At 36.5% G+C, this 256073-nt stretch overlaps 5 protein-coding genes across 10 annotated transcripts in view; 4 read left to right on the top strand and 1 right to left on the bottom strand.

Moving 5' to 3' along the window:
- The window catches only part of LOC139964678 (voltage-gated inwardly rectifying potassium channel KCNH3-like), a 117313-nt gene extending 42783 nt beyond the window's left edge, over nucleotides 1–74530 (top strand). For all 3 annotated transcript variants that reach the window (XM_071966500.1, XM_071966501.1, XM_071966499.1), the window contains exons 2-17: nucleotides 45086–45319; nucleotides 48780–48905; nucleotides 52399–52556; nucleotides 53537–53768; nucleotides 55549–55709; nucleotides 59038–59242; nucleotides 59886–60095; nucleotides 61839–62038; nucleotides 62311–62417; nucleotides 64333–64475; nucleotides 65980–66085; nucleotides 68014–68128; nucleotides 68590–68819; nucleotides 69537–69745; nucleotides 70707–70804; nucleotides 72094–74530. In XM_071966500.1, coding sequence (XP_071822601.1) covers nucleotides 45190–45319; nucleotides 48780–48905; nucleotides 52399–52556; nucleotides 53537–53768; nucleotides 55549–55709; nucleotides 59038–59242; nucleotides 59886–60095; nucleotides 61839–62038; nucleotides 62311–62417; nucleotides 64333–64475; nucleotides 65980–66085; nucleotides 68014–68128; nucleotides 68590–68819; nucleotides 69537–69745; nucleotides 70707–70804; nucleotides 72094–72585 — 2922 coding nt within the window. In that variant the 5' untranslated portion in view covers nucleotides 45086–45189 and the 3' untranslated portion in view covers nucleotides 72586–74530. The remainder of the gene's footprint in view (nucleotides 1–45085; nucleotides 45320–48779; nucleotides 48906–52398; nucleotides 52557–53536; nucleotides 53769–55548; nucleotides 55710–59037; nucleotides 59243–59885; nucleotides 60096–61838; nucleotides 62039–62310; nucleotides 62418–64332; nucleotides 64476–65979; nucleotides 66086–68013; nucleotides 68129–68589; nucleotides 68820–69536; nucleotides 69746–70706; nucleotides 70805–72093) is intronic.
- Nucleotides 74531–90330: 15800 nt separating this feature from the next.
- LOC139964654 (transcription factor Sp5-like) lies at nucleotides 90331–92970 on the top strand. The gene is made up of 2 exons (XM_071966444.1): nucleotides 90331–90527; nucleotides 91389–92970. The coding sequence occupies exons 1-2, from the start codon at nucleotides 90492–90494 to the stop codon at nucleotides 92379–92381; spliced, it is 1029 nt and encodes a 342-aa protein (XP_071822545.1). The 5' UTR covers nucleotides 90331–90491; the 3' UTR covers nucleotides 92382–92970.
- A 2461-nt stretch (nucleotides 92971–95431) lies between these two features.
- Nucleotides 95432–219538, top strand: LOC139964653 (uncharacterized). 4 transcript variants are annotated; one of them, XM_071966440.1, is made up of 18 exons: nucleotides 95432–95557; nucleotides 98436–98561; nucleotides 123979–124039; nucleotides 148398–148465; nucleotides 175713–175776; nucleotides 177653–177832; nucleotides 180688–180759; nucleotides 181604–181735; nucleotides 189813–189851; nucleotides 197353–197460; nucleotides 201361–201441; nucleotides 203124–204913; nucleotides 208100–208193; nucleotides 209197–209322; nucleotides 211072–212850; nucleotides 213353–213500; nucleotides 213983–214167; nucleotides 219230–219538. In XM_071966440.1, the coding sequence occupies exons 2-18, from the start codon at nucleotides 98524–98526 to the stop codon at nucleotides 219443–219445; spliced, it is 5181 nt and encodes a 1726-aa protein (XP_071822541.1). In that variant the 5' UTR covers nucleotides 95432–95557; nucleotides 98436–98523; the 3' UTR covers nucleotides 219446–219538. The 4 variants fall into 4 exon arrangements, with proteins under 4 accessions (XP_071822541.1, XP_071822543.1, XP_071822544.1 ...); XM_071966442.1 differs by lacking the exons at nucleotides 95432–95557; nucleotides 98436–98561; nucleotides 123979–124039; nucleotides 148398–148465 and adding an exon at nucleotides 153455–154096; XM_071966443.1 differs by lacking the exons at nucleotides 95432–95557; nucleotides 98436–98561; nucleotides 123979–124039; nucleotides 148398–148465 and adding an exon at nucleotides 163635–164008.
- Nucleotides 214191–218705, bottom strand: LOC139964655 (trace amine-associated receptor 4-like). Its single transcript, XM_071966445.1, has one exon. The coding sequence runs from the start codon at nucleotides 216953–216955 to the stop codon at nucleotides 215852–215854; it is 1104 nt and encodes a 367-aa protein (XP_071822546.1). The 5' UTR covers nucleotides 216956–218705; the 3' UTR covers nucleotides 214191–215851.
- Nucleotides 219539–226516: 6978 nt separating the features above from the next.
- On the top strand, nucleotides 226517–249146 carry LOC139964679 (uncharacterized). Its single transcript, XM_071966503.1, has 5 exons — nucleotides 226517–226658; nucleotides 231480–232064; nucleotides 233575–233750; nucleotides 244671–244752; nucleotides 246452–249146. Exons 2-5 carry the CDS (start codon nucleotides 231518–231520, stop codon nucleotides 246658–246660), a joined length of 1014 nt encoding a protein of 337 aa, XP_071822604.1. The 5' UTR covers nucleotides 226517–226658; nucleotides 231480–231517; the 3' UTR covers nucleotides 246661–249146.
- The last annotated feature ends 6927 nt before the right edge of the window (nucleotides 249147–256073 follow it).

Here is a 256073-nt window from a genome sequence, read left to right as displayed (position 1 = left end):
AATCTCACTGCGACGATATACGTCTAGTGATCAGTGCAAAATCAGCCTTGTTAAAAAATAAAGTGCATTTGCCACGTTTATGATAGTACATATCTTATTCCTTTGACGATTAATATGAAACTTTTTATCAAATATAAGAGAATCGTAATTGTTCAAACAATGTAATAGATATACTGCTGTGATGAATGACAGAGCGAGGTGTTTGTAGATCATTTGCACATAGCTGTGATACATTTTTCATTAGCATCCACAGATAATTAGAGACAGAGAATTACAGATATAATAGTAAATAGTGACTAGCATGACCAGCCTGTCTTATGTATCCTTAAATATATCCTTATATATATATATATATATATATATATATATATATATATATATATATATATATATATATATATATATATATATATATATATATATATATATAAATTTAGTCGTTAAACGTCACGAACGTGAAAGTTGTCTCTAATGTGAAAGCAGGACGAGTAACCTCGATTGAACGATTTTCAAGTCACCCTTCAACATGATTAGCTTACGCAAAGCCCCTTGGCGATCAGATTTACTGGTTCGTCCTGTCCAGCTATAATATCCAGGTCTGTGATTTCCCGCCAAAGCTGTCCACACAATCGGCATTAGTCAAGTCAATGTTAATGTTATACAATAAGGAGTCTGCATCGTACCTGGATGAACTTCTAGGAATTCAAATCTAGAGAAATCTAGATGAAAGATATCTCAAGATATATATATATATATCTCTCTTTGGTTGGATCTGTATAAGCTGGGACGGCTATTATAATCTATGGGAATAGAAGATAAGACCTCTCAAATTCAAATCTAATTCTGGCGCAAATAAAACCACGCAGTGATCGTGTCAGCGTGTGAATTAATTGTGCACTTTACGATTCTATATGGTAATCCAAGATATATAGCTTTGCCGATGGGAAAGCTTAATCCAGGAAACAAGGCCAAACAGAGAAATAAAAGAATGAGAAAAGTGATTTTCAGTTTTATCATTACGATTGTTACCCCTCGGGGAAAATGGTAAGGTCAAGGTGTTGCATCGACTCTTGTTAATGCATATTTTAGAATGGAATAGCCTGAGGATTTTTAAGTAACCTGTGATGAGAGCGAACGCGTCTCCTAATTGATTTCGATTCCCCATGCATTGACAAGGCGGAGCATATAGTAAATATACAATATCTTTCCGCTTCGTTACCGCTATGCCGTCAAGTGTGTAACCCTGCAGCTTTCTCAACTGCAGTGTGTGTGTGTGCGAACTGGATAAACAAAATTAATGAATGAATATAAGTTACATTAATAATTAACATTTTGTGAGGAATCGAGAGATATAATGAAAGTCGGCTGCTTGGTATCATTCGTTTAGTGGTTGACTGCAAGAATAGTCACTGTTGTCTTTATACCAATAACAGCTCTACATTGCAATATATCAATCGACACAGATATGAATATGGTAACATATACATGTACGAAGGAACTAAATTAACTCGATGACGAATAACGTATATCTATCTCATGTTTATACATGCGGTAATTGCATTGTATATACGTGAAGTACTTGTCTTTAAAAGTATATGAAGCAATTACCAGTTGCAAGTTGCAGGTATAGAAATTACATCACATCGATTATGAAAGGCTATGAAACCAAAAAAAATCATTTTTACGCATGAAGCAATTGTGTTGTCTGCGTGACGTCATTGTCTTTACATTTATGAATCTAATACTTGCAATATAATCATGTATCGCACTAATAAAGATGTAGTGTTACAAAGGTATAAATGAATAGCATCACATCGACTACGGATGTTTCATCTAGCTCATGTTTATTCATGAAGCAGTTAGTTCTATATTGAAATATGACGTAATGGGTTTTATATGTTTATCTGTGTGAGGTACAGCTACAGGTGTATTGTGGCACATGCACAAATGACAACCATATTGAGTGATTTTGTCTTGCTCATGTTTATGTATGAAGGTGCCTGCATGCATGCATGTATGTATGTGTGTATATATATATATATATATATATATATATATATATATATATATATATATATATATATATATATATATATATATACGTGGTAATGCGTGTACGTTTATATGTATAAAAACATGTCTTCGACAGTGAATGTCCATTTTTACATCATTTTGGAGAATAAGGACACAATGATTGATACAGAAAGAATTCTTTGATCTATACCGCAGTCATACAATCATAATACACTAATGAAAGATCAATCTCCCTAAACTACACTGAAATGACAACGTCATATTTCTCCCGTTGTATTTTACCTGCATTCATGCAACTATGCACATGTCTTTCGGCGAGCCGTATCGACTTCACGTTAAACAATATGTTTTCTGCATTAAAAGAGAAATTGATCTCTTTCAATAATCGCAGGATGAAAGATTGCACGAATTTCGATGTATGTTACCTGTATGGCATACATTGTAATGGATTATGATAAAATCTCTTATTCGCTCAGCAAATCAGTCTCATTGATAAGTTATATATTTTTTAAAGTTTTTTTTATTTTTTTTTTATTGCGCTTTTGTTGCATAAAGATACTACTTAAATTAAATCACTCCATATAACGATTATGAATTTGCAGTGAAAGTCATTCATCCAACAATCTTATTATTATATATTAGAAAGAAAGACATAAATGCAAAATCAATAACAATTTTGACAATGAATTGCACATGTTAATGTTCGTGAACGGAGTGTTTTTAACATAGATAATTGTTCTGCGTCTGATTATGCGGATTGACCATTTTAACGAAATGATGGAAGTGATTGTCATTGAAGTTTATCCGTGTGAAATCGTTTGCAGAGTTTCAAAAATTGTTTACCGTTTTACATGCAAGGTATACGCAATAGCCAAAACTAGTCCTCCAGGTAACAGGCGAAGAAAATGATTTATCTGTGATTCTTTCGAGAGGTTTTGAGTTTCCGGGATATCCGAAGGTTTATATATATATCCAAGAAGGTAAATATTCACTGATTATTCTGCAGTTAGAACAAAAAAGTATTAAAATTCAAAGCTATAAGCCATATGTAAATGAGAAACAGTAGACTGTTGGACAGATGAAAGAGTCCGGTAACACCCGTAGGAGTTATAGGGAAAAACTATACAAGTATGGCGGGTTTAAGATTACTCGAATACTTTAGACGGATTGAAGATTTGTCTGGGTATAGAACATGATTCGAACGAAAGGTCTCAGGAATTACAAAAAAAGGAGAAGAGTTCATCTTTTCCATCAGCTGAGCTGAATCATAATACTGCCCTTATAGTTGGTGAATATCCGATGTTAACTATTGGGAGTATCAATCACTACTGGGAGTATCGATCACTATTGGGAGTATCGATCACTATTGTGAGTATCAATCACTATTGGCATTGGGAGTGTCAATCACTATTGGGAGTATCAATCACTATTAGGAGTATCGATCACTATTGGGTGTATCAATCACTTTTGGGGAATCACTATTGGGAGTGCCAATCACTATTCGGAGTATCGATCACTATTGTGAGTATCAATCACTATTGGCATTGGGAGTGTCAATCACTATTGGGAGTATCAATCACTACTGGGAGCATCGATCACTATTGGAAGTATCGATCACTATTGGAAGTATCGATCACTATTGGAAGTATCGATCACTATTGGGATTATCGATCACTACTGGGAACAGCGATCACTATTTGGAGCATCTATCACTATTAGGAGCATCGATCACTATTAGGAGTATCTAGTAGGCTACTATTGGGAGTATCGATCGCTACTGGAAGTATCAATCACTACTGGGAGCATCGATCACTATTGGGAGTATCGATCGCTACTGGAAGTATCAATCACTATTGGAAGTATCGATCACTATTGGGAGTATCGATCACTATTGGGAGTATCAATCACTATTGGGAGTATCGATCACTATTGGGAGTATCGATCACTATTGGGAGTATCGATCACTATTGGGAGTATCGATCACTATTGGGAGTATCGATCACTATTGGGTCATTTGTTGGAACTCTGTTTTAGTAAACTAATCTCTTCACCGTTTCATTTTTGACATAATCATATATCAGTAATACAGTAATAGAAAACTGACAAAGTAATCGTAAGCAAACAGTGATAATAAAGTTAAAAGAGAATAGATAATATAGCCCAAGAAATTCTTGGTCATAAAAAGGAAACAGAATTGAGCAAAGGAATATTTTGGGTAAACGGTCTTGCACAGTTGAATTGGCTAACTTTCTTTTTCTTTTTTGTCTGTTTTTTGTTCAATAGCAATAAAAAAATAAAAAAACAACTTTAAGGAAATTATGGGAAACCACAAGGTGCGTGAGTAAAACACAGTAGGCCTACGGATTATTTGATGAAAATAATTAAGCGATTTTACAAGCATCCTTAGATCAGCCAAATAGAATCTGCTTGAATGCACATCACCGCCGACCTTCCCAGACGAGGTGATCTGCATCGGGACATTTTACGCTTGAAATGTTTGTCAGTTATGTGATACATAAGATATCTGCCTGACTGGAGAAACTTTCTTTTTTAAACTGATGATGTATATGAACTGAATAGTACAACACAATAGGTTTATAAATAAAGACTTTTAAATCACACAGAAGTGACTTTCTCTGAATTGGTGAATGCAAAGTGAACTCCAGTTTTCTACACTTTTTCCTTCGTTTACTGAGTGTCTTTGATTTTAACTACTGATTACAGATGTTTCTTAAAACCTTGTTGAGACATTCATATAAAACCTAAAGGGATTAACATGCATTATTCCATATACAGCTAACCTTTTCATTTTTTGTGACGTCTTCATTGCATGTATACTCTCCACTATAGCTTATCGCTTGTCTATCTGTTGAGATTCTCATCCCCCATACGTCGCATTTTGTCAAATCTTTTTCCATGTGAATATTTAAAAGTAGGTGGATGAGAAGTGCTCTGTATAGATACATTAAGGGTTCCAAACTTATGAAACTCCACCAACTCTTTCTGTAAATATATTAATGCTTTTCCACAATAGATTCCCGTAACAAGTCCATGAACTATATTTGATCACGTTTGATGGCAAATATTGAAGAAAAGTTTTAAGACTTTTCCTATTTGCATTTCATGATCAATTTAATTGCTGTTTTGAAATGTGTCTGGGCGACAGCATGTAACGAATAAGTTCAAGTGCACATTAAAATGAATTTGATGAAAGACACTTAGCTGTGATCAATTTTAATCTTATTTTGAGGAATACTCGACTATAATGTTTGGTAAAATTTCATGTCGCAAAAGCTCAATGTATCAAGCGCGCTTTAAAGCGTCAGCATAACTTTGGTTGCTGGTTTGCCGATTGTTTCTTGTATTGATCAAATATGATTGTATTTGATCAATCAAAAACAAATCATCGACTTCTGACTTCTCTCACTGGTATAGATGTTTAGCGAAGGACTAATGAATCCATTATCTCCAGACACTTCAGATAACTTAGACAGAGAGTTAATCAAATGAAGTCAAATTTGGTCGATATGCAAATGGAATATCGTAAGTTTTTAATTTATGCTTAAGGTTAAATTTTTAATAGATTAACACATGCACAAACTCTTTAAGATTCAATACAAATAAACCGTTTAAGGTTTTGATCGACTCAAAGAAAAACCAAAAGCTTCAACTGTTTGTGGTTTTATGACATCACGCATTGACAAAATGGCAACCCCCTGATGTTACATTCCAAACATGGCATCTCTCAAAATGAGCAAGACTTTTGTTAGAATTTATTCGTCACTAGTTGAGTTTTATGTATCCCTTTAAGTAGCCTATGGTATACCTATCTACATAATTATGTCAGGTTATAAATGTGCTTTAGCCTCCGATTCAAAGTGCAGGATTTCTCGAGGCGTATAAACAACACGACTTTACAACATTCTCGCATATTTAGGGATGTAACTTTACCAGACATAAGCGGTTGATTTATCTAAGTGCCATTCCCCCTAACTCTATTTCGCAGAATTGATATATGACCTACTTAAGACCGCAAGAAAGTCAAAGCGCGTCGTAATGAGGGAGAGCTTAAATATATTGGAAGTTTGCTACCTTTTTCTTATTTTCTTGCGTGTTTTTCATTACTTTGGTCTCTCGTCAATATCGCTACAGGTCTCTATTCCTGCGACCTAGTTGTAAAGATATCAAAGCGAATATCCCCTACATAGCCTACCTGGAATGGTTTATCGATTACAGCTATTTATTAAGTAACAAGGGGGAATGATACAACACAGTGTTTCCCTGGCAGAATTTCATAATTTTAGAGGAATCTGGTCTAGTTAGTTTTATCATGAAAAACAGAAATGTTATGAGAGTCTTTAATTACGGTGAACGTGTACAATTTCGGTTTCCTTTGTATATAGTCGCAGTTGTAGAAAAAAAAGTACCAGTGGCACAGACGGCTCGTGACCATAATGAAGGCTTGAAAAATAGCGAGGAGAGGAAATTGATCATTGCAAGAACTTGTGTCACCTGCATATACAGCAAGCTTACGATAGTGATATACTACATCACACACGATCTGCAATTTGGGGTAAAATGGATGAACAGGAGAAGACGATTGGGAAACAATATTGTTATATGCCACCCATTAGCATAACGACACTTGAGTCACTGCGGACTGATGTACATATTAACATATTTAGGGAACTTGAATAGCTGAAATGGATTATTGATCAATATTAATGTAGAAAATCAATCGACATCTTCTAGATAGCGAAAGCGAGGAATTTTGTCAACGTTACATAGGCCATGATATAAGCTACAAACCTTCCCTTTTTCGTTTGCACTGTACAATTACTACCACGAAAAATGTCGGCAATGAAGATCGAAGCGGAGGGGGCAACCGGGGCGATTTTTTCCCAAACAGGTTTGCAATTACAGAGTTTTCAGTCAATCAGATTGCTCGTGACGTCATTATCAGTAATGACCATTGTTTGGAAGTTCGAAGACATAAACTGAGTTACACACTGACACTTGATTGAGACTAGTAACATGAAAATTTTGGCTGAAAATGCCTCCCAGATCGCTGGAAATGGCACTTCCCAGGCCTTGTAAGTTGCATCTTAGCATTTTCTCTTTTGAAAATACTAGCGATATCATAAATACATTAAAAAAAAAATATGTTCAAGGGGGGCGGCTGCCCCCTTCGCCCCCCCCCCCCTTGGCTACGCGCCTGAACGGGGTTTCCCATCAAACGCCCTAGTTTTACTTTTAATGCTTGGATTACATGTTGACCTTACTTGTGATACATACGCTACATTCTATTGGGTTCGTGTTAACGTTATTCACGATTTGTGAGCCGTTCTATTGAAATCAGAATTCGTTTCGTGGAATGGGTACGTAGGCCTACACTAAAATCAACTTCACGACACGAGTTCACGAGTCTTGAATGAATATACGCAAAACATAGTGTACAGTGTGATATTTTTTCGTCACTGCACTGTGTACACAGTTATAAAACATATAGGCCTACAGCGCTTGTGTAATGCACCCTGTACGAAACTTTCACTGTGCGATGTTATTGATTAAGGCCTTCCCATAAAACTTCGATCAAAGTAGATCCTATACAATACTAGTGTGCTAAATATGTCTAAACCAATTCCAAACATATCTACATATATTTACGAAAAGCTTCGGGTGTATCTTCGTTGCAACGAATGGATGCAGAACTTCGAAGTGAAGGTTTCTATGGTGAGGAGGTAACTTTTCCGACCAATCATGAGCGACTATTTACACACAATTGCAAAATTTCACAAACCCGACGATCGCAAGTCTAGAAAGCAGCATTTTCCGTCTAATCCAAAAAATTGTTCATTTTGAAAATCTCGATCTTTTGATTTATGATTCAATTAAGAGAGCGGTATCAATACACAATATAACTGGCTTAAACTGCAATTTTCACTCGATCGTATATACAAGCCGCATGCATGGATTTAAATTACATTGTATTAATAAATCAGTCTTTGAAAGCAGATTTCTTGCTTCTTTTGATATTTGGCTTATATAACTGGCAGTGGTTCCATCTTTGTAGGAATACTAAATGTAATTCTCTCCCAAAATAAGAAAAAAAAAGAGGGCAGACTTGTTTATTTTATATTTTATACTTATTTAGTAGAAGGGAGGCAATGTCACGGTCAGATTTGCCCTATACGTATGTATTTATGTATGTATATATTTATATAGCCTATATATATATATATATATATATATATATATATATACATATATATATATACCGTATATATATATATACCGTATATATAGCCTATATATATATATATATATATATATATATATATTCTGCCTGGTTGTTGCAATTTCCACATGTCACATCATTGACCGACGTGTCTTACAGAAAGCATTTGGTCAATATCTGTCTTACCATGTAGCTATACTTCTTTTGCACTACTTATTTTTTTTTTTTTTTGCCTTGTCTACCGAAAAGAGGTATCACCGCCTAATTGGAAACGACTATTCAGTACTCGATTGTTAAAATGACGTCATACGGTCAATCTAAAGGTGACCAACGTCTCGTCCAGAAAGTAATATATTCGCATACACCTATGTCCTCTTTAATTAAATTGGTCATCGATTTGAAGCTCGCATGTCAAGCTGAATGATAACCTCAGCCTACTTAAAGTGATAGATATATAATGAAAGAGGGAGTCTTCAGGCTATGCACTTAAACTGCGGACATGAACCGGCTCTTATACCTTACGGCATGTACTGTATTATATATGCATACATAATATATAAAATTGTATAGCCTATGTAGAATGTAATAACTAATATGAATAACAAATATGGAGTCTAAATATGCCGTGGGAAATGTTAACAACAAACTCCGTTAAGCCGGTAATATATATGCTATACGATTTGCAAGTAAAATTTGCACATCTGCAAATCTTTGTAAATATCAAACTTGTCATATATCTTTGGTGTTTGATGATGCTAAGCTTTCTATACTTTAACTAGTGCATCTCGTTCCCACTACCGTGAACTCTTCTTTGCCTGTACATTGAATGTTGTAAACCAGTTATATGATGTCATATAGAAACTATATAAGTGACTCGCACCCGTATTCAATTATGCTATAATTGTGTGTGTGTTATACCTTGTCCTCATGGTCATCAATGAATGAATGTATATATCTGCACAACCTGACTCAAGGTTGTCTTGCGAGTCTATTTTAAGTGCTAATTATATAATATACGGCTGGTATAGCCTTGAACCTATATCTCGTGTTACAAATGTCAGTGTGACGCAAAACATCAACATCCAACACATTGTACATAATAGTGCATGATACATATACAGTAGTAGATATTTTGTTACAAGCATATTGTTATGATTATTAAAGTTTATAGAAGACTGAGAATTAACTGTCGTTAGGAATTGTATACAAAATAAGCGACGTCTTCAAATTTGTTGTGAAACTAAAGTCCTTTATGGGAATTGTATAAAGAATATATATTATTTTAAATTACTCCTCGAAGCCCCCCCCCCTTCTCCTCGAACGTCCCCTCCCCTCCTCAAAACGCCCCCAATCCTATCGGGCGCACGCGCAGAAAGTTGCAGGTAATGGATTCAATACATAAACACTTGCACATTTCACAAGCGAAGTACCTTTCAAATGTACGAAAATTGTGTAAAATACATGAAAACGATACTTACTTGTCGCGTGCCACATATCAACGCATGGTCTTTCACATTTTAGCATCTCTTTTTCTTGGTTGAAAACAGAGAAAAGCTGACTGAAATTAAGATGAAACTTCTGCTCAAGTTGAAGTAATGTAACCTCTTTTCTGGCAATTTTTTTGCACAGACAGAGAAGAATAAAAGGGGAAAAGGCGGAAAAGAACTTAGAGGACTAGATCGATACGAATTTAGTTACGGGTGGTTTTAAACCGTTCCTTGACAACAAAAAAAATGGATTTTAGTCAAGGGCTCATAACTATCGACAGAAATACCGAAGTGCAAGGATCTTTGTATAGTCACCGGTATGTGTGATGTGTACAATTTATATCTATGGTAGGCCTATATGTGGTAATGCTTATAGCGTATACTATCCAGGGATATGTCTCTTCGTGTCCAGGGTTAACAAATCACTGAGATCAGTTTTTTTTTACGAATTCGGAATAGATAGTATATAAGGTGAGGGTTGGTGATAAAGTTGAACTAATGGATTGTGTCCCTCAAGAAAATGAATCGAAACATTAAACTATATATTATTATATTACTGTTTGTAATGTACACTTCCGTCTCCCCCTCCCCGTTGTGAGAGGGTTCCCTTTCTTTCCCCTCCGTTTCCCGCTTTCCCACCTCGTCCCACTTACCCTGCCTCGCGCTTTCTTCTCCCCTACCTCGCGCTTTCATCTCCCATTCCTCACCCTTTCATCTCCCCTTTACCTCGCCCTTTCATCTCCCCTACCTCGCCCTTTCATCTCCCCTACCTCACCCTTTCTTCTCCCCTATATCGCCCTTTCTTCTCCCCTACCTCGCCCTTTCATCTCCTCTAGCTCGCCCTTTCATCTCCCCTACCTCGCCCTTTCATCTCCCCTACCTCGCCCTTTCATCTCCCCTATACCTCGCCCTTTCATCTCCCCTTCCTCGCCCTTTCATCTCCCCTATGCCTCGCCCTTTCATCTCCCCTTCCTCGCCCTTTCATCTCCCCTACCTCGCCCTCTCATCTCCCCTACCTCGCCCTTCCTTCTCCCCTACCTCGCCCTTTCATCTCCCCTACCTCGCCCTTTCATCTCCCCTACCTCGCCCTGTCCTCGCCCTTTCATCTTCCCTACCTCGCCCTTTCATCTCCCCTACCTCACCCTTTCTTCTCCCCTATATCGCCCTTTCTTCTCCCCTACCTCGCCCTTTCATCTCCTCTAGCTCGCCCTTTCATCTTCCCTACCTCGCCCTTTCATCTTCCCTACCTCGCCCTTTCATCTCCCCTTCCTCGCCCTTTCATCTCCCCTACCTCGCCCTCTCATCTCCCCTACCTCGCCCTTCCTTCTCCCCTACCTCGCCCTTTCATCTCCCCTATACCTCGCCCTTTCATCTCCCCTTCCTCGCCCTTTCATCTCCCCTATGCCTCGCCCTTTCATCTCCCCTACCTCGCCCTCTCATCTCCCCTACCTCGCCCTTCCTTCTCCCCTACCTCGCCCTTTCATCTCCCCTATACCTCGCCCTTTCATCTCCCCTTCCTCGCCCTTTCATCTCCCCTATGCCTCGCCCTTTCATCTCCCCTTCCTCGCCCTTTCATCTCCCCTACCTCGCCCTTTCGTGTCCCCTTCCTCGCCCTTCATCTCCCTTACCTCGCCCTTTCATCTCCCCTACCTCGCCATTTCATCTCCCCTACCTCGCCCTTTCGTGTCCCCTTCCTCGCCCTTTCATATCCCCTACCTCGCCCTTTCATCTCCCCTACCTCGCCCTTTTATCTCCCCTACCTCGCCCTTTCATCTCCCCTACCTCGCCATTTCATCTCCCCTACCTCGCCCTTTCGTGTCCCCTTCCTCGCCCTTTCATATCCCCTACCTCGCCCTTTCATCTCCCCTACCTCGCCCTTTCATCTCCCCTACCTCGCCCTTTCATCTCCCCTACCTCGCCCTTTCATCTCCCCTACCTCGCCCTTTCATTTCCCCTACCTCGCCCTTTCATCTCCCCTTCGTCGCCCTTTCATCTCCTCTAGCTCGCTAGGAATCGGTTCCCGGTGTGTTGTTACTTGCAGCGGGGTAACGTCCTTTTACAGCTTGGTAATTTACTATAAATACACTTATATGTTGTTGATGGTCTATTTTTATACACATGTAGTACGAGATAATATGAATATATTCACAAAAGACGTTTGTTATCGTAAAATTTCAACTGTCGAATAACAACGAAAAATTACTAAATTTAGAACTTTTTAAAAGCACCAAAGTAGAAACTAGACACAATTATAAGGTCCCTTGGTAAGGTTTTCGAACAATTTCCATAATGTATATACACTGCCCAGAAGGACAATTCCTCTCTCTCTCTTTATAAGAACTGCTAAGATATTACACGGACGATTAAACTATAGGCCAGTATATGTGTGATATCAGTCGCCCGCGTTGATAACGCTTTTCTTATCTGAGTTTATTACGGATGGTTGTATTGATCGTTATTGTTCGTGTCGATTTATTAGGGCTGCTACCGTATATTTGTTATATGTATCTACAGTTTATATGTCGGTGAGATATAACATATCAAATGGAGGTACATAAAGGTTACCGTGAAAATGTATTACCCTTAGTTTATGCATGGTACGGTATAGTGAGCTGATTTATGGTTAACGAGAGAAACGTTAAACAATTATGATTTTTGTTCTTCTTCTTCTTCTTCCTCTTTTTCTTGTTTCTTTCTTTAGTTTGAAGTAATGTTTTATTTAACTGACATTGAAAGAATTCATCGAAATGAAACAAAACGTGTATAATAATTATAATAACAATAACTCGAAAAAAACAAACATTATTTAAGCATGAAAGGAAAAGGAAGGAGAATATGGTAATTTTATACGGAATTCGAGAAAGGCCACTAATTTATGTCAATCAGTTTCAAATACTGATGGCGCTGCTAGACCTTACTATACTACTGCAATAGCTTTAGTTCGGGTAAAAGTATATTAGAAACAAGATAACCGTACAGAGCAAAATAACACTTTGTTAACAAGTACTGTAAGTAATACCCAGCACATATTATTTAAAGGCTGTATTTATTTCTACCAAGCCAAAAACACATTGGGGCTTCCGTTTGGTCTGGGAGAATGGGGGATGCGTGGGAAATTACACTATAACATTATGTTCTCAGCACAAGCAATTATTTTTGCCTTTTTCAGCTTCAGCTAAATGAATGTTAAAATAATATCCACGTCCAACCTTTCAACGTAAACTTCTAACCCTTATTCCACACTTCTCAATACAACCTTTGCATTAACTCCATATGTTACCGTGGTTAGGTTGATCTTAAGTTATCACGTGACACATTAACATAAATCCATTGGTCGTGTTCTATTTGTTGCTGTTGTGTTGTTGGTTTGGTAAACAATGAATTCGTTTATATTATATCGTCATATTACTCGTTATGATGCTATAACCGTGCAGCAATTTGACAATTTCGAGTGTTTTTCAGATAACAAAGTTTATTCTCTCAGTTTCACAACAATGAAAAGATACAAGACAAGAAGTGTGAAAAAAAAAGTCAAACTTAATTTTCTCACCGTATAGTATCCGTAAGTTCGATGTAACCACGTTTCTTGACAAACGATTTCAACCCCCCAAGGGGCTGTCATTAAATTGAAAACATTGAACCATGAACCAATAGTTGCAAAAAAAGATAAACGTGATTATCTTCACAGACAGATTTGCAACCATCGAGATTAGCCAGAGGCTCCTGACTGTCAGGTTTTAGAAGCAATCAGATAATATTCGAGTGTAAGAAATATTTTGTATACACAACATCATGGATTTTTTTTTTTACATCTTCTTCAAATATTAATGTAGAATAAAGAATGTGCTTCTCTCCGATTTTTAGCAATCATATTTATTTTTTCATCTTCTTCTTCAAATAGAACTGTCGAAGATAGAATGTGTTTCTCCGATTTCTACCGGTAGCTAAATATTTAGATACAGAAAAATTTGAGGTAATGTCAGCATAGAGTAGACCGATATATATATTTCGAATATGAATTATCGATGTAGTTTCTAGATATATGATACATAGAAAACATAGACTTAATAATAGCAACAATTTTATTTTATTAGAACGGGGTTCGAACCGAGTGAGATCACGTGACTGGAATCCCGTTTCCGTATAGCCGACAATTTCTTACCACTCTCCAAGTTTGGGTATATTTTCCCTGCATGTCAATTTTCCGTTCATCATTTTACCTATAGGAAATTGGAAATGTAATATAGTGTCATATGAAAGAAATATTCATCATTCCATAGTTTGTGTTACACAATATTTATTAATAACGCACTTGACTTTTTTTTTTTTTTAATAGGAAAATTAATCTAAACCAAGCTCCTACCTGCAAAAGTCATCAAATTGTATTATTTTTTTTATAAACATTTTAAACGGCTATATATTTTCAACAACAAAATCGTAACTGTTGCCAACATCAGTTGTAATGAAGGCAGTTTTGGTCTTTAATGAACTGTTAAGAGACGTACGGTAATTGCACATAAAGAGAAAGAACAAGAAAATACAACGTGATATTCCATGTGCACAGTAATCCTACCCAATTACTAGGCAGCAGCGACACAAACACGCTGTTTTTTTTATCATTGAGAGCCAAAATCGAGATCAACAACATATCACGGTTTAACAATGGAGGCCTTCATAGGTCAGTTTATTTTGATTGTAAACAAACTGAACTTTCCTTTCCGTTAATTTGTCAGTGTTCTATATACAGTGATGCAACATTGTCGTTTAGTTGGTACATCATATATTTGGTTAATTAACAGCATATATACTCTGTGTATGAGATTCATGCGGGTGGTGTGTTTTGTGTACACCTATATCTTTACAAATTATATGTGAGACTGTTTATACTGTGGAAGGAACGTAGCCTATACAAAATTGGCATGATACTACTATATTAGGCTATACCATTAACCATGCTCCTTAATTCAATTATACGCGCATAATGTTTTCATCACTATAGAAACAGCAGTCGCCATTTGGTTTTTCATCGATCAAAAAAAAAAAGGCAAGAAAATGGTGGCACTAATGAATATGATCGTATACATAACATTTTTAAATACTAAATTAATAAAATGCTTACATAGCAGGCGCGGATCTATAGGAGAGGGGTGTTCGAATGCACCATTTCATGTATAATTTTGTTTTAAAGTATTTTTCTGTGGGAGGATCTCCAGACCCCCCCTCCCCTCCCCCTAAAGGGGAGTTGGCATCAAAGACATGAGGATCACTCCCTCCTTTTCAAAATCTTGGATCTACCCCTGCATAGAGGTCTTTCTCCATTATGTATAGTGTGTACTCCTATTTATAATTGTGCATATTATGCTAAACGAGACTATCGTGCATTGATCTGCACAGTGTGATCTTAACACAAGCGACGCAATTAAAGAAACAGCCTTGTCAAACAGCATCAAGCGAGATACCGGTTTTTTAATATATGCAGAGCTTTATTTTGTGGCAATTTGTGTGAAGACTGTCAATCTTTTCACGTTCTACTTGATACTCGTTCAAAACAGAAGAGATATGTTTATGTTGAGAGCTTCGGGAAGCGAGGATGCCCTTCACCCGGTGCGTATATGTAACGAGATATCGCATTTGAATTCATTAGCGTAAAAGTGCAATTTTATTCCCAAATAGGTCACATTTCATCGGATTCGGTAGACATCTTATTTGGATGTATTCTCTTTCTTAATAAGAGCATTGTACATCATCATTTTGTGTGTAGCCTTATCGTCATCTCATAAGAATATGTAATTTACTCTCTTTTTGTTTGCCCTCTTCGCTATACTTACTATGCTGTGTAACTTAAGATAAATGGTATATGGACTGACTATATATCACTGTACAACGTTAAGGGGGGGGGGGGGTGGGATTTGATAAAAGTAGAGAGAATATGCCGTCGTCTCACAACAGATATTTTAGTTTGGTTCTGTAGCAATTATTTTACATTTTCACGACCAGTATTTAAAGGTAATTATTTTTTTATAAAGAGGGAGGCCCGGGTTCGAATCCCGGTGGAGGCTGGAAGTTTTTTCACTGTTCTGGATTTCCAACTCACTACGATTTCAATTATATATATATATATTCATTTGCCTTTGTCGTTTACCTCCATTTCATTAATTAAGTCTTTTCAAAGTATCTCTTTTGAGATCCGGCTTTAGGAATCACAAATGATTTCGAGTTGGTTAGGATCATGTTGGATCTCTAGAGTAAGGCAAATATGTCACCCAAAACAGAACTAGTATATTGTTCGTTACAGGTGACAATCGCCTACAGTGGAATTACGACCTTCCTTACCGATTTCGAACCTCTGGACATACAATCAGCGTCCATAACCTAGTGGTTAGGGCGTCCGCATATAAAGCGGGAGGCCCGGGTTCGAATCCCGGTGGAGGCTGGAAGTTTTTTCATTGTTCTGGATTTTCCAACTCACTGCGATTTCAATTATATATATATTCATTTGCCTCTCAGTATAGTACACGTTAAGCTCAAAGTCCTTCATTAAATTTTTCAAGTGGTTTATCGTCTTGTTCTGACGACTAAGTCAGATATGTGTCTGATGATACTCTATAGGCTGATTGATCAGCACCCTCCAAAATGTTCTTCTTCTTAAAGGAATATAAAACTACAAAGGCACGATTCTTATGTAAAAGAAACCCTCTTGTTTAAAGACCACCCCATTCCCTACTCCCCTCCCCTCTCCCCACTGCCTCCCCTTCCCCCTCCTCTTCTACACAGTTTCCTCTCCCCTTCCCTACTTCCTCCATGCTCCATCCTCTCCAGTTTGCATTCCCACATCCTCTTCCCCGTCGTTTTCAATCCGTTCTCTTTCTCTTCCCTCCACCATGCCATTTGCCATTGCTAATGAAATTGCAAATCTTAATGGACTTGAAAAAATGAAGAAGAAATATTTCAGCTTAACATAAACAGCCTTACAACTATTCCGTGTACACCCCGTACACTCTATTACTTATATTATTTTGGCTTTTATGTACTTGAGCCATAGCTGGGTACTCTTTAAGCTAATCTGACGGTTATAAAGCCTGGCTACGAGGGTCTGAAACTTGCTATTTATGAACAGTATGAACTGTTCATTCTGTTTATTTCAAAGAAAGTCCTGAAGCTACAGAAATAAATAGATAAAACAAATCTGTAATCGGACACAAATGGGATTAATCTGCATTTAGCTACAGGTGTTGTGACAAATTTTCTGATCAAAACAAATAAAAAAGAAGGTTTAGCCTACAACTGTATAGATTTTCTGCAAAACAATTCATGACTTATCGGACATATTTCTATGACGTAATATCACCTTTGAAAAGTTCAAAGACCGGTCAGAAAATTAATCGAGAATAAAAAGTGGTTCTCAATAATTGTGGAATCTCAGAGGACTTGAAACGTGCATTTCGTCAATAACAGATATGTTGAACTTCAACCATACGTTCTAGCTACACCCGTGAAGGGTTTTTTAATTTAAATTTCAAAGTGTATAATAATGATAGCATTCAGCGGGGGATAAGATTACTCAGGCAATAAATGCACCTTATACAGATGTAACCACCATACTATATATATATATATATATATATATATATATATAACATTGGGTATCATAAACAGTTCCATACATGAAAAAGCATAGCACCAATATGGTATTTATCCAAAGCCTATAGGCCTAAATATATATGCTGCTTCTAAGACGCAATCGAAAACATTAATAAAAGAATTGGTTATGATTTTTTTTACCAAAAAATATCGACGTATCTCGTATTAATTTACATAGTAATAAATGTGACGTGGCACTTTTTGTTAACATATGCATAATTAATCGGTATAAATTTTGAGAGTAAATACTACGGCTGTATCCGCTGGTTCATATGCCGGCACGTATACTACATCATGATAGGATACATGTTCATATAGAAACATGGTGAGGGAGAGAAAGGAATGGTGTGGAAGCAAGCACCACATTTTTTATGGGAGGTTAAATTATCATATCGTCCTGGGTGGGGAGTCTTTGAACGAAAAATGGTAAAATGGAGGGTGAATATAAATGTGAAAAAGGGGGGTTTTAGTTTGCAACTGTTCATGTTGAAACAATGTTGAATAATTTCCAATGCTTCGGTTGAATCGAAAATATATGTGTTATAAAATGATATCTAGCACGCTTACAATTGTAAAATTCTGTCCGTTATTGTTGATGGAAGATGAAGGGGGGGGGGGGGGTGCTGAGAGCTCCCTTATAGTTGTTGAGCAAAAGTTAACTAAACCGTGAAGAAAAATAGGACAATGACAGCTTTCATCTCAAAGATTGGCTACAGCGGCAAACTGATTTGTTCCTGTGTTTATTCAGTTTTGTGTATATATTAGCTTATTTACTAGTTGCCTGCAAGCTTGTTTCACAAAGATATTAACTATACAAATATTTTGATGATGAAATGCAAATGAAGTTCGTTTTCTAAGAAACGAATAATAAGGGAAATTATCTTCGAAATTTGCGTCAAATATATACCAGTACAAGAAAGCTGCTAAACTTCATCTAACTTTCCACTCATTAATCTACTGCGAAAACACTTCCTTATACTTGGCAAATTATTTAGAACCACTGAGTGCGGCGGTTTAAGCTTTTATTGAACGCCTCGACTTACATCAGGGATAAAATAAACAGAGGGCCAGCTTTCCCGGGGGGAATGTATGCTATTAGTATAAATCCAATTTTCTTTAGACCTTTGTCTGCAACTGTGTTGCTTTGTAATTTAAATGTAAATTTAAGCGCAATATATACATGATTTGGTTATGAAATAATCTTGAATGGCGAATTGCCCTTTGTGTATCTTATCATGTAGGCATATATAAAATTAAAATAATTAAAATAATTGATTTTTGTAATAAAAAGTAAATAAAACCAAAGTTTTTCATAACTCATTTCCGGCATTTTAAAACGCTTAAATATGAAATGATATTGAATAACTTGAAACAAGGTATTGGAAGTGTTATATATATACATATATATATATATATATATATATATATATATATATATATATATATATATATATATATATATATATATATATATATATATATATATATATATATATATATATAAGTTTACGGTGTTTTAGTGGGATTTTCTATTCTCACTCACTAAGCTAGGCCGATAGTTATTGTAGAAATGAAGTTTTCCCTGATTTTGCTATAAAGCTGTGAATATAAATTGACTTTCTGCATCCTCTCTCGGTCCTATATAATTGTCTTCATTTGTAATCAATTTTCACTTTCTGCATGCAGTTGATACAATCATTGATTATCTCTTGGCAACTGTTGTTCATAGGCTAAGAATTTGACCTGGAGAAATTATTTCAGAGTTTCAATTTTATTATATAATCAAGAGTTAAAAAAAATGATCCTTTTAAGAAATAACATGGTTCTCAACGGAACCAAGCCCACCCCTAAAAGTTTGTTGATACAAATAGGAATTGACGTAAGAGCCTGCGCCAGCTATATTGCTTGAAAGAAAATCAGCTTCAAAGATACCTGTTTGGAGCCCAATTTTATCTCCACTGTGTGGAACCCTTGGGAACTAAATCACTTTCCTATTAGTTCGTTCAATCCTCTGTAAAAAAAGAGAGACCTTTTTCAACCTTTTTTGAGGCAGTCAACCAGTTAAAGCATAATTGATGCAGACGAGTTTTGGGAAACCAATACAGAAGACGAATGCATATGTGCAGGAGAGACGGGAACATTACTTAACTGTTGTTGTTTACGTCCAACGATAAGCAAAACAGGGAATTTGAGTTGTACTTGTACGCATGTTCTCATGTTCTTGTACTGTATAGATATGTTATATTTCATACAACACTGTTTATCTGCACGAAATGACGTTCTTGTATGTTTTTACGCCCTCCCACGCAAGTGTGTAATTTTGTATTATTTTATGTAATAGCATGGCTTGTTGAATCATTTAGAGACAACTCTGTAACTCTATAACATATTACTGTGTCCAACGTAAAGTGGTTTAACTGTGTCCAATGTATATTGGTTTAGGTATACAGTAAGACATATATATTATACTGGATGCATCTAATTTATTGTGACATCCCTCACGCGGATGCTTTTCTCTTCCAACCTTTATTAGGCTTTTAAACATTGTTGGGTAAATATATATATTTATATATATGTATATAACAATATATTGTCAAAAGTTACATCCGAAGTAACGAAAGGGTATCAACGTTTATAACCTCATATATCACGTGGGACAAAGCATTAAGCATTAACTGCTCTCTCTTTATAAGTATTAACCGCTATGGATGGTACCAGGTCGCCTCGTTTTGTTTATTATAGATTCAAGGGGTCTCTATGGGACACAATTCCTTTAACCAATTGGCATTGGGGCGATGTAGGGGTGTCAGTATGGGGATCACTTTTAATGTTGGCAAATACAATACTAGTATGTCGAACGTATATATTGGTTTAGGTATATAGTTGGACTAATAGCCTAGGCCTATGTACTTTCACCACATAACGATATGATTACTGCTGTGTGTGACTTTTTTTTCAACCGAATGCACGTATATTTCTTAGCTTTGTTAAAATATACCGGTATATATATATATATATATATATATATATATATATATACGGTATGTTATTGATATTATTTTGCAATCAGTTTTGGCCTGTTCCTTTACAGTTCACTCCATGGTTTCTTCCATCATTTCTAAATCCACCCACATATTTATATTAACACTGGTTTTGTAACCGATTTATTCTGGTTAAACTATTTCGGTGCATTCCAAACACATGAAAGTGCTTATTCGACCCAGTTTTTCCTGACATTATACTTCCATTTGATCCAACAGCAATCAGAACACGCTCGGGTTTTTTTTTCTGCGGATTCTGGGTTATGATGCTGTCATCATTATTCACTAAAGAACAAAAGTCAAAACTAAGTAACTCCATTTAGATATGGGGCTTTCACAGTTAATGTGGTCTGTAACAAAATCCCAGATATCTAGAGTATTATATGATTTCATATTACTTTGAAAATAATAAAGCTTAAATGAGATGTAAAATTGTATTGCTATGGTTACTTACCGTAAAAAAAAGACTTTATTGCAAATTTTCAATTTGTAATATATCAAAACTAAAGAACGAAACAAACCCACGCAAATATCATCATATTTTTTGTTCTACAAGATGTATAATAGAAAACGGAAAACGTGCTTTCAGTCACAAACTGAAGAGACTTCAGGATATTAGTAAGTAAACTGACCTCGTTAATTGAGGCCGATTATAATAAGGAATGGGGTTAACATTATATATACATCTTGCTGCCTCTTGGTAGTCAATATATAAAGAATTTCGCTTTTGTATACTGTACGAATGTGTTCTATCATATCTATGACGGTAATCCTTGTATGTATGTAGGTATGTTTGCGTGTATGTATATATGTATGTATATAGGCCTATGTATATAGAATGAATATATATATATATATATATATACATATACATATATATATATATTTATATATATATATATATATATATATATATATATATATATATATGTTGATACTTGTTGAGACTAGTGGAACACTAGTAGTTGTAACTATATATATATATATATATACATATATATATACTTTATACTATATATACACACTATCTATATGCTATATACTATATTCTGTCAACAACCTTCTTTAAATGAGTACTTGTTGAAAAGTCATCCAGATGACTCGGAAATGCTGAGCACCCCGTGATACCAAATATTACAACCATACACCTTTATATCAAACTCTCCAATGTTTTTCTCATCCTGTGTACATCACGCAGGACTAACCAAGCAACATAAATTTGATTTGAGTGTCTGGGTTCATTGAAATACAAGGTTTTTTTTTGGGGGGGGGGGGGTCCTAGCAACTTACTTATTTTACCTTTCAACGTGCCATCTGTAACTTCCTCTGCAACAAATAACGACATATTTGAATACTTCTTTAAGATATTTTAAAATGTTTAGTATATTCACCCAACGTATTTTTTGTTTCCCTAAAATCCCTCATCGAATAAAAGTAAATAAATAAACAAGAACAAGAAAAAGTGACAAGTCTGCTATTCTTGCTTACGTCATTTCGATTTGGATGAATCCATTTTGCCACGGGGGACGTCAGTAAACTAATGGTCTCAATCACCTCTGTAAGGCCAAACCAAGGTAAACTATGTAATGGATGTATCCTTTTACTAAACTGAATAGCAATTTGTGTACAAACTATACCTTTATTTGTCATGACTGTGGTTTTGGGTATCCGTGTATCGTATAAGGGAAAACAATGTATGCACGGGTTTAATGAGTCACCGACGCCTCCTCTATTTGAAATGAGTTACCGGTATCAACTTATATCAAAATACACCGTGCATGCCGGTAATACTGTAGTAAATTTAAAGGGTGTGAAGACTCGCGCAAAATGAAACGTCTAATGCCGGTAATCTGACCTAGTTTCGAATGAGGTGTAACAGAAGTGTTATAGACACTACCATCGATCCCAGAAAATACGCACACAGCTTGTTACCTTCGGTAATTAGAATAATAAATATACTCATGTGAACCGCGATATGATACACACGTTGCAAATCGGTATTATTTACTCTACATCAAGACACGGTATCGATGTATCGGGAATAGAGGTATCATCATGACAGGCATCACCCTTGGTATAATGTATCTGAATATACTTTGCAGGATATGACACTGTTTTATCTGCAGTATTGTTTGCCAATGGGAGCTCTATTACCAAATCAATTGCAAGTATGTTATGTGACGTATCGCAGCACCGTTTACTCATCAACAACATGTGTAAACAGAGATCGTGTAGAAATGCACTCGCACGGCACAATGTAGTAAGTGTGTACGTGTACATGTTTGGTTGGTTGGCTTGTTAACTTGGCTGGCAAAGAAGAAAATCTATTTGAACTTGACTACTGCATAGACTACGTTGCCATGTGTTAGATACAAGACTGTCACGAGCGCGGTAAGTAAACATACTACCTAGTAAACAACGTTGAGCTGACTATACAATACATTACGTCAAAGAAATTCACCCATAATATAATTGGGTAACATAGCTCCCAATTGACTGACAGTACTGCAGAAAAAAAAGTCGCGTGCAGGACGATTGCGTAAAGTTTTCTCTAGCGATTGACACATAAAAAGAACGTCACGTACAGCGACATACCGTGTTTGCTGTCTGTGCATGACACCCACTTCCTGCCCACGCCCTGTACCTCTATCACCTTTTGGTTTGAAATGGCAATGAAATGAAAAATCACCGAGACTCAACCCGGGTCCTTCATATCTGTCTGTGTATAATTATGTGTGCACGCATTCAGTGTTGGGGCTTTGTCAATAAAAAAAGTTTGTCTTTGTCCAAACAGTTTTCCAGATTTCAGCCTGTATAACAAAAATTGATCAAATAATGTATTTTAGATCAAATTTGCAAACAAGTTATTTCGTTAAGTGAGGCCTTGAACGTTATATTTCGTTATGATTGTTGCAGGCATGGTGTAGATAGTTGACCATGTCATTACATTTATCTACGAGAGACATTATTTCCTGTATAACTTGAATATGGCGACAAAATTTCATTATGCGTATACTACCGTAAGTTACGGTCCGTAACATACTCCACTTCTATATAAAACTAAAATTCCCTAAATAGCGTACGTGATATACACATTTCATATGTATGTGAAGTATGGTACCAGAACATTAATGTATCTTATTCAAACCATATACGTGTATTCTATCCCCAGGACTGAAGGCAAATCCCGGTCATTACTGTATTAAGGGCACTGCCGCATATAGTTACGTTTGAATTATTTCCAGATAATCACGTACCTATATATCTGAACAAATTGTAGCTATAACCTAAACGGCAATATAATTTGCCTTCGTAAACTATAGCTCCACAACCTTCAATACTCCTTACAATAAAAAGAAGAAAACTAATTGAAAGTGATAGATAAGCAAAACAGAAAATGATGATGAAACATATGTATATATGACGTATGAAAAGATAGAACTACCCTGGGACTTATTACGTCATCATCGATTTAAATTACGCAGTCAATACATTATGTTCATTTAATACCATAACAAAAAACGAATCGACAACTTACTGTTTCACTTTTGATTGGTTATAGTGCTCATAGGACTAGGGTAAGATTCTTTCGTGAATATGGGTATGAATTCCGCCTCATCAAAAAAAATCTCTAAAAGTACAGCCTACCTGTAAAGTTAGTTTACATAAGCCTTTCATTTATTAGTATGACTTGGGGAAAGTCAGCTTATCTATAAACCTGCGAGTGGTTTTCTCTGTTTATAAATCTAATAAACTCATCGCATCGCATCCTCATCTTGTTTGCATTTACCTTACTCTATACCAAAAATAGCATTTATAGAGGCTTGTCAGTTGAGTTGTTTTTTTTTTTTGTCAATTCAGTCGTTTTCTTTTACCGACAGTTTCTTGATTACCTTGGGAGTTTCAATTGTTATCCGTTTGTCATATAATCGGAGTGGTTGCCTTAGTTAGCTAATAATAGGATACAAACAAAATAAGAAGAAGAAGAAGCTAATCTTGTTGAGGCTAAAAGAGATTTTGAAAGTTGGAATTTGACTCCATAAAATGCCCTATGAAATATTCCATGAAATTTCACAGAATGATTTTATCAATAATTCATCAATAATAGATTTAATACTGCTGGGAAGTATTAAAAGTCGTATGTACTGTCAAACCATAGTCCGTTTGAGATGGCAAAGCAACATAGAGTGTGTCAATATGAAATATTGAAAGATATTATTCCATTTATGAAAGAACTGAAACGTCAGCTTATGTTAATACCTCTCGAAAATGAACTACTTCTATGTTTCCATGGTAACAATGATGTTGAAATTATGTAAGATAATAAACATATAAGCACCGGCGATCACTCATCACGGTATAGACCATTGAACTTTTCATCTTACAATCCTGTCACTCTTTGCTTATATAGATTGGCTAAAAACGTTGTTTATTTGCTCTAAGCGTTTGAAATATGAAAATATATATATATATATTCTGCTTTTAAGATATCGTGCGTAAGATCATTAGCATCTTCAAAGGTTTTCTTTAGAGCGAATAAACGGCAAATATTTCATTTGCTTTGTTTTTGTTCCGAAAGGCCCGCAGAATTGTTGTTATTGCAGTATCAAGAAAGTTAGACCCCCGGTAAAGTTATTATGTAAATCCTTTTAAAGCAAAAAGGCAATCATACCAAACAGGTGAACAAGCCCACAGGTAACACACCTGGGAAGGGTTTATTATATATATATATATATATATATATATATATATATATATATATATATATATATATATATATATATAAATATATATAAATATATATATATAAAAAATATATATATTTATATATAAATATATATAGGCCTATATATATATATATATTCCCAGGTGCGTTAAATATAGCGGAGAGGGTTGTTTGGACGTCAAATTTAGCCGATTGACTCGATTAATTAATCTACCTTAGTAATTGATGAATATATTGATAAGTCTTTCCAGAAAACATTAAACTTTCAAATGTTGACGAATAATTATGTATTGGTCGACACTGATCAGCAATCAGTATGAGTAAGCGGGAAACACCCTGTTTGCAAGAAACATGTGTGTGCATTAAACTTGAACGCAACCAGTGGCGGCACTATTACTTTAGAGATGAATGATTAGAATAATTTCAGAGATGGATGAGAAGCAAACCAGTTTGAGAGACAAACATTTTGGAAGCGCAAAAATGCATATGCAACACAGGAAAATTAATGGACTGAGGGGCTTCAGGTTTGTTTTACAGGAACCGGAAGCAATATGATTAGAGGAATGCTACCCCCCCCCCCTGTCCACACCAGTTGCTGTTATGTTAATATGCTGGACGGGTATCAATGTTGGATAAATTTGTGTATTATCTTTAATTTAATTACTACATTATTTCTTCGTTAGAGTAGCTTTTGATCGGTAAGTACACTAAACGCACCGAGTATATAGTTATCATAAAGTTTCATGTCCACAATTCAAGACATCAAACTAGATTTTGTTTTTATTCAAATATATTCTCGAGTAATTCTTACCATTTCGACAATATTTATATATTTTTTCAAATTTGTATCACATGCATAATCTGTTTACTTCTTTCGCCATTGTCTCAAGCTATAGTCATGCTTGATCTATTTCAGCGGCATTGTTAATGAATTTTACTATACCGTATCAAGGGTTTGTCTACATCAGGGTTGTCCAGCCCGCCAGAGATGCTCTACGGTGCGAAATTTTAGTGAGCAGATTTATTGATAACAATTTGAAGCCATATAATCAATTATTCGAACCTTCTGGGTCCAAAAAACTGCACACAGGTCAGTTTGTGTCACACTCTCTCAGCGGAGGGGGGGGGGCGGCTGAACTTTATGCATCTGTTTTATCAGGAAAGGAAAATAAATTAGTGCGCTCTGCGCAGTGCTCACATTTTGTTACCTTGGGCTTCGGGCAAAAAATCGAAAAATCGAGCGTAGGGTTCATGCGGCCCCCTCCTTCATCATAATCATTCCATGTGGCCCTCCTCTGCAAAAGGTTGGACAACCCTGGTCTACATCAAATAAAAACACACTATATACTTCCCTGGTGTTTTACACTCTAACTGGCGGTAATATTATTGACCTCCGTTATTATTTTCGTAGTACTTAAATCAATCTACACGTTGAATGTCATCGATTTTTACTTCCTGTTCCTACTTCCGGTTCCTTCCTGTTTAACTCCCTATCTCCCTCGTCTCTATTCGAACTGTTTTAGGATCGAATGTAACAAACAAAGCTAACAAGGTTGCTGTCTTATTGCCTCATATTTTGCCCAATTCTCCGGGTGCATTTGTATTCTTCAATTTCCCTGCCTCCCACATTATCACCGATCATTTAGATGATCGGTTATATTTCCCTCTATTGTATAAATGCCGCCAAGCTTCCCTTAAATAAATAAATAATAAATATATATATATATATATAGTCTGTTCAAAGTATCTCTTTCGAGATCCGGCTTTAGGAATCACAAATGATTTTCGAGTTGGATAGCATCATGTTTGATCTCTAGAGTAAGGCAAAATATGTCACCAAAAACAGAACTAGTATTGTTCGATATAGGTGACAAACGCCTACAGTGGAATTACGAACTTCCTTACCGGTTTCGAACCTCTGGACATACAATCAGCGTCCATAGCCTAGTGGTTAGGGTGTCCGCGTACAGAGCGGGAGGCCCGTGGTTCGAATCCCGGTGGAGGCTGAAAGTTTTTTCACTGTTCTTGATTTTCCAACTCATTACGATTTTCATTTATATATATATATACATATATATATATATATATATATATATATAGTTTGTCTTTACATCGTTATAGTTTCACCAACGGATCGCTGAACGATATTCACCACATCAAGATTTCAATTTATGATAAAATTCTGCCATTAATATGCAAATAACAAAGTTTTTTTGAAGAAACTTCTCGTCAAAGTGTCTGACGTGTGTCCAGTTATCCTGAATTAAGTCATGTTTTATATTCCACATATTTTGCTAGCCTATCCTTATAATTTTACAGAGGGATATATACACTACAATAGTGTTCATCACCTAACGCACTGCATAAAGTACCCTCTCTAAGGTCATGATCGATAACACATGACAGATTAATGGCATTAGAAAGAACGTCGGCATCAAGCGTTCGTGAAATGAATCTTTACATGGCAAGCAGGCGGGCACGGGGCTTTATGAAACTACATGAACATTCATTCGATTGTCACTAACTGTGTTCTAGAGATAATTTGAGCTGTGTTTTTTATCTAAGCTATTTAAGTAGGTGTCTGTTACAAGCGGATCCAATGCGTTGTTGAGGTTTGATCGATTGTGACAAGCAAGTTATGATCATGTTAGTTAACCATGCAGATGAACATTACACGTTGAACAGAGCATTAGAAGGTATATATAGTCATGACTGCCATATTACCACTAGCATAATTTACAGCTTTCCCTTTGCATGACTATGTATATATGTATATATATATGTCATTCTTAATAGCTCACATTGAACAGTTGTGTAACTTTCAGCTGCTTCTGAAATACGTCAGGAGTTATTCTTAGCCTACATCACATTATTTTGATAGTTATCTGATGATATGCAATATACATCACGGTTAGAATTTCACCCACATCCCCACCCACTAAAATAGACTAAATGTGTAAAAAAAAAATTCCATAAATGTTTTGGGTGCGTTTTACAGTAGTTAGACAGGCATGTATGAATAAGTAAAATGAGAAATATCTTTAATATTTAGCAAAGTTCTGAAAGTTAATGAATATTTTCTACAATTGATAAATATCAGAGACAAAGCCGTGACCCCCCAGACACGTGCCCCCCCCGACAAAGTCGTGACCCCCCAGGTGCCCCCCCCCCCGAGGGAAATTGGCCCAACTTTTGCCCTTTACCCTCGCAAGTTGTAATCTATATAACTTTCCGAAGGGAGAGAAAAAAATGATATCGAGTGCCAAATGTTAAAAAGATCGCATATGCTAATTCTGACAGTGACCTTATAGTCCCTTCTCCAAAATTGTAATTTAAATTTTTAAACGACATCATTAAAACTTTCCATGTTTATAGATGATTGCAATATTTTATACATACACTGCAGTATAGGACTATCGACGCTGAAACTGTTGGAAAAAGTCATTTTTGCAAGAAGTTTACATGTTTGTCAAGAATGGCCCGTTCCTACAGTATAAAGCCCCTACGCTATGTCGAATTACCAATTGTGACGTAGCGTGTGACGTCATTATTTTAACGCAGATATGACACATCATTTGTATGCGACCGTCTCGCTGTGGTATCTTATATTTAAAGCTAAATTTTGCGTTACTGTTTAACAATTTGCACAAACCATGTACAAATCAACCCGAATTTACAAAGCTGTCATTCCAACTGCTCGATTAAAACTTTCTTTATCTTTATGCTGTCTTTATGCTGTCTCTAATTATACTATAATTTTATATACAGTGAGTTTCATACAATATAGGATATGTTTGTCTACCACAAGTTTAATTAATGGACTGGTTTACTTTTTGTGCGGAGGAATTCTTGCATAATTCCGTCATTCCAGATACCAATTCAGTGGACCAAAGTAAGAACATTATATTTTCAGGTAACTTGAATTGTTTATTACGTAACCTGCATCAGAACCATAAAAAAAGTCAGCGCAAGTTACTATTTTTAGGTCTCGTTTCTGTATATTTTTGGCTAAACCTCCCTAAGTAGAATGCGTTTGTTTTCTGTGATATATACATAAACCTGGACACGCCGATTTTTGCGTGATCTAGTTTTCATGATTCAGTTTTCAAGTTATTTCTCTCTGTGTATATATGTAAACAGCGATGGTAACTCGTCCATCGATGTGTAACGTATTGCTTAATCGATGGGAATAATATATATATATTAAACACATACTTGAATGTTTGGACAAGCTTAGTCTACAGCAAATTAGGTCATACGGGCAGATGTAACCCAAATAACAGAAACGACAAAACAATTACATTGACCAGTTTAACCCAAAAAAATAGAGGTTAAAATACAGTAATTTGTCAACTTTATAGTTAAATGGACTGAAAGAAATAAGGGAAATAAAAGGAATCAGTATTACCTGTAACCAAAGTTCGTGGATGCAACCTATATATGTATATTAGTACTTTCAGGGGGTAGGAAGCTTCCAAAAAGTGGGGGGGGGCACAACATCAGCGGGGCACTTCTCATTCCAAACCACCACTCGTTATGCTATAAACCGATACACACTGGCCATATCACTTAAATATATATGATGTGTAAGTATGCTATTCAATACTATTTATTGAGATTGTTTATTGTTAACCGTGCTATACAAAAAGATATGGGATGCCATTTTAAGAATATCACATACAGACTAAAAATAAATAATTAAAATAAAATATTAAAATTAACAAAGGGCTTAAGATATCCAAAGACAGTTCTTCATCAAGGGGGCACATTTTATTTGCCAGTAGGGCACATTTGCTATTTTGGAAAAAAGTGGGGGCATGTGCCCCCAGTGACCCCCCCCCGGCTCCTACCCCCTGAGTACTGTAGACATATATGTATATGAGTACTGTATACATGTATGTATATTAGTACTGTACACATATTTGTTTATGTTCTCATCGTTTGGTAATTACGTGTTATCAGAGAAAGGGTCTCCGTGTACCAATACAGGACATTGGTACAAAGCAACTTTGAGACATTATTTCAAGTATTATATGTGACTGTTGGGAAAATTACCTAATGCTAATACCTCTCTTACCACCCCCCCCCCCCCAATATCATGTTTCAATGTACTCGTATTGACAGTACAAACAATTCCTAACCTTGATGTGATAAAAGCATTATGTTCATACTGCTCATACTGACAGTACTAGTGCTCTGAAGCGCTGCATGAAGTACAGTATAGAGAAAACTTGTCCCAACTGGGTGATGACTGTATATGCACTAACACGTTATGGTACTAACCAGACTTGTAGTGATTCAATATTTATATTCTTCACATATATAGTAACCAGTTCTCGTATACTCGCCCTCGAGGATTTGTACTCGTACTAAGTTAAATTCAGTGAGTATAGCAGTGTACGGACAGGTGCAAAATAAGATAGACGTACTCGGTATAGAGCTTTGTTCTATAAGACTCATCTCATAGTCCAATAGAGTTCTATATTTTACTCGTACCCGTACTACAAGGCTGATATGTAATCTATATGGCATCGACTCACTGGCGAGCCTACAAATGAGCAGTAACAGGGTAAAATCCTCTCGAGCCCCCCCCCCACCCCTCCCACCCTACCACCACCCCCCCTCCCCTCCCCCTACGCACATCCCATATGCCATAGAATTTCACCACTCTACTTTAAGGAAAAGAAAATCAAATGAATTATACGAAATACCACAGAAAAGTGATGAGTCGTGATGGAATGAGGTAGTAAGACCTTTCCATCTTAATTTCTGTAATTTTATTCTTTGAATATTCATGAGAATTTTCCTTGTCGTATACTAATTGCTGACCTTACAAAAGAACATAATCTTGTTTAAGCTCGGTTCATTAAACGCAGAAACCGAATTGACGTCCCTTCCTGCAACGAACTTAACTTAAAGCATAAAACTTGTTTTCGGCTGAATGATTCTAAATGTTTAAATTAGAACTGATTAATGTACAAAACAGACTATTTATAACCAAATATGACGTAAAAGCGGTTTGCTTGATGAAATATTGAGTTCATTCGTGATCACACAGAGACAAAGTGACACGATGTCGCATATTCATTTGGCTTTCGTTAACGTATTCTCTTTCTTTTAACAGTGGTGTTACGAGACAATATATTTTATGTACATATATTACGTGTATATATATATATGATGTAGGCATTTATATATATATATATATATATATATATATATATATATATATGCATATACATATATAATTATATATATATATACATATATATATATATATTTAAATATATATATATATATGTATAAGTTTATGTGTATGTATATATATATATATATAGCCTATGTATATAGCCTATATATATCAAATATTTTAAATATGACCTAATAAAGTAACTGCTATATGTATATTGATAACTATTATTGGTTATTAAGGTTGTTGTCATTGTTGTCGATTTTACTCTCTGATGTTAGTGTGTTTCATTTTACCAAATTGTTATTTGTTATGTTTCTTTCCTTTTGTGCATTATTTATAAACGGGAAATATGTAATTATGTAATCTGTAGTTCTGTAACATTTTTATGTAAAATGCATGTGTTTGTTTCCCCAATGTTTGTATATAAATATTAATTTTTATATTCGTTTCTTTTATCATAATTTTCACCGTAGTTCTGTCACTGCACGTGTTCGGAATAAAAGGATTAAAAATAAAAACCCTCCGCCTACGTGTTTAGCTTATATTGAGTGTCGTCTCGGTGACTTATATAATTACTGAATACTGCTTCCCCCTTATTTGGCAATCTGTGGTAGATTTTCAGTGATATCGTTGTAAATGTTCAATGTTATTTGATATCTAAATATAGCACTGACTCTCTAAATATAGTATATACGTCTAAATAAAGTTAATTGTACTTGGATGATTCTTGACGTATTTATTTGTTATTGTTCAGAACCTTATTTATATGTCATTTATTACAACAACAAAAAAGCAAAGATAAAGGAAGCCAATGTGTTTCTTCTTTTTCCTCTCAACCTCTTGTTTGAGATCTTTGATGATGACCAATATAACATCTGTCATTCCATAAGCAAGATCCTTGACTTTACCTCTAAATTTTCCTTTATCTCTAAAAATAACCAAAGGACTGAATCAACATACGGATGTTGTCTGCTAAAAATAGCATGGAGAACTTAACACTTCAAATAATTTCCATGAACCAAAATAAGAAAGAAAGAAAAAAAAGAGACAGTTTGCTTGCTTATCCATGAAAACGCCTGTTTCATTTTATTAGCATGATCACAGTTGTGACGAAAACCGTCGTACTTTGTAACGAGTTCAAGAACGGTGCTAAAACAACTGACGCATTTCGTAGAAATTGTTTTTTGTTAGAACTGGTTGTCTAAATTTATACCTCGCCCTTTGTCACTAGAATTAAAGTTTGCGCTGCTACGTTTTCTTTGTTTTTGTCTTTGTTTGTTTGCGTTTTAGTCATCATTTTGAGATTATCGTATTTTAGTTACACTTCACCGGTAAATACATCATCTATTTATAAGAATATAGATCATGCCACATTAGGCCCGTTATGTGTTTGTTATCATTGTGACTTTGTATTAGTTCTCTGTTGCAGTCATTCTGTGACCGATAACGTGTGGTAACTTACGGAATTGTAATAGTTTTTTCCATACAATCAACATATTTGAACACATCGTTCTTCAGATGGGCTGTTGTATCCTTCAACACGTTACGATATGTGTGCATATGTAAACAACACATAGTAAAGTTTCCAGAGCCATGTTTTTCGATTTGGTTGCATGACCGCCCTTTTGCGTCAACTTTCTATATTTGGAACGCCCTACACTCTATAGTCGTGACAAACGCTCCTGTGGTGATATTAGTGAGCACTTATAGTATAACTGAAAGACCATGCATGTATGCTATATCAACTGACCGGTCATATAAAGTAACACTATTCATATTGCTGTCCTTCATATTTTCAATAAGCCAAGTTTTAAAGAGTGTTGACCTTTATATGTAGATCATTGTTGTTATAGTTGGCCGCGAATATATCCGTTTAATCAGTTGGCCACCTGTTCATGCCACGCGAGTGTCACTATTCTTTGTCATATAAAGTGTTACAAATAGCTTACAAGCACGTACTCACATTTCTACCGTACCGTGCAATGTAGCGTAGAGCAACTGTTGACGAGCCTCGGTCTTCGAAAACGAATTTGTTTAACCTCAAAAAAAAAAAAAAAATCACACCGCAGGGGTGAATTGGTCTACCGCAGGGTTGTCCAACAACCTACGGCCCGCGGGCCACAGTCCGGCCCGCCGCAGGGTTGCGTCCGGCCCGCCAGAGATGCTCTACGGTGCGAAATTTTAGTGAGCAGATTTATTGATAACAATTTGAAGCTATATAATAAATCATTCGAACCTTCTGGGTCAAAAAAAACTGCATACAGGTCAGTTTGTGTGACACTCTCTCAGCGGAGGGGGGGGGGGGGGCGGCTGAACTTTATTCATCTGTTTTATCAGGAAGGAAAATAAGTCAGTGCGCTCCGCGCGCAGTGCTCACATTTTGTTGCCTTAGGCTTCTGGCAAAAAATCGAAAAATCGAGCGTAGGGTTCATGCGGCCCCCTCCTTCATCATAATCATTCCATGTGGGCCTCCTCTGCAAAAGGTTGGACAACCCTGGTCTACCGGCATACCGGCTCGGAACCGGTGTACTGCAGGATTCCAAGCGTCTTCACAGTTAGTTACCATATGCACCTATTCCCTCTTGGTCGCCGAAGATGCTAAAGTTTCGTCCGAGGCGCCAAATACGCCACCTGTTTCAAGACCCCAAAGCCAATCAGCTGAGCGTCTAGAAATTTAAATCCCAGTCCGCCCCTTTTACAGCCTCAACGATATGAGAGACTTTCTAATTATTCATTTCCTTACATTAGTACAAATGACGTCATCCTAGTGACTTTCGTTGCTGTGAGGGTCTTGAAGTTCTCACATAATATTTCCTGTGCGTATACGCATGCGCATGTAGAAGCATGGGACGGTTTGTATCAGTATAATAGTGCAAAGCTCAACTGACAGTCTCCCAATTTATATTATTTAGTCGAATTATATCATTATTTAAATTTTTGCATAGCAAATTTTAAGGTTTACAGAATTTGTTCATCATGAAACACTACAAATGATAAGGTTTTGCATACACAAAAATGCCAACCAAACGTTTTAATTTTAAGAAATAAGTTTCACAAACACCACACCTTGAACTTTGTATACTAAAGTACAAACGCGTATTAACATCTATATAGTCTTCTACAGCCTCTAATACCCAACATTTGTACGGTCACCTTAAATCCGAGCTACTGCATACATAAATATCTGATATTTAAGACACCTCAGTCTACGAGTGACCCTGTCAAGAAATCTCTAAATCGCCATCATCAATCCTTTAGAGCTTTTAGTCGGTAAAATCAATTCCAGATCAAATCCCCTGTACTATCCACTCGTCTGCTGTCATCGTATGAAGATGGCTCTGTGCGCTGCACTTCCGGTCTATTTCACTCAACGCTTATTGCAGGTTATATCAACGCGTATTATATAGCAACAGTAGCATATATAAATTTGTTTACGGATTGAGAAAACGTGCTTTGTGCCCATCAAGGGCAGTTTGATGAACTAGCCCCCCCCCCCCCCTCCTCCGCGTACCTTGTTTTCTCTTATTCCATTCCCTAACATTTCTCATACCTAATACCATACCTAACGTTTCTTCTACATCGAAAAGTGTTTTTTTTTTCCTTCAGTTTGAAGAGTCATTTCTTATACTTTACGCCACTACGGGTAGGAAGGGGGTCGGGGGGACGTGCATTACATTGCCCCCCCCCCATTCCTATGTTTTGACGCGTAGGACAGTAGTCAACAATGTAACAGGTTATGGATCAAGAAAGTGAAGTCAATATTTCTATGAGAAGTATTTAATACTAAAGATACTGTTAACTGTTAAAGAGCCGAATCTGAATTGAGCTCTAAACTTGATAAATCTTGGCGACACATCAAACCAGAGCGTCATAATTATGTTAATGTAGATAGCAAATATAAGTGGTTCCTTAAGTCACTAGTTGAGGAGGAAAAAGCAATTAGTTCCGACCAACTACTAGCTGTCAAAGGGATTATCAAATTATATTTCCGAAAAATCAGAATTTTTGAAACTATTAGAAGGAGAAATGTGAAGATCTTTAAAGTAGCCTGTGGCGAAACTTTCATCAACGTTTTAAGCACTCAATTAGACTCATCAACAAAAATCTGGAAGTGTCGGATAAGGATATGAGATTCTTAATTAGATGAATTAACAATGGTTCAAAATGGTTTCTTTGTGAGGTTTATTTGGCGATAGCCAACAGATCTCAAGGCGAGAAGAACGGAAAAACCTTCGTTTTACTAGATCAATCAATGTTAACGTATTTAGTAACCGAAGGATCTTATTGTTCAGTCGAGGAGGACTTTGACGTGATTTGATTGGTTACATTTAAGAAAATTAGTGAGAATACTCATAAAGAGGTTAGCGTTTCTCTAATGATACCATACATGAGAAAATAAAGTAGCCAGTGTGTGTGTGTTGATACGTTAGCCGGTAGTGCCTCTGCCAGTGCAATTTACAAGCAATTTACTATTTAAAATAATCTATTGAAAACGAAGCTTGTAATGTTACTTGTCAGTTGGAGTTATGGTAAATTGCTTTATACCAGGGTTGTCCAACCTTTTGCAGAGGAGGGCCACATGGAATGATTTTGATGAAGGAGGGGGCCGCATGAAACCTACGCTCGATTTTTCGATTTTTTGCCCGAAGAACAAGGCAACAAAATGTGAGCACTGCGCGCGGAGCGCACTGATATATTTTCCTTCTTGGTAAAACAGATGCTTAGGCCTAAAGTCCAGCCGCCCCCCCCCCCTCCGCTGAGAGTGTCACAAAAACTGACCTGTATGCAGTTTTTGGACCCAAAAGGTTCGAATGATTGATTATATAGCTTTAAATTGTTATCAATAAATCTGCTCACTAAAATTTCGCACCGTGGAGCATCTCTGGCGGGCCGGACGCAACCCTGCGACGGGCGACTGTGGCCCGCGGGCCGTAGGTTGGACAATCCTGCTTTATACTGATACGGTACATACGGTGTACGCCGGGGTTACGGTATGTTACGGTTTATGTGACCAAATATGGCACGCACACGACGTGCCACAGTATGACACTACGCGGTATGCTCAGGTCCCTTGCCAGGGTTCCAGTGTTTTTGTGGGGTTATTTGGGGGGCTTGGGGGCATAGAAGTTGGGCGATGTCCTTCTTAGGGAGAGTTCTGAGAGAGGGGTCTAAGGGCAAGGGTTTCACTTCCCATTTGAGAGAGTTTTGTTAGAGTAAGGGACTTAGATGTTAAATTGCTATTAACATCATCCATCATTTTAACTATATTTGTTAGTACACGTTTAAATGTTGCCAGTGTATAGCTTTTTCGTGCGTCAGTGTATTATAAAGTGTAAGTCATTTGAAAAAAAAGTCCGGTTTTCTTTCCTGGGCGCGTTCCCACATTCCCTACCCATCCACGTCCCCCCCCCCCCCACTTACGTTCTTTACAACACCCACTTCCCCACCCAAATCCCCATTCTTTTGTACTGTATGATATTAGGTAAGATGTTGTAGTTTACTGTATGTTATAGCCTTTAGTTTCCGTATTGTGAAGGGTAATGTACGGTATACGGTGTACATTGTGTTGCTGACAAGGTGTAATATAAATGTTGTGCGATGCTGTGTGTAGCATATATGAGTAAGATATATGTCATTTACCTTCCTTCATACTGGTCGGCTTCAAGTCGAACTTTTGAAATAGTCAAGCTTAGGCCTACACGCCTATCCTAAATTAGTAACTTTACTTTCATGCTCGTCTGTAGCCTACATATTGCTTTTGGATTTGGATTTATTTAATATAATATAACTACCATGCAGAGTACACCTTACAGATGCATAATATATAAGAAATTGAGCGCGTGTTGATGTGACATCATTACGCATGCGCAATCTACATAATTGGTTTCTCCGATTGTTTACACACAATATTTTTTAAATGTCAAAGTGGTGATTACACGCACCGTCAATTTATTTAGTACTTCATTCATCAAATCCAGAGCTTTAGAAAGACTACCTTTATTGTCTTTAGTCTCGAAGGTTTTTTTTTTTTGGTCTTCTTTCTCGCTGTTTGCCGTAGTCGAATCATTCGAGTGTATACAGAATAAAGTTAGTTGAAACGTGGAGCCGTTCGATGTCTCAAACAAGTTTATATTTCTCACTATAGAGTAAACCGGATAGAAATCCTCAAAACTGCATTGCAAACACGTAGGTTATAAACTTATAAGTAGGACTCACGCATCATACCAGGAGTCCGCCCCACACTTCGCAGCCCCCGCCCTTCTCACTATACCTCCCCGTCCCCCTCCCGACCGCTACCTCTGTAAGAACAATAACACATGTAATGACTGTCTTATCTATAACAGGTCCCTTGTACTTCATTGCCATAATCTTACTTCAACAAATATCTCTAATCACGGAAAAGCCTTTAGGTAATCTCCTTGCTTTGACGTAACATTCAGTTCAAGTAGTTTGTATATTTTTAAAATAAATCCATTCTTATCTCAACAAAAACAAAATACGCACAGGTAGGCCATTAACCTAATTATTATGATTCAAATGCAAATAAATATGTCAAATCAAACCAAAAAAGGAGGGCGACTCTGTGCAGTAATTTATTAGTCTTTTTTTTGTTTTTTGTAGAAAGAAAGGTTTGCTATTGGTCGATGAGAGTTTATATTACTTAACCCACATGAGCAGCGGGATATTGCTGCTTCCTTTTTCGAGTCAGAGCATCTATAAAATGTACAGACTTTTGACCCAGTTTTCGTTGTTTTCATAATTTAAGGCATCTTTCTGTTTTTTTTCTTGCTTAAAGTCTTATCACCAAGGTTGCAAGCCCCATGAGCATGGCGACAAAAAAAGATGCAATTACCATCCGTGAAATGAAAGTTCCGGTCTTGGAGACGATGTAATGATACTAGACAGCCAAATGGCGATGCGAAGGCCAAATTTTGGTCATGTTTATTTTGAAAAATTAAAAGAGAAAACGACGCAAGTTATAGGAAGAATATGTCGATAAAAAAAATAACTATTTCCGTTGTAATTAGTACCTAAGTAAATAACGAAGTATATATATATATATATATATATATATATATATATATATATATATATATATATATATATATATATATATATATATATATATATATATATATATGTATATATATTCTTCGTTATTTACTTAGGTACTAATTACAACGGAAATAGTTATGTAAATATATGTATATATATATTCATATTCAATGTCAGTCCAATTCAATATGTCAGTCAATTCCTATGAAAAAGATAATAAAGATAATGAAGGTGAACCTGACATGTAGTATATTATGTAAAATTTGATATACTAATTATATTAATGATATAACCATTATTAACTATCCTCAAAATATCATCTTTCGGTTATGCTATTTGTGACCGTTATGACGCACACCATGTGCTTTGATGTAAATATAGGTATTCGACCATTCTTGTGCATAATGACAACAGAACACAATGCTTCTTCACCAACCGAGACCTTGAGGCAACAATGTTTGCCTCCGTGTCGCTCAGTTACAGTATATTGTGTTTTCCCTGTATATGCTATATGCAGTATTTTATCGCCATTTACAGACGACACGTGTTATATAACTTGGGAATATCTTGGATGATTCCCGGATTTTTAATAACTATTCTAAGACATCTATGACGTCATCAGTAACAGCACGCTAAAAAATCCAATACTGCCTTCGCATTTCCCTGCGAGATTGTCTTGTCGTTCCTCCTTATTGTTCAGTTGTGTTTTTCATCTTTAGCACTCTTGAAATAGATGATGATGATCATCATTGTTAGCCGTGTAACAGGTTTAGCAATATATTGAATATACCCCACGGTCTGCGGGTTAAAAATAAATTTCAAATGGGGCGACAAAGGCGAGGTAGAGTAAACCTTGTTATTGCATTGCCAATTACCTTAACGACGCTCTAATCATTACACGCGTTGTATGATGAGAGGAACCCTTTTTTTTCTGGTTTTGTTGCGTTGCTACGAAAAGGGTGGCATTGGTTTATTATGAGCTGCCATTCAACTTCACTTTCTAAACATCCACATATGTCAGAAAGACATAAGTTTTGTTTGTGCAGCCAAGTTAGATGACATATAACATAACATATCATTTGAACCAATGTAAATTATGTTAATCATGTAATAATATGTTGTATTTGAAAGCAGTGAAAAGCTTTGGTCCTGCAATATGCTATAGCTTACTCAATATTTTATAGCTGACTTAATATGCTAGCTTACTCAACATCGATGGGTTATAACCCATATTATAAAATATAAATGGATGATGCTGTGATATATGATTCATCCCAATCCATTAAATCTAGGTAAGAGGCGTATGATTGGCTACTAAGAACTCACCACAGGCTGATAGCTAGGACAAATTCTGACTGATGTTGAACCGTCTGCTACAATAAACAGTTTCTAACTCAACTGTACTGATAGTCACTTTCAGTCGCCTGGTGAAAAGTACAACGTAAAAGTGAAATCAAGAACAGAAAACTGATTCGGTTAAATCAAAATGAAACGTATGTTAAGACACAACCACGTGTTCCTGGAATCAGCGGCCTCGAATTTTGAATCTGTCAAGTTACGCCCTACCCCACCCCACTCCTATAAAAACCAAACAATTAGATCTGACACATAAGGTGCCTATTCGCAACATGACGATTGGCCTAAGGTTCCCTCCCCGCCCCACCCCCACCCCACACTCACCCCATCCTAATCCTTATTCTTATATTTGAAAGCAAACATGCGTCCTGTTGCAGTGTATATCAGGCTGTACACAAATGTAATTTATTGCCATGACGTTGGGCTTCTGCAATAACGATTTTCAAGTTACTGATTTAATGTTTGTTTATGTACCATATTGTACTGTATACCATTTTCGCTATATATTTGATATACACACTGTTGGTTTGACCGAGTGTAACGAAATAGAGTTTACTTATGAAAAAACTGTTACGAACCTAAAACGCAATTACATATGCATCTTCACGAATCGACGGTATTCATTCAGTTGTGCGATTTTTAGTAAATTTTGAACTAAGCACTTCAACTCTAAAGATCGGAGGCCAGTTTAAGTGGTTCAAGTAGATGGATTGTCACGTCTCTCCAAACGACCATCGTAACAAGTTTTACCTCTTCGCCATGAAAACTCCTGAAATAACTTAACGAAACCTAGACATGAACTCTAAAGCAGGGATGTTAATTTTGATGCAATATGCGAATCACGTCCTATCAAAATGCTTGAGATTGACAACGAGAAAAGAATAAACAATTTATCTTAAAATAGTGCAATATTTCCTGATAAATTGAATTTATGCAACACCATTGACCTGATGACTCAGTCTCGTTAGCGAGCTTGCCAAATATTGTAATGAATCGTGCATGAATTGGAATATACATATACTAATATATATATACTAATATATATATATATATATATATATATATATAAACATATATATACTAATATATATATATATATATATATATATACTAATATATATATATATATATATATATTATATGTTGCAATAATGTGTGTGTGTGGCTTAGTTTTGGTTTTGTTGATGTGTTGTAATCTTGTAGCCATCATTCAACAACTTCAAGCGAAGATAAACATTTACAAACAAATTAAAAATGACATAAATAATATTTAATATCCCTGTAACTTGTTATGGTTCTCTTTAAATACATATACACGCCTCATTTCAATTATGGATGTTCGCTAACATTTGTTTTTCTTCCTCTCTCATTCTTTCCAAGAAATCAGGAGTATATTAACCATCAATCGTTAAGTAACTTTATGATGCTTTTGGATTACGATTATTCTCGACTTTTCATAAGCAAGACTATTTTGTTTATACACTTTACAAGATAACACCTCCAAGTGTTATACTCTGTACCATCAGTACGATGTATATATATATATATATATATATATATATATAGTAGAGATCCCTTCATGTATACATTAGGTAACAGATCAGTGATCGAGTAACTTGCTAATTAGTGTCACTTCGTCTTGTATCTAAGCTCGCCGGTATATCACTGACGATTGACGAATAACTTATACCATTTTGTTTCTTTGAAGTAAATCTGTGTAAACTCTATTATTACTCATGTCAATATTTTCAGTCTCCTTTTACTTTGTAATCTTGAATTCCGTGTGGTTTAAACCTAAGATAGGACAGTCCTCGACATCGTTTACACACTTAACGACGTCTTGCAGTGCTATGGCAATTAGTGAAACAGCATATTGCATTTAACTACATACTGAACTAACATTGTTTATGAATTTACGTAATCCGTGTCCGTATCAATGAATATAAAATAGAAGTTCCATACCTTTATAGTATCCGATGAAGTTTGGTTTAACACACCAATTTTCAAGAGATTTAATCAAGTTATTTTTGACCATATTTGGAAGATCTATAGAGCCAAACATTTTTTTTCATATGTTGACAACCTCAACAGTTAATAAAAGAAATCAACTTTCGTTCCGATTCGTATATGCAAAGAAGGTGAGGTTTGTATACCAGCTATTAAAGTGTGGTAGGTCCAGCTTCACTACTTCTTGATGTTTTGCAGGTTTTTGCTTGTAAAGAAAATAGGCTTTCTGAGAACTACATAAACATCTATTGTCTGACATAAATACAACAAATATAAAAACTGTTTGTGTAATTAGTCCCATATAGTACATGTCTTGTGCTGCACACGGAAAAGATTATGTTTATTAAAAAGTTATTCCCCTTTTTTGCGTTCTATAGCTTTATGTTGGGCAAACAGCCAACTCTAGTCTTGGGTGGGATTTTATCCTTACAAATTTCTTGTCGCCTTGGCTTGAAGTATATTGCGTGATAAATTCCCCATATCTGCTTATCAGTAGCGAGCGGGGAAGGTAAACGGCAGCCATTTTTTGTTAACGATCATGATTGCTCGAGGTATTAATCAAGATAATGTGATGATTCTACGGGGTATAACACATTGACACTCCTAATTACATGATGTTAAACATTATCAACATGACTGATGGAATTATTCGTTTAACCTATAGCGAATACGCCGCCGTGAACCCTCTCCTTCCCTAGCTGCAACTTAAACCAAATCAAATAAAGATGTTTGGCCGTGTATTGTTTGTAACCCAGATTATGATGAAAATATGCCCCCGGGTCCGGAACAACTGACAGCTGACTAATCACATGACCCATATCTACGGGGTTAATCTTCCTTAAAATCGCCAGTGACCGGGAAGTGTCAGAGTCAACGGTTTATCATTTTAAGAATACAAATTACTATCTGGGATCCGCTTCTCTCTCCCTTTCTGCTCTTTCTCTCTACGGGAAAATGCAAAGAGCTTACATGGATTAAGTATACAGTTAAGTTTTTTTTTTGTTCATTCTGTATATAGGTTGCCGGCATATGTGAAACTGTTTCGGGGATTTATCAGGGGTAAACACGCTACCAATAAAACTAACATAAAAGTATGACCAATTTACTTGACGGAATGAAACATCTTTCCAAATTTAGATTATATTTAAAACAGGGATTATAATATAGAAGCATCGTAACATTAAATCAAATTTAACGCAGTTGTCACGTGGCACTAACTGCTTGAAAGTCTCGTTTCGGTGTTTGATATATACGTTACCGGCTTATCTACACACGTGCTTAACATACCCCGCAGTGCATGACAGATGAGTAGACTTGGCTATAGTTTCAAGTGGAGATAACCACCTTTTCAATCTAATACTAAAACAGGGCTTTTTTTTGGTTTTCAAATCCAAAATGGTAAGAATGGAAATATATATGTTTTAACTTAAAAACAGTCAACGAATGCACAGAAGTTATACCTATATGCCTCAATGAATTATACGACCTTTGGCTATACTTTGATACGATTAGACTTTTACATTTTACTCATCTTTCAGTAAATTAAATCAAAATAACAATAATAACTGCATGATACTTAGATATGATTACAGGTAGTGTTTTACATGAAAGTTCCACATTTGACTGATCTTTCGCCCTATTTAGGGCTCAGTTTTTCTTCTTTTTGTTTGTTTTTCATATTCATAGTAAATGTCTATATAAGGAACGTCTAAGAATGTTATATTCCGTTTTTAAAGCTCCCAACCTCTTTTTTACATTTTTTTGTTGGTTAAAATAATTACACCGTCAAATTTACATGTATCAACTTACTTATTTTCCTAAAATATTCTAGAAACAATTATTATACCTCTCACATTCCGATGAGCATCTCAATAGCTTTTACCATTATATATACTTTCTTCCCCATTTACTTCCGCGTCACAGAACCTTGAAAAGCTTTTCGTATCCTAATCGTCAGAAATTATCGACAAAGTTTTCTTATTTTTTTTTTTGGTTGCGAAAATTGATCGAATTTCAATCAAAACTAGTCTTTTGCCAGTCGACCCGTTTTAGATCACAAATGTTTCTTGATTAGATTGTGATGTTAGTAACATCGTTTTAGTAACCATGGAAACATCACATCATCAACCGCATTTTGCTTATTCCTGTTTTGTCACGACTCCCTCCACACAACAGTATATATATAAAATAACTGTAACGTGAGAAAGCACGAATAACGTGCCCTACCTATACACACATTGCATTTTCCAGAGATCTCCGTTTTGAGCGGAAGTAGCCATATATATATTAATATTCTCTATAATTCCTGGCTGTTATTCCCACTTTGAAGTAACATAACAGGTGTCTTCGTGACTCATAAAACATCTAATAAAACAAACAACATTGGTGTAGCCTACATCATATTACTATACGGAGGTCTTTACTGTGAGAAAAGAAATGACCCACTCTCTCCCACCCGAGCTTCCTCCTTCCCTACCCGACTCCCACCCCACTTTTTCCCTATGGTCAAATTGTCAACGTACATAGCAGCTAAGTCCTCGAATTAAGTTTCTTAACATAATAATGTATTCAGCTATTTTGCGAACGTTCTGTCATCGGAAGACAGAATATGTTGAACTTATTTGATATTGGTATATCACTGCGCATGCGTCTTAGTGCGGTTATTGTTGACGCAGTTCCTATACTACACACACATATATAGCAAGGAACAATTTAGTGTTCAGGTTTTGAGTAGCTATTTTGCAGGCTCTGAAATGTTGTCTGTCAACAAAAAAAATGGTTTCTTCTTAAATAAATAAAACTTATACAACTTTGCGCTCGAATTGAAATGTAACCATTTTGCATGCATTTTGTGATGCAATACTGGATAAATGATTCACTGTGTACTATGTAGTACAGTACATGACTTGCTTAATGTGTTAACATAATTACGTAGTGTATAGTACAGATGGCTTTGTCTATAGTAATTAGTGCATTGTTTGACTGGTATATATAGGCTACTATACACTATACATAAATTATATAGAACAGAACATGACTTATCTCTATAAACTATAGACATATACTATGTATAGTATATAAAATAATTCATGATAATATTAATAATGGTGATTAATTACGCGCGCATATCCACCCGAAAGAGTGCTCAAGGCGCGGGAGAGAAAGAGAGTAAAGGGAGCCAAAAAAAACACGAATGAATAACAGAATTATTGGTTAACATTGATGAATGTTTGACGCATAAGATGGGTTTTATGAAGTTTCTTTCTTCATGTCAAGACGTTTACCTTGTTTCCCCTCTCTTCGCAGATTCCAATTTCGTTCTTGGCAACGCCCAAGTGGTCAATGGCTACCCCATTGTTTACTGTTCGGATGGGTTCTGTGAACTCACCGGGTACAATCGGGCGGAGGTTATGCAGAAGAGTTGTGCATGTAAGTTCCTGTACGGTCCTGACACAGCAGTAGATACCATTATATCCATTGAAAATGCCTTAGAAGAAAAAGAGGAGTTAAAGACCGAGAGCATCTTCCACAAGAAGGACTGTAAGTATTCATTTTATCAGTCGCTGTATACCTTACCCCTCGTGAGGGGCCCGTATAGCCTCTATACCCCTCATGTACCCCTCTAATAAGTTTACTCTATATGGGTCCATTGTTTCGGAATATGATTTTTGACAATTTTTTAGCTATTCAAACAATCATAAATCAGCTGATTTAACTTTTGTGTGGGAGCTCTAGATTTTTGGGGAAGTTATGAATCATCTTGCCCATTTATTATTATTTTATTACTTTTAATGTATAAAAAAAAAAACCGTTAAAGACTGAAAACGTGGCAAATTTCGTCGGCACATTCTCACCACAAACATTTTTTTCCAAAGAAAATGTAAGATTTGCTTCCCTTCTATATTTTGATCATTTCATGAAGGCTGTATAGGATGCAGAAAATTCAACGTATAATTTTTTGAAAATGCTTAATCCAAATCGTTTACAAAACAGTTCTGACCAAGTTGGATAGTAAATGGGTTTTACCAAAAACGAAAAAGTGAAGCAAAAACATTTATCGCACAATTCATTTGATGAAATATTTAGTGATTATTGCCTCGTTCAGTTTATGTTACCATTAAAGATTGTGAACGCAACTATTCTCGCAAAGACGAAGTAATATGCAAATAGGAGAAATAGGTCTACTCTTAGCTGTCAATAGGTCAACATACCCGCTTTGATTGTCTTGTTTTTATTTATCGTTTTGGCCGTTTAGCCCGGCATTTCTTGTCTATCAAAGTTGCATATATTAGGGTTTTTAACAAAACTGGGGGGGGGGGGGGGGAGGCCACTGGCTTCGGTCTGACAGGCATATTGAAATGAACTTAGAAGGTGCAATCAACATAATCAATTCAAACATACACTTATGTTTCCGTCTGAGCCTATGGAAAGCCAATTAAGCGGAAACTCGTTGATATTATCAGCATCGTCGTTGATTGGATGATCTTCATCTCCTACTTCAGCTACGTCGCTACGAAACCACAAGCAACGCAAACACTTACCTTCAACATCTTCAACGTCATTTACGTTGTTTGGCGTGATTATACGTATATGCCATAACCACAAATGCTTGAAGAAACGATCAAGTTGAAAGCATCAACTGTTTTTTGCTTCTTTGGCTTTCCATAGATGCTGTGTTTGACATGAACGTTTAATCCAAACTTCATTTTAGTTATTTGTAAGAGCTTATGTGCAATTTCCGTTGCTTATAAGGGCATTATGAAACGTAAAATAACTTGATATTCGGTTATTTTAAAGGTTAGTTTCTCCTCTTAATCGAGGATGACATAAAACGCACATGTATTACCACCAACAGTAATTCGCATATAATTCCGAGTGTACATGCTCCTTTAATGCATATCATATTTAAATTGACTGAAGTGATATTTTCAAGATGTCAACATTTGTAAAAGAATATATCATTCTATTTTGGAGTCGAGGAGGGCAGAGAGCTTTGATGAAAACCATTGTCGTGTTCACAGCTGTAGGTAATCACTTACGCGTTGCATCAGATACAGAAATCAATTCGCAGTTCATTAGCTGTAATAATAGTTCGGGTCTTCTAGTTGCAAGCTAAGCATTCCTCTCTGATAAATATGGAGCTGATAATGTTTAAAGGCTTCCGTAGGTGATGCCAGACAAACTCAATGTCAGTATGTACGATAAGTACATTTAACTATTGTAACATTATCTTATCAGCGGCCCGCATGGCCGTACAGTACGTTGCCTTTTATTTGCATTCGTTTCAGAAAATTTAGAGAAACATTTCAATTATTTTCCGGCTTCAAAGGCAACCGAATGTTATCCCTTTCCAAGTCCCAAAATATTGCCAAAAAAATGTTTTTTATCTGATGGAAATGACAGGGGATTTCCCTTAAAGTTTTGATACTGAGCAATAAAGAATATAAGTCGTGTTCTGCTGGGAAGCTAGCTATAAAGTAGTATCATGTTGTTGCTGAAGGGTTATTATTTTTAATTTTTTTTTCGTTTTCTTCACTATCATGGGCTTGTTTTATATTTCGTTTTTGCTTGCCCCTGCTAAGAATTATCTTTCACGTTTTGCTCTCTTAATCTGTATAATCCACTATATGGAATAACATTTACACATATCTTACACTTCTACAAATATTGTCAACAAGCATTCAATGCCGAGAGGCAATCATCAACGATCAGGTTTTTTTTTCTTTTTTTGCAGAATTGCTCACACGAGAAAATTAGATATCAGTTGACATTAAATTACTCAATTTTTCATTTATTTCGGCTTCTCGTACCCTCACTGACCTCTTTCTCAAAGGGAATAGTATGACGTCATAGAGCCCTCAAGCTATAAAGAATCCACTTAAATTAGTAATCAGTCGACAAAATGTAATAATCAAAGACAGGGCTAAAAGGTGACACAGCACTTGTGGCAGAGCTGTTTGGTAATTAAACGATCAGAAAGAGAAAACGAGATGGAATGTCAGTCAACGTGACTTTGTACGTTCAACTTATATATGTGGAATATATGTTTATATAGTATGATTTGATATTAGACAACGACTATCGTTGAATAAAATATTCTAGTATTAATAATTCAGCTGAAAGTATCTCTTGTGCTCTAAACTACACTTAAAAGGCCAATGCACGCAACACGTGTAATTGTATGCATACAAAATAATGTAAACCCTCTTACCCACAAACACACACACAAACGCACGCACGCACAATAATTAGTTCTTACTCTGGCAGCATGTACAATATATGTACACATACATACACCAACTTTTCAAATTTACAAATTATTTTCATAAAATTAAAAGTCGTTTCTCTTGATTTGAATGTTTAGTGCGTGTAAAACCATTGTATATGAGGATGACGGTTACACTCTCCGATTAATAGGTTGTCCAGCTCAGTCAGAGATCGTATATTATGTGTGTATAGTATGTGTGTCTAGTATGTGTGTCTAGTATGTGTGTATAGTATATTTGTCTAGTATGTGTGTCTAGTATGTGTGTCTAATATGTGTGTCTAGTATGTGTGTCTAGTATGTGTGTATAGTATGTGTGTCTAGTATGTGTGTCTAGTATGTGTGTATAGTATGTGTGTATAAAGTATGTGTGTCTAGTATGTGTGTCTAGTATGTGTGTCTAGTATGTATCTAGTATGTGTGTCTAGTATGTGTGTCTAGTATGTATGTCTAGTATGTGTGTCTAGTATGTGTGTCTAGTATGTGTGTCTAGTATGTGTGTCTATGTGTGTCTAGTATGTGTGTCTAGTATGTGTGTCTAGTATGTGTGTATAGTAACTGTGTCTAGTATGTGTGTATAAAGTATGTGTGTCTAGTATGCGTGTCTAGTATGTGTGTATAGTATGTGTGTCTATAATGTGTGTATAGTATGTGTGTATAGTATGTGTGTATAGTATGTGTGTATAGTATGTGTGTCTTCATGACGCTATATTTATTCTCTTCTTTTCTCAACAGCAACGCCATTTTGGTGCCTTTTGGATATCGTTCCAATTAAAAATGAAAAGAGCGAAGTGGTTCTGTTCCTGGCCTCACACAAGGACATCTCAAAACAAAAGACGACGTCAGATCGAGACAGCGAAGGTGACATTTTTAACACTCTTCTCTTTTTTTTCACTTAATTTACTTTTTCGTAGGAGAACAATGATGCATTTCGTATAGCCTCCCACCCCACCCCCATCCCCACCCCAAATCCCGAACACACTCTGATCTGTTTTTACCTCCATGGATCGACAGACTATTTTTGGAAATTTGAAAAGATGATCACTTAGGAACTGTTCCCTGTGGTTTGGTCGCTGAAATGTTCATAAATAATATACATTCCAACAAAAACAAACAAAAAGTCCACTCAGTATTTTGACTAAACAATGTTTTCAATACACATTAACAAGCTTTGAAATTCTTCTGGTGGGGCGCAGAAAGCTTACCCGCGGGTCCCAGTGTTTCCACCCATCCACAAGGATGGCACTCAGTTAGTAGACCACATGTCAATTACAATATCCACCCACCACCCCCCCCCCACCCCTTCACAATTCACGCCTTTGAGAACAAATTGACGCCCATGAAATAGCGCCTCTTGAACGCTTCACGTGTCAAACCAATATACTAGCCCCAGAACGTGAAACTGAACGGAGTATTTACCCTGCAATTTCCTTACCTTTCTTCAGATCCGGTATTGAATTGTCTGTGAATTTATACGTTGAATCTAAAAAAAAGTTATCTCTATGCTACGATCCTCATGATTAAAATTTAGCCGTTTTTAGCTCAAATCAAGAAATTCAAGATTCAGGGTTGGATTTTCAATTTCCAGTCATATCAGCGGTTTTGCATTATGCGAATTAGGTTTAATGTAATAACCATATACAACATTGGTATTTTTTGTTTTCTTAAAAAAAATAAGAAAATAAACTCTTCCTTTTTCAATATTCTAGAATCTCAACAATATTGACTATATAGAGCAGTTTATTACAGTAACACATCCGTGCTGGCCCCAAATTTATGCATAATTTTTGCTATTTATACTCAAGTTTTGCATATTTTTAAACTACTTTCCGGGGCATTCTGACTGGAGAAGACATCGTGGTTTGTTCAACGAGACAATAAAGACATATATATCGGTACAAAATGAAATACCGTATACCTCATGAACTTCACATAGCAGATTGCTAAAATATATTCAAATAATATTCAAATTAATGTGTTGAGCGGTGGAAAGTGACTATAAAAGACGAGAAGCCACTCTCATGATGGAAATCTGACCTTCTTTCGTCGCCGGAAGCTTTTTAACCAAATCTAAAGGGGGAAAAACAGAAAGAAACCATTCTTTGCGCTTCTTGTTTAACATTAATATATGCACAATTCATTCTTTAAGGTAGACAGTTAAGCTATTTCGAGTGTTTTAATAGCCGCTATTTATAAATTTGCACAGAAACTAAATTTTCTTCAACAATCGCTCTTCCGACTCAATATTGCTTCCCGACAATCCATTGCAATAGCTATAGCGAGTATCATTGACCCACAGGTTTAGTTTTACTTTTTGAGGGACATTGTAAGGCACCCGTCCCTCATATTCTGTTGTTTCATGTTACGACTTTATGGGAATTCGGAGAGCCATGTGTTAGCAATGTGATACAATGCTTGCGTATATATTGAAAATGTTATGTCCTATACATTTGTTGTTGTTTTCTAATCAGTTACAACAGTGACGTATAGAGGAAACATGTGATTTGAATGTATTTTTCTGGAATTGTCGTCTGCGTAAAGCCATCTGTGTATCATGCGCGCGTGTGTACACGCATATGTGCGTGAGCGTGAGGCAGTTGTATGCGCAACACGGGTGGGGGGGGGTACGCCTCCGCACCTTTAGACCACCGGGCTAAGAGTGTACGCCCTCTTTTCAACCTCACACAAACACAACCAAGAGTAGGCTATATATTAGCATAACATTGCGTTTAGAGCTTAGTTATAGAATGATTAATATTCATAATATGCCTCAGAATGCAACATTTTGACGTCCAAATTTTCGACTTAAGTGACCCAAAGGTCACACCTATCCTCCCTTTGTGAAACATTCATTCCCCCGGACCTTCCATAAAAATTAACCCCTTACTTAAATAAATCGGGGATATTTGGATCCCACCCCCCCCCCCTCTCCCGACCAATTTGTGCCTACTAATCACACATTACTTTGTATATTTTATCTATAGAGATCAAACCAAAGAGGAATGTATAGTTATACATTGCTTCTTTCTTGCCCACATCTATAAGCCTAAACTAAACTTAAACTTAATCATATAGGTCACGTACAGCAGCTATTGTATACTTTCTCACTCTCAAAACTCTCAAAATGCAAATTAACTCCACCATATTTTTACTTATTTCAGCATAATTAATTATGGTGATATAGTCAAGTCAAATGTGTGTTAATTATACATCGGATAGCAAGAACGATACATATCTTATAAATCATGAATATTAATGATGCAATCACGTGACATGTTTGGAATTATGATTCCCGTGCACTCATGTGTTTATAATCATAGTCACATCATGAACACGAGGCGACTTTTATTTATGTATTCATTCTATAGATTCCTCATGATGGTTACATATGTGCCACACATAGTAGTATTTAATGCAATATATCGATCAAGTTTTAAATCCCCCTGAAATGGGGAATTCATAATTTTGCGGTTTGTTAGAGTAGTGTTTATTCCAGAAAATGCAGTCAATATTTGATTGCAGAATGTTTTGGGATCGTTGGTTATCACTTGTCGTACAGCGAAGCCATTTGTAAGGACATTTTCTAACACTGTTTATAAGCATGTATAAGCCTAGATACTTCTCGAGCAATTTACATGAACAAAAAGTGACTTTAAAGAATCCAGTAAATTTTCTGAATTTGTGAGATATTGATTTTTTTGGAACCTTTGAAGAGGAATATGCAATTTTGATTTGAAAGAAATAGATACTTGGTATGCATAGCTAACAACCGCACTGTTTCATCAAGATAATTAACACGAAAATGACGTCATATACATACACATTCTAGTTACATTATTTAGAATTTCGGGGTAAAAGTCGAACAATAGAATGGAGTGAATAATTTACTTATTAGCGCCTGACCTGTTTCAGAGATCTTCACTATACATATATAGTAATACATAGCCTACCATATTCTAGTGCCAAGCCTATACGTGTACCTTTCAACAATGTTGATTATAGGCCACCTAACTTATATGATATGGGTGAAAGCCTTAACACGTTTCTTTTCGGTTTCATTAGTTTTAGGTGCGAACAATATGTTTCTTTACTTTTGAAAGTTAATAAATATACTGAATGTAGCAGTATATACGGTTGGCTTATACTTGTCAATGTTAGATAATATATATGTCTCTCATGTGATGACGGAAAGTTAGCTTACAACATGTGCGCATGACAGATAGTCATATCAGTATAGCAAAATCTCTGACGTCATTTAACAACAACTAATAACAGATGTCAGGCGAGAAAGCGATAAGGAAATGACAAGAATTTAGTGTTATGATAAAAACCCTCTCATGCAATCTCTCAATAGATGCGGAGGATGAGAGTAACTCAGATAGCGATTCATTGGTGGATGGCCCTCCGGCAAACTACAACTACAACAGGAGGAGAAGTAGAGCTGTCCTTTACCATCTCTCTGGGCATCTTAAACAACAGGAGAAAAAGAAACGGAAATTAAAACTCAACAGCGTAAGTATAAGTGACGGTATCCCTCCCCCCCCCGCCCCCACCCCTGCACCCTCTCCCACAAATATTAATGAGGTAACCACTAACGACTGATAGCGCCTTTTGCGAACGACCAAACGTAAATTGAGGTCTCCACGAACAACATATCATAGTGAAACCTCCATAAACCTTATGACTAATGTTACACGGATGTGTCCAGATAGGGAGGTCAGTAATCACAACAAAAGGCAAGGAGGCCTTTGCTATAATGATAAAACCGTATCAGGATAACTATATACTATGTCAAAATGGCGTAGCGAGGCATCTAGTAACGATAAAAGCGCAACGATATCTCACTGTGAACAAGGCGTAATGATGCCTCTGCTAAGCAGACAAATAAATGAGGTATTTATACTAAAAACAATGCGTAATGGTCCTCTATAAATGGCAAAACTTATGGGTGCCTCCTCTATACGAAGAAAATGGAATGCGGTATATATCCTCTAACGGAAAGCGTTATAATGACTCACTATCGTGACAAACGTGTAATGATACATACGGTCAAATGATATGAGTTTTTACTGATAGCAATACGCGCAATGAGGTATCTACTAATGATAAAACGTATGGTTGTCTCCTCTGCGGCAAAATTGAATGAGGCATCCACCAACGACAGGGCATATTAATACCTCACTGGTATAAAAAAAATAAAAAAATAAAAAATTACCAATAAGGATTATCAACTGCGAGTTTAGTTTTGAATACCGTCAGGAAAATGTATTGCAACGTTTGGGTATGACGTAATACTAAGTTGCTGCAGTTGTAAGAACATAAACTTGTGACGTCACAGAAAACAAACTCCACCGTCTTATGTTTACGTATCAACACAGGATCTGGGCATGCGCAGTCATAGTTGCCAAGCATATTTGACCAGACTTAACCGAAACATAACGTCATATGTTCATTATTCGTCACGTTTTTTGTTTTCTTTCTTCCGTTTCCAGAGGTTACTGGCGCCCAAACCTACCAACTTACCCGAGTATAAAGTAGCTGCCATGAAGAAGTCGAGGTTTATTGTATTACATTACAGCACTTTCAAATCTATATGGGACTGGTGGGTACTTTTAGCCACCCTATATATCGCAGTGGTCGTACCCTACTACGCAGCGGTATCTCCTAACCCTACTTTGGTAGTAAACGGTGTAAATATAATGGTGGAAATCACTTTTCTTACAGGTAAATAAAAAATATATTTTATCAGTATATCAAATAAATAAATATTCAAAACGCTTTGAAGCTAATTGGATTTTTTTTTTTTTGTGAATATTTTGTTTTAACAGAATATTGAGTTGGAAAAAAAGTGGAACACTCAAGGCATCTTCAGTTATCAAAGCTATTTTACCTAAGGTGTGAAATGTATTTCATCAGGGACTATAACTCATTTCAAACGTATGTATAACTCGTATGTTTTTGCAATGATAAGTTACGTCATCATGACGTCATTGACTTGAACATTGGTTGTTTAGTACTCTGTTTCCATACCTCCGCGATTAGTTAAATGAACACGTATCCTCGACTCGGTAGTATATGGTACGTGGGAGGATCGGAGATGTACAAATGGACCTATCAAAACTCCCCCACACAAGGCAGGTATTTAAAGGATTGTTGATATTGTCTGTTCCAAAGAAACATGTCATCGGGAGGTTAAGCTATATATAAGTCTCTAAAGGTCTTCAAAGATTAGGGGAAAATGTGGCAACATTTTGAAGGGTTCGTTTGTGAAAGGCACTATAATAAACCGCCATGTTTATAATCACGAGATTCTCTGCCTCGTAGACTACTCCAACAGAAAACATTGGGTACATAATAATTCCATTTCAAAATAAATTGTGAGATAAAAAGTCAAAATGTTGCGATAAAAAGTAAAAATTTTGAGATAATTAGTCAAACTTTTGAGATAAATAGTCAAAATTTTGAGATTTGGGGACTCTTATTTTTTCCTTATATGTCCCTATTTAGCCACCGTACGTCACCGTATGTAGGTAGAACCGTCCACTTGATTTAATTTCAACTAAACTGTGGAAGTGGGTTTTTTTGGGGGTTAACCCCCCCCCCCCCATATCGACCCAACCCCGCCATCCTCCAATAGCCTCTTCCACTTCCACTTCATTTGATCATTCTGTATAATTGTCATGATAAGTCACCGCGTTCAAGTTTAAGTCAATTTCATTCCCAATAGCTTTCATTCCCAATAGCTGATTTTGTAAGGCTTCAAAATACACTTATTTCAACAATTTGGTATATAGCTTTAACTTTACAATACCGTACTTCACATATTCTTCTTCTTTTGTAATCTTTGAGCGTTCTCTGACGTCATACCAAATATTACAAATGTTTACCTTGCTAATTATTAGTAGGACGATAAAATTAGCATTGATAGAGTTTGCTGAAGGGTTCGATAATAATAATAATAATAGTAATAATAATAATACGACTTATAATGAGCACACACCACTCAAAGAATGTTCATGGCGAAATTGACAATTAGAAATGATACAAATAATACAGAATAATACAAAACAATGACAGAAGAAAAACTTAATGGTTCAAGATTAAATCGATCCCTCGAATTTAATTCCCAGGCATTCAAAAGGTTTAAAATGAGAGAATAACTTGGAAAAAAAAAGAAAGAAAAAATGACACAGGAAAGGATGGCTTTATAAGATATGTTGATGTTTGTTGTTGTGACCATTATTTTACTTCTAGCATCTTTTCATTTCAATTCTGGTCAGATTGGTCAAATTTAGTTTCCAAAACGTTAAATGAAAGTTGCTCTCTTCGGCATAAACATTGAAACACGTGACCTGCCTGGCCAGACACGGTATGTATTTGTATTTAATATTTAGAGGTTTTGTGCGATCTATAATAGTAAGTTAAAATACAATTTATGTTGTTTTATTTTCTTCTTCTTTTTTTTTCTTCTTTTTTTTTCTTTCTTTTGTTTTCTCTTCATCAGATATAATCATTAACTTCCGTACAACATTCTGCAGTAAATCTGGTCAAGTTGTATACGAGCCTCGCTCTATTGCCTTACATTATCTCCAGAGCTGGTTCTTGATAGACTTACCTGCAGCCATTCCTTTTGACTTGTTTGAAAGTATATCAATTTTAAATTCCGTAAGTACCAAATATTACTTTGCCTGTTGACCCGAGCCCCGGGGCTACAGCCTTCTCTGTCACCTTCCCACCCCCACCTCCAACCCTACCCCCACCCAAACCAACCCACCCCTCCTATGTGGACTTGGTTTACACTTGAACCAAGTCAAGTTGCATATTAAAAACATGAGAAAGTTATTCATATTCATTTTAAAATTTGCGATTTTATGTTTTGTTGAAATGGTGAGATTGAAATCAACTAAAATATTTTAGTTCAGTGGTGCTACGACGCAACATAATGGTATGTGAAGTTACTATGTTTGCTTATGACTTATATTATTATTTTTTTAAATTTTTTTTATCAGTGTCCATTTGGTAATGTTTCAGAATAATCAGTTTCATCTAGTTAATGGAGACATAGAACCACGACTATTTTCTTTAGGTTATATATAATAGAGGTCATATATATGATGAAAAACTCCCACAAACAGGTAAGAAAACTATTAATTATGCAGTTTGGAAGAACTATGCTTTACATAAAGTTCATGTCTAACGGCTGTCATTGTATAAATCTGTGACGTCATAGTTCCACTACCATCTGAAATCTTTTACCTTCTCTTTGTTTTGTTTTTTGTTGTTTTTTGGGCAATATTCAACATTTTAGTTTCGGCATTTTCAAGCCCATCTTCATTACCAAAAATAGACATTAAAATACACACAAAATAAAAAAAAGGCATTACAAATGGAAACATATGTGGCTCTACGGTGACGTCATAGTTAGACTTGCTCAAAGTCTTCAGCCTTATGTTTGAAGGAAGCCGATTAAACATGTGATATCTCCTGGATAGAATCACATTTTTCTTAGATGCTTTGGGATTTTTTTTTTTCATGACAGTTATAATCTCTATCACAGATGATGAGGATGTTGGCCGGCTTGTGGTTCATATTTTTTATTTATTTTTTTATATTTTTTTTTATTTGCAATTTGAATTGAATAGCACATCAATCAAAATTTTAAATTGCTACAAACAAGACCGTTAAGACGGTTCGAAATTTATAAAGTATTTTCCGTAATATTTTGATATATTGATGGTTGAATTTCTTAACACTGTCATGAAGAAAGTTATCGATCTTCTGGGATTTAGTCGGTTTTCAAATATTACAACAACCAAAATATAACGCCGATTATCAGACATTTCTGATGTGTTAAGTTCATCCACATTTAGTCTAAATTTAGCGGCACTTAAATTCTTAAAGGCTTAAGAGGTCCACGGTGGGAGATAAATTATATCAATTAACCGACAGATTGTGTAAAAAGGTACATTAACTGGCACACGTCATAAAGCTAAACCACAAAGCCCATAAGGTTAACTTGAAAAATAAAGCAGCAAATTAGAGAGAAAACGTGACCGGTTACCGATTCCTATTAACCGACATTTTTGCGATAACTACAAGTATACTTGAGTTACCTGCCGAAAGAAAATGGATTAAAAAACAATGAAATAAAAATGTTAAGGGTTCATGTGTGATTGACAGTCTCATGTGTGTTTATGTGTTTAACTCTATTAAGAATATATAGGTAAAGGTATACGGTGGTTACGTGTGTGCCTATTGTATTCATGTACACTGCATTAAAGGTCAGCGCAGTGCCGATCTTACAGGGCATGCGTGCTGTTCGTGGGTGGAATGTTTAGACGCTTGATTATGGTATGCGGACAAAAATATGACGTGGGGGAAACGAAGGGGTTGGCATATATAGGAGTGGGACCTAGGGTGGGGGATTAAGAGGGTACGGGAATAGTCTGAAGAGTTTCGAAAAGATTCTTACATATTGGATAGTAACTCTACCCTAAAGTTTGCTTTAATCTTCTTGGGGTTTTGGTTTGCAGCCTGTGCACATTGCCTGCTTTGCCGCTGTACCCTTCATCCTGTACATAACCATGTACCCTTTCATTCACAACCTTGTTGTACCCCATTCAGCCTGCGTATAGCCCCACTGTACCCTCTTCACTCTACCCTACCCCTTAAAACTGCCATGCGTAAATTCCCACTCTACCTATTGATCGTGATCCGTACAAAACCACGCGCACATTGACCCGCATGCGTACACTGCACTCGATCACCAGCTCCGATGCGTACAACCCCATTCTATACCATTAGCCCTATATAATGCGTACAACCCCGATCGACCATTCGCCCTGACGCGTACAACCCTGTTTTATCATTGGCCATTAACGCGTACATCCCATTCTACCCATTGGCCCATTTATAATGCGTACAAACCCACTCATGTCATTGACCTACATTCGTACAACCCCAATTTCATGCTAACTTTTTGTTTTTGTCCGTATAACTTACCTATCAATCACCCTTTGTTTGCATACAATATGTTTAAATCGGTGAACCCCCCCCCCCCTCCCTCCCTCCCACACACACATACACACAAATTATATATTGTAGATAAAGCTTGTTCTTAAAATGTTAAATGAATACGATACTTAGAGTAGTTTAGCGTTTGAGAACACTACTAATTATCTACACGGAAACACAATACTACACACCACGCATAAATGACGTAAAGGAGTAAGTTGTTCCGCGATACTAACAGTGATTTCTTATGCTCTTATCATTGTACGGTAAAACATTGGTCATCTGTATGGTAATTATTTCTTGTTTGGGAGGGAGGGAGGGAGGGAGGGAGGGAGGGAGGGAGGGAGGGAGGGAGGGAGGGAGGGAGGGAGGGAGGGAGGGAGGGAGGGAGGGAGGGAGGGAGGGAGGGAGGGAGGGAGGGAGGGAGGGAGGGAGGGAGGGAGGGAGGGAGGGAGGGAGGGAGGGAGGGAGGGAGGGAGGGAGGGAGGGAGGGAGGGAGGGAGGGAGGGAGGGAGGGAGGGAGGGAGGGAGGGAGGGAGGGAGGGAGGGAGGGAGGGAGGGAGGGAGGGAGGGAGGGAGGGAGGGAGGGAGGGAGGGAGGGAGGGAGGGAGGGAGGGAGGGAGGGAGGGAGGGAGGGAGGGAGGGAGGGAGGGAGGGAGGGAGGGAGGGAGGGAGGGAGGGAGGGAGGGAGGGAGGGAGGGAGGGAGGGAGGGAGGGAGGGAGGGAGGGAGGGAGGGAGGGAGGGAGGGAGGGAGGGAGGGAGGGAGGGAGGGAGGGAGGGAGGGAGGGAGGGAGGGAGGGAGGGAGGGAGGGAGGGAGGGAGGGAGGGAGGGAGGGAGGGAGGGAGGGAGGGAGGGAGGGAGGGAGGGGGATCCGTGTGACGCGAGCATATCTATCATGCATACGATGAATGACTTATCTCTCATTCTCTTCATTACATTTCAATTTATTTATTTTCTTCTCTTTTCTCGTTTTACAGGATTCGCCAGCGATTCAGCTTATTAAGTTAATTCGTCTTATGAGATTGCTACGGATTATGAGTAAAATTGAACATTACTCACAGTACAGCGCCATTGTTTTGACATTCTTTATGCTTGCATTCGCCTTATTAGCCCATTGGTTGGGCTGCCTCTGGTATTACATCGGGGAGCAAGAATTAAATATGAACGGAAATGAGAGCTACGGTAAGCCATGAATCAGTCTAAAGATCTAAATAATGTGACCGTATATCTATTAACATGCTCTATGAATGATCTTCTGCGAGGTCGGACTAACCGTTCCGGGCATCGGGCTGTGTTCGAGTGCGCGGAGAAACAGGAGGAGGGGGGGGGGGGGGTCCATTATAGACTCCATGGCCTCATACACGATATAAATTACGCTTCATAATTTTTGTTACTATTATTATTATTATTATAATTATTGCCAGCCTTATCCATGTATATGTTAGGTTGTATTAAGAGGTGGACTAAATCTCACTCGTTTTAGGAGATAGGGGACGACGAGAGGACCTCTAATTTCTTTATTGCTGTCGCTGATAGAGTGGACGCAATGAAGTCCGGTGGTTTACAGACACAATTTTTGTTATTCATATTTTCCGGGTGAATACAAGTTGTCTATCTATTTATATATCTATCTATGTATTATTAATGGTGTGACTTGCAAAGACAGCCTGATCCAGTGCAAAACGTTTCTGGTCCCAAATTTATTTTAAAGTGAATCTAGTTCCCTAATTTGCATGAAACGTTTTTCTACTCATGTAAGGTCATTTCTACTGACTTGTTACATTGTGTATATTGTGTTTCACCGTTGTCCTTTACTCTCTTATAGGATGGTTTACTGAACTCAGCGAGCGAACAGGCCAACCTTTCACCATGTCACCCACTGACCAAGTTTATGTAGGTGGTCCTTCCAACGAGAGCCGCTACATAACATCATTGTACTATACACTCAGCAGCCTAACCAGTATAGGATTCGGTAATGTCTCAGCCAACACTAATGCCGAAAAAATATTCACCATCATCATCATGTTAATCGGAGGTAGGTTGACCCTCATAAATATTCACCTTCATCACTCCTAATTGGAGGTAGGTTGACCCTCATAAATATTCATCTTCTACATGGTAATTGGAAGTATAGGTTGACCCTCATGAATATTGGCTATCATCATGGTAATTGGAGGTAGGTTGGCCCTCATAAATATTCACCATCATAACTGTAATTGGAGGTAGGTTGGCCCTCATAAATATTCATTATCATCACTGTAATTGGAGGTAGGTTGCCCCTCATAAATATTCATCATCATCTTGGTTATTGGAGGTAAGTTGACCCTCATAAATATTCACCTTCTTCATGGTAATTGGAGGTAGGTTGAACCTCATAAATATTCGCCATCAACACTGTAATTAGAGGTAGGTTGACACCTAATGTTAATTTTATGTTGGCACTGTTTGTTGGACGTATTAAAACACTCGTAAATTATTCATCAGCATTACCATGTTTATCGGTTACAGTTTAAACATTATTGCTACTAGCCATCTTATTAATGTTAATTGTAGTATAAGGTTAACATTCATGAAAAATATTCACAATCTTTTTATTGACTTAAAGTAGGTTGCCCGCTCATGAATATTCAAATCCTATGTGTAAATTTTCATGTCTTATACAGCCAGTTTGTTCAATTCCCTAACGGTAATGCCACTCTATATACTGTCCTCTCGTATCATATACTTCAAAGCACTCGTATTGACAGCTCAACGACTCCGATCCCTCATACTGTCAGTACGAGTGCTTTGAAACGAGACATGAAAGTACAACTGATGTGGCATACACTTGTAACTATATCATAGAAAGCTTCCTCGTTTGTTGTTTTCAGTCGAAATGTCAAAGATCGTCGTATTAAACCACTTACTAAAAGCAGTCAAGCGGTACAAATATACACTCTGAATTTTCACTTGTCTTAATAATCAAATATTAGTTTTAACCTTGGATCATGATATTGTCGCGCAGTGATGCTCGTTCTTGGTTTCTTTTGTCAAAGATAAATTAATAGTCGCAGTAGTACTCCGTGCAATTTTATGTATGGAATATGCAAACATCACGCATTTGTATATGTAGTGTATATTAGCTACAGACACTTGAGTCGTTATACGCCATTAATAAATGACAATGTTTAATAATGGATCGTCAATGAATAAATTTCTTCATCGCAAGATTATTAAGTGAGTGCATGCATGGTTCTCTTTTATGTGACGAGATGAGGTTAAAAAAACATTGATGGAGAGATGACATATCCCATGATACACCATTATAATGTGGTACATATAATAATACATATAACATTTAACGCAATCGAACTGAATAAATTAAATGCGTTGAATAATGACAGGCGTTGACATGCCAATTGGAAAATGGTGGATTGAACTTAAACTACCTTTAAACATTTTGACATTTAGACAAATATCGGTGACGTTCAGTTCTCTGTCTTAGTATAGGTACGGTATACGAACATGGAAGGGCTCAAAATGGACTTCGACTCAAACACTCACAGTGGCATTAAAATATAACGAAAGGCAGAATGAAGTTATTCATGAATTCGTATTTTATGTCAAGAGCGTTTGTAACATTCTGATCATCGCAGAAAGGTCTAGAATTGATGCTCCTGACGACCTTTGAAAATGTTGTGGAGGATAAATTTAGTATTTAAAAAAAAAACCGAAATGATTTCTTTTGCTTCCTTTGTTACTTTTTTGTATTTTGTATTTTTATTTTTTCTCTTGTCAGCTTTGGGCCACGCGGCAATATTTGGTAACGTCACGGCAATTATTCAACGTATGTATTCAAGGAGGGCGCTCTACCACATGAGGTTACGTGATCTTAAAGACTTCGTCAGATCGCACGATCTCCCACCCATTCTGAAAACCCGGATGCAAGAATATTTTATGACGTCATATTCGGTTAATATGGGCATCGATACTACTGAAGTAAGAATTAAGAATAATTTTTTAAAACAAAAAAATTCATTCATAAGTTCTTCGTTGATTGTTTTTGGTTTGTTTTACTCAGTCAAATTAATAAATGTGTCAATTTGGCTTAGTAGATGCTACACCATTATGTTGACATGCAATGCAGTCGAAACCTACACGGGTAGATGACCATCTAGTCGATCAAGAGATGAAGGAGCTGGGCGGGGACATCGTTTAAGACCTCACAAGCCCTTTTTGGTTTCAAATCACATTCTTTTCATTTTATACAGATGCTGCATACATTCCCTGAGGAGCTCAGAGCGGATATAACAATGCATCTCAACAAGGAATTTCTTAGTCTACCCATATTCGTTGATGCTAGCCAAGGTTGCCTTCGGTAATTCCGTATTAAAATTAACTTTGTTAAATTAAACGAAAACCATTATTAAATGTACAGGTTTTTCGACACATTATCTGTTACACGTGCACCTATGTTTTGATGGGATTATATGTGTGTGTATATAAACATGATATTAATATATATATATATATATATATATATATATATGTATAGCAAAGCTAGTATGGGCAGGTATTAATATCATGTTTTCTTGATGTATATCTGTATTAAGATATACAGCATTTCATGGGCAAGAATATTAATCGTATTTAAATAGGTGTAGAAAGAGTAAAGGTTTGTATATTTCATATGTATTTATGTTACTATACTTAAATAAACAATATGCGAGTTGTTCATCGCAGTCATCTCCAGCTAAGAAAAACTGTCACTCCGTTTTGTGAGAAATCACATAATTAATGTTTCTTCACATCGTCGAGCCACATAAGCTTCAATATTTTATTTTTCTATTTCTTAGAAACATTTAATCTGTGATATCTCAAAACGTGATATCTGAAACGTGATATCTCAAAACGGAATGACAGTTTTCTTAGCTGTTCGGACGAGTTGTTCATAATAATAATAATAATAATTATAATTAGTCATATATAGCGCAGAATCCAACCTAAAGGGTGCTCAATGCGCTTTTCAGATGTGTGTAGCATTTAGAAAATAAGTAAGTTTTAATAGCACGTTTGAATTGTTCATGTGAATCAGTTTCCCGCAGATGGACTGGCAGCGAATTCCATAAGAATGACACCATGACACTCATCTCAATGAAATAACACTAATTGCGATGGTTGCGTCAGTTGTGTCTACTTTATAGCTATGTTGCCTTTCTACGTAATTCTACCTTTCGTCCTTGTCGCATGTTATAAAAAATCACCGACTTAGCGAACCATTACATTATAGAAACACGTACTCAAAAAGAAGAATGAAACCAATAAAAAAAATACATCATTCTGATAAATGTTGCTTTCATGCACAGATGCACATGGTTAATATAAACATTAACTGCGTTGAAAAAAAGTTCTGTTTAGAAGAGTTTATGTCTTGGAAATTAATTTATTGAGACTGTGCGAATGTGACTTCTGTTACTAAACACTAAGACTCGTGACATAAATTCATATTAGAAGCAATCTCTAATAAATCCTTCCACGAATTTATATCGTATAAAATATTCACAGAAACCTCTTACACTGCTTACACTGTATTATGAGGTAATTGAATTAACAATGATATTGTTTACAAGCCTAGGCGAAAGGCTGGGTTACTGTGTGATTAAACTGCTTTCCTGAAGCAAAAATAGAAAAAGATAATAAACAACGAAATGTTATCATTTAGCCAATCTAAAACTTATGTGATTTCGTTTTCTGTATTCCTGCAGCTGTTGGCACTGGCTTGATATTGAAAATTAAACTAGGCCATATATATCTGTGGTGACCTTTGGTTACGTATAGTCGGTGCCAATGTTTTAATTTGTCTTCCAAACGCCAAGTGGAACTGCGTTGGTCCCCTATATTACCTGCGCAGTCCGTAACAATTTACATGAAGTAAATCTAACATAGTTTTTGTTCCTCTCTTACCTGTCGCCATTCAATAAATGCACTCCAATCTACCTAGCTTGCAAAATACCTTCGGCATGGGTAGGATTTGGAACAGGAAGTGGGCCAGTTGGCTTGTCAGGGTGCTATAGTGCTTAAAATGTCAACCAACTTTGGTAGGCTAGTTGCGGGAGCAAATGCTGAACGGAAACAAGTAAGTACCACCCGTTCGTAAAAAGAAACCCAACTCAGTCAAATCTTCGGGTGACAATTACAAATATACGGCATACAAGCGACTTCGATAATTTATGAGAGTTGTTTAAAATTCTACCGAAGCCACTAATTTCTTTTGTTCTTCGTTTTTACAATAGGTCATTGTCTCTTCGAATTAAGACCAGTTTTTGTGCCCCAGGCGAGTATATTATTCACCAGGGAGACTCCTTAAATGTTGTTTACTTCTTACTCAATGGCTCCATGGAGATACTACGTCAAGGCATGGTGGTCGCCATTTTAGGTTTGTAGTTTTCATATATCCATATAGTTGTCTTTTCTGAAACAAAGTTGTATTGTTGTCAAAGTTGTATTGTTTTATTGTATTGTTGTCAAAGAAGGCTGTTGGGTTTGATAATTAGGTTATACAATTACAAACTCCTGCTAAAATTCGCATAAAAAGGTACGATTTTGTTTTCTACCACATTGTTATCGGTATTACCTTCAAATATGCTAATAATGTCAAATAATGTTTATTCATGCTTCAACTTAAAAAAAAAAAAAAACATGTTATTATCAACTCTCGGCGGATTTTTTTCTTACTTAGTTATTTAACTGTGTGTTATTTAACACACATGAAGATGGTTAAAAGACAGCAAGGAAAGTACTTTTTGAAAACCTTTAATAAATGTTGGGGGCCAATACTAACAGCATTTCAATTCCACGTCATTATGGATTTTATGAGACTAGTAACTTATCCTAATATTATCCTTTTCTTTAATGTCCTTTTGATTCATGGACACTTGCTCAAACGAAATAGAGTTATTTATTTTTTTATTTGGGATATTTATAATCTGGAAATGCTAGTCAGAGTTTAGAATGCAATTCTCTAAGGTGATGCATGGTATAGTCACATTTTGTTTTGCTGTAGATTGAAAAGTTAGAGCTAAATTAGATTGAAAGTTTACTCTTCGTTTTCACTGAGTGATGTTATCATAGAAATGGGCCAATTGTAGGCAATTCATCACGAAAGGTAACGCAATAATGATTGTCTTATAATTTAGACGTTTGTTCTAAAAAGGAAAACTTGCACAGACCGCCAAAAGGCTTCGAAATTCCTGATTATCCTGATAACCTTTTTTTCATAAGGTGGATCTACATATCACATATCAAGTTGATTACAGATTTCTCATTTTTTACTCGGTTTTCAAACTTGGACTTCTACTCACTTCAAATCACCCTTGACCTCTACAAAAAAACCAATAGGTGTTTTGAACATAACAAAGTGGCGTCAAGCACAAAATCATGAACTTCATGAAAGTTTTATGTTCTAAATTATCGTGTTTACAAGGTCATCAGACTTTAACCCTCTGTTGACCTCAAATTACCTTTTCATTTGCACAAAGCACTAAACCTGTTCTTGTATAGGATGCACATACTATAAGTATGAAGTTAACTCAACATATACTTGTTGAGTTATAGTGTTTCTAACCAAGGATTAACAAACACTCATACACGTATATTTACGCACAAACACACGCACAGACATATCATCGGCATCACATAAGTTCCTTATGCCCTCGGCAAGAAATAATGATCATTTATAAACCGATTCAAATGCAATTCAACCTGTCAGGTAAAAGTTCCAATCCTGTAACTTGAAGAGAGCAAGAACCCATCACATTTTGATGAATCATCTAACTTGTTACATGAATGTTTTAGTATTTCTATGAGCCCTCTAAGTTTCATATATTATTATTATTATTGTTATTCATATTATTGTTAATGATATATGTTGCTTTTCACAGGTAAAGGAGATTTATTTGGGGTTGACCTTAATGACGCCGAGGCCATTATACAATCTACAGGAGATATACATGCATTAACGTACTGTGACCTTCAAAGTATTACAAGGTATGTGTAGGTGTAGTGTGTAAGTGCATGTGTGTGTGTATGTGTATACAGACTTATCATTGCTAACACACTGAATTACAAGGTATGTATTTGTGCATGTGTGTGTTTGTGTCTAGAGACCTGTTATTGCTAACACACTGAATTTGCAAGGTATTTTTGTGTGTATGTATGTGTGTATGTGTCTTCTTGTTATTACTAACACACTGAATTACAAGGTATGTACGTGTGTATGTGTCTTCAGACCTGTTATTGCTAACACACTGAATTACAAGGTATGTATTTGTGCATGTGTGTGTTTGTGTCTAGAGAGACCTGTTATTGCTAACACACTGAATTGCAAGGTATTTTTGTGTGTATGTGTGTGAGTATGTGTCTACTTATTATTACTAACACACTGAATTACGTATAGGAAGGCATTGAATAGTGCATATAAGGAACAGAACAGTATCTGTACGTAAAACCCCTTGAGATATGAAGAAAACAACCTTTCCGTTTTCAAGAAATGAACTAACTTTAGCACAAAGCGTTCACTAATTGCAAAAAAAGCGACAGTAATTTGTGAAGTAAACTTCAAAACTACTTATTGAGAACTAAAAATATTCACATCTCCCCTGTTGTATTTTATCATTTGAACATCGTTAATTTAAGAACAGCGGAAGCGTAATTTATATTTTCGTACAGAAACAAAACATAATGGCCTCACTTCTGTTAAGCTTTCTCTCTTTTATATATTAAACTATCAGTTATATATCTAAATATAGCGTTATAATCTTGATCAGGATAGGAAATACTTTAAGGCTTGATGTCGAATCAAGTAACTGTTGTGTAAGATATATGTTATCTGATACAAAACCAGAACGTCAATTAACTGAACTGCCTACACCCACTAACAACCTCGCTAGATCTGATGAACCTTACCTGACCTGTCAATGCTAAAATAGCTCTCAATTATTGATAAACTTTCAATCTATGACTCGTTTTATGTTTTGTTTTTTAATATCCGGCGGTGAAGATGATCTATTTTTGTCGCAGTTGTGTCTTTGCGCAAGATCAATGAATCAACGTTAAATTCTGATATTTAAAAGAATGTTTTCTTTATTAGCATGTGACTTCCTTTGCATTAGCTTCTTCTTCTTTTTTCTCCATTTTTTTTTTATTTTTTTTTTACTTACTTTTTGACTACACGATTTATTTATATCATCATGTAGAAAAATTGGTTATCAGAGTTAAGAGAGCAAATCAGTTGTTTTGTATGATTTTAAATTATTTATGGCTTGCAGGTGATGTGATCGGCATAGCATTTAATAAATGTTATACTCTGTTCCCGGATGAGGATAGAGTCTATATTTAGGTGGTACTAAAGACTGATATTATTGGCACAATGGATAGATCGATGAATTTTGAGGATTAAGATGGATGCTTATGCAAGGAATTAACAAATGTTGATGAAAATTTACACCGGCTGTTTCCTGAAATATATTCATTTTGTCTTCCGATGAAATCAGAAGTTTTGTCTTCTATATATATATATATTTTGTTTGTTACTTTTATATATATATATATATATATATATATATAGCCTATATATAGCCTATATATATATATATATTTGTATATATATTATATATTAAATTAGTTTATTTGTTTGTTTGTTTGTTTGTTTACTTATTTATTTGTTAGATTAAAGTATAAATTTGGAGTGCACATGTTGACTAGAGACAGGTTAGTATCGTCTCCAAACCCAATTAGTTTTTGTGGGTTTCTTAATTTATAGTTCTTAAATTACCTTAATGATCGAAATGGTTGCTACAACCATGTATTATTCATGACATTTATAAATATCACCTATTTTATTTACGTATTACTTTCTATTTTTACATTATATTACTTTCTATTTTTTTATTTTTTGGTTTTCCTTTTCCGTGAAGACAAGAATTGATGGAAGTGCTCTCGTGTTATCCTGAATATCAACAAAAATTCCAAACAGAGATAGCTAGAGATTTGACCTTCAACCTCGGAGAAGGCGGAGAGTTAGATGCAGACGTGAGTATAGCTATATTCACCTTTCTCTAACACCCCCACCCCCACCCCCCCCCACCCCGCCCAACCCCATTCATTGACTAAGCCCTTCCATCTATCTCTTCATTGGAAAGTCAATCTTGTGCTTGCTCCATTTAATCGAATGCATTTCAATTTGTTATAAAAACAACCATGCGCATGTTAATAACAATGCCTGTGCTTTATGTAGACGATAATTGTTGTGTTTGCCTGCATTACAAAAATGTCCAAAAAAAAATGTCAACAAATATAAAAAATGGCAAGATAATCTATAAACTTTTTCTCTATGGGGGAAAAATAGACTCCCTAAATAGTAACATCTCTTGTTGTTTTTTTTTTTTTTTGGGGGGGGGGTTTGGTTTCATAGCTTGTGCAGATCGCTAATGTACACAATGTTTGTTTTTTTTTTCTTTCTTTCTTCATTTTTTCTTTGGGTGGGGCATCAGGAGGAAAGCTACGCATATTGTGACCTCGCCCTTAATAGTCGACCAGTACAACTGACTTCCATCTCTGAGATACAGGGTGAAGAAGATGAAGACACGAGTGAAGATGAACAGCAGAAAGAGAACGGTGCTAAGGAGAATTGTACATTTGGGTTGGATGATGATAAACAACACATTATATTAGAGGCTACAAATTCAGTGGGAAACTCACTACCACCAGACCTAAGTCCAAGGTAAAGAATAGTTCCCTAATGTATATATTTTAGATCCTCCTGCAAGCAGAAACTCGCAAAGAAGCCATCATTGGCTTATCAAAGCCGCAAACTGACCGACTCTTAGATTCATATTTTAACGTCCATGATTATGAATTGTCAATTGTCAACAACTCTGTAACTGGACGACATACATTAATCTTGGAGTGACTCGAACTCGGGGCCTTATGATTGAAAGGCACCGGGCGTTCACCACTGAACTAACACCCCCTAACACTAATGGCAGACCTTAATACAGTGCTGGACGAACGCCCTCTGCAGCTAAAATACACCACTTGCAATTTTAAATTTGTCACTCTAACATTCGATTGATCGACTTTTCTGTCGCTTTCTCTTACTACGAAGACATCATAAGATATTGTTCTCAAAGTCATATAATAACCATAATGTTGTGTTTGGTATTTCTTCCCCCTGATTCTGTTTATAATTCAAACGAAAGCGTTATCCAGTAACATAGCTTTCAGTTTAGTTGGATTAAAGTTTTACTCAAATAGACGAGATAATATTTATTAAGAGACACAGTGGGCGTATAATATGTTTTCTTTATTTTCGTGTCATCTCTTTTGTTTGTTTGTTTGTCTGTTCTGTTTTGGGCTTTCTTTGTTTGTATGTTCTTTTCTCTTTTGTTTTGTTTTTTGTTTACATATATATACAACCATTCTGCTTTCATTCCTACAGGATTGTTGACGGTGTTGAAGACGATACATCGACTTGTCTACGCAGGAATACTTTTGATTTTACAACCCCTAACCCTAAAAATACTCACCAAAGTGTCAGAAACCGAAGTCTATCGCTAAACCCCAGTAAACCACCCTCGAATTATTTTGGTCAGAGCAGTGTCGACGGAAGATTGAAGTCGAGCTATACAGCCCCTCAACTATCGCAAGGTTAGTGTGTGCATGATATTTACTTAACCCTCTCTCTTACCTGCCTTCAGACTTATCATCCATATCTACCCAAGGGTATGTCAAACTTGATAGCATTTTAAGCACTACACCCCCATGGACCCCCTTCCGGGCCACCACCCACTTCATTCTTTTAAGTAGCCTACAACCACAACTGTTACCGACAAAGGTTTTCATTTGCGCATTCGTGCACAGCGCTGGATAATATCGAAATCATGACAAACCGACACGATTCTTGCAGAAGAGAATTCTGTCGCGAATGCAGGTGTTCTACTTGAGAAGGGTACAAGAGGAAGTGGGTCATGACCCGGAAGTGGGGCCAGCACTAAAACGTTAGTGAGTTTGGCTGGTTAGATAAATAGGAAAAAGTGCGTGGTTTGAGGGGGAGACAGGTAAGTACCGTCGTTCGAGAATACGCACATCAGTAGGTCTTGGGATTCTCTCGTGTATAAGGGCCACCAGTATTGTACCCAAATATGCTATATGATAACAAAATGGTCACCAGTAAAATGCTGTCTATTATCGTTGTTAGAGAATGTGTAGTATACTAACCTTCGAGTATCTTTTCTTCATTATGCACTTGAGCTTACTAATAAGTAAAACGTTATATAATTCTCACAAACTTTGATAATTCTTTGCATATTTTCTCTATATACTTTAAGTTTGTTTATTTATTTATTTGTTTTTTTAATTTTCTTTTGTTGGCGTCTGAAGTCGTAATTGCTGATGCGTACCACGACGTCTCTGTTTTTGTAATTATCCGTTCATCAAACCGTCTCCACAGGTCTCTCTGAAAACTATACCTTGTGAGGAGCAAATTAAACAAAATGAGTGCCCAGCCCAAATAATTGCTATTGCTGAAAAGGTTGGTTAGTGATGTGTTTGTATTCATAGCAACACTAATCAACATGACTTTCATTTTCTTCTATTCATTTTCTTGTAGAAACAGGTTCCCGATCAACGATTGATTCTCTCTGTACAGAAGAACTGCGAAATGAGATTGAGCACACGAGAAATAGCGTGGAAAGGTTGGATAGACAGGTACGCAATGACGTATATTGGAAGTTATCGTGGGAAGGGGAAACGTAGGGGGACGGGGGGGGTTGTGGGAATGTTCCCTAGAAGAATTTAATTTTCTAAATGCTATGTCGGCTCAGATGGGATATTTTAAATTACCAAAATTTCTATAAAAAAATCGTCTTTTTTGTATTGGAGGTGTGACTTCTGCTGACATATTTTCCACATAAATTTGTTGGAATTTGAGAACCCAAAAAGTCGAAAACTTGACGGAGTATGAGACATATAAAGCGAAAATAGGGCATGTGAATGCTTGGTACTCTTTTTGCTAATTGAAAGACAATCCAATTTGTATATGATCTAAAACTGCTGTTGAGTGCACCCCTAGATAAGAAAACTAGGGGAGGGGTGGGGGTGGGGAGAACCATTCTCCTGCCACTTTGAATAGTGGGGGAGCTGTCTCCTGTTTCTATGCGTATATATTGTATGGGTACAGTAATTTAGGTATTATCTCAACAACACAATTATTACTATAAACAAAAAGTAAGGCCGAAATTCTCTTTAAACCCCATGGTCACATTCTGTATACAAGGAACCGTAGTTTATGACAGGCTACCCCTACCCACCCCCCCTCCCCTCCCGGCCCCCTTACTGTCAGATACATGTGGGTCGACACAAACCAAGGGCTTGATAGCTCAGTACAGGTCATGTGGTCACTGGTTAAATCTCCCTCTCACGCCAAAGTTGTAGCAATATGCCGGTTGGTTAAATCGAGGGCTGTCCTAGTGATGTACACTAGCTATAATACCCTCAGGAGTGTCCAAAATAATCTCAAATATACCTCGTAAATAGTTATAAATGTCTTTTTTGTCTGACTTTTTCAGATTTTCTTTTCTTTGTTTTGAATGTTTGACTTTCTCTTTTCTTCTGGGATGTTTTCTCTTGGTCACTATATATAGCCTCGATATAACGGCCTTTGTTTTGTGTGTTGTGTCCGTCATCTGTTACCTGTTTAAGGTTATTCAGTTTATTAAGCACCTGAAGTGGCTTGTGTATATATTTGTGAGAGAAGTTCAAAATAAGATTTAATTGTTTGAATAACGTCACAAAATACAGACGTAGAATGATCAGACAAAGATTTAATATAATCTCTGGCTATATTTTGTTCCCTTGTATTCTAAGGGTTAATATAATCTCTGGCTATATTTTGTTCCCTTGTATTCTAAGGGTTAATATAATCTCTGGCTATATTTTGTTCCCTTGTATTCTAAGGGTTAATATAATCTCTGGCTATATTTTGTTCCCTTGTATAGGTCTGTCACCTCAGCAAAGATGTTTCCAATCTCAGTAATGACCTGAAGTCTGTCATACGTTTACTCCAAGTCATCTTACCAGTCAACCAAAGTACCCATGGCCCCACTCCTTCACCAAACGGACCTTCGGGGTCATCTCGCGAAGCATTCCTCAGACCAACATCACCGCGGATGCTCTCGGTGAAGATCGACCACGGGGATCACCATCCTACACGGTTTGAAGATATCGTCCACGTACAGCGACAGGACGGTGTCTTAGAGACCAGCCTGGGCGGAGGACCTTTGCCTTTCTCCATCCCGCCTGTCTCCTTGAATCCTCTTCCAACGGTAGCACTGAAGACTAGCGTTACTAGTAACGGGGACATCAAGAAGCTGTCTGCACCACCGGTCAAAGAGACGAACCTGGTCCTATTCCAGGAATCATCAGACTCAGAAAAGGAAGGAGACCCTCTAAAGGTCGACTACGACTCAGAGGACGGTACGGACCTCTAGCATCGCCGATATATTTTGAAATAATCGAATAACCGCTGAAGCGAGGGTGTCGTGCACTTAACCTGCAACAGGTCGGTGGGTCATCGTGTCTGCCTATCGGTTATATAGTGGAAGCGAGATAAGTGAAGTAGAACAACTGTGGTAATATTTACTCGGTTGTATTCTGCAGTAAAAGTGTCTCTGGAGCCGAGTATAGACATACCACCATAGAGGCTAATATGCGCACATCGTTTGTGCTCAAAGGTATATATTAAACCGTCAAAATCGCGGTGCAGAGCGACATTCGGTATTTAATCATTACTTTAATCCATCTAAGCAATTTGCAAGAGAATCTGAAAGATAAAAAAGAATTGAGTGGGTTGTTTGCTTCATGGTAACCTCATTCTCCCTCTCTCTAAGCGGTAACGGAATGTTGCTTCTCACCAGCATTGCCATACACACGACAAGTTAACAGGTTATTAGAGCCCCTCCCCCTTACCCACCGTCCCCAGTATGCTAGAATATCAACCACTGATCACACGTAGTCAAACCTCACAAAAGATTCAACTGCCAATCTGAAGCAATTTCTTTATCTTCCCAAAATTGTACCTGCGGTGTGTGGCGCCCTTTTGATTCCTTTCCAGGTGATAAGAGTAGTTAAAACACACATATTTTGGTGGAAAAATGAAATTTAATAACCATATCTCGACGACATTTCATCTCAAATTTAAATGACTATAGCTTCGTCGAATGCCACTTTTGTCTCAAGAGAAGCGTGTACTGGGTGCAAGGAGTCTGTTATATATTCCTGTTATATATTCCTGACAGGAATTTGAGAACTTTCATTTAGGCCCAAATTCGACAATTTTGTAAGGCTATACCCTTATGATTTTGGCCGATTTTGGCCAAAATCGCGACTTTTTAAATCTTCCCAAAATTGTACCTGCGGTGTGTGGCGCCCTTTTGATTCCTTTCCAGGTGATAAGAGTAGTATAAACATTCATATTTTGGTTGAAAAATGGGAAATTTAGGAAATGAGTGTCAATATTCTCTGTATTTAGAAATTTCATTTAAAGGCAACTGTATTGTAGAAAATTTATTTTCCTCTGCGGATAAATGAGCTAAATTTTGTAGTGTAAAATACAAAAAATAACTGTAACGATTGCAATTACCATGGTGATGACGTCATTCACTCTGGCGTTGCTATAGTTACATTCACAGAAATATCAACCAATTTGTGAAATTAAAATCTTCGCCAAACAAAATGCAAGTCAAAGAAGGTATGGAACATTTTTAGCAATTTTTAAGCAATTGATTTCAGTTACAGGAATATTCGTAAACATTAATCTTACTTTCAAATAGGTTATGAAAACTTCATATATATCGAAGCGTAGTTAACATGATTATGTGTCTGCATTGAAGGAAAATCTATCGATTGTAGAAGCAAAATATATTTAAGTTTTAGCATACGTGACCTTTATTTCACTACCTAGCATAGTTGAGACACGACTGATGATCCTTTAAGGTGCCTCATAACTTGTTTAGAACCAAGACATAAACCCCACCCGCCTCCCCCTTCAACCCCACCCCGAGCATAAAATATACCTGCGGGTAAAAGTGGGTGTGTGTCTTTTTTCTTTTTCTTTTTCTTTTTATAAACAACAACAAGGATGTCTTTAAATAATGAAAAAAGAGCGATATATTTGGAAATATTGAAGGATCTTGTGGTGGTCCTTAAAGGGGATGTGTTAAGGAGTATGAAATCTTTCCAACAGATGTACATTTCCATTCAACTAACAGCACTTGAAACATTCTGTTAATTCACGCAACAGGGAGTGATGTGGAAGTTACAACTCCCTGTTGTCTGTATGTCACTATATACTCTAGTTAGAAACTCTACTCTCAATTTTGTAGCTGTATCTGTATTATCTTTAGCGTAGAAATGTGCCAAGATTTGTTGTACTCCTTTTTTTGCAGGATAACATAAGCATATTTAGTACATCATAAAAGTTTACATTCGTCTTACCTTGTAATCTCCTCAATAACCAATTAAACGTTTAATTAAGCTACATTTAATCCTGGACAGAAACAGTGACTGCTCATTAAAGATAATAATTATCTTATCCAGTAATTAATAGAACAGTACGTGACCTAAAGGTGTCTCGTTTTTCTCTTGTGCATGTGTGTGATTCAAAATATTTAATTTTGAGAGGCTATGTCGTCGGTGCCATCGATTTTATTTCGTCTTTTTTTTCTTCGGTGGGGAGGGGAGGGGTGAGGGGGGTTGTGGTCAGAAATATAAAGCCATACCCTTCAAGAAAATGCGTCTACCGATGGCACACAAAATACCGCAATGCCTTTTCAACGTGTTCCGTTGTTACTCTTTCTCTTCATTCAAAATATAAAGTACGGTATTACGTTTTGTATTTATAACACAATGAATTATTACATCTAGTCGTAGAACCTGTAAGATATCAGAAGAGCGACCTCTTTTATTCATTATAGGAACAACAGAGGCACATGAAATTTCTATTTGCAGTTTTAATCGTGTTTTGAAAACCCCTATCAGAATTTATCAGGAGGTTTGCAACATCTTGAGCTTTAAGTTTACTCATATGTTATGTGCCCCCCCCCCTCCCTCCCTCCCTCCCTTCCGTAATTGCTATTCTACTGATAGTGTTCATGCCATGCCCCCTTTTCAAAATGATGTGTAACACAGTGTTCGTAATGCACAATTTAAATTGCTACCTTATGAATTCACATAGTAAATAAATATGGTTCTCATTGAGTATCGTATAATGTAAATATGAACGAGGGGCAAGGTGATGGGAGTCGCAGGACGTGGGGGAGGGGATGGATGACGGGAGAGGGGGGGTCGGGTCACAACTTTATAAGGAAACTAAATCGTATTCATCTTAAAGGGTATAGTTTATATGACGTAATCATAATTACGAACTAATCAAATTCAAAATATTGTTTGGTTTATCAGTATGCACAGCAGGGGCGCACACTCGTACAGTTCTTATAGGGCCCCCCCCCCCCCCACCGACAAAATATGACACAATATCCTAGTGTACATCACAATATATATCTTGTATGTGCGGCACAACCTAAAATACCCAAAATCTTCTCAATGTTTCCAAAGTAGCAAAATATATCACCATTTTGCACCCTTTATGTTACCAAAATTTCTCAAGGAGGGAGGGGAGGGTTGCCCCTGATGCATATGACACATTTAAGTCACTATATAGAAAATAACATTATCGTAAATTATGCAGTATGCTTAACGTAAGTATATCACATTCCTTTGTCATTAAATTTCATTTTCTCGTTCAACTTTCATCCATATTTTATTACTGTCAAGACAGTACGGTAATTAAAAGCAAATGGCCTCCTATAGCCATCAGAGTTGGCAGAAATGTTATAAAACTATTACAATCGCCTAACTCCGGTGTGCCGTTGTTTATGATCAATTGGTCAATTTTAAAGATGATTGATTCTGATTAAGTCTTGGATAAGGTTTTTGAAGATACCATCTACTGACCGCCTTGTGATATATACTGTACAACATTGTGTGCATGGGCATCAATCTGGCGGTGTTGTTTAATGAGGTATTTACACTTTTTCCCCTTTTTATAATATCCCACACTTTCATAACATGCCCATACCCATAACCCTCATGTTGACAACACAATGGTAGCCATTGTTGTAACTTCCCATTGTATGAACAACCTTCAACACATTCAGTTGAAATTACATATGTGAGTAACTGAAATTCATTTTCTCAATTATAGCAGAAACACTTTGGTATTTTTCATTGCTTCCCCACTACCCACAACCCCCACCCCACCCACCCCACCTATTTTGGTGGTTAAACACATCTCAGGAGGCTGAAGATTAAACTTAGAACCTGAAATAACACATAATGGTGCCCAGAAGTTTTCATTCACAAACTTACACAGTGTAATTATAATACATTATATCAGAACAAGTTTTACATTTCCAACATTTTTTTTTGGCTCAAATTTTTGCACTTCTTGACTCAAGTATTTCAAACATAGACTATAATGAAGAACAACAACTATGAAGTCATGTTCTAAATATATATACATTTGTCATGTTTTTTGTTTTTTCTCTTATTTTTCATATGTAAATTATATTTAATGCCAATGATAAATGCACGAAAAAAATTGTTGCCTGAATGCCAGTGTGTCGTCACTTATATAAGCATTGTGTGTTCTTAGTATGTGATCTCTATGATATTGTTTGTGTATTTCGGTAACAATGTGACGAATATTATTTCAAGAGAAAGAAAGTTTTATATCTATTCGATTCAAAATGTATATATTATGAAATGGGGTAATTAAATTTTGTACACACACTCAATAATCTTTCTTCGTCTCTCTTGATCTGTACGGTAAAGCGTAAAACACTTATATCAATAGTCACGCATGATGCAGGGGGAGGGGGGGAGAGGGGCAATACATGTTTATCTAGAAGGGGTGTGGTAAGGTTGAAAAGAACACTGTTTGAGGTTTTTAACAAACGCCGGGAACCTTGACACTGTCGACCCCCCTTCTCCCCCCCCCCTTCACACCCACCCCCACACACGGATTCCCCTCCGTCGGCTCCATCGCCCATTCTGATTTGACCTCAGTATGAATCGTATCACCTATATGTTTCACCTATAGGGGAAACGGGATAACTTCAAGTAACGGTGTAACCTTCGGTCGAGAGCAATCTATTAATGTTGTCTCCAACCGTAGGCCTCCTCGAATGAATCGGTGGAAGAAAGATTGAAGAAATGATTGTGCCATCTTCCTAAGAGAAGGGAAAGGAAACTCATTACACATACATTGTTACGCATATCCCACCTAGATTTGACATGGATAAACGGATGACGGTCAAATAGGCGAAAAGGTGCCTCAAGAGCTCTTCAAATTTCAGCGCGCTTTTATCGTCATCCATCATCCATCAACAGTATAAGTGCTACATAAAGTTTGAGAAAAGAATGTTTCTCTGTGCCCTCTCAGCAAGAATCTTGCATGGCATTCTTGAGCAATTCGCATTATTTTCGATTGCATAAAATCGAGGGCGCTCGTCCACTGTCGATTTACAGTTCTATATAGTCCTGAATAATATATGTTGTCCATCCCATTAAAGTACTCCGGTCTTGTGCATACCATTGGTATACTGTTATACGGACCTGAAACTGTTTAGAACCTAGAAGTCAGCATCCCATTTCGGTCTTTTGGCTATAAGATCATGCGAAGCATTCTATTCTGAACGAAATCGTGAAATATCATTAAACGTAACAACGTCATAATCACGTGGTCACATGAGCACGTGGTCACAGTTGCAATCTTAAGGGATTGGGCTCGAGAGTGGACCAGTAAAGTGAGGTTAGTGAACTCTTTTGTTTTCGTGTCTAGACTCATTCTTGGATGGCCTACTTGACAGTCCTCAAAGGGTATCAATTCACTACAGCTTAGACTTAAATAGTATAGGCTAAAGTTACTGGGACATTGCTGAACTTTCTAGGCCCGTAGGCCTATACTAGACAATTGTGTTCGTTTATGTACCCGGTTAGTAGGTGAGATATTTAGATGGAGAGTGTGTGCAGATGGTATAGCTAATACAACATTCTCACCGTCTGTCAACGACTGGTATATATGGTAAGATAAATGATGTTATTGTTGTCCTAAACCTTAAGTATGCTATGTATTATTGTTATGTTGACTGCACACCTGTGTATTAAGTTAATGATATTACGTAATGATGTCTATAGTTTTGTATTGTGTAATTGTGCTATGTCAATTCTACGTTTTGTACTCGAGAGACTCACGCACCAACAATACAGCACGTATGGCGTCATAGATGTGATATTGCTTTCCGTGGGAGGGTCCATCCATGGGAGCAGGTTCTTGCGGCGGTGAAAAGGGACTTACGGCTTCAAATTAAGGACGGACTTTTCTCACCATCTGTCGAGACCTGCTTTCTCGGCGGGCCCTTGGTTTTGGGGGGCAAGGGGACTTGTGAGTCTGCCGGCGGGCCGCCCGTTTGTACTTTTATAGAACTTAAAGTTTTGTTCGAGGCAGAGGTTGGAGAGATGCTTTTTGCTCAGATTTTATTTTCAGTGGTTGTCCGGTTTACGTTGAACTTTAACATTCTTTAAACATTTATAACACTGAGATGTAGAAAACATTGACCGTCAAAACGTTGTTTTTGAAAAATCACTTATTGGTGAGACTAACATCGAAGGCTATCATTGCATTTGCATCTTATAAGGGAATTAATCAGGTTACTGCCTTAAGTTTGGCGTCCCATGCAAACTAGTCATTATTTGTTGATTCATTTAATTACGGCTAACTTGGATCTCATTGCCTGGACCTGAATAGGCTTGTATGCTGCTGCATGCGAGCACGAGTTCGCAACGTGATGCCGTACATTGAAATGACGCATCAGTACGGTATATTAACATTGTATACAATCCAGCCTCCAGACGCTAAACGTTTCTCAATCGCAATGCCGTCAAGTTAGGTTTCAATTTCATTTGACGGCAAACATTATAGGCCTTTAAACATGACTAATTAGTATTCCCTTCGATAAACTCTCAACCACAAGTGTGTCTACAATAGGTCCTATATTCTCTCTATAAAATTTACAGTCTGGCATTATCTCTGGTTCATCCGTTTCTTTAAACAACTTCAGAATACATCAATGTTCTTGTAATTAAAAAAAAACTTATTGCTAGAACTTTTTATTAAGCTGAATTAATTATGACAAGTTCCTACATGGTCTGTTCGATCCGATGTCGGACGGTGATGTCCACTGTTCGTTCACCTTTTCCCCTTCGTTCCCTGTTTAGTGTTGATCTTCTTGACCGCAGCGCCCTTTGTCCCTCCCATCGAGTCCTCATTTTCGTCCACAATCACCAATCTCTCCTTCATTTTCTTCCCTTGGACATTTAATGTACCCCTCCTGCTTGGCGTTGACGACGGAACATTCGGCTTGACTTTTTTCTCAAATTGTATATTTAGCTGAGATAAAAATTCACGGTTAGTCTTCAAACTCGTTGGAACAGGCTCAAATGGTTTAAGTGATCCATCTTCATTCCGCATGATAATAATAGGGATATATGTCGCTTTGTTCGTGAGAAGTAAACTAGCATTCTGTCTTGGGTGGTGGCGAGTTAAATGGCGTAAATTGCCTTCTTCATCGGCAAGATCAAGAATGGCGCCCTCTTCATACAGCCAGTCCTTTAGTTGACACTTTAACTTTACGTAATCTAGTAGATTATGAATCATACAATCCTTGTTGACCACCAGAAGTTGATTATCCGTGTCTGGGCTCTCGATCCAAATATTGACAAACATGACTTCATTAACACAAGGTAAAAATGTCAAAGAAATATACACTGTATTGCAGGATAATGTAGTTGCTATGTGTTATGTTTTTTCTGCACCAATTGAAGGAAACTTTAAAATACAAATTTCTTTGAAGAAACGCTCGCGTGCCTCGCTTATGGTATATATTGGAGCTTTGTGTGCACTGCGTCAAGAAGGATTTTGAAGAGCGCTGTAACATAGCTCTGGTGCGCACGCAAAAACAAACGCTTTGCATATATTTAGTGTTAACCTAATGGAGAGATCTGTTGGTGCGCCTTGGCGCTAGCCTACTTGGCTTCACCAGATCATGATCAGCCAGTTGGGACAATTTAGCATTCTGTCTTGGGTGGTGGCGAGTTAAATGGCGTAAATTGCCTTCTTCATCAGCAAGATCAAGAATGGCGCCCTCTTCATACAGCCACTCCTTTAGTTGACACTTAAGCTTTACGTAATCTAGTAGAAACAGGATATTCATACTGTTGATACTGTCAATTTGAGAGCATTGAAGCAGGACATAGTACAGTATTGAAAAACTTGGCATTTGTTACAGTGCCTTCGGCGCTAGATATTTGATTTTTCACTGAAATTGAATACGTACTGTAAATGTGTGCCGTATTAGGACCCCCCCCCCCCCTTCTGCATAAAGATAAGGTACATTGTTACTACCAATAAATTGGTATATTCCGGATGATTTTCAGCCGTTGTTTCCTGCATCTCTACATTTTGTTACAAAACACTAGCTTCCTGACATTGACGTCATTCCGGATTCCTAGATTCATCCTACTGCTACAGTTCCTTATATCTGCAGTACGAAAGAAAAAACACATAAATTTGGTATAAGTCCTCTTGCCCCTGCATGCGATGCCCGTTTTTTTTTTGGACAACTTTCAACCCGCGTCGATGAAGCAAATTAAGAATACCACAAGGTATCCCCTACCCCCTTCCCACCCTCCTATAGCAATATGCTGTTCACTGGATGCCCCGACTGCAAACACTCGGTACTCGTAACTGGTAATCACCGGTTAGTATGAGCAAAGCTATCCCACCTTCGGAATATCTTTAATATGAGTCACAGCCGTATATAGACAGAGCCGTATATAATTTATACGGCTCTGGTGTTAGTTTTGAAATGACGCTCTCTTTACCAAAGCAGCGTTTACATATATATATATTTTTGTGTTTTGTGAAAATGTTTCTTTATTTCATTATTATTATTATTACTTTTCCTTGTCGGGGGGGGGGGGGTATTAATAATATGGCATGCAAAGGCCTACAGTGAGAGTTCCGTATATGTCATAAAAGTTGGGACAGATTTTTGTCTGGTCCTTTTACTACACATTTACTGGCCTGTTTTTGCGCCTGATTCTCAACTTTGGCAATTTTACGTACCCCAGTTTTTTTCAACATCTCAAAATTCCCACTTTCATAAATCAGAAGTGCCTACGGTATATGGTTATACAAAATAACCCTTTCCCCCGGATTTAAAAATACATTAACATACTGAAATTTGTGGCTCGGAATCCATATTGTGGGAAAGTTTAGAGTTCACTTAATGCAGAGATCTTCCCTCTCCGTTGGAATCAAATGCCCAATACATTGCTCTCGAAGTCTGGTCCCACTCCCCACCCAACTGAGCCAAACCCCCTCCCCATAACGACGATGATGTTCATGGCATTAAAAGGGGTGACCAGGAGGTAAAGCATCAGGACCCGGGGTCAATTACACGGCCGGTGTAAAGTAGGGGCCATGGATGGATCCGGTCTTCCGCGCACCAGAACAAGATCGTGCAAAAAAAGGGACTTGGTGACAATAATTATTGTTCCCGGTGACCGACCTGGCTTATGCGATGGACCGGTGCATCGTTGATTAATTCGTATTGATCATCGCATTTCACCTTCGTCCTGTGTACCCCCCTCCACCACCCCCCCCCCCCCCCCAATCGGGTGCTTGAGAATGATTGACCTCTTTATAGCTTTTGACGTATCATAATAATAAGTAATACTTCCCTGTTCCATTGTTCTTGGTATACACCGACATTTCCAGGGTAGACGTGTAAGTTAAAGTATAAGCTTTCATTACAAGGGATGGTATCGTTTTAGACTTTTTAGTAGTGAATATCGTATCGCTGGTAGTTTCAAATGAAGAAAATAAGGCATACTTTCAAACATTATCTTGAAATGTTACGTAAATGTCTAGTCAATTAAAATACCATTATGTCCTGATTAACAAGAAAGAAGCCTTTTAATGATCATGAACATTATATTTATCATTTATATTACGGTGTAGCTCGTTATAACTTGTTCATTCTTTACCAGGTACATTCCCGTATCAACATTGGGATTCACCTGCCTTCACAATTGAAAAGGTACTATGCTGTACGTATAGTAAGCAATGTGTACACGCTGGGATAGAAATGGCCTATACCTATTCCCTTAGCTGTCAAGCAAACATCAGTCATACTTCAATAGCAAGCTTGCTCATGCAAGGAATCCTATATACGAACCGACAACTAAACTTCAAAGGTCTCTCCGCCATGTCAATCACAACTTGTAACGTTCCCAACTAAAAGTACTCTTCAATCATCCTCCCCTTCGCACCTAGATCCAGTCTTTAACGAGTCCTCTGATTTGTCAATGACCCCGCGAACGGACAAATACTCATCGCTGATTGGCTGACATAAACCTGTAACTGTCGCCAGCTGTCACGCGTGAGTTTATCCAGTTTGATTGACAGGACATGATAATACTTTGGCAGCGCAGAGGCGGAGCGCCTTGTCTGACTTGATTCTTTGCTAATGTCTGATCGTTCCGCTCCGGGTTGCAATACATTGTTGGGCTTGGCTACAGCTAATCAAGGTATCTTTGTCCATGGGGTTGCTATTGAAAGCGACAAAGCTTCTCAAATGGAAAAGAGTGTTACGCTGGTAATGGGATTTTATACCAATTCAATTCAGATCGTCCCCAGGTTCTTTGCGACTTTTCAATAGCAGTAAAGTTAACTAAACTTTTTTTCCCCTTTAGCTGAGTACTTCAAGCAGTATACTGCATTGGGTCGGTTCCGTAATTTCACCAAACGTGTACTATTTATTGATGTAATTATGCTGGCAATCTTAAACTTAATTACAAGGCAGTAGCATCACTTCCCCTCCAAATTGAGATATTTTAATCGAAAGAATTGAACGACTGAAGTGACAGAGTTAATGGAATGATTTTTTCCCCCTACACGTTATTGGACCCCAAGTGAACATATTTACAATAGGCCTATGCTTTAAACATGTGCTTCATGGTAATATTAAAAGGTGACTGGGCGACCGTGTTGACAACTGAACATGGAAACGTTAATTACTTGGTCAATTAACTTTGTTTACCAAACGAAAGACGCCGCTTTAAAGAGTTATACTATCAAGTTAAAGAATTGTACGACTTTGTCATAATTAAACCAATTTATATAGGCCTATACAATGATTTGCAAAAAGAAAAAGAATTGCCATTTTGAAATTGTTTTAAATTCAATCATAATGGCGCATTACCAAAGACTGATCCTTTTCTAGAGACAAAAGCAGGAAATGGCGCAAAAGAAAAATAACCATTCATGTTGAGACTGATGGAAGGGGTGGGGAGGGGAGGGGAGGGGAGGGAGGATCACTTGACCTGGCACCACCCATTTCTATATTTATAACACTTACAAACAACTTATATCAATACAATGAACTTTGGGCCATAAATTGTAATTTGTGCCCAATTCCGTAATTCCTGATGCTGTTTTGATGCACTAGAATGTGCTAATTGTCTCCAAATTTCCAGTCTTTAGGAGATGTCCTTCAGGGAAAGTAGCGGCGGGGGTGATGGTGGGGCAGCGGTCGAGTGTTTAAGAATATACTAAATGTTTTCCTTGTGATGGAGGGGGGGGGGGGAGGGGAGGTGATTTCCCATTGCAATGTAGTTTATTTATATACTTATTTTTTATTTATATAGATATATATATTTTTTATATTATTTTATTTAAATATTTTGAGTTATCCGTAATCTAGCATTAGAGCTAATCTTTAATTACATAAATAACACTTACAAAGCATCATTTCTAAATTATTTTGGAACAAAACTTGAAATCAAATTGCTGTGAGATTTTATTACTGAATGCAAGTTAGGCCTATACTCCAAATCAACCCATTTAGCTGTTTGAACTAAGAGTTTACCGATTTCATTCTGATGACATAAATTGTTTCTTTCAGCTGCAGTTTGCCCTCTCATACGGCGAAGTTAAGTCCGTCGCCTGTGTGTCGGGAGAGGGGGGGGGGGGTTACAAGCCTTATTGCCGCCCTTAATAAAGTCAGGGGCAAAAGTCAAAACATCGACAACTGAATACGGTTTATGTTCCCTCCATGCACTCGGCCACCACCACCATCCCCCCACCCCCTACCATGCCCTATAGTATACCATCGCCTCATATATCATATATATATATATATGGATCAGGTAGGCTGAAGGCGAAAATAACAACAGCTTAGCTATATATATATATATATAGCCTATATATATATATATATATAGCCTATATATATATATATATATATATATATATAGCCTATATATATATATATATATATATATATATATATATAGCCTATATATATATAATTGAAATCGTAATGAGTTGGAAAATCACGAACAGTGAAAAAAATGCCAGCCTCCATATATAGGCTACATTGAATATATTATTTCATTTCTTATTATTATCTTATTATTATTATCTTATTCTATCTTATCTTATTCACGTTGAGTTGAATTTTTTGACAATGACAATGGGTGCTTGCATTATGTTTCACAATACCGCTACGTATATTTGGTAGCTCCAGTGTGTATATTCTAGGGCAACCCTGTTATCCAGGTACTGATTATTAAAGTGTTACCATATAATGAATATTCATTTATTTGTGTCAGGTAATTTACTTCATCAATTTCGTCATCCTGCGATCGTTGAGACACAAACCCTCTCTTGCAAAAAGGCTCCTGTTTGCGCTCATTGGTCAATTCTGTCTGCACCTTGACATACTTGTCAAATTCTATTGCAAACTTACGTCACGTCGATTTTTAACGCGTTCTGGTTGGCCAATTTTCAGTACGTCACAATGATCCTGTCAGCGGAGTTTGCTATTTCAAACACCAATTACCTCGAGTACAATGGCTGCCTGATTACACGTTTTGCTGTGGGACGCAAGCTTTACAATTCGGCAAAATTCAAAAGTACTACTTAGACGCTAAATCCGTTTGGGGTTCGTTTTTACTTTTCATCGCAGCACAAAAGACTAAAAAGACTGGAGTTGGACAAAGTTATAGTCAATGAACAGTTGGAATGAACTTGAATGTATAACATTGTAGTCTGCATATGGGGGACTGTACATTGATATTATAGTATACAGCCCCACTAAAGAATTGTAAAGACCAGCTAAGTGTTTCTAATTGAATCTAAACGTCATTAAAATATAGCTAAGAACGGACTAGGAAGGGGTTAGGTTGGCGAAACTTCTGGTAGAGCTTCGCTGTGCGACATAGTGTGGGTTTGGGAGTGACGGGGGGGGGGTCGATTTTGTACATATAGGGTGTGTAAGGGAGAATATTTAATTTATTCTCATTTTTATTATGTTTAAAACTTATTTTACTAACCAGCAAGATTCGTTAGGCCCCCCCCCCCCCTCCCTCTGAACCATCGCATATTCGATATATAAGGCAAGGGTTACTCCTTCATGTCACAATTAACTCCGGTATTTCAAGCGTTCTCGTATATATTAGACATTGTGAATTTTTTTCTCTCTTTTTTTACTTCGGAGTATTGCAGAATTCTTGGTCGTGTAACGTTGAACAAGCCATGTAATATTTAGACATTGGATACTCCCCTCAATAAAGTCATCGACGTGGATAAAGATTTAGTTCCAATACAAAATATATTTCGTGTCCCACAACTAAATCTCATAAATTTTTGCTAATTTCTTTGCAAACCTTTGTATATAGTTTTCTGCTTAATTTCATAATTATTCCTTAAACGGCTCTGGTAAATTAATTTAATGTTTATTCATATATTTGAATACAATAAATAGTCCATGGCACTGTCGTAAGAAAGTTTGTAAAAATATATTCAATTTTCATTCGTAACTTTTGTTAGGTCTTTACATATGAGACCTAACAACCCCCCCACCCCCCCCAAACTTAAACGCGAGAAATATATAGCTACAGTTGTACCCACAAGTTTTAGAACAGCTGTTTATACCATTAATGATGGTCAGAGAGCTCCTGCAGTTAGCAAAATATTTACAAAAAAACAGACTATTGAATATTATTGCATCGGCAGGGGTAAGCAATCTACACATAATGGAAGCTTTTAAAACTACGTGGGAAACTTAAGTACTTAAATACTGGAAGACTGCTACACTAGACCTATATGTCATACCATTAAACGAGGCGTACAACAGACTATATAAGCATATATTTGATACTGGAGAGATTTTATGTCCCTTTTTTCATTTTGCTGAAATTTCCATTCATCATACCCCTTTGCTTGTATTTCTCTTTTCAATGGTTGTGTCAATATACCATCAGATATCATTGATAGTTATTCAACCATACATTGGCGGGATGCGAAATTATGAGGGTTTTACTGCAAAAATTGGCCTAATTTTGGACACCAAAGTGTGACATTATGAAAATGGCTGTAATTGAGATGCACTTTTCTTAGTTTTTCCCATATTATTATGCCTTGACTTTGCATTTTCTATTCAAGTGAAAGCAGAGCTTCAATTACACTTGCAAATTTCAGTCACCCATGCTCATCAACTGCTGAAAAATAAAGATCTTCATCTTTGTTAACGTACATATTTTTGGTGTCCTCCTGCATCACATACGTTAACTGGTGGCAACTTTTCATGATTATCACCTAATCACACACTGCACAGTAGTGTACTAGGGATTGCAAGTCCCAGAAACTCACTACTCATGCTGAGAATAGGTCTAATGGCATCTCAGAGGACAAATTCATTCAAAAATACATGTGAAAAAAACTTGTTATTGGTTGGTTTACTCTGCACAAATTGTTCGGTGTCCTCAACATAACGTACGTTAAATGGGCATTATTTCACTATCAACTGATAGTGTTGAATATCAAAACATTTTTAACTGATCAACACCCCACATACACTGATAGTAAACAATTCTTTCACTGCTAGCAGTTCAATTCCTCTGTATCAGTCACAATTTGTGTGTGGTGTCCTCATTTCTAGCCTGCATAACATATGTTAACTGTGAAAATCTATTTTAGGCCCATGTCAGGAATTCTCACAGAATATTCAACTCACTTAATTTTCACCATGTTTGAAATAGAATTAAACTATTTCCATCATCCAATGAGTCTAAACCATGGTTTTGGAACATCTGTTAACGTATGTGATGGTGTCTCATTTTTTGGTGTCTTCATAACATACGTTAAACAATATGCACTTTGAATGTAAATTATTGAGAAGACTGAGAACTTCCATGCTAAGAAACACTTCATTCCATGTAGTTCTAAGGTACTCTATCTAACTAGTTGATGAAATTTGTCATTGAGCCAGTGGCTAAGTTCTATAACTCCAAATTCCTGTTGTGTTGTTAACGTATGTTATGGTGTCCTAAATGATCAGCCTCATTAACTTACAATGGAATATGATAAGAACTTCAATTTTTTTTTTGGTTTCATAAGATATCATTTAACATTGCTCATATATATTCCCCTTCACTTTAATTGAGAAGGGGCTATGTTTATAGACAACTGTAGGACACCGAGTAACATACGTTAACATCATCACTTGTCCTTTTTATTTGCCTCAAATCCACCTTTCTTAATACTGTATTATCTTTTAACATTACTAATTGTGTTCGACATTCACCGGAGAACCAGAATCAGCACTCAAATAGATACCTTTGTGTAATTCATTTTTGAACATGCATGTCACACTTTAGTAACCCAGTATCAAATAATGACTTATATACATACTCACTGGTATTAGCATACATAATGATATTTCACATTATTTTCATTTTTATACATAGGCTTATTTATCCAGTAGTTTCTCTTAACTTAATACAAACTTCAAAGAAGGAAAGCGATTCCGACTTTGAATTGCACCGAAAGAGCCCTGAGGTAGGAAAGAAGCCGCTATATGAAGGACAAAGTTGATATAAAAATATAGCCTAAGAAACCATAAACTAAATTCGGCATTTTTTTGTTATCGGCGGAATTAAGTTCTTATCAAAACCATCTCTCTGACGTCACTTCGTAACTTACTTATCTCAAGGAGTTTTATTGAATATCATTCGGCAGTTCATTGAGTGATGCAGATGGAATGCTTTTAGCTCATAGAAATGTTTTCTTAAGTCCCGTCATTTCCTTCAATTTTGCACAAGTTTAAGCGAAGTTTATTTACTTGATATATACACAATCACTAATGATAGAACAGCCATATTATAAATATATCTAGCTTTTCAAATTATCATTGGCGTAGGAGGTGGGGGGGGGCTGTTTAGGGTAAGGGTAACAAGAGCTTTTCGAGAAAAAAAATCGAACTGCTGCTCATGGTCTCCCAACGTCGACAAAGGGGATATCAACTTCTTACAGGGGAAGTGAGAACCTTATCCCCTCCCCTGTTCCACCACAGTAACTCCTATTATAAGTTCTTTTTACCTTTTTTTTCTGGAATTCGGAATTATTATAATAATAATAATTAATAATAATAATAATAATAATAATAATAATAATAATAATAATAATAATAATAATAATAATAATAATAATAATAGGCCTAATAATAATAGGCCTAATAATAATAGGCCTAATAATAATAGGCCTAATAATAATAATAATAAACATTTTAATATTGATTCCTAAAAATTTGGTTAAATCTCAGTTGACAAGTTTTGACTTGATGTAATCTCTTGACAATATTTTTAAAGACTGACTAAAGCATTATATAATGTGCGACTTATAGTACTTCTTTCCTACATAACTTTTCTTCTTCTCCCTTACGAATTTCGTTATAATTTACCAGTCAGCTCTGTGGTAATAATACGTAATAAACATATTTACCTTTCTGAAATTTAGCTAAAATAAATCACAATAATGTAGAAAAAAAGGATAAGTGGTCCGTCTAAATATAACACTTTAATTGAAATCGATGCACAACAACATACACAGTGGAGCGGTACTCATTAATATCTGTTCTGCAGCTTAACTCCCACCCCTCCCCATACCTTCCCACCCCTCCCCATACCTTCCCCTCCCCATGCCTTCCCCCTCCATCAATTCGATTCACATGACGTTAAAATGGAGATGAGGAACAGACACGTGACCCAATCCCACTGAAAAGCATTTTTGATTGAAATAATAACTCTAAAGATATAGTGATGTAAGCAGTTTTTACTATCAGAAAAATTCTAGTATAATTTAATGGCACTCTTATAACTAGTATAGAAATTACTGAACAACAGAGAATAAATTCAGTCTAAGTTGTCGAAAGGTTTGCCCGAATCATTTAGAGAAAAGACCATGCGTCTTGCTTTTAACATCATATAGGTTTCCATCGTAAAATATGAAATAAATGAAGGCTTTCCGCTCTTTTATAAACACTTTTCCATTCCCCGCAAACCCAACCGATATTTGCTATTTTTATTTATGACAAAGCTCAGAAATTTGACGCCGTAGGGCTTGTGCCACCCCGAAACACTTTCGGTGTCCTCATATCTGGATGCACATTTGCACGGTGGTTTAAAATAACCTTTTACCATAAGACCGAGTTAGGCTAAGGTGTCTTCTGTCGGTATAACCAGCTTTCATCAGTACCGTTTTATCAATGGTTTCGTCCCTCAACTAAATTAACCCAATGTGTACACTCCACAAAGATAACAGCTAAAACCATGCATACATTTTTTTTTGGACTGTGACTTAGTATTGCATATCATTAACTTATCATTGACACTGGTCCTATTTTGGCCAATCGAACCAACTTACTGTCGGCATGAGTTTCTTTGATCCAATGAATTCAATTATTTGTTTGTTCAAAATTGCCACTCTTGTATGCCTTCATTACCTAGCCCGCCCAAACCTCCGCCCTCCCCGGCTAGTTTTATAATGAGAGCCTATTTTTCTTGTCAACAGACGCGCAGCGAGTCTTTTGTCAGCAGTTAATGGATCGGCCCGCCTTTCATCGCTAAATCCTTCATGCTGATTGGTTTGCGGCATGACACAAAGCTGCATCATTGGGTAATGATTGGCGGACGGTAACATCAAAGAGATCTAGCTATGCGTCGGTGTAGATTCGTTTCTATTCAAGCAAGTCTCTGTACAAATAAGTCACAGCTCTTTACACTAATCCAGTTTAGAACGATCATTCGTTGCCTTGCCATCGTATCTTATAGATCACTTGATATATCACTCGAATACGCTCTGCACATATTTTCTCATATACCTTTTACCGGAATCGTTTCTACAAACCAAGGAGGTTTTTTCTATGACATCATGCCGGAATATCAACCCAATGATACTTTTCTTCAGGTAAGAATTCTGAAACCATTTTATCTTTGTAAATTATATTTTCTTTCCTAGTTGCAAAACTTTGATGGGAGCTTAAATTTGTTAAGTCAATCGCAAAGTTGTACTATCCTTAGAAATATCCATGAAGTCAAAGCTTTTACCGTTAAACGTGTCAAATGTTCATATTTTAGTGAAACTTGTAGTTCAATTGAAATCTTATCATGAACGGTTTTCTCGCTGACAGTGAGCGCTTCAAATTGTCGCAATTAATGTGATCATGGGTTTTGGGAATACTTTCCATCGATATGGCAATTCTTTAATCTAATTCAACACATTCAATGAGTTTCACCTTATTTATTGGGGGGGGGGGGGAAATGATTGTTTACCCTCAGTAATATAGTTTAGAGACAAAATGACCAAGTTCAAGCTCTTATAGATTCAGTAAAATCACGCGAGTCATTCAAGTTATCAAACAACACTTTAACTTGCATTAAACTAGGTTCATATGAAACTTTTTTTGGTTTTGTGTTTTTAATTTTTGTCAAACCATGAGTGTTTCAGATGCATATGACACGCATTTTAGTTAACTTTTCCACCTGGATGATACATCCAGGAAATTCTATTTTCTTGAGGTAATTAAATATCAGGGTATAAATGTAAGTGTTCAGTATCAAATGTGTAGTACTAGTCCATGGGGTACTCCAAATGTTCACATCAAATTTGGAAATGAAAATACTGTTGCTTTTGCAGCCCAAAAAAGGAAAAAGAATTATTGATAAATTTATCTTATTGATAAATTTATCTTTTTGATAAATAAGAAAGGAATATGATGATTTTTTTAATTAGTTATTTAATATTTTTCATTTTGTTTGTATCTTACAGCTTCCACCCACTGGGGCATCTGACCTGAGCCGACCTAGTCCCCTTGCCATGCTGGCAGCAACCTGTAAAAAGATTGGCCAACCACCACCATCGCAACTACCCAGTCCTGTAGCACCATCCAACCACATCATTGCATCACCTCAGCCAAGGAGTCCAATTGCAGCTGACTGCTACCCATATCCAAAGTCGCCCAGTTCCCTGAAGCCAAGTTACAACTGTGCTTTCACAGCTGTGGAGTCTGCAATGTACCAGGCGGTTTCACCTTTGTCTCCACCATGTCACCACTCTGCGCCACCTCAGTCAGCTTGCTGTCTTCCTAGACCAGTGCCAGTTCAACAAGTATCCCAGTGTTGTCGTCCATGCAGCTGTTGCGCCTCATCGGTGATGGCAGCCCAGCTACCTCCAACACCATGTCATACCAGCGTCTATCCCATGGACCTTCAACAGTACTGTCCTGTACCGACGTATCAATCATATCCAGCTATCGGGTACTCATCATTTGGTCCCGTCCATCGTCCACAAGCTGCATCGTCGTTTGTACCGTACCCAACTCTCGAGCACCACGACTCTCAGAGCGTATCTCTAGCCAAGCTCGCTGCCAGACGTTGCCGGAGGTGCAGGTGTCCGAACTGTTTGAACTCTAACAACTCGTCTTCCGACCCGACCAAGAGACGCCAGCACATCTGTCACATTCCCGGCTGCGGCAAGGTTTACGGTAAGACCTCTCATCTGAAAGCCCATCTCCGTTGGCATGCGGGGGAGCGACCGTTCGTCTGTCATTGGTTATTCTGCGGTAAGAGCTTCACCAGGTCAGACGAGCTCCAACGGCACCTTCGGACTCACACAGGAGAGAAACGGTTCGTCTGCAAGGATTGTGGGAAGAGATTCATGCGCAGTGATCATCTGTCCAAGCATGTCAAGACGCACGCAGCTAAGGAACAGGCCAGCACGATAACGACAGTCGAGGAAGAATACATTGACGTCACAAACTGAATGTTGTTACAAATGAACTTTTGCCATGGATGTATTTGTACGTGGTATTGTAATTTGGGACACAAGGGGCAATAACCTCCTGTTAGTACTAGATATGCAACAGTTACTGTGTGTGTTAAACATGCAACATTCCTGTGGGAGAAATATGCTTGTTGTGTCATTGTCACAAGTTGGAAACCAGCCATATTGTGTGCTTAGATGTTAAAAAAATGAACGTTATTCTTGCCTGGTATGGACAAAGTGTAGTGATAGCAACAGGGGGTTACAACTCTGTATAATGCAGTGTTATCCTTCCCGAAGATTTCTTTGAAAGAAAAATGTATGTTCTTTACTATATTATATATGATCAGGGTAAAAATTAATATTGAAAGTAAAAGTGAACAACTTTTATGTGAATGCACAAATTTGTAGATGCAGCTATTTTAAGTCTTCTTGCCAAATATGGTCATTGGTAATTTTTGATCTTTTCTCGAAAAAAGTTTGCCAAATTTTTTCTTATATGATTGAACAAAATTTGTTGAGTATAAAATCTATATTTCAGTCTGTATATGAGCAATAAATTAAAAAGAAAAGTTGTGGAAAATTGAAACTGACATTTTAGTTTGCTTATTCTTAAGACCTTCAACTAATGTAGGAAGTACATTTAAATGTGATGATACTGTTGTTTAGTACACTTGCATTATTACTGAAATGTCAATGAATTAGAACATTAATGACAAGTTTATAATTTTGCATGTAATCAAACAAACAGATTCTTGCATTAATTTGATGGTAGTAGAAAAACAAACAGTATCACAGCATTTAAATGTACATTATTTGAATAAATATTTTTCTTTAATGTCTAGATATGATGTCAGCTATGATGATTCTCCCATGAATTGCTTTTGCAGCTTACCTGAACCTACCCCTCCTCATCCCACCCCTCCCCCCAACCCCATTAAGTGCCTCAATGTGTCATTAGTATTGGTTCCAAATTTTAGCCTGCTTAAAATGTCTTAAGAGAAAATACTTTACTTGGCGCTCTCGTCCTTCGTATCATTTCCAGCAAATGAAGGTTTCTAAACTAGATAAGTAAATGTTTCAGTGTGGATAACTACTTTTATAGCGGAAGCTCAGATTCGATCGCTGGAGGAACCACCATTATCTGACTTCTAGGATATTTGTTGGTAATACTACTGATCTTCAGTTTAAGGTTCTTAGTTAAAATTCCAGTCAGCCACCATCCCCTCCCCGACCTTGAAACAATACCCAGAGTGTCTCCACCCCACCCTCACGCGTAGTTTAATGAAACAAGAACATTTAACTGGTGATAATTATACTACAATGTCCCTTATCTGGTGTTGTTCAACGGACGCTATAAAGTTGGGCCACACATGATTCTAATGGTATTTCGGTATGTCGCCCTCAATTCAACTGTGAACATCATCGTCAATTGTGAGCCTTCGATTTCTCAAGACCAGTGTTGTCATTTAAACTAAAGGAGATCGTCTGTCCATGACGTATTGACGTTCTTATACAATCTTTATTGGACCCTAAGTGTCAAGGTTTTAGTCAAGCGCTCCACATAAGTGACAGCCATTTGTTGAAATGTTACATACAGAATAAGCAAAAGTAAATCATAGTCTCGCTTCCATAGCAAAACGTTCAAATACGTACTTTTGTACTTTCCATTTTTGAATGTCGCCCTCACAATAACAAGATCGTAGAAAAATAAGATTTTGCAAAACATTTTGTTTTGGTGTTCTATCAGCTGTATCAACAAATAGCCGGCCTAGTTCAAACGATCCATTTAGAGCCGAATTCTAAGTCTAGCTCCCATGTCCCATTGCACTGGTTCCCTCCCCCACCGACAATGCTTCACTGAGGTAAGCTATCAAAATAGAGAAATCTGTTTAGTTGAATATATATAAATATAGGTATATATATATTGCAAATTGCTTGCTAAAAGTTGAGGACACCGGATATGAGTTCTACAGTGAGTCGGTCGGAGCAGTTCTTTGGAGATTACGATAATTTGGAAGAATCGAGGGGTTTCATGATGATTACTGGCTTAATTTTCCTTACACAATACAATTATTGTAAAATGGGAACATTACGGCTACGTGATGGAAATGCGCAAGTGACATGATGGTTCAAGCATGGTTCAAGCCATCAGCTCTCATATTGTGGGTAGGACAATGTGTGTAATCTGCTTATTTTTATGAATGCAATAGCGCCATCGATAACAGAGCTGTGATTTCTGAACTGAACTTAACTTTGATCTGTTTATTTAAATGTTTCAAATAATATAACCACCATGGTTCAACGCAAAAAGAAAGAAAGAAAAACAATGGATCAGAAATGACACACGTCATATCAGTTTGAACTTTAACTTTGATTCAAAGCAGCTGCCAAATTATAATTACATTTGCATAATGCATCACACTTGCAAAGAGTATATATTGTATAAAATATATTGTATTTTGTTGTTGCTATGACGGGTACAGGGTGTGTTTGGGGGTGGGGTGGATTTTGTAGACGTGAAGGGCTCAAAGGACCACGATGGTATGTTTCCATTGTAGATGCTATAAAGCGCAAGAGATACGGCAAGTATACTTTTCTGTTTCCCTCTTTTCTTTCTTTCATCCATTTCAGTTGTTGCCTCACTTGCATTTTGTTGATGCAACATTTTCATACATGACTTATTACAATTAACATTTTTAGGCTAGACCATATATAGAACTATAAAATAGAATTAATTTAAGCCAGGGGAGGGGAGGGATATACCTGCAAACGTCTCTAAAACATATGTTCACTTACAGCCAAGGTTGCACAAATACAGAAATGTTTGTCCAAACTTCATGTACAAAGGAACAGGGCGAGCTTAGGTGTTTCAAATTCGCTTACTATAAGTGTAAACAATATACCTTCGGAGGTAAGTAATCTTTGTTATCAGCCTAAAACTATGAGATCTTGCACATATTAGCCCTCCCGCGAAGTCTTGCGCATGCTCACCCCATCACTTTTCATATCACAGAAATTTAGACATTTCTGTTTCATATTCCCTTTAGGCTAACGGCGTCCGTTGATATGCTGCGCTAGGCTGGTTACGATAGTTGCTGTGGAATGCATTGTATCGTCTGCTTGACTTGGAAGTCTAGTCCATGGCACCCGTCTACCGAAATATTAACATAAAGGTAACAATATTCATGTAAACTGCTCATTCTCTACAAATAAAGCGCCGTTTTCACTTATTGATGTATATGTCTTCTCAACATACGTAATATTAACGGAAATATATCAAAACAGGAAAGTATAAATTTCGCCTTGTTGACGTTCTGTGTCGATTTCGCGAAATTGGATTTCTTGTAGGCCTAACGTTAGTCAAAGACTTGCTTTAGGCTAACTTAGATTCTAGGTCTTCATTTATGAATGCGAACTGCCTCAGGTTTTACAGAATTCCGAAGATCATCGACTTTGTTATTGCTAATGTAAGTTAGGCCCTATATTAGTTGCTCAATTGTTAGTAGTAGTAAACTCTATATCGCTAGTAACAACTAACAATAACATTATTATTATGTTTAATGTTCAGTAAGTTGCTTCAGTAGAAAACCCACTCACCCTTGGTTAACTGTAACATTAGCTTTACCTATTCCATACCAATTATGATATTTTATAGCTTCAGCTTACTGTAGCTGTACATGGATGGAAGATAATTCTGATAACATATTGAGAAAAAAAAAGAAGAAAACAAACAGCTTGCTTGAAGGTAGGGTGGCCATTGGTACTTCATCAGAATGGAGGACACATGGGGACCTCAAGAAGAAACAAGATTAAACAGGCTGCTAGTCATGTCCACCATACTTATAGGTAGTTGTTTAGAGGGCACAAACTTCTATAGCTGCTTACCAATGGTCACATACCTGTTTGGGTATTCACAAGAATTATGGCCCATTTGAGGTCACCAGAGGTCAAAGTCTGACACCTTGTAAACATACTAAGTAAAAAACAGCTGTTGGATAAAATTGTCCTACCTTTGGTTAACAAAGGTTCTATCACTGTACTAGACAGGTCTTTTAGCTATATAATTGATCGAAATAGAGTGTAGTAGGCATCTAAGTCCTGCAAAAGCCACTTTAAGCACTATCAAGGAATTTTACTTTGTTTTTGTTCTCAGGCCAAATATATAAACATAGCTTGGAGAAAATTTCAACTTTTTAAAAACAACAATATTTGTTGACATCTACTCTACATTGGCAGTTGATGCACTTTATTGATTCTGATATTTGGCCAATATTGCTAATGTTTAACTGATACCAATGGTGCATACCAATTTGAAACATGATCTCAAACTTCACAAGTACGTAAAGGTTTTTTATAAGCATCTTGTGATATGTGCTACACTGACTGTACAGACTACACAATGTTAACAACCTTGAACAATACCAGAGCTGAGCAATAGTAATCACAGGGCTTGCACATAAACAGTGAGATGTAGGGCTTGGGGATTGGAGTTAATGAAAGTGAAGGGGCTTATGGTAACTATCAGAAGCAAAGAATGTGTCTTGCTCCTTTTCAAATCTAAGTGAAATATGTTTTCTACATGATATTTCAATGTCATATCAAATATATAGATCTTTTATTCAATAAGACCATTAATGACATCATTAATCATGAATATTGGCACTATACTGGGCACTTTATTTTTGTGCACTACCCAGTTTATGAAATTTGCAACCCTTGAAGTACATTGAGTCTCATGATGCATTGAGTGAACCTGTTTGGACTATGGATTGACTTTTCATATCTGTGTATGATACCTAACCAGCACTACTAATCTGCTTAAAGTTATCCTGTACTATTAGTTTTAAAGTTGAAGCAAATACAACATAGGCCTTTCAGTTTCATTTATCTCTTAGACTATTTGTTTAAGGTTCGGCATTAATTATATAGTTATTGCAATATCTATGGGCTTTATCTGTTGACACCTTCCTGTGTTGAATAGTCCTATTGTCTGAAGCACGAATGTGTATAAAGCATTCAGGTAATACAGTCAAAGGCTATCTCTGTAATTGAAAGATATACATCATGGGTTCCACATATTACAGCATATGTTTGGATAATATCTCAACTCTTATGAATACCTAGCATTCTTCTGTAGATCAAACATCCAAGTGTAATTGAGTGATAAAGTTGTCAACAGTACTTCCGAGATAAGTGCTCAGTTTTATGTATATTTACTAATCCATGTGATAAAAAATAAATAAAAGACTTGAAATGTCTGTTGAATCTGATTACTTGGCAGAGATTGTGCAATTTTCCACTTTGAACTTTGAACTTTATCAAACAAAGTTTGAAATATTGTCAAAAATAGTCCAGGCAAAGTATAACTTACCAGTTGTGTCTGTAAAATGAAATTTGGCAATGCTTTTAAAGTGTTTAATTGTTTGTTTATGTTGATATCCATATTCTCAGTACATTGTTATTGCATTATTAAAACACACCCTGAGAGCTTGTCAACCACCATGCATAGAAGTGCATAGAAGCACTGAATGGGGAGTTTTTAGCAGTATAACCATGGGCTGAGCTACATCTTGTGCAAACTGCATGACTTCTGTGTGCAAATGTACAGTCCCATTATGTTATAATTGGATTAAATTTATTAAAAAACAGTCAATTTTGAAAAACAAAGCAGAGAACATTTTTACTAGATTGAGATGCCAAAAAATTCTTTGCTATTTTGTTCAAATTTGTTCAGTTTAATTCAGATCAGATCCAGTTAAATGGAAACACACAACAGGCAAACTCACAGGGAATTTAATTTCCTCTCTGGCTTTTGTAAGAATAATAAATTTTAAAAAAATTGCCTGGTACCACCATATCTCTATTCAATGTTTTTTTCATATTGTTGATGTGAAAACAGGAATAGGTGTAGAAACAATACCTGCATTATTTTTCCTCTTTGCTTTGAATATCGACACGTCAAACCTAACAGTACACGTCTGAAAGTGATTTGTTTTAGGAATTTGTTCCTACCGGCTATTGTAGTGAGAACATTACTTGTTTTACTTTCAGATTTCATTGGTGGACATGACTCCAGATCAACCGAAGAAGAAGAAGAGAGCTCTGTCCATTTGTTGACTGCAGTAGGAATTCTGGAGCAATGCCTCTTCCCTTTGAGAAGTGGGGCTCTGATCGCAGGTAGGAAAGTCATAGTGTACAGGGAATCAATTGCTATCAAATTGCTATACAAGTCTGAAGATGTATAGCAGTTTTTGTACACAGGAACCATTGTTTTAATTTTTCGTATTCATAGTTTAAGGGGTTTTGTCATTTTGGTACTTAAATTTACTTTAAACTCACTTTTTTCTTTTTTAGGAATTTCATCGTAAATCTATACTATTTTTAAAATTATTCCTCTGTATATATATATTTTTATATTAATATTTAAGCTGCATCAATTTTATTCTTCATATTCATATTTTAAGGGTTTTGTCATTTTGTTGTCATTGTAAAGCGCTCTTGAACATACTTTAAAAGCATGAAAAGAGCACTATATCAATTTGGTAAATAATAATAACAATAATAAGTCTAGTGAAATCTGAGACACGGTTCAGAGCCTTCAATACTGCTACACAAAATTTGAATATTAAATTATTCCCTGAATGTAGTTCACAAAGAAAATGTACATACTGTACTCATTAATCTTAGATAATTATTCCCTGGGAAGATTGGGAAAATCCCATGTAATTTTCAAATATATAATCACCATAACTAATGGCCATTTAAACAATATAAGGACTAGGGAGTTTGTGTTAAAGGTAGTGTATGGTGGCAGGCAGAGAGGATAGATCATGCATGTTGACTCTGAAATTGCTGATGTTGGGTTGAGAATGTTTTTCAAACCTCTAGGGTAATTTATGAACATATTATAGGAGGTTGTAGATAATAGTGACCTATCTCTATCTATTGAAGGTAAGATAAGTACATGGAGGACTGTAATAGGCCATTTTAATGTAATAAATACCTCGGATGCAGGACTAAAATGATTTCCTTTCTAGGTTCCTGGTTGAATCTCAGTTTGATGGGGAAATTGAGTGGAAAACTTTCATTTCTGGATTCTCAACCAGGACAGTTTAGTTATCTAACTAGATTAATGTGCGAAAGCTATGACTGAGTGCTTTGCACTCTAAGAAAACCGTTTGACCCTCATGCAAACCCCCAGTGATAGTTTTTGTTGTTCCACGAGAAATTTAGTTGACATAAGACTACAATGCAGACAACCCGTATAGCGAAACCCTGGGGTTTGGAAGAGGGCTTAGACAATACAGGGCTAGAAGACTGCATGAAACAAACTTGTGTTGAGATTATCCTGCGATGAATTCAGTTCTCATCAAGGAATGAGAAAATATTTACAAAATGTTGTCTAATTCCTTGCCAGAGATAATGCTACATATGCATAAATCTGCATGTTAAAGTGATTGATATTCACTGCGGGTTCTGCATGAGTATAAACTGCGCTATGTTTTTGCATTGAATATTTCAGAAATCATTTTTCAAGCACAAGTAACCTTAAGGGCTTTTCTTGGCTGTAATTTATGCACACTTGAACATCAACTATATTATTATCGCGGGAACTAAAAATAAATAAAAGATGGCTTTGGATATGACTGAGTGAATTCACAGATGGCTTCTGGTACCAAGAGAATACATAGTGCAAGCAGGGTTTGTATACATCCTTGTGCACAGGCAATTGGCGTGCGAATTAGTGTAGCTTTATTGCAGGACTGTCATTATGAGTAAGGATAGGAAATCTGCCGCTTAAATAGGTAGAAAGAAATGGCTAAGGGTTGCCATGAGGGATTAGTCTCTTAGTAAAGAAACAGAAGAGGAAAGTTGTCTCCAAAGTCTTGTTACTGTGGGCAACCAACAGTAGAATGTGATATGTTGTCAGTTTAATCAAAGACCTCCTCTCCTTTCCACTCAAGTATAAATGACTTAAAGGATATATTTGCTACTGTAAGTAAATAGAAATTATAGAAAAAAATGTGACTGTTTTGGCAGTGTTGATCCTTAATGGATAGGATGGGAGTCTCTCATAAGGGCAGTGTGATAGTCCTTGAGCCTGGAGAAATCTGTGAAAATGATAATTGCTTGAAAATTATTAGCTAATTGGTCATATGTTAATAGTTTCCACTTTTAAGTAAAATACATGAGATGCAAAATTGTCATAACCTGAAAGTTGCATCTTGCATCAATTGAGTAACTTACATTCAGAAAATTGTGCCAAAAACATAAGCTGCAAACTCCCCTGCAGCAAGCCTGACTACCAAACAACAGAGATTATGTCAGCAGATGGTTCCCAAACCTATTGTGTGAAAGTACAGAGCATAATTTAAACCATGAAACCATGCAACACATAAATGACTGGTGAAGTCAAAGCAAAGAGAAAAAAATCATATTCTTATGCGTCTTCACTGCTTAAAATTTAATGTTTTCTTGGAAAACAAATGACTTATCCTTGGATCTTGATGGCTTTATGCTAAGTTACAGTATGCAACTTCATTAGTAGGTGATTGTGGTGATAACACATGAGTAGTAGTGTATCTTGGGTTGTCACTGTGTTTGAATAGTGTTTTAGTATCACATAGTAAAAAAAAAAACCCACCCAAGACCAAAGCAAATGTACTGTTAAGAGATGTTTCAGAGTTCTATGCCCTGCCTGATATATTCAAAAACCCTCAAACTGACTAAATATTACAAATTTCATTGATTAAATTTTTACATTCAATTGAAAATTTTAAACTAATTTGTGAAACGAATTCAAATACACTGACATCATTTTCTTTAGTTCTATTTCAGTTCTTTCATTTTTTTTTTGTATGAGTTTTGTTATTGCACAGAATCGTAATATCTTTCAGTTTTAGGTAGGATCTACCAATGTGTAACTAATGATAATATTTTTAGCCTCAATTGTTGATGATAGAACTGGTTTGACGTCACTAAAATCACGGAACCTTGATATTAATAAGAATTTCTCAATCAACCATTCTGTAAAGATCTTATTGTGTTGAGAGAATGAACATGTTGAACTCTACTATCGCTGATTACTGTTTTTAAATACATACATGTATATAAAGTAACATACATATGTGTGAACTGCTTTATTCATACAGTAAGTCAAAAAACCAAAACAAGAAAAGATAGAGAGCAAAGAACAAAGATAAGAAAAGCAACAGGTTAGCAGACCATTAAATTAGTCATATTAGCCCATTAGAAACCACCAACAAATAGTCCCCCTTCCCCTCCCTTTCCCCTTCCCCTTCCCCCTCCCCCCCTCCCCTTATCCTCTCCTGTCTCCTGCCCTTCTCTTTCCCAAAATCATATAAAAAGTCAAACATAGAATTCAATTTTTACTAGTGAGCTAAGGTTTCATATGATTACTCACTGTTTCCCCATATAGGGTGTTTATTTTTATAGGGGCCAGGCAACAAGGCATTGACCCTAATGTTTAGTTTATATCTGGTATTTGTAGAATTGTCATGGTAATCTGTACTTGTGAAATGAGTGATAAGAGTTGTAGATAAATATAATGTACCGGTGCTGGGGCGAGTGGATAAAGATGGTGGCATTTGAAACAATGAGGCTTAGCAATCAGGAGGTTCAGGTTCGATACCCGGCCAGGTCTTAGTATGGTGGGTTTTTTCATCCCAGAGCAATCTATGGTTTTCCCATCTGAAATTACTTTCTAAACTGAAAAGATCCCAAATTTGAGTTAAAATGTTGAATTTGAAGCCACCCGACATGAAAGTTGTAATCCATAAAGGACCATAAGCCCTTGCAGGCTTCTCCCACATTTGTGGTCACTTAAGTGTTGTACCCAACAAAAAATAACTGCCTTATTTCATCAGAGACGGATTGACCTACCATTCGCAGGCTAGGAACTAGTGCGCTGCTGGGCCCTACACGATGAAGCAATGAGGGCAATAAGGTGGTGAAGGGCAAGTTTCCTCTTGATCATGAAAGATGCTAGTGTCATATGATGTGCCAAATTGGGGCCTTGTTCTAAGGCCCCAGCGCAGCTGGTTGGAGCACTGCGCCAGGAGTAATTTATACCCCCAATCTGTCCCTGAGTTATGAAAATTATATGATGGTACAAAATTTGTATTAACCACAATTTTTATTGTGTTAAATGACTTGCTGTACATTCATGTGTGATTATAGGACTACCCTTTAAATTTGGTTATCTGAAAAGACATTACAGATGATGACCGGATAAAATGTAATATTTCTCTGAGGAAGGATAAAAAAGGTTTGACTGTGCCATGTAGAAAGTGTGACCGTAGTTGACACTTGAACATTTACAGTATCTTTTCTAGCACACATACTGTACTATTAATGACCTTAATTTCCTGTCCTCATTGAAGGTTTGCCACCTTGGAGGGCTGACTGCATCTTCTCATGCAGTGATCAATTTATTCGTGTGAACACACTGACAGAGCATGTAATTTCTCCCACTGTGCATCTAATTTTTCAGTCTATTGCGGCATGTACTACGTGAAAAACTCTGAACTTTATATCTGCCTTACAGTCATCTTTTCGAAAAGATATTAACTCACATTATTAGATAGACACCCAGTATTCTATATGTAGCGAATAAACGTATGTTTCCTCTTTTGACTTTAAGCGTTCCTTTAATGACAAATAAAACCTGATATGCAATTTCTGTCCTTTCCACCTCCCCGTAATTTGCATTTTTCTCTCTTGAGAACTTGATGTCATTTGTCACTAACTTTAGTCGCTACAAGCTACACATTTCTTTTCAAACGTCAGTGAAGTATCGATCTCACAGTTCACCTGCGTAGTCATCGTGGACCCGCAAAGTATGCCCCCCTTTGCTGCCCTCTCTCTCTTTGGTCAATCTGATCATCCCTTTCTCTGTACTAGCAATATTCAAGCCTTGACCCCATTTTACCTGGAGAAGAGAAAAGACTACCTGAAGCCTGAGCTGGACAGGTGTGTTGACATGATTAGTAAGAAACTGACAGTTGAAGAGATGGTATGACCATCCACTTTCTCAGGGACTGCATAAAGGTGAACAAATTGGAGGCAAAGAAAAGGGCAAAACAGACTATATTGTAATAATACTGTACTCAAAAACGAAGGAATCTGTGGAATAGAACTCTCCACGTACGTAGGCTGTTGCTGCTGATGGGAAATGTTCTAGTTTAATCCATCTATCAATTTGAAATGGAGCATAAAACAGTCAGGTAATGTAAAGGGGCGTACTATCGTGTAATTCCAGTCGTAAATATTGCAAGAGCGTTTTGTTTTTGCAAGGAATACTTGTATTGTAAATTTAGGGTCATCTTCTTTCGTAAATTTTGTAAGATTGTACAGGAAGACGTAATAAGTATTGACAATGAAATTCTTCTAGGTTAGTCTTCATGCATGATTCAAAGATAAATTTTTTACCTATAGGCTGTATCCTACAAACTTTAAGTCGTATAAAAAATGGGAACAACAAGTTTTAAGTATTTATGTACAAGGCTGGTATCTTCTCATTATGTATGTGAGAGTCTACCAACATAACCTGTTTGAAATTCTGTTAATATAAAACCGTCGACAACAAGCCCGGTAGAGGCAGTCGCGGAGCGTCCATACAGTCAGAGGGGGCGGATGCCCCCCCCTGACGGACTCAAATGGACTGCTGGCGCCCTTTTCAGCTTTTTACCACATTTTACTTATTCGCGATTATTGGCTCTTTTATTGCGCTCTCAAATACCTATTGACATTTGTCACATTTTGTTGGTGTAATTTTCTGACAAAATGGCGATGACACCTATTTATTCTTCGTTTATCTGCAACTTAGCTAGGCAGGAAAGGGTAATTTCCGGCGTTCTAGGGAGTATCTTTACTCAAAAAAATGTCTGTACGCTCCGCGCCAACCGGTGGCGGCGCTCCGCTTAGATAGTGTCGAAAGCGCCCCTACAGACCATTCTCGCCCCCCCTGACCATACCCCTAGCTCCGCCACTGGGTAGGGGTTAGCTGTCTGATAGTTTGTGATGTTCATATCAAAGCCCAACAAACAGCATTGCTCTTTGATCAAGTTCCTTCAAAGTAAATGTATGTTAAAAACATTCTTAAAAAATTAACCACCTGCTCTAAGATGCAAAACGAACGGTCAGTTATCTTCTGTACAAGCGCATTGGGTATAGTTGTAAAGTTAAGGTAGCCAGTCTACTGGTTAGGTATCAATACAATACAATATAACAATAACTGGTCAATCAATCGATAACAAAGCACGACACAACAGAATAGAAGCAACATAGCTGCATGTAGAACTGTGCATGGAATCTGCTTTGCATGTATCATAGTTGTGTTTTATCATCTCTCCCATCTTGAAGTTACTGGAGACTAGTAAGTATCGCCATTCATAAATTCCCAAACCAGTATGTTTTGGGAAACAGCAGTAAGATACAGGTATATGTATTTAAGGTTCTTATTTCTTATACAAATCATCTTCAGAAATGATTACTATATTTATTAAGCAGTTCAGAATTTTCGCATGCATATGCAGCTCGATGCAAGCTGAATCCAACTCAAGTGGGTTTCTCTCGGCATTTATTATTATTTCCAATTAGGTCATAAACAATACATTTATATGCACTGTAAAAATGCAATAAAGCATCACACAGTACCAGCTATGAATCAAGCCCTTGTTGCTGTTTGCTGTACAGCAAATACAGCAGCAGTCTAGTTCTATGCGTACAAGTATCATATATATGTTTGCATACTGTTAGCATTAGGTTACTCATACATACACCCATCATTCTGTACAGTATTCAATGTAGAGGTGGCTTCATATATATAATCTAGGCATGCTCTGAAAACCTCATTTCATCCGAGCTGGAGAAATGAGTCAGCCGTGGCTGCACAGTAGGTCTATAATGTGTTAACTTACAACCATGTGTGCAGCTTACACACTCTCTTCCCAATAGGCCAGGTCTTCTCACACTCTGGTTTATTAATTTACATTTATATAAAATTAGTTACAAGAAATGCCATCTATAGAATACATGCATTTATTGGAGATATTTTATAGGCATGTGTAAAGAGTATAGCTGTGTAGAGTATCTTGAAGAAATTAATAATGCAACATATTTTTCTTAATTTGAGACAATAAATATTTATTACATATATACACATATTGGTATTGTGTTAATAACATTAATAGCACAGTTCAGAGTTAGGTATGCAAGGTGTCTCTTATTACTGAGAAGTGTACTCTCCTGGTTGGATGACGTACATAGTAAACAGAACTGGGAAGGTCGCTTCTTTCATGTTCAAGTTCAACTTAATTATATCCCAAGAGGGCAATTGCATGCTCGCAATAAAAATATAAAGATGTAAGAATGTATTAAAAAATAGTATACAAATAACCAAGGAGGATAAGACAAGTTAAGAGACAAAGAAGTTTAAGTAGAAAAGTATAAATAGTAAAAAACCAGAAATGTACCGAATAAATAGATTGTTTGAGAGTTTTTATACACAGTGGCGTCGCCAGACATTTCAGGGGTCTAAGGGGGAGGGGGTGTACCCCTCCCCTTTGTTTAATTAAGGGTCCTTAGATGCAATCTGGTGAGCACTATATTTTGCAACTTGAAGTAACTTTATGTTCAAGAATTTTCGGGCTTAGTCTGTCCGATATTTTTTTTTTAATTGAGGCAGATAAAGTTTTTGTTTGAGTATTTTTTTTAACACTACAAATCACATCTTGGGGGGGCACAATTTTTTGGGGGAGGGCATGTGCCCCCCAGGCCACCCCCTGGCGATGCCACTGTTAATACAACGAGTGATAAACAATGATCTGTGTTGGTTTGTAGCAGCATAGGGTAATCTCATCTGTCCATTACCAGGGATCGTTGCAGTATTAAGATTTACATATCTATATGAACAATCAAAGATAGCGATGGGTTTTAGGGACAGAGGGAAAGTGGCAGGAGAAGAAGGGAAACATAAGTTTGGTGAATGAATATTGAACAAGAACTTTACAAACAATGATAATTACAACTCCTGTACATATGAACCTAACAGAATGGTTAAATACGGAATGAAGAGGGTAATGATCTAAAGAGGTCAAGGGTCACAGTGCAAAAACTGTTACCAATTGTTGTAAGGTTGGTAGAAAGGAGTGCATTAAATTGTATGGGAGACAGGTATGTATCTTAGTTGTTAAAACCTAATGCAATTAGCTTTTGAGTGACAACCTGATCTCATGAGTGCTTTGTCATTATTTTAGTTTAAATACTATTAAGAATATTACAATTGCTGCGTATCTAGTTTGTGTATAAATCTTGATCCAGTGTGAAGTTCATGACATAGCAAAACATAGCAAGCCTTTGTTTTTATGACCGTTAATTGTCACCGCTGCTTACGTGTTTGATCGTCCCTATACATCTTAATAAATCTAATATTTCTCATTAGTTACTCCACAGAATAACATGGCAGTACTCTGAAAAGTTTTGAGAGTTAAATCCATTTGGACTATTATTATTAAAGGATGAATGTTTGTAGCCAGGATGTTATCTTGATTTGTCATAGCTCAAGAAAAAATAAAAATATAATGTATCTAACTGTGCTGATGTTTAAGATATTCCCTTTTACGTGTGATAATATCTCTGGAATGAGCTTTTAAGTCTTTAAGGAATGGTAATGTTGACCCCTAAGTTCTGGCCTAATTGTTAATCACAATCCATTGTTTTATAAATTTTCATAACTCAACCAAATTCCTTAATTTGGTCAAAATGAGAAATAACTTGCAACCATTTTCTTACACTTTACACCACTATCATGTGTACTTTACTGTCCATGGTTAGAAAAGTACAATTGTGATGTTACATATCATTTTTTTTGATATTACAATTTTGAAATGGTCTAATTCTTCAAAGGTCACCACCAATCACCCTTAAAATGCCAATAGTTCAATGGTTTTGCAATTTCAAGAAACTTACAAGTTTTGTTTCATTTCGTCCGAAAATATACACCAATGACCAGCCAGATGGATGTTGCTTTTTTCATCGTTGTGGGTGAATAATGGAGTCCTTCGAAGAGCATGTACATTCAGTTGTCCATAACCTAATTTGTACTTGAGATTTGTGAGGCAAGGAGGCCGGCGAGGAGGCACGTAGCTGCTGTGTGAACACAATTTGGCTAGGGAATTAGGGGCGAGAGGATTTTAGCCTGAAATTTGGTGGGCATGAATGGACCAAAACAAATTCTTTTTTTTTGGTAGGCTACCTTAATTTGCCATATAGATGTCAGACCCTGTCTCAAATGTGGGGTTTGATTTATGGCCGGATTAAGGATAAAATGTGGTGTTTGATGTGGCTGGATTAAGGGTTTGTGGATCTGCTATACTCTGAAGAATCAGTTAATTGACTCACAAATTTAAAGTTGACAAATGTACTGAACACCTAAGGTATCAAGCTAAACTCTTCATGACACTGTAAGCTATTAAATGTGCACTTGGGACCTGTCTGTCTGGCTCTCCCCAAAATGCATCCACTAATTTCACAAAAGGTTATAGTCATTATGGTATTTAATTAGTTGCTTATATTTAATTATTTAATTCGTTAAGATTCTGATGGATATTTATTTATATCCAGTTGAAGTTTTCTGTCACGGTCAAACTTGGACAGTTGCGCCAAGAGGGTGATGATATGTAACAGTTTTAGTGGCCAGGACTAGAATGCTGACCTAATGTGATGCGTTTTCTTTAAGGTAACTCCTATAAAACATTTCAGTCTTGCATTTGATTGAATTTATGCTTGTATGGTCTTTGATGATATAAAAATAGTTAAACGCGTCACTATGTGAGAGATATAAATTCAAAACTGAGAGTATTCTAAACTATCTGTTTTGAAAAAAACAGATAAAGTAAAAGGATGAGATTCTAACCAGTGGATGACTCGAGGATTTAGGGTTACAAGGGATGTGGTTTACCAATGTGGTCCTTTGTTGGTAGCAAATTGCAATCTTAATTTAAACCATTTGTCTTCTTGCTTTTCAAATGTTTGAAATTAAGCAGACCTTATTTTCACTCCATAGTAGTGTCTTCTTGCAGACAGGATTTTCTTTGACATCTAGTGTTGGACTTTCACAAAGATAAGATTCAGAGGTGGAGTAGTTTATACTTTACTTTGAAGATTGAGGCCCTATTGAAATGAGTCATCCACCTAACATGGGCATAAACAATTCATTCAGCAGAATTTGCAATATTTTCTGAGATTTGTAGATTATTTTATTCTCAAACAGTTGTAGTGCCTGTATTATTATTATTTTTTCTTGGGGGGGGGGGAGAGGAGGGCCGGGAAGGGAGATAGCAGGAGATGGGTATTGGGTGAGGACAGCTGGATCAGGTAGATCTTAAATACATCAAAATATAGATTGTGGTACGACTATACATACACAAGATAAGATCTGTGAGTTGTGAGGTGCCATTTTCTCAAAAAGTCAAAATTGAAACACCTTGAAGTTGGCTGTACAAAGGTATACAAAATGGGATTTACTGTAGTAAGGCAATACCTACTGCCAAATTCAGAGTACATTGTCCTTTAGTTAAAAAAAGAAGAGGTCTAATTAAGAGAACTCACATGTGTGCATAGGCGTAGGAGCCTCATTTGATTTGGGGGGCTGTAACGACTTGCCCGAAAAATGTAACCAACATTTTTGTAAAAAATATGCTCAAGGGGGGGCGGCTGCCCCCTTCGCCCCCCCTTGGCTATGCGCCTGGAGCTAGGGGTATTGGCCAGGGGGGAGAGAATGGTCTGTAGGGGTGCTTTTGACACTATCTAAGCGGAGCGCCACCACAGGTTGGCGGAGCGTACAGAAATTTTTTGAGTAAACATACTCCCCTAGATCGCCGGAAATTACCCTTTCCGGGCCCTGCTAATTTGCAGATAAACGAAGAATAAATAGGTGTCATCGCCATTTGTCAGAAGATTGCACCAACAAAATATGACAAAAGTCAATAGGTATTTGAAAGCGCAATATAAAAGTCAATAATCGCGAATAAGTTAAAAGTGGTAAAAAGCTGAAAAGGGCGCCAGCAGTCCATTTGAGTCCGTCAGGGGGCATCCGCCCCCCTCTGACTGTATGGACGCTCCGCAACTGGTAGGTGGCGCAAAATTCTCAGCATATTGCCCAAATTTTCACCCAAAAAATTGAAAAAACACACTGTAAATTATTATTCTTTCAGTAGGTGCCCAAAAAATTCACAGCATATTGCCTGAATTTTCGCCCCAAAATTTGAAAAACACATTGCAAATTCTTCTTCTTTCAGTAGGTGCTCGAAAAAATTATCAGCATATTGGCCGAATTTACACCAGAAAATTGAAAAACACATTGCAAATTATTATTCTTTCAGTAGATGCCTGAAAAATTCTCAGCATATTGCCGAATTTTCACCAAAAAAAAAATGAAAAACACATTGCAAATTATTCTTCTTCCAGTAGTTGCCCGAAAAATTCTCAGCATATTGCCCGAATTTTCACCAGAAAATTGAAAAACACATTGCAAATTATTATTCTTTCAGTAGATGCCCGAAAAATTCTCAGCATATTGCCGAATTTTCACCCAAAAAAAAATGAAAAACACATTGCAAATTATTTTTCTTCTTGTAGGTGCCCGAAAAATTCTCAGCATATTGCCCGAATTTTCACCAAAAAAATTGGTTGGGGGGGCTGCAGCCCCCCAGCCCCCCCCCCGCCGCCTACGCTTATGCATGTGTGCCCAAATGCATATAGTTTCTACCATAGATTATCCTATATACTGAGACATGTTTTGGTGTCTTTCTTTGACTGAATCCTGCAAGGTGTCTCATTACCATCCTTTATACCACCACCGCCACATACCGCCTAATTAAGTGTGATTCATTTCTGTTTAATTGTTAAACGACAAGTTACCACTAAAATTTAACAAAACAACCAAGTTTCGATCTTAACCAGAATAGCCGCAACTTTGTACTGTGTGCATTTATAATGGGGTGGGGTGGCATTTTTCCATTCATTCATTCATTTATTCTCATACCACAGGTAATTAAGTGTGATATAATATTCATGTCTGTTGAATCTTTGAACAGCTTAAATTTAACAAAACTAAACATTAAAAGTGTCTTAACCAAATGGCCACAGAAGTTTGTACTATGCATTTTACCATGGTATGCGGTGTGGAATTACCGTTCATACTTCCATGGCACCTAATTAAGTGTGATATTATCTTCATTTCTGTTTCATCTTTGAACATCTAGTAACCACTGAAATTGAAATAAAAACAACTAAAATTAAGTGTCTTAATCAGAAGGGCTAGATGGTTGTACTGTGTATCTATCAAAATATTTGCCTATTGTTTGAGTGTTTGAGGTTAACTTTGTGTGGGTTGTTGATAAACTTTATATAGCTATCGTGTGTAATTTGTATGTTTAGATAGAGGTTAATGTGTTTTGCTTGATTCGGTATGCACAAAGGAGTGGTACCAAGGCATGCCGTGATCTAAGACAGATACAGTATGATAGATTGCTATGGATGTGTATAACACTGCAGTATGTTAAAGGTGTTCTCACCTCCACCCTCCCACCCTCTCTCTCTCCCTTTCTGCCTCTTCCCCTCTGCCACCCCCTCCCCCTCCCTAATCAAAAATAATTGTTAGATGATAATCCCATACGTTACTCTAATTATCCTTGCTGTCTAGGAAATATGAATGGTTAACTTTCAAGATATCTGCCAATAAGAAAAAAACAAAAGAATCTTGCAGTTCACCACCGTTTGTAATTTATTTTCATTTCATGATAGTCTTGAGATTAATGAAGTTTTATTTCTAATAAAGAACTAAAACTAAGGAACTTGGATAGGACTAAGCCCTCATTGAAATAGAAAATGCTATGCATCTTTTCAACCAAGTATCAATTTGTCCATTTTCCTTTGTGATACAGTACCAGTTGAGTTGTCATTCAATGGGGCTGTCAGACCTGTTGCAATGAAATATATTGCTGATATTTAATTGGACAATGATAGGTCCTACTGTACCACTTACTATCCTTATATGCCACAGGCAGGCCTGTCATGACATTGCAAAATGAAGGAAAAATATGCAAAGGAACTTATTGCATGGTTTAGCATAGTTGTTTAGTATGCAATGTTATACATCCCTTATTAATATGCACACTATTTGCAGTTTAGTTTTATAATTGATCACACTTAATATCCTTAACTTGGAAAATCTGCCAGACAAGCGTTGAATCTGATCTTCTTAGAAAGGGTGACATACAAAACAGATTAATATTAAGGATATAAGCAATTAAGACTAATCAACTCTGCTCAAATTTTTTTCTCATACTGTCCGTACATGTTTCATGAAAGAGTAAACTATTTACAACATCTTTTTGATCATAACTGTCTCCTCATATAACATCTGATTTCCTCCCTGTCAGTTTTCTCGGGTCTAACTTGTCAGGAATGAAAACAGATATTAGTTTTGAACACCGACACGTCATCCAGAGAATATTACGTCAAATGACCCTTCTTCCAAAGTGCAAACAGATCATATTTTTAGAATATTTGCGTACCTTGGTTACACCATTTTTTTTTTTGTCGGTGGTTGCATTATATCAATTTACTGGATAAATTTAATTGTGAATTCAAATTACTTTTCACCGTGCAAAGGGTTGGTTTTAAGTTAAGTCATTTTGCACAATGTGTAGAGATTGATGAAATAACTTCAAGTCTCTAGTCAGTTAATAGTAATAAGACCTATTTGGTAATGGACTGCTTTAATTATAGCCATTACCAGTTGAGTGTTTAAGTCTGGACTTCAACACATGCGTCATATCAATTTAATGCAGGTATCCCATCTGTGTGGTAGCACATACATGTTCACACCGGTCTCGTTACACATCTTGTTGACTTAGTGGCTTAATTTCCAATCACAGTCATGGGAAACATATTCATACTAACAAGTGCTACTATGTACATACAGTATATCCATTTTTTCTGTTCTGCATTTCTGTGTTGATGCTTTTCATTTTGTGAAGCGCCATAGGCAGTTATTCGTTTCCTGGAGTGGCTCTATATAAATCTACATTATTATTATTATTATTTCTGAAGTTGACTTTGTACGTGTATGTAAGTTTATACATGTACAAACTTAGAGACCTTTCTCATTCAATGGACAGACTATAGTTTGTAGTTTGTACCCTAGCTTCATGTAATACATCTTAGCTTACCAAAATGACCAAGATTAGTTGTCAGAGTCGAGCTGTTAATTATTTTATATAAATGATAAAATTATACTGTTTGTGTGAAATCAGACATCAGTGGAGAAATAAAACTCTCATGGCAACTTGATCTGTATGGCATATGTAGTCAACTTATAGTCATTTTAAGTACAACAGAGCAAATGAAAAGCATTACTTATAGGTCATCTTGTAGGTCTGCTGTATAGACCCCAACTATAGCACATTATCATGGAAAAGTTTCTGAGATTACGTAGTCGACCTGCCTTGGTCGTAAAATGACCTCTTTTTACCAATTAGTCTGCAAAGCCTGCCACATATTTTGTCTTGTATGAGGGTCTTTGTGTGAACGCTGTATGATTAACTAAACTGTAGACATGAACATATTTCCACACAGTGTTTACACAAAGAGCCTAATGGTGTTAAGAAGCTATGCAGGCTAATTGTAGAGCCTGAGGTCGATTGAGGCTTGTGGCAGGGTCGATTACATAAGCACAGAACTTTCCTGGCTATAGCGTGCTATAAATGGAGCCAATAAAGCAGATCTTTAACTACAACAGGGCAAATTCTAATGAATTGCATAGCTTATATACAGTCATCTTAAGTACAACAGGACAAATTAAACACATAACTTATAGTTATGACTTTCTAATTATAGTATAGATACATCTCAAATTAATGCTGGTATTCTCTATCTGGTAGTACTTACATATTTATCATATTGAATATCTTATTAGCTATACATGTGTCTTTCCATACATAACCATGTAATACATCCCTTCTGAATACAAACAACTAGTGCTATATTCATTTCTGAAGTTGGCTTTGTGGCTTTCTACTTGTGCAAACATTCAATGTACAATTCCCATTCAATGTACAATCCTCTACACATGCTAATATGACTGACTATATGCTAGGATCAGTGTGAACTATGAATATTTCCAAAAAATAGGATAAACTTGGAAATCATTTATAGTGTGAATTAACATGTTGAGATAACCTCTGTTAAGAAATGACATACTTCTGGCACCGGTTGCTTCAACTATACAAGAGCATAAACCATAGGTTGTTGTTGTTCGGTTAACAAGTGAATATACAAACTGTAATTCTACCTCATATACCTTCAGCCTTAGTTCTTGCATTAATTAGCAGACAATAATGACATAAACAAGCCTGATTTGCCATACTAATTAGTGTTTACATGTAAGGTATATGGGAAAACCATGTAGTACTTGTATGTGTGTTAAGTGTGGAAAAATATGCTTTTCAAAGGAGATCGTAAAAAGAGCGCCTTAATTTACACAACAAAATTCTTCCAGAACCCACAATTGGCATGTCTTAAAGTTGTAGTTAGTTTTGTTTGTATCATGATTTCCATGAATTCCTAATCATGTTATTTTGTCACATATTCAGCTGTTCTTGTATCACATTGTTCTGTGAATGTGTACTTTGCAAGTAATAATATAGCTCATCTAACCATCTGAGTAGAAAGATAGTATGCAAAAGCTGAAACAGTTGCTACAAAAAAAAAAATACATATCACATTATCACTCCTACCTTTGTGGAAGAAAGACATCAGATTTTGAATATTCATGTGGTACAGTGCTTTAGATGGAAAAGATTCAATGGAATCTTTGGATAGAGTCCAAACAAGAATTTCCAAAGGTGTGAAACTCGAACAGTGTTGTAATTGCAGAGCTTCCTTGAAAGATGATAATTTGGATGGTAGAATGAGAAGTAGGGATGTAGACCAAAATGGGACCGGTCACCTGTAGAGGTCGGTGTTTAAAGGTTACCAGATGCTCTAGAAATAATAATAATAAATAACATTTATATAGTGCTTAATACAGCTTTACAAAGTAGGAAAGAGAAAAAGGAAACCAAGGAAAAAAGAAATTAGGAATCAAACAGAAATGTATTGAGTTGTCTCTTGAAAATACAGAGACAGAGAGAGTCACAAATGTGAAATGGGAGTTCATTCCAAAGAGAAGGCGCAGTGACAGAAAAGGTACGATTGCCATAACGAGTGCAGATACGTGGACCAGGAGTTAATTGCAAATGTGCATGGTAGGAAGAGCAGACACAGTAGAGTGAGAGTGCAGTTGTTTTGGGGAGACAGGTAAGCTTGTCACTCATAAATAGCCAAACCTGGTAAAGTTTGGGATATTTTGACTCCATATATTGACTGTGATATAGTTGCTCGCTTTCTTCTCCATGTGGATATCCTAGTTTCGGTGGTTTTCCTGTTTTGCAAAGTTTGCATCTACCATTGGCAGTAATAGCACTTCTGTCTCCCTTGTGGATTACGTACACAATGATGTCCACATATTTGTACATACAGGCCTACTATAAATTTACTTTGCTCCTCTCTTACCTGTCTACCACTCCACATCTGCACTTTCCCATCGACCTTCCTACACAATGGAAGGTTTAGCACGGCGCCCTCACTCTGTGAGCACCGCCCACTTACTCCTCCCGAATCTACCACTCAGGAATAACACTACGCATTTTTACTAGCAAACCTTGCTCCAAGGTTTTCCATCGTTTTTTGACAACTGTTCATATACACTTACTGTACTGTGGTAGTCAGGCTTATATGTGTTAATCACAGTATTATAACTGATTCAGTGTACAAAGTCAATATTTAATGCTGTGAATTATCAGTAGTTCCAACTGCATTGTCAACAAATCTGCTAAGTTGAATTGTTTACTTAACCTAGCTTAAGTTACTATTACCATAAAATAAGTAAGCTGCTGGTACTATAAAATGTAGTCTGTAGGTGTCCATGGTGTAACATTATATCCTCTACTGGTGATTAAAATCCATAAATGGGATTGGTTCCCATACTTTCTAGTCAACCATTATCCAGTATAGAGCATGATCCAGAAATAGATACCTATATGTGTAACATACAGATATCATTAATGATGTACATTATGTATGTAAATAATTAATTGCTCTTTCGGATTTATTCAATGTAAAACATGAGAAATGTGGTACGTGCTTGGGATATTGGGAATGCTGCTTATAAATGTGAACAGTTTCCAGTTGGTAATGAAGTTTTGAATAGTAAGTAGTGCTAAACATGTCCAAGGCAGAAGTGTAGGCACATCTCTTTGCTACGATTTTCGAGCAGAATAAACTGGACTTTCACATTCAATTTATAATTCTATCACATTGGGTGCTGAATCTATAGGCCTACACCAAAGGGACCATTTCATTTAGTTATGATTTATTATGAAATTATGAACTTTTATGAGCAATTATTGTGTAAACAAATTCAATATTGACATGACATGGTAAGCAGCTACCATTTTCAGATTAGCCTATAGGCATGGATAATTCTGTTATTTACCCTCTGTGATTTATGAGTGAGAATTGTGAGTGCAGCCTAATCACTATGGAACATTACCGTTCACTATGAGTATTCACTATGACAGTGAAAGATATTTGTTGTTTTAAATTTAAATTTTATATTGCTCCTCATCTTCTGTTTAATTCATTTGTGTTTGTGTTTTGTCACCATCCACCCCCCCCCCCATCCCCTAAAGGGAAGAGTGTGGTAGGATAGAGGAGATGGGAATCAGGATATGTGAAATTAGAAACCTTCCTATTGTATCGATCACTGTGGAAATTATCATGCAAGTGTTCACTTTGACCCCCCCCCCCACACCCTAAAGGGTAGAGTGTGGTAGGATAGAGGAGATATGAATCAGGATATTTTGAAGCTAAAACCCTTCCTTTCTGCTGTATCAGTTTGGAAAATCCTCATTCAAGTGTTCACTATGATCCTCCCCCCTCTCCCCCTACCCCCCTCCACCCATCCTAAAGGGTAGAGTGTGGTGGTAGGATAGAGGAGATAATTAATCAGGATATTTCCAGTTACAACCCTTCCCTTCTGCTATATCACTGTGAAACATCATCATCCAAGTGTTCCCTATAATCCCCCTCCCCTTCCCACCCTAAAGTGTAGAGTGTGGTAGGGTAGAGTGTGGTTGTGTAGAGGAGTTGGGTATAAGGGTATTTGCACATTGCAACCCTTCCCTGCTGCTATATCACTATGAGACATCATCATTCAAGTGTTCGCTATGATCCCCCTCCCCTTCCCACCCTAAAGGGTAGAGTGTTGTAGGGTAGAGTGTGGTAGGGTAGAGTGTGGTAGGGTAGAGGAGATTGGTATAAGGGTGTTTGCACATTGCAACCCTTCCCTGCTGCTATATCACTATGAGACATCATCATCCAAGTGTTCGCTATGATCCCCCTCCCCTTCCCACCCTAAAGGGTAGAGTGTGGTAGGGTAGAATGTGGTAGGATAGAGTGTTGTATGGGTAGAGGAGATTGGTATAAGGGTATTTGCACATTGCAACCCTTCCCTGCTGCTATATCACTATGAGACATCATCATTCAAATGTTCGCTATGATCCCCCTCCCCTTCCCACCCTAAAGGGTAGAGTGTTGTAGGGTAGAATGCGGTAGGGTAGAGTGTGGTAGGGTAGAGGAGATGGGAATAAGGGTATTTGCACATTGCAACCCTTCCCTGCTGCTATATCACTATGATACATCATCATACAAGTGTTAGTTGTAAAAGATCCCAAGTCATCCTGTAAGTCTAGCAAGACCGTAGCAGTCGCCCGGTTCATAGTTTATAGCATTCGCTAGACTAAACGTTATTAGCTATTGCTTATGTATTGCACCACTATAACTGCAGGCTTTTCACTCACAGCGATATACTACAGCACCAACACTGTACAAATCCTACCTGTCAGATCTAATGTCAAATTTAAGTGTTTGATAGAATGATGGGATGTTAATGCCAGTACTCAGCTACTACAGTATAACACAGGTTGTTGTCAGTTCAGGGGCCCTCAGCGTACGTACATCAAACCAAGAATGCCAGGACATCACTTTGAATTTTCTTACCAGTCTTATGTATATCCTCCCAGGTTTAATCACAGCCTACTGAATTTAATGGAAAGTGATTCTGGAGACCTTTATTTAGAACTCTTTATTCAAGCTGAATTTAAAATGCTCTCTCTCTCTCTCTCTTTCTCGTACAACATGTCTTGTCCCTCCGCCACTGTAAGCGTGGACATGTAATGTAGTTCAGATCTGCATATATGCAGTAGTTTTTCTCTGACTTTTACATTTATTAAAAGTACTTGAACACGGTGTGACCCATATGCTAAAACGGTTAATGGAGTTTTGCTGCCAAGCAATATTTCTAACATATCAGAGGTATTTGTTTTTTGAGTATTTTCTTGTATTTATTAAATGGTACAAAAAAGCATCACTAAATATTTGAAATTATTTGGCAGAGATGTTAAAATTTAGCTTCTAAAGGATAGGGGGAGGGGATGTGATGAGGTGAGGTAATGGTTATACTATGTATAACTTTCAATAGCTGAATTTCATTTATAGTGTAAAGTTTTGATCAATATACACTGTGAAAATTGCAAATCTGCTTTTCTGTAGTTTTTCACAAACTAACATTTCTTGATTTCAGATGACCTCTCACCATTAAAACTGGATATTATAAAGTTTCCACTTGTTGAACTATTGACCATTAGTGTGGGGAACGTACTTTTTCGAGAAATTGTGAATTTATGATCTTGATATTTCAACTTTTCATATCAAAATTTCAACTTTTTGCTTATTGCTTTTGGTTCTTATCTCAGAATTTCAACTAAGATGTCCCAAAACTTCCAATACATCATGCTTTTTTATGATGCAAGCTATCTGAACAAAACCAGAACCAAAAATGACTGAGCAGGATACCTCTGCTGACCTGAAATGACCTTTAACATGAACCAAAAAGCACTCTATATCCTATACTATTGCAGTCATGACACTTACAAAATTACATTATGTATAGCACTACATACATGTATACTGCAGTAAGTGGTTGACCATGTTCCTATACATTTTTCACAGGTTTGCTGTTCAGGCAGGACTTCTCTGCTGGTGGCAGGGAAATGAATATTTTCTCTGTCAGGAGTAACCAGCAGTTTGTCTTACCCACCCTGCCAAGTTTTAATTGATGAGGTCAAGTTTTATTCAATCTCTCTACCAGTAAAGAAACAAGCAGAGTTTGTGGGGTTTGCATGGGCTACCACTTTGTTTTGGTTTGATTCTCTACAGTGGAAGGTGACATCCTTTAACAGGTGTGAGGGGACAACTTTGAAAAGAAAAATATGGAGGCCTCATGAAGATGGTTGTAAACTTCCTAGTGATGGCGAGCTCAGTGTAGCATCTATTGTACAGTAGCTTGTACAGTGTTGTTGTCAGAAGCCAGAAACATGCAGTAGATATATGCTAGAAAATGTGGTTGAAACTTTTGTTAACTATCAGTGAATATTGAGCTGAAGCAGCATTTTGGAGGGAGGGGAGGGGGTTGGAGGTGGGAGAGGAGTTTGTAGGTTGGGGGAGGGGAGTGGGATGGATTTACCACACTTGGTTTTGTTTGTGTAGGTACTTAAAGCAACTTCAGAAATGTTTGTTTTCAATAGTGATGATTGTATTGAATATCTATATATTCATGTGTACTTTGTTACAACCAGCTATTCATTTGTTCTTCCCATGTCATAGGTCACAAAGGTCCAGATACTTAAAATACCAGAAACTATGTATTGTGTGCGTTTATGTTACATATCTTTTGAATGCTTAAACAGTGCACCAGTACTATACTGTAATATTTATGGCATGTGTTGTCTCTAGAGTCCCTTGATAAAACTTCAAACGAACAAGTTGTGTAGGTGTAGATTCCCATTGAGAATGTGGCAAAAAATCAGGCAAACCAATTACTGGGATAAACTGAGCATCAACTTAAAGAGTAGGCATACAAAGACAGATTCTTTCAACAGATGGAAGCATGCAGGAGGGCCAAAATCGAACACAGACAACAATAAGTAGGAGAATAGCTTGACTTCAGCCAAAACATTGTACAAATGAACACAATATCAATCTCCTGAAACTTACAGTTTCATCAATCTTCAATCATTTCCATGCTAATTAAAGATCACTACTTTTATATGACCAAAATTTAAGTTACAAAATGACGGCATTAGAAATCAACAAATCAGGTAAATTTACTTTGTTCCCCACTTACCTGTCTCCCCACAACCTATGCACCACATTCTACCGTGTCTAGAATGCCCTGGTAAACTTTTAACACTGTACACCCTCACTGGCCCTAATGGCCTTCCTTCATTTTTCTACCCACAAAGTGTCTCACTGTGTTTTTTGGAGTTAGGAAAATTTTCGCGAAATTCGCCCGGAATACCTTGGATTTATACTCTAGAAGTTTCCTATCAGGACTTCTGCACTTCCAAGGATCTTTTCCAGCCTGATAAGTATCCTTTTCTTGTAGGGAAGGGTGTTTTTGGGGGCTGTTTTTAGTGTACACTCTCGCCCATGCGTTTGTTTTTTCTTACGTAACGTTTTTAGGGTAACAGGTAGTAGCTCTGCGAGACTACTTCGTTCGTTGCCTATACCGCCTTGTTTACGCGGATAGGCATGTATTTTCGTATGTACATGTGTTTCAGCTTTTCTAAATGACGGCATTTTTCATGAATGTTAGAAATCAACAAATCAGGTAATCCGGTGGGAGTTTATAACTGCAATATATGGAATTCTTTATAAATGAATAACGTCAGAATTATGGCTTCTAAATTCAAAGTATCAAACACGCAACTGTTTACCTTTTCCGTTCATTGGCACATAGCTCTCTGTGGCCTATTTTGCCCGGGAGTGATTTGATTTTAAACCAATTAACTTATCATGGTGGATCTATGTCTTCTATTATTGCTAATTTTATCTCAAGGGAGCATTATGACGCAAAATGATGTATATTACCCTTGCTGGCTCGTTGACTACATATATATTCCCCCATACAAACCTAAGCATACTGTTACTCTGTGACGGTATTTAATACTTAGTTTGAGCTGTCTCTCATGCAGTCAGCCACCTTAATGATTCTGTATCGCTTTTTACAAGCTCGTAAATCATCTCAGGTTTTGTCTTTTAATTGAAAGGGAACCATGAAACTAGAGAAAATAAATAGAGACATCCATTAAGGATCATATGCCTGAGCGGAACTTTTCTCTGGTCTGCACAAGCTCCATCAAATGTGACGGAGAGAAAAAGAGTAATTTATGACTCCATTAACAACAGGTGACTTGACCAGGTTTTATTCTCCAGTTGGCACTGATGATATGCCACCTTAGATGTTATTACAGGCTTTTAGAAGAATCAGTTGGAAATATTATCTAAAAACTGAAAGATTGTTATCAACAATGCTCCTAAATGGTTATGCAGTCTCAAAGTGGTATATAAAGAAGGAGAAAGAATAGAGGGCGGCATTTACATGTTAATAACAGTTTACGAAACAATAGGTTTGAAAGTGAACATCTGTATTATATGTATTATTACAATTAGCAACCAATATTGACTATATTACACCAGGGAGCTGCTACTCTAACAGCTTACTGATTACACCAAGGTGCTCTAATAGTACTCTGTAAAAAAAGCATATCTAAGAGTTACATGAATATTCAACAGCTTGTCCATTTGAGTGTATGTTGATTGCACTGTTTTTGACTAAAATCTATTAGCTTCGGCATCTTCTATTCATCATTGATCAGCAATCCCTTTGCCTCAATCCCTTCCTGTAAGTTCACCCTTCGGTCAAGCTTACTCTGAAAGGATCGTATTGCTGTCCAAGCAAATCGCGAGGGTTGTGCAAAAATCTATTGCCAGCGTGGTCTCTGTGTTGTATCAATATGTGTACACTTTACAACAGTGTAATAAAACCTTGCAAGTTGTGAGAATGGCGCCATGAGTTTTTAGAACACGCACCAAGCTTATGGAGCTCAGCTGCAGTGCCTTGCTAACTTGATTAGTTTACAGATCATAAATGAGTTTGCTTCAGTAATAGGGTTAAATTGTGAAATGGGTACATGTTTTCTAACTGTGGGGCTACGGTTATATAGATATATGTATGTATGTATATATATATATATATATATATATATATATATATATATATACATACATATATATATATATATATACATATATATATATATATATATATACATACATACATACATATATATATATATATATATATACATATATATATATATATATATATATTTGGCTAAAGAAATGCAACAAAAGGCAAACATTTGACATTCTTGATGAGTACACAGTATGTAAAGCATCTATTAGAAGTCAGTGCAATATCTAAACTCTGCCATGTAGACTGTCCCACTGGTAATTTGTAAACCTTGGTTTGTTTCCCAGTAGTAAATAAAGTAAATGTTAGAGACAAAAAAAAAGGAAAAGAAAAATTTCAGAGAAGCTCTTTCACTTTGTACTGCACAAAAGGTGAAGGCCAGGTTTTTTTCTCCCTTCAGCAAGGGCGGAAAAAACACTGCGCTTTGTCACTTTATTCTGTAATGAAAGCAGTAGGTTTGTCGATTCAAGATTTTCGTTGTCCAAAGAAATTGACTGAAATAATTCCTGTTTTGGAGTTGCTTCCTTGACTGTGCAAGGAACTTCAAAAGAAGTCCTTGGAATTGCCACAGATGTAGTGGCAAACTAGCTTTGCAATTTTTTTATTAACTTGCCACAGAATAACAAACCCATCACTTATAAGTAGCATTTTCATTAACAAGAATTATGTTAAAAAGACGAAGAAAAAATTGAGAGAGATAGAAAAAGAATAAGAGAGAGAGGAAAACGACAAAAAGTAATCATGACTGTTTTTGTGTTTTTCTTTCATCTTTTTGTGTCAATAAATATAAAGTAAGTTCAATGGACTGCTTACTTTAGTCCTTGGACAAGATGATTTCCTCACCCTACAGGGAAATGACCCAGTTTTGATACCAATGTTCTCTACTAAATGTGCTGAATTACTAAATTTCACTTATTCCAATTTTTCATATTAATTACAATGCTAGCTGCTAATTGTACACAGTACATTTACCATAACTCTGGTCTGAGCCTACTGAAATTATGAAATTAATGCCAAAAAGTAAGGTTTCTGAGAGATATATTCTGGCAGTGCGCCCTCTATTGAGAGTGCATCTCTGTATGGCATCTGCTGTGAATGAATACCTTGAGGGTTGTAAGCACATTCTCTGTAAAAGTACAAATTATGAAAGATATCTTCTGTCACTGTTAACCACAGAAGTTTAACATTACAGAATTGACTTTGCTCCTCTCTTACCAGTCTACAGAGACACTTTCTTCATCTATCTTCCTTAACTAATCTCTTAAATACAAATTGCACTCTCCATCGAATGAATTGGTACAAACATAACATAACTGGTAAAACAAAACAAGACATAACACATTAAACCAATAGCTGAATCTGTAAGGAATTGGTGTCGCACATTTTTCATACTTTTTCTGCCCCTTAAATCTGCCCTTATGTCTATGTCTCTTCATTAAGAACAATGATTTGTAACATCAGCTTTAATACCAAATATGATGGGAATCAATTTGAAGTTTTTTTTAAAAATATTTTCTTTATCAAATCAGCATATCGATTAGTCCATTGAACCATCCATGTTATATTATATTATCTATCATACTGCTTGTAGACACTAAGCCTAGCTATTTTGACAAGTGAAAATTTATTTTGTGATGAGAAATAATGGATGTATTCTATTCTTATAATGGATATCAATTTAAAGTACAGCTTTAAGTAATCCCCCAGATGTGATCATTTGTGATGGGTTTATTTTTAATACCTTTTTGAACCTCAAACATCGTTCCATTGACAGTAAAAGATCTCGGTATATTCATGTTGTTGTCAAAAATGATTCAAACATTTCAATAATGACAGATGTTTTTTTTTTTTGTGTCTTCCTGTCAATTATTATTGGGGTATGCATCTCTTATAGGTTTAAACCTGTTAGAGAATATGAAATGAAGCAACGTTGAAATTTAACCAATTCAATTTTGACAGGAGCTGATAATACTTCTTTGATTCCATTCAACCATTCTGAGTGGAAAGGCAAGTGGGGGATGGGGAGGGGGTGAGGGGACAGGGCCTAGGTGGTTAGTTCATTTCTATATACAGCAGGGGCTGGCGTACCATATTTTAAGCTAGTTTTTTCAGGGGAAGGGGATGCGAATGTGTCATGTGAAGAAACCCAAGAAAAGGTGCAACAACTCCACAAATATCTTCTACAACTAATTGCAGAGTCTTTTTGGTCTGAAGGACTATTTACAACTGTTGTTGCAAACTTCGAGAGGCCCATTTTTTGGGTCTTCTACTTGGAAAGTCATTAATGTTGTTATTGTTGTTTTTTTTCAGGAAAAAAGATGACAAGAAAGATGGGAAGAAAGACAAAAAGAAGAAGAGATCAAAGGAGGAGGTAATCAAACTAAAATCAAAAATATTTGCTACATTATTGAAATATATTTGTATGTATATTAGATCCTCCTGCAAGCAGGAACTCGCGAAGAAGACTCATTGGCTTATCAAAGCCGCAAGCCGACCGAAGTCCGACTCTTACATTCATATTTAACGTCCATGATTATGAATTGTTAATTGTCAACAACTCTGTAACTGGACGACATACGTTAATCTGGGAGTGACTCGAACCGAGGACCTTATGGTTGAAAGGCACCGGTGTTAACCACTGAGCTAACACTCCACTAATATTTACCAACATTTATACTGATTCTCAATTAATGTATCCTAAAGGTTTTTACTTGTGGGAGTAAATAGGAAACAAACTTGATTTTCTGGGGGCTCAAGAAGTATCAACAGTATAGAGTCAAGTTTTGTATGAAACATGTCAAGTAAAGTTCCTTTAATTTTGCTTGAGTTTATCAACTTTTATTTTCAGCTATACATATTTGGAATGTTGAACACATTTTCCTTTGATATTGCAAGTGTTATGTAGACATCTGTGCATGGATTCTGATTTAACTAAGCCATCAATCTGCCTTAAAGATCTCAATTTCTCTTTTCCAAAATTCTTCTGCCACTTCTGTGGTATTCTCCTATACATACTTATACTTCAAAAACTGCGATGTAAGTAGTTTAATCATATGTCATTTCACTGAATGGCATATTTTGTCAGTTGCCCCCCCCCCCCCCCCCCCCGGATTTGTTTCTAAGCTGAGGAGGTGGATAAATTTTGTTCTTAGTTTGACATGTTGTGCCGTAAAAATCAATACTGTCAATGCCAGGATAGTAGTTGAATAAAAGCATTTTCTGAGGGAGCTGAAAAAGCAACTGTGGTGATGGTAAAGAGAAACTTATTTCCATCACTGCATAAGTTGACTTTTTATATCCCTTTTGTAATTCTTAAATTTCATTAGATTAATAATCAATGATAATTCATCAATACTATCAGTGATATCCCTTTCACAATTGTGCGATTGATAATAATATCGTTCTGTCAGGGACATTCTTTTCATGAGAGTCTCATTGTACATCTGTAATATCAGATTTTGTCAGTAATATCCTGTTCGTAATTGCCTGACTGGATAATTGATAACATAGATACTGTCAGGTATATCCCTTTCATGGGTTTCAGGTTGATAATCTGTGATATTGGATGCTGTCAGTGATGTAAATTTTGTAAACTTCTGTCTGATATGAACAACATCCATATATTAACCAGTGATATATTCCTTTCATAAGTGTCTAACTGTGTTAGTCTCAGATATTTATAACATTATCAATGATATCCCTTTCATATGTATCTGAATGATAATAAATAAATAGTCTAACATCTGAGGGATATTATCAGTAATTTCCCTTCCATTTTTGACTGATAATATGTATACTAACATCTGCTACTATGCAGTACTATCCCTTCTGATTGATAATCATTCATTTCTGAATTGTGCTATTTATTGGCAAATACCAAATTTTTTATAAATTCTACCTGTCTTTAGCTGAGCAATCTTTCTAAAAAAAAAAAATCCAACAACATCAAAAACTGTCCTAATGAATACCAGCTACTTATAGGTATCAGTCTATTTACTTCGTTCCCCACTTACCTGTCTCCCCACAACCTATGCACCGCATTCTACCGTGTCTAGAATGCCCTGGTAATCTTTTAACACTGTACACCCTCACTGGCCCAAATGGCCTTCCTTCATTTTTCTACCCACAAAGTGTCTCAATGTGTTTTTCGGAGTTAGAAAAATTTTCGCGAAATTCGCCCGGATTACCTTGGATTTATACTCTAGAAGTTTCCTATCAGGACTTCTGCACTTCCAAGGATCTTTTCCAGCCTGATAAGTATCCTTTTCTTGTAGGGAGGTAAGTGGGTCACTCGTAAATATATAAACCAGTAAGTTTTATAATTTGTGAAATTGCTTCAAATATGAACAAATATAATTGAAGAAAACTTAATAAATAAGAGAAACCATAAGGTGCCATTCATGATTTGAACTGACCAAAGCCTGATGCCTTAAGCAGTCATTGATTTTTAAGAATCAGTTTTGTCAAAGAAAGGTTCCAAAAAGTAGACTGAAATTCTAAGGTTCATCATCCGTGGATTTATATCAAGCATGAACCTCTCTCAGCGGTGCTTTCATTTTCTGCTCGGTTAAATTTCATCGAGAAAACACAGTTTTGTAACTAAGAAAGGTTGTTTACAGAGAAAAAGAAAAATTATAATAAAACATAAAAAAATAGAAAAAGAAGACAATTGAAGAGTAGAGGTCAAAATGGGGGTAGGCAGAAAATTATTGCAAGTTTTTGATTTTCATCATTTTGACATTTATAGTTTATATTGACAATGATAGACTGCAGGTGTGTTTTTTTTTTAAACACAGTTTTGTGTAAAGTCCTTTCAAGACTTTTGTTTTTTCAAAGAGTTTCATCCTATGGCAGTTAATATTTTTTCCCTAATTAAAAAAGAGAATCAAACACTAATCATCATACATGTGTGTCTTACTGTATTTGATAGAGGTGCTCGTAATCGACCTAAACAGTTTAAAAAAAATCTTTTATCCAGTTGGGATATATCGTGGAATTTAGGGAAAAAACAACGCTTTATAACTTGACAAGAACATAGAAAATTTGAAGGAATACTGTACTAAGTCAGTGCTTGAACATCTTGTAGACAACTAGTGGTCCAGAAAATGATACAGTAAGACTACAGAAACATTTAAAACCAAGATGATTCATACTGATTAAACAAACTCTATCACAAATGTTCAGAATTGTTGATTCAGCTTGAAGAGAAAGTTAGGGGAGAAGTGTGGGCACGGGGAGGGGGGGGGGCAGAAGTGTACCAGTGGGGTGTGCAATTTGAACTGTTACTGGCAGTTTATGAAACTGCATGATTTGTGCAAAGACAGGTAAGTTTTGGAGTATCAAATGATATGTCACAGGGCTGTGAGTGCATCCATTTAAGATGTCATACTGCCACTCTTGGGTGAACTCTGTATGTTTCTCTTTGGTTTACCTTTTCATGTGTTAATTGTGACCAATTTGAAATTTCATCAGTTCAGCAACAACACCTGTAATCTCATTTCTCATAAAAAATTATAAATAAAGTAATAAAGGAATAAATAAAGAAAAATCATTAAACATATGTGATCATATGGTATCCTTTCAGACTTGCTCAAGTCTACTGTACAATATCAAAATACCAAATGGTATCATGTTGCAATGGTCTGAATAAGCCTGTATACTCTTTAATGATGAAAAAATGGTTCTCTTCTCTTTTAGATACCCCCTCTATGGTTCCTCTATACCAATTCATTGCCCTCCCCACTCCATCCTCCATTTCTAATTGAGTAAAAATGATACTCATAATTAAAGATACACATTAGGCCTCAATATCATTATCAGAAAAAAAAAATAGAAAAAATAAAGGAACTGCCCTAAAGCTGTTTAGAGAAACTCCTGCACAATTTATGAATGTAGATATAAAAGGAGTAGCAGAATCCATGGCCAAAAATCACTTCTGTTTTAATTTATTCACATATGCATAATTTATGACCAATTAAATTTCTAGTGAATCATGGAATCTTGGATAAGGTTTCTCTAGTATACCTAGTTTTTTCAAGCCATGCAACTGTCTCTCCCTCAGGGATTAATTTGGTTGAATTCCCACACTGCTACACAAATAGGCAAAATTGTTTCTAGAAATGCAATAATGCTGTGCAGGTTCTTGTTATACATAAAATCTAAGTATTTCATGAAGAGGAAAATTCATGCAATACACTGGTAGCTACAAAGATAATTCAAAATAGTTTGGCAAGCTTATAAATACATAAAATCTAAGTATTTTGAGTTTCATAAGCCTGAAAACTGCTACATAAAATGTTAACATTAATTTATTCCGCATGCATGCATATCGTACCTCGCACCTGATACCTTGAGATTTTATTGCTTTGGAATGATAATTCTATTTTGCTCCTCCGTATGCTCTTAACTGATGTATTTCCATAAATGCCTGTAATTACTATCAGGCAAAGCTGTTGGCATGGAGGGGGGGTGCGGGAAGGGGGGTGCGGGGGGGGGGGGAGAGGGCACTGTTCCCCTATTGATATTCCTTCCTTCTCTGTCAGTCTTTTAGTTTGGACACATGTGTCTAGTATCCCCTCAAGTTGGAATGATAAAACAGCTTAGAGTACCGTAGAATGATATCTTGTTACATCAAAAGTTTGTATCCTATTGTAATCTAATTACCTGACAATGCCATCAAGATGCTGCAGTCCGAAATTTCTTTTCAAAATCATCAAAATCACATCTGTTTTTGCAATCAGAATTTGTGAAATTGCTCTGGGCATAACATGTCAATAAGACTAACTTTGCCAAACTTTTTGAGTGACAAAATTTGTCAGAGTTAAATGATACAGTAAATTACTATCTCATTAGTGATCTTTGAGTGAAAAAAAGAAAAAAAAATGCTTAGAGGAGAATGTAGATTGATCAGTTGGAATACCTGATTGGCAAAAATACTTTTTGTATCTTCTGTAAACGTTCAGTGAACCAGCAGTGAACAGTTAACAAAGATTGATTCCTGCGGGGCGCTACACGCACGATGGAGGCGAAAAAACTGTTTGCAGTTTTAACGTTCGAGCTACAATCAAAGCAGAAGTGAGCGCTTGTGATGCAAACAGCAAGTCATGCTCGTTTGTTCAGATAATTTAAAGTGTGGTGTCCCTGCCATGTGTTTACAGTTAGATCATTATTAATGATGCCTTTAATCTGGTCATATTTATGTCTTTATAAACAAATATTAACAATGATTGCATTCACAAAGTTCTCTCCGTTCTCTTCATTTATTTCTTCAAGTAGATGTGACAGTCATGTATTTCTTTCCATCGAATACTTTGCAAGTATATAATATATGATCAGACTTGAAACGTTGCTATCATTGGAACAAGTAGTGGTGATATGCTTTAGGGGAAAGTTAATTTGATTAATTACATTCGTTAGGGTATTCTTTTCCCCCTTTCTATTTGATCATGATTTGTGTGTACTGATACTGCAGAACTTTAATATGACCCAAGTTACTCAGACTTGAGGATAGCCAATGATTTGAAGACTTACGATGAATTTTAAGCAATCATTAATAGTTACTTCATTTCTGCATGAAGTAATTTAAGTCACACTTTGAGAAATTTTCCAGCTACATCTGTCCCTTCACTTTAAAACCTGTCTTGTTGTTTAAGGTATTATTGATGGCTACATACACTGGTCTATTCTTTCATAGTTTTTGTCAAATTTACTAATGTATTTGTGAGAATTTTACATAGCTATAAATATGTCATAGTACACCTTTACTCAAATAAACACACTCGGAAATATATTTACAACCTTGCACTCTCTTTCATATATCTACAGACAGAATCGTCCTTACCCTCGGTAAAAAATAAAAAATATAGGTCAAAGATATATTTAGAAACGTTGTGTGGTCCTTTGTCTTGTTTCTATTGTAATTGTTTATTGTTTTATTAATGTCAGTAAGGTTACTGATGCATGAGGGCACATGTGGGGGGGGGTGGGGGGTGGGGGTCATGGAGAGGCTGTCTATTGTGAAGTGTAGGTAATTTTAATACATGACGAGTAATTCGTACGTCTGAATACACAGTACAGTACAACGAACATGTGATGTGCTCTATAAACTACAGTATGTAGTTCTTGTAGTATTTCGCATGGAACTGTGAAGAAGTGCAACTTTAATTAGCAATCTTAACCAAATCGAAAAAAAACTTCAACACTGGCTGTTTGTTTTGATGAAGACTTATCAGAGATGTATTGCAGTGTGTACTGGGTCTGAGTACTGGGTCTGCAGCTGTGCATAAGTCTTGCTTAGGTCAGTTGGAGGACAAGTTGCTTCCAAGGTTTCTTGTAGCCACTCCTCAAAATGTCACTTTTCTTTCCCGCATTCCCAAAGCTAGATTCATGCACTGCTTTATGCTAGTAGAAACCAATTATCAGCTTAAAGTAATATCGTCACCATGTGTATTCCAAAACCTTGCTAGGGAATTTTTATTTTATCCTTTGAATAAACCACTGAAGCATTAAAGCATACATATCTTAGTAGTTACATTTTAAGAAAACTGTACAATTGTTCACCTTTGAACTAAAGTTATAAAAATGAAGAAAACCGTCAGAATTATTTTGAAATATGAGATCGTTTGGTAATAAATTGTGATTTGATATTTCACTATGCTTGCTTGTTTCATAAGACAATTAATTGAAACAGATCCTTATATAGTTTAGCCCCTATTCATTGTCCTTGCACTGATCAAGCACTGTTGATGGTATCATGTTTCCAGGCACTATACTACTAACTGCAGGATCTAGGAATCCACTTAAGCTTATTTTTTTCTCACTCAAATGTAGAAGATTCTGTGCCATGTAATTATGCCATTCTCTAGCTTTGAAGTCAATGAAAAGTTATAAACGATTCCATCCAATTCTGCATTACAAGTGCAAAAAAGCGGAAAAAAGTCTACATCGCTGCCCTTTTCGATAATCAAATCATAGCAGGACCGAACTATCCGATCAATGGTTTTGGCGATCACGAGAGTTCGGAGAAACGAAGAAGAGTACCTCAATTGAAATCAGGGCACTTAATACTTCGCCCCAAGGGTAAATTAAGAGAAGTAAAATTAGATCAAACCTGTCATTTTTGCGTGTCACTTGGTATTCCTTTATTTTTCAATTACAGAGGCCGATATTCGTAACCTAGCTATAGCCATTCTATTTGGTCTACACTTTTAGCCAAGCTATCTACATGCATATTACCGTGGTGAATGTGCATTTTTCAATGTTGTGTGTAGCTGTCTGTTGGTACGTACGAACATCCAGTGAGATAATACTTGTATAAACACAAACCAGATGAGATCTGTTTTGAATTGAATCGTTTGAGTCGAAGCTAGCTATTATTATCTTTCAAGTTGATGTTAGCTTTAGCCTGGAGGGGACATTGTACCCGATTTTGTTTTTTTCGTTATCAATTCTCCTCAACTCAGTGGCTCTGCTGATTGGTTAATGGAGTTCTGCGTAGAGTTGCGTAAAGGGTCACGTTTCTTCAAGGACGGAGGAGAGATTGGATGTGAATATCAAGGAAGATGTCATCAGAGTTTACTCTGCTCTTGTAAATCATGTGATCAAAAGAAAGAAAGGGAATAGAGAGGAGTTTTTAGAGGCAAATCAAAGTCTGTAGAACTTCAGCTGTGTCCATCAAATTGAATTAGTCAATCTTATATTTCATGAAAAATATGGATATGGATCTACGGAAAGAATGAACAGCTTGAATTTTCAAGGAGAGAATTTTGCACGTGTAGGACTTGTTTCTTGTCTTCACAAGTGTTTTTACTTGTCTCGAGATTTTTGTTCTTTTTGAGATGTTTTAGATTGTTTCTTCATCAGTTATCTGGGATAAATGTCTCTAAGGCATCTTTTTATCGTCTATGTAAAGTATTAAAATCTCCTCCCGATTGGTTTGTGCGACGTCGTATCTTGATTTTGGTACATTCGATGAAGATTTTTTATTGCCAACTGCTGATGGACTGAAAAAAAAACTGCACTCGTAAACAGATGCAGGGAAATGTTTGATAAGTTAGTGTGCTTCTAATTTAATTCTGATTAGTTCCCACTCCAGTACTACTACTATCTCCTTAAAACATTTTGCAAGTGTATGCAGACCTGCGGGCAACACATCTTCTACACACCGCTCTCTCTCTCTCTCTCTAATGGTGCAGTTATTTGTACACGTGAACCCCTAGGTGCATGGTAATTGGGATGTGAACTTGTTGATATAGTGAATTTGGATTGCCCTAGTGGTTTAACTCTCTGCAAGGATTACTGTGTGGATGGATGTTTGAGGAAGGAGAATAATAAACCAAAGGATTCTCAAGTGGTTAATTTGCTGCGAGAAATTTGAAATAATACCTAGAGGGACAGATTAATATTTCAGTATATACAGCTTGTTCATGGCGGTATCTCCTGTTAGGAGTGAAATTCCATTCATAGGATAAAGTTCTAGTTTGGAGGAATATATTTATTGTTTTAAAAACCGTCTTCTGAAGATGAACACAGCTAACTCTCGGTGGCATGTACTGTGTACGTGTTAAGCTCGTGTGTCATGAAATGTATTGATTTGCATTCAGTATGACCGAAAAGATATTAGGTCAGTATACTGGTGTGTTGTTCCTTTATAGGAAGACACTGTCGTAATTTTGAGGAAAATGAAAAGAAAAAGTACATTCATGAACTGTCTGGATGAAATTTCCTGTATTGTGGCACATTCAGAAATGTGTGGAGATTTACAATATGTGTAAAAGTAAGTTGGCCTGACGTTTCGATCCTAGCAGGATCTTCTTCAGAGGCTAAATGAAGAGCGGTTTTATTGAAATTTACAATAGGAAGGAGAAAAGAAAAATGAAGAAAACATACATACCATATTGGTTGATTGGGTTTGAATAAAAAAAAAAAGGTTCTTTTGTGTGCTTCTTTTTTTTTTTTGCTTGTGATATTTTGGTTATTTATGGAAAATTTGAACATTGGAACAGTTCTTTGGAATTCTTTTAATATTTTTTGGGTTGAATTACTGTTGTGTTTTCATGCTATTTCAAATCTATCTTTGAATGTCCTTTTCACTAAAGTACATCAAGTTTTAAACTAGCTCTGTGATATTCTGTTTGACTATTCCGAAACCCGTCATTTGATTGATCAATTCAGCAGCGTGATGACAGAATTCTACCTCACATCGAATAAGTCGTCAGAATCGGCTTTATACCTGGAAGGAAAATTTTCTCTTTTTTTGGCTCTTTTGTTTTCGATTATTTATCGATGGCTGTGGAAGCTTAACGATATGAACTTGTAGCAGGTATGTTGAAAAGACGAGAATCACTCTCTTCATTAATCATGGATCAACAATCAAAGGAAGCGGATATAACAAAAAGAGGAGAAAAAAGGCTTCAAGCTTGGAATGTTAATTCTTGTACAATGTGAAGAATGTCTCTGAGAAGCGTTGGTTAACTGTTTATAAGACAAAGTTTTGTCTGGAATTGGTGGATTTTATTTCAAGATGGATGGACTTGCTAAGGGGAGAGTAAGTAAAGTCAATTATTCTCAATTTAAGATTAAACTACGACCTATTTGTCTAACCTTCCATACTTCTGTCGTGTAAAGAAACGTTTCTTCCAATCGCTTATTGCAAGAATGTTTTTAAATAAAAAGTTGTATTTTTCATGTTTACATTAATTGATATTCTGCATATGAAATTTTGCATAAGGAGATCTCGTTTATAGAATTTTCCAGTCTCGAGTATGAATATAGAGTAATGTCAGAAGAAATGATAGAAGCATCGAAATTAGAATATTTACCTATCCCTGTCAACTTTCAATATTTAAGAATCACGTCAGATTTTGTCATATTTAAACTTACTAGCTTTGGAGATAATCAGCTCTTTCTATACTCATTTGTTTTTAGGGTGAGAAGAATATTTTCATAATATTTTTGACTAAACATAAATGCACAAGAAACTTCTTGTGATCTGAAATATGGTAAAATTGTAATGTTAGAAATATCACGAAACCAGCTGAGTAGATTTAATAGTAGCGATGATGGTGATAAAATGTGGTTAGGATTAGCTTAATCATTATTAAACCCTGTAGAGTGTGTAATATGACCTCAAAGATATAAAAAAGAAGGATTCTGTGACAACAAAAGTGCATGTAATCTTTGTGATTCCTTGTCAAAGGCAAAGTGATACTTTGCAAAAGTAAAATGATGGTGTGGGTGATGATGGGAGGGGGAGGGGAGGGAGGGGGGAGGGAGTGGACTGGGATGTGTATAGATGTGTATTTTATGCCTTGCCTTGTAAACACTAGACGCAAAAAAGGTTTAGTGTTTTAACTTTTATATTATTGAGAAGAAGAACCCAAGTTTGTCTTTGGTGGTCAGAGGTCATTTAAGGTCAACAGAGGTCAAAATCTAAAAGTTTCATAAACACTATAACTTTAGAAGCAAAGCTTGACAATAACTATATGTCCCATTGCTAATGTTCACATTGTATTGTTCCCCTTTAAAGGTGGAATCATACTCATATGTCAATTCCCAAACTTTTGCATCTAAAAAAAAAAAAGGGAAATTGATGATTCCTTTAAATCTATTGTGAAATGATGCAATATATTTGACTAATAAATATTTATTACAGTTTATGATATATAAAGAAATGAATGACAGCATATAAACAATATCAAATTGGGAGAAAGTCTATCATAAAATGTGGTTATCATAGACGGGCATATATATATTATAGGTGACTTAAGGCTGTTGATGCTTTATTGATACACAATCCAATTGCCTGGCTCTGCAGATAGACAAGTAGATGCTTTAGCCAGCTTACAAATGGTGCCTGTATCCTTTATCTCTCTGTCATCTCACACCCCTTAACTACTGCAGCTGCTACAGTCAGTGTATAAATATTAAAGTAGGTCGGTTTACAGGACAAACTATGGATAAGTTAACTGGAGAGACAGATAGGGCGGTATAATACACTGAGATTTAGGTGAGACGATAGCTGGCTAGCATAGTGATATTAAATCTTCTCAGCTGGTTCTGTTTTCAGAGGAACTGGCAATCCCAAATTTGCTCAATTTTCTGCCAAGTCACAACCTATCAAAGTGCATTAGCTAGCAATTAACTGTAAGGTACTTGACTCGTTAATGTGATAGATTTTTGAAAACTCGTGGGTATAATGACCTAGAATGAAGTGGAAGACAGTGAAAGTGCTTCATTAAATTAATTTGCCTCTTACTGAGTTCTTGGTAAATTATTAATGTCCACTTGTAGTGAGTATAACCAATGAGGATCTTAACAGAGATGCCAACCAGTACGATTTTATCGTATTTAGTACTATAAAACAAGTGAAATACGATAATACGATATTGCCTCTTGAAAATACAATTTTTCATCTTTCAAAAAAAAAAAAAAATTTAAAGGAAGCGGAATAGCATAGAAACATGTACAAGTAATCCCCCAAACCCCGACAAACACGTTGAACAACAAGCCTACATGGGCGGGAAATATGCGGAATCGGCAGCTTTACAATTTTCTCATTAAATGTTAATGAAAAAGCAAACATTTTACTTGCCCGTTCTTACCAGTTAAACATTTTACTGGCCCGGGGCCAACGGGCCAGTGGTAGTGCCGATTTTTCGTGAAAATCTGATTTTTCTCTCCAAAATCTAATTTTTTAGGATATTCAGTCTGTTTTTTTGTGTCAAGAGGTTGGCATCTCTGTCTTAAGCATTTCTGCAGAGGGCACTTTCGTATTGGTTCCAACAGTGCTGGTCACCAATGCAGGTATGTTAGTTTGAATACGTCACACTATGCATGAATTACTGAATGTGTTGGTACTCTGCCCAGAAATATATTCCATCAGAGAAAATTCTTCGATAGAAATCCTCAGTGATTTCAGAGACTGCAACTTATCAAGTTTTGCGGAACTAGAAAGGACCGTCGCTGCCCCCGTTGTTGTTTTAGGGCGTGACTGAAAACCCTCATTTTACAAATACTTTTGCAATTATAGTCACAGAGCTACAGGTGGTCTTTTTCTACAGCTACTGGTGGTCTTTTTCCTTGAACAGTTTTAACCCAGTTTCTATATTATTAACCGGGATCTAGCTATAGCAAAGGCATCATAAAGCCTAGAGCTGAGCATTCTGGTTGCAGCATTAATATTCATTAGACCGTGCTAGCTTTAATTAAGGCACAAGTGTGACATAACATATATAAATTAAAGAAAATACTTTTAAGTGATTTATATCTCACATTCAATAACGGTACATAGAGAACATCCACGATACCAGCTGTCAAATGTGGCAGGCATCCTTAATCAAGGATAATTAAATTTTAACCCTTTGAAGAAGATCATTTTAGCCTTTGAAGAAGATCCTGCTAGGATCGAAATGTCAGGCCAACTTACTTTTACACATAATTAAATTTTCTTAAAAACTTTTTTTGTGAATTTTTAAAGAGTAAAACCAGTAAAAAAGTTTGGCGATGTGTTGCCTCCTACTGTCACATTAATGAAAACTGTGATGAAGTTTAATCTAGATGCAATCCCTCTCACGTATCTTCTGAATCCCAGAGAAAAATGGCAAACGTAGTCAGGAATTGAGGTGTTGTGATTTGGCCTGTTTTCCAGAGGCGAATTTGTCACCTTCTATCTTCCATTTTACATTCAGGTTGTCACGACCTATCCCCTGAGCCAAAACGAATGGAACGCTGCTTGTATTGGGTTCTTCCTCCTCCCCAGATTTTGATTAATTTAGCTCTTGGCTGAAGAACAGGTTTGGCTTATCAGAATGACAACCCAAATGAAAGTTTACTCATGGTTGTCATGAAGTTAAAACATAGTCGTGGCGGTATCTCCAGTAATAATTAACAGGTGGAAAGAAATAGGGAAGGTTTGAACTTTGCTATTTTGACCAAAACGGGACAAAAGGATGGCAAATTGCTAACCGTGATACGACAAGTGACGTTCCCTGACGTGGAATCTCGTTGATCAAAGTGACTCAAACGACAATGGAAAGATTAAAATTGAGAGGACAGTGAAACCCTAAATCGGTTCTAAATATGATAATAAAGCTGCGGTTAATGTTTATTTTGCTATAATATTTTGGTATGATAGATAGTAAAAGGGTGACTTTAGGCAAAATATTAGCCTTGATATGTTATAATATATAGGACAAAAAAGAAGAAATTAAAATTTGAGTTCTATTAAATACCTGGAAGGCTCCTTTAAGGTTAAATTGATGATGCCATGTGCAAGCTCATCAGTACAGACTTTGTTAATCTTAATCAAATTGCATTGTAAACTCTAATAAACAATTAAAACGATTTAATATCAACTTTATACTTTGAGTTTGATATTTCCTTAGCAAATTTACAACAATCATATAGAAGCCCTGCCGTAAAATTGTAGTTCAGACATATTATATAGTCCAAGAAAAAAGACAAATTTGAGTGTGAATATTTCTGTTTATGCTGGATTACAAGATATTCACCTTTTAAAATATGATAAATCTCTGGAAATATTCCATCAAGACTTAGTTTATAATGATGATTTTGCATTCTCGGTTCAGTAATTAGTACTGAGAGATAGTTCAATAGCAACAGAAGGTCATTATTTATCCCTGTGTTTTTTTGTTTTTTTTGCGAGTTCATAAATAGCATGTGGAAATCCACACACAGACTTGAGTCAAAGTGGTTAATAACTAATTACTAAAGAACTTATATGCTACTTGACTTCACTCTTCTATTACCTGCTTGCTATACATTTACACTCTGACTTACCATCCTTACAACAATTGGTACCATTTTGGAACCACCCCACTTCTCCCCTCCCCAGACCCTTTCAGGTCATTGCACTCTTCCTTTCCTTTCCAATCTACCATTGTGAAGTTTTCGTTGCAATTCAAACTAGCGATTTCTGAAGAGTTAATATATTAACTTCGCTCCTCTCTGATCATGTCTCCAAACTACATTCGCACTTTCCCATCTACCTACGGTAGAAATATTACACATAAAAAACATAGAAAACGAAAATTCCCACAAAAAGTCATGTAGCTTCACTTCTGAATGTTAGATTCGGATGGAGGGGAAAGTGGGACGGTGTCCCGGAAGTAGGAATAGAGGGCGCAGTGCTAAAACAGTTCTCGTCATGTAGCGTTGGTATGAGGGAAAGTGCAAATGTAGTCTGGAGACAATTATGTATCGTTGCTTGTAAAGCTCTGTATCAGTAACTTTTGGAGAACTTGTCACATTACAGGTGTATCTGCTAAAGCTATGCAACTCTGAGATTTGTTATTTTTAGAACGCAGATTAATCCTGAGGTCCCCTGTAAGGTGGTGGATTTGGTAGTGTATGGTGAATTGAAATGTAAACCAAAAGAAACAGATACCTCATGGAGATATATATATAATTAACATCCTGTCAAAATGGGTAAATTTGTTTATGGCATGATAATTCAATTTACACTGAACATTAAATTGCAGTGTATCCATATAGTTTATGTTGTTACCCAAGCACAGTTACTCTGATAGTGTATGACATGAATGTCCTAATAGCAAAAATAACTGGATGTTTTGATTATCATTAATGAATTAGGCTAATGAGAGGCTGACGGTTCTGTTTGGGTGTAAAGAAATACATCAGGATTTTATTTATGCAAGGATCCCATGGTCATGAGAAACCTGAAACAAAGGTCATGGCAATGTCATGTCCAAAGTCATGGGAAAATCATGGAAATTGGAATCACTTTCTTAAATTGTTTCTACCTTAGTCTTTCTTTCCTCGTGGAAATTCGCCCATTAAAAGAAATTGCAGGGAATGCTTTAATTTTGTTATAAAATGCAAAGAAAAAATATTTATTTTCGAAAAAACTAGCATCCAGTTGTTTATGACACAATTAATGTGCTTGAATCTGTGGTGGAAAGAGGGTTAGACTTGTTAAGGTTAACACACTAAAATGTAACCTGCTGCTTTCATGTCTAAACCAGGATATGTTGTACCCTGTACTAAGCCTCTCTCTATTAGTACACACCTTGAAACCACAAATTGAAAGCAAAAAGTTGCAGGAAGAAAATATTTACACAGGGGCTATTTTGGGGCCACAGCACACGGATTTCCATATCTGTAACTAAAGGGATATTCTAGACAAACTGCTCAGGTGTGAATCAATCATCGATTTTGTGCCTCTGTATTTCTGCCTAACTTTATCGTTAAGGAGTAGCTTGAATATCTTGAAGCAATAAAAGATAGATCATTGGTCAAATTAGCTCTGAATGAGGTCATCAGGGGGGTAATTTAAGTGACAGCAAGTCAACAAGGTAGAACCAAGGATTTGTAATGAATATTCATATCCAGTTGGATTGGTTAAAAGAACATTCACGTCTACTAAAAGTGACAAAAGATTTGGCAGTTATTTAAGTTGGTTGTGAAGAAAACTAACAAAGTGGAATGAATTGTATATGGGGTTGGGAAAGAGAGGGAGGATAGGGGGGGGGGGGGCGGGTGGGAGGTGGTGCTGGTGGATGATTGTAATAAGGAGATGGAATGAAGAGAAAATGAGATGAGGGAGGGAGGTAGAGGGAATGCAGAGAGGGCAAGGAGGACAGACTGATTTTGGAAAGTAATTTTCCTTTGCCCAGAAAAGGCCTCTAATTTCTGCATCACTATTACTATACATAAGAGTTACTGTTTTATGGGCTGTTTTCATCACTTCATCTGATAGTCAGAAAAGTGGATCCATAAACATTTGTTAAGTAACACTGTACATGCTACAGTTACCAAATAACAAGATATATTTCTCTCTTTTTTTCCCCTTTTGAAATTGAGGCCAATATACTGAGGACGATCTTGATCAGCATTGTTTGTTACCTGTTCTCCATCCTCCTGGACTTATATCTTCAGCTTCATTACCAAAATGGTCTCAAATGATTCAAAGAAACATAACATATTTGATTAAAGGTTTGATTTGTAGGATATTGGCCTATATATACGATATGATAGGGAGGTCAAAAGCAAGTTTGGCAAGGAGCTGCTTTGCAAAATAGTTTCTCACGATAATAGGAATAGATTAGAGGGATTTTTTATCCGTCCCGAGTGGGTAAAGAATTACCTCCTAGAATTTCGTTGGATACTGTGATGGCGTTCACAGTAGTATTTTGGCAGAATCAATAATTAATTCCCATTACTCCTAAGATATTGTGGTGATAGGAAGGCAACCCTAGAGGCCAATCAATAAATTATTTGAGTGTTTGAGTCGATCATACCAAACAGTGGTTTGATAATAATATAAGACACCGACGAAGGAAGCCGGATTGGGGAGCATTGGCTGAATGTTATCTGAGGATGTGATTGGAGGAGAAATAGCTCTCGTCAATAGACACAGTACTATAGAGACATGAATGATAAAAGGAATAATAATATGAGGTCATGACCGTCATGGCATAATAGGCTACAGCAGAGTACAGTTAGACAGATGGATAGGTTTGATAGGCTGGGGTGGATATCCAAGTGCGTCTGTATTGGAGACAGGTAAGTATGGTAATTCGTAAATAGACAAAAATCAGTGAGTTTTGAGGTTTTTGAAGGGTTATAAGATATTGGTTATATTGGTGTTGTAAAAGGGAGAAGGGGGTGGGGAGGGAGATCAGGAAGAAAGGATACTAGTGTGGAAAGGAAGTGTGTTATCACTTTGTGATTAATATGCAACAGTTCTGTAGTTGGGGTACAAGACTTCTTAAACAATGTTTAACTGTGGTTGTTCATTTGGTAGTTATTAGTGATGCCAGAATTGAAGGCCGAGGCATGGGTACCTTTCCGATTGACATCCAACTTTGGCTAGCTAGGAAGGGGACCAAAGGGAAGGTATGCCAAAATTGGATTTAAAGATGATTTATTATTTTCTAGAAGCAAAGCAGGTTTCTTGCATTTGTGGTACAGTCCTTAACACTTGTCTATAATCTGTTTGTAAAAATTGCAGTATATCTGTCTCGAGTGCCATGACTCTCCTTTGATAGTGTGTAGAACCATACTCTTGGTTACAATGAATGAGTGTTAAACACATCCCAGCCACCTCGTCCCCCCCCTCACTTTCCCTAATTATCCCCATTCCCCTTCCTGTCATCCTCCACTTCCCCTACCCGGTCCTCCTACTTCCTCATCTTTTATAATTTTTAATGTAAATTGACCTTTGACCTTTGAATGTTATGCGATGGAAATATTTGCATTTTGTTCACTTCTTTCAAGTCTGTCATGCATGATCAAATACATACTTGTATAGAACACTGTATATGAGAAGTTTATCAACTTTCTATACTCTTGTAATCCTCCTTGGATCCTCGGTCTGGGTTATCTCTCTACATTTATGGCTTCTTTATTAAAATCCTGGTGTGCCTTGGAGGTTCAAAAAACACCTGGGATGCACTGACGATGAACTTAACCTTTCATGAGGCATGAACGTGAGATGAATTTTAATCTTTGCCAGTTGCAAACACCGGGAAGGGAATTTGTGTATTTTGCGTTCCTTTTTAACTCTCTTGAGAATATTTTTAAGAGAATCTTGTAAGAGGTTTCTCACTGGGCTCGTCTTAAAGCAGGACAAATAACTCTCTGTGTTTCCAAAATTTTTATACCATTGTAAAGTAATTAATGAAAAGTAATAAAGTTATTTCAAATGAAACTAAAGGAATGGTCCCAACTTTCACATCTACCATAGGGTTGTAAGGTACAATTCCTATGTAGGTGAATGTATTCATGTATACAGATGCATTCACTTTTCAAGAAGAAAAATGAATTCAAACTTTGAAGAAAAATGAATTCAAACTTTTTGCAGTTATGCATGAATCACATCACACTTGTTTTCCACAGCAGGTCTAAAAACTCAAATTAACAAATCTTGAAAACGGCACGAAATTGTCGTCACCCGGATGCTTAGGTTGTATATTCCTCTTTTTACTTGGTAACAAATTAACAATATACTTCCCCTCTTAACTATCCTATGGATAAAACTAGGCCTGTTTCTGTTGAATTGCTTGCTATAAAAATATTATAGCCTGTTTGTTGTGGTGCTCGATCACCATTCACCAGTAGAATTATTTTTAAGATTTACTGTGAACTCCTGAATAAACACCCTTCCACATCTATTCAAATTCAAAGGCAAAGACAAAACATATCTGATAATTATTGTCTGAATTATTGTCTGATGCAATTGTCAATTGATTTTATATGCTATTTGTCTTCCATCTTTGATTTCAACCCTGGCCCTAAACAAGATTGAAGAATCAAAACTACAGCATGAAATGTTTCCCAAAAGGTTATGAGGGTGGTATTGAAGAACTAGTAGCATGCATAGACTCCAGATGTGTGCCCTGATTAATTCACTTTGGCTTCGGCTTTGAGTACAACGTTTCCGTATGTTGTCGTGTTGGATTAATCTAACCATAATAGTAGTTACCGACTTTGTGATCTGCATTAAAGCCATTGCCAACTTTGCAATCTACGGTCTCACTCACATTTTTGCTAAGAGTGACCCCCTAGTTTTCCCATTGGGGAAACCAGAAAGGCATGATTCATATCTTTGTAGGGTTAGAAAGAATGATTTGAATTGTCGAAGAATGGTAAGTTTGGACGAAGTGTCTTAACTTCACTTTCGAATATTAGATAGGTATATTGAGACACATCACTCTTTGATGACTGTGTGGTCATATTACTTCATTTCAAACTGCCTGTTGGCTAATCATTGGTCAATCTTTACATTTACATCCAGTATGGACAATGCACACTTCCAAATGTCTGTGATCTTTACGCAGCTTCCCAATTGATAATGATCTATGCTTTGTACAGTTTACAGTTGTTTTTTTAAGACAGTGTTTCCCTTTACCCCTCGGTGGATAACGTTCCATGTTATATGTCAGCTTTGCAGAAATTTTTGTTCCACGATTTGAATGTGTTTGGCAGGGTTCCCAGGGATCACACTTGTAGATCGTAAATGTTCTGCCATGGCATTTGATGTAAATTTCCAAATTATAGTCAACTTTAAAGTTCTCCATGACAACACCAATAAGGATCAAATTACACTCAAAACTTGTCTAATTCAGAAAAGAAACCAAATGGAATGGACGTAAATGGAGATAAATGTGTGCTGATGTGTGAGATTGTTGCTTATTTTTATGCAGATTAAGGAACTGTAACGTGTCCCAGAGGAAACAATACAATAAACAATTGCTACGTTATGAGCTAAGAAACAAGATGAAGACAGGTTTGAGTAGCTTCTTGTTTCATTGTTCCCACAGGAGGTAAACTTATGCTTCATATTGTAGCTTAAATTATGAACTCAGCATGTAACCATAGTGATACATTCAGATCACTGCACTATTTTTTCAACTTAAATCATAAACATTCTGTTGTTGTTTATTATGGTTAATTTTGAATTTTGATTATATTTTGGATTTTTTTCATTCCATTAAACTTTCAAACATTTCATTAATAAACGAGTCTTTCTGTTTTTACGATTGATAATTTTTTGACCCAATTATATGAAACTTAATCAAGAATTAATGGTGCAATTCTAGATGGTAATATTATTTATAACCACTCTACCATTAATGAATGTTTGTTTTTAAAACCTTATGTACTGCTGAGCCAAAACATATAGTACAACTTCTTAGCCAAGTGGAGGGATGGGAGGGGATAGGTGGGGTAGGGCAAGATAGGGTTAGGCAGTAGAATGGCCAAGAGGAGGGATGTGAGGGGATAGGTGGGGTGTAGGACAGGGTAGGGTAAGGTAGTAGAATGGCCAAATGGAGGGACGGGAGATAGTAAGGTAGGGTAGGGTAAGGCAGTAGAATGGCCAAATGGAGGGACGGGAGGGGATAGGTGGGGTAGGGCAGGGTAGGGTTAGGTAGTAGAATGGCCAAATGGAGGGATGGGAGAGGATGGATGGAGAGACTGCAGTATGTGTTACTGGAGGAGTGGTAATGTGAGGATATATAATATGTGGTATGTAATTCATAATTCAAACACTTTCCCCCCCTCATTTCCTCCTCCACGCCCTGTCCCCAAAATACCCCTCCAATGGTCCCCCTACTATTCTGGACCAGATGCTTGATCATATGACATTGCAATTTGTAAGACATATGTTCGTTTTTCATACTATACTGCAACAGTATTTTGAATCAAGTTTAAGTGTCGACTGTTCCTCCTGTTTTGTTGGAGATATCTTGTACTTCATCCAAACCTCAATTTCTTTAAGTTCTTCAAAAGTTTTTTTTCCGCTATAAATAGACCCATGTTTAAAACTGTGCTCTCTATGTGTTGTTGGATATCGCTACTACTTCAACCTAACCTAGATAATTAACTTCTTTAATTTCCCCGGCACACCATAAAACAAGTCTTTAAAACTGTTCTTGTATGCAGATGAAGACTTATATAAAGTAACCATATCGTACATACAGTACACTGTACATTTTGATAGACTCAGGTGAGCAGCTGTTGTAGCATGGTTAATAGTTCCATGGTTGTAGCTTGTTCTTCATACGAACAGGTCAGAGAGAGACGTTGACATTTAGCGAACAGCAGGACTTGTCACCAATTATTGACATGGGTAACTGGACAACATAGTACAACCAATAAATGCTTGTTTATAAAGAGGTAACTATAAATAGGTTAAATCTTTACTCAGTACTGCAAATTCTATGATGAACATGTATTGATCTCACCTTCATTAAATTACCAATATATATATGTCTATTTATATATGTATAGGCTAGAGGGTTGGCAATTTCCAAAATGACAGAAACTACAGTACAGCATGCATATGGATCATACAAGGAATAAGTAGGTCCTGGCTGTTACTCATTTGGTTTAGACATCCGAGAATACCTCTTTAAACTCTTTAAAAGAAAAGTTGTATTAAACAGCTAAGGTTCAGCAGTTAAAGGCATTGAAGACTCGTCCCAAACCATGTGCCGTGCTCTGAAAAAAAAGTTAACTTTCCATTGCTTGCAAATTACGTTTTCTTCTTGTAGCTAATGCAGACAGTAATGAATTGTGATACTTTGTTATCTTTTATCTAGACCTGAGATGTCCACGCTGCTATGTACACTGTGTTGTGGGTATTGACCATAGCTGCATGTATTGACTGTACACTAGTGTCTAATTACCGACGGTAGCAAGCTGTGTGTGTATTTTCTGGGATCGACGGTGGTGTCTAACACTTCTATATACCTCATTCAAAACTAGGTCAGATTACCGGCAAGAAACTTTTCTTTGTGCGCAAGTCTTCACACCCTTTAAATTGGCTGGAGAACTTAGTCCACCACACAGTTCCTGAGATGCAAAGCAAAACTCAATACTAAAACATCAAACTTTCATGTGCCCATTGTGACCTGTTTACAATGCATTAACTACTAATGTGATTAACAGAGGATCAACTAAACACACACACACACCTCTCTATACTGTGTACACACAAACAGATGAGAATAATCTAAGCCATCTCCTGTTTGAATACTGATGTCTTGAAGCCAACAGATTTTTTTTTTCCATCACATTTATTTTTCCAGTCTATAAAATCAGATCTTAATTTCTTGATGCTAGTTGGCTTTACTCTATTTTTATTGTGTTCTGTTTTTTAATTTAAAAAATTCTTTTGATAAGTATTAAAGGTAACCTGTAGTTTTACATCCATTAACCTATGGAAATTCATTCATTCGAGTAAGCAGTGTGTCTTAGAGCAAAAGGCTGGAGATGTCAAATTGTGATAGTTTCTTTGCCTCCGGCCAGAGTCGATTGCTACCTATTGTAATTTGATCAAACAGGTTCGGTCACCTCGGAAGATTGAAAGCTTTTCAACAGGGAACAAAGAACAGTTGCATTTGATTAATCTCGGAGTTGATGCATTTTCATATGTATCTAGAGCCCAGTTACACATGCATACGTTGAATAACCGATCACTGTTATGCCGCTCTGAGCCTTCCATCCCCATCTGCCTTGTTTTGATAGTTTTATTTTTCTCCTTCTTTTGGAAAATTTGATATTTTGCAAATGAATGGATTGCGCGGCCAAAATTTGCATCAATCTGCTACGGGCATGATTGACGTGATTTTGTAGAAAATGTAGGACTTGACGGAACAGAAGAAAGAAAAGAAAATAACATGACCAAGTTGAAAGCTTTTATAAGATGCCAGAGAGAAGACGCTTATCAGATCAGATTATGGATGTATTGAGAGAATAAATATTAAAGTAATATGTTTGTTGTAGTTGGATGAAGGTAAACTTATTTTATTCTTATAAATTAATATTTTTTCACAGCAGATGTACCTATTTATATAGACTATACATGACTATAGACCATTTTGCTTTTAAAAATTAGGTAAAAATGTCTTTCTACCAGAAACTTGTGGGCAGTTAGGGATCTTTTACTGAATACTTGTAGGTGTTTGAGCAATACTTCAAAACATTCTTATGAAACGTTGCATATTAGGTTCCTAGGGGTTTAGGTTAAGTTAAGCTTATTTCTTCTTTTTAGTACACATATCATACAACAATAACAATATTTAATATAGAATAAATTATAAAGAAACAATATATATTGTTTAACAATTTATATATTGTTAAACAATATATATAATTTATAAATATAAAATAAACAATATATAACAACACATAACAAGCACAGTATAGTAAAAGGTAATAAAATATAAAATCCCTTGTGGGTTGACAAATAGAGTTCCTGGAACAACCAAGAGAGACTCCCTTCCCAAAATACAACAGAAATAAAAACACCCCTGCCCACAGCTGTACCCAAAATATAAATAAAAACAAAACATAAAACAAAACAAAAATAAAACACAAGTAAACAGGCAAAGCCAACGGAATCAGTTTTTGTGAAAGACCTCAAAAGTGCACTTTTTCATTTTTGCCAAAAAAAATTAGTGGGAGTTTGTGGTTCTGAATGCACAGAGGTAACTTTGTAGTTTGTACCCTCAAATCAAAGTTTTATGTCCCACATGCCTCATGAAGCCTTTGCCTGTCCCCTCCCCTTCACACCCCCTGACTAAACCCTCCTTCCCCATCCTATACACTGGTTACAATTTATACAACATTTATACAAAAGTTAGAAAGATGATTTTTAGCTCTAGTGTGACAAAAGGTTCAGTTCTATCTAATAATATTTCTCAGTGTATTTATTAGCATGCTATGTGTCAGAGCCTAATAGCTGACAAAGTAAAATCATACATGGATAAATAAATAGTGAAGAAGATATCTGTAAAATGGTGTTAAATAATTAGGAATATACACAGTGAGTACTACCAGTGGCGGAGCGTCCATACAGTCGGGGGGGGGGGGGGGCGGATGCCCCCCTGACGGACTCAAATGGACTGCTAGCGCCCTTTTCAGCTTTTTACCACTTTTTACTTATTCGCGATTATTGACTTTTTTATTGCGTTCTCATCTACCTATTGACATTTGTCACATTTTGTTGGCGATGACACCTATTTATTCTTCATTTATCTGCAAATTAGCAAGGCCCGGAAAGGGTCATTTCCAGCGATCAAGGGAGTATCATTTCTCTAAAAAATGTCTGTACGCTCCACGCCAACCCGTGGTGACACTCCGCTAGATAGTGTCGAAAGCACCCCTACAGAACATTCTTGCCCCGCCTGACCAATACCCCTAGCTCCACCACTGAGTACTACTCATCAGTAATGCTTTGAAGAGAAGCTGTTAACTGGTATCCCTGACATGTAAAGAAGGGGGGAGGAACTGTGGAGTGCCAGAAGGGTAAAATTATATAGTCCCCCAAATACGATCTCAACGATGAAGATAGGACCCTCAGGATTTGATATAGCTGATCATAACATAATTTTCTCATAAGTATTCCTTAGTAAATGCAGACTTGTAGTAAGTCCATACTTGTACTCATATTCTAGCATAGAAACCTAGCTGTACTCAATCCTGTCCCATGGATTTGTACTCATCATGTCCACATGGATCTGTACTCATGGTATTCTCTGAGCGATTTGATTAGTAGCATTGATAACATTCCAGACATGTGTAGAAGTTGTACTCAATACTTGCCTTGTACTCACACTTTGTACTAGCTAGTACTCATGTCTTGCTTAGGGAGTCCTTTTGTCCTTTTCGTACTCAGACTTGTACTGTTGTACTCGTACAAAAAGTAATTGGTCATTCATGTATTGCAATAATTTACCGTGTATCTGTTGAGTCTGTCTTTGAAATCGTCGATAATCACTCCTAATTATTTTTGGTCTAAATATTTACTAAAAATGTTTGCTTACAAAAGATTTTTTTGAAATGAAACAGCCTCCCTGTCATCTTTGTTTGGAAAATAAAGTGACGTTAACATGCCGTTAAACATAAATCTGTAAAGCGCATGAGCCCTGGTTGGTATCATTATTCTGGTGTGTTCAAACATACCCTTGGTGTCGATGGTATGTGAACAGGACAAAATTCAAGGACGTCATCAATATAAATAGCAAACAGACGTAATCGAGCACTTGCGAAATGTTCACAAGCTTTATTAATTTCACAGTCACAAGTAGTTGAAATTCCTTTGAAAGAGATCAGTTTTGTAAAATGATTTAATGATTGTCACCAAATCCAAGGAGAAGAATTTAATCAAGGATTCTGAGGGAGAAAACAGTAGGATTGTAATTAATACTTTTGTCATTCCCTTTTGTTTCTATATTTCGCAGGAGCTCCTCGAACGAGAGGTTGAGGAATTGAAACGTCAGCTGATAGAGGAGAGGCAGAATACCAGGAGGTGAGGATCATATCAGATGACGAAATACCGTCAGTCTGTGATTATCGATTTCAAATTAATATCATAAATAAATTAATAATTTAAAAACGTCCCTTTTGGAAGTCACAATTAAATAGTGGTCTCTTGATTGGTGGCAATGAGATGGCAAAAGTTTTATCTATGTACATACCTACTGTTGATTCGATGTTGTACAAGAAAAGTCATTAGTGTCGAATACAAGCAGGATTGTGCAAATTCAGGATTATGATCCTATCTACTGGATATAAATAGACGCCAGTGTAGGAGGTTGCTCCGTCTGTATTTGAAAGGGGATACCAATGATTAATCAAATGATAGCAACTGAGCATAACATAAATTGCCAATTTAATTCTTGCAAAGGAAAATTTTGAACTTTTTGGTTTTTAAAGCAGTACTGAGATTTTTTTTACTTGTTGCAGTTTACAAAGTATTATAGAAAAAGGAAGTTTTGTTCGTACCAGTATGAGTTGGACCGTGAGCAGTGGATGTGAACAGTGCTTTAAATGTCAAGCCAATGATGGCAAGATTGTTAGCAGATTGGGTGGTAAAATGTAGCTCTCTTGTTCATTGACAGTCAGTTGTGATTGTTACATTACTGTTTATCCTCCCCCTCCTCACCCCCCCCCCCCCTCAACAGTGCATCATAATTTTATAAGCAAATTTCACTAATGTCACCAATTCTAAATAAAAGTAACCAAATCTTCATAAGGAGATGTACCTATAGCCATCTTTTTGGAGAATTAACAGAAAGATTTTTTACTTCTCACTTTACACAGACTGTATTAATTTAAGCATTACACTGGACTGTCTTTAACTCAGCAAATCGAGTGGTTTATATTAGGTAGCGTACATCAAATAAATCCCCCATTGACCTACTCGCTAACTCCTCATAGTAACCTGGTCTCTAATGCCTTTAATATTGAAGTTTTCATTTGGTAAAGGCTACCCCAAATAAAGTTAGTTGTCCAATTTGCTGCACTATGACCACTTTGACCATTAAGCAGCAAGGACCCATAATTTTCATCACTTGTAAACAGGCCTCTTCATATGCTTCTCTGTGAAGACCAAAAACGTTCTTACTTTCCTAATTTCGCAAATTTTCACACTATATGTACATCCATTCTGTCACTGTGACATACCAGATGCAAAGAAGCCAAATCTTATTTGGTAACATATCGAAAAAGATGTTTTCCCGTTGCTTATTGGCACTATTCCTGAAACTATTTGGAGGATTAATGAAGGCTCTCTATGTGGGGTATGCCACCTTTAATCATTGACTACCTCCCTCCCACCTTAAAGTATTGACATATATTCTAGCCTCCGAAGAAGATCCTGCTAGGATCACAACGTCAGGCCATCTTACTTTAACACATTCTCTTACTCAGGCTGTTTAGTGGATAAGCAGTTTGTTAACAGTCTTGTTTTAACAATCTAACCTTGATTCCATCAGTACATTCATGGTCAACAAAAACGGTGCAAAATGAAATTTTGGCAAAAATGTTATCACCAAATAACATCCTTATGATACACTATGTAACAAATACCAGAATTAAATGAATGCTTTCTGTGATTGATTGACAGTTTATAACTTTGTACAATCCTCTGAGTTTATTTACTAATTTATTAAAGAACTATATTGCTCCATCTTGATTTCCCATGATACCATTGTCAGTTAAGTTAGTAATAGCTACCTTTAGATGCAGATATATTTCAATCTTTGTTCTTAAAATAGAACATGGTTGAAGATAATAAGCATCTGGGGAGTAACATTTATCAGCATGTGGCTGATGAACGCATTAAGGACGAAATACGAAACTACTAATGGTATCGTAGCGTACATTTGTATATCAAAGAGTCTTGTGTTTAAGCATGGGTAAGAAAGGCTGCAGCTTATATATACTAGCCATTTTGTTTGATGATATTACGTATGTATGTATGTGTGGGTGTATGTATGTATGTATGTGTGGGTGTATGTATGTATGTATTTTAGATCCTCCTGCAAGCAGGAACTCGTGAAGAAGCCATCATTGGCTTATCAAAGCCGCAAGCTGACCGAAGTCAGTCTCTTAGATTCATATTTAACATCCATGATTATGAATTGTCAATTATCGTCAACTCTGTAACTGGACGACATACATTAATCCTGGAGTGGCTCGAACTCGGGACCTTATGATTGAAAGGCACCGGCGTTCACCACTGAGCTAATTCACTCCTAAGAAGCAAATTATATTAATAAATATTATAAAGAACAAATTAGGAATATAGAAATATTAGAAATGCCCAAGAAGATACAACCTTGGAGTTTTTAGTGAATTTAAAATGGCTAGTGATGATTGTTACAAATAAACAATGAGTAACTCATGAGTAACTTAATATAAAACTTAACAGCCCACAAACAATGCTTCTTACAAAATAAGCAAAACTTCACACAAAAAAACCTACTTGACATGACTAAATTCATTGTTACTATCATTACTATTTTCAAGTTTCAGATAAAATTGCTAAAAACAAATCAGGAGTACTTTTCAGTAGGGTCTAACCAAATTCAATTCAATTGAAGACATTAGTGTTAAACATTACAAACGTCTCAGAGATGTAAACAACTTTGACGGTGAGGATGGAATGCTTGCTAAAATGTGATCATGAATGACCATAATTTGGCTTACTAGCATATTTGGGGCCAATCGTGACAACCTTTAAGCTTCACACATGCAATTTAAACCATAATTAAAACAAGTAACACGTGTATTGTACTATGCTAGCTCTCAAAGAAAGTAGGGCAGTGACCCCTGAAAAGAAAGTTGGGGGCGCTGTACAAGAATGTTACCAACTGGCTAGGAAGTTCCAAGTGTGTATGTATAGGAGATAGGTAATTAGTGTTCATTCTTGTTGATGAAGGGAAAAACTTTTCAAAGTTATGAAGAGTTAAGCACACCTACAAGTTAACTACTTCACAGAAAACAAGCAAAGTTTCTGACAAGAAAACATGAATTCTCAAAGGCATTTACTCTTTTCATTAATAACATGTGATATTTTTACCTATACAATTCATGCAAACAAGTACAGACAGGTAATGATGTTATCACAAAGCACCCTCAAATTTTTAAATTTCTTGGGTCTGGGGTACTCTTTTAGCTAATAAATTGCCTTTGATACATCTGTACTCTGTTTGGCAAAAGCAAGAAAGATTTGAGACTGACTGACCTCTGCTAGTCATACAATCTTATGTTACCATTTCTACAGTTTCAGAACACTGCCCTCACTTTTGATTGAAACTGTGCATCAGTGGCTATGGCAATAGATGCTGTTGATATATTGAGGGATAATAAATCTGTCAAAATTTTTTTTTCAGATCATGTCGAAAAAATGATTGTCCTAAAGATGAAGATTTTAAATGTACAGTGCCTTTTATTTTTAAAGTGATTTAGATCCTAATAAAAGTAGGGAAATATTCCTTAGCAAAACCATGATTTCAAGACCTTTAATGCTGCTACTTATGACATAGTTGATCTCCTCAAATATCATTTAATAATCTTGAAAATTTGCCTTTAAAGTGACGCTCCTTTGAGTTTCCATGAGAATAACACTACGGTATCCATGCCGATTGCCTGGGTAAAACAGTTGTCAGATTGGAATAAAATTATCTATATTGATCTCAAAGTGGGGATCTTTGAACAAAAATTCTTGAAATGAGATCTTAGTTTCATAATTGGGAACCTTATTTTTATTGCAAGTTTTTTGCAGACTAACATTGTGGTATGAAAGGTTGCTTTAATGTGATCCCCATGTAAATTTATATATGAATAATAACAAAAGTTGAATTTTAAAGTTGCGTCATATACTTCAGTAACAAATTGTGTAGGATCAAATGAGGTACCAGATAATAGAAGTTTTCTGGCTACAGACAAGGGGAAGAAGCATGCCCCTTCCCTCCTCCCCCGTCCCAAGCAATTTTAACAGCAGTGATATTTATGCAGGTGTGGTGCCATCAAAGACAGCAGTTTCAGCACCACTGAACATTGGTCTGACTCCTAGCTAGCCCCATCTCCTCCCTCTCCCCAAAATCTAAAACCTGTATCAGGAACCCTTGTATTTGAAACATGTCTCTGAATGGATTAGCTACGTTTATATTCCGTTGCTAATCCATCTGCTTTCTCAATTGTTTCAGTCTTTTGTATTACTAGCTGTAATATCAATCAGTGGGTGACATATTAAAATAAACTCAAGTAAACAAAGCCCTCTTAATTCTCCTCCTTAATTGTCTGTTCTCCATTAACACAAAACATCAATATCATCATCATGCATGGTTTGACTCTGTTACAATGTAGTGAGATAACTTTCAGATTGTAATTAGCTCTTGAAATCACTTTTACGTCATTGTTTAATAGTTCACCCTCTCCTTGCCCCCTCCAAGAAAAACAAGCAAAGAAGCTCAACGTAATGAAAGTATGTATTGCAGTTGCATACAAACTTGTCCTTGTTGTTAAGATTACTTTCTTAATACTGTTCTTTGTTTCACTCCTCTATTACTCGTCTCCTCTTTACAAATTAGGCCTCTACAAAGGTGTGGCCTTTTATGACCCTATGGCCACACCCTCTCCTCTATGAAATCTGACCTCTACATCTGAGTGGGCTTCAAAGACCCCTGGGCCACACCCTCCCCTTTATAATCCCGCCTATACATCTGAGTGGGCTTCAAAGACCCCAGGGCCACCCTCTCTCCTTTATCATCCAACCTCTACATGGGAGTGGGCTTTCATGACCCTATGGCCACACCCTCTCCTTATTATCTGGCCTCTACATGGGAGTGGGCTTGGAAGACCCCAGGGCCACCCCCTCTTCTTTTACAATCTGGCCTCTGCATCTGAGTGGACTTCAAAGAGCCCAGGCCACACCCTCTCTTGCATAAAATCCTGGATCCATGCATCCTTGAAAAATTATGTAAATTTCAAATTTTGTAATCCTTTTTGAGTAAACATATCTACTATATGATCATGTCAATAATATACAACTGACATGTATACCATATATACCTGAGTACATGGTCTTTATAGACCTACACATTATCTCCTAGCATTCACCTTACACAGTATCATAACCCAACAGCCCAGGTAGCTGTAGTTGCTCAGAAGTAAACGATGCTCTTGCAATTATCTACTCTTATTGTGTAGACTGGCAGACCAACACAAATGGTCTGTGATAGTGGCGGCTCACTCAAATAATTATCCGAATGTGACTGAGGTAGTGTGTGTGTGTGTGAGTGTTGCATGAAGCCTTTGAATACAAGTATACAACACACACAGAGCTAGCTCCCTTGCCTCTCAGCATCGCTAAACAAGAAGATGAGAACTCTGATGAGGATGTTGATGAGGATGAAGATTGGAATCTTCTTCTTCTTTGTGCTACATGTGGATGAACAAAAGATGCATGGGCTTCCATGTGAGATTTAGATCTAGAGAAGAAAAAAGAGCCATAATAAAACTGTGTTCTGTTGGGAGGAATTTTGTGAACAAAATTTGTGTAATGTACATTTTGTAGATTATGCTGACGATATTGATGCAGATCAGGTTCGGATGATTGGAATATATTCATAGCGGAAAGAAGTCTTTTGAGGTTTGTTTACATTTATAGTTTTAGACGGTAGTCTACTCTAAGGAGTCACCTATGTTGTTCTTGTGTTCTATGTTGGTTGAATTTATATTTAAACTAGATAAAGCTATTGCTTAGAATGATGCATTTAAGTTTATATTCTTCTGGTACTTGGGATTTATCAAAAGCAAATAAGAAAGTAAAATGAACAACAACAAAAAACAGAAATTGTTGTGATTACATTATTGATTTAAAAATGTGTTTTAAGAACAGATTTCTTATATTTCTTGGACCAGCCGATTCACATGCTAGTATACAATATAATTGTTATCATAATATATCATTGTCCCATGTAATAGTATATGTATATGTTTTATATTATTATGAATGATTTATGTTATACTATTATGATACAATATTATTGTTTGATACTATGTGAATGGGGTGCTTGAACATAAATGTTAAGTCTGTGTACTCATCCAACATCTAGCACTGGCAACTTAATGTTTCTCTACATAGTACGATCAATGCATGGAGCTCAACAGAAACAAGCTTATTGTTGGATTTTAAAATCTGATGAATGACATCATCACATTTTCAGTGTTGCTGCTGATTATTTGTGCTAGTCTTTTCAATATTAGAGAGATAAGCAATTTGATATTTAATTTATCAGTTCTTAATTAATCTAGATTTCAAGAAACAGGCTGTTTATGTTTTGTATTATATAAGTCTCTCGCCTCGCCTCTCCTCTCCTATCCTCTCCTCAAAATCTACTCTCCTCAAAATCTCCTCTCCTCTACTCAAAATCTCCTCAAAATCTCCTCTCCTTTCCTCAAAATCTCCTCAAAATCTCCTCTCCTTTCCTCAAAATCGCCTCTCCTCTCCTCAAAATCTCATCAAAATGCCCTTTTCTAAGAAGATCTGTATAAACAGTCCTAGATTACATTTGAATCTTCCTTGTAATAAGCCTTTGCTTTGAATGATAAGAAAGTTAGTGAATCTTTTAGTATAGAATAGAATCAACACTGATGTGAAGGAATGACTTCCATTCAAATGTGCTATATTGTCAGGATTTAAGCCTCTTAAATCTTTGCAGAAGTGGTTGAAATAATCCAGTTTTATACAATGTAGGCTTAGGAGAAGACACCCTTCATAACAATGAGCAGCCTCCATACAGTAGGCAGTAAAAAGTAAGAAGCTAATCTTCTTTTACTAATCTGATGAATCTGTTATTCATCATTCTACCTCAATAGCATTATGCAATCTATGTTCATTGCAGCCATACTAGTACTACAGTGTTAGCTTATATCTTCCATTGCTTCCACATGTATGTATGTGTGTGTATTATCAATGAAGAAGACCAGCTAGCTAGCTGTCTTGGTCATAGAAATGTTCCATTTAATGGTATGAGCATGGCCCCTTGTGGATCAAAGTTTGAACTCCAGGCAGAGATTAAATATAAATTTTGGCAGGCACTATAGTTGCACTGCATATCCATGCAGTTCAGAAAAGTACTTTGCTAATATTATGCAGTTTTCTTTTATTTGCTTTAAATATTAATATTATTGTCAGTGCTGAAATAACTGATTACTTCTCATTAAAACCATTCGTTGACTATTAAATTGTTCAATTTCTAAAATGGTTAAATTATTTGCAGTTTGTAGCTCCAGAATCACAAATATAAAGAGAAAGTTTCATTGTTTACCTTTAAAAGTTCATTGGAACTGATTGATTTTCATTAATAAAATGACACAATCATATTGCACTCTGCTACAACCAGGTTATCTTGTATTGGCCCTCATAACCGGAATGACCGCTTAAACTATGGCGGTTGACCGCCAAAATTTGATCCCTTCAAGCATGTATTCCACTTCCACTGAAAGTGTAAGTTACTGATACTTATCCGTAATCGCTTTATCGACAAGTTCAATATTTGCCTAGAATCTTATATGCAAATAAAGCAATACCTATGTATCTTTTGTATATGCTTTCTTTAAAACCTAAATGCAAAATTGTTTACATTTTTGAAGTATAGTAAATGTGATTTGAAACTAATTTTACTATTTTTGTGCAATGGATCATATGTGTGGCTGATTATGGCTTCATTTTAAAAACATGATACAGTTTCTAAGAGCAGTTGTTTGTGGTTGCTACCCAGTTTCTGATAATTTTGAGAGTTATTAGAATCACTCTACAAAAGAATACTTCAAAAGATCAAGCTAATAAAAATATTCAGTGATTTCTCACCAAAATGAACAAAAACTAGTATAAATTAATTAAGAATCGCAGTGCTTTGAAATTCGTTGGCGAGACATTCGTTACATATAAAAATTCAAATGCAGAGAACATGAAAAAAAAAAAATTGTGGAAATTTTCAACTTCTTTGTCATTGTTTAAAGCAGAGTGAAATTTGACTATACTTAAATGAAATTTATCAGAATTCATTCAAAAAATATGCAAAAATACAAACTTGAATAAACACCACATCCCACCCCACCACGTAAAGCCATTGATCACTTCTATTTCAAGCCCTAGCTATTATTGATCATGTCCTGTTTTTATCATGTCCTCGTTTTATGTCCCCGTTTCTTCTCCTCTCCTCCAAAAGTACAATCTCTTATGAAACTTTTGTATTTCGAAACATCTGAAGAAAGCGGACACACTCCTAGTTTTCATTGGTAAAGAGCCTTTGTTCTAAATTATTCATATATAAAAACTTTTACTTGCCCTGTAAATTGAGCTTGCCATTTCAATTACGGAACCGATCATATGGGGGATCTATTAATTATGAAGATGAAGTTCCAGATTTTTGACCGGTCTCTCATTCCTGACAAATTGAATTGGAGGTAATGATTATAACTCTTGCACAGGTCAACAAATCCCTTGATTGTTTAGCCTTTATGATCGCTTATAATTTCAATCAAAATATTTTGGATGGCGAAACCCCTTCGAGCTTTTACGTGTCAGTCATGAATAGGTGAGGTAACGGTCAACTCAGCGTGATATCTTATCCAACAGATCCAGGGGTGAACAAACCCTTTAAGGAGGAGGAAACTGCAAATAGAACAGAGGAACTGACCATTCAGGGGTAGTACGAAAGTTGACCTGTAGGTTTTAATCGGCCAAAGATTGATTAAATTTGTAAGGTACAATTAATGTGCAAAGTGAAATCATAAGTGAAGAATAAATGAGACATTTGAGAATGTTTTTTACCTGCAGTTTGTTGTTTTAATACAAAGCTGATTAATTCTCTACTAATTGATTTAAATATGAGAGTAAATGAATTGTAAGCATTCCTGCCAACTCTCACGTTTTGTATCGTCTAGCTCGCTCGCTGTGGCATCTCTATTTTTTAGCATTTAGCATGCAAAAATCTTAAGATGATAAAATAAGATAAAAGCTTATGTACACAGTTGTCATATTTTACACTAATATCTAGAAGACACAATGCCATATTACAACTTTAATTGGAGATCTGAAAAAGCCAAAGAATGCTACCAAGTAAGGGATATAGTACTAAACATAAGTATCATGCTCGATAGGTTATGATGAGTTTATGTGACGTAAGAACGTTTTGTAAGATTTCCAGGTTTCAAACACCGATCTCCAGGTTTTGTTGGAGTAATCTTCAGATTTATATCTTTGGGGGGTGGCGGGGGGGGAGGCTAGCAGGTCTGTGGCAGTCACTTGCCATCTTTATGCCATTTTCAGATATGAAGAAAAATACATGAAACATGCATGAAACTTACAAGCAAATTAGTCTCTGCTAATTATTCGATGGACACATGGCATGGTCCAATTATACACATGCCTGTATTTGTAGCACTTTACCTTACCTGGACCCTCTGACCAGCACATTGGCAGTTAGGTTTTAAGACATGACAGGGTTATACATCACAGGTTAAAGGGTGTGAAAACTCGCGCACAAAGAAATGTCTCATGCCAGGTAATCTGACCTAGTTTCGAATGATAGTTTCGAGGTGTAACAGAATTAGTGTTAGACACCACCATCGATCCCAGAAAATATACACACGGCTTGCTACCGTGGGAAATTAGACACTAGTGTACAGTCAGTATATACAGCTGCGGTCAATACCCACAGCACAGTATACAAACGATACAGCGATGGACATCTCAGGTCCAGCTAAAGATAACAAGGTATCACGTTTCATTACTGACTGCATTTTGTAGCGACAAGAAGAAAACTTCACTTGCAAGCAACGGAAAGTTAACCTTTTCAGAGCGCGGCAGGCGGTTTGAGGGCGAGTTTTCAATGCCTTTAAGAAGTGAGTTTATTCTTGCAATACATTGACTACTTGCAAAACCTGGACAGGTCTGTTGTAGAAGAATGGGCTAGTCTTAAAAACCTGTTTCAGTACCTAGAAATGTTGTGATGTAAAATAAGTCAGTTAATGTCACTTTTATCTAGTGTTAGTTACACATAAAGAAAAGACATGTTGTGTCGCGTTTGAAATTAGTTCAAACTTCAAATGGAACAAGTTTCTTCATAACAAAGCATGATAAGTTGAACATTGCTTTCTAGTAGTTTAATGAAGTGTTGGTGTTTCTAATTAACAAATATATTGGGTTGAATGCTCGGTAACCCCTGCAGTAAGTATTCAGTGTGTTTTCCAAATGGCTACTCTAGGTTAGAAATCATCTACAATCTGGTGTTGGATATTATTTTGATAAGTTTTGGGACTTATATCATGCAAGAAGTGAACAAAATGGATGTATGCCTAGAAAACAGAATTATCCATCGTCATTGAATGGGAACAATGATTCTTGGCATTGCACGTGGGGGGGGGAGGGGGTATCTTTTCATTTTGGATGAAAATTTAGCTTAAAGAAGAAAATAAATAAAATCAGATAAATAAAATATGGAGGACTGAGCTTAAGTGGGCAAAGAGACTTGACTGTAGCAAAAAAAAAAAAGAAAAAAAGAATCATCAATTTAAAAAAAAGTTTTGGTGTGACTTTTATCTTTATGATCATAAGAAATATTTTTGCAAAGAAGATTTAGTGAAGTTTCCAAGTCACACAGGAAAAGATTATAATTGGTGCTTCATGACTGATATGATCAAAACAGACTTCTTTGCAGAAAGTTGGGAAATGATGAATGGTCCTCGGGGAGATGCTTTAAGTAATGTATTCCTGACTTAGATTAGAAATGTAACAAATTTAATGTGTTAACTTAAGTAACATGAATGAAACATGGTGCACGTGCATGTGACAATCACATTGATGTCAATGTTAACTTCCTGCCACTTGGTTCAATGTACAGTAAAGACATTAAATTTCTATTTTCAGTTCATGTCATATTTATGACAAGTTAACTTTGGGCAATGTTTGTGCAATTTCCTTGATTTTCAGATTTGGTATGCTTACACCCTTAGGATAAATTACATGAGCACTCTATTCACAATATCATATTTGATAGACATTTCAGAATTTTGTTTAAAATAAAAAACTTAAAAAAAAAAAATGTTAGAGACTGATTAGAAAGAGCTACCTGTCAAAGCATGCTGTGCCTCTCCATGTATGTTACAGAGCCATGCTAAACTTAAGTCAATGCAAATTTAGCCAAGAGCTTCAGGACATACTTGTGGAAAATGTGATAACCAACACCTTAATCACAAGCCTCTCAAGAAATTCTGGTCTTGTCTTGGTTTTACGATTCTGGATCGATTATTCTCTTCGGTGGGATGGTTTTTATCTTGGTGAATTTGACATTGACAGTATCTGTAGGTCTGTCATTCAATTGGTGGTATTAACAGGTTAGGGATAGGGTCTAGAGAGATGGGAGTGGGGGAGGAGATTAGGGATGGGGGATTATGAGAAAATTACAACTTCATGCTCATCCAGAATTGATGAATATGCCATATTTTTAATATGTAATGATTGCAGTCTTTGAGATAATTTGAATGTTTTAAAAATAATGTATGTATATTTTGATATATTCGACTAAACCAGATAGAAAACAAGAATATATTTTGTGAATAATTAATGTCATGCAGTGCATGATCCTATTATGTTTTCTATCGGTTTCTACAGCGAAACGCTAAATTTATTGTTTAAGAACCCATATGTACCACATTGTCTAAAGACATGTATACTTCATGAACTTATGCGTGATCTCTCTTTCTTTGCTTTTCCAGCAAAACCCTATAGGGAATCCAATCAATTTGAGAGCAGGTGTTGAAGCGATTATGTAGAGTTAAAAAACAATCGTATGGACAAAAAAGGGGGACAAAAACTAGCAAGACATGATAATACCTACATGTTTTGATTAAAAAAGAAGTTTGGGTACTATAAGTATTTGAATGAATCCATTATTATTCACTACCCAGTTTATAAATGTTACACAAATATCTAAAAATAGCCAGCTGCCTGTGAATAACAGGGAGACTATAGTGATTTAAAGCTAGACATGTGGCATGCATGGCGTGATCTTTATGTGTGTGGGTGTATGTATGTGTATACTGTATATACACACTCTGTGTGTGCTGTAGTATGTAATGTTATTTGCAGGTGTGCATACCATATGCCTTTACTATAATTATGTAAACAGGCCTTAGGAGCTGAGACGACAGTAAATGAGATAAAAATAGAGTTTGAAATAGAAGAATTGACATCTTGTGGACTAGTTAGTTTTCAATTTACACCTTTTCAAATGGATCAATTTGTCCACACATAGATATATCTAGAGCTGTAAAATACATTACCACAAGCTCAAATCCATTATATATAGTTTAATAGAGATCTATATTCTCTCTCCTTGACCAATGTGCAATATTCTTTGGACATCATAAATGTTGAAGACTATGTGCCTTAAATTCTTAGAGGAAGACATTATTTTTTTTTGAATACTGGTCTCTCAAATTTATTTTGGTTTTGCTGCTCATTTTCAGAGCAAGAAGACATCTTTGACCATTTGTTCAACGTGGAAATTTGAGTAAAAATGCAGGTTAAGTGCAACGGTCAGTTTCCACTTGAATTAATAAAACATTGATTTTTGAGGTTACTATAGCTGGTGAATTTGCCTCTTAATAAAAGTAATAGGTTAAGTGGAGCCTTCTAGACTGACCCTTCATTACAATTTTATTTGTAAATTTTTTGTGAAGAAAAGAAATCGATGAATTAAAATTGACCATTACTAGTCTTGATGGAAGAAAAGCCAAAAACAAAACCTGGTGCAGATAAGATGCTTTATATACTCTAAAGATACCTTTAAAGCATTTACTTAAATATTGAGTGTTTAAGAATTTGAAAAAAGTTTGGCAAAGAGGTCTGAGAGATACATATTGTAAGCACGGTAATTTGCCCTGTTTATGATTTGTGTTCTAACCATATTGCATACTTGTTGCCTAAGCTTAAACCAGTAACAATTACTGAGTGGTTATAAAATTGGCTAAAATAAAATATTTTCATTTACTTGTAGCTTCTCTGTGTACTAGCCTGAAGGCCAGCACATTTGAATTTAAATGTTGGGCCTATATATCATACAGTAGAAAAAAATTAATTGTCTGGAGAAATACTAAAAATGGGAATTAGCTATGTGACATATTGATCGCAATCTATTTGTTCAAATACGTTTGTATACTATCCGGCCTAATTCTATCCCATAATAATCCGACTCTGTAGAAAATTTCTTTCACAATACCATTTAAACTGTAATCATTAATACATCAGTTTGCAGATGTACAGCATCTGTCTTTTATATCGTTAGTGTGTATTCTCATCACGAGGGTATTGAAATATATTCACATCGGTGTCCGGTTTCCAGCAATAATGAACTCGGGTTACTTTTACAACCTATCTCACCTTCAATTTACCGGTAATAATTTGAAAGTTTCATCTCTTGCAAGCATGCCTTCGTCATCATCTGACAATATGAGAATTTATTACAGCTGTCCATATTGCTTCCTAATCCTATATTATATTTATAGGAATTCTTTGAAACAATGTAAACATGTCTTGATAGATGCAAGGCAAAAACACCTCTCGTATCATGTTACAGGCTAATGGTAGCTTCATCCCTGATGATATGGTGCTTTCAGCAGTGAGGGCAGCTGGTCATCACATGTCAATCATTTACAGTGTATTCTACCAGATTCAGCTACTAGGAGCTATCAGCTAAAGAATACAAAATAACTTTTTCGCTCTGGAAATGAAATTTGAAAACTAGTCATGTGCAACGCTATCGACAGCCCAGAGAACATCTGGCAATTTCAAAAGATTCTGCAGAGAATGTTGGAAAATTGAATTAGTCTTTTCTTCAAGTTTTTATGCATGGGAAGATTATTACATAGTTCATTGTTGACTATATTTGAAATGGAGAAGTAAAATGCATTCAAGTCATTGTAGCCCCAAAATTGTTAAATCTATGAAGAATCTTCTAAAGTAGTTCTCCGAACGACCTCACCATGCAAATTATTCCCTATGTTCATTGCTAAAATTTATATTAAATAAAGCTGTAATGTCTCAGAGAGTGAAATCCTTACTTGAACACTTCTCTCTCTTGATTATATGTTTGACTAATTTGACTTACACAAGCAAGATTTTAAAGAAGTTTAAGAATTTAACGGCATAAATCAAACTGGTGAAAAGATATGGTTAAAGCATGTCATTTTGAAAGAGTAGTAAGGCTTCCTGTAGGTAGCCAAGCATTACTGTAGGTATGAATCATTTAGTGTGTAAGCTTCATAGTATATTCTAAGACAAGGTTTGGTATTGAAAAGGTCTGGGATTTTATTCGTTTAAAAGCATGGGAACCAGGTACTTCCATTTTTCCATTTTTCCAAATGTTGTTTTATACGCCATTTATAATTGTATGTGTATCCTGCATGGCTGCATCAGTACTGAAACAGCAATACATTTCTTTGGCCACGTTTGTATTATAAGCTATACTATAGTGCTTATGATATATATGAGCACTAGTCATGTGGGCAATTATGTGAAGCACTGTAAAACATCACTACAAAATTTTGTCATGAGAAATATCCTTTTGCACGGCAAGTCCTACTCATATATAATTTTCAAAAGTCGAACATTATTGACATTGTCATCGTATTAGAATTCTTGTTCGAAAAACGATAATTGAATCAAATCCATTTAAGGCTTTCCAGTTAATTAAACCTGGCTAGACATTTCTAACCCCTGGTAGACATTTGGCCATTCTCAATGCCGGGTCAAAATTGATCCGAAAGTTTTCTTGATCATTTTTGCAAACGTCAAAATTGAGGACAATTATTTGCAGGATTATCCTCAGCAGCATGAAACATGAAGGTTTTTTCAAAATCTTCAATGAAATTATTTCAAATATTTTAGCAGTTAATATAAGTCAGTATCTGTTACACATGATCTTTGAATTCATATATATATATATGCTCGGGATAATTGTTGAGAAAATAATGATCACCCCTACCCCCTTCCCCAAGCAAAGCAAACATTTCATTGGTTAATTTTGAGTTATAACCTACAGCAGTGCTCATTTAATATAATGTTGACATGCTACTTTACATTTCATTCACCATTCTTGAGGGTAGACTTGAAGCAAGTCTGCAGTACCTACGCATGGCAACAAAACAAACATGCTCATGTAGATATGACTTTGGGTTAAAGTAGTCTCTCAGAGAGCACATTCCTCGTAACTTTCTCATTAATCATATCCATGCATTAAACCATAAATCGTGAGACAGTGAACATGAGCAGCGCAGCACGGTTGGTTATATACAGGAACGGTGTAAGGGGATGAACGATATATGGAGAGTTTGATATTTGCATTTAATATGCCCTGTACATCATATGACAGCATCGGTTGAAGCATATTAAAATGAAGCATTGGGAACAAATAACATAAGAAAGAAGAGTCTATTAGAGACCACAGGGAATAGGGACGCTGACTGCTGGGAGGTCTGGATGAGATGTTTTATGGTAATGTTGTTAATGGTTGTCTCATTCTGTTATAGATATTAACTAACTAGCTAGCGTTATGATAAAAACAGAAACTGTAAACGCTTTCATTTTGAAATAAATGCAGCTTGAAGGGTTTATACCAGTCATAGGTTCATTTATAGTTGTTAAACTATTAAAGAAATTAATATGTCATATAAAGATGTCAGGTATATTTTGTGTCATCTTGATACTTGGAGATAATATGAGTTGTCAACTAGAGGAGTTTGCCAAAATCCGATACCCTGTGTATACTGTAATGCTGGTAATATTCTCAGCTAGGTACTGCAGTGTGTGATGGTACAAATTTACCAGTAATATGAATTTACCAGTAATATATAAGCCAAATTTAAATTTTGTTCATAATATTTTTGGAGGGTCATAGTCAGTTCCAGATTGGATCCTACTTGGATCTGTCACTCAGTTGAGGGAAATTCTTTGTAGAAGGCAAGAAATATAGTAGTTACCATTGGGCTTTCAGCAGAGATATGGGAAATATAATAGCTGGTTGGGTTGCATAGTACTGGAAGTGCAACACTGTTTCCTATGTGTATGGATTTTGTATAGTAGAACACCATTGTCCCTTATGTACTGTATATCCTTACATGACACATTCATAGTAGACACACCTATACATATTTTAATTTGAATATTAGAATTATATTTGTTTTTGTGAGAACACAGATGGTCAAAAAGGGGTCAATGAATGCATGTTTAAGTCCCAACGAAGAAATCTTGCAGTTAAAAACATTTCATTAATGTTAAAGGGTGTAAAGACTCGTGCACAAAGAAACGTCTAATGCCGGTAATCTAACTTAGTTTCAAATGAGGTGTAACAGAAGTGTTAAAGACACCACCATCGATCCCAGAAAATACACACACAGCTTGCTACCGCCGGTAATTAGACACTAGTGTACAGTCAATACATACAGCTGCGGTCAATACCCACAACACAGTGCACATAGCAGCGATGGAAATCTCAGGTCTAGATAAAAGTTAACAAGGTATCACGTTTCATTACTGTCTGCATTTTGAAGCGACAAGAAAAAAACTTCACTTGCAAGCAACGGAAAGTTAACTTTTTCAGAGCGCGGCACGCGGTTTGGAGCAGTCTTCAATGCCTATAAGTTATCATCGGCTTTGAACAGTGCAGCACATCATTATGGTTTCTTGTGACATGAATCCTGGTGTAAGAATTCAATGATTTAAATATTTACAATGTTACCATGTAAGTATACACTAACAACATGCCAAAACTACCAAGTAAACAATTTCTTTTCTTTATGACATCACTACTGTACATTGTCTTTCCTGTCCATATACTATCCACTCTGTGAAATCTCTTAGAATACCTTCAGATTTTGACAAAATCTGTTCAGAATGTGGCTTTCTTTTGCAGCATATTCTTATATGGCAATGTACTTTGAGTTGGTTTCAGATTTCAAGAAACAGGTTCATTAAATTTGTTCGGGCTTAATTCTGAACCGTCAAAATATTTCTCCGGTTGTAAGATAACACCATCTTTTATGAAATGGATCCATGTATTGGGCTCCGTGCTAAGAAATGTTTGTCAAGGCTTTTCAAGTTTGGTATGTGAAATATTGTATGTTAATTCTCCTGTAGTTTGGATTAGTGCTTTAAATGTATTCCTTTGACAGATCAGATTTCTGTGATATCTACATTAGCAATGCTCCGTCCATTACCGTATCTCATTCCAACCATAGTGCCCAGTATATATATTGCCTCGGGCGAATGATAATAAAAACTTTACATTACAGTACTACAGCACTTTGAACTATGGATAATGTTATAGCAGCAGACTCAAGCAGAGAATCGATGGAAATACATAATTAATAATTTGACGTGCATATTTTTTCGTATTAAAGAGTAGAAGATTTATTACCCTATAAACAGCGTTATCATTCATGGTGGTGAATGCAAATTTGCGTTTTGAGCAGATATGAAGAAGATTGACGGAAAAAAAAAAGATAGGAAAAAATTATAAGCTATCAATTACATGGAGTAGGGTTTGCATAATGAATGCTGTAATCCTTTCAGTATGAATTCATAAATCATGCCATGTGACATATTGTTGGTGATTTTCAGGTAAATGCATTAAATTTCACAGCAAAAGTTTTATGTAAATGATGTGGTCTGTATGCGTCAGGAGAGCCGACAAAATTTATAGTTAATTATTGACTTTCTTTTAACAAATTGATATATTAATTCAATATCATGAAATGTATTTCATGAATCACCCCAAAATGATTAGAAACGGTGCCCTTCTTGTAACAACACTTTCAGAATGAAATTTATTTTCTGATTCCTATATTGAAGATTTACAATGGAGCATCTAATGAATCAAATAATAATTGTGCAGACTATTTAAAGGGCATGGATGCAGCATTAGAAGCATGGACCATGTAGTATTTATATGCAGATGGGATCAAATACACTGATTATCTGTCTATGAATTAGCATTCATATTTTGATGAGCATTTTCCCCCTTTGTATCAAAGGGAGAAGATTTATTACTTTGGTAAACAGGGTTATTGTTCATGGTTGTGAAACTTCCAGCTTTGTATTCCATGAATATCACCACTAAGGATCATTTGTAATTTGCCAGGGTATGACCTGGATCAAACACTGATCCCAAAAAGCAGTGACATAAGAAGCAATGCAACAGGGCATCATGTAGGTTGGGTGGGTCCTAGTAATATCTGGCCAGTGAGAGTTAGGTGGGGTTTTGATCCAGTGGGAAACCCACATTTTTCTCATCTGAAATAGTCTTCCAAATTGTAAATTGTAATTACAAAACCTATCAATTGGACAGCCATGCCAATGAGAAGTGTAGGTTACATGGCATTTGGCTTCTACCACATGCATATGCGGTTGCTTAACGTTGTGCATAACTACTTTTCATGGGCCAGTTACATGCATGGGTTCAGAGTTCAGCATTGGAATCAGAACGATTTTGGTATATAAACCCAATAATGGTTCGGATTCAGCTCATGCATAGGATGAACATGAACCTCTGAAGCAAAATTGTAGAATAAATTCTATGAAAATGAACTTGATGTTATTATTCCTTATCATGCAACGATATGCAGCGTATTTATGCACAATGAGTACATATTTATACTCATTATATTGATAGTGCTAAGTAAAAGCTATGAGTATATAAATATACATTATAGTAATAGCAGTAAATGCTATAAATACACATAACTGATAGCAGTGAAAGCACATACTAATAGCAACAAAAGAATTTAGTACACATAACTGATAGCAGTAAATGCTATGAGTATGTAAATTATACACACACTTAGCAATAGCAGAATATGCTACTTATATAAATACACATGATACTAATAGCAGCAAAAGCTATAAATAAACATACTAATAGCAGCAAAAGCTATGAGTATATAAATACACATTATACTAAATAGCAGCAAAAGCTGTAAATACACATAACTGATAGCATTAAAAGCTATGAGCATGTAAATTATACACATACTAATAGCAGAAAAAGCTACTTACATAAATACACATTAAACTAATAGCAGCAAAAGCTATGAGTATGCAAGTACACATAATACTATTTGTTGGTTATATGGGTTGGAATCAACTCGCAGTATGATAGTCTGTAACAAGACACATGATAACAGCTAGACCTTTATTTCACACAACACTTTCAAGTTGGTCAATCATGCAGCATACATGCTCTCATGTATAAAAACACCACCCATATATATGCCTAACTGCTATTGAAAAATATCCAAGTTGAAATTGCACAAGTTATAAGACACAGGTGATAAATCAAAATATGAAATGAGCCCTTTCTTTGCCCCCCCCCCACCATCTTTGATTCTAGAATGCTCAGTTTTTGAGTCCACCACAATGGTTTGGATCATGGGTCTCAGAAAAGGGAAGGGATTATTGTTTATAGTAATGTGTCCCCTTCTAATGGCATTTATTGATGCAAGTTTGATAACATCCAGAACCACAGGAATTCACCATGGGACGCTGCTTCAGTCCTGGCTGATACATCAGTCAGTGCTGACCACAAACCTGCATTGGAGTTAGTGTAAAGATGGCATGTGCGATCAACAAGAGTGGATGGAGTTTTATTCTTTCTGCTCCAGAGAGTGTTACAGAATCGGTTCTGAAATTGGGATTTATTACTTCATTTCATTCTTTTGTTGCTGGATATTTTAAGCACCCACTCTCTTAAAGCATGGATGAGCTGTAAGTTGAAAGGTTTGTTTTTGAAGTATCTATTAATTAGGTGTTAAATAGTTAACACTTAAAATCTTCCGGTTGTTTTTGTCATAGAAAATTAAATCATCCACCGATGACTGCAGCATTATAGTTCTCTGGTTTGATGAAGAATACAATAAGAACAGTAAAGTACTTGGTTAACGGAAATGTTTAAAGGAAGTGGTGCGAGATGCAGAGGGTTGGTGGGAAGAGTGTGTGAATTCCATTATCTAAATATATATCCTTGTTTGAGTTTTATCAATGTATTAAATAGCAGTACAACATGAACTACAAAGTGTACCTGATATAAAGTAAATTTAAAATAAAAAAATAAAAAACTGTGAGCAAAGGGCTTATCCACTAAAGAGCCTGTGTTAGAGAATGAGGCCCTCTTACTTTTACACATAAAGTAAATTTAAAGGAACAGAAGGAAAAAAACGACCGAAAAAAAACAACTTTTATCTTAATTCTTTGTTTTTGCTTTCTGTGGATTTTGTTCACATGAATCAAATTTGAGAGATGTCATGAATTGATGATGCTGTGCATGGGTTATAAAGAGAAACTGAGAGAAAAAAGAAAGAAAAGAAAATGCCCCCCTCCCATCCAAGAAAAAAATATGCTTCTTCTTTAAGGGTAAAGCTGAAAAAAGGACAAAAGTTACTCTGTGTCACAATTCAATGTATTTATACATATCCCTTTTATTAAGTACCTTTATATTGGGGTAAACATTCACAACAAAATTAGTGCTTATTACGCTGTATATTATTTGGGTAAACTTTCACGACAAAATTAGTGCTTATTACGCTGTATATAATTACGATAAATGTAGCCATCGGTGACTCGATTCAATCAGACAGTTTGGCAGTAACGTCATCTTAGAAGCGTTGTCATGGTAACTGTTAGGGCTCTCCTTTTCCCGCCTCCATTAATGTAGTGTGTTCTTTGTAACAGATTGATTGAAACTGTCAGTCTGTTATGCAATTAGACACAGATTGAACAATGTTTCTGCATTTTCAGCCATCAGCTACAACTGACATGTTTTTTTGCTGATTAAGAATTTGGGGCTTGTATAAATGATGTGCTCATCATTTCAGATGTTGGTTTGTTGCTTTATTGTGACTTTAATACATGGCGGCTAGATGTATATGGATATACAGTATGGTTACTATGTAATTATGCATGTGCAGAGCTATACTTTTGTGTTAGTTTGATAGACTGTAAGGTAAGCTAATATCTAATTATATCTTTGTCCCTCATTTTGTAGTCTTTTAAAATTGTAAATAAAAATACAGAATAGGTTATGAATTTTCTGGATTTTATTTTATGGCAATATAATTTTTTACTACATTTACAGTAATAATGAGCTAATTATTTAATTTACACAATATATTACGGGCTCTGATTGATTGACTTGGTGAATGGAACACCCGAGATAAAGTTCAAATTTAAACATACCTTTACTGTAAATTGGCAACATCTAAATAACTCTTGATCTGTAGCCATGATAAAACAGTTGCAGTTTACATGAGGTCTTCAAATAAAGTCATATATATACACTATATATTCTGCTCCTTTTTGGTCAATCAGCCAAGAAATGACTTAAGAATCATGATATTTGTGAAAAAAGGAAGATTAATGAACACCTTCACAACTACAGAAGTAAGACTTTATTTTCTCCTTTGACCAAAGCTTTCAAGTTTTAAGTATTTTATTGTTGTTGGTATGATGTGATTATAAAAGTAGGAAGCCGACCAGTTTCTAATAATTATAAAACTTCAGGAAACTTAAGCAAAAATGTGAAAAGAAAGGATCAGTAATATTATTGCATACTGTACTTACAAGCAAAATGTCATTCAGGTTTTAAAAAAAAGCTGCTATCAACTGTTTGTGTATTTTTCTGAATGTCAATTCTTCGCTCAAAGAATAGCGCGATGTGAGATCTGAGTCATTTTTTGATATTTCATTTTAATATATTACTTTTACTTTTAGCATTTATGTTTTTTAATTGTCCTCCAAGTTCACTATATTTGTGCATCACCACTAGCGTCTGTTAACCTTATCTACACATTTTGTCCTTCTGGTCTTTGAGCTGCATAGTAGTAAATCCCATATCGAGGTATGGCCATGCATTCAAGTATGAAAGAACCAGCCATCTCTAGCGCTTAACTCTGTTTACAAGGTCAAGATGAATCTAAAGGCAACAGACTCAAAAAAAAATTCTGTTCTCTGTCAACATTTTATGATCTTTTGCAAATCCGACAAATATGCCAATAGCTATTGACTGTACTCATGAAAGGAAATCAATTACTGTTGGTGCCTGTTTGGCTATGTTGTTGGTAGTTTACGGCTGTGAATGTCTAACAATTCTCTCTGGATATGTTTGCAATATATATTGAGAAATGGGAGGGAGGAGAGAGAGAGAGACGAGATGTCGTCAGTCTTGGTGGAGGCAGCTTGCACTTCAGAGTGCAGCCAAGATGTGTGTACTGTTTTATTTACTTCAGCCGAGTGTGAAATGAAGCACTTTGCGCGGAGAGGAGTTCAACATATCAATGTTATTATCACAAAGCAAACTAATATTAGAAATCCTTATATAAGGGTGCAAGGCAGATTTAAAGGGTCTCTTGCGAATTAAAATGTTTGGCCTGTTTTAAAGGACGTTTATGTAAATAAGGGATTTTTTTTATTGAATCGTCGAATGAAGATAATTGGTCTTTATGAGAAAAATTGCAAAATCTAATGAAATTTTATTCAGAAATTAATTTTAGCCATGTGTGTTCCATATTGCCATTGTATTTGCAGAATATAATGAAGATTTGCTATTCCAATTTGAATGAATTACACATGCTCCTTTGCTATGGATAAATTAGGGTGCAGTTGTTTGGCAGTATTAAGGGCAGTGGGAAAGGTGGGGGCGGTGTGGGGTGTGTGAGGCCAAATGTAAAGCCCTCTGTTTTGGAAGCAATCGAAGTAAAGACAGAGCTGTTAAAATTGAAGCATCTTTGAAGAAAATTGCTAAATTTTAAGATATTTAAATAAAACATTTTGCAAGATTCATACATACAGCAAACTCTACTGTAGTACCTTTACTTCAGTCAGATTGATTGGAACTGAATCTAACCCTTAATTAGTACTAATTAAGTAATGAACATCAACTCATTGGCAAATTGCAAAAATAAATTTTACCAAAATTATTTATGAGGAAAATTACCAAGTGTGAAAGAGTGTGGTTTGCATGAGATCTACGTAGGTACACAAGTACAATTTAACCCAATCAGATTTATAGAATGTGAATGCAATATTTTTTGATTAATTAATACTGAATTAATTAATAATAAGGTTTTAAACAATGTAGTTCATTGTGTACTTCATTCAAACTACATGTCTAATGTCAATACATTACTAAGCAGGTCTCTTGAAAATCCTACAAAACTTCCATAATGCATGGTCTGGCACATGCAGTCCTTAAGTTTGTTCTACTTTATGGTAAAGATACAATATTTAAACCTTCATTTTATTGTACAAAAATACTTCTTACTTTATTATGACACTCAGAGATATACTATAAAGTTGAACCTATTAGCAGTATCCCAGTGTAAACACAGCCAGAATACAAATTGGCGTCCTGGTGCCATCACCAATGATGAAACTACGTTAATATTTTATGTTCTCATTTAGGTTAATGGAGTGCAATAACTGTTTCAGAGATTAAATGACCGTAGCACCGATATCTGATCGACCCTGCAATGTTGAGTCATTTTTGCCGCTTGTCACATTTTACAGATTCTCTGGTAGGATCATTCCATAAAATTTATGAGTGGCAGCGTACAACCGTGATTTGAGCCTTTTTAGGCAATTGCTTTAAGCTAATAAGATGCATTTAGGTTGCAGGCCTTAAAGAGAGTCTTTGTTTGCCTGCATGACGAGCGGAATATTTCTTTAATAATAGGCGTGAAAAGTCGTTGGCAATATTTTGAAATTCGTCTGGTAATTGATGAGACTTCATATGACAGTTTTATTACTGTTTTCTATGAATTCAGTCATAAAGCTTTAAGCATGAATACTATTTTAAAAAAAAAAGAAGAAAAAAAAACGTACAGCTAGCGTGGAGATGCTAGATCTGTAAGTATATACCAATCGTAAAATTATGAAAAGCCCGTTCTGCCACTACAGAAATGAGTAAATGTGTTTAAAGAAGTATGAGAAGTAACCAAACTGGCACCAAAAAATACATAAAAATAAGAGAAATTAATACAATTTAATAATAGACGTTTCTTTGGGTCAAGTTTGGTTCTTCTTGTCTACCGTAAGTAACAAAAAATCAATACCTAACCGATGTTTTCAACTGTTATTGTTAATAAAGCCTGACTTCCTTTTCACAAAACATCCGTGAGTTGGGTTCCATAGCAGTTGTGTTTCTATATTTGTAATGGTTCATATTAGAGTATTGTGAAAATAGGGTTTTATTAACACAAGGTAATTTGAAACGAAACAGACATCTATTAGGTGGTGGTTGCAATAGAAAATATAAAATAACTCATTCCACTGCCCTGTGGTCTAATATTTCCAAATAAATAGAATAATTGGGATTAAGAATAAAGAAATAAAAATATAAAAAAATGAAAAAATAAAATTAGTGGTTATGTTTTACAAATAATACTGTGGTCTAATTTTTCCAAATAAATAGAATAATAATAATTAGAATAATTATTAAAATTAATAATTAATAAATTAATTATGTATTAAAAATAGTATCAATACTTCATTGAACATTTATGCCCTTTTCTATTGTACCGTTGACACTTCTTAATGTCCAGAAAACGAAAGAAATTTATTGGCTTTGTAAAAATAAAAAATAAATAAAAGAAGTAAAGAATAAAATTAGTGGTTATGTTTTATAATAATAATAATAATAATAATACATATAAATACTTAAAGATACAGTTTAAGTGGCCATATAGCCACTTCAATATCTGTAGTTGTTAACTTAATTTCAGGTACAATTTACTGTGTAGCCAGGGAAGTTCATGTACAGTACATGAATAATCTTGCAAAGTATGAGTCATTGTTACCATTGTCATGTACTCAATTAAAAGAATCACAATCATCGGATAAAAATAGATCTATTGTAGAATGAATACTTTAGCAAACAGTATATATGTACACAGCAAACTTGAAGCGACCATGTCGCATGGTTTAAGGCAATTATTGGCATCATAAAACTTGTTCCATTAATCGCTTTTCATTCTTCTAAATGTTTATTTACAATCGATTTCATCACAAAGTCTATTTGCCCTCCCTGACTCTCCTTTCCTCTCATCTAGGTCAATTTCAATATCATCTTTTTCTCTGACATATTATGACATTTTGTCCAAATTTGAAATTAACGTCCATATGAAAGTACAGTTCTAATATTAAATTTTGACCTAAAGCAGCAGAGTTAATGGGTATACTACTCGTTCTCTATAAAATCTAACTCTTCCAGTCCAATAGACCTATTATAAAGCCATATGACTCTCTTTTGATCTCCCTCGTTTGTTATTATTTTATGCCATTTTATACCAGTGTCAGGGGGTGACTCATCTCGTCAACAATGTTCTATAGTTTGAGTTGTTTGCGGAGGAATACCCAAAGGCTGCTTCTGCCAAATCGTAGTATTATGATAAAGACCTCCCTCATTGGGCAGAGCTCAGTGTACTTTGACATCATTACGTTGGAAAAGACTCCGGGAACATACAGCGCAGCGACTGCAAGTGAGAACGAATAACTGGAAGATTTGCAGCTTTAATCAATTTAGGTTATGAATGTTCATTAACTGACTCGACTTGACTCCGGTAGACATTTCTGAGAGTGTATGATCAAGGCTTCGACTGGTATTCTCTCGTGTTAATTGCAAATTTTATTTATCTTCGTGCAGGTCTATGAGGTCATGGATTACAGTCATGATGTCACAAAAAAGTAAACAGTCTGTTGATATTTTGTGCAACATAAAATAAACAAGAAATTGAAAAAATGCAGGAAAACTGATAAAAATTGTCATTTCAATGTACAACTATGCGATCTAGGTGAAGTACTTTGATCGGGGGAATTTATGATGTGTACAGCTTCTTTGGTGTGATCGTGTGAACTTTTAACTATATATGTAATATAAAAGGGAAGTAGAAAAGCAAACTAAAGACAGCCCAAAGATCTCTATCAATGATATAAATACAAGGAATTTGTTGATGGGGAAGGGGGTGGGTGGGGGAGGGGGTGGAGGAAGGACAGCTTATATGAGTCTTGATACTTATTTAAACATTGTTCCATTAAAGTAGCAAATTTAGGAATGCAGCAAACAATCGCCATTTAAATGCATAGACTTCCAACAATCTCAAATACAATGTACATAATAGTAGTATAGTCTATGCTTTACGTATGGTTTAGTATGTTAGGCTATTTAATAGTTCGTTGTATCCGTTGTCAAGAAGACCCATGTGCAGCAGGGTCTGATTGTCCTACCGGCTTACTGGTTTGAAACCGTTGTGCCGCTTTGTGAAACGAAGGAGCCGGGTGGTTACAAGACACAGGAACTGATATCTTTCTTGATCTATCCGATCGTTTCAGGAAATAACTACTTGATCTCAAAGGGTACTAAGTTTTGTCCGAGTCAATCAAATGGGCTGCCTGATTCAGGGCCCCGGTCCCAGTAGTAATTGTATAACATTCCATATTTTTTGGAGTATAGATTTGTAATTGTAGTGCTGAAATGCGACTATGGTTTTGGGCTCTAACATTCACTGAATCCTTCTACAGCAGTATGCATGTTTGCATATAAGCTACTCTTACCTTACATACAGCAGTGGTTAGCTTTTCCACAGCTTGGGAAAAAATGGAGCAAAAAATCAATGATTTCAAAGTGACAAAATTGATTTTAAATCTGTCTGGCCTATTTAATGGCTGACATGTTCACATTTAGCAAACATTCAAGTATTCGCATAGATTTGTACTTATATAGTACACGAGATGCTGTAGACTGCTGGTATTCCAGCAATCCTTAACTTGATCAAATGGTAGGTAGCTAGATGCTGCAAATAGCGGTTGATTAATGATGGAATAACGAGGACCTTCAGCCTTTATGCAGAGGTAACTGTCATAACAGTCCTGACAGAGTCGTAGATATGCACAGTCCATCCTGTTTGCAGATCTCCAAAGGTTTTGTAAAGCGCTGTAACATATCTCAATCCATGAACCAGTTCATTGTGAAAATATGTGGACATTAATGAATATTTGTTCAATTTGTTCAATTTCTTTAGTTTTGGGATGTTTTGTTTGTGTGTCAAAAACAGGCATATATTTATTGTCCTATGCACTATAATAATTTAAATTTGTCCAACATAAAGATGGTATTTAGAGTTCTAATTTTTCCCTCCATTTCTTTTCTTTTCAGGGAGAAGTTGAATTCAGCAAGATTACAAAAGGAATTAACAGAATCCAATAAAGACACAGCTATGGTAATAACTAAGACTAACAAATTAAATAACTTTTTCACAAACAAAACTACTTCATTGATTGAAGAATCTTCATAACATTCTCTCTTAAATTACATGAGCAGAAAAATGCCTGACTATATCAGAAAAAAATAAGAGCAACATGTTGAAAAGGAAAGTTAACTTAAAATTTTTGGTTTGAACCGGAATGAACAATCATGTTTGTTTATGTACATGTTATATAAGTATGGAAGGTCCAAGCTCAGGTTTGATAATTTGTGTTGAAAAAGCAACAAAATTAACAAAGTTAAGAACATAATTGTTTTTGTTCATGTGTGTATTTGATGAAATACCAAAAATATACCCAAACAAATTTGAGAAATTAAGCTGCCAGTGCAACTTTGAGAAGATATGGTTGATGAAATTTATTTCACTCTTGACTTACCTGTTCCCTCACAAGTCACAACTGCACTCTTACTTTACCATATGTCTAGAGTACTTGGTGAGCTTTTAGCACAGTATGCCCTTCCGGTGACTAGCACATTCCAGTCTACTGCCCTCCCTCTTTCTCATTTCTACCACTCAAAGTATCTTGAGTACATACCTTTCTTTGGTGAAGCATCAGAACCATTTTAAAGGATCTACATCATCTTATTTACCAGAAGCACATCTCAATGCAAAGATTGAAAGACTGTCATATTCTTTGGGAGTTCTTTTGGGAACCTTATTTTTCCTTGAGTTTTCCCGTTTGTCATGACTATGTACTTGTGTTTGGCGAATTTGATGAAGAGAGAAGTTAAGCTGCCCATGCACCTTTAAAAAAATAGTTGTGTGGTTAATGAATATTACGGCAAAGAACAAAAGTATAAAGCATCTGTGAAAGATTAGCACCCTTAGAGCTGGTATTTAATTAAATGAAAAAAAGTCAGTTGGACTTGTTAGCATCAAATATTTTATGAGGTGTTTATCTGACAGTGTAGCTAATTAACTTTGTGAAGTACAACTTGAGTTTAAAAGTCCCTCGTCAATAAAATGGTCAGGCCTCAAAGGAGATGACGGCGAGAGGTTGTTTTGAATTAAATAGAAGTTTTCCAGCATGTTTAAACTTATTCTTCTTCGAATAACCTTTTTATTGAAAGTTCATTTTTTAATTTTATGTATTTTTTTTTTAATAAGTTGGATAGAAATGGTAAGATTATGCAAATTATTTTCATAAAGCAATATTATTAAGGGGGGGAGGAAGGTAGGTAATTAAAAGTTGCACAGAGATGTTTTGATCAATTGGATATGGGTTAAACTCAGTGCTGGTGTATAAATTTTTACATCTCACTGAAAGAGGTAGATATTGCGATCTTAACCCCATCATTCAGGCTAGAAACAGCCTTGGGGCAATATGTTTATAACTGGAGCACACTTTTGTGTTGATTTTAATAAAAAAAATTCAATTCTATATAATATTAAAATCCCATGACAATTGACTGCATAAGCTTGAATAGTCTTGTGTCATTTCATGAGAACTAGTCGACGATTGTGAAAATTTCTGCCTTACTTTTTGGATGTGAATAATGGTAAGATGAGAAAGTGCCTAGAAAACACAATTTTGGACTTGGAATAGAATCATGAATTACTCACTGGAATAAAATTCACTCTTATTTTTTGCCATATTTTGTACGCAGTTGTACTGTATACCATCTCAATGTAAAGTATGCAGTGAGTAGTTAATGGATAACCGTTTATCCTAATATTTTGAGGGAATGGATAGATCACAAAAGTAAAAGAGTCCACGAGAAAAGCCAATTAAAACCTGTATGAGTCACTTTACTTTTCGATAAAAAATCTATTAATAGCAAATCTGAAAATAACATCCCTAGCACTAATTCTTTTCTTCTTCATCCAACAGAAAGAGACGTTGGCGCAAGCTCTCGTCAAACAAGAGCAAGAGCAGAGATTAAGGACGGAGCAAAGATTGAGTAATGTATTGACAGAAAATGAGGCATTCAAGGCGCAGTTGGTTCATCTCAGAAGCAGCAATCTGACGGTGATGGAGAAGGCAGATCAAGAAACACAAGAGAAACTGCAGGTGATGATGATGATGATGATGAGGGTCATGAGGATGAGGGTCATGAGGATGATGGTGGTGATGATGATGGTGATGATGATGATGGTGATGATGGAGATGGTGGTGATGGTGATGGTGATGATGGAGATGGTGATGATGGAGATGGTGATGATGATGATGATGATGATGATGATGATGATGATGATGATGATGATGATGATGATGATGATGATGATGATGATGATGATGATGATGATGATGATGATGATGATGATGATGATGATGATGATGATGATGATGATGATGATGATGATGATGATGATGATGATGATGATGATGATGATGATGATGATGATGATGATGATGATGATGATGATGATGATGATGATGATGATGATGATGATGATGATGATGATGATGATGATGATGATGATGATGATGATGATGATGATGATGATGAGGATGAGGATGAGGATGAGGATGAGGGTCATGATGATGAGGGTCATGATGATGATGGTGGTAATGATGATGGTAATGATGGTGATGATGGAGATGGTGATGATGATGGTGATGGTGGTGATGGTGATAATGGAGATGATGGTGATGGTGATGATGGAGATGGTGATGATGGTGATGATGGTGATGAGGGTGATAATGATGAGGGTGATGGTGATGGTGAGGGTGATGATGGTGGTGGTGATAATGGTGATGGTGGCTATGGTGAAGATGGTGGTGGTGATGATGATGTTATGGTGATTGTGATGATAGTGTTAGTGGTGGAACTGATTAATAGCTAAGAGAGCTATATTTATGTATGTTATTCATTGATTTATACCTATTGGACGTCCACACCCACATTTTATCCAGCAATGCAGTTTTCATGCTATTACATCTGATGAAGCAACTGCTTAAACAGGTACCTCGACAGTTAATACATTTGAGAAAATTGTGAACCATCCAGATTTCAAAAGATGGGTCTGACTATGAGATACAATGGCATGTTTGCCTCCCTTGAAAGCTGAAGATATGCCATCATTTTGCATGTAAGCACCTCTCAATCAGGAGAAATCTGGGGCCGCAATTTCAATCCAGGTCATGAATTGGACTCCCTCCATATCCTGTAAAGTAACAGTTAAGGAAATGTTGCAATCAACAAAGAACTATCATGGTTTGATTGAATCTTCACTCCCTTCTCCCCCTCCCCAACTTACCCTAAAGGATAAACCATTGTAGTCTGTTCAGGTCAATTATTGGATAATATTTAAGAAAATCCAGACCCCTTTGAAATGGTAAGTAGTGAGGCCCATCCAGACCCTCTGATATTCTAAGAAGCAAAGTTCCTTCAGTCCATCTGATAACCTAACTCCTGATGAACATACAGACGAGAATTTACTTTTCGGTCAAAAATGTTTGATTCGGACAGCACCAGTAATGTACTCTGTAAGAGTACTTCAGAGAGTACCCCTCTATCGCACCATGTGCTAGCTATGTCTTGTTATAAATGTATTAAGGTGTACATTACCGTTCAGAAAACCTACAGGTAGAATTTAAGGTTAGGTTATAGATTAGCGGTTTCACCCGATGAAGCTCTGCCCCGTGCACCTCAACACATGCTTCACAGCTAAGTGTTATTTTTACATTTTACCCTCCAGATGTGAATTATATTATAGATAACGCTTTACAAATGATTCTGGTCTTACAAGGACGGACAAGCTCACTTTCAAAGGCAAAATCATGATGGCTCCTCCCATCCATGTCGATCTTACTCACTCCGTCTCTGGAGAATGGCTGCTCCTTCTCCAGACATCCATCTTTGACATGGTCGCCCCTCCGAAAATTGTCCAGGCTAATAATATAATACAAAATGCCTGCGGAAAAATTAATTTCACCTGTGCTCATACTGGTGGGGATAGAATCCTTTCATACGTGAAACTAAGTATCATGTGTCAATCCCGAGATTTAGATAAAATGTGAGAAAACACTGACTGTTTTTTAGCGAGCGAGCACCATAGGAACACATGAATATTTCCATTTCAATTCGCCGAGCTGCACCTCTCATGTAAAGTTAGAGGTTTGATCTTTACTGAGTTAGAAAGTAGGCATTTTTTCCCCAGATTTTTGAGACTGCCTAAGGGGTGAACTATAAAGATTGGTCTTGAACTGTATACTCTCATGACTGATTCTTTGGATGTGAAATGTTTTGAGGTTTGGCTTTAATTGTCCATGGTATAGTTTTTTAAAGGAGCTTAAATGCATCAGCAGATTGGATCATAGCCAGGTCAATGACCCAATTGGTTTCATGCTTAGGGGCCTCATTTCACCCAGGCATTCTAACCAATCAAAATGTCAATTCGGGGGGGCTGCTTACATGAGATTAGGTGCTAGTTGTGCTGAAATTTTCAGGTCTCAAAATGCTGATAGATTAATATTGGTGGATTTGGAAACTTTTGTCTTAACAAATTATTGGGTACATCTCTTAATTAAGTCTTGTGACTTCCATGTGGAAGTCTGTTTTCTAATTGCTTTTTAGATAAAGTTAAATCCAGAGCTAAATCTTGTAACATCACTATTTGTGGATTTACTTTGCTTCCTCCCTCGCTTACCTGCCTCCTCACAACTTCAGCACCCTCCCTGTACCGCCTCTAGAGTGAACTGGTAACCCTGTTAACACTGTACACCCCTGGCCCCAGGTCCCTTTCGGTCCTTCTTATTCCACCTTCGGAAGCATCTATATGAGTGTTTTGGCAGAATGGTTCACTTCATCTGTTTAATAGACAGTTGCAGCATGGAAATCATAAATTATGATCGTAACCGTGTAATCAATGTATTAACTGAACATTTGTGGAAGCAATCGTTTCTCTCTTTCTTTTCTTCAGAATGGACCTGTCATGACTGAAGCTGGACCAAACAACAATGGAGAAGTTGAGTCTAGAGTTGTTGATGAGGAGGTAAATTAATCATTGTTTTTTTTTTTCTTTTCTAAATTTTGTTGGAAATTCATTAATCAGAAGTTGTTCCTTGTCTTCTTTGAGTGTCATGAATATTGAAAGAAGTGACCTCTGAAGTGACCTCAGAATGGATGTGCTAATATGCCAAAAGTCTATCAAAGTTTTGTTATTAAATATTTGCACCGAATGACATACAGGCAACTCCTAAACTGGTAGAAACATTCACTTTGGGCATGGTATTACTCTTTGTCAAACTCTAGCAAAAGAGAAACTTTTGAGAGCAAACTAGCATTTCTATATCTATTTGTGTATCAAAATATTCACCTTTAAAATATGTTAATAGTCATGAATTCTCTACCATTGTGTTATTTATGCCAATAACTCTATCTAATAATATTCATAAAGCTTCATAAAGACACCATAAGGGCACCCAAGGAGAAACTCAACACCATTTGGTCTTATAATTTTCTGATGCATTGAAAATATGCTAATTGAGCTGTCAAAAGTATTTGTTTCTATATTGCTTTATTTCTTTCTATAAATTTCTATGTTTGTCAACCTAAATAGTCCCAGTCACTTTAAATGATGACCCAAATTATTGAAGCATGGTTTCATAAAAAGTAAGAGTTCTTCTTTTTTAGAACCTCTTAAGTTGTGTTTTACTGAAAGTGCAAAGTTGATTCCTACTGTAAATGATTACCTGTGACTTCATAATCAAATTCATCGTCACAGAAATAATGAAGCAACTGTTTATGTTGTTGTTGTTTAAGATTCATGAATTTGTGAATAAAAATATGACTTTGAATTAGCGAATGAATTAAAGTCAACTGGATTTAATTTTCAGAGCATCGTACAAGCACTGCAGAAAGAGAAGACACTGTTGCTGGAACGATTGAGGGTGCTAGAGAGTAGTAATTCTGCAATGGTCTTAGAAGGTGAAAAACAACAAGAGGTTTATGATCGATGTCTAGATGAGGTAAGATATGCATATTCATAAGTTCGGATAGAATATAGGTTAAAATGCATACAATGTCAGAAATGACGAATTGCTAATACTTTTGCAAGTACTGCGAATACTGACACCCTTGGTCCAAGTAATTACAGATAGACATATTTTATACGAACTCTAGGAACTGAATAAAAATGAAAATGATGAGAAATTAATAAACTATAAGTTGGTTTAAATATAGTCTTGGTCTAAAGCATTTTTACAATGTCTGGTGTTTATTGCAATATGGCAAGAATCAGTGACATTAGCTAACACATCCAGACACTAGAGGGGTGGTTTAGCTGTTATGTAGTTAAAGGCATTGAAGACTTGCCCCAAACCGCGTGCCGCCCTAAGAAAAAAGTTAACTTTCCGTTGCTTGCAAGTGAAGTTTTTTTCTTGTCGCTACTAAATGCAGACAGTAATGAAACGTGACACCTTGTTATCTTTAGCTGGACCTGAGATGTCCATCGCTGGTATGTACTGTGTTGTGGGTATTGACCGTAGCTGTATGTATTGACTGTACACTAGTGTCTAATTACCGACGGTAGCAAGCTGTGTGTGTATTTTCTGGGATCGATGGTGGTGTCTTACACTTCTGTTAAACCTCATTCGAAACTAGGTCAGATTACCGGCATTAGACGTTTCTTTGTACGCGAGTCTTCACACCCTTTAAGTCCCAATTACATAACTGTCTGTGAATAGATTAATATCACCCCATACATTAAAATTCATCTAAGTTACACACTCCTTTGGTAAGTAAAGAATGCCAATTTTTTTTTAGCTTTTTCCAGAAATGCTAATAATAATTCGTCAAACATTTGCTTGTGTTTTTGTATTAACTGAATGACATTCACTGTAACTCAATGACTAAGCTTACATTAATCGAGACCTATATCAGTAGTTATTTAGTTGTTAGTATTTCATGGCTTTGCCATCATAAAATAATATGTCACTGCCCTGGAATTTGTAGTGCCAAGCGTAAAAATTGTAGGCATAGTTTGGCTGTGAAGGGTTGTCAAGTGTTTCGTCAGTTCATAGCGAAGCTGCTTCCTGCTATCATTATGGATAGGCCAGATGTCGCCACGGCAGGGTTCGTTGGCAAAATTATTTGCATTTGCGAAAGGCTCATGTTTCTTGAAGGCAGAAAAATGTTTGCATAATTGACAGGATTTCATTCCTTGTTGAATAGAAAAGAAAAAAAAAGAAAGAAAAGATTGTTTTTAAGTTGTGTTTGTCATACATTTCACAACTGCAGGAAATGTTATAAGGATAAAAAGATGGTAATTTATACCGATGGAGGCGTTACTGCATCTTTTGAAAGTGATAATATTACAAGATCTGATAAAAAGAGAGGAAAGGAATTTAATTCAATAGATACTGCATCCTGTTGAATTTACTTGTCAGTGTTTCTGTTAGTTTCTTGATTCCTTGACAAGTTTCAGATTTCTAGATAATATCCATCTAATATCCATCTCCCAGTGTAAGTTTGTTGTCATTAGTATGTAAAGCAGAAGTGGCACAATTACAAGAGGTGGATTGGGGGGGTGGGGGTGGGGGAGTTTTGTGAGAGGGAAGAGGCAAACATGGAGAACAACATTGTTTTGAAGCTCTCTACTGTTTATACTACATACACTGGGGATTGATGGAAGGGAAAGATTAAACTCTTCTACCTGTGACCTTGTTCACACATTTGGAGGATGCAAGGGGGATCCAGACCTTGTGATTGTATGAAAGCTGTGTCCACATTTGAGAATGGCTAGTGGACCAAAGGCGAAGGAAAGAGCATTCTGCAAACATTCTGAAAAGGTCACAGTGATGGTATTAGTCTCTGTTTATACAGAGTTGATGAGGGCTAGTGACCGGAGCTCATTGGTTGTGTTATCACATGAGTGGTCATACTACGATCTTGATTGCCCATGCCGGGGTCAAGATCCTCTCCAAAAGATAGCTCACGATTGATCTTATTCTTCAAATTCTGAGTTCTTAAGCGTTCACATTACAATGTTGATCACCCTTGTGCGGTGTGTCAGTCACGCTCTTGCATTTTTCATATTGTAAACAAGGCTCAGGTAATACAGAAGTTAAAGTCAGCTAAACTCAGAGATACTAGCTCTAGGTGAAACAAACTCTGCCATCCATGGTTCTATCATGTTTGATACAAACAAAGCAAACTCACCGCATCTATTTCTACCTATTAGCGTATCCTATAAATTATATAGTTTTCCTTCAATACTTTTGCTGTAAGCGCGTACAGGTAAACCCCACTTAAACCAGGGAATCTATTTCTACCTGATGGTATATCCTATACATTATATAGTTTACCTTCAATGCTTTGCTGTAAGCTCGTACAGGTCAACCCCACTTAAATCACAGCATCTATTTCTACCTGATTGTATATCCTATGCATTATATAGTTTTCTTTCAATGCTGAATGCTTCATTCCTTATGCATTTGGGATTGTATTGTTATGATATGTGATATTGCATACCTAAGAGCTGACCTCCTTATAATGTCAGTTTCACTTAAACCAATAGCATCTATTTCTATCTGATAGTATATCCTATACATTATATAGTTTTCCTTCAACACTTTTGCTGAATGCTTCCTTCATTATGCGTTTGGGATCGTAATGTTATGATATGTGATATTGCCTACCTAAGAGCTGACCTCCTTATACTGTCCGTTTCACTTAAACCACAGCATCTATTTCTACCTGATGGCATATCCTATAAATGATATAGTTTTCCTTCAATACTTTTGCTGAATGCTTCATTCATTATGCATTTGGGATTGTATTTTTATGATATGTGATGTTGCGTACCTAAGAGCTGACCTCCTTATATTGTCAGTGTCACTTAAAGGCATTGAAGACTCGCCCCAAACCGCGTGGGGCCATCTGAAAAAAGTTAAGTTTCTGTTGCTTGAAAGTGACGTTTTGTTTGTGTCGCTTCAAAATGCATACAGTAATGAAACATGGTACCTTAATTGTAATCTTTAGCTGGACATGAGATGTCCATTGCTGTATCATTTGTATACTGTGCTGTGGGTATTGACAGCAGCTGTATGTACTGACTGTAAACTAGTGTCTAATTACCGACGGTAGCAAGCTGTGTGTGTATTTTTCTGGGATCGATGGTGGTGTTTAACACTCTGTTACACCTCATTCGAAACTAGGTCAAATTACCGGCATTAGACGTTTCTTTTTGCGCGAGTCTTCAAACCCTTTAAACCACAGCATCTATTTCTACCTGATGCCATATCCTATAAATTATATAGTTTTCCTTCAATACTTTTGCTGAATGCTTCCTTCATTATGCGTTTGGGATCGTATTTTTATGATATGTGATGTCACGTACCTAAGAGCTGACCTCCTTAGATATCAACTTTTCATGATGTAGGGTACTATTTCTTCACTAAAAGTACAAACAAATTAATGAAATTGCTTCAAACTTTTGCATTTTTCGGTAGACACATAATTTGAAAGGCCTTATTTTTCCACCGATACTTTTAGTTGCAGTTAATTATGATAATAGCTTCACTTTCATTTAATAAGGTAAAACTTCTGGTTTTAAGGATTTAAATCAGGTGTCTTTCGCAAGGTGCTTCATATATTATGCGTCGTTTAGAATCATTATTACCCTCTAGGCAGTATACCTGAACACCGACCTCCTTATTAAGTCACTTCAGGATGTGATAACTGAAAGTAAGTCACTCTATCACCCTTATAAATCCTTTATAACGAACACTCAGTATTATAAGTAAATCCAGTATTTTAACCATAAAAGTACTTATATTGTATTAAACAAAATTAAAATTGCTGCAAGATCCACATTTTCTGATAAATTTAATCTGAATAATTTGACATGATTATATTCATTAATTCCAGTACTTGCATTTAATTGTGATGTAGTTATGGCACTAATTACCACTTTTAGTTAATTACGTAAAACCTTGAGTGTAATAAACTTGGTTGAGTGCCCTCTCCAGCATGAGTATGCAAAATATCTATTCAAGGCAAACAACCTTCAGGCAGTTCAAAACAATACATTAAAACCTTCCGAGGTACTTTCATGCATCTCATTCTCTCTACTGCTGGATCATTAGTGGTGCATATTAATTACCGAGCAAATTATGTACATTAAACTTTAAAGGAGCAGGATGTGGTTACAAGCTATTTTGTCAGATAAAAATTAATGTGATACTCCTAAGTTGTGAGCTTTGTTTTGCTAATGTTGTGTGATGTGTTGAAGGTTTGGAGGTAGTCTGTTGCTATAAAGACAGAAACGAGCACTTGTAAACTAAGACAAATACCCACATTTTCTCCAATTTATGGTTTAAGTTACATACAGAATCTGGGCTTCAAGTTGTTACTGTCATTAATTGTATTATTGTTTGACAAGGTCATACTTAGTATTAATCATTTTCTTGAATGACTTTGGTGAGGAACCAAATATGAATTACCAAGGTGAACAGCTAAATTAGGTTTATTTTATGCATAGTATTAAAAATGGATAGGATAAGAAAGTAAGAAAGCAGCAGGATGTGGGGGGGGGTGGGGCGGGGGAGTGGGCATGGCGGACAAGAATCCCCCAAAATGACCCTATGAAGAGCTTATAAGGTTTTCTTTATAGAAATAAAGTATATATCTGGGACTTGATTTTAGTATAGCATTGGTACAGTACAAGACAATTGAACAAACATTCCACAAAGACAGTTTGTCGATACTGAACAAAAGTCTGATAAACAGCCTCCTGTGCCCAGGCCTGGCTATGGGCATAGCTATGGGCCTGGCTATGGGCCTGGCTATGGGCCTGGCTATGGGCCTGGCTATGGGCCTGGCCTATGGGCCTGGCTAACCTACTATGGTTTTGTTTCTGCATTGGACGAATCAGTTAAATTCTACAACCGTACGTCAAGTCGACTTTTTATTGATTGATAAAACTTGCAACATGAGTTAACCCCATGAATTTGCTGCTCAACTTATATGTAGAGCTTCAATTGTTGAGTATTGAATAATATATGTCATCAACTTTTGAACCACAAGCTGATGTTACATGATTGTTATTTTGATGTTACATGGAGCAATTAGGATAGGAAATATGTCAAACCCCCCTCTCCCCCCCCCCCACAAAAAGAAAACTGACAGAAATAAGACTTGAGGAGACCTTCTGCCTCTGAGATGTTGTTTTGCCTGCCGCATTTATCGTCCTATTTTCTTTACCAGAGAGACCGCTGCTTACTATCGATTCCTTCCATCAATATCTTAGCATCTGTTTCCAAGGACAGCTGGATAAATGCATTCACTTTGCTCAATGTGGTAGTAGTTTTCATACATTCTAAATATTTCATGAGTATGAACAGTTTTTGCCACTCCTCTCTAGAACTCTATTCTTTATTACCTTGGTATCTCGTAAGCGGCTTCTGTCATATTAAGCAACCTCTACGCCCACAAAACTGAGACTCGTCTCGGATAAAAATGGAAGGTCGCTTCAGGGTTGAGTCACTAACCTCTTATAAAGTACATCACCGTGATCATCATATCTGCGTCCGTTCCTCCGCGTGTGTTTGCGTGTGTGTGTGTGTTTACGACGACCAGAATGTTGATTATTCACGAAACGTTAAGGAAAACAAATTAAAAAACAGAAATATAGTAGCTGTGATCTAAATATTCTATCAGTGTAATAATGTAGGTATAGTTCATAGCTGTAAGCAGGTTGCCCTGGTAGCTTTAATTGCCTGAGGGGATGCAGAGGAAACTAATCTCTGTACCGAGGCAATAAAAAGCAAGAAAAATTTACAAGAAATTTGAGATTTTATGGTAGAAATGAAATGCACACAGGTGAGTAATATTGCTGGCCTCGGAGATGTCCAGAACCGAAGAAAGTTATTTTTAAAAGATCACGAACTATAAAGAATTGAGATTTATTTATCAGCTGCTGTGAGAAGAGGGTGATTAGGGGGAATAAATTTGAAACTAGAGAAGCATGTTTGCAAACTGGCCTAGATTATTATTATTATTATCAAAAATGTAGAAGAAACACTCTTTTATGTGTAACAGACTGGTAGGTTAAATTCGCTTGCTCTGTAGTTTGTTGAGTTTGAATCATAAGAATAAATTGAACTTTGCAAACAAATATATTACTATTTTAACTTGCAGTGCATTCATGCAAATGTTGTCCTCTGGTAGTACTATTACAGGCATCACCCTCCAAACTTCCAACTAGGTAAATTTTCCTTTTGCCTCCCTCACCCCCCCCCCAGAAGTCCCCATTCCAAAACTAAATAAGAAGAAATAGTTAAAGGTACAAACCTTTTGGAACATGGAAGTTAATGCTTAAACACTGATCAATGTTACTTGTTCACCACCAGATATCTGCCAGTAATAGTGTTCCCCTCCTTCCCTCCCTCTCCCTCCCCCTTCCCCCTCCCCCATCCCCCTTTCAGAAAATGAATTGTGAACCTCCCAGTATAAGAAGCCAATTGCTTATGACTGCATTTGAAATTTACCTTAGAGTTGCAAGTCCCTTGAACACATACTGCTTCTTGTATTAGGTCCATAAGTGTTATAATGTACAGTATTGTACATCTGTCTGTCTTTGGTCTAACTTTGCCAGAAGGTATTATCTTCCTCTGAATGTAAATATGAGAATGAAACATAAGATCATAAATCCACTACCTGTGGCAGCCTCATGTACCTTTCAGAACGTGCCCCGGGGCTAGTTGCGGAGAAGTAAGGAATTTTTGTCTGTGACATGCATCAGAACTTGGAGAGAAAATGGTTGTTGTTGTTGGATCTATTCAGCTGAAAACATATCAGTATTTACCAATTTAATTATTAAAATGTATGTTCTTTTGTGTGAATGAAAAGATGTGTGCTATTGAGATTTTACTATTTAGGGAAGAAAAAAAAACACATAATTTTGTGATCTATTTGTCCATCTTGAGATATTCTATGTGACAAAAGTGACTTGTTTGTGAAATTGTTTCAGTATACATTGCTACATACAGTTTGCTCATATTATCAATGTGGGATTAAGATTGCTCAGTTGAGTCAGAATGTCAGACGATGCTTTCAGACCCTTTGGCTTTCATTGTATATATCTCAGATGTTATCATGAAGTCATCTCAGGGAGACTGTGTAATAATGATCTATATTTAGACTATGACATCATAATGCATTTGCACGGTCAGTCCCCTCACAAACAACCTTCACCACTGAGTGGTTTTAAATATAACCTTTTATCTTACAGTCCATTCAAACAAATATTGCAAATTAATGTAAGAGTTTGAAATTCTTTTGGGTGCCCTAATATTTTACTCTGTGGAATAATTTAGTAAAGTATCAGGTATGGAAAGGGATGAAGAACGAAAGAAAGCTTAAAACAAAAGCCGAGATATATCTCTTAGCCGAGCCTATCTCTGTACAGGCCAAGAGAAAGAATTTGCATGAGTCATCACAGGTATGAAGTAAGTCATGAGGAATGAGTGATCGTATAGTGGTACCTGGATGAACGTGAAGGGCTCTAGAGTTGACATTTGAAAGGCTAATTACATGAGCAGTGCCACTAAAAGTTGAAATAAAAAATAAAAATAAAGAAACATAATCGTGGGATATTTTGTGAATTTGATATACCAGTAAATATGGGTTGGTTGATATTTGACGTTTTTTATCAAATCAAAGCACCACGGGTTTGTTAAAGTGCCTCTCTTGGACTGTTATCTGATAAATTTATGCATCAATCTTCAATGGGTTTCATCATGGGGGCCCACTAAGACAGGACTTTGCCCTAATTCTTTTTAGAATGTAGGTTGACACATTATATTAACAATATTCAGAGAGAAGAACCCAGATTTGACGTAAAATCTTGCAGGATTATGGACGCTTAATTGGGATAATTTGCGATATTCTTCAAGTTTTTTCACTAATTTTAATAAATCTTGAAGGTATGCTATTTTTCTCTATAGGTTGGAAACAACATTGCATGGGTTACTGTGTATATAGAATATCTTGCCTTGACTAAAAGGTGTAATCCTTTTCTCTTTTTTCCCCCATTCATGACAGGTTGCAAGTCAAGTGGTTCAGGCATTGCTTATACAGAGGGTGAGTATTAACACCTATCATTGTTTTTACAGGTAGTTAGTATTTTAAAATTTATAAGATTTGGGGGTGCATGCACCAATACATCATACATGTTGCCTATTTGGGAGTATTGAGTAATACAATGCAATCTGAATTTGATGTAAAACGACTAGTGGTCCGCCTGACGACCTCTGTCGCTGACTTTGCTTAATATCCGAACAGAAATTTCTGAGAGACCGGACTACCATTAAACACTGGCCTTGCACTCTCACATGGCTAGACGTCACATTACGAGATCTGAAAAGTGATTCCCCTCTCGTGGGATGGTATAGATAGCGTAATATCCGATGTATTTAAAAGCATCTCCTTTACAGGATGCTGTTTATTAGATTGAATTTAAATTTATATCCAAGGCTTCGTTTCCAAACCTGGTCTATACAGTGGCATTGTTTACCAGTATTGACTATACCTAGCCTGAAGTATCTCCAAACACTACTGATGTAGAGGGTATCACTACTTAAACTAGGATCAATTTAATCTCGATGAATTCTTGTTCTTTTGTTTCTTTAGTGGCTTGGTAGCAACATTACTGTAATTATTTTGGTCTTCTTTTCTTGGAATTTGTCTCGTTTTTGAAAAAAAGGTTTGCGGACAGCAATATCAGGGTTCGACTGTTGGTAATTTATTGAAGTTTTCATTCGTGAGGAAGTTATAATTCGTTGTGCAAATTGTCAGCAAAATGTTGATGCCTTTGGACTCATTTGTTCACGGAGACTTGTTGGGATTAGCTTGTCATCATATTATGGTGTCTACGAAGGTAATTAATATTTGCCACTTGTGGTCTTGTTGCGGTGAGCTTAGAACTGAAATATTGTCATGTAGGAGATACTTCCACTTCTACACATTGATTTGTGTCATTTTGAGCATCAGTGAAGTCAGATGGCATAGTTTACCTCTCTTTCCAGCTCCCTCCTCTCGTCCCCCCCCCACCCCATTCCCTACCTTCACTCCCATTAGCAAAATTTTGGTCGGAAAACTCTAAGGTCTTGTTGGCTTGTTGAAACCATTCAAAATGATTGATAGGCTAAGAATTTTTTGCCCCTCCCTTGAACAAACTCCTGGAAATCCCTTTCCCCTGTTCCTTCCCGTTTGCTCGTAATATCAATATGTTCGTGTTGGAATATTGCTTGGGTTCAAGGTGTCGTATCTTTGCAGACTGCGGAGAACGCACTAATGTTGTCCAGGCTTATATGATATAGCGGTACCAAATACTCTTAATATATTAAGTTATCCGTTAACCTTGAGTGACTAACCAGATTATTACATTTCATCTCAGCAGGCTTTCTATAAACCGTCCTTTGTGGTTCTCGGATTTTAGTGTCCTATTTCATAATCTTAAAAACCTTGCAAGGAGTTACTGAAGGCTTTAAAGCATCATCTGTTTGATCTTCAGTTTGTAGAAATTTTTACCAAATTCACAGAAAATTCCTCTGGCAATAAATCCTCGGTTGAGGGGTAGCCCTTTAAATTTCCTCACCAAATGATTGTTTATTAGCGAGTAATTAAAGATTCCAGTTAAATTCGTAATATTTTGTCCCTACCACATTTTGGAATATTGCTTTAAAAATAAATGGACATGGCAAGTTTGAAATTGTCGTATTTCTTTACGTTTTCTTCACTCTGTGAATCAAACTTGACTAGGCATGGTAAAAAAACCCATGTATTTTGAGTGGGTGGGGGGTTGATATGGAATAGCATAAAACATTGACAAAAGTCAACACAAGAAGCTGCCCTTGAACAACACACTGCATTTTGCATTAAAGTGCTTTATACAGCGCACTTAAAACAGCACACTTAAATTAAAACAGCACAGCTAGAAAATATAAAAGACTTTATTTGTAACTAAATCAGGCATTGAAACATTGAATCAAGCCTGCAGTCATGTTGGCAAGGTTACCAGGTTTTATCAAGCTTTAGCAGTATATTTTGATTTTTGTCTATGTGGTTGCCTACTTGCTAGTTCTACTTTAAAGGAGAATTTGTGAGAGGTTCGTAGAGGCTCTTTCTACAATACATATTCAGTTTATATGTAGTTTGACCTACACAAAATCATAAGAAAGAAGCAATTCAAATTTGGCTGGGGCTCTATGATTGGTTTAAATTAAAAGGATTGTAAGGAAAAAAGATACAGATAAAGGATTTCTTTTGTTGAATCATATTATTGGCAAGACGGAAACTTCAATATTTGTTGGTAGCCCATCAAGGATTAATTAAAGTGCTGATGAGAATGAGGGCTTCAGTGGGTGCTGATATTCAAAAGGTTAATACAATATAATAAAGTAGTTAATGCACGTGCAAGAGGGGATGCAAATACCATAGTTGTCCCTAGAGGCAATGACAAATTTAGAAGCAATTATACAAAATCATTGTATATGTGAATAGGTGGGGGATGTAGGGGTTGGTGGGGGAACGAGCAGGGGGTGGTAGAGGTTGGCATTAAAACGTTACATGCTTCGTCCACATGAATAGATATTTGAAGCTATTTCCTCCTTTCAGTATATATAATAAAAAGGTGAGAGTTAAATTTGTAGTATTCACAATGCAGTTACAGTGGTTGGGCCTTTCATTAGCAACTGTTCGTTTTGCACCAAATAAGGTATTACTTATGTTTAGTCGGTTACTTTTGCTTAATGGCTTTCTATATGTTGTATTGTTGTTTTCTGGTTGCAGGTCAGTTCATTACGATTATCTCCATTACATGGATGCTGAGGTTCCTTAAATGGAATAAAAACAATGTCGTGTTCATTTGAGACAACTTATACAGATTGAAAATAAGGTCAAAGGTCCTTGAAATCAAAGATCATATGAGGTTAAAGTTAGTACACACAGTAACTAAACAATCTAACCTACACTAAAACCTCTTTATGGGTAGTATGCCTGTTATAGTAAGTACAAAACAGCGGATGTATGTGAAGTTTTTCATTACATTTTTGTTTCTCAGCTATAAACTGCAGAAATCATAGACAACTTTCATTAGTCTCTTTTGATTTCATTAAGAGCTGTGATTTCCTGGATCATTTATGCTAGGTTGATTGATCTCCGTTGATTAAACATTTCTAAGAGAATGAAAGAAAAAGAAAGAGATTCTCATCTTATACAGTAATCTCTCACAGGAAACAGATGATATATAAACAATTTTTATCGTTTGCAGATCAAATATCTTAACAGCTGATAACTGGGGTATAACTATCCTAATATGATTAATTTTTTCTTTGTATGTGACTCTGTGTTATAAGGATTTCTGGCGCATTATAAATCTTGATACAAGGTTGATTTATAAAACTGAAACCTAGCACTGTAAGAGAAATTTAAAACTTGAAAAAATAAACATAGTCCAAGGCATCCTCAAAATCTAATAGGATATATCTAATATTTTAGGATTTTCAAATTATGATCATTTTCAGCAGTATAGCCTGAGGGACCTCTCCCCTTTTGTTTAGCATTAGCAAAAACATACATACATGTTCTGATGGAATTAACTGCCATTCTGTCGAAATTTTCTTTAAAAAGAAAATGGGTAAAATATGCCCACCTCATCTTCAAGTAGTCAATGTTATGCATCAATGGTGGGGGGGGGGGGGGGGTGGGGGTGGCGGTGAGGGAGCTGTTAATGGTTTCTGCTCACTGTCATATTGGTCCTAACAGGGCAGTGGGTCCTAATGGGTGTGATTTATCCTGTTTGCAGATCTCCAAAGGTTTTGTATAGTGCTGTAACATATCTCAATCTACGTGCTAGTTTTGAAAATGTGTTTAAAATATCTCATTCTTATAATTAGAGAAGAATCGCAGGTATAAGTTCAGTATATTCCATTACAGATACCTGGAATTTTTTTTTACTAAAGTTCAAAGCTTAAACTCAGCTTAGTGGATGTGCTTGGGAATACCTCAAGAAGCTTTCTGATTGGTTGACAACCAGACGATCAAACAAACAGTGGGCAACTGTACATGCTAAAATGTGCTAGTTATCAGTGGTTAAAACCATATGTGAGTTCAAGGATGTCACACTATGTGTGAATTAGGGAATGTACAGGTAGTTTGCCCAGAAGTTTCAATCAGAGGTTCCTCAAAAGAATTCTCAATGATTTCAGATACTGCAGCTTTTCAAAATTACACGGAAATAGAAAGGACCGAGATGACAGCGCCCTCTGTGAATATAGGGTGCGACTGAGAATGTTGTTTGGATTCATTCTGTGCTCTGCAGATAATCTCAAGTGACCTTTGACATCTCAAGTAGCATTTGACTCTCAAGTGACTCTCAAGTGACCTTTGACTTTTCAAGTATTACCTCTTGACCTGTTTACATAATTATTAACTTATGCATCAAAAGTGTACATTTGTCAATTCATTTTCAATATAAACATACTTTCCTACCCCTCCTTGCCCTACTGCGTTACCCTCTTGCTATCTGATACGACATGCGTTATATTGCTGCACTTATAGATAGGTATTATATGTCTCCAACAGACATCCAGCTGATAGCTCAAGATGGCAGTTTCCATCCTGCTATTATTTTATATCTTATAATTATATCTGTCTTTGAATGAACTACAAATGACTTGGTACGTCCCAATGTAGACGAGCAGACTACTTTGATACATACAAAGGAAGTGCCTATTGCAAGGGATATTATTGATACGTTTTATTTCTCGTTATAAAAATGAATGTTGGGATATATATATATATATAAATATTGTGGAGATGCAATTAAGCTCCAATTAGAGTCAGCCGGGGGTAATTAAGAAGAGACTGAACAGGAAGTTCCCATCACCATGCAGAGCCTTCCGAAGGAATTAAGTCGATAACTTTTACTAAGAGCTTTGTCCAAAACATCGTAGGGAGATATGATAAGTTACTATTTTGTTTACTGTGGGGGCGGAGTTGCTGAAGAAAGGGGAGGGTGAGCAGCAGCATTGCCAGTTTGACGTCTGAAAATGACAAATTGTTTTCAAGTTTCATTGGCTGGAGGAAACAAACTTAACAAAGAAGCTTGAATTATTCTGCATGTCATATCTGTTTATAAGGTGAAGATATGAATTTGAAATAAAAAATTGTAGTATTTTGTGAATGCATCTGGTAACAGTATGGATAATCATGTTATTATGACAATTATGTTACATCCAATGAAATGATTGTAATAGGAAAGTAAAGCTTTGAAGAATATCTACCTTAAAAATATATGCTGTATTAGTCCCAAATATGCTAGATATTCAAATATGGTCACCTTTGGTCAAAGTTCTTAAACTGTTTTTATAACAACCTTTGAGGAAATTTTCCTCACTGTGACAGTCAGTCATCTTGTTTGTTCCTTAAAAATGTCTGAGAAAACTTTGGAGAGTACTGTGATCCATCTCTCTGGAGTAAGGGAGGGTGTACCTTGAAAAATATGTTACCTTCAATCAACTGTATCTGAAGTTAGAGACAACGTACAACAAATTGGAATATTTTGCTCTCATTGTTGCGTGATCATTTCTACATCATCTACCCCTGGAATGTACCCCTTTAAAGGAACCAGAGTTACCTCATTTATACCAACTCTCTGCTCATTACCATGTCATGTGACCTGTCAGAAAGTAGCAACCACAGAATAATCAAACCAAGTTAATGATGGCATGATATTCGAAGGAACAAAGAACCTTTTTGTGGCCCAAGTCAGACTTTTTCTTCCATACAAAAGACAATCAAGGTGATTGATCCTGTTAGCGACTCTGCATTTTCATGATCCGTAGTAAACTAACCCAGTACAAAGAAAGTTACTTCTCTGTCTTTTCCAATAGCCGGTTGTATTTCAGCAAGTTATAAATGAGTTTCTTATTTTGGGGGACATTTGATCTGTTTGGCCAGGATAATACTGCTATAGTTTGGTGTATTTTAGAGTATGAGTTTGCTATATTCAGTAGTTCGGTAGTTTCAGTGTGGACAGAATTGGACTGGATTTTGTGTATCAGTGAAATGTTTTCTTTATTTAATTTATGTGGACACTGAGTTGGAATACAGAGTTAGGGTATAAAAGAGACACCATGTTGCTTTTATTATAAGCTTGGTTTTGCTCTTCGTGTTTGTGCTGCGAAGTTAATCTTCACCGTTCACTGTCTTGCGTCTACTTTCATCATACAACGACCAATTGTCTTTTAGGTTGTCCACGATGGAATTGTTTGAAGTTTTGGGAAGACTTTTGATATTTTCTTGTGGTACAAGCTATAGCATAATTCTTCACAGTCTGACAAATGAGAATTGTTATATATACGATGCATCAAGGGGAAGTTGGTTGTCCACATTTTGTTGAACGACCTTTCAAGAGAGTTTTCTTGAAGGTTTTTACTGGAAGGAAAAAACACAATATCGAGCCGCTTTAGTGCCATTGTATGATCTAGTAGGATTTTCAAAGGTTTTACAGATGTAGAACACAAAGGAATCAGTATCAACTTACATTGTGTACTGCCTTACTAAGTATTGAGATGTGTCAGATTTTTTGTTAGTAGCTCAAGGAAATCCTTCCACAGACTCTGATTCAGATAATTTCCTTTTTGTTGGTTTTGTCTGAATTTCTTGCGGAATTGTCATCACTGGGTGTCGTTGTAAAAGAAAAACTGAAATCTTGTAAGGATTTTGTTAGTTTATCATGCTTCTGCCTTTTACTGGCTGCAGTCTCTTTCTAGAAAACTGTCTTTGTGGAAATATATTATTCTTGGATGTTTCAATAAGATGTAGAATGTGCATATTCTGTTCTTATGGCTGATTCGTTGAGAAACTTGTATGATTACTTATTTATGTGCAGAGAAGATGGAATACGGATCGTGCTAATTCAGAACATAGCTTGTATAAGTTGAAGGCTTAATTTTGTTTACAACAAGCATACACGACATGGATTACATATGGACTTATGATTGGACCGTTTTCAATATTACTGTTTCTGCATTTTGTTTCTTACTTGTGTGGTGTATTGTCCAATATGAGGTAAGGACTTGTCCTAAATCAAGTGCACACCATCTAATATTATTGTACATATAGCTACATGTGGGGGGCGAGGGGGAGGGGAAGAGCATGGGTGGGAAGAGCCCCTCCTCCCCTCACTCTCCACCATGCCTTCTCTTTCAAGATACAAAAGTTTCTATTATCATGTATTTCTTTATTAAGTTTCCCAAATTATTGAATTTGTCATGACCCCTGATCCCTGGGGCAACATGTCAACCTCCCCCCCCCCAGCATCAATAATTTGCACAGCAATTTTTTCTTAATGGGCATGTGTGCCACAGAACACTTCTAAACATTGGTCCTCCCTTCCCTTAATCTGTAAGCTGTGTCTGGGTCCCTGCTCGTTTAATACTGTTATGTGTTTGCAGAGTCAATCAGTGGAATATATTATTTAGAAGCATGAATTGTGATGGTATTTAATCGGAACAAATTTAAACATTTTCTTCGTTCTTTTCCAATTATAAATTATATTCATTTTCTCACCGTTCAGGAACTTAAAGAGGAATGCACCAAATTACGGAACAGGGTGGAAGAGCTGGAGATACATAACAGACAACTCAGGCATTTATTTGAACAAGAAATATGGATGCAAAAACAGGTAAATTGAAGAAAAGTCATGAGAAATGTGAAACAAAAGTCCTTCTCCATAACTTTAAAATGATTTCTCCTTTCATCACATATACTATTGGGCACCATGACGGTTAGTTTGAAGTATCTTAGTGGAGAGACGCCCCAGATTCATTATATCGGAGATTGGTAATCAGGTAAAGGATCTTTCGTCAAGGCAAAGGCCCTGGTATTCATCCTTTTTGCTTGGCAACCTCAATTTTCCCCTTTGTCTTCATGACAACCCTCCAGGTGTAGATATTGCAATCCCGAGGATGAGGTACCCCCCCCCCCCCCCCGCTCCTCTTTGAGAATTGCTAGATCATTCAGGGTGCTTTTTGAACTTTTTGAAGTAATTTGGTGTGGCTCCTTTCCTGTTCTGTTAGTAACATGCCAAAAAATTGTTGGGCAATATTCAATGTCTTACTCTTTTTCTCTATTATTTGAAATTTAAACTGGGCTAGTCATGCTAAAAACTGACTGTACTGTTACTGAATTCTAGTATCAAATGGCAACGAACTTACTCAAAATCACCCCAAAAAGCTGTTTTAAGGTCAACTGTTGTGATTCAAATATAAGTTTACTTGAAATGAATCTTGCATGTTATGAAAATTGAAACATCCCCCTCTTTCCCTCCCTCCCTCCCTCCCTCCCTCCCTCCCTCCCTCCCTCCCTCCCTCCCTCCCTCCCTCCCTCCCTCCCTCCCTCCCTCCCTCCCTCCCTCCCTCCCTCCCTCCCTCCCTCCCTCCCTCCCTCCCTCCCTCCCTCCCTCCCTCCCTCCCTCCCTCCCTCCCTCCCTAAACATATGCACCAAACAAACCTTTATTAGCTAGTGACTAAGGCTTCAATTTATTCTCAAAAGTTCAGCACTAAAATTTTAAAAAAAATTAAAAACTAAATAGACAAATTTTGACTTTTGTGTATTTTGAAACTGTATTGAAAATAAATGGAAATTTATTGTTGAACAAAAACTTGTGACAACATTTTCAGCTTCATATTTCTTTTGTAGAAATTGTTTTCTATCATGTCTCAACATTTTATAATGCCAGGTGTCAATTTGAGTGAAGTCAATTTGAAGACAAGTTAGACTAGTTAGTACAGTGGCAATGAAAGCTTTACCTATGATAGTGTGCTTGATAATGGGTCACTTTTAATTAATGAACATATAGTAATTGCCAACAATCAATTGAAGATGGCCTAAAGTGACAAGCAAAATAATCAATAAAAACACTTGAAGTAGAAGAACACCTGTGATAGTTGAGCCATCATTAGTCAGGTGGAACTGTGATGCACTTAGTTCATATGTGTGAGCCTATAAGAAACCCTACTAGGCCATCCTGAATCAAGAATGAATGTTGACAGGTTCTGTAGATCAAGATACTACATGAGTTATCTATCCTACATTCAAATGATAGATCCAATTGCATTTGAACATTTTATGAAAATATTTATGTGTTGCAGATGTCTGTATATCAGGGTTAACGGATATGTAAATGTTTGTAATTGACAGTCAGTGACACACTGTAAATACTTTACATAGAGTCAAGTACAGTTCATTTGACTGTATTTTGATGTTGGGGGGGTGGGGGGTGGGGTACAGAGCTCGCAAGTTCTTGCCACTACCTCAGAAAACAACGCTATTTGTGTGTTGTGGGGGGAACAGAACCAAATCAGAAATATTTGAAAGCCCAAAAGTCTATAGTTTCAGAAAGTATTAAAATTTACCTTCCGGTGTATCGAAATAATGTATGTAGAAGTTATATCATCTGTGTAAATATTTAAATTGTTCAGAAAATGGCAGCAGTAGTCACGTCACACTTTTGTTAATTATTACAGAACTTTGTAAGTTACAAACGAATATGTTGCAAAGGGCACAATATATATGCATGAAGCAGGCTAACGAACACAAAAGAATGAAGAGGGAAAAAAATAAAAGGAATCAGTATAGACATTGTCAGCTCTTCTTTCACCTGGGAAGACCTTATCAGATCAGAGTCCCAGTTGGAATGAAAATAACGTGAGTCACTGGTAGAGAATCTCTAGAGGGAAGTATAAACAAACAGTCTCTAAGACTTGGTTTCTTCCCCTCTGCTCTGTGTATGGATTGATCGCTACAGCCGATCGAGCAAACGAGGAAATATGAAGACAGATAAAGAGGAAACATGTGAAACTGGCTGTGATGTTGAGAATGATTGACAGACAAATTATTCACAGGAAGAACAAGAAATTATTTAGATTTTGTTTGAGCAAGCCTATGTAGGTGATGTGTGTTTAAGGCAGGCCAATGGCTGTAAGAACATAGACTTCATAATGCCCAGCATGTTAACATACTGGAGGCAAATTTACATCTACATAGGCACAATAGAGAAAAATGAAACTCATCATTTTTACAAAAACAGAATAGAATGTATGCATTTTCGTCCAGACATCAAGTCACCGCATGCCAAGCGTTTGTGTAGAGGGTAAAGCTTTGTATTGAATTTGTGCAATTATCATCTCGTAAATAATTGATGATACATGACTTATGATTGTGTAAATTTGCCTCCAGTGTAATAACCCGAAGCCAAAATTATGGGAGGTAGATTGAATGCCAAAGAAGTAAGATATGATTGAGAATAAGCCAGTAAGTTTGTTTTTAAGCCATTGGATGAATCAAATTTTATTATTTTTAAACATTGTCTGATGGATGAAGCTCTTAAATATTCATGAGTTGTCAGTCAGATATCAATCAGTGGAATGGTAAGACAGTGAACTCCTTTTATTGCTGTGGAAATATAAATAACCATCTTGATGAACCCATTGGTGTGAAATTCATCCATCATTTTTCAATACCTCAATTTTTTTTCTTATCAGTAAGTTTGACTTCCATGAATAACAAATAGGTGATCCTGTCATCAAAAGCACCAAAAGAATTCTAAGTTTCTTATGAAACCATACTCATCAATCTCTGGATAAGGTTTTCTTTAAAGTCATCACCCCCCTCCCCTCCCCCTCCACTCAGCCCTGATTTAAAATGGCATCTTGGTCTTCTAGAACGAACCCTAATACATACCTATATAGAATTGTTCATGTGTTTTCAAAGTTCTTGCTAGTGTATTCTGCTACCTGAAATCACTAGGAACAGTTTGGTTTGCAAGCAATTAAGGAATCCTCAGGAATTTGAAAGAAAACAATTGGTTTGTTCTGTTTTCACTCGTTATTTTGTATTTCTGATGTAAAAAAGTAATACTTGTTAAGGAACTTGTTAAATGTCATTTTGATAAGTAGCAGTCAGGATTACCAGTCGCATGGGCGGCGATCATGGGGGGGGACGGGGGGACATGTCCCCCCAATATTTTAGGTGGGGGGATATAGTATCTAATATTCCCCCAATATTTGCTGGCATAGTTTTTTTTTTAGCATATTTTTTGTATTTTTTTATGATATCGCTAGTACTTTCAAAATAGAAAATGCTTAGATGCAACTTACAAGGCCGGAGAAGCGCCATTTCCGGTGATCTAGGGGGCTATAAAAACCAGAAATTTTCTTGTATGCTGCGCGCCAACCAATGGTGGCGCCTCTCTTTGATAGTAATTCGCCTGCATCCAAGCAAATGTCCCCCTCAATATTTGAAACAAATTGCCGCCCCTGACCAGTTGTACTGTGGAGTACATTTCTTAGATTTTGAATTTACTGTAAGGTCTTTCTTATTAAATAAAAAAAATGGGATTCACATTATATTGAGGGTTAGAAAACTTTGAATAAAAACTGCAATTTTTCCTCAAATTACCAATCATCTGCCAAAATATTATGATGGGGTGATTGAAATGCTCAGAAAGAATACGGATTCTATTCAGTTATGTCAAGTTGTTATCGAGTAAACCGTCACAAATATAGTTTTCTATCTTTTCAGAGCCGTGAAAGCTGTTCATCTGAGAAAGGAAGCAGTCACCAGTCTCTGCCTGATAACAGCTGTGCTAACTCAGGGACTGTGGTATGTCACGGAAGAAACAATATTACAGTAAAGCTCACTTTAAGCATAACTTTGCATGGTTTAGATCCCTGGTATTCAAACATATTTGTTTGGTGACCCTAATATTCATCTCCATGATCTTGGGCATCCCTACGGTTGCGGATGTTGCGGCACAGGGAAGGGGACTCAGGAAGGAGAATTTGCTATGTATAGATATGATAAGGCTGCTTAGTTGCAAAAGGGTGTTATATTTTGTAACTTTTTAAAGTAATTTACCCAGATTGAATACCAGGGACTTAGGTCAAGTTACCCTCACATGTAATAAGATACCACATATAATAAAAATATTAAAAGATGTTATGTGCATACAACCATTAGAATCAACATAATTTCAGAATTAATTCATTCTTCAGACCATTCCATCCATTTTATCACAGTCGGGAATAAATGTAAATACCTGTATATTCTAAAGCAAAATGCATTTCAAAGAACGAAGGAACACCTTTCTTTTGCATATGTATGTCCTTCAAAAACTAAGGAGAACATTTTTTATTGATATGTTGCAAGCCAAGATGTGTGGGCCTTCTCTCTCACGAATATTCAACACCTCAAATCATTTAAAATCAAAACTCAACTACAACTTTCTTCTCCATTCTAAGATAATGTATTTCCATGCACAAAAGGACACCTTTCTCTTGTTTGTATCCCTTCAAAATTAAACACATTGCTGTTATTATGAGAGAGTTAAGATGTATATAACTGGCTGGGCCATCAGCCAATCCTCATGTGACTGTATTTCTCAAGAGAACCGTTTTGTACACAGTTTAATATGTCGAACAATGTCATCATGCATAATACAGCCCAATGAATGACGTATCTTGTGGACCGGGGAAACCCTATGGTTAGGGTTCATCCCTAAGAAGAAATACTGCATCACATGTAGTATCATGCAATTCCGTACTTCTTGAGGCAATGCAACTTGCCACATTATAACTTGTCTTAAGAGATGAACAAATCTTGAGGTCTTGGTGGGGCCATCTCTTCTCTCATGAATATTCAACACATTAAATAAATTCAAAGTCAAACTCAACTAGAGCCTTCTTCTTCCTTCTGTTTTCCTCTTGTTAAATTATGTGAACGTCATATTGAATAAATATCAATAGGAATTGTTCTTAATACTCACCTAAGATTAGCTCATTAGTATGAGTTGAATTAAAACCTGAGTGAACTAAAGAGGAGTCGCAAAATAATTAAGATCAATGTATCTCTGACTCTGACACCACTATTCTTCTCCCGAATAATAACCACTTGTGTAAGATGTCATCACTTGTTTCATCTTGGCAAACTGGAAACCTCAAGTAAGGAGTCAAGTGTTCTAAATGTTCCAATTGAAGCATTTGTCATTGGAGATTTTATTATAGAAGGATGCATTACTAGTGTTTTAATCAACCTTTGATGAAAGATACAGTATTAACCTCTTCTGTTTGAAATAGCTAATTTGTGCCACCAGATGTGAATCATTTTGTTTCCAATTAGAGTAATGAGGATTTCATTAATCGTAAAATAACTCTACTCTGAAAGCGCTTACATTTCACATCACCCAAAAATTCAGAAAAACATGTTATTTTGGCACAATGGTCTTCTTCAGATGTTTCATTTCATATGTTTAACCATTTTTCCTGTTTCATTTATCCTTTGCATAGAATGGACACCTTCACAATGGTCCATCGGCTGTTTTCAAGCACACCTTCTTTTCTCAAACTGAAATGCACCAATGGCCTCACCATCTTCTCACATCTCACCTCAATGGCAATAATGGTCCCAGTGTGCTCTACCCAGGCGCATTCCATCGTCAAGTATCCTTGCCAAATGCCTGCTTTTCTGGCAGTCTTCCACCTGGTCATTCGACCAATCTTGTTCTTCACAACGGGCCCACCGTAGCAGGGCCTACACCTTTCCACAAAAGTTTACCATCGTCCCTCGGGATGGACGGTTACGAAGAATTTGCCGGAGGTGGGGAATGTCTAGGTAGCAGCGATGTCATTAGTGACCTAACCAGCTTTGGGCCTTCCTCAACGGACTTCTCAGGAAATCACCCTCACACCGGCTGTGATGCCAAGAATGTGGCACGAAAAACACAAAGTCTTCCAACTACGCCTTTGACTCAGAGGAGTGCCACGTATCACCGTCACTTAAGGAATCAGACTACCTTTGAATTCACAGAGAACCACAACTACCTGAGCGATAAGTACACAAAGCCGTACGTACACGCTCCATTGGACTATGCTCAGAGTCTACTTCATGAGCTTCAAGAAATCGGTGCTAGCGTCAAGAGCTTTGAGAGTCTGACGTTGGAACCTAGGTCCAACCCACCTCAGAAGAGAAAAAGCTTTGGTGATTTAGAACGGACTCCCCAGCCACAAAAGTTAGTCAAAGGTCATGGCTTTGATGACTGTCTACGCAGTAATTGTCTTTCACATTCGGCCGAAAATGCCGACACGTTTTCGCTGGAGGATTTCCCACCTGACGGCATGGGTAGCATAACCAGTGGAGAGAGTATCGAGACAGCTTACGAGAGAATCATACCTTCGCCGGAGAAGTCACCGCAAAAGAATAACATGTTGGTTCCAGCAGTACAGGTTAATGACGCATTAGCTGTTATACACGTACAGGGCGACGTTTTGTTCGACATTGACGAGAATTTACTCGAGAATGACAACCAAAATGGTGAACTATTAGCATCTGCATTTTCAGCCTTCTCTAGTCCAATCAAACAAAAACAAGAGGCTGGGACTGAAAACGATCAATGGGGGTCACAAAATACGATAGAGAAGACGAAGGAAGGGAATGGATGTGAAGAAGAAACAGAGAAACAGGTCAAAGATGCCAACAAAGTGAGAGACAGTACAAACAAGAGCTCTGTTTGTGATGATTTGGAAATCAATAAACTATATCCTATGACCACCGGGGTCAGTGAGAGAAAAGACTCTACAATGTTCCCTAATGCGTCTTCATGCTCAAACATAGAAGTTTCGCCATCAAGTGGAACAAGCATTCCTCAGCCTTTTGACTTGCATGATGTCCGAGGGTTAGAAAATATCGAAATGAATAGATCCAGTCCTCTTTGGAAGATAGAAGCCGACCAGTACGAGGAGGAAGAGCAACCACCGTTGTTACCTCCGCGGACAAATCTGATTAGCCGTTCGTTCGAGTCGATCAGTGATGAAGTATTCATGGCCGATAATAGTCCGTCGGGTGATACGGAGAAGCTGCAACGAGAGGTTGGAGGAGATGGAGATGAGACCAAGAGAACTGCACCCCCAGAACTGCCACCTAAACCCATGTGGATGAGGATTGGTGATATCAGCCTCTCCCCTGACAGTGCTTGTGAGGACCTGATTGAACCTCCTCCGGTACCAGAGAGGCGGCCCATCGAACCAGAGGGACAGGAATGTCTCTCTTGGCAATGGAGAGAAAGCTATGATGATACAAGGTATGTCTTACCATTGAAAGTGCATATATCTTTATAATGTATCATACGAGGTGTGTGTTGCTATGGAAATTTGATCTCATACTTGTCGCAAAAAGATGCAAAATTGTGCTTACTTATAACACTATAACAGGAGGAACATGAGACGAAGGAGGTTGGGGGCAGGGTTGGGGGAGGTGCTGGTGCGGGATTAGTGATCAGTTGTGTAATCAATTTTGGTATGTGTTTGATCAAACTCATTAACAATACACATAACTTACTATGTATATAGAAGCCAAAACAAGATTCCATAATTTCCAGATACTGAATCTGGACAACAAACTGTCTCTGGTAGGTGAAATATCTCTTGGGATGGCAGTTCATAAAATGGTGTTAATACCCTGACCAGTAGGTGGTGACTATTTTTGTTTCTACAAGACATGTGTGGGCATTTAATCCTCAAACTCACTTTAAATGACACCTGATTTATTTGCTTTACTTTCCCTCTTAAACGAAGCAGTCTAGTTTCATAGTAAAACTCTCAACAAGTTTATCCTTCATACTGCTAGCAGGCATAGTAACTACATCAACCACTAAACCACTCCACTATTATGTCACTTCCAATTTCCTCTCTGTGGTTCTGACTCTTTTGTAACTCTCCGACCTTTGACCTAGTGGAAGTGTCAATTTTGCTGTGGTTTTAACCAGTTTGTATTGCCATTATCATATAGGGTCTACCTGTTTTCTAAAAGTCAGTTCAAATAATCATTTCAATGGATACTTAGTTGTTAAATCACAACCATAATATTTGATCATAAGATTACATTGCCTTAGCTGATCTTTGTATGGTTGAGTAAGCACAGAGTGTTATATAGGAGAAACTACTATACTATAGTTAAACTGCATTTATCATTGGCTTGGAGGTGAGTGATGCATCCAGTGTGTGAAGGAAATTCTTGATGGAGGTTGATGAATCCATATGAATGATATAGAAGTATCTTACTGTTCCCTTTATCAGTGATTTGGTGCATTATTAAAGGTAAGTTTCTGGATATTGTCGTTTGTTAGGAAATCATCTTGCTTCATCTTGTTCTTCTTTCCCATTTTTTTATTTCTATCTCTTTATCTGTTAAATTGTCTTACTTTCCATCTTTTGTAACACCAGCAATATTTTAAGTGATATATGATTGAATTTTTCTTTTGTATCTAATGATGTTTTTTATAAAGTTGGTATTTTTTATTTTTACATTATTCTGTTGAGACTGTAAACCTTCTATCTCTTGATTAGCTTTATTCCAAGTATTTATTAAAATCTCTTCAGCCAATGTTTACCAGGGGTTGGCTGTGTGATTGGGAAGAGAAAAAGATGTATTTGATGTTCTAATATATTCCCCTCCTAATATATTCCCCTCCCCTTACTCACGCAAGTCCACAGGCATGTCCATGCACACAAATGTGTAACATGTGTTAAATATTTCAAAAGAGGCCCTGGTTTAGGAAATGAATTTACTAGAGTATTGTGGTTATTATACCCACAGTTAAGTAGAATATGGTGTATTGTGGGTTGGCCCTTCTGACTCTCCTCTTAAACCCCCCTCGCCCACCCCCATTTTTCCATTCCTGCCCCCCCCCCCCGCAAACATTTTCTCCAACCTGCACAAACATATAGTTGCTCCTTGCCATTGACAACAATACTGTAGGTATTCTTTTTAAAGATTGGCAAGTCTACCTGACATTAGGTTCTTCCTATAGTTAGCAGTCTTTGTAAATATACTGTTTTCTCTCTCATATTTTGGAAGCTGGACTAATTGACATGGGAAGTTAAATTCTTACATTCCTGTGACAATGAAACTTGGATCACTGTTTGGGTATAATCTCTGAGTTCCTGTTGTGTTTTTAAATGTCAGCTCCCTTGGTAACATTTCCCGAGGGCCTCTCCGTAGTATGTACACTGACAGATGATAACATCCACTAGGTTAGAGGTTGGCTTCTCCACACCAAGAAAAACATAAAACATGAATTACATACTGTCAGCATGGTAGATGGCTATGTAATAGACTAATGTACAACAGCATTTCACTTGGGCTTCGTTGTATCCATAGACTAATGTACAACAGCATTACACTTGGGCTTCGTTGTATCTTAGCAGAAACTTAAAGGCATTGAAGACTAGCCCTGAACCGCGTGCGGCCATCTGAAACATTTTACTTTCCGTTGCTTGCAAGTGATGATTTGTTTGTGTCGCTACAAAATGCAGACAGTAATGAAACATGATTCCTTGTTATCTTTAGCTGGACCTGAGATGTCCATTGCTGTATCGTTTTTACACTGTGCTGTGGGTATTGACTGCAGCTGTATGTACTGACTGTACACTAGTGTCTAATTACCGACGGTAGCAAGCTGTGTGTGTATTTTCTGGGATGGATGGTGGTGTCTAACACTAATTCTATTACACCTCATTCAAAACTATGTCAGATTACCGGCGTTATACGTTGTTTTTTTGCGGGAGTCTTCACACCCTTTAAGGGTTCGGGAATCAAACAGCCTGTCTGACTTACAAACCCTCTCTGTGATCATCGTTGACTGAACACCGCACAAGACTGTCTTCTAAACAAATACTGTGCGGACAAGAGGCAACCATTTGCATCAACTTCTTATGTTCTCATTATTTATTTTATTTAAAAATTGAGTGGTTGTGTATCCTGTACTCTTATTTGGTGCTCTTTTAATACACAAGGTTTGGAATTTATTCAGCTCTACAATATTCTAAATTTTCTTTAGAAACAAAAAATTAACATAAGATGTTGTCCAGATACCTTTAAATCTTTAACATTTGGTAAGCCGCCGCTTCTCAGCAAGAGATTCTTCCATGTGAAATGGAATTGGTGATCATGTGACAAAGGGATTTTATTAACAAACATCTCTAAAACAGCTTGTCATGACTCGTGTCAGTAAACACAGTTTGAATTACAACCAAGGAGTTATGTGTTTTCTGAAATGGAATGAATTTATTTTTCTCTGCAGCACTTCCTTCCCCCCTAGGAGGAATATCTCAGTTTACAAAAGGATCGTAGATCTGATTTGTTGGGATAATATCATCATTATCTTGGAGAACTGTTGTTTTCATTAAGTACTGTTTATTTCTTTCAAAGTTATGTCTTATTTTAAGTATTGGTGAAAAAAAGTTTTTTATTTTTGTCAATGTTGTAGTGAGATGGAGACGACTGATGATGCAGTCAAGCCAGAGAATAGAACTCTATGGAATGAAGCCGCAGACAAGATCTCAGAAACTGATGTCGAGCTGGTGAGTTATCAGAAAGATATGACACTTTAGCCTGAAAAATGCTAGACATTTTGACCAAAATTCGTAGCTTGGTACCAAGCAATGGATAGAAATTTGCAAGCAGAGTGTCCTAGTTGTCTTTTTATTGGACTCTTTTCATAAATCTGCATAATGACCAAGTTTTTCTTACTTCATATTAGTTAAGGCTCTATGTTGTTTCTTTGGAGTTTTCCTTCTCTTACTGAAAGCTTTGTGTGGGTTATGCATATGTTAAACTTAGTTGGTCATTTAGACTATATAACCTATATATATATATATATATATATATATATATATATATATATACATATATATATATATATATATATATTTATATATACTTTATATATATATACTTTTGTTAATGAAATGGAAGTAAACGACAAAGGCAAATGAATATATATAATTGAAAACGCTATGTGTTAAAAAATCCAGAACAGGGAAAAAATTCCAGCCTCCACTGGGATTCGAACTCGGGCCTCCCGCTTTATATGCGGACACCCTAACCACTAGGCTATGGACGCTGATTGTATGTCCAGAGGTTCGAAACCGGTAAGGAAGGTCGTAATTCCACTGTAGGCGTTTGTCATCTGTATTGAACAATACTAGTTCTGTTTGGTGACATTTTTGCCTTACTCTAGAGATAAATAAATAGAGAGAGAAGGAGAGAGTCTAATTTGAGAGTCCTACATCTAAGCAAAATTGTATTTGATCTAGGAAATAAATATTCATGAAAATTTATTATCATTTGGGATATGATGTGATGGCAGATTTAAATGCATTCATTTTGTGGACACAGGTTCGTTTTACCTCAAGCCAGACGGTTTTTGACCAATCACTCTTCAAAAGTCTAACGAAATTCTTGTAGCAAGAAGAGGACTCATCCATCTACTTAATAGTTTTCTTTCAATTACAGTGCACATTATCTTCCTGTGGTTTAAATGATATTTTCATATACATTCTTTGTCCTCCCTTCATCTTTCAGAGACGTCTCATATCCTCTGAATCGGAACCAGAGGAGGAGGGTGTAGACTACTTAGCGATGTGGAAAGCTAGAGAGAAATCTCCATCATGGAAGACCTGTATGGATACAGACTGCTCAGTTGATGTGGTAGGAGCAATTTGTCTGCAATCTCTCTCGTTTACTTACAAAGCCCTGTAAATAATTCATAAAAAGTTTGTGATTTCATGCACTATAGTTTTTCCTCAAGGATTATATGTGCTTTAAAAGCTGCTAATTTGTAAATGCTGATAGTCAGAGTTAGCAGGTTAACAAAATATTTTTTTAAACAAATAACAGACTATTATTTTTTTCAATTATTTTTAATAATGGTAAGGGTAGGCAGCAAAATATTCAGAATGGAAGCTTTAGTACTTAATTCCAACAACAAAAAATACTGGGAGGCTGCTCCAAACCTGGCAAACCCACCCTCTCAGGATGAGACCATGAGCTAAGAAAAATTTGGAAATGATTACAAGCGGTGGCTTACTTCAATGTTTGAACAAAACAGTGCATACAGGATCCTATGGTCTAGGCTAACCATGAACCAGCATTGTTTGTTATTAATGTCCTACTTACGGAGTTAATAATACAAAATCACTTCAAATTTGCATAATCTTTTAATTAAATAAAACCTGGGTATTCCATGTTTTATCTATTTTAACCCATCATTTATGACTCAAGACGGTTTTAGAGCTGATGTGATTGATCAGAATGAATACAAGTCACCATTATTTGTCACTTTGGTGAAAGTATTTTCCATTACCAAGCTTGTTACTACCGAGGTGGTGAGACTTTGCTGTCAACACAGTTAGGGATAGTATTTGATAAGTTAAGATGCACAATTTGAGGTCAGATGGGCAAATACACCAGAGGTCAGTCTATGGACAATCATCTTCTGAATGTATACATCCTACGTGACATTTGCTGTACTTTACAAATTTTGAGTAGTTTTGAAATTAGATTGCTGTCTTGCAATCTATGAATTTTTGTATGCCAAAAAAAACGTTTCAAATTCTAATGTGCAGGTTGTGTTTACGTGCAACATTGCTTTGTCAAATTTTCATTCAGATATTGAATGTGTCAAAGATTGGTTTGATCTGAGAAGAGATGTAGCGTAATTTTAATACATAGATTTTTATGCAGTTTCTTAAAGTGGAGACAGGGAGAGTAAAAGCTTTCAAAATTAGTAGTAGCGACCTAAATTGAGCAGGAGTCATTCCTTGACTCCCAAACAGGTGTTGCGACTCCAAAAATTAAATCAAGTCAATTGAGCCTAAAAAGTTCATGGTGTCTGTCTGGAACAGTTATTCAGTTTTCTATAGTGACTGTTGTTGTAAGTTGAATTTGGTCAGTAAAATACAGTACATAGTCAACATGGTTACAAAACAGACTGTAGCCATCTGTTTCAAACTTGAGCGGCAATTGTAGCTGCTTAGAGTCCCTACTGCCTGATAGTCATCATTCTCGTAAAGATGGCACCTGCGTTGATTTACAGACGTTCTATAAATATCTACACTCTTACAGAATAAAGTAGTTTGCGGTAAGTTAATATATTGACAAAAAAATTTGCTTGGGAGACATTCGTCATGCAGTTTTAGTAATTTTTGTAAACATTTGCCTGGTTGTAAGTTATTTCATAAGTTCCATGTCTTCTGTTTTTTGCCTTTTTTTTCTATTCCATCAATTGCAGAAATAAGTCAACATCTCCCATTGTTTTCCTATGACATGGAGGATTTATTGTGAGAGAACTTATGTCCTAAGTTGTGAAATGCCTTTTACCATTAAAATTAATTCATTTTAACTCATCATTTGCTTCTCATATTTTATTTGTTTGTGTATTTTTACTTTTCATCACAGAAAATGACAGTAACCCAGTCTACCAGTTCTTCAACAGGCAAGACAAATGTTGTCCAGTCTGGGAAAGATAATTTGACAGTGATGCAACCAGCAGCAGAAGAAAAAGAAATTAGCAACATGGAAAAGGAAAAACCAGCTGTTGCACCTCGTCAGGGACTATTATCAGCGCAAACCGATGATAAAGAGAAGAGTGCCTCTACACCGATGATTGAAGTCAATGTTAGAAAGGAAAGTTTGGGCAAGGTAGGATCAGACAGTAAACTAGTGAAAGGTGCACAAAAGAAACACAAATCCTCAATACCTCTGTTTAAAAGCAAGAAAGACGCTTCGAGAAAAGGACAGAGCGTTAAAGAAAAGTCGGTTGTGAAGGACATGTTGTCTACCATCAAGGCAGTTATGGATAGTAGTAGCAAGGGGGGTGAAAAGTTTAAAAGTGGTAACCCTCTGCGGAGATCTTTCAGGAGCAAGTCACAGAAACCTGAACCTCTCAACGGTAAGAAAAGTAATGGTCATTGTCCAAAGAGTATTCCGGAGGTCAAAGGTAAAAAAATGCCTGCACCTGCAAGGGTTGATAAGGGTGTCTTGAAACTTCCACAGGTTTTGTCCAAACAACCAAAAGTGCCAAATAACATCGACCCTGCTGCAAATGAAAAGCCTCCTATGGCAAAGTTTACCAAACAATCGTCGATTCCTAAAGTCCAAAAGGATAAATCCCTGACTGGGAAACCTTCCAATCACACAGCTGATAAGCAGCCTTCAGGAATTCCCAGAAAACTTGAAATTACTGCAAGGACTGATTTGAGTGATGATCATGATGATGCTAAACTTAAAGGAGGTGAACCGCAGAAAAATACTGCATCAGTTATGTCTTTAAAGGAGAAGGACTCAGCCAAAGAACGGCAAAGAGCGACACCAACGAAAGGGGACGAAAAGACCAAAACTACGTCCAACATTCAATTGGAGGAGTATATGCTAGACAAGCAGGAACCACATAATTTGAAATGGGAACTTCAGGACCGGACACCCTCAAAAGGCAGTTTAAATCTGGAATTATCTGAATCTGAGTTTTCCAAATCTCGTAGATCCAGTGTGGAATCTCTGGGGAGTCTCGGTAGTTTTACAGTCGAGGGCGTGCCTTTTATTGACGAACCGGGGACAAGTCCTGACCAAGAAACGGTCCGGGAGATTCAGGAATTATCCAAACAATTCTCTAATCTATCAAATGGGTCTATCAGTCAGGAGGGTCCTTCGCCTCTCAAGGCGGATTGGGAGATCAGCGAGATGGAGAAGAATAACACAGGTTCTGCCTCTTCCGTTCCTCAAGACTCAGAACAGCTCGTTGGTAAGAAGAGTTGTAGCGCATTTGTCGACGAGAAAGACGTAGACGACATAAAGAAAGGAAAATTAGTGCGTGATTTTGACTTGGTTAATTACAATATGAACATTCTTGCCAGTAGGGCTGCTTGTACTTTACCGGCGTTGGGCAAAAATTGTTCCGATCCAAATTTGAGCAGGTCAAAGGTTAAATCCCTATCAAGGGGTCATTCACCTCCGGAAAGGCCTGAAAAGTTGACCCAGTCTGACTCGGATTTACAAGGTGCTCGTGGACCGAAGGACCCTTCATCTCTGGGTCTCGTTGGTGCCCCTAAGAAGATGATACAAGTTCCTTTGGTCAACGGGGAAATATTTGACACCTGCGATGAGGTGGTTGCTATGGATGAAAATGGAGAGGGCAGCTTGGAAAATGGTGGAGAACATGAAGCTCAGCTTAGTGAGAAGGTTTGTTTCTGCTCTGTTGTCTTTATAAGTAAACTATTACATAGCTTCATTCCCACATATTGATTCTCAATTCTCCCAGAAATTTGTGATACTTCCCCCCCCCCCCCCTCCTACATCCAGAAAAGCAGATTTTCATTGTACATCTTAAACAAAACATATCAATAAATTTAACTACTGAAGGATTGTTATTATAGTAGCTTTCACTCGTAGAATTATAAGCTATACCGTCCCCCCGCCACCCCCAAATAATTCTTAGAAACATTAACAGTACTTTGTAGCATAACATAAAAGTATCTAATAAGGAAAATTTGGCGAGCATTTTCATGACCTTTTTTGTTTTTGTTTTATAAATCTGGCAACCACTGTGAGTGGGCTGAATAGGTCATTTTTTAAAGGGAAAAAAACCCACATTGTCATCATTTGTTATTCCTTATTAGCAAGAAAATGCCAATCACTAATTAATAATAATGGACTTTGTTGCTGTTTTGTTTTTTGTCATTAGGAGAGAGCTACTCTTTTAGATTCTCTGTTTGAGACTGATTCAGATGAAGACAGAGATGATGGTAGCTGCTCCCAGGATGCATCAGAGTTAGCTAGCTCTGATAGCCATCCAGATGAGAAGGAATTCTTAAGATTATTGGAAGATAAAGGTACTTTGATTCGTATCACTGTGGTGGTTTCCTCTCCTGATTGTGTCAATGTTCTTTATTTGTATGTCTCTCATTTAGATCTGTACTATGGAGAGTTGAAAAGCCATCATAGTGGCGCATGAAGTTTGCAATTTGGCGAGTAGTCACGGTCCCCAAAAACTAAATAGCGAGTACTTTTAAAAATATTTGTCGAGGCCTTGTTACTGCCCTAGCTGATCTTCAGAGGCAAAGTAACAAACACACTGAGGCTCTCAATAGTTGGCCCGTGGACCAAATCCAACCTTGAAAGATTTCATTTTGGTCCCTGAAGGAAACCCAGACCACAATAATGCACTTAAATAATTCTTAGTGTAGTTATAGTGAGATTTGGTTTCAGTTTCTCTCTGGCCCTTTCCTTCAAGCAGCAATTCCCTCCAGGCTCTTTTAGAAAGTTCATTGAGAATAACTTTGAAATCATTTCTTTGTTTTTTGTTTCTGTTTAGGTGATGCTAAGAGACATGTCGTTAGACAGATAACACACAACAGGGTGTCCCTGATGCACGTAGACATCTGCTCAGTCTACAATAGATTTGGAGATAAGGAGAGGCAAGCATTATCATCTTTCGACTTCCTGGAGAAGGTTCTAAATCAGGAGATAGATGGAGAGAATTCATACTTTGAAGATGAGGTTAGAAATTACAAACCCAGGTTTCTTTTTGTTTTAGTGTAAATTAACCCTTTTGTATTTATTAGAAACAAAACTTTCAAAATACAGAAAGAAGAAAAATATAGATTAAACTTAAATAGTAATGTTACAAATATGAAATACCCGACTTGCTTGAAATGTTCAAAATAACATACACATAGAGAAGGAGACTTAGTTTGCCATACAATATAAAGATCAATTCTTTAAGATATTTTATTGAACATCTTTAATTTAAATAAATAAAGTATAGAAACAAGGGCAGCTATGCTGCAGAAGCTCAGCTTAGTTTTCTATTTGAGAATTTTTTTTTTTTATTGACAATATTTCTGATTTATTATTTCAACAGTTGTTAGCCCTCATTACTCTAGGGTGTATACGAACCCCCCCTCCCCCCCATGTTGATCCCTGAAAAGTTTCCAGATATTTTTGTATTCCAATAAATGTCCTTCAAAGCGGATCCACTGTCACCAACTTATTTTATGGAATAAACGGTTGTACTTATTACTAGGGATAAACTATGCCCCATTACAAAAACACAGCACCAACAGTATATGCACATCATAGTTTTCATTCTTACAATAATAGAACAAACACATGAAATTAGTATTCCTCTGCTAAATCTGCTAAGATGTTTTGGATATCATGTTTGAATTGTGCCGACCCAAATTTGCTCACAAAAATTGCACCCATACAATAGTAGAACGACCTGCAACTTGACAATCGACATAACACAGAGAAACGTTAAAGAGCAGAAATCAGAATCCGCTCCAACAATATAGGTCATTCTCACAGTCCTGTAACAGAGAATGACATTGAACTAGATAGGAATCCTGAATAACAAGTAAATATTTGACTTGATCAAGTCTCTCATGGGTGGAATTATTTCTCAAAATGACGGGAAAATTAAGATGAAAGACATTTTGCTACTCACACCAAAAATCATACTGGTCATGAAAACTAGAAAGTTGAAAACCAAATTTCATGATCATTACATATGATCTGTGACCTACACATTTCATCATAACTGAAAACTCTACTGTTTTGGGCCCTCACGTGACGACAAAAATATTTTCCTGTTCCAATTTATTGTTCACCACCATTCAAACATTATATACACAACATTTCAGCAGATTTTGGACAAATACTCTAGGAGGAGTAGCATCTTTTTAGTTTCCAGAAAAGTACCTCTCATGACCTCAGATGACCTTCAAATTTATAAAATATGATCGCATGTATGAAAACTTAACTCACACAAACCACTGACAAAATTTCAGCCAACTCGAACGAAAAATTACGAAATGGCATTCATTCAAACCCAGTGGCAAAAAGTGACAGAATTTTAGCAGAATCACACGATCATTTGAGCTCAGCTGAAACCTTTCAGCTGAGCTATTTTTATGAGCATATTTGTAACTTGTAGATCTTGTTTTCATATGCAGGGATTAATACTGGGAATTGATCAAATTTTTATTCAAAACTGTTATTTTGACATTATTACTAAAGCCATATGTTCTAGCCCTACTGTGTTGAGTTAAATTTACTTTACTCCCTGGAAAGTTTCATCAAAATTTGCATTACAAGTTGATAAATCTTTTTTCACTGGTATACTCAGAGAGACCAACTACTAAATTTCACTTTCTACTGAGAGGGATTTACTTGTGATGTTTCAAAATAAGTCATTTTCATCTGTCACGTCTTTGCAAACAACGATACCTGCAATATTCTGTAATGGAATATGTTCATCGTCTTTTTGTGAAGATCTAAAGATATTTGCTATGAGATTAGCAGCAGTTTGCCTATATTTTCTATAACTCACAAAGTAAATGAGAGTGTTACACCAGGAGTTACTGACTGTAAGAACACCAGCCACATGTTTAACAACCTCATTGACTTCATTATTTGAAAATGCCTGGTAAATTTCCAAAGATGTGAAAAACAGCCACGGACATAAAAAACTTACCGATATGACTACAGCTAATTTAAAACCCTTCCATTCCTTTTGTTTCATCTTTTGTAACATCTGAAAAGTTTGAAAAGAAACTGGGACAGTCCTTCTACTCTGCCTTCTCGATATTACGGCAACGGTGAAACACATGACCACGATCAAAATCCCCGGTTGAAACACGACGACAAATGCAAACAATACGATCCAAACTCTACGTTCTTCGTCGTGGAAGTTGACGACACATGTACCATATTCTCGGATGTAATCCACTCCTTCCAAATCACAGAAATGTTCTCTGCTGGATATGACAAGTAAGAGCAGTAGCTCAATCAGGACAAAAATAAGTGAAAACAACTTGATACGAAAAGTTGTGACCAATGTGGGATACCGGAGTGGCTTTAGTACTGCTATCGTTTTGTCCGCTGCTATGAACATGATGGTAACCGATGAGTGTCCACAGCATAAGCTGATGAGAAGACCTGATGTCTTACATAAAAAGTTGCTATCGTTGTCAGGATCTTCCTTAAAAAATTGTAGAAACACACCCACAATGCATTGCAACCCAGTTGTGAGGTCAGTAACCGCCAGAATTAGCAGTAAAAGAGACTGTTGTCTGGTGAAAATATTTGCCCTTTTGAGTACTAATAGATTCATGATATTCCCAAGAACAGCAGCAGTGCCAAATACAAAGAGAAATGTGGTCAAAATTGGCTTAGGTATGCTCCAAGGTTCCTCGGTGGAGAAGGCGTGACTAGCCATTAATTCCGAAGACATCTCAGAAGATTTAACCTCTACCAGCTGACACAGACCCTGATAATACAGCATCTCTCTCTCTCTTTCTATCTCTCTTCATCAAAAGGGCAAGAAACAGTCCTTTTATTTGTGTAGTAACCTAAATTATTCCAAACCTGGAGGATAGCAAAGTTCTCTTTAAAATTTTCTCCAAGCTGACGTCTGCAGTTTGTAGGATTGCAGCAGACATAGGAGGAAGATGATCTTGTATCTCACCAAGTCTTGTTTTACACTTGTTGCTGTTTGTTGTCGTCGTTGATGTAATTTACACAAATGACGATCAAAGATGCCCCGTTTTATTGAATTCCAGAGGTTTTCGACATTTCAATTTTGATCTGACTAGTATATTTACACACCTTGTTGTTGCCTGAAACATCCCTTGACTTCAAGTTTTTGCTTACTCTTCTCACTGCTGGACATCACAACCTTCTTTTCATGATAGTATTCTGTAACTTCAAACAGATTAGTAGATCCTAGCATATTGAAGGGTATCCAACAGGGTTTTTTTCCCCCTCGGTTGGCTTTCTGGTTTTTGGTCTTGCTGTTTCTCTGTCTTGCTGTGGTAATTATAACTTGCCAACAGACATTCAACAATCTGTCTCAAAAATTGAATGCAACGGAGTTATAGAATTTATGGCCATAAATGAACTACCTTTCAAAAGAAACCGTTGAGTATTATAAAATCTTTGCAAATTGCAACTGAGAGGTGTGTTCCAGTTGCTTCACAGATGATTCTCTTCATGGGTGTAGTGGTAAAAATGACATGTTGAACGACTTCGCTTAGTGATGTTATATACAGAATAGATATCCACTGAATGAATAAACAATATGTCCTTCTCAGTGGTGAAAGTCATATGTTGAACATCTCAGCTTAATGATGTTTTCTACAGAATAGATCTCCACTGAAATGAATAAACAATATGTCCTGTTCATTGGTGAAAGTCATATGCTGAACGACTTCGCTTAATAGTGATGTTTTCTACAGAATAGATCTCCACTGGATGAATAAACAATATGTCCTGCTCAGTGGTGAAAGTCATATGTTGAACAACTCCACTTAGTGATGTTTGCTACAGAAAAAGATTTCCACTGAATGAATAAAACAATATGTCCTGCTGAGATGAGTCATTTACCTTCAAAAATAAATGACTTAAGCATATTCATATGAACAATTGGACTTTACTTTCAATAACAGAACCCTTTCATGTGTAACTTCACTGTTACTCAGGGATCAAAACAGATATCAACAATATCGTCTTTCGGCGAGGGCAATTTGAGCCTCAATTAAGACAGTTTATACCTTCCTTTCACTTCAATAATGAAACTTAAAATTTACTAGTATACTTTCCACTTGTCATTCTAGCCACATAATTTCCTGAGCAGAATGTAAGTTATTGCACTTTTAAAATGAATTTGCCTCTTGTTTATTGATACTTTCCTGAGGAAAATAAACCCTACGTTGGATTACGCCTTACTTTAATACAAGACAGGAAGGATGGTTCTAGATCCATCGACTATTCCTTGTTTGATATGTGACTTTCACAACTCTATTTTAAGAACTTTCACTTTCAGGTATCGTTAATTGAAACAAGGAAGATGTTTTCAATGTTCAGTGTATTATTTAGAGTATGTTCAAACTGCTAGTATAGATGACATTGCTTGTTTGTTCAATTCATTATAGTATTTTTGTCATATGTGACCACAATAATCCAATATGCATAATGCATCCAACACTTTATAGATACAGTGCATTACACAGAGGACTGGAAATAAGAGCAAAGCTTGCATTTTGTAAGAGGGGGGGGGGGGGGTCAAACAGACATGTATTATGAGTACAACCCCATGAGCACAAGCACAAGGCTCTAAGTATGAGTACTAAATTTTGCAGTACAGTATACTAGATTCCAATATGCTGCGAGTACCAGTATTGAGTACAAATCCATGAAGGCAATTATGAGTACAGGTGACTTTGCTCAAAATATGAGTACAGTACACATGTACAGACTCAATACAGATCTGGGATATAGGATGACAGTGTACTGCCTGAAAGCAGGAAGTTAAAAAAGTATGAAGATGGATTTATTTGTAATGGTTAGTCCCAGGAGGCTAAGCCTACAACAAATTACAATATTTACAAACATTGATTGAAACCATCACTGAAAATCCTCTATTCTCTTTGTACCTCGTATAAACTCAAGATAACATATTTTGATACCGTGCAGATTAATACACTAGGGTTTTGTTCAAGATTTAAGGAAAGTTTTCTTTCAATTTTCCAAATTTCTTTTCTTTTCTTCTTTTACGCAGATGAACAATGGCACCAAGAGAACTCAATCGCAGACTGATTTTACCTCTTCCAGCATTCTGCAGTTACACCCTAACCTGCATTTATCTAACCTAACCAGACCTTACATGGAGGACACACAGGGAGGTGACGGTCAGGTCTCTCCGTTCGCTGCGAATCATGAGCTGACAAATACAAGCATGTCGTCCTCTCTCTCAACAGGAAGTTTATCATCTTGAGTTTCATCAAGAAAGAAAAAGACAGGTTAGAAGAAGAGAAGAACTTCAACCACTAGAAGAAACAATGATTGGTCGGAGGAGGAGGAGGAGGAGGAGGAGGAGGAGGAGGAGGAGGAGGAGGAGGAGGAGGAGGAGGAGGAGGAGGAGGAGGAGGAGGAGGAGGAGGAGGAGGAGGAGGAGGAGGAGGAGGAGGAGAGAAAGTTCAAGTTATTAAAGAAAGGTGGAAGAATCATCACAAGATCTGTCCCTAAACAACCAATTCTGGGAGATGAAGAGACAGCCGAGAAATTGTTAAACAAGATGCCTTTAAGAAAGACACTTTCAGAGGCTTACCATGTTTCACGTAGTATTTTATGCAGCCTTTTAGTTAAAATAGTAATGGCAGATTAAGTTAGGATTAATCCAATCTGAAATCAGAGTTTCGTTCAGTTTTTAGTATGGAAACTAACACCACAGGTATCAATTAAAGACACATTCTGTATTCCATATGACGACTAAAATTGAGTGAAATGAATGAAAACTGCAAGTAATTCATTTTGAGCCACGAACAAGGATATAACCAAGTTGCTCATTTTCTTTCAGACCACCAGAATGTCACCGAAAAAAAAACAATGACAATAAATGGTATATTTCCTGTTATGCGATCCGATTGGATAGCAATCTTCAAATTTGACAGAAATTGTGATAAATTGTTCAAATTTGTAAGTGAGAAAATGTTATGTCATGTGCAAGGCGATATCAGATATATATAAGACATTACATGTACCATATGTTGCATACAAGCAAGTTGCACCTTATGATGTAATAATCTGTAGCACTACACAGAGGATTGAGCAAGAACTTAAAGCCTGGGAGGGGGGGTTCTTAAGGGGGGGTTCTTAGGAAGCTTTTTTAAAGTTTAGTCGAAGCTGTTCTTGGTGTTCTTGAGAATCTGATGAGATCTCAAATATGGAAACACAGAACACAGAAACACAAATATGGACACAGGCAGGGAATACTTAATTATTCCAATCTTTTTTAGGAGGTTTTTAAGGCTCTGGATTCTGTCCCATTTAAAATACTACATCTATTACTACATGGTTCCCGTGTACAAACACATTGATGTACATCTTTGCAATGGTATAGACATTTTGACCAGTTTGCATTGCATTTTGCAATGCAATACTGTATAGACAATTCCCTGGACAGTTGATACAGTCTTGTGGAAGGACAGAAAAGTTGAACAAAACCATAATGGCTGAAACTAGAATGAAGGGTTGAAAACCCGAGAGAAACACTAGAAAATATCAGACAATTTGGTAAAGGTTTAGCAAGTTTGAATTAAGAATGCAATACACCATGAAATCTATGAATGCTGATATGTTTAGATGATATTGCATGTAAGACAATCATGAGTTTTATTAACATTATGCAATGCGGTTTTTTCCTAGAGTTAAATTTAGATCAAGTAATCCAGTTAAATTACCCTCAATTAAAATGAACCACCTATCGATATCATTATTATCGTACCTAGTTACTAATTCAGTTACTAAACAGAAAGTGCGCATAGGGTTTGATCATCACAACGTACAATTAAAACAATAGTTAAAATAGTCATTAAAAGACTGACTAAATAAAGAGGTACGTAGGTGTATTTTGGATCACCTTATGCTATGAAACAGTAAGAATCAAATGTAACATTGAAAGGGTTTACCCCCAGAGACACTGACCTTTCATTATCTGTTTGAGTGACTAAGCTGCCGAACATGTTTGAGCGTATAAGGTTCTTCCAACATCACTAATGGGGAAGCACAAGAAACACATATCTGCATCTCTGTTCAGCTAACCAAAGACATCTCTGTAGCTAAAAAACCATCTGCTTGCTCCTAATTATTCAAATAGGAACATTACAAATCAATAAACAAAATATTTTGTGTCCTACAAAGTTACAGTTATGAATTCTGTATTTCTTTGTTTTCTTTTTCATTTACCATCCTTTTGAATTTATTTCTACTTCATTGTACTTGGTACTATTTGTGGCTATGAAGAGTAGCAGACTGTGTTTTCATGTTCCTTAACCTGCCTCTAAACAAGGGAATACTGTAATGCAAAATGCAGCTCTTTATTTCAAAGATACGGTAGCCTCTGGTTCATTTTGCAGGCGGTAATCACACTCGTCATAATAATATAGACCATCATCTCTTGACAAACTTATAAGAACACATGAAATATGTTGAAGACAGTTTACCTCCAACACAAGCAACAACAATTAGGGTAGGCCTATAAAACTGCCAAAGCAGATGTACCTAGGCCTAGTTTGCCTAACTTAAATTGTAAGTCAGGTGAGAGTAACTCTCAATAATTAGTAAGTTTGGCTAATTACCATCAAATTGCAACCATTTTGTGTCAAGAGACATTGTTCATAGGATTTTTACAAGTACATAAAAGTAATGTCATTTGAGTTTACACTGGTTGTTAATCATTTTATATTTGAATTGAGTTTTTTTTTTTTATGTTGTATGTATTTTAAATTAGAAAACACACAGCCAGCTGTATATGTAGTGAATATTTTGTTTATACAAGTGGTTCCTGCCCTTTGCAGGTAAAATGAGCAATGTCATTTTCCTTTTGCTGACAGGGAGAATGAGGGTTCCACGAGGAGGCAATTTCTCATGAGCCTGTCATGTGAGACTCACATGTGAGACTCACGCCGGTGCCTTTCAATCATAAGGTACCCGGTTCGAGTCACTCCCAGATTAATGTATGTCGTCCAGTTACAGAGTTGTTGACAATTGACAATTCATAATCATGGACATTAAATATGAATGTAAGAGACTGACTTCGGTCAGCTTGCGGCTTTGATAAGCCAATGAGGCTTCTTCGCGAGTTCCTGCTTGCAGGAGGATCTAAAATACATTCATACATACATGAAATATTTCTGATGAGGATCCTCCATTTTTCATGTGCCCATTTCTGATGAGAATCTTATGAGACTTTTTATCGAGTTTCTCATGTGTGTCCTTAAGGAAATTACAGTTGGTACATGACTGCAAAACATGATCTGTATGTCATGAGACAACGATACACTTTGTATGTAAGTATATGCTGATCTGTATGTCTGTAGTGAACAATACACTAAAGACACATGACACTATAGATACATGTTAAAACTGATCTGCTTATCAGATACTTGGGTACAAATTGATTTATGTATGTTTATTGGAACAGCTAGTGTACTAGGTCTGGTAGAGCAAACTGACTATAGGGAATAGTACACAAGATACTTGAATGCTAACTCAGTGATCTATATATCTGTAGGGAGGTTCACTATACTTGAGTGCAAACCTGATCTATATATCTGCAGGAAACATTACATCAGCTGCTCGAGTGCAAATATGATCTGTGTATGTGCACTGAATATGAGTGTAAATTGACTTACATGTCTGTTTGGAACAGTACACCAGCTACTTGTACGTATTAACCTGATCTGTGTATCTGTAGGAAAAATACTCTTGATACTTGAATACAAAATGGGTTTGTGTATCACTAGGTACTTGAGTTTAAAATGATCTGGGCTTTAGTAGGGAACAAAACCTTGCATACTTGAGTTTAAACCTGATATGTGTGTTTGTATTAAACACTGCCATAAATAGTCGAGTATGAACTGATCTGTGTGTCAGTAAGGACCGATTCCCTCGATAGATGAGAGTAAAACTGATCTGTATGTCTATTAGGACCGATTCCCTTGATATATGAGAGTGAAACTGATCTGTATGTCTATTAGGAAACAATATAATAGGTACTTGTGTGTAAACTGACCTGTTTGTCTGTAGAAAACAATACCTGGATACCTGAGTGCAAAACTGATCTGTGTGTAGGAAACACTGCTGCAAATAGAGTGTAAGAGTATTAAGGGGATATGTGTGTTTTGTAGCTAGCATTACACTAAATAGTCGAGTGTAAACTGATCAGTGTCTATAAGGACCGATTCCCTCGATAGATAAGTGTTAAACTGATATTAAGGTCTGTATGGAGGAGCACTAGGATTGTATAAATTTAAATAAAGGTTAAATGCACACCAACTTTTACTGACTTTGAGGTATATGTTAATACTGTCAGAAGATAGTATAAACCTGATTCAGTTGTAAATAGTTAATTTTTCCTCTCTTTTACAAGTATGAGATGTGAAGGAAAGATATTCAATTACACATTAAGTAGTGTTTCAACCCTCCTTTGAATATTCAGTGGTTTGTTCCAAAATTAATTTTGCCAATAGAAGACATATCTTTTATGTTCACGTATTATTATGATTATTGTTTATTGTCATGGTCCATAATATGTGTTACTCACATGAGGCTCTGTTCAACAAATTATGTTAAATTATTAGTTAATCAGTGCACATTATCTTTAAGACTATGATGGTTTGTTACTGAAGTTAATATAATTTGTACCCATTTTTATGCCCCTTCTATTACTAATGATTGTATCAAGAGGCTTCCTGAGAATCTCAGAATTTTTTTTTGAATGACTTAGATGACCCTGCTTGTATTCTTTAAATTGTATTCCTTTAGTTATCAATAGGGGTTGATGGTAGAACTGTGAATATGTACATGTTAATGACCCCTTTAAAAAGCGCCATCTTTATTACATCAATTTGTCCATAGCACTTGAATCACACCTTTTTAAGTACACTTTGTACGTAGTGCAATAAATTTTGTATCCAAAAAGATTCATATTTTACAAATGTAGAGAAGAAAAAGTTTTTTAGTAATTTATGCATTTTTCATGTAATATTGAAATATTTGTACTGATAATGGAAAGAAAAATGTTTGATGCAAAGAATATAAAAAACCAGCTGGCAAAAGTTATCATGCTTCTTCTTTTATCTCTTTCTTTGCTGTGCCAGTGACGTTTGTACTCACTAGTGAGTGTGAATACACTCAAAAGATGTACTCAGTTTATTATGTGTTGTACTCACAAGGAATGGAGACTGAATCAATGGCAGTGTAATGGTAGATTCAGGAGCACATGAGACCCTTAGGTTTTACATCAATGTATGTAATAAGCTAGCTGAAAGCAATACAGGAACACTGATGCAGAGCAATAAGTATGTACCACTCACCCGTTCGATCCCTTCCTCCTCCCATCTGCTTGCACACCAATGAATGGAAGGGTGTTTGCTGCTGATGTTTAGGGGGTAGGGGGTCATCAGTTGTTGGACCCAGGGAAATATGGGATCGAGAGAAAGTAATGTAATCTTTTTTCCCCCTGTGGCCCAACCTGACTTAATGTCACTGTTCAGCTGTACAAACATGAATTAACAGGATGTCAGATAAGAGTGGAGATGGATTAAATATAAAATAAGAGCAACACAGCCTTCATCTTTGCTTGCCCCTTCCAAAATATGGCTCTTACACACTACTTTACTTTTGAACTTTTAAAAAACAATGGTTTCACACTGCTTATTTGCCAGACGTTCTTACATTTAATGCATATATTAAATAATTATCTATGACTAATAAAAGAATAACAGGCTCTATTTGGCGGAGGGTCCGGGCGTGTGATGGGATGCTCTTCTTTCATAATGCCGTTTCAACGACGATGAACTAGTTCTCTGAAGGAGAGAAACGCGATGCCCTTTCAGTATGGATCCGGGCTACAAGATGTCAATCGTTGTAACAAGATTCTGAATACTATAAAATATTCATACACAACGTTGCTGTTGGTTTACTAGGAAATGGAGTAAATCCACACAACCGTGTAATTAGACAACAACTCGCTCAAACAATTCAGAAAAATCTGTCTTCATTTGAGAGATACAATGGATACAAGAAGGTTACGGATTTTGGTACACTAACTTGGTTATGTACGTATTGTTTTTTGTAGAATTTATAAAAGTACTGTCAGCGTCAATTTCTGCATCTCCCTGCCAGCGATATCATGTTGCACACTGTACGCTCCGTGCGTGACACTCACACAATATATGATGATCAAACCTGTGTCGATCATTGCTTTAAGCCGGAAACAGTATGAAAGTGTTATGCAACATGCAAATTTAGTCTGCTAATTGGTGATTCTCCCCTCCATTATGCCATTAACAATCATCAGCAACTTCGAAATATGTTTAAATCTTTATAGTCATTTGTGGCTTTTAGCTATAGATGATCTAGCTCTGTTGTATTACTAGGGAAGTCACTACTAACGTTTAGGAATCCGTGTAATGAAAAAGGCTGAGGATAAATGACGTTCAAACAAGTTGCCGTATATAATCATTACTTCGGTCAGGAAACCTCATGTTTTTTTTTAAGAATCACTTCATTCAGAATTGCATTCTCTTGATATGTTTTGTCCAAGAATATAGGGAAAAAACTGAGTACTTATAATTTTTCTACAGCTTTAGGCATATTCTGCTGTTTTAAGATATTAATTAACCTTTAAAATATGCTTATCTCTGGAATGCTCTTATAAGATTAAATTGATGTCTTCGGCTCCTCGGTGTAGTCTTAATGTCAACATTAATTCAGTGTATTATTAAAGTTGTAATTGAATAAGTCAACCAAACTGTTCTTTCCACTTCATATGAAAAACGGATCAACCTTGGATGACATTAAACAACAATTGTCGTTCACAAATTTGCACCAGGACATTGTGAACATTTCAGGGCATAAAAGTCTTATTTTTTCTCTTTACGTTTTGTGTTGAATCTAAGAAACCGATCTACTACTAGTTGGTGTATTAGATAATATTGTTTAGTCATTTTAATTGATGATAGCAGTCTTTTTTAACGGTCACCAGTATATGAATATTAATCCAAGTTTTGCCCAAAGTCATCCAGGATTTCGGCGACCTCGCCAGTCTCAAGCAAAATAACACTGACGTTATCATGTAGCCGTGTTTGTTATTACAAATGACTAATGTTTAAATATAAATTGTCTATCCTTCCTTATGCATAACTTGTGCATTTTGTAAAGTGAAGAAGTCAGTTTGCAATAATATGAATATGCATCTAACTTTCCTGACTAAGTTTACGTCACTGTCAATTTAGGGGGCCTTGTGTCGTTTAGTGCATCGAGAGTACGCATGCTTGAATTCTGAATTTCCTGTCGTCTGCTAAACGTCAACCTCGCCGCGCAAGTGCTAAATGCAAGAAGTTATTGTAACACTAACACTAACAACAGTCAGCCGAAACCAGTTTTCACGAGAAACAAACCAGTGTATTTTTTTTTTGCACAAGGTGAAGTATCTTGGTCATTGAATAACAAATCAAGCTATCCATATACACATCTCGCAGGGAGTTCGCTTAATTCGCCAACTATTTCCCATGCGCCATGCAATCAGCTGTCAGTGTGTAACGCTATAGTACTGTAGTACTACTACTAGTAGTTAACGTAGGCTGGGCCTAGCCTAGTTCAAATTCAGACCTAAGCCTAGGCCTACAGTATATAACTATCAAAGTGGCTATTGTTACGACTAGTCGTAAGAATAATTCCCGACTACGCATGCGCAGTTGCTATTTTCATGACCGGGAGTACTATTTTTACGACAATAATTTCCGGTTAGGGTTAGGGTAAGGGTTAGGATTGAGGTTTAGGGTTATGTTTAGGGTTAGGGTTACCCCTACTACATGCGCAGTTGCTTTATTTACTTTACTGCGCTTGAATTTGCCTTCGTCGTAAGAATAGTTTATAAATAATTGTTACGACTCGTCGTAAGAATAGCCACGGCCTATAACTATAAGTATAGTCAGTATTGCGAAGTTCGCCATAATGCGAAGTTCGGGCACCCTAAGAAATACACGATTTTCACCATGAAAACCTACAGGAAGAGCCAAATTTCACCAAAAAGTACGAAGCTACAGTTATTTTCTCTCCAAAATGACCCGTGTGCAAGAAATTACTTACATATTTGTCAATAAAATGACGAAGATCTATGAAGTCTGTTATAATTACTGAAAGAGCAACAGCGCCACCAATTTTTACCAGCGCCACACTGTAGGTTGCGTGGCCGAAATTCGCAATACTCTAGCAAGAAATACCAGTTCCACAATCACGAAGAATCTTCTTGGAAAACAACGTGAAAACAGTTTGCAGGAAAGAAAGTTTGGCCGTGTATCGTACTATAACAAAATTCTCCCACCATATGAAGTATATTTTCAAATGATTTATACCAGAAGATTTAGTTTTGGGGTGTTTTAAGTCTTAAGTGGGCGAACTTCGAAGTCACCATCCTACTATGTAGGAGTTTAGATCCTGCTGCAAGCAGGAACTCGCGAAGATGCCTCATTGGCTTATCAATGCCGCAAGCCGACCGAAGTCAGTCTCTTAGATTCATATTTAACGTCCATGATTATGAATTGTCAATTGTCAACTCTGTAACTGGACGACATACATTACTTAGAAGTTAGAGTGACTCGAACTGGGGACCTTATGATTGGAAGGCATCGGCGTTAACCACTGAGCTAACAGTAACACTCCTAACTGAGCTAACTCTCACTATAAGGATGGATTTTGCGAAACGGGACTAGTCATCACAAAAAGATGGGGACCCGTATGGCATTCAGAAATATTCCCCTGCTTGGCTTCACTTCGATCTTCTTTCCATTCTAAATGTGTCATATTTCCATTAGTAAAATAATTATTTAGACCAAACGTCTGTCATTACATATAGGCTAGGAGTAGGAAAGGCCTAGGCTAATGTAACATATTGACCACTTGTATTTGTTAGACCCAAATAATCAATGTCACATGTTAAACAAGAAACCGACACTTTCTTTTGATTGAAAGGAATTGAACTTCAAATTCAAGCACCAGTGATAAATATTTTATAAAATGACTCCAACTAGGGCCAAGGCCTAGGTGAAATAATGTGAATCAGTCAGACATATGTAGGCTGTAGCCAAGAAGGCGAGCATTTAGTAAATAGTAGCACATTCAGCCAATGCACTTGGTACACAACTAGAGAAATTTTACTTGTCTGTGATTGGATCTTTTAGAAATAAATGGTAAGAATTTCATTTCCAGGGAATGAAGTACATTATAGCTAGGAAAATTCCTTGTTTGTTATTCCTAGGCAATGCTTAATTGCAGAATACCCAGCAACTGTTGAATTTCTCAGATTATGAATGGAAATCGATGTAGAAGGCTGTAGTAAAACAATGTATCGACGTTCTTAAAAATCTGGAAGTGTGTGAGTTGCGGGGTATTCTGCAATTGGTCCCCAGGCAAGTTAGGTCTCAGCGGAAATATTCCAACCTAATCTATAGGCAATCAACTTGTCTCTAATCTGGTTGTGTTACTCTGACCCTGTCATTCTTAATGTTAACCTTTGTCAGAAATTTATTATAAATCATTCTTTTACTAGCATCAGGATTCGCATTTACAGATGAAACTCAGAAACCATTTTGAATTTCTGGCCAACCACAGAAATAATTCCAATTGGCATTGAGCATCAACAATTTTGGGGAGATGTTCAATTTTCTTTTCCAATACTGTACCTATCCCACTGCTGTAGTGTATGGCCTAACTCAGATTATTCCTAGGTAATAGGTAGCCTAACCAGTGGTGTAAATGGTCTCTGAGTTTGTATGTAAAATATTTGTGCTGCATCAGTTGCTGTGATAAGCATGGAACATGTTGTTTTGAGACTTAAATTGGCCTCAATATCAAATTAATGTTTTTCTTTGCCAAAAAATGTTGTAATCCTCAATTTTAATTGAAATAAGGGTAGGCTAGTAAACATATTATTCTTACAGAAATTCTGACAAAGAATTGTTTTTCTTGAGACTTGAGAGGTCTAGTCAGCATTTCCCCATTCAGAAAATGTCATAAACCTGTGAAACTGAGGAATTGACTTTACTGTGTGGGTAGAAGAAAACCCAAAGGTGTGTAAATACTTTGTGTTTCTACACACGGTCATACACATCTTCTAGTTGTGACAGGGTGTTTTATTTTGATAGGGAAGTTCTATAGAATTCTTATAGAATTAACATTCTTACATTTTTGGTTACCCAAAAGGAGAACTATGGAGTCACTTTTAACCGACCTTGCAAAATTGTGAGAGGGACCGGCAATGACTATAACGTGGATGGCAAAGTCCGTAATGACTATTATGGTTAGATTCGCTCTACACGGCAACATTCAAAAATGTTGTTGGTACAAGTCCTCTGGCCAGATGATGACAGACCGTCATTTCTCAAAAAGATTGCTATTACTAAAATCGTAGGGTCTGCACTGTTTGTCAATGTTAGAACAAATATTCAACAGGTAGAATGAGTTTAGTAAATGTTGATAATATTGTGTAGCTAACATGGCTTTAAATGTTAAAATATGTTGTGTTTGATATAGAAATTGGTAACCTCTAATTCAATAGTCCATGTACCTGAAGCTTTGGTTAGTACCATTAATTTAGTAGGGGTAACATAAGTTGGCAATAAATAAATACAGAAGTGCAAATATATCTATAACTACAACACCTGCTTGCACAGCAGTAGATATATGGAACACACATATTTTTTATGTATTCTTAAATAAATTTCTAATTTAACTAAGTCAAAAATGTATATTACATGCCAACCTTATGCATTACTAGTAGAATCCCCGTGACTAATCTTATATGGTACAGGTAGGACCCTTGCAATGTTATCTGCGAATTAATCAGGTCACACATCCCAAAATCTATTTGCATGCTAAATTCTTCAATACTGCCCTCACTTCCTTTCTGGAAGTATTTCATACTGTAGTGTTGATTGTTCTTCTTCAGTAGTAATTAATCACTGGAGGTTGATATTGGGATGGATTCTGTGGTGACCTTTTTGTGATCTGATGGAGATGTTTTTGATTAATAAGTCTCAATAGCTGTTTCCTGATGAATTTTGGAAAAAAAACTTCTGAAGTAGATACAACGTTTCTTATTCTAAATGCAATCCGACCGGGTGGGTTTTATGGAGAAAATCTGTCACAATCGAAAGAAAGAAATTTATTTTCTGTTGCCTTTATGGCATGAACAATTTACAGTAAAATCACTGCCACAGCCCATGTCAGCATGTTCATTAAACAAATGTAAACAAAATAGTCACATCCAGCCCGATCAAGATTTTATCACAGTTCTATACTCATCTTGTCCACTTTTTACAATTCAACGGAGGAAACGTCTGAAAACACCTGTTTCTTCATTGCAATGGAAGGAAATGACACAATTTCTCAAGCTATATCTGTAAGACCAAAAGAAAGATACTATTAAAGAGAAGAGACGTAAGACAGGTTAGCCATAAAATTGAAAGTAGATGTAGTCCTAACGGTTGTAAACAAAACAGAGAGGTTTGATTGGCGCATGATCTGTTGGGCGAGTTTTTCAAATTTTGATTGAAGTTTGTAGAATCTACAGTCTCGTTAAACAGTCTGGCAAAAGGTCGAAGCTTAAATTTGGTCAACAAGTAATGAGACTTTAAGACAGGGTTGTCCAACCTTTTGCAGAGGAGGGCCACATGGAATGATTATGATGAAGGAGGGGGCCGCATGAACCCTACGCTCGATTTTTTGATTTCTTGCCTGAAGCCCAAGGCAACAAAATGTGAGAACTGCACGCGGAGCGCACTGATTCATTTTCCTTCCTGATAAAACATGAATAAAGTCCAGCAGCTGCCCCCCCCCCCTCCGCTGAGAGAGTGTCACACAAACTGACCTGCATGCAGTTTTTTTTTTACCCAGAAGGTTCGAATGATTGATTATATAGCTTAAAACTGTTATCAATAAATCTGCTCACTAAAATTTTGCATCGCAGAGCATCTCTGGTGGGCCGGACGCAACCCTGCGGCGGGCCGGACTGTGGCCCGCGGGCGGTAGGTTGGACAACCCTGCTTTAAGAGATAATGACTGGATTTGCCACATCATTAATTGAGTTAATTCCTAACCTCAGTTTTATTTTTGTGTTAAGAGTAAATCAGCGACAGCAAGAGAATGCATGCTGGGAAACTCAAGTTATATTTTTGAAAAGAACTAAGAAATTTGTTATTGTGGGGTAATTTTAATATGTTATTCTCTTTTCTTACTGCATACAGAACTCATGTTGGTGTGTATGTAGCAGCCAAAGACTAAAATGTATCTTTCTACATCTTGCTGTGCTAGCCGTATCATCAAGTCATGTATTGGTTTACAGCAAACTTTAAGATGCATAAGTTCTCATAAAAGAAAAGTCCACTCATTACCGGTTCAGTTCAATCCTAAAATATCAAAGCTGCAGTTAGGTCTTAAACAAATTGTATATGCAGATGAGGAACCGATTTTGAAACAATATTTAAATCACGATAGATTGCTAATTCAAACAATGAAGGTTCATGAATCTAATCGGTTCTGTAAAAATACTAGAAAAGATGAAACAATGGATCCAGTTGATGAGAGCTTGGAAGAATGGATTGATCCAGACAAAAGACAGGATATGGGCATCTTCAAAGATACACAGATGAAAGGACTCTTGAGAGAGCTTGCAGCAGACTTTGGAGAAGGAGATTCACAGAGCAAACAAGACAAGGAGGTGTTACAGGAAGATGTTGCTGTCTCCTTTGATGGTCATATTGTTGTAAAGAAGGATGTAGTTAAGGAATTATCCAGAAATGAAGTTAACCACATCTCAAAAAACAAAAAATGTAAGTGTGTGTAAATGTAAGGTTGCTGCAAATGATGTATCTTTACAATTTCACTGATTGTAAGCCCTTATTCCATGACTCCCAATTTCGGTCTGGGAAGTAAAATTGACATGCTTTGGTGCAAACCTAAACAGTCAGCTGAAGTTGTCGCCAAGGAATATACTTAAGTTGAATTTAACTTATGTGTATGTTATTGTAAACATCCAAAATTTTAGTTGGTTGACATAAATATGAGAATATTGTACACAGTCAGTACACAACAACAATGAAATTTGGGGTGAGAAAGAATAAGAAAGGAAAAAGGGAACCTGAAAAATGCATTATCAATATTCATCCGGTGAAAACTATGAAGATGCCTTCATTTGATTATCTGCAACATTTTGTGAGTACCATTTGGTGGATTTGGTCAAACTTTTAAGGAATCTGACCAAAAAATGAAATGCTGTTATCTTGGAGAGCTGCTAACCTGCCTTCCTTTGTTATGTAGTAATGAGTCAATGACTTCTAACATTGTGTGGGAATAGCCTAATAGGTATAAGGTCAAAGTGATCATTCTTTGTTGATAAAATGTGCTATAAAATATGTAATAATAGCAAAATTTTACAGTTTTATGTTGTTTGAAATTACTTTCATAGACTGACTGAAATACCAATAGAACTTCCAGATCATGCTATGACTATGTCTAAGAAGTCAAAGTTGAAGACATTTCTGGCCCCAATTTTTTTATATTCTTTTTATCACTTTATCTGATCACAGACTGTAATCTCCACAACAATTTCTAATGAAAATGTGATAATGTATCGCTTGGTTGAAGCTAAAGTTGAAGGAGTACAGTCTTGTAACAATTCAAGGCCTTCTGACATTAAAGTGCCCCACACCTTTGTGTCCGCTGGGGGGGCAGCCATAATCTGGGGCACACGACTATATTACAGGTTACCATGCAGGTCCCCATCTATACATGTGGGTGAAGAGAGGCAATGCAGAGTAAATGCCTTCCCCAAGGACAAGGAGTAATGATCTGACCAGGACTTGAACCTGCAATCCTCAGATCGCACGTCCATTGCCAAGAACGAAGGGATAATGTTACTACTAGTCACACTTTTTGTCTCATTACACTAATTGGAAACTTCTACTTTAAATACATCTTTTGAATCTGGTTGCCAATATCAACAAAAGTGTTACTCGAAATGAGATTGCAATATTAAAACAAAAACTTAAACACCCTTCTAGATGTGTTCACTGAATGAAGATTAATCATCTCGAAATATGAATGAATTTGTTTCAATCCTCAACATTTCATCACCTGATGTTATGAGTAATGACTTTTATTTTATCATGTATATTTAACTCTCGCTTGTCAAGGTAATGAGACCTACATTTATTTGGTGATTTTAGTATTGAATAGCAGCAAACAATTGATGAAAAACTTCCAAAGAGCTGCTTTTAATCCCAGTTTATTTCCTACTTTTATTGAGCCGCTGAAAATTTTCACCCTAAATTTTCATCCAAGATTTACCGCCTGTGTTTGACGTTGATGGCATCACAGAGCTCCTTCGTGAAGAGAATGCTTTGGATTTGTGTGTCATCAAAGTACCCCGGGAAAGACAGTACGTGGACTACTTCATAGTAGTGACTGCTCGTTCCTCAAGACATCTTAATGCCATGGCACAATCTATTAATAAAATAGTAAGTTACTCTATTTATTATTAATGAAATTTCTTAGAAGACTGTAGGATGATGGACATTCAATGAGGAAAACAGCTGTTTGATAGGGTGCTGTAATTTGATGATTAAAACCGATTCATCACTGTTGTGATCCCTCCTGCTTTTCGTTTACAGCTATATAATTCAATGTTTTCTTAGGCTTACTCTATCAAGATAAATTGACTACAGAACTGATTTCCAAAACAAAATACTGGTTTTTGCATAATTAGACAACCTGAGAATTGCTGATTGGTCATTGGAACAGCAAAGATAGATCTATCCTAAGAAAAAAAATGGATGACGTGATGGAATGCTTTTATTTTCAGTTAACTGTTTGCATGTTAGAAATAGTCAAAAGCATAATAATATTGTCTGAGAAGTTATTAAGTCTCAGATCAGTAGATCAAGCCATAAGATATTTTAGTAATTAACTTATTAGGAGAATAGAATAGGGGTGGGGGTGGGGTGTGGAGTTCTAGTGGCCACACCCCAGGATGCAGCATCAATTAGGTATAAACAATAATGTATTCCAACTTTCATAATATACTATATATATATATAGTATGTATAAAATATATATAATAATAATGGGAAAATGGAGAATTAGAACAAAGGGGGCAGTGACATAATTGGCCCTGGAGCCTTACCTGGCCCTTTGAACCCCTGTATGTGGTAATCTAAAAACGAAACAATAACCACTAAAATTAGTCGATAGTATTATCGGATTGTTCCCTTACTTTTTGAATGCAAGAAACTTTCATAGACAGAAAAACTGTGCATTTAGTTTGATTGGTATTCAACCACAAGCGACCTGATTCGAGAGAATTTTGTTTATACACAGCCCTAATAGTAAGTGTTATTCTTAATTAGGTTCTGTTTATTATAGAATAATAAATAATAAAAAAATTGATGTCAATTTCAGATGGAATGTGATATGCTCACTTGTAGATTACGTCCCTCTTGGGTTGCTTTATAAACTAACTACAACCAATAATATTTACACAGGTATTATTTATGTTGATATTAGGTCAAAATGTGGGAGTTTCATTCATTCTACTTGGCATTGAGCAAACATCAGCAGCATTACATTGTTTTCGTTCAAATTTGTTTTTCGTTTTTCATTCAATTTCCTGCTTAGAATTAGCAGTCTGTTCACCCCGTGATTTTCAATGCTGCATTTAACAGTGAATTTGTCTTAGTCTTTTATTAACAATCAAATGAAAGATAAATTGAAGTACCTGGATATATCACTTTTAGCTTAATTTACACCAAAACCACAGTCACAGCACAAGGAAATTGGACATGGATTAATGAAACGTGACAGTTAAACTTGAGGGACATAAACTTTCCATATAATAGTTCATAAATTTTACAGTAGTGATTGCCAAACAGCTGTAATACATCCTGTAATGACCAGGACAAATTATTACTAGGGACTTTCTGGTTGCCCCAAACAGTAAATTTGGTTGTCCCAAAACTTAAAACAAAATAACAAAGATTGACTGATACATTCACTGTAGGAGTGATGTGTAAGTTTGGTGAACAGGATATTGGTTTTGGGCCAGTAAAACTCCCCTTTGGGTGGATCATAGACATGCCACTATTAATATTTTATTTCAGAATATCTCTAAACAGATGTAGGATGATACCAAGTTGTCATTTTTCCTGTTTAGGATATTTCCTTACAGTGCAATAGCAATCTGAATTTGATGTAAACAAGTAGCTGTCCTCCAAATGACCTGCAAAGCTGATTTTGGTTGTCTGAACAGAAAATATTACACTGACTGTGGTTCTCTTCAGTAAGACTGAGAGGTATTGAGGTCAGGGTTGGCATTTTCCCGGGAAAAACCTGTTTTTCCCACTAAGCGGTAAAAACCAGGTAAAAACCGGGAAAAACTGGTAAATACCGGTAAAAACCGCCTCCGTCTCGAAAACTATTATTACTCTTCCGTAATATGCAGGGTCATCAGTAGGCACGATATTGTTTCATGACAGGCATATGTTATTGAATATGGGAGTTTCTTAGCTTCATTTTGAGCTATTTTATCACAACCTAATTCTACTTTTTGTGGAAAAAAAGAGTATTTTCCATATTGTACATGTATAGTTATTCTGTCACGATTTCTTTAGCAGTATGCATTGCCTATTGCCCAAACCATTATAGGTCTACACTGGGACACACACCCCTCCTAAATTCTTCAGGCCTATTATGTGCTCAGACAGTTCATTCAATTAATACAGTAGGCAACAGTCTATTGAGGTGAACTTCAATCCAGGGGGCTCAATAGAAGCTGCTTTGAAACTATGTAAGGCACATGGGCCCAATTAAAGTATTAAACGCACAATGGCCCTATCGAGCCATTCACACAACCCAACTGTTTACCTTGATGCAAACATGGTCCAATTATTATACAACTTCATGCAGTTTTCATTGTTACTTGAGAGATCTACTTGGCGAGCGAGTTGTAAAAGTTACACTGTGAATATGTTTGCTCACTTTCCATGTTTTTGTGATGGTGTTGCATAATATATATGTAACAAGACAATGTGACATGTATAATATGACGAACCATAGCCCAAGGAGGCACCAACAGTTTGATACTTGTCCATTCTCTAGATTATGGAATTATGCATCTCGATAGGAAAATAAAGTTGGTTGATTTGAGCATCCAATATATTATTTATTTGAATTATTTATAATAGTCTAATCGGTAAACTCACAAAGTTATAGATCATGGCTGTTCTTTGGATGTAACCCAACCCCCTACCATAAGATGCCATTTTCTTCTAGTTTCTATGCTCCTCCACAAGTTCCACATGAATTTTTAGGAATTCTATATAATTTGAGGTTTTTCCCAGTTTTTCCCACTTACAGGTGGGAAAAACCTCCCGGTAAAAACCTGGTTTTTCCCGGGCGGTAAAAACCGCCCGGTAAAAACCGGCCAACCCTGATTGAGGTTATGTGCTGAACCAATATTATTATGCAAACTTGTATCCAAATGGAAACTTCACCTCAAAAGCTTACTCGAAGGCTGGGCTCATTGCAAACTTGATTATCTGACAAATTTAAAGCTTAGCAGTCTGCCAGTATAAGTTTAATGTGAACACTGACTGTAAATAAACCAGTCATCGACAGGTACTTAAGGTTCTGAAAAGAGAGAAACGAAACGCACTTAAAGTTTTCTTGTCTGTTTGTACTTGAAGCAGTCTTAATCCTCATCTGCTTTGAGTTTTCTTGAAACAGTCTTAATCCTCATCTACTTTGTGTTTCTTGTTCAGTCCTAATCCTCATCTGCTTGGAGTTTTCTTGAAATGGTCTTAATCCTCATCTGCTTGGAGTTTTGGTAGAATTTGAGAAGAAGAGTTACATGCAGCGAGGGCACTAGTTTTAAAACACTGGATAATCTAAAAACAATAGAGAATTGCTAAACAGTTGTTTTATTCTTTTAGCGACTTTGAATTATAAACTGTAAATTTTTCAGCAACAATGAATGTGTCACTACATGTGTAATCCTCACAGACTCAATCTGTTTTGTGTAACATGCCCTCTTTCAATGATTAACCTAGCAATTTGATATCCGTTTGCTTTGGTTTTCTTTTACCATGTTGAAATGTTCATGTATTTGTTATATTGTTGCATCAATCACGTGCTGAAGAAAAGAATATGAAGAACCGTTAAAGTACATTACTTAAAGTAGCACTTAGTAAGGTCACAGCAACAACAAAAATATCACTGGTGCTTAATAATTAAGTTGTAAAAGCTGAGTTTAGCTTAGCAAGTTTATATTAAACATGTGGTCAAGGTACAGTATGATCAAAATCACTTTTGAGATTGAAAGTTTTTACTTTCAGTAAATCCATTGGACGGAATCTTATTCATCTTCATATTTAATAGTGAATTTTCTTCATAGCTGGTTTGTCATTTGTTTTGTACTATAAGTGAAGTGTGTGACTTTAAAGACCTCACTAATGATATCATCATCATCATCATCAAGTTTGTCTTGAAAGAACATTCCGATGAAATATTAAACATGTCATTAAAATGTAAATAAAAAATATTTAAAAAAAATATATGCTCAACAAGCGATTATGGGCAATTCCACTCAAAGGTAGACATGAACACCCTATTTTCAGTATTGTCTTAATACAATGGAAACAAATGTGATATCAAATGAAAGCTTAAAGTGTGAAGTTTTCAGATATAATATTTGTTTTCAAAAATTTTGATGTTTACACACAATAATTTGCATAAATTAAAATCATTAAAGTTGACCAAAAATTACTGTTAACATTGATCAAGCTTATTTTACAAACTGTAACCAAATAATTGTTTGTTATTCACAACATACATTTCATACTTTACCTCTTGTTGCAAGAATTCATCATGTAACACAAAAGGTTCTCAACATTGTCTTAAAGCAGCATTTTGCGTTTAGTCGCCGTTTTCTACTTTTTGACATGTCTATCGAGCTTTTTACATATATCAATCTCAAAACAGCATTGAACTAAGATATTAGCCATGTTTTTCCCTGCCAACAACGTTAATTGGTGAGTTATTAAGGATATTTGCAGATAATGAGAAAAGTGTCCACGACAAATTCAACATTTAAAATTAATCGCATACAGTTCCCCCAAACCCACTAGTTTGAATTCAACCAATCAGAGATGCAGGTTTAGTTATGAGCCGCTGCTAAAAATAGATTCAAGACTTTGCGTTGGTACAACCAGGGAGTTGTTATGGAAATCCCTGGTACAACTGCCATATAGACTACACAAATCAAGCATGGTGTTGTATTACGTATTGGTCAATCACGTTCGCAGTGTTTAAATATTCATATTATGGGCGAGGTTTATTGGGATCTCAACGGAAAATATCTTGGAGCAAAACAAAGTTTAAGTTGCAAAATTTTCGACTTTTATGCCACCATTTGAAGTAAGACTTAAATAGATAAGCTAGTTATGTATTTCGTTATGGCATAGTGGAGTCAGTGAGGTTGAGAAAAATCATAGAAAAGGACGCAAAATGCTGCTTTAATATTTTCCCAAACCCCGAGTCAGGAGCTAGCTGTAGCATGGTTAATGATGATTGTAATTATAACTTAAATCATTTTCTCTTTTCTTGGATTTAATTTTTGTGAAGGGGTCTTACCACATTTTTTTATATACTATTAAAGTTTGCGCTTTCATGAGTTGATGCATTTAATATGTCATAAGTTGAGGATGAATTTTGTTTTATGGTTTGCTACCCATGGAAATATAAAAATTCCAAGTAATAAATTTACATCGGGTGGTGATTTTGAGAAATTTCCATTTTAAGCATCACTCATAAATGGATACTTCTCAATCCCAATAATTCATGTACATGTGGTTACAACCATTTGGCTGTTCCAGATTTATTACAGAAAATACAACAACAAAAAGTTATGTGTCCCACACTCTTATGTTTTCATTTGCAAACCTTTGAATGCATTACCTCATCCTATTGTTCCCAATGTTAGCAATTTATATTATTAGTGGGGTGCGGGGGGGGGGGGGGTAGGAGACAGGGGGTATTGGTACATTGGAATATAGCATGTTACAAAATGCTGCCACTTGTACCAATGGAGAGAAAGTTAATCTTTTATGTTTTCATTTGCAAACCTTTGAATGCATTACCTCATCCTATTGTTCCCAATGTTAGCTATTTATATTATTAGTGGAGTGCGGGGGGGGGGGGGGGTAGAAGACAGGGGGTATTGGTACATTGGAATATAGCATGTTACAAAATGCTGCCACTTGTACCAATGGAGAGAAAGTTAATCTTTTATGTTTTCATTTGCAAACCTTTGAGTGCATTACCTCATCCTATTGTTCCCAATGTTAGCTATTTATATTATTAGTGGGGTGGGGTGGGGTGGGGGTGGAGGTTAGGAGGCAGGGGGAGGTATGGGTATGTTGGAATGTAACACTACAACATGCTGCCACTTGTACTATTGAAGAGAAAGTTCATCAATTGTTTTTATCTGAAATTTGACATAGGTTGATCTATCATTAAGTGTCACCCTGATGTACAGGGGCACAAAATGTAGTGACATTAGTTGGGTAATCTGTCAAGAATGTGTGCAACATTTTCATCCCAATGGCCTCTAAATGATGTGCATCTAGAAAATATATATCTCTCTCTCTCTGTGATCACAGACCTGTTGATATGATCTTATATTACAGTACAGAGGCCAAATTGGGTACTTTCAATGTTCTAATCTTACCAGTGTGCTGTAAACCAGTTTGAACTGTTTGATTTATTTTTACAAATGGAAGGCAGATTATCCCAGGGTAGGAGGATCTTGTTGCTTGATCATAAATCATTAGATTTCCAGGACTCCCAACATATGTGGTCAAATTATAGCGTATCTGTATCATATTAGATATTCTATATATACTGTGAATTTATGCAATTATGTAACATAAACTCCCCTGTTAAATTTAAAGAAATGTAGTACTGTACCTTGTTACCTTTGGTAATAGCTAAGTACTGAATGACAAGAGTTAAGGGTAGATAGATGTACACAGTATGTATCTCAAATTAGCTTGCTGAATTTTAAAATTGACAGTGGAAGTTGAAAGGTTACTGTCTTGTTTAAGGCCAAGTCCCCCTCACGTGACTCATTGGTCATTGTTTAACTTGTCACACCCACACACCAAAGTGTGCACGATTCAAACAATCCCTCCTGGGACACTACAGTGCGCCACATCTACGTGTCCCCTGGGGGACTTCCCACAGGGTGCAACCACAAACAGGTGCACAAAACTATATTTACAAGTTACCTCACAAGTCCCAATGTATACACCTGGGTGAAGAGAGGCAATGGAGATAAAGTGCCTTGCCCATGGACACAACATTATGATCTGGTGAGGACTCGAACCTGCAAACATTAGATCGCGAATCCACACTGCCTTTACCACTTGACCATTGCATGATGTGCTGATGTGTTTATATATAGTGGTATATAATTGTATACATACAAACAGCACACCTTTTAATGCAACGCCGTTATGCAGTTAGCAACATAGTTATGCCAGTGACGATCGGATCAACTTTCTCTGGTACATACAGATGCCTATAAGCTAATTTCCAATTGCCAACAACCTTTCCTATTGTTATGAGGCGCAACGCACATGTTAGCTAATACTAATAGGCTGGTCGGTTGGAGATATGGTAGATTATGAAACAAAGTTTCCACAATTTGACCTCTGGTTACTCCAAATGATCTTTGATCTCCTCAAAAAACAATAGGCTTTTGCTACTCAATGTGGTACTCATACACCTGGAAATATGAGATTGGTCCAAGCTTTGCTTCTTGAGAAATAGTGTTTACAAGGTTTTCACAATTTGAACCCTGGTGACCCCAAATGAACTTTTGACCTCCTCTTAAAAACAATAGGCTTTTTCTACTCAATGGGGTTCTCCTACACACAAAATATGATATTGGTCCAAGCTTTCCTTCTTGAGATATCATGTGTACAAGGTTTTCACAATTTGACCCCTGGTGACCCCAAAATGAACTTGTGACCTCCTCTTAAAACAAAGACTTCAACTCAATGTGGTTCTCCTACACACAAAAAATGAGTTTTGTCTAAGCTTCCCTTCTTGAGATATCATGTTTATAAGGTTTCCACAATTTGATCCCTGGTGACCCCAAATGAACTTTTGACCTCTTAAAACACTAGACTTCTACTCAGTGTGGTTCTCCTACACACAAACTATGAGTTTTGTCTAAGCTTCCCTTCTTGAGATATCATGTTTACAAGGTTTTCACAATTTGACCCCTGGTGACCCCACCAGAACTTTTGACATCTTCTTAAAAACAATAGGCTTCTTTTACTCAATGTGGTTCTCCTACACACAAAATATGAGATTAGTCCAAGCTTCCCTTCTTGAGATATCATGTTTACAAGGTTTTCACAATTTGACCCTTGGTGACCCCAAATGAACTTTTGACCTCCTCTTAAAAACAATAGGCTTCTTCTACTCAATGTGGTTCTCCTACTGTACATACAAAATTTGAGATTGGTCCAAGCTTCCCTTCTTGAGATATCGTGTGTACAAGCAAGGTGCCATACACACACACTCGCATCTGCCTGCATGACTACATCTAGGTTTAAGATTATCATCAAAACCAAAAAATGGAATTTTGATTATGTATTCCATTCTCCATAATTTATCACAAACTGTCAAATTGTAAGTGCCAGAAGGATAATTTATTTTAAAAATAAACAATCAGGCTGTTATAGGCCTAGGCCATAAAACTGGGGGGGTTATTTTGGTTATTTTATTGGTTAATGGGGTAGTAGTTTTATCCCTGTATACAACTTTTTTTTTTTTTATTTAGCTATAAATTTGTTTTTAAAGAATTAAACAATTTTGGGGGACGTCCCCCCATGGCTACATGCCTGTTGTCATTAGATTTAGCTTAATATTCCTGAATTTATCATGTGGAATCTTTGTATAAACCTCTCAACTTTCATCAGGGCTTGATCTTCTAGTATCAAGATCACCATCTCTTTTAATACATACTGTATGAAATTTATTGATCAATTTGAAAAATATTTCTTTGCCAGCACTCTGGTAAAGTAAACTATCAAATGAAAAATTGATCAATTCTATTTTATACCTCTTTGATGATTCTGTTGTCTGTTGTCTTTCACATGTAACTCGCTTGTAATTTGCAGATTGCTTTCGGCTATTATGCATTTGTTTTCACACTAACCCAAAGCAAACCATGAATAATGAATATAAATTGGGAGGTATCTTTTGAGGAATAACAGATTAAATGCTTCAATCAGAGAGTAACAACCGTGTATTATCAATGTAAGAAGATATTGGTGATGTTGGGTTGTCGGACAAGTTAACTGACAAATCTATTTGACAAGTGGGAAACAGGAGGCCAAGCGTCTTTGGCTGAAACAGGAACATCAGTTTACTGAAAGTAGTGTGATTACGAGAATGTTAAAAGTGTCTCTTGTGATGAAGTATCAGGAAGACTTGGAAACCTGGGGAAAATAATGAAAGCAAAATACAACATTATGATAAATTGGGATAAAGTCTACAAAAAAAGATAGCAAAGATCTGCTTAATGAATTTGATTTATTACAAATGTTGAATGAACCTTGCTTAAAAGATAATTCATAATGGGCACTGAGCAATGGTTCTATGAAGTGAAGAAAGAGGTGACAATATTGTACTGTACTTATGATTGAAGGTTACTATTTAACTTTTGCCAGAGAAACTACATAGTGGAGCAGGGTTGGTGATTTTGTTATTTTTTTATTTAAATATCTTTTTTTTTAATACACGTCTTTGATGAATGCAAATGTCAAGGTAACTTGATTTTTTAGGCAATTTTGAGTCTCTAAATGACTACCATGAATGGTATGAGCCTAAAGGATGCAGTTTGGAGAAAGAAAAAATCTTATGATTTTCCATATTTTTATTACACTTTGATTAAATATATGTAACCAACCCACTAGATGTTCTAGAGTAAACAACAAGTAAATTATTCTTGTTGAGTACTATTTTCAGAGTTCCAAGGTGGTTTCTCAGCTAAGAGTGGGCCATACAATATGGTGGTTCATGCGGAATAGCCTGTACACTGTATGAGATAATCCAGGTGGCAGGTGTGCACATGTGTATCAGTGAGGTCAATATCCTTCTTGAATAGAGAGCAAGATTTAATTTGAAGAAAACAGGAAGTTAAGCAAACATGCTATTGTTATATAAATAGTCGATTATGTTTTGTAACAAGATTGTGAACATTTTTCACAATCTTGTTACAAAACTTAATCAACTATTTACATAACAATAGCATGTCTGCTTAGCTTCCTGTTTTCTTCAAATTAAATCTTGCTCCACAATCTTGTTACAAAACATAATTGACTATTTACATAACAATAAGATGTTTAGGCCAATAATATCTCACACTTTGTTACACACAAAATTCACAAAATTTGAACACTTAGTTATGCCCGACTATGTCTTTGTGTAGTTTAGTCTGTGAGCCAACAATTTTCAGTTGAAGCACAATCATCTATTACAAGTGTTTTCGTATTTTTTTTTATCTTTCATTTTCACAAGTTACTTTCAATTTTGCTTTGACATATTGGACGTTTATGTTAGTGATTACAGTTTGAATGTTAAAGCAGCACAGCTGCTTCCATTAAGTTATGTTAAACATGATTACTTGAATTAATAATAAGTGTACAACTTATTAATCCAGTGACGTGATTAAGTTTTAACGCTTTTGATTCACAGCTACAGGAACAACCTTCGTGGCAAGTGTACCTAACTGGTTCTTGTGTAACTTGCATTATAAAGAACACACTTTGCAAACATAATCCATTGATACGGTTCATTTAACCACTGTTTGTACCTTTCTAAATGAGTAGAATTAACTATACAGCCCTGATGCAGAACCATACACTTGAATGAAACTTGAATGTAGCTAAAGGGAAGTGCACTATTCCTGTGTAATGTAATTCTAGTATTACTCAAGTGGATGTCTTAAAGGATTGGTATATGCAAAGGATTGGTATATGCAACACTATTCGCGAGTTCCTGCTTGCAGGAGGATCTAATATACATACATACATACATACACTCTCAAACTATTAAGTACATTGTATCACTAGCATAGAACTGTCACTTTAATTAGCTAATTTAATTTAATTTGTTTAGAAAGAATTTGAAAGTGAAATGAGTAAGATAGATAAAGACATGGAACAAAGCCACAGTTACAGTATAATTAATAATTAATAGTATTTTTTGGATTTAAATTTTATTTAAGCATGACATCTTTAGTGTGCATTTGTTAACATGGCTTTCAGTGATTTTATAAATTTTGGCAAATCTTTTCATTTAACTTTCAGTATAAGCAAAGAAAATCTGACAAACATCCTTACATTTTGGTGGAAGGCAAGGGTACCGATGACTGGATATGTTTAGACTTTGGTAAGTCAAGCTTATACAGGCATGGGCTTTTTCCACGTATTCGCGGAATATCCGTGATTTCTTTTCTACCTCGGCGACAAAAACTATTATCCTAACACACTATAGTATACGCAAACTGGAGCCTATACCGCAATTTTTGCAAAATTCCGTGATTTTTTTTTTACCCCAGGCTCATCCCTGCTTACAAGAATTAAGGTAATGTGCATCCTGTTGCCAATATTTCTAGCAGGTTTACCAAACCTAGTGCCAGGTATTGCTTGACATAAGATTATCTCTATATTGCTTATAATGATTCCACACTATCAGGTTGATCATGATTCTCTCCTTAAGTAGAAGAGAAATATAAAATACGGCTCTCAGTGTGTCAAGAATCTCCCAAGAGGAACAGCAAAGGATCTGTGAAGTCGGGTCGTTAGTGGGAAGACGGTTGAGGTTAATTGAAATAAAATTGAAAACTTGTCCATGCTGAAGTCATTTTATAATGACAGCTGGATGGATAGTTGAAGGATCTTGACAGTGCTGTAGCATTCAAAGCCAGCTCTGCTACGATGGGACGATCATTTCTTGTTTAAGTCTTCATATATTCATGGTACCTTAACAGGGTATGAAGAATTCTTAAAGATCCATCCTCTCCCATACCCTGGATGCACCAATGGATCCAGGGCTATACCACCCCCCCCCTCCCCCTCCCTCCCATCCCTCATCACTCCTGGCTGTGATGCTTCCTTGATAAAGAAGACCTGTGGCCAACAGTTATACTCCACCAGAACACAGAGGTGGTTGGGTATAAATTATCCATAATCTAAAAAGGTGTCAGCTTGCTCCATACTCAAATTAAGTCAAAACTGTGTATTTCTTTCATTTCTACTGACAATGTTTTTTACCAGCAACTATAGCAAAAAATATCAAGTTACAATTATAATCAATTGTCTAATTTGTGTTTGGGCATGGTGCATCCAATATAAGTGAAAAAGGACTGTTTTTAAAGGTCTTGTCATGTGTTTCCTGAATTCTGTCATTACAAATGTGTAGTAATTTGATTGTTGGATGGGTTCTTGGATTTATTTGTTTTGCAAAGCTTGCTGGGTGACCATCAGACAGACAATTTGGAATATGTCCAAACAGCAGAGTTGGGTTGTCTAACTAGATTAATGGAAAATGGGAGTGCTCGAATTAGTGAATTTCATGTCTGATGATTAACATGAAGAACAGGTTTGTTTGTCTGACAAGTTCTGAAAAGTTATCTAGGTGTACCAGACCACCTCAGTAGTGGATATTTTCTTTGGGAGAGGGGGGAGGGGTGAGGTAGTGGGCTCATCACGTAACCAAAAACTGCATAATTACTTAACCACACAGCATGTTATAGACGTTCAACCATATCCTATGTTACCATTTACCTTGATGATATCACATGTCACCTACTGCTATCCACTATCCACTGCTATCCACTGCTATCCACATCCAGTAAGGGAGATTATAGCCTGTGCAAATAGATACATCCAATTGATCATTAGTTTAATTGGGACAAACTATTGAGATTTGGGTATTCACCTAACTGAGGAATATTTTCCCATGTGAATGTAAAGTGCTAATAGTCTGTTAGCAAAATATCCCTTTAAATTCTACTCTCCATTCTTTTTTCTTTCTTCTTAATTTTTCTTTTTTCTTTAATAATTTTTTTGGTCTTATATCTATGCAGGAAACATTGTGGTTCATTTTATGACGGAAGAGATCAGAGAGCTCTATGAACTTGAGAAGTTGTGGTTACTTGGTCCAGAGTATGATGATCAGGTACAACGAATGAAGGTCCACCAAGACTCTATAAGACAGGTATTGGTGGACCCAGAGCTGTTGGAGAAGGAGGAACCGACTGAACCAACGGGAGACGGTAACGTTGAGGGAAGATGAAGAATATATTAAGCTATAACCAGCTGAATGGTTGTCGTACACAGGAATAGATGTGCCATAATGATATTCAGGGAGAAAGCAGGAATGCATTGGTGAAAGTGAATAGGTGATGATTCTTCTTTGATGGGGTGTAAAAATATAGAATAATTAATTAGAGATACATAAATGAAAAGGGAAGGTAGTTCGGAGTGAAATTATTAAAATGACAGTTGTGAAATTGGGGAAGGATTCGATATATGTTAGAAAGAAGATGTTACTGCTTAACAGGGGCAAAAATGATTTTATTTAGGTTTGAGTGGCATCGATAACTTCCTTCGTTGAAAGAACAGTGGAACAGAGGGAGCCAATGTTCAATGCTGTTGAAATTTGCTGCCTCATTTTTCAGAGGCCAACTGCTCCGCAGAAGATCCTGCTAAGATGGAAATGTCAGGCCTTCTAACTATTATTTGTATTTTAATAAATTCATATCAAATTGGACTTGAAGATTATTGAAGTTTGGTTTCAATTGAATTTGATGTTCTAATTATTCTAATTATAGACCAATTTTAGACTAATTTATCATCTAAATATGCCTTGGAATACACCTTGACATCTAAAATGTAAATTTTTGTTCTCTGGGAGGATCCCCATATCCCCTTACATGGAAGTCGGCTGCAATGACCTCAGGCCCACATCCCCTCCTTTTCAAAAACCTCCCCTCATCATCAAACTCTCACAAAAAATCAAAAGTAGTTAGCAGCAGAACCTTGCACTTAGACCTAGTTTGTCATCTTAATATGCCTCACAAAGCACCTTTGGATGTCTAAACTTTTAATTTTAATTTTTCCCTTGGAAAGACCTCCAGATCCCACATGTAGGTTTCAATGAAGCCAGACACACCCCCCCCCCCCCACCTTTCTAATTTGACCTGTCATGGTAACACCCTAAATGATTGTGGGAAAAGTAGCATTAAAATGAAAACAACAGAGCTATCAAAAACCTACTAATTAATATTCATGATATGTATTAAAAGTAACAAATCTTTATGCCTGAAATTAATAGCAGTTGAATAATAGAGCAAAATAAAGAAATGCTGCTTAAAATGTCAGAATAAAAAAGGTAATAGGTTTAAGATATAATGGGAAAAGAATTTAAAAATTAAAAGACATAAGAAGCAATTTTTAATATCTTGAAGCTGCTTCTTCATTGTGATAGTAATCTAAAGTAGAGGAATTTGACAGGTAAGATGTATCTCGTTTGATCTGTGTATTTGAACAAATATAATCGTTGCAGGGGACCATGCTGTTGCACAGATGACTGAATTTCAGAGGAATGGCTACTTTATTTACGTTAAATGCACTATCCAGTCACATATAACATGAAACATTAATCATGTTTGACAACCATGTTTTGCTATCTGAAAAATGTTCTAAACATTTCCTTGCGATACAACCCATAAAGTCACTTTCTTCCATTTTCAGCCCTACATCACACAGGCTGAATTACCCTCATAAACACATTCACCATTCCAGTGTTTTGAAACTCTTTGCATTCCTAGGCTAAAACGGATATGAAAGGTATTCCTAATTCTCTCCTTGTAATATGTCAAAAACTGACTGTGAAAGTATAGACAAATTTGAAAAGAGCAAGAGTTGTGTTTTTGGCTTGATGGACAGGAACTGGTGACCTCAGCATGACTAGTCATTTTCTCTACCAAATGAGTTTTCCAACCTTCATTCATACTTAGTAAAGATTCCTAAATCCTATTGGTCCATTCAGGTCAGCTGACCGTGGTTAATCCTGTGAGTAACGCACGGTAAAATTACAGGGCATCACTTTAATAAATCTTTGGTTATATGTAACCAAAAATGTTTTGTTTTATGATTTTCACCCCACACAAATGGTAGTGTATGAATGAACAGGGTTAATCAACGGTCTAGCGTGCGTTACTCATATGATTAATGCACTCCGGGTGTTAATGCTATTGCTGGATGCACTCGGGCTCTGCCCTCGTGCATCGCTTGCATTATCCCCCGATCGTGCATTAATCCTGTGAGTAACGCACGCTAGACCGTTGATTAACCCCTTATTTATCCTTCGCTCTTTTCAAGTTTACTTTTCTTCTTAATCAATAAAACACCTTATTTGCATACTTTGTGATCTCAATCTGTAACATTAGCCTTATTTAATACTTATTTCTGTTTCATTTATCTTGATAATAGCCAAATCAAGCCATTGATGATATAACTAGTGTTTGAAAGATTGATTGGAATCAATAATTACTCATTGCTAATTGTCGTACTCAACATTATCCATTTAATTTTAATGGTCTTTACAATTAGCACTATGTTGTTGTTGGTAGGAAAATTAACATTGTAACCAATCAAACCCTAGTAGGGAACAGTCTTGTCACCAAGGGAGTTAGGGTATTAAGTACTAGCATATTGCTGATAGGCTTTTTCTCCACATCTTGGACAACATCCCCCGCTCCCACCCCCCCCCCCCCAGTGAAGACAGCAAAATTTGTTCCCCTGTTTTCCTAGTTTATCACCATTTTGGCTTCTTGCTTCCAATTGTCTGAACATGTCAACTTTATTTCCCACCCCTCCCCCCCTCCATATCTTTTAAGTCCCATCATTGAACTATTGTTATTGTTAGTTTTCCGTATCAGAGGGCACCTGTGCATGACACAGCTAGATCCACGGTCAAAGCTAGACTATTACTGTTCTAGGGGAAGGCAGAACATATTTTCTAAGATTGAAGGAGGTGGGGCAGACATTTTCTTGGGTGTGGGGGCCAATTGGGCTAGGGCCCCATTACACCAATGGCTCAACCCATCATCACTGCACTAAGCACCTACAAACTTTAAAGACAAGAATGCAAAGCCTATTCATTGGTTTCTGGTGTATTTATTACTCTCTTCCACAGAAACTCCACCAAATTAGCAGCACTGTTTGCCTTAGAAATTGAAAGACCAAAAACAATATAAATTATGAAGAATTATTTACTGGTTACTAACATGTGCGATTTAGGCTTAGCATTAATGATTGAAATGAAAATGATATATTATTAAACTTGAAGGAAGTTAAGCAATTTTGTAAGTAAATTGTATAAAGTCCCCACCATCTTGTTACTCCATCGATGTTTAATTTGTTTTCAATTTATATATTGTCTACAGATTGTGCATCAGTCCCTTCCAATGTCAAACCAATTTCCGACATAGACAACATTTCCATGTTGATTTGTTCATCCAGTTTTATTTAAGGTGAGAACCCTGTGAAATATTTTCCAACATGATGAAACAAAACAACAACAAAAATACCAGATATCTGATGATGGATATATACATCCAGTGAGACTAGATTACCTGTTGTCAAAATTTGAAATAAGTGTTAGAGAAACGAAGAACTTGAACGCAAGTGACATTTTGCGGTCAAAATTTGCAACATGAGACACGCGTTGGATGATTTTATCAAGATATTTCATGGAATCAAACATCCCTTTAGTAGGAAAGATGTTGAAGTAATCATTTCATTTTCAGTTGTCAATACTTATCATATCCAAAACTGGGCTGGTGGTCTTGGGAATTTAATAAATTTCTATGATTTTTCAGAATGTAATCATTACAGACAAAACTAGTTTATAGCTAGAGTTTTAAAAGGTGATATTATTCGTGTCGAGGAAGAAAAAATACAAAGGCGGCCACACAATGGACAGGCTATCTGATATAAACTATGCCTTGAAGGGTTTTTTAAGGTATAAATTGTAAAATCATAAATACTTACCTATTTCGTTCTGGAAATGGGGAATCCAGTACTACTCGAGATGTACTCAGCTCAGGGAGTTGCTAACAATTACTCGCTGTTCAGCTTAAATAGCACCTTCGTTAGTCGGAACCTGGACAAAGCATCATATATATAAAGTGGAAAGCAGATATTCAAGTGCATACTTATTACTGAAGCACTTTTTGTGGATATCAAGTTTCCAGAATCATATACTTCAATAAACAGTGAGAGGTTCTTGTTATATAGGCCTATCTATTCTTTGCCAGGAGCACAGAAATAGAGATGGGATGGACAAGGTGCAGAAATATTAGAGAATGCTTTGTTTGAACTATCAAAACAAGTGTTATTGCAACCATGTTCAATCATGTGCCGAAATAGATGCGTCAGGTCGCGCCACGGATGCAATGATTTTCATCAGGTCCCTTTCTGCACTCTATTCTATATCCCATACTTTCTCCAGCCGCTTCATATATTTCGAGTCACCCTAATGCACCCATTACCTGGGGTTGTATTACCGTGATCCAACCTCCACCCCCCCCCCCCCTCTCTCTCTCTCTTTCTCTGATCAAGCCTGGACAGAATAACATATGCCTGAACAATGTACAGTAAATTGAATGCTCCCAGTAACTTATTTTCCACTGTAGTGAAAACTGATAATAGTATTGTGTGATGTAATGGCATCTAGTCATTAAACGAAAATGTGTCACTCTAACAGTTTAAGGCAATATGCTTCATGCACGGAAAAATGAAAATAACAAGGCAAAAAGAAGAAGAAAAAACATACAAAAAAATCCAGTCTGTGTTTGCATCTCCTCGCTACACCACAGACGATCAACCAAAGAAACGAAGACCTTAATTATACTAGGTAAGTTCTGCTGAAGTAGAAAATACAATGCATACTATTGATATAATTTCGCCAGAGGTATAGGCACATTATCATAAACTACTTTACCCTATCAACATGACTCAAGTATCTCATTATCAGGACCCCCCCCCCCCTGTTCATCTAGTTTAAATACACCAATGTATTGTGAGCAGATGCATCTTCGGTAGATAGCTCCCTTTTTTGTCATTTTTTTGTATAGATTCATTAATTTTCAAGAAGCTTAACGACCGTCGGTGATTTCCAGTGATTTATATACATCCTATCCTTTAATGCAAATGACCAGATTTATGAGTTTTGGCTTTAATGGCTTTCCATAGTCTAGGCCATTTTATCACGCTTAATATTATACACCATATCGTATCAAATTATTCTTCCCTGAGTGTCTGATGTTTAATTTCACGCTACGTGCTTCTAAGATGTAAACCTATCACAGTTTCTGCTGTTATTTTTGGCAGTTTTTTTGTTGTTGTTTCCAGTCAGCTTTGTGTATGACAATGGGATAGAAAGGCTTAGTTTACAATGTTCTTGGACAAACTGGTTGGTTACATATATCGTGGTAGGATAATAAGCCTTGGAGTTACTGAGTATTATTTAATTAATTTAACATAGGCCTCAGTATTTGTGCATAAATCTAAACTAATAGATGTTCATAAAACTGTCCATTCATATCTCAAATAACAATGGCCTATTGTCGTTTGAAAATTGAATGAGGATCTGACTGATCGAGGATATTCATTTGAGGGTTCAAGGTTTTTTTTGGGGGGGGGGAGGGGAATGTGGGGAGTTCTCTATAGATGGTCAGCGGGCCAACTCTGGCCAGACAAATGTCGGCCTACATTCTTGCAGTAGTCAGGTGTGCTGGCCATTAACATAAAGGCCTCGGGTTTGAGCAATACACTGCCTGAACATTACTCCATCTAGCTTTATTGAGATTTATGTTTTCAGGGCACTTTGCTCCAACCAATCGGTTCCCCTCTAACCCTCGCTCGTAGAAAATGAACTTTCGAACCCCTATTCCCTGGATATTAACACTCTCGTCCCCCCCCCCCCCCCCACCAGACTTGACGCGTAAATGAGTCGCTCTATTTATTAAGACAGTAATGACCCATTGGCTTTATTTACAACCCTTTTTCTTATTGTTGTAACGTATGTTGTTAGCCAATCACAAAAAAATGAACGGTACAGAAATGGAACATATGGCACGATAATATTCATGGTTTAGTTTTCCCGATGTACAGCGTATACATTTGATAGCTCATGTTACAAGTTAACGATCCATTTTTAACCGTAATATCTGTCAGAAATGTTACTTGCTGCTTGAACATTTGTAACAAAATCCTTTTTTTGGGAGGCCATGGTTCGAGAAGATGGATAACATGTATATCACCTGGCCATGTAATCTTATACGCTTCATGCCTGGATTTTCGGAGGCCGAACAGAATGTGTGCATGACTGCACGTCGCTATGGACAGCTTACACGTACAATAATAATAATAATAATAATTTATTTTGTAAAGCGTAAAATCCACAAAAGTGCTCTAAAACGCTATGTAACAGCAAATAAGAAATATAAAAATAAGACACAAAATATGTAGTAAAAAATGCAGAATTAAATACAATATAAATGAGTATGAAAAATAAAAAAAAACATGCACGTTTGAGTATACAATGTGGAATGGAGTAGATTATAAACTTAACATGTAAAACTTTGTCGGATTTACATGCAACCAAATGTGTTATGTCTATGGAGGTCTCTATACATGTCGAAGACACATTCGTTTAACACAAATACTATGACCCACAATATTTTAAATATAACGTTATGCATATCATGTACTCTTTGTACCTATACACATATTATATGCTTGCATGCATCTTCCTAAATCATATGCATGCATTTTATATATATTCTTGATGAGTTCGGGATGTTGACATGTCCGACAGCAGGAGGTAGGAGCCGGGGGTAGGTGCCCCCCTATTTTCTAAAATAGCAAATGTGCCCCTTTGATGAAGAATTGTCTTTTGGATATCTTAAGCCTTTGTTAATCTTAATAGTTTATTTCAATTATTCGCATGCACCATAATAGTATTAATAGTATACTAACACACCATATATATTTATGTGATTTGGCCGGTGTGTATCGGTTTATAGCATAATGAGTGGTGGTTGTGGAATGAGAAAGTGCCCCTCTGATGTTGTCCCCCCCCCTCCACACTTTTTGGAAGCTTCCTATACCCCCCTGTCCGACAGTTAGATACTTCCAAAACCTTGCTGCCTCGGACGAAACAAGCAACATTCGGAAAATGAAAACCATAGGAAATCAGGGCCTTCGGCTCAACCTGGCGGCATCTTCTGCGCCTCGGACCCGGCAGCGACGGACAGACCCCGAGTCAGTAAATCGGTAAGCCCATTCGCCCCCCGTATATATCTTTCCCTCTGTAGAAACCTACAAACAACGAAGGGAGAACTGAACAGTGTAACAAGGAATGTCCTATTAGTCGCTATATTACGGAAGCGTAGAAGGGACATTGCATTGACGAGTTACCAACTTGACAAAACGACAATTTTCAATTTTGCAACAATTTTCTGCAAATTGACGAGTTGAACACTTACTACGTATACCATCTCGACAAAATGACAAAATTCAGAAAATTGATGCATTGACGAGATCCGTTATCTCGTCAAAACGTCAATTTTCTGAATTTTGTCATCTTGTCGAGATGGTAGTAAATGTGCAACTCGTCAATTTGCAGAAAATTGTTGCATTGAAGAGATCCGTTATCTCGTCAAAACGTCAATTTTCTGAATTTTGTCATCTTGTCGAGATGGTAGTAAGTGTGCAACTCGTCAATTTGCAGAAAATTGATGCATTGACGAGATCCGTTATCTCGTCAAAACGTCAATTTTCTGAATTTTGTCATCTTGTCGAGATGGTAGTAAGTGTGCAACTCGTCAATTTGCAGAAAATTGTTGCATTGACGAGATCCGTTATCTCGTCAATGCATCAATTTTCTGAATTTTGTCATCTTGTCGAGATGGTAGTAAGTGTGCAACTCGTCAATTTGCAGAAAATTGATGCATTGACGAGATCCGTTATCTCGTCAAAACGTCAATTTTCTGAATTTTGTCACGTTATCATCTCGTCAACTCGTCAATTTGCAGATAGTTGTCGTTTTGTCAAGTTGGTAACTCGTCAATGCAATGTCCCTTCTACGCTTCCGTACTATATAGTGTACATTTGCACATGCCTTATATACTTAATAGACGAAATCCGTCTCAACATACTTATCAAACATTACATGATGTTTGGCAATCGACAAATCGTCACGGCTCAAGAACAAGCTATGTTCAAGAACAAGATATATATTCTCAAGAATTTCCTCGAGCGCGAGGCATGTGCAAAGAAAACAAATGATGGTGTTTTATAAATCTTCCGCAGCAAAACGCTCCTTGATAATCGGCTAAACCTCTCTCTATCTTCTTTTAAATTTGTCCAATTATATTATAAAACCGTAGGCCATTCTTGCAATTTGCTCCTTGTTACGTTAGATTCACATAAAACATTCATCAGAAGGATGATGGACATTATTTTGATTGCATTATATAGCTGTTTTAAACAGTCGTGTAAAGGGTATATATATTAGTATCAGTGCCTTTAAGAAGGTCGTTGACATGACCACAAATATATATGTACGATCTAGAATAGACGACCTCCAAGCCCTTTAAAGGAGACATAACCCAACCACCATCTTTATACCGTATATGACAGAGCTCTATGAACAGAACTATGGAACGCGAAGAGGGCAAAATTCGTTAACAATGGCTTCAATTTTAGCAATAACCATGTAAATTTTAACTTAACAAGGTCCTGATTTTGAACAACAACAATGTCAAATTCGTTAACTACAAAGCTATAAATCATGATGTTGTTAACTAATTTTGTCGTTTCGCGGTTCCATACAGATCAACCTTCCCAAAACTAGCTAAGAAAAATGTCGCTCCGTTCTGGGAGATATACCATGATTTAGAAGTCGTGTCCATGAGACCTTATGTTGTAAATCTGTGATGTCATATTGCGACTTGGATATGAAACCTATTACTTACTAATTTTTCTCGCCATATTTTATAAGTACAATGCTAACAGTGTTGACACTAAAACCGATGTCCTTATTTTGGTCATGTAAACTGCTTACTACTTTTTCAGCTTTTGTAATGGCCATTTAATTACGGAAACTAACAAGGCAACAAATAAAGCACATTGAAGCACATGTGGTTCGATGATGTCATATTTAGACTTGATCAAGTCCACAGTTTGTTTGTGTGAAGGACTATTAGTAAGTTTGTGATATTTCCGAAATTGAATATTTGTTTTCTGAGCAGTCTCTGAAAGTCTCCATGACAGCTATTTTTATCACAAAGATCACTAATGATGGTTGGATTTGTAACATCTTTAACTTATATGATAGAGAAGGCTGTGATGAACGTTGACACAGTGATACCTCCCAAATGGAATACATTTTGCTTTTCTGTTTTTTCTTCCTTTTTTTGTAGAAAGTTTTTCATCAAGTATATCTTTACCAAATCAGTCAATAATGATGGTTCGGTTTGCTTCTCTTTAAAATTTTCAATTTTTAAAAAAAATTCTGTGCTCAGCATATTTGATCTACACTGTTGAAAAGTCATTCGAGATAAAGATCAGCTAGCATAATAATAATGTATTGTTCAGATGTACGAACTTGCCATAGGCTATACGCGTATATAC

Source organism: Apostichopus japonicus, chromosome 23 (genome assembly GCF_037975245.1).
Source record: "Apostichopus japonicus isolate 1M-3 chromosome 23, ASM3797524v1, whole genome shotgun sequence".
Taxonomy (NCBI): Eukaryota; Metazoa; Echinodermata; class Holothuroidea; order Aspidochirotida; family Stichopodidae; genus Apostichopus; species Apostichopus japonicus.
This window is presented reverse-complemented; position numbering and strand designations above follow the sequence as displayed.

Bases quoted from the DNA above. Each gene is read 5' to 3' on its own strand.
- LOC139964654 (XM_071966444.1), top strand. From the start codon at position 90,492: ATGCCGGAATATCAACCCAATGATACTTTTCTTCAG. The intron at 90,528-91,388 runs GTAAGAATTCTG...TGTATCTTACAG, and splicing joins CCAATGATACTTTTCTTCAG to CTTCCACCCACTGGGGCATC.
- LOC139964653 (XM_071966440.1), top strand. From the start codon at position 98,524: ATGCCTCTTCCCTTTGAGAAGTGGGGCTCTGATCGCAG. The intron at 124,040-148,397 runs GTAATCAAACTA...TATATTTCGCAG, and splicing joins AGAAGAGATCAAAGGAGGAG to GAGCTCCTCGAACGAGAGGT. The intron at 180,760-181,603 runs GTAAATTAATCA...TTTAATTTTCAG, and splicing joins CTAGAGTTGTTGATGAGGAG to AGCATCGTACAAGCACTGCA.
- LOC139964655 (XM_071966445.1), bottom strand. From the start codon at position 216,955: ATGCTGTATTATCAGGGTCTGTGTCAGCTGGTAGAGGTTAAATCTTCT.
- LOC139964679 (XM_071966503.1), top strand. From the start codon at position 231,518: ATGTATCTTTCTACATCTTGCTGTGCTAGCCGTATCATCAAGTCATGT. The intron at 233,751-244,670 runs GTAAGTTACTCT...TTTAACTTTCAG, and splicing joins CACAATCTATTAATAAAATA to TATAAGCAAAGAAAATCTGA. The intron at 244,753-246,451 runs GTAAGTCAAGCT...ATATCTATGCAG, and splicing joins CTGGATATGTTTAGACTTTG to GAAACATTGTGGTTCATTTT.